The sequence below is a fragment of the Leptopilina heterotoma genome, unplaced genomic scaffold (assembly GCF_015476425.1).
Source record: "Leptopilina heterotoma isolate Lh14 unplaced genomic scaffold, ASM1547642v1 Lhet_227, whole genome shotgun sequence".
Taxonomy (NCBI): Eukaryota; Metazoa; Arthropoda; class Insecta; order Hymenoptera; family Figitidae; genus Leptopilina; species Leptopilina heterotoma.
In genome coordinates this window covers 1-288358 of record NW_025110945.1, presented here as the reverse complement: position 1 = coordinate 288358, position 288358 = coordinate 1, and the positions used below count along the sequence as shown (strand labels likewise).

The 288358-nt window shown below is 28.8% G+C and overlaps 3 protein-coding genes across 4 annotated transcripts; 2 read left to right on the top strand and 1 right to left on the bottom strand.

Annotated features, from left to right (window-relative positions):
• Positions 1-124929: 124929 nt before the first annotated feature.
• LOC122502299 (nucleolar protein 4-like) lies at positions 124930-244206 on the top strand. 2 transcript variants are annotated; one of them, XM_043612278.1, is made up of 9 exons: positions 124930-125593; positions 198221-198275; positions 205104-205322; positions 221234-221568; positions 225511-225714; positions 225801-225947; positions 236816-237030; positions 237896-238077; positions 240691-244206. In XM_043612278.1, exons 1-9 carry the CDS (start codon positions 125549-125551, stop codon positions 240855-240857), a joined length of 1569 nt encoding a protein of 522 aa, XP_043468213.1. In that variant the 5' UTR covers positions 124930-125548; the 3' UTR covers positions 240858-244206. The 2 variants fall into 2 exon arrangements, with proteins under 2 accessions (XP_043468213.1, XP_043468212.1); XM_043612277.1 differs by having other exon boundaries at positions 237896-238086.
• A 12856-nt stretch (positions 244207-257062) lies between these two features.
• LOC122502307 lies at positions 257063-261178 on the top strand. Its single transcript, XM_043612291.1, has 2 exons — positions 257063-257146; positions 260279-261178. Exons 1-2 carry the CDS (start codon positions 257063-257065, stop codon positions 261176-261178), a joined length of 984 nt encoding a protein of 327 aa, XP_043468226.1.
• Positions 261179-275510: 14332 nt separating this feature from the next.
• LOC122502303 lies at positions 275511-278743 on the bottom strand. The gene is made up of 4 exons (XM_043612282.1): positions 278726-278743; positions 278255-278452; positions 277664-278000; positions 275511-275924 (listed from the first exon to the last, which is right to left on the bottom strand). The coding sequence occupies exons 1-4, from the start codon at positions 278741-278743 to the stop codon at positions 275692-275694; spliced, it is 786 nt and encodes a 261-aa protein (XP_043468217.1). The 3' UTR covers positions 275511-275691.
• Between the last annotated feature and the right edge of the window lie 9615 nt (positions 278744-288358).

Below are 288358 nucleotides of genomic sequence, written 5' to 3'. Positions count from 1 at the left end.
GAAATTTGCTACTAAACTGAAAACATCAAAATATTACAATTGTTTGCAAAAACATTTCAATTTTACACTTTTTTTTAGTAACAATGTCGCCTTCTCTCTGTTTACGACCCCTTTTTATTTATACGTTTATTTACTCTCCCTATACATTAGCAGGGTTCGAAAATCATAAGAGCCCTTATTGGGCCTCTTTTGACCTGTAGGTCAAAAAATAGGTCACATTTGACATAAATTTGGACCTAAGATATAGACCATTTAGAGAGCCCATAGGGGCCTCTTTTTTACCTATAGGTTAAAAAACAGATTAAATTTGACCTAAATTTTGACCTAACTCACGGTTTTTCAAGTACCTACCATAATTATAGTAAGTCTTCTGCCGATGTTAGATTGTCAAAAATATTTTGACGCTTATTTTTGTTTTATAGCAAAAACTTTCGTAAATCATAATCTAAAAATGTTTTCATTATATCCGCCATTTTTAATTGTAGGAAACATCAAATTCACCCCAGTAGCATGTAATATTGCAGCAATATTGATAACATGACCAATATTGCCTCAATGTTCCCACTATTACGTGCTACTGGGGCGTAATCAGCAACAACTTCAAAAACCCTTGAGTGACTATAGTTTTGATCAAATTCAAAAATCGTCAAAATAGTCGTCCGCCATATTCAATCCGACATTTTGAATTTTTAAAAAGCAACATCCGATTTATAATCAACGACCATGAAGAATCCCAAAACATGAATTTATGGCAAATTATAATGAATTATTAAATTTTTTCTTATTTATTTACAAAATTTGTTAATAGCAATTAAATTAAGTTTTGTTTCCAGAAAATTTACTGAATCTTAAATTTTGACTAAATTCATCAAATTTCTTCATTTTCCAACTAAATTGTTTACAAAAAATTAGTTTTGAACGATTTTGAAAATTTTTCAATATTTAAAAATATTTCATTTTTTTCTGAAGCAAATTTCAAAATCGTGAAATTTGTCGATTTTATCAGAAGAATTTCGACTAAAATCTTTTTTTCATTTTCAAACTAAAATTATATACAAAATTTAGTTTTTCAACGATTTTGAAAATTTCCAAAAATTAAAATCCGTCGATTATTTTGTTCTTTTTTCCTACAAAAACTTTCAAAATCATGAATTTCGACTAAATTCATCAATTTTCTTCATTTTTCTATACTAAATTATAACCAAAAAATTAGTTTCTGAACGATTTTGAAAATTTTTCAAAATTTAAAAATATCGCCGTTTTTTCTACCGCTATATACCTAGAAAATTTCAAAATCGTTCAATTCGTCGATTTTTTCAATTTTTTCTTCAGAAAATTTTCTAAATCTTAATTTTGGCTAAATTCGTCATTTTTTTATTTTGCAACTAAATTATACCTATGCAAAAATTCAGTTTTTCAACGATTTTGAAAATTTCCAAAAATTAAAATCCGTCGATTATTTTGTTCTTTTTTCCTACAAAAACTTTCAAAATCATGAATTTCGACTAAATTCATTAAATTTCTTCATTTTTCTATACTAAATTATAACCAAAAAATTAGTTTCTGAACGATTTTGAAAATTTTTCAAAATTTAAAAATATCGCCGTTTTTTACCGCTATATACCTAGAAAATTTCAAAATCGTTCAATTCGTCGATTTTTTCAATTTTTTCTTCAGAAAATTTTCTAAATCTTAATTTTGGCTAAATTCGTCATTTTTTTATTTTGCAACTAAATTATACCTATGCAAAAATTCAGTTTTTCAACGATTTTGAAAATTTCCAAAAATTAAAATCCGTCGATTATTTTGTTCTTTTTTCCTACAAAAACTTTCAAAATCATGAATTTCGACTAAATTCATTAAATTTCTTCATTTTTCTATACTAAATTATAACCAAAAAATTAGTTTCTGAACGATTTTGAAAATTTTTCAAAATTTAAAAATATCGCCGTTTTTTACCGCTATATACCTAGAAAATTTCAAAATCGTTCAATTCGTCGATTTTTTCAATTTTTTCTTCAGAAAATTTTCTAAATCTTAATTTTGGCTAAATTCGGCATTTTTTTATTTTGCAACTAAATTATACCTATGCAAAAATTCAGTTTTTCAACGATTTTGAAAATTTCCAAAAATTAAAATCCGTCGATTATTTTGTTCTTTTTTCCTACAAAAACTTTCAAAATCATGAATTTCGACTAAATTCATTAAATTTCTTCATTTTTCTATACTAAATTATAACCAAAAAATTAGTTTCTGAACGATTTTGAAAATTTTTCAAAATTTAAAAATATCGCCGTTTTTTACCGCTATATACCTAGAAAATTTCAAAATCGTTCAATTCGTCGATTTTTTCAATTTTTTCTTCAGAAAATTTTCTAAATCTTAATTTTGGCTAAATTCGTCATTTTTTTATTTTGCAACTAAATTATACCTATGCAAAAATTCAGTTTTTGAGCGATTTTGAAAATTTTTCAAAAATTAAAAATCGTCGATTTTCTTGTTTTTTTTCTACAGAAAATTTCAAAATCTTGAATTTCTACTAAAATCAAATTTTTTTATTTTCCAACTAAATTATAGGTACAAGAAAAATTTGTTTTTGAAAGATTTTGAAAATTTTTCTAAATTTAAAAATCGTCGTTTTTTTCTACACCTATAAAATTTTAAAATCGTTAATTTCGTCGAATTTTTCAACTTTTTCTTCAGAAAAATTTCTAAATCTTAATTTTCTCTAAATTCTTTATTTTTTCATTTTCCAACTAAATTATATGCATAACTTCAGTTTTTTAACGATTTTGTAAATTTTTCCAAAACTAAAATTCGTCGATTTTTTCAATCTTTTCTCAGAAAATTTTACTAAATCTTAAATTTTGACTAAATATGTCACTTTTTTCATTTTTCAACTAAATCATATGCAATACTTCAGTTTTTGAACAATTTTGTAAATTTTTCAAAAACTAAAATTCGTCGATTTTTTCAATTTTTTTTCAGAAAATTTTACTAAATCTTAAAGTTTGACTAAATTTGGCATTTTATTCATTTTCCAACTAAATTACATGCATAACTTCAGTTTTTGAACGATTTTGAAAATTTTTCAAAATTTAAAATTCGTTAGTTTTTTTCCATACCTATGAAATTTTAAAATCTTTAAATTCGTCATTTTTTCATTTTTCAACTAAATTATACCTATGCAAAATTCATTTTTTGAACGATTTTGAAAATTTAAAAAAAATAAAATTCGTCAATTTTTAAAATTTTTTTTAGAAAATTTTCTAAATCTTAAATTTTGAATAAATTTGTAATTTTTTTTATTCTCAAACTAAATTATGTATATCCGAAAATTCAGTTTTGAATGATGTTGAGAATTTTTCAAAAAATAAAATTCATTGATTTTTTTAATTTTTTGTCAGAAAATTTTACTAAATCTTAAATTTTGACAAAATTTGTCATTTTTTCATTTTCCAACTAAATTATATGCAATAAGAGTTTTTTTTCCTGACTGTAGACTGTAGAATTTTTTGAACCTCTTGTTTTCATTTTTTCCACTGTAGCATTGTTAAAAATTTTCTCAAATTGTGAATTTTAAGGAACAATTAAAAAATTGAGGAATGGAAATATAAAAGAATTTCAATTAACAATTTTGCCATTTCATATTATTTTTAATATTTTCAAATTTTCATATTTAGTTATGTATTTTAAAAGTTACTTTATTGAATATAAGCTCTTAGTTTTTATAGAATTAATTGATATAATCAAATTCAGCAATAAAAAAAGTATATAATGAAAAAATTGTAATAAATTAGGAATTAGCCTTTTAACTTTTCGACCACGGTTGAAAGCCATCCCTAAGCTGAGGGGTGGCACCGGGTGATGCGGTGCTCCGAAACTCCGCGGTCCTTTTCGTCTTCCAAACACCCTACCATCTTATGCCTGCATCAACACAGTCTTAGCTTTCACCCTAGTGCTCTCACACAAACACACAAACACACTCACAGAAGCAAGCATCGAGCAAAGATAGAGTGAAGCTTCTACCTTGAGCGCTAAGCGCACCAACGAGGAATGGTCTTTCCAACCCAGTGTTCATCTGGGAAGACGTACCAAAATAGATTTTCTTCCGCTGAAGAAGAGACTTTTTTTCACAAGGAAAAAAAATTGAGGCAAAGAAACGAAAAGAAGACGTAATAACGTATTTGTTCCGCCTGACAGGAGGAGGCCACATTTCGCATTGTCGAATTCTCCGACCACGAAAAAGGGGAATTTCAGTGATTGCGTATAAATTTCATAGTAGTATGTAGTTGAAAATTTTCTTCATTGACAAATTTTTTCTGAATATTATTCTAGAGAAAAATTCTTTCTTTCAAAATATCACTATATTTGTGCGTGGTTTACAAAAATTACCTCTACTAGAGAAATTATCCCTTATTTATTCAAATTAGGGGTTGTTCGTATGCCACGTGGACATTTTATTTTTGTAAGAAATTAGTATTTTTGGTAGAATATGAAAATTTTGGACTGTAAAGAAGTTTTTTTATTTTATGATATTAAATAAATTGATATTTAATAAAAAAAATATTTACGATATTTCAAAATATCTTAGTTTTATACTACAAGCCTTGGATCGACTTTAAGGCGCAAAAGAAGTATCTGAAGTCGATTAAAAATAAAGAAGAGTCGAAAAAGACATCTTTTTAATTCAGTGTTGTCACGAAAATTTTATTTTATATTTTCCTGACTTTTCACAGATTTCTAAATTTAATTTATTCAAATCCTTAATACTTTTGTTAAAAATAAATATTTAAATACTTTTTTTTTCTATTAAAAGAATATAAATTTATAAAACCTTCTAAAATTTAATAATTTCTTAAAATTAAAACATAACCCTTCTAAAATTCAATTATTTTCAACAATTTTTAACTAAACTTCATCTCTAAATCAATTTTTTGAAAGTTCTGCGAAAATTCAATTATTTAAATAGAAAAATTCAATTTTTTATAATAATTGTAACTGTCCAACGTTTTTTTAAAAGTTAAAGGTATAATGTTTAAAAAAAATTATAATAAAGACATTCTTAAAATTAATCTTTTAAAAATATTTTTAAATTTATAATTTGGTAAAATTTTATAAAAATTATTTAATTATTGAAAAATTTAAAAAAAATAATCAATTTTTTCAAGAATTTTAATTAAAAATTTTGAATATTGTTTGTTTTTTCCAAAAGGTTAAAAATCATTCAAAAAAATTTTTATTTTATTACTTATTATATGTAATTTAAAATTTCGGAAATATGTAATTGAAAATATAATGCAATTGAATTTTAAAAAATTAGAATGAATTTTATTATTTTCAAAATTTAAAATTCTTCAAAAGTTGATTTTGAAAAATTGGGATAAAATACCTGCAAAAAAATGAATTATTTTCAGTTACATTTTACAAAATGTCAATTATTTTAGAATTTTTTAATTTTCCGTATATATTTTAAAAATTTGCTTGAAAGATTTGTCTGGAGCTATTTTTAACACTGTAAAAATCGAAATAAGTTGCATTTTATACTAAGAATGTGGTACTTTGTAGTAGGTAATATTTTTAATGAAAGACGGAAAAAGTAGAATTTTTTTATAATAGTCGAAAGAATAATATCCATAAGGCTCGCACAGAGGGGCAAAATGCATATAAAAAGCTGTCAAAAAATAAAAAAATGAAATATTTAATTCCAACTTTAAATTATTTTATATTTTAATAGACAATAAGTCAAAGAAGGTTGAAATATAATTTTTAGCCTTTTTGAATTTTAAAAAACTGATGTCGGATTCGTAATGTAAGCATTGACCACGAAACCCCCCGAGAAACGAGTTTAAAGGAAATCAGTTGAATTTTTGAAAAATTAGCCGCCATATTGAATCCGCCATTTTGAATTTTGAAAATCTGACGTCTATTTTGTAATCGTCGACTCCGAAAACATAAACTATTTTTAATTTTTTTTTTACTGTTCTTCAAAGTTCTACATAAAGAATTGTTTATTTTTTTATACAAAAATTTGCTATGTTAAATAGCAATATAATATGATAATATGATATAATGAATCATAATATTTTAAAGTTTTATTACAAATTGTAGGTAATAAATTTTACACGTAAAATTAAAAAAATTCAGAATTACAAAACTGGGGTGCGTTCACGTAATTTCCAGTTTTAATTAAAAAATTTTCAATTTTACCCAAAATATTTTTATTTTAACCAAAAACATTTACTTTTGCTGTCAATTAAAAAATTTTCCCTTCCAATTTCATCCAAAATAATTTCACTATCTATGAAAAAATGTCAACTTAAACTTTTACCCAAAGAATTTACACTTCTAAAAAATTCTAAATTTCAATTTTGCCACCAACATTTTCAATTTCAACTAAAATATTTTGACTTTCAATTTTACCAAAAATATTTCCACTTATGCTTAAAAAATGTTCACTTTGAATTTCATTCAAAGTATTTTCACTTTCTCTCAAAGTATTTTAACTTTTACTCTCTATGAAAAAAATTTCCACTTAAAATTATTTCATACAAAATATTTTCATTGAAAGTTTAATCCTTTTTGGAGAAATTGAACGTGATCATTTTTTGAGTGGAGGTGAAAATTTTGTGAGTTAAAGTAAAAATTTTTTTCTTTAAAAGTGAAAAAATTTTAGGTGTAATTTAAAGTGAAAATTTTGTTAGTGAAATTGAAAGTAAACATTTTTTTGTGAAATTGAGAGTGAACATTTTTTAGGTGAAAGTGAAAATTTTTGGAGGAAATTGAAATAAAAAATTTTTTGCGTGAAAGTGAAAATTTATTAAGTGAAAGTGAAAGTTTTGTTAACGCAACCCTGTTATATGAAAATGACTTAATATTTTTCATATTAATATTTTCATACTTTTACATCTTATAATAAAGAAATACAGGTTACGAGTAACAAAATTAATTAACCCCTTCGTAGTCTAGATAAAAATCGCTTGTGGGCCTAAAATGGTCCGCAAAAAAGTTTAAAAAATGTGATTTTATCATATACAAGGTTTTCGGTGTCGCTAAATTCGAATTTAAGGTCAGTTTTTCAAAATTCATAATGGCGGATCCAATATGGCGGACAATTTTAAAATTGATGCATTTCGACTAAAATTCATTTCTCGGGGGTTTTCGGGGTCGCTGATTAAGAAAATGATGTCAGATTTTCAAAACTCAAAATGGCGACTAAATTTTTTAAAAGTTGATGGATTTGTCTAAAAATATTTACTCGGAAGCTTTTAATCTTATGAAATTCGAATTTAATGTGAAATTGTAAATGGTAAAATTTGTTTTTTTATTTGTTCAATTACTAAACTGTACAATAAACTTCTGATTAGTTATATATTTTACAAACCATTTTGCATTTTTAAAGTCTGACATCAGATTTTAATTAATTTTTAAAATTTGTTAAATTAAATTTTAAATTAAACTTTAAATTTTATTCGTCATATTGACATCAATGTTTTATTGTTTTATTTTGACATCAAATTTGAATTTAGTGATCCCACAAAGCCCAGAGTAAACATTTTAGACAAATCCGACAACATGAAAAAAATTTTGTCGAAAACCCCCGAGTAACAAGTTTCAAGCAAATCTGATAATTTTAAAAATTTTCATTGTCGACATTTTGGGTCCGCTATTTTGAATCTTTTAAATCTGATTTCAACTTCGGATTCAGCGACCCCAAAAACTTGTTTATATCAATCGAATTATTTTTAGTATTTTTATTTTGAGATGGCCATATATATTTTTTTGGCTTTTTCTGGCCATATATGGGCCATAGACTGTCAAGAGGTTAATTTAAGAAGCAAATAAATATTACCCTGCGTACTACACTTAAAATTTTTGGATAACATTTTTTGAAAAAAATATAATTCACGGTATAATATTTAACTGCAACTACAATTATATTTTACAGAGAGTTACAACACAAACTATGGATTGACTTTATTGTGTTTAAAACAGCGAATTTAACAGTGGACTTTTGACCAATTCTGCTCGCCTCCTGGCAATCGTGGATTTTTGGCAAACCCCCCTACCCACAAAAACTGTCGTCGTAGTATATGAACAACCCCTTAAAAGAATGAATATTACCTATTAAACAAGAAGACGCGACGCGGGAGTTGTACAATTTATTAAATGCAATTACAATAAATCGAGGGTTGGAAAATCATCAAGAAATGGATGACGCCTACTCTTCCGTTCTCGAGGGTTGAAATAAAATTCGATTCGGTGTGACAGCACCTTCATGCTAGGTGAGTGAGCTCCCTTTTCTCTAGCAGCGAGAAGGGTTCCGTTAATCTAGGGTCCGAACACGAGAAACGAGAGAGAGAGAGAGAGAGTAGAAAAGTTGCGGCAAAAGGGGTGATAGGAAGAAGGAGAGGGGGAGTGGGAGAGAAAGAAAAAGGGGTCGTTGTCGACGTGAAGGGGATGAGGAACGAAAGGAGGGTGCTTGCTCTGAGAGGATAAGAGAAAGAGAGGGATGATGAGAGGCGAAGGGAGTTCGGGACTGGGGTCTCTTGATAAAGGTGGGGTTGCTGGACCCGTTGATGAAGGTTCAAGCTAGAGGGTTACTATACGCTCTCTCTTCTACTCTGATGGCTCGGAGGGTTTCGGATGAAGGGTGGTAGTAGTTGCTGAGAGTGGAGGAGGGTGGTCCAGTGTGCGGTCCAAGGAGCACTGATTCATCCCCCAAGTTATGCCCCTGACGGTCCACGAAGATATACAATGACGAAGTACTTTCGCCACACCTACCTATATAACCAACCACAAAGAAAACTCAAGAGAATGAAGAAAGAAAAAGAAAGAAAGAAAGAAAAAAATCTCCCAAAGTTACAGCGACTTTCCGTCGGAATCAGGAACGATACACAATGCATCAAAAAATAGACCTTAGATAATAATTAGAGGGACGATTCCGAAAATCAATATTCCTCAATATTTTCCAATATTATACAAAAACATAAAAGCTACAAGAAATTCAATTCTCACGCAGTGGGAAACCACACATAAATGGATAAATGTTTACGAGTGTACAAATATATATGGATCCATGGAATACAGGAAAAAATTGTAAGAAACATTTAAAAAACTCCATATCCTTAAATACTTACTTGGAAGTCAGTAGTTTTAGAAAAAAATCATTGGGGTAGATGTACCACTTTTGGCCACTAGTCCAGTTTTGGTCATTTTTATAAAATTTTTATTTAATTATTTATTATAATTATTATTTCTCATTATAATAATATAGTACTACAGGATTTTAAGTATTTCCTTAAGTAAAATACTTAAATAAACTTAAATATAAATAATTACAATAAATATTAACTAGTATATTTGTAAAAATGTTTAAATGTTTTATAATCTTCATCTTTATTTTAATCTTCATCTTTATGAGATCCGCCATTTTGAATTTTGAAAATCTGACATCAGATTCGTAATCAGCGACCCCAAAAACCCCTGAGTAACGAGTTTCAGGTAAATTGAATATATTTTTAAAAATGTTGTCCGACATATTGGATCCGCCATTTTGAATTTTTAAAATCTGACATCAGATTCGTAATCAGCGACCCCAAAAACCCCTGAGTAACGAGTTTCAGGTAAATTGAATATATTTTTAAAAATGTTGTCCGACATATTGGATCCGCCATTTTGAATTTTTAAAATCTGACATCAGATTCGTAATCAGCGACCCCAAAAACCCCTGAGTAACGAGTTTCAGGTAAATTGAATATATTTTTAAAAATGTTGTCCGACATATTGGATCCGCCATTTTGAATTTTAAAAATCTGACATCAGATTCGTAATCAGCGACCCAAAAAAAAACTACTGAGTAACGAGTTTCAGGCAAATTGAATCTATTTTTAAAAAAGTTGTCCGCCATTTTGAATTTTTAGAAACTGACATCGGATTTGTAATATCAGTGACCCCGAAAACCCCTAGATATCAAGTTTCATTAAAAATTAATATTTTTTAAAAGATATCTTGTCACTTTTCATTTAATGGTTGTTTTCACCCCCAAACGACTTGATCTAGCAAAACGGCAAAAAGTCAGTCACTAATTCAAATTAGTAAACATTTTTACTAATTCAAATTTAGAGAGTGGGTTTATGATTTCGATGATAACAAATTTGCAGTTAGATTAAAAAAATTATTAAAAAAAATGAAGCAGCTAACTAAATTCTTTCAAGTGCTTCTAATCTTAATTGTTTTTTTGAAAGTTAACATTTTTTTCAATACAATTTTAAGTTTAAAAAAAATGAAAAAACTATTTACACTACTGTATTATTTTTCAATTTATAATTTTTTAAATCGGACTAAAAAATTGTAAACCGTGAACAAAAAAACCGCTGAGTAACATATTGAAGAGGAAGGGGGAAATGTTAATTCAGTGAAAAAATTGCACATTTTTAAGAATTTTTTTTTGCGATGCAGAGAGAGTTAATTTTATTTTATCAATTTTCATATAATACTGCAACATTTGAACAATATTTTTCCATATTTTCGTGCCAAAATATTGAGAGTTGAGCAAGTGAATATAAACCTATAAAAATATGCCAAAAAATCAAATTTCAAAAATTTTGATTAAAGAAAAGTTTTTAAACAAACAATTTGAGAATATGATATTTTCCATAATATTTGTTTTTAAAAATACCAAAAATGTTGTAATTTTCAATAGAAATAAGGTTCAAAAATAGGTCAATGAATTCAATTTTTAAAACTCTATAAATTAGCTATATGTAAGACTTTAAAAGTCACTTCCGCAATGTTTTATCAAAATTTTCAAAAATGAGACTTTTTTCCCAATTTTTGATTTTTAAAATACTAATTAGTTCATAACTTTTTGTCGAATCAGGTTAAAAAATAGGTCAGTCGAATCATTTTTTAAGGCTCTTCAAATCGATTAAGCGACTTTTAAAGTTCCTCATACGTTTTTTAAGAAAATTTTCAAAAAAGTCTTATTTTTCAAAATGTTTGATTTTTAAAAAATATAATATTTTAGGCTATCATGGACAAAAAATTTTCAAAAAGGTGTCAAAGGAAGTGTCTAAAAAAACTCTAAAATCGAAGACAAACATTTATAGTAGGTGACCTAACATTTTTTTAAAGTTACGGATGAAAAACGTTTTTTTCTGATTTTAAAAATTTTTTTTAAAATACTTAATCTTTCTTAATCTTGCTCAAAGTACTCTCATTTTACCAATGTCTAATCGAGACTGAAAATTTCACAACTCAATTCAACAATTATTTAAAAACATTTAATCAATAGATTATGTAAAATGAATTATTACATTTAATGAATTTTATAAACACGAATTATTCACATTTTTGAAAATTAAAAACAGCTTTTTCATAACGAAAACAAGTTTTTTAAATGCAGATCCAAAATGGCACAAAAGTCAGTGCAAAATAATTAATAAGGAGCAAATATGTATTATCTGTTCTCATAATTGATTAAAATCATCTGAAAATGACTGCTCAGGGGTTTTCAGGGTTGCTGATTACGAATATGAAGTCCAATTTGCAAAATTCAAAATGGTGGGTCCAATATGGTGGATAAAAATATTTGAAAATCAATAAAATTGCCTGAAATTACACACTCGGGGATTTTTGGTGTCGATGATTACAAATATATATGACGTCTAATTTTCAAAATTCAAAATGACAGATTCAATGTAACGTACAAAATATTAAAAATTGATAAAATTGCATAAAACTACTTTTTTAAATAAAATGAGTTACTAAAATCTAAATTTCTACTACCTGATGAAGTTGGAGCAAATTTTTATTAAGAACTTCTTTTCTAAATGAATTTATTTATATATATTATTATTTATCTGCTATTTGTCCATTTGAATATAATTAACTCGAGGATGTAAAAGCTTATTTTAATAATAAACCTAGATTTCATTTCAAAGTGATTTTCGAATTCGTTGTAGAAATAAATAACAGAGTCAAAAATAAAATTACACAAACACATCGTTACGCGATAATAAATTTTGAAAAAAAGAACAAATTCAAAATGAGTTGAGTTGCTTATTTTTGATGCAAAAACACATATCATACGCTTTATGTCGAAAATCGTTCTGATAAAAACAAAATCCAATGATATTGGAAAGATCTTGTAATTAATTAAAAATAAGTGAAGTCCGAACAATTTTTGGAAATTATTTGGACGTAGTGAAAAACTTGGCGTTTAATCGAAAAAGCGAACATTCGATTAAAAATGTATTTTTCGAACGACCACCAGGCGAAAACAGATTTCAAATGAAAATTCGAAAATTCCGCGGCAACGCTCCAATCGGAAACGTAATCCCCCTCTGTTCAATGCCATTCCAATCAGTCTAGTGGTTCTACTGAAATTCTCTCTACGCACATCCATTGTACCAATGCAAATATACATTTCAATATATCTATATTTACTCACACATACATTGACAATTGAGGTTCGACATGACGCGTATGATACGTGTTTTTGCTTCAAAAACAAGCAACTCAACTCATGTCGAATTCGTTTTTTTTTCATTTAATTTTATTAAAAGCAATTATAAATCAATTTTTTTAAAAACTTCACTCTTTACTCGTTATTTACGTTATTTTTGTACAAAAATCAACAAAAATTTTTTTAAACTTTTTGGTGCATATTGGTAACAATAGTAGTACTAAACAGTACTTTTATTTTGCTTTTATATTATATTATTATATTATTATTATTATTATTATTTTATATATCATTTGCCAAAACACTTCTTATGAAATCACTCTATAAAGATTGTAAGATCTTATCGACCGCAGTGGTAAGAAATATTTTTCTTATACTTTCGGCTTTTGCACTGCTATAATCTCTTTCGGTTTTTCTTAAATTTTTTGCCTTTCTAGCCATTATGATAGATGTTCTGAATTCTTCTACTACTTTACGAAGAGGCCAGCATTTAAGAGCAATTGTGAGAATACTTAGAGTGATGTGGATCATTAATTGGTAAGCTTATGAACTTTTCTTTAAATTCATTTAACTGTTCCTCTAATTATTCCTCCTCTCTGGAGAGATAAACTTTTTCAATGGTCATGAATCTGTTTCACCATCTGATTCTGTATTAGCTTCCCAAACAGAGACGCTGAATCTGCAATATTTGTGATCGTAATAACTGACAAAAATTTTATTTGATTCAAATAATACTGACTACTTGTCTATTAACAAATAAATATTTAGGTACTTAATTCAAATTATTTTTATTTAATATTCTAGTAAATCATATTTGAACTAATAATTTCAATATTTGAAGCAAATACAAATTAATTGAATAAAAAATTTTTTAAAGTAAAGCGAATTTAAAATCATTTAAACAATTATTTTGAATAGTGTCAAAATAATTTTCTTCTAAACAATTACGAAAAAATTTGAAAATTTTTACCTCTAATTTGTGATTTTGAGCAGTTTTTTTTAGAGAATCTGCATAATTTGATCCATTTTCACATTTTTTTACTTCAGAATTTCGATTCATCGGGAAAAAATACATTGCTGGCTTTGCACTTAATAATTAATTTTAAAAACGTAGTTTTAAGACTAAAAAAAGTAGCTATTGAAAAATTAAATTTGACGGATAAAATTCGGTTTTGACGATTCATAAAAATAACAAAAATTCCTCAACGTTTTCTGATATCCACAAAAAATATTCACTTTTTTCATATATCCTGGCAATAACTTTAATTCTAAATTTTTATGAAATTTAATTATTTCCAAAAAATTAGTTAGAATTCTTCAAAAATTCGGTTATATTTAAAAATAATTGTTAAAAGTAAAAAAATAATTATATTTTTAAATAACAAAATTTATTTACAATTTAAAACTTATGTTATAACACATTTAATATTCAATTATAATCTAACATTTTAACTAAAATTAATTTTTTAGGTAATCAATTCTTATTAGAAGTTTCTACAAGAGTTCAATTATTTAAATACAAAAATAAATAATTGATAGACACCTTTATTTTTTCATGAGGCTGTGGGCTTTGAATATAATTTATAATCAAAGAACACAAAATCCTCGAATGGTCAGTTCCAAGTGAATCTGAATTATTTCTACATTTCTTTTCAACCATGTTTTATCCGCCATTTGTAATTTTGATAATTTGATTCCATGGGGTCCAATAAGTAATTTCATTTTCAATTTCACATTCATTCTCACTTTCATTTTCACTTTTACTTTGACACATTTCTATTTTCACTTTCAATTTGACAGATTTCTATTTTCACTTTCACTTTGACATATATTTATTTAAATTTTATTTTCTCTTTCACTCTCAGTATGTCAGTTTTTCATTTTCAGCTTTACAGACTTTTATCATTTTTCTTATTTTCACTTTCACTTTGCCAGATTTATATTTTCACTTTCATTTTCACTTTGACAGTTTTTTATTCTCACTTTAATTTTTATTTGTTAATTTAATACTTTAATTGTTACTTTTACTCTCACTTTGACAGATTTCCATTTTCATTCTTATTTTCATTATCACTTTCACAGATTTTTATTATCTTTTATTATAACATTCAGTTTCACTTTAACAGATTTTTATTTTCACTTTCATTATTGCTTTCAGTTTGAGTTTATTATTTTCACTTCTACTTTCACTTTGACAGACCTTTATTTTTATTTTCATTTTCACCTTTACTTTGACAGAATTTCATTTTTACTTGAATGAATTTTTATTTCACTTTCGCTTTCATTTTTACTTTGACATATATATTTTTTATTACATTTACTTTCACTGTGATAAATCTTCACTTTCAATTCAATTTTATATTTATCTTCAAAAAGAGAATGAGTCCAAAGAAAATCATAAAGGTAAAAATGAAAATTCCTCAAAGTGTAATCAAAATTAATAAAAGAAATTTACTAGTCATAGTAAAAATGAAAGTAAGAATGAAAGTGAAAGATAAAATAAAATTACGTTATCTACGCTACCTCCTGTGCCAATTACATAATTTCATTTTTACTTCACTTTCATTTTCACTTTAACAGTTTCATACTTTTACTTTCTATCAAAGTGAAAGTGAAAATAAAAATATGTCTACAGTACCGTCCGAAATTGTCAGTCCACCCATTTTCAAAGGAATGACAAAAATTTTTTAACATAAAATTCATAAAAAGTAAAAATTTTTTTGGTTTTTATTTTGAAAGACGATAAAATTTTAAAAAGAATAAGACCTTACAGAAGTCATTTGGCCAAAATTTGTAGAAGATATTCTTAAAAATCGTCATTTTCAATGTTTTACAAAAATTTGAATAACTTCTAAAATAATGAACGCTTTTTAATAATCTTAGGCTTATTTTAAAGACCATTTTCTACAGAATAAGAATTACTTATAGGCATTAACCTGTAATTTTTAACTTGGAGTAAGCATGACGTCAAAGTTGGACAAAAAAATTCAAAAAATTTGAAATAATATTATTAAAAGAAAAATAATTTTTGAAACTCAAACATATATTTTTATTAAATTTTCTTGAAAAATCTACACCATATCATGTTTTATATATGTTCTAGAATAGTTTTTAGTACAAAAAATTGATTTCAAATTTTTCCAATTTTTTTGTCTAATTTTGACGTCATGCTTATTCCAAGTTAAAAATGACAGGTTAATGCCTATAAGTAATTCTTATTCCGTAGAAAAAGACCTTTAAAATAAGCCTAAGATTATTAAAAAGCGTTCATTATTTTAGAAGTTATTTAAATTTTTGTAAAACATTGAAAATGACGATTTTTAGGAATATCTTCTACAAATTTTGGCCAAATGACTTCTGTAAGGTCTTATTCTTTTCAAAATTTTATCGTCTTTCAAAATATAAACCAAAAAAAATTTTAGTTTTCATGAATTTTATGTTAAAAAATTTTTGTCATTCCTTTAAAAATGGGTGGACTGACAATTGCGGACGGTACTGTAAGTCATAGTGAAAATAAAAGGAAGAAAATCTATCAAACTGAAAGTAAAAATAAAATAAAAATCTGTCAATGTGAAAGCGAAAATGAAATAGAAAATAAAAGCGAAAATAAAAATTTGTCAAAGTGAAAATGAAAGTGAAAGTAGAAGTCTGTCAAAGTGAGAGTAAAAATCTGTTTATTAAATGTGAAAGTGAAAATAAGAGAGATAATAAAGTCTGTAAAAGTGAACTATGTACAAAATTTGAAAAAAATTTTTGTAAAAATCCCAGTTATCTTTATTATAAATAAAAAAATTCTTCTCCAAAGTTCAATTATTTTCCTAAATGTCAAAATAATTCTTGTCCTAATATTAATTATTTTCAAAAATAAAATGCATTTTTCTAATTTCAATGATTTTCAATATCTACTATTTTAATAAAATTTCTCAAAATGAATTAAATTATTTAAACAAATTTTTAATAAAATTGTATGCAAACATTTAATTATTTTCATAAATAATATAAATTTCTCAGGAATTCAATTATTATTTTTATAAATAATAAATTTTTTTAAAGGAATTCAATTATTTTCATAAAAAATAATTTAAAATTCTAGAAAATAATAATTGAATTAAAATGATGAAAATAATTTTGATGAAGTTAAGAATTTTATTAAATTTTTTAAAAATCCTAATTAAATTCTTTTGAAGAATTTCTTTGAATTTTTTTTTAAACTAATAGAGTTTCTTTAATAATTTTAATTGAAAATTTTGAAAGCATTTGAATTTTATGAAGAAGAAGTTTATTAAAAGTAAATTGAAAATAATTGAATTCTTGCTGAGAATTTAACTATTTATAAAAATTGTTTCGAAGAATTTATTAAAATTTTTGGACATAATTGAAATTTATGGAAATATTTAAAAATATTTGAATTCATCCGAGGAATTCAATTAAAATTGTTTTGAAAATCATTGGATTTTTGTAAGGATTTTACTATTGAAAAAAATAATTGAATTGTTTAGAAGGATTTTACTGTTTATAAAAATAATTAAAATGTTTCGCGAGAATTTAAAAAAAATTTTAAGAAATAATTAAATTTTTATGAAGAATTTTATAGAAATATTTGAAAATAATGAAATTTTTTCGAAAAATTCAATTTTAAAGTTGTTTTGAAATTAATGGAATTTCTTTAAAGAATTTTATTAAAATTATGTAATATTCAAAATAATTGAATTCATCACAAGAATTTTATTATTTTTTTGAAAATAATTGAATTCTTTCAATTTTTTTGATGAATATATTTAAAAATTGCATTGAAAGTAATTTAATTTTTATATATAGAATTTTTTTAAAATATTTTGAGAATAATTGAATTATTTTTAGAGAATTTTAAATTCTTGTTGAAATTGCATTTTATGGAAATTTTTGAAAATAATTAAATTCTTTCATGTAATTTTATTTAAATTTGATTAAAAATAATTTAATTCTTTTGAAGAATTTTACTATTTATAAAAATAATTGAATTTTTTCGAAAGATTTATTAAAATTTTAGAAAATATGAACAGTAATAATTAATTTTGTACTTTAAATTTTGATTATGAAATTATTTAAAAAATTTATATTTGAAAATTAAAAATATTTGTAATTTGCATAACAATAATAATAACAATAATAAATTGAATATCACGTTCAGCGCGTAAAATTTTCTAGTAATAATATAATATACAATCTATCTAAAGATAACAAAAACAAAAGTATAAATAAAAGACAACTTCAGAGCGTGAGGGACAGAGAAAGTGAATGAAAGAATGAAAGAACATTCAAATTAATATAGTTAATGATAATTTTGTTAATACAGTAAAATTTGTAGCTCCAAACGAAAATTTTTTTCCATACGGCTGAACCAAGCTCGAATATATACGAAATTCCCAATTAACTCATCAAGTAGAGTAGAATTGTACTCTACTTGATGAGTTAATTGATAACCTAGAATAGTATCATGAGTATTGATTTTAATCTTCAAGTACTTTGAGTACTGCCTTTATTGCTCCAATAGTATCACGGAAAATTAAACAATTCATCCGGCACATTAAATATCGATCATTTAGAATTTTTTTTTAAAAACTTGTTGCAATTTCATAATCAGCAGTACACGAATAAGTTTATCCCCTTATTCGACTGTCCGTTCGAGCGTTTTCTTCATCCATTACGTAATCCCCACCTCTCACGCCACCACAGTGACTGTGAGGGGAAGAAAACACTGATCCCATGGCTTCTGCTTAAATCATAATGTTTCAATGGCACTGCAGAGGCAGGATGTAGGAATATGCGTTCAATATTGTGCACTTGAGTGGATACGCTATCAAAATGGATCCATTGTAGCTATAGGATTTGTGTGTGTGTGTGTGTATGTAGTGGGAGGATAAACCACCAACATGAGGTCTATCGTCTATGAGGCATATAAATGCCTCATAGACATGAGATGGTTGGAGAAGAGGGTTTTCCAAGCCGTGTGTGTCCTACAGGCTGATTGTAAACGCAGGATTGGGCTTCGGGTTGAACACGGTACGCGCTGATAATCACAGGTAGCGACGATGCATCGCATCGCCATGAAATTGGGACGCTCTCTGTTAGGGCACTATAAAGGGACTTCGGGGGATGATGGTTCGCCGGTTTGTATCGGGTACCATGCGAGAAATAGTTTCATCGCCGATAGTGCTATGTGACGAGAATAGGTGCGCGCATTCATGTGTACGTGTCTCCTCGAGTCCGCTTTTACTTCCGTGTGCGTGGCGATGAACGTAAAACTCTTTATTGCTTTTTATTGCTCGCGAACCACCTGTACTTTTATTATTTTTTATTTTACGTTTCTTGTCAATCATTTTTTAACGCTCTTATCATCCAATAACGCCAAAGTTGGTTTCACTATCACAATAGGGACGCGATGAAAGTCAATTCATTTTCTTAGATGCTGACAAATTTTATTTTTATTTTCCAACTATTTCCAAACATGTGAATAATAATTAGATGGGAGATAAAACGTAATGTACTCACAGTAAATCGTAAGATGTTAAAATAACACCAGAATGGATCCCTCTACCCGTAGTGTAGAAATTTAACCATAACCCAAATAGGGGCCAGATCTTTTGATCATTATGTTGGCCATAACATGGCATCGAACACCAAGTCAATGATTTATCAAAATTCGACGAATTTAGTTTCACCAGGAACAATAGTTAGTTAGTAACTAACTTACTAACTAATGAGCTAACTAACTAAATTTCGAGCTAACTTTCTAACTTACTAAGTTGCTTGCAAACTTTCTAACTAACATATTAACTTGCTACACAAAAAAATGTAAGGTGCACATGCTGTACCTTTCGCAAAATTTGTCCAATAATTAACTTCACCTCATATAAAAACAAGAAGAAATAAAAAATTTTCGTTAAAAAATATTAAAAACTATAAGAGAAGATCGATTTTTAATATTCAAATCTTTAAATTTTGCCGAAATTTCGAAAGCCTTAAATCTTTAATTTTTTTCAAAATTGTGCGTATATTTACGTAATTTGATGCTATTATTCAAAAAACATTGTTAAAATTGACATTTACCTCATTTTCGTGGTAAAAATCTTAAAAATCATAGTCCGAAGCTTTTATGGTATACTTTATATATACCGAAATAAATGCAAAAAGCCATGATTTTTATAGTTTTTAGCATGAAAATGAGCTAATCGTCAATTTCAACGATGTTTTTTCGACTTAGAGCATCAAATTATAAAAAATAAAGGTTCAGGACTTTCGAAATTTCGGCAAAATTTAAAGATTTGAATATTAAAAATCGATCTTCTCTTACAGTTTTTAATATTTTTTAACGACAATTTTTTTCCATGCATATTTTACCATTCTAAACAACTTCTCACATGGATTTGCAATAATATGCAATAGGTCAAAAGAAAAAAATTCTAACCTCTTCAAAAATTAAAATTAAATATTTTTGACCATCTTATTTTATGTTTTCAGGTGAAAAATGCTCCTCTTAAAGTTGTGTAAACAGAATTAGAAAAATTATAATTACTATTAAGATGCTAAAAAAGAATTAGTAAAATGCGTTACTTAAAAAAATGTTTAAACTTAAAATAAAGTTTTGAATTTAGCTATATGTATTGATTTTTAAAAATTATTTTTCAGTTGTAAAAGTACCTTTAAAATTATCATCATTTTCTTCTTTTAACTTTCGTGACTTACATTTTTGAAAGAAAGAATCTGATTAATTTAAAATTTTAAACATATTATAGTTTGTTGGTAATTTTTAGGGGTACTAATCAGTTTAATTATAATATAAAATATTAAGCATGAATTTAAAGCAGTTGTTATATGGTGCTGGGATAGCAAAGAAAAAGTGAAAAAATTGTTAAATCACTATTTTAAATATGTTATATAGTAAATGCCCTGAATTAAATGCGTTTTTCTCAAAACTACATTTTTCAAAATTGCGTACACTCTAACTCGTTCAATTTTTGACGGATTCATTTGAAATTTTAACTGTAACTTCTCAGATAAATTATCTAGCGAAGTACACACGCTTTTTAGGATTCATAAATAATTAAGATTGTTATTAACAATTTAAAGTCGATTTTTAGTTAAAAAATGAAAGAAAATTTTTTAAACTGATCCCAATTTGTGAATTTTTTATAAAAATAAATAATCGTGGGTACTTTCCTAGCAAAAGTAATGTAGATTAACGACAAATTTTGTTATAAATAAAATTTTTTTTCTGTATCTCAAAACGTGTATAATAAAGCCTCAAAATTTTATTTTGATCCATAGAATGGTTTCTAAGAAATAAATTCCTAAAAAAACGTTCATTTTTCAGTGCGCCTGGGTAGTATAACTCCTTAACTAACATACTTACTAAGTGACTAACTGACTGACTAACTTATTAAATTACTAACTTAGTAAGTTGATAAGTTAGTTAGCAACTTAGTTAAGTAAGTAAGTTAGTTAGTAAGTTAATTAGTAATTAAGTTAGTAAGTTAATTAGTTAGAAAGTTAGTAAACAACTTAGTTAGTTAGTTAAAAAGTTAGTAAGTTAGTTAGTAAAATAGTTAGTAAATTAGTTAGTAAGTTAGTCAGTAAGTTAGTTAGTAAATTAGTTAGTAAGTTAATTAGTAATTAAGTTTGTATTTGTAAGTTAATTAGTTAGTAACTGTAATATAAAAACTGTACTAAACCTCTTTTTCAGTGAAATAAAAACCTTTTACAAATATTTTCAAATAATGCAGAAATTCCCAATGGGAAATGCCAGTGTAGTGCCGATGTTCACCACTGGCTTAGTACTCAGACGATTGTTCGGCGTAGTCTAGCCGAGCCTCGACAATTAGTGCTGGCGCAGTACAGAATTTTTGTTTCGCCAAAGCTTGGACAAGCCACGGCGGCAAGTGCTGGCTGAGTATAGAAAAATTGTTCACAACGCTCTTTGCCAACACTGCTTTTTTGACATAAACTTGAAAAAAATTATAAAAAAAGTTTATAAATGTTTATAAATATAAATTTATTGAAAAAAATTAATATTTTACTTTTCAGTTGTTCATTTTTTATTCTTATTGAATTTAATAATAACAATTTAACACAATTGTCTAATTTTGTAAATAATAAATTATTTAAACAAATTAAAATTATAAACAAAATTTAAACTTTAATCTCAATAATAATTTGGTTCCTATTAAAATACTATTATACTTCTTACTATGAATAAAAAATTATTAAAAAATTACCACGTAATTTAAGAATTACGTAAAATGTTAAACGCAATAAGTAAAGTAATTTAATTTAATTATTAACAATTTAGTTTAATTTATTTTATTTCAATTTATTATTTCTAACGTATCCCAATTTTTTTCTCATCTTTGACTCAATAATTGTATGTCTGAATGATACTGAGATGTTAATACTTTACTGTACACATGTGTCGTTAGCATAGTGGTTAGAGCGTTAGTCTGTTAGTCCGTAGGTCGTAGGTTCGATTCCCCTCGTCAGCAATTTTGTTTATTTTCATAGGTTTGCGTTATTTCTAGATTCCAATCGTTAGGTACTAAAATATGAAAATCTAATGCACACTTACTGTAATTGTTTATTATTTAATTTTTAAATGTTATAAACAATTTTTGTCTACTTCATTTACTATATCCATTGTTAGTCTCCATCTTTAATACAATTTCTTTAAGAAGAGAAATATTTTATGAATAATAACTATTTATTAATATTATTTACCATTTTGTTGTTAAATTATTTATAATTATTAATTTACGACTAATTAATAACAATACGGCATTTATTGCGGCAATATTCTCAGCCAGCACTGGTCCAGTGCTGCGCCAGCACTGTCTGGCAGCACTGACAGACAGTACTTCGGCAGCGCCAGACGGCGTTATCATCCCAGTGCCATGCCAGTGCTGGCTCTCAGCCTTGCCGCCAGTGCTGCCAGTGCTGGCGCAGTACTACGCCAGTTGTAAATTTCCCATTGGGTTATTAATAATAAATGTTCATTGATTCCAATTATGATAAATCATCGATTATTAATTCTTTTTTAGGGTTTCATGTTCAGAGATAGAATCAACTTTTAGAAAATTATGTCTGGAAATGTATGTTTTCATTCAGAAAAAATAAATATTGTTATGGGCAATAGCTAAAATTAATTTATAGGGACTTATTCAGTTTTTAAAAGAAATTTTTTTTTTCAAAGCCAGATTCCAAAAAATTGATTCTAGTTTTTGCCCATACTTTTTTAAACTGCTCCCGTACTTTGAAAAATTTTAAAAATTTTAAAACAGATGCACAATTTTTCAAAAAATGATTCTAGCCTTTGACAATACTTTGCCAGACTCTTCCAACACTTTGATAATTTCTAAAAATTTGAAAAAGAACTGAATAATTTTCCAAAAATTGACTCCAGTCTTTGCCCATACTTTGTCTGACTTCTGCCATACTTTGGAAAATAGAGAAAATTATAAAAAGAGACCAAAAATGGATTTTAGCTGTGTGCACCAGTATGGGATTCGTTTGTAGTCCATACTTTGCCAACTTTTGCCCATATTTCGATTTTATTTATGTTTCCACAATATTGTGCAATTCTAGGTCTTTAAACTTGAAAATCAAAAGTTTTTTCGTGAATTTTGTAAAATCACAAAGAACTATTTCAAACTATTTCACTTTGTAGCCCAAAAATCAAACAACCCTCTTATTCTAATTCTTTTCGAAGATGATAGTTAGTATAATCTCTAACGTCCCAGTTGATTATATTCAAATTGCAGTTACAGAATATAATAAAACGAATACATTCGGACAAGTGGTTGTTAATAAAAATTTGCTTTTTTCAAAGATGAAATTTATGTATAAATTAATAATCATTTGCCAGTATTACTATATAACCAGTTACATCTTAAAATGTGTTGCCCTCCCCGAAGCTATTACCAAAATGAATAGGGTCATCAGAAGCATAACAGTAGTAATTGATGAAAAAAAAAAATTAAATTTGACTGCTTATTGCTGCTACTGTAACTGAAGCCTATATTCAGAGACCATATATATTTATATATATATATATATACGGGTGCTACATATGTGCAAATACAAGTCCAGCCGGTGTACAAGGGGTGATAGGGTGGTGAGTGGTTAGAGAATGAGGGGTGCAGGCAATGGGGAAGATAGAGAGAGAGAGAGTGAGAGAGAGGGTTGTGTCGGTTCCAGAAGGGTTGATAGAGGTGTGGTTGCTTTAGAGGTGCGTTGAACCCAACGCAGGTAGGCTGACATGTTCCCATTGAAACCTGCTAAAATCCATGCAAAATCAGCACAGACGAACAGAAACGTGAAAGTCGATTTATTTTACAAAATCGATCAATTCTAACATCTACTGTCGTTTGAAAACTTATTCTTATCAAAATTTCTCCAAAAGGAAACACAATTTTTGTCAATATTAATAATTAGCAATTAATTTAGGTATAAAGGTTAGAATCAGTTTTTGACAACTTTTTCAGTCTCTTTTTCTAATTATCTTCCATTTTCCAAAATATGGACAGCGTAGGTCAAAGTATGGGCAAAGGCTAGAATCAATCTTTAGAAAGTTTTTTAAGTTTATTTTTCAGATTTTAAAATATGCAGGGCTCGAACCAGTGAAAGTATTTAAAAATATGGACTTTACGAACAAAAAATAAAAAATTAGGGACCATTTCCGGACCAAAAAAAATAACCAGTTATTATTTACAAAAATAATTGAATCCCTGTAAAAATTTTATTATTTATGAAAATAATTGAATTCCTGTGAAATTTTTATTATTTTAGGAAATTAATTAAAGGTTTGCGTAGAATTTTAATTAATTTTTTTTTAAATAATTGAATTCTTTTGGACAATTTCATTATAATAGTAAATATTGAACATCATTGATTGAGGAACATCTTTGCAAATAATTAAAATTTTGCCAAGAATTTTATTAAATTTTTTGAAAATAATTGAATTTTAGAGAAGAATTTAATTATTTCTAAAGATAATTGAAATTTCGACGAGAATTTAAAAAAAATTTTGAACATAATTGAATTTATTTTCAAAGTTAATAAAATTCTTCGAAGAAATTCAATTATTTTCAAAAAATCTTAAAAAAAATTGTTATCAACATTCCAATTATTTTCAGGAATTTTAATAAAATTCTTTGACAAAATTCAATTATTTTCATGAATTTTAATAAAATTCATTGTAATTTAATTATATTACTTCCTCATAGAGGAAGTATTGTAATAACAAAATTTTTCGAGTTCGATTTTTTGACATATCTTTATGTTATTTGATCTCAGGAGTTCAATTCTTCATACTTTAAATTAAAATTATGGAATTATAATTTTTTCCAAAAAACTTAATCGAAATTTTTAAAAATTATTTCAAGTTTTTATTTTAATGTATATTTAATTGAAGAATTTCTGAATAATCGAAATTTCGTAATATTAAATAATTGTAAATAAATTAATTTGAAAATTCTCAAAAGAATTTTATCAAAAATTATTAAAAATAATGAATTTAAAGAAGAATGTTTATTTAAAAATTGTATAAAATAATAATTGAATTGAAATAATGAAAATAATTTTGAAGAAGTTACAGTAACAATCTTCTCATAATATAAAATGATTTTATCACTCGACGCAATCTTTGAATATTATAAATTATTGAATTTTAAAAGGTTTGAATTAGAAATTTTGAAAATCTTACCTACCATGGATAAATAATAATGATTAAATATTTATTTAAAAATGAAGTTATTGGTGTTTTTGAATAATTTTACAATTATGGAAATTCGTAAATAAATGTAATAGAACATTCTTTTGAGCATCTAATAAATTTTAGAGTGAATCAGAATATTATTTAGGGTCAGGGAAAGAGTCAAAATTTTGTCTGGAAATCAGGGAAAAGTCAGGGAAAAACAAGATTAAATTTTTGTGTCAACCAAAAGGCTATAGGTAGATTCAGTTTTTTTCAGTATGGGAAGAGTCTGAAAAAATTGATTCTAGCCTTTGCCCATATACTTTGAAAAATAAAAAAAAGAAATTAAAAAATGTTATTGAAGTAAAAAGAGATCTAAACGATTTTTTATTTTATCATTTTTAGTTATTAATAAATATTATCCCTTAATGATATAATTAATATTATAGACATTTATGCTTCCTAGTATAATGTTATGCATTAATACATCTAATTAATTTTCTGCATTAATGCTACCAATTGATGAAATCAATTACTAACCTAATTATAATTAAATGTGAAGAATTACAATATTAATATAATTAGCATAAATTTAGACGAAGTAAATTGAAAAATTCGTCGAGTATATATAAATTATGATATGAACTTTAAATCCTCTGGAGACGTGGTGACGCATATTATTGAAAACACTCAAATGCCCTGCCACCCTTATATGTGCAGCACAACCCTCGAAATTATAAAACATGGCAAAAGAGGGTGATTGCGTGTGATTAATGTACTTTTAAACTGTTATCTTCGAAAGTTTCCAGTTTCAGTTTGAAGAGGATTTCACTTGTTGAGATTAAACGTCACACTCGACGAAGAGTTGTGAAATCTTTTATTTTTCATTTGTATTCTTTAAAAAGGTTTTTTTTTTATTTCAATAAATGTAGCGACAAATATTTCAAAAATAACTTTTTTTCTTCATTCTCCTTCTTTATTCTAATGTAAATGTTACTAGAAATTTGTAGAATTGGAAAAAGATGTAACTTACAGTTGATTTTAAGTCATTTAATAAAACAGATATGACAAAAGAAAAAACAAAGTGAAATAAATAAATGGCATACTTCATGAATTTTATTTTCAATTCTACAAAACAGTTTTTTTGTGCTGCATTTTGCATGAAAAGAATTTTAAAATAGGACTATTTTTTATTCAATATAGAACAATCGTAGGAGGTGAGAGCATAACATTTCCAACTTTTTGTATTTGGACCAACCTATAGTGCCCATACGCAATAGTGCAATAGGCGCTCAGATTGTCTGTCCCAACGGCAGTATCTACTTTGATTTTCTCAAAGGGACTATATTTCACTCGCCTCTACGTAACTCGAAGTAGATATTGCTTTTGGGTCAGACAAAGAGTGGGACGAAACGCTTATTTTTTTGTTCAAAACAGTCTAGAACACATAAATTTTGATCAATTGAAAAAAAAATTATTTTAATGAAAAGCTATAAAATTCCCTAGAGGACCTTGGTCATAGTTTTTATTTTTAATTGTTATTATCTATTGTTTATTTATTTTGCAACGAAGTGAAAAATAATAAAATTAAAAACATACAATTATTGTCTATTTCGAATAAATTATTAATAAGTTATGCAAAATTCTTGCAAAATTCAGTCACATGCTGTTAATATGAATTATACAAATAAATAACATGCAAAATATTCTTATTTTTAAATAAAAAAAAATTGTGCCTTACAAAAAATAAAATTTTTTAGGATTTAATTGAATTATTAAATTATTAATTATTATTAATTATTATAATCGAATTATTAATAAATTAAAGAACTAAGTTTTTTATTATTAAAATAGTTTATTATGAAAGGTTTCCAATTCTGTAGAACAAATTCCAATTTTGTATGGAAGTAATGATTTTTCTAAAGTTTCAAAAATATGTCCAATAGCACGCCAGGAAAAACAATAATTTTCCGATAATTTTAGAAAGTTTTCCCTTCGCTATTATGTAGAAAATGTAACAAAATTTTTTACAGTGTTCAGTGGTATAGTATAGCAGCAAAACTGGTAATTGAAAAAGTAGTTGATGATGTAATAGTAAATGTAGCAGAAGTCGTAGTAAATGCAATAGAGGTAGTAGTAAACCATCAAAAACAGTCAATAAATTTTCCATAACAGAAATTTCACAATGCTACAGAACGGGTACATCTGTTATATTTATATAGGTTTGTTTCACAGCATTTTTGCATGAAAACAATAATGTCAAATTCTAGCTAACTATGCGGCCAAAGACTCTAGCCAAAGTATAAAGAAGATCTGAGCCCTTCTTTGAAACCTTGACCAACAACTAAAACTACTTTTAAACATTCAAAATTTATAATTTTAAACCATGGGCAAAATCTATAAATCTTAAAATTTTTATATTTTAACTATGGTCAAAATCTGACGAACCATGACAAATACCAAAAGTATTTGAAACCCACAAAATTTTTATATTATGTCTACATTTAAAAACTAGCTAATCATGCATGGCCAATGAAATAATAAAAATATTTAAAACACTCAAAATTTATATACTTTTGACCATGTCCATAATCTATCAAACCATGGCCAACGACAAAAATATTTACAAACCTGAAAGTTTATATATTTTAAACATGGTTAAAATATATAGCAAATTATGGCTAGCGACAAAATATTTAAAAACAAGAACATTTAAGTATTTTAACTGTGTTAAGATTTTAACTAAAGATACATTTTTAGTACCTAATTAAGAGAAACACAAAATTAAGACTAGAATCCAACCAAGGATCCGATTCTTTACGTAAGAAATTTCTTAAGACTTTATATGTTGTTTGTATTTTACGCCCATAGGAAACCATGCTGGATGACGCGCAACTTTTTCTAAAGATCCTTTACAAAAGAATCCTTCAAAGGAAAACTTACAAGCTGGAACTCACCAAATATCTTACAAGAGAACTTGAATCCTATGTAAAATCACACAAAGTAATTTTTAATGGAGCAGTGAAAGAACAAGTTATCAAAAAAAGTGACAGTTCTATTTTGAGATCTGTAACAGTGTTTATTGCTGAATTTGTTACAGGTCCGTGTGAACAGCAATAATAATTTTATTTTAACAAATATTTTTCTGTATTTATTATAATGTACTATATTCTATTCCTTTTTGTATAAGTATATATTTTTATGGTTTTCATATTATTTTCTAATTTCGCAGTAAAGGTCAATATATTCCATGAGTGCGCAATGTGAGCTTTTGGAAATCTTAAGGAATATCTCTTGTTGCTGTTTTGGTAGGTTGACAGTAAAGTGTCGGATGTATACGTCAATCAGTTAGATTCCACAGCATCTCAGTCGCAGAGACAGGGGATCGTGAGAGTTTACATCTCCACGAATACCTATGCCTTCCCACACTCTGAACCTGAAACTTCACTCCTTCGGCAAACACCACATATTCTTCATTCTGTGATTCCAACTGATCCGAATTAAACAATATTATTAGTAAGAATATATTACTATTAATATTATTGTTATTATTATTATATAAATTAATATAATAATAATTATTATTATTATTATGTAAATTAATATATTCACTTCACCAAATTTAAAAGCTTTAAACCTTTTAGCTCTAGAATTTCCTGATCTTGTGAAGATCACAATTTTTGTCTTTTTCACGTTAACCGTGAGCCTATTAAATCCACAGTACTCTTTTAGCGCTTTTAGTTTTCTCGAGAGTTCCACAGGGGTGTCAGACAAAAAGACAAGGTCATCCGCATATTCCAAGACCAAAACTTCATTACTACACCAAAAAAAATCTCAATGGTATTATTAACTATGACCCTATAGTTAATCTTAACCTAGTAAAAGTAATAAGGATTCCTAATCATTATGGTTAGGATCGCTAGGTTGATTCAACAAATTCAAGCCTGGCAAAAACAACCCTGCAAATCCTAGTCAAATTGACTAGGATTTTAGTAATTTTGCCTATTTCCATAATGCGCACGCGTCTGCTTCTGTTCTGACAGTGTTTACCTCTATATCTTTCGCGTCATTTATCGTGATTTCCTAAAACGATTTTTTATCATTACTCGCGTCTATTTTTTGTACATAAAATGGAGTTCTTACATACATCAAAATTGCTGGTTTCTCGGAACCTCTGGAAATATAGGTAGTCCATGTTTTAGAAATTAAACTATTTAATTATATTAGTCAATTCTTTCAGACTTTTTTGGTTAGGTTTCAATATAAATCGTCGAAATTTTTACGCACGTGGTGAAAACATTTTTACTATTTTAATCGCGCAGTGTGTTTGAAAATTTATCTTTGCAATAATTTGTGTATTTAAATTTATTTTCATTTAAATGGCATAAATAATTAAAAATAAATAGTTCTTGACAAGTGTATAAAATTGTGTACTTGAAATGTATAAAACATTATCTGATTAAGTATTTTTATTTTCGAAATGTCAATTTTGATAAATATTATTTTATAGATTTGTTAATAATTATAATAATTATATTCCCGAATTATTATTCAATATAATTCAAATATTACCGAATTACCAATTCTTAAAAAATTTATTGTTCCTAATAATATTTTTTTATAATGTGTAAATGTTCTATATTTTAAAGTTTCTAAATTTTATTTTTTCGAAATATCATTTGTTATAAAACTTTTTTCTTATAAATGTTTTTCAAAATAATTTTAACTTTTTCGAATTAACATTACTCATAATTTTCTTTACTCCTAATCATTCTTCTTTATAATTACTACATTTTATAACTTGTATTTCTTCTAACTATAACTTTACCGAATTGTCACTTCTCATGATTATTATTATTTCGAAATATTATTTTTCAAAATTTTTGTAATATCTAATAATTTTTTATGCAAATTTTTTTATTGTATAATAACCAGTTTTTATAATTTTTTTTTTTCGAATAATTATTTCGTATAATTTCTTTCATTAAATGTATTTCATTTTTGGAATGTGGGCAAAACCCCAATATAACAATGGAGAATATAAATATTCCAAAATATGGAAAATTAGTAGAATTTTTTAACGTCAGGTATTTAAAAAGTTGGTGTGATTTCACACGTTGTTAATCATATAGTTACGAGTGAAAAGTAGAACGATCGGTCAAAACAAAAGTTAGTTCAAATTTACATTTTCATATCATTATGTAAACAGAAACAAACTTTAATTAAAAGTTTACAAAATTCATAAGTTTTATTTTTTAGTTGAAAATAAAATATTTTTGCTCTCAAAATGTTTTTCAAAAGATTATGTTTCTTATTTTTAGAGATTTGCGAATAGTTCGAATTCGAATCGAATCAGCAAGCGTCGATTCGAATTCAAATTATAAAGGTTAGAAATCAAACTATTCGAAGGTTTCGAATCAATTGTAATTCGAATTCAAATCAAAAATTCTTTATAAAATTTTAACTTTCAATAAAATTTTATGTTTTAATTTAATAATTTACTTAGGGGCCGGCCATAAATTACGTAACAGGATTTTATTGAAATTTTGAACCCCCTTCCCCCTATATAACCAGTTTTAAAAAATCGTTTTACCCCTCCCCCCACCTCCCTATCATTGTTACATAATTTTTAAAAATATTTTTACTAACGTTTTTCGAAACAAATTTGTTTATTATTACTATTAATTTTATTATAGTATTCATATCGTACAATAGTAATAAAAAATTTAATTAAATATAAAAAGCATGTAGGATGAATTTTATTAATCATACTGAACAACTGAAATTGTAAATTATAAAGAGATTAATTTCCTTATAAATATTATGTATAACAATTATGATTAATTAATTAATTAAAGCGCCTTTTAATTCAAGACCTAAATCCCTGATTCGCACATCTCTACTTATTTCAAGCAATTGTCCACCATTTTGTATCCGTCATGTTTGGTTTTGATTTTTTTTTTTATTTAACGATAAATCTATATTGATTTTCAGTGTAGGAAGAATATAGGCAGTAAATCTCAATGTGGTGCGATAATAATAAGTAAACAGAAAAAGAATTAGAAAATAAAAAAACGGAAAGTTATAAAATTACGTGTAAATTATTCATTAACGGGCAAAATAATTTTTTTTCAAGTCCGATATAAAAGTTTTGCATTTTTTTGCCTCTGTTTTTTTTAATGCATATATACATTATTTTTATATACGCAGAATGACACACAGATGGAAAAACAAGCATTAAAGGACACACACACACATACACACATATAGATCAAAGTAGAGCACATTTTACGTGTGATGAGATGTATATTAGCCTCGTATCCGTTATATATGTGTAGAGTGTGGAGGTGATGTTTGTAAGGTGGAATTTCATGGATGTGTTTGAGTTCACATACACATATATACATAGAATACACGTATAGAGAGGGAGAGAGAGAGAGAGAGAACTCGATCTCTAGCGTTGGTATGAGTTGAGAGGAAACTGCCGAGGGATGATGGGGGTTAAGGGAGTGAGTGGGAGGAAGAGGGTCCCAGAGCGACTGACACACAAACAACCAAGCCTTCTCTACCTACATCTACCTTCCGACTATCCCTAAAGCCACCCTCTGCCGCCCCAAAGTCCCCCTTACACCCTCGCCTCGCCCTATCCCTTTAACCAGCATTAGGCACCGCTGAATTACGCACTCGAATGTGAATGCACGAACGGAGAGTAGAGCTGGTTTACACACGCACGAGGAAATTACTATATAGATCAATGTAAAACTTATGTAATAACTCGACAAAAATAAACACTAGGTATCACACTAAATGGTGAGAATTTTTATGTAATTTCAAAAATAATTTCTATTTATTTGAATAATTCACCAAAATTAATTGAATGCGTAATTCACACTTTTACTTACGTATACCTATATACATCGGTCAAAAATTTTTTTTTTTGTTTTCGTTATTTGCATCAACTTTCGGCTAAGGGATCGTTCATACATTACGTAACGTTTAACCGCTTTACTGGGGCAGATTATGTAACTATTCCATATTCCGCACTCCACTATTCCACTTTCTACATTCCACTATTCCGATTCTGCATTCAACTTTTTAGATTTCGTATTCCACTTTTCACATTCCACTATTTCTTTAGATTTCGCATTCCACTTTTAACATTCCGCATTCAACTTTTAGCATTCCATATTCCACTTTCAAGATTCCGCATTTCACTTTTAGCATTCCGTATTCCACTTTTCATATTCTGCATTCCACTATTCCGATTACGCTTTCTACTTTTCAGAATAGTGGAATACAGAATGTTAAATGTGAAATGCGGAATCTGAAAAGTGGAATACGGAATGTGAAAAGTGGAATGTGGAAAAAGGAATTTAAAAAGTAGAATGCGGAATGTGAAAAGTGAATTATGAAAAGTGGAATGTGGAATCTAAATAGTGTACTGCGGAATCGGAATAGCGGAATGCTGAATCTTAAAAGTAGAATTAACTATATTAATTAATTAATTATTAATTAACTATATTAATTTGAATGTTCTTTCATTCTTTTATTCACTTTTTCTGTCCCTCACACTCTGAAGTTGTCTTTTGTTTATACTTTTGTTTTTTGTTAACTTTAGATAGAAAATGGAAATCATCAGAATTTTTTTTACTTCTTTTTATTAAAAGACTAAAATTTTGTTAAATATTATGTTTTGACAAATTAAAATTATTTTTGTTTTTTACTTCTAAAAAAATTAGAAAATTATTAAACAACTGGAAAATTTATTTATTTTCCATTATTTTCATTTTGAATCACATTTTTTTAAAGAAAATTATTACTTTGTTTTAGAAAAAGAAGAAAAATATTTGCACAATTTATATTTTAATCTTATCTTTGGAACAGGATCTTCCACAGGAATTAAGACATTCAAAAATTCAAAATTCAAACCTTTTTTTTTAAATTAAACAACTTATAAAAGTACTGTTTATAAAACATGAAGATATCAATTATTTCTTCGAAGAATTTTATTGTTTATGAAAATAATTGAATTTAGGAAGAATTTTATTAAAAATTTTACATAATCTTAATTAAATTCGTTTAAAGAATTTCTTTGAGTTTCTTTAAAATAACGGACTTTCTTTAATCATTTTAATTACAAGTTTTCAAAGTAATTGAATTCTATATGAATAATTTCTTTCAAGTTTTTATAATAATCCTCTTTCTTAATAATTGAAATTAAGCATTTAATTCTTGAATTTTATTAAAAATTTTTGGAAAATAATTGAATTTTTTTTGAAAAATTTCTTTAATTTATTGAATACAATCAAATTTTTTAATAATTGTATATAAAAGAATTGAATACCTGAGAAGAATTTTATTATTTATGAAAAATACTTTAATTCTTGCGATGAATTTTAATAATATATTTCTTTTTAAATAATTGAATTCTTTTGAGAATTTTAAGAATAATTACATTTTTCGAGAAATTCCATTAACATTGTACCAAAAATAATTGAAATTCTGCGATGATTTTTATTATTTATGAAAATAATTGAATTCCTGCGGTTAAAAAAATGTTATATAGAAATTTATAAAAAATTTGTAAATAATAGAATTCTTCTGAAATTTTTTTAGTATTTTCAACAAAAATTTAAATTAGAAAATATGATATCAGTTTAAAAAAATTCAATATTGATGATCCAATATAGTGGACGATTTTTTGAAAGCTTCACAGTTTTAATTGCAACTTCTTATTGGCTAAGTAGGAAAAAAAATAACGATAAAATTGATTTAGTTTCTACATTTTTCTAAAACTTGTTTGATATTATACTGCAGTTTATGTAAAAATTCAATTTACTTTAAATTCATAATCAGCGAAACCTAAAAACCCTTTGGTGACAAGTATCGATCAAGACTTTTATTGGTTTATGTAACTTTCAAAAAGTATTCCGCCATTTTGTATTATTTCTAAAATTTTGTCCGCCATATTGGATCTGCCATTTTGAATTTTTAAGAACTGACATCATATTCATAATCAGCGACCCTAAAACCTTCCAATGAAACTAATTTCAAGCAAAATTATTGAACTTTTAAAATTTCGTCCGCCATATTGTATCAACCATTTTGAATTTTCAAAAACTGACATCATATTCGTAATCAGCGACCCTAAAAACCTCCAAATAATAAATTTCAAGCAGATTTAATATCTTTTTTGTGTCAATTAATGAACGAAACTGTCATTTTTTTATGACGAAGATTTCGAAAAAATCGTAAAAGTTAAAATTTTCAAAAAGCTAAAACTTTTTTCTCGAATAATTTTTTTAAAAAAGGACAACGACATCTTATTTTGTATACCATTGACATTTTAGAAATAATTTTCTTCTTAGTTTACATGAATTATTTGCTTAGTTAAACTAATTTATTATCATGATAAAGATTGGCGTTTTTGTCGCAATGAGGGAAAAGTTCGAAATGACAAAGATATTCGTCATCCGCAGTCAAAAAGTTAAGGGTGGTTGGGGGAATTTAAGCTATTTGTTACGATAAACAAAAAATGGTGCTAATCTATGTAACATTGCATGATGTGGGGGGGGGGGGTTCAAAATTTTCGAAAATTAGGGTTATCTTATAAGGTAAACGTCCCTATTATGGAACACTTCAAAATTTTGTTCCTATTATGGAACAGTATTACAAAAATTAAAATAAATGCAATTAAAAGTGGTGATAAGAAATTTCTACTTATTTCAGAAAATTGTATACGTTATAAGAATGATTATTTCTGTATAGTATTTAGTTTAATAAGAAATGTTTAATTGCATTTTAACTTTGAATTTAAGGTAAGCCAGAATTTTCGTCAGACGACTGTTCCATATTAGGCACACTTGTTATTTATATGTCCCTATTTATGGAACACACAAGAAATATACAGCAAACATAACCTCAAATCTTTTCAGTATTTTCGCGTTAATTTTCTACCTGAAGAATTGGTTTTATAATTATCTATTAAATTAGAATTTGTTAATTGTATTTTATTCTGTATAATTAATATTCAAATTATTGAGATAAGTCAATAGAATTCTAAATACTTATTAAATTAAATAAGTGTTCCATAAATAGGGGCATTCAATATGGAACACCCGTACATACAGGGAATCATCGTTCCATAATGGGTGCAGTGTAGAGTTTCAAAATTTAATTAAGGCTATGTCCAAGTTGTGAAATGTAAACAAACCATAAGGTCACTACACCAGCACTAAAAACGCAATTTTGTGACATCCAATTCTCCCACAAAAAATAACATTTTTACACTTTCTTTACGAAAATGGTAAATTAGAGTATCAAAGTTTCCAAAAAAATCATTTTTGACTATGAGCAATAAAAAGCAATTAGTAAAATAACTAATTAAAATTACCTGTAAAAGAGCATTTTTGACGCGTCGCGAAAAATAAACTGTTTGAGTATATCAACCGCACGGATGATGAAGAAGTTCCATGTCAGCGATTGGACCTTCAACATGTGAAAGGGTAAATTTTTCCCTTTCCTCCTTGAAATTACAAGAGAAAGGGAAAAAACTTCTTCATCGTCCGTGCGGTTGATATAGTCAAACAGTTTAATTTTTCGCGACGTGAACTCTGTTGCTCGCTGCGCGTGCGCAGACCGTACCAAGGTCGCAATGACATCACCATGCAAAAAGGCACATTTTTTTTTTTGACTGAATTTCAGTGGTTTTCTTATTTTTTCAGTTATTCAAAGTTTAGTTACCAAATTCGATACTTTAGTTCACCATTTCTATAAAGAAAATGTGAATTTATCTTTATTTACGCAAATGGGAACCGCGAAAAAATGCTTCACTATTCGGTCTATAATGGGGCATTTTTTCGCTGTTCGCATTTGCGTAAATCAATATAAATTCACATTTTCTTTATGGAAATGGCGAACTAAAGTATCGAATTTGGTAACTACACCTTGCATAGCTGAAAAAATGAGAAAACCACTGAGTATCATTCAAAACCAAAACTAAGAATGCATTGACAGCACCATGCGAAAATGCACATTTTGTTTTCTACTGAAACTTAGTTATTTTCTCATTTTTTTCAGCTATGCAAGGTGTAGTTACCAAATTCGATACTTTATTTCGCCATTTCCATAAAGAAAATATGAATTTATATTGATTTACACATATGCGAACAGCGAAAAAATGCCCCATTATAGACCGAATAGTGAAGCATTTTTTCGCTGTTCCCATTTGCGTAAATAAAGATAAATTCACATTTTCTTTATAGAAATGGTGAACTAACGTATCGAATTTGGTTACTAAACTTTGAATAACCGAAAAAATTAGAATACCACTGAGTTTCAGTCAAAAAGAGAATGTGCCTTTTTGCATGGTGATGTCATTGCGACCTTGGTACGGTCTGCGCACGCGCAGCGAGCAACAGAGTTCACGTCGCGAAAAATTAAACTGTTTGACTATATCAACCGCACGGACGATGAAGAAGTTTTTACCCTTTCTCTTGTAATTTCAAGGAGGAAAGGGAAAAATTTACCCTTCCACATGTTGAAGGTCCAATCGCTGACATGGAACTTCTTCATCATCCGTGCGGTTGATATACTCAAACAGTTTATTTTTCGCGACGCGTCAAAAATGCTCTTTTACAGGTAATTTTAATTAGTTATTTTACTAATTGCTTTTTATTGCTCATAGTCAAAAATGATTTTTTTGGAAACTTTGATACTCTAATTTACCATTTTCGTAAAGAAAGTGTAAAAATGTTATTTTTTGTGGGAGAATTGGATGTCACAAAATTGCGTTTTTAGTGCTGGTGTAGTGACCTTTTGGTTTGTTTACATTTCACAACTTGGACATAGCCTTAATATTATTTTTATTTCATGGAAAATAACCATTTTAGAGAATAAATATTGTTTATAAAATATCAATCTTTCAATCTGTACCCTAATTCATCAAATTAACACTCCTGATTTCAGTAATTTTATCATAGAAGTTTAGTTAGCTGAAAAAGTGTTCCATAATAGGGACGTTTACCTTATATGGACGGCCTCTATTCCAGTTGAATATTCCTAATCTTCCTTTAGAAACTTAAACGTCCCCTTAAAACCCTTAGGGACTCTATCGACCGAATATACTGAAAAGCGAATATTTCAGGTGGAAACTTTATGTTATGATATTCCATAATTTTTTTTCTCAAATATACCTACTATTTTACTGACTAAAATCCGTATAGAAAAGTGGTACTTTATATTTTTGGGGTCGCTGAAGCCGAATCTGAAGTCCATTTAACCCCATCACGTGAAGGTTTATTTGACTTAACTTCGAAAAAACACGAAAGTTTTAAAATTAGGAAAAAATTTTATCTCCTAAGTCTTACCATGCCTGCTTTATGTTTTTGAGGTCGCTTTCAAAATTTCAGGGTTTTTTATGAGACAAAATATAGCGTCATAAATAAATAAATAAATGGTAAAAAAAATGAATAGTTTCTTTTTAGAAATTAAAAATGTCTATATAAATGAATATTTTCTTTAATGAAACAAATGGATACTTTTATTAAAAACGCGTTTTAAACGAAAGTACCTATTTTTTGACAGGAGGCTGTGTACGACGTGTTATCTAAAGGAAGAAAGGCATAAAGTTGGGCAACATAAACAGTTGCTTACCTAATTCATTAGTTGGGAAATTTGTTGATATCAGTAAAAGTTGCTTACCTAAATTCACGTCTGCGCAGATTAATTGTAAATGGGTTAGACCTTTCGTATTTCGCACTGAAACTAATTACAATTGTTCTGAGCAGACGCGAATTTAGGTAAGCAACTGTTTAAGTGACCCTAATTTATGCCTTCCTTACTTTAGGTAACACGCTGCAAAAAGCCTCTTTGCCAATTAAGTTATAGTCACCTGCTTTAATGCTTTAAATAACCATTGCATTTGGTAACATTTTACTACTTAAAATTGTCTTTAATTTAAGAAATAAATCATTAAAATTATTTACAGTTTACACCCATTCAGTCAAAAAGATTATATTTTCTTTACCAAATTTAAACTTCCCTTTTTATGAGAGCGTATTTTTAAAAAAATTGAAACTTAATGTTAATATTAGATATTACAGATTTTTATGTCCTTCAGAATCCGCAAGAAAATTTAAATTCTAACAAGAATAAAAGTTATGATTATTTAAACAAAAGCATTTTAACCTACCATCTTGCTACATGATTAAAACATTTACTTGAAATCTAAAATATACTAATTTTATACATTTTCTAATTTTTGTGAACATTCTTGATATGCCATTTTGTATTTTATAAGAATCGATGTCTCTCATCATATGTATCTGAAAAATTTTGGACGTAATATTTTATTGTTACGGATTTTCTTCTAAAGCATTTCCTATTTGAAAGTCTAATTTTAAACAAAAAAGAAAAAGACTTTTTTCGTGTACACTGAGAGAAAAGAATAGAATAGTTAGTAAACTATACTGCTGCTGACTTATTGGTTAGTGTTATTATTTTAATTAGAAGGAGTTTACACCGTAAGCCTTAAATATAAGCCTCCGCGCGCATAAACGGATATACCTCCAGGAGCATATATTTGCGCCTGCGCGAACACGTGGTCAAGGCAAACTCTTTCACAACACAGCTGTAGGCAAACACTTTGCGCAGACGCAAGTATATCCTCATGGAGGCATATCCGTTTATGCTCGCGGAGGCTTATATTTAAGGCTTACGATGTAAACTCCTTCTTAGTAAACTTAGCTATTTTATAAGTTGCTTCAACTATTTTTTTTGTTGGTCTACCTATTTAATTAGTTACGTTACTAACTTAATGGTTGGAGTTCCTAACTAAATAGTAACTGTAACTAATAAAAATTGACTGCAACGTTATTACTAACCAAATAGTAGTCACAACTATTCATTTCTCACAGTGTATCGTCAAGGGGTACATATGTACCATAAAGAAATATAAATCTTATCTTCAAGCAGGGTTAATATATTTAATTGCAAAATGATACCTACGAGTTTTCGGGGTCGCTGATTACGAATCTGATGTCAAATTTTCAAAATTCAAAATGGCGGATCCATAATATGGCGGACCGAGATTTAAAAATTTGATAGATGATTTTCATGTAACTTGGTATCTAGGGATTTTCGTTCGTACATAAAGTACTAAAAGATTGGGTATAATTGAAAATAAGTTTATAAATTTGTCAAAAAATCACAATCGAAAATTTTGCTAATATAATCCTTCCTCTATGAGAAAGCAATTTGATGTATTTTTGTTAGACTTGGTATCAAAGGGTTTTCGGTGTCGCTGATTACGAATTTTATATCCAGATTTTCAATATTCAAAGTCTTTCAGTGTAGTGAACCGACAATCGTCCTCATCAGAAACTACAATTTATTTCGACAAAAATTTTTTGTTAATACATTTGTATATAATTAAAAGAATAATGTATAATTAAAAATAATATAAATAATTAATTGGAATAAGTATAGTATAAATTAATCGTACCGATAACACGTGTTTGAGGGCACGTGTGGACGGACGAATGTCACGTCGTCAACTAAAGTCAATCAATCGACGAAAACAGAGGTATCGCAATACAATCAAAAGACACAATACAAATTAAGATGCGAATGAATACATTTAAAAGTAGATTCAGGACTTTGAGATAGGAGATAAGTGAATGACCGAAAAAGTATAAACTATTAGATGTGATATGATGAGAATGTTATAAAGATTTTAGAAATTGAGAATTTTTATCATTTAATTTATTTATATCTTCTTTAGCGTTTATTGGGTTATTGTGGAGTTTTTTCACCCTGAATTAAGTTTGAAATCAATACACTTTTTAATAACTACTGAATCAGTAATTAATCCGTTTTAGTCCAAAGTTAGTCAGATCATATGCAACTAGTAAATGCAGAAGTAATCCCTTTGGTTTTACAAGTGAATTCGTAGCTAATCCAAAACAGTCTGCTTATGGTCAGGTTTTTGCCACTCGGAATTAATCCGAATAAATCCAAACTCAAAACTCAATGGTTTGTGTATAACCAGTAAATTCGGAATGAGTTATGGTCAGGTTTTTGTCATAAGAAATTATAATTATAGTTTGAATTTATCCAAATTTATTTTAGATAAGTTTTCCAACTGACATAATTTCGGATTGTTGCGGAATAATTACGGACTTAATTCATACACATTCAAAATTACTTCAAACTTATTTAGGATCCATAATTTTGCTCGGATTGATGTTAGACTAACGCGGATCATTTTCGGATAATTTCGTACTTATTTTAGAAGATTTCTTCACCTGTCTTAAATTCGGATTGTTGCGGACTAATTACGGACTGAATTCGTAAATATTCAGGATGACTTCGGAGTGTTTATGGATTCAGGTTTTCGTTCAGATTGATATCAGACTAACGCTGATCATTTTCGGACTAATCTGTCCATATTTAATCCGTAATTAGTCTGAAATTTTTACGAGGGATAGTAAAACAGTGAGTTAAAAGATAATTTATCGAGGCATGTTGTTTCAAGGTGAGGCATAACCAAATCAGTAAACAGTACTGAAACTGATGAACCCATCGGTGAACCATATGTTTGCTTAAATTCTACTTTATATAAAATGAATTTATTATTTACGTACACGAAACCCATGAATTTAGTATGATAGTGCAACACGCACTAGTCTGATTTTTACAGATTTACTTCTACGACTAGCAAAAAACTGCAAAGCTATAGCTGAAAATATCATAATAACTTCTTCCACAACCGACAAAAATAAAAAGCTGCAAAACTTCTTTTTTTCAGCTAAACTTTGAAAATCTTCTTAATTACTCCAAAAAACAGACACGGAGACACCTATCTATTGTCTAGTATAAGGTATTCACTAAAAGAGAGAAGAACCTCCTCTGTAATATATTAAAATTACTCGCTCCTCACCCAAAAGGTATCTTTTGCGCGAGTATTACACGGATGGTAGGTTGGGGTAAGACAGCGAAGTTCTCTGTGAAAGGTGGAAGGCATTTCAGCCTTAGTGAGGTAGCAAAAGAGAGAGAGAGAGAGAGAGCGAGAGGCAGAGAGAGAGAGACAAAGAGCTTGAAGGGTTGGGGAGAGTAGAGCGTTGGCTCAGCTGTGTTTTCCGCTGGGTTGAAGGGGTGGTTGGGTGGTTGGAAAAGAGGGTGAGCGTTGGGGGATGGAGGCGGTTGTGGATTGTGGAAAACGGGTATCAGGGGTTGCTGGGGCGCGGAAGGGACGACGAGAACGAGCGGCATGGGGGGAGGAGGAGGGTTAGTTGGATGGCTGGCTGGCAGGCACGCAAGGGTACGTTGAGCTGGGCCTGGATAGAGAGAGGAACGAGGGTTGGGTTGCTTTGAACTAAGCCAGAGCCAACGGAGGGTAAAGCGGGACGCTCACCAGGGGGTCGTCGAGGGGCAAAGGGGGAAGGGGGACGAGAGAGAGAGAGAGTAAAAGGGGCTTCAAGCCTGGAAGGTGGATAATGGGGAAGTCCTGGACACCACAGTCTGCCTAACTACATCGTGCAGGGCTACGATCCTCTGTTCTAAATAATTCCACGATACGATTGCTGCGGCTTTCTCAACTCCACACTGACACGCTTCCCTTTCCTCTTCCTCCACATACAGCATTGGTCTAATCTCCGAAAATCCAAGACCTAGAGGAAACCCGCAACCGATTTTCGGAATTTGCCCCATGGCACAAGAGAGAAGCAAAAAAAAAGCATCAGAAAACAAAAAATAAAAGAAATGGACTTAGAAAATGTATGAGAACAAACGGAGGGTTGGGAATAAATCATCACCGGTGAACTTTCCTCGACAAAGAGAGGATTTCGCATTTGTAACTATTCAACCCCTCATCGCGAGATAAAAGTAGGTTAGTGTAATGCGATGTAATTCCCCCGTCCTCCCCCCCACCCCCACCTACCAAGTCAGTTGGCTCTTTTGAGAAATGAACATCCTCTTTTTTTCGCGTGCTGAAATTATACTAAATGGATGGATTGATTGGATTCAATGGGAGGTTGATGACGTCACACCCCAGGTTTCTTCCGCCTACAATTTCTACCCCGAGAACACCCTCCCTTTCACCATTGCCGCACTGTTATCGGAGGAAGGAACTAAATTCAACCCTCGGAGTTCTCGAATATATAGTCCAACGTTTCCAACAACCATACTTTGGAGTAACCTGGTTGGGAGTTGGTAACAGGCAGAGCAGATATAGAACTATAGATACAGGTATGCATGTTTCAGCGTCTGTACTCACTTCAGTGGTTACAAGCATCGGTACTATTCAGCATCCTCGACGCCTGCCTACTCTAATGCTTCTTTATATTCATAAAACGAAAGGGAACTTTTTTTCCAAAAGGTGGATGGCTCCGTTGAGTTTGTCATGTTATTTCTCTCTTCGAATTATGTTCTAATATCCATTGTACAATGATGAGAAGATATTTCAAGAATAATTTTCTTCTAATTTACAAATCAGTTTTTTTAAAAATAGTTATGACTGATGTTCTTTATGTATTTTAAATAAAGAAAGAAAATTATTGAAAATCCTTATGAATTTTGAATGGTTGTTATTTACAGGTGATCGTGACAAATTAAAAGTAGAAGTGATTTTCAATGTATTTTTGTCGGTTGAATATACCGGATCCCAATATTTCCTAGCACGTCAGAATTTTTGAGAAAAGTGAGGGTCAAGACCCAAAAGATAAAATACTAAACAACTAGTTATTTAAAGAAATATATGTTTTTGAAATAGAGGAACATAGTCAAGGTTGGCCTATTGTCAAGGTAGGCCCATCGCAATTTTTTAGACAAAATCACTAGCACGCATGCTTGACGAAGGTTGTCTTAGTGACACCTAACTTTTTTTCCATTATATTTCTGAAGAATCGAAAATAGTGTTTTTTGTGACCTTGGTACATTAAAAATTAAAGAAAAGTTTTGTAGATTATGTGAAAAAGCATTAAAAAGATTTAAAAAAAACATGGAATCGTCAAGATAAGCATGCAGAAGTATTGCGTGGGATTCATAATTGAAAAAAACAAAGTAAAAAATCGAATCCCGAATAACATATCTCTTTTTGGTTAGAACCATTCGGCAATGATACTTTTTGTGAAGGTTGGCCCCTTGACTGCAACCGAAATACATCTTTAGTTATAAAAAAATTAAAAGCAACTACTGCCAAAATAAAGCAAACCATTGCCAACGACAAAAATATTTCTAAGCATTCAAAATTTATAAATTTTCAACTATGCTCAAAAATCTAGAAAATTATGGGAAAAACAAGAATATACTTAAACACAAAATTTTTTAAATCTTTAGCTAAGTTCAACATCTAGCGAAACATTGCCGACTGCGCAAAAAGCTTAAAATTTAAAAAATTTTATATTTCGCCCATTTCCAAATTTTAACCAACCATGATCAAAGGCAAAAATATTTTGGGGCCAAAAGTATATAAATTTTGAGGGTTTAAAATATTTTTTTCATTGTCCATGATTCGCTAGTTTTTGACCATAGTTAAAACATAGAAATTTTCAGATTTAAACTATAGTTTTCCGTTGCAAGGGCATTATTTAAACAAACAATTTTAATTTGATTAAAAAACACAATTATACATATATTTAATTTGGCAAATATTTTAATTTTTATAACTGCGATTGTTTACCTTTTAAATATTCAAAATTACGCGACATGCATACTCACACACCACACATACAAATATACATATAAAAAATCAAATTGGTCGTCTAATTACAAATAATGCGTTGCGATGATCCCTCTGTGTTGGCAGCCAGTTGTCACCAAATCCCCTGAAGTCGACAGTCAACCATGAATGGTATATCCAAATTTATTTGTGATGAAAGAGGAGAGCACAATGAATATTTATTATAACAATATTCATAGACACAAAGGTTCACAGGAACAGTGTAACATATAAACAATAAAATAGAGTATTGGGAGTGATCAATTCCCTTTCCGGATTTATCGTGAGTCCGACTTATAGCTTGTCGGGAACTCAACTACTAATTAACAGAAATTCTAATTTCTTTAATTTGACACTCCCCTCTTAATCATCAAACTCTCTCCCTCTCTCTCATTATTGGGGAATTGGCTCATTACAAAACCAGTTTCCCCGTTGGACATGGTTCAGTAGATTTTGATCATACTCAAAATATTAAATTTTTCAGGTTCACAAAAAAACTTGGACTCATTTTTGTTGCATTTCTAAATGAGTCTGTGTTAAGGGGTCGTCCATAAACTACGTAGCCCCATTTTTTGGGAATTTTGACCCCCCCCCTCCCCCCATGTAGTACACTATTACATGTATTAGCGCCATTTTTTCCTTTTGTCGTAGTCAATTTCTTGACCCCCCCCCACTCCCCCTCAAGTGGCTACGTGGTTTATGGATGGCCCCTTAAAATGACATAGAACGTGACGCCATCTCCCTTACTCATTTTTTATGGGTATATCTAATTGAGTCAGATTCTTACTCTATTTGAGATCGAGTTTTATAGTGTTTATAGATTTTGGCCATAATATAGTTGAAAATTGTAAATTTTGAATGCTTCAATGTATTTTTGTTTTAGATGTTTTTCAAAGTTTATAAATATGGAGTATGGCTCAGACATGGTTTACTTTGGCTAAATTATTTGTTCGTAGTTAGCTAGAATCTGCCATTTTTATTGTTTCAACGCGATGATTTTTATTTTTGTCTCAAAGTTATCAGAAGACATCACCAAAATAATTCCAAAAGACATCAGCGATTAGAGAGAATTTTTTTCATTAACAATTAACCCTTAAAAGCCTGAATTATTTACACCGATTCGATTTCTACCAAATTTGGTATATGAGGGTTTTCTGGGTCGCTGATTACTAATCTGAAGTTAAAATTGCAAAATTCAAAATGGCGGATCCAATATGGCAGATAGAAAAAAATTAAAAATCAATAGAATTTACTTTAAACTTGTTTTAGACGTGTTTTTAGCTTCAAAAAAGTTTTCAGCTTTAAATGAGTTTTGAGCCTTAAGCAAGCCTTGATGGAGCCTTAAGCCTTAAGAATTAAGACACTGTTTTCCTCAAATCGTATCAATTAGAAATTCGACGTTCACAAATTGGCAAAATAACACCCCGCTTCACAAAAACGCAATAATTTATTATATTGCACAGATAAATCAAATTTCAAAGACCAAAGTAAAATTGTCAGTTGTTTACTAATTGGCAAATTTACCCTACAACAATCAAATTCTTAGTTTATCTTCTGGAACTACTTTTTTTTAAATTTATTCACTCAAATGTTTCTTTTTTAAACGCACAGTGTCTAATTAGTTAACCGGAAATGACACTGATCCTTTGATTAGTAGGTGCCTTTGCTTCAGGGGTGTTCCGCTGGTCTCTCGAGAATGGTATTTAAATGCGACTCATTAAAGGATCAGGATATAGTGAGGAGAGACTTGTCGCACCCATATATCGCATGTGTGTATATGTATATATATATATTATACATGCGTGTATAGCCTTGCCCAACACATCCGCCTGGACTGTTGAGACTTTGTCACAATGCGCGAATTATAAATTACGACACTACCTCGTAATTAGGTCACGCTTCGTGTTCCTTGATTCCCCAGCGATATGTTACGTCCTGAAAACTTTTATTCAACTATATAAAAAAGAAACTCTTGAGAACTTTTGAAAAAAATAAAAATTCTTTATAACCCTTCCTCTTTAATGTTTTCTCTCTCTCTCTCTCTCTCTCTTGAATTAAAGAATAAAAAACATAGTCATAATATTTCTCCACCCACATTACATACGTACATATTGACCCAAAAGTACAATATTGGGAATTGTCTCTTTAAATAAAATTATTGTCATTATAATTTTTGGGGTACTAGATATTAGATGAGGTGACATTACTAAAACCAATAATAATAATAATGTCGACGATCGTAAAATGTTCATTAAAGCGAGCAACTCTAATAAAATCGTTCACGCACTAATTTCAAGCCCTCATCTCGATTTGCCCCATTTTCGCTTAAGGGGGTAACTACCGTCGCTTGGGTATGTATAGGCTTTGGCCAATGTTCGATGGAAAGACGGAGATATAGTTAAAAGAGTGTGAGAGAGGCGAAATAACGTGAGGGGTTGAATTGCCGAGTAAAACAATCATGTCATCGTGCTATTTGGCCACACCACATCGTAAAAGCAGACTCTCGCAATTTTTCACTGTTTTCGTGCTTCATTTTATTTTTTTTGTTCTCTCTAACATATATATATATATATATATATATATATACATATACTCTCGTTGCCATTTAAAACGAGAGACACTTTCAATGCCATCATAATTATCACCCTTGCAAAATCCATAGGGTCAACTTGTGCGCTTTATATCCCTTTTCACCCACTTTTCCATTTAACGTGATGTAAATAACTGTCCAAACAATTTTAAAACTTTAATTCCCTTAGGATCAATAAACCTTGGTTAATATATGCCGCGCAGTCACATCGAAAGCGGAACATTAAAAGAATGACTTTAATTGATAAAAGAAAAATATCGAAAATCTTATCATCAAAAATGTGTTTGATTGTTATTGTTCATTGTAAATATATTAAAATGACAAAAAGTCCGTGAGCTTGTTATAAGATTACAACAAGGTACTAAGGTAAAACAGATTTAAATGAACCAAAAAAATTTTAATTCTATAGTAAATATTAGGATTGCATAGGGACGAGTCATTAATTATGGTATTGGATCAAAAATTTGAGGCGCATGAAAACTCTCTAATTTTTATTTTCCGAATCTTTATTTTATCGAAATTCTTTTTATTTAGTATTAAACATTCTGTTAATTAGTCATTCAAAAAAATAATGTTTTTGACAATTATTCTTTCAATGAAAAGAAATTATAATTAATTCTTATTAGATAAAAAGAATTTCGATAAAATAAAGATTCGGAAAATAAAAATTGGAGAGTTTTCATGCGCCTCAAAAATGTCAATCCAATCTTCGATCAATGTCGTTTGATTGTAACTCTCGCCACAACCTGCAAATAGATTTTCATCTTTGGTGTCAATTAGATCAATTAGTTTTTGAGCACAGATTTTTTAATTTTTTTTTTCTTAAATATTTCTTGAGCATCTAAAATTAAGATAAAAAAATTAAAATAAAGGTCATTAAGAATGGTCATCTCAACCCAATTGATATGACAGAATTAAGCATCAAAATATTATATAAATAAAATAATTTCACCCTTAATTTTTTGGCTTCATCAAAGCGTGGGTTATACACAACTCAATAAAACATGAAATTAAAAATTATCATAATAAATAACAATATAACTACAGTCGGGTCCCCATACTGTTAGATTCCAAACTGTTATGTCCTCAGTAGTGTTATGTTTTTGCATAACCTCCAAATTCAGAAGTGTTAGGTGACGTCACGTTACGTCACTAATTTTCAGGGCCGTATTCTTAAGACAAAGGAAAAGGGTGCATATACTTCTAGGCCAAACTTGAGGTGTATATATTTACGTTCCTGAAAGGTGCGCAGTAAGCATAATTTGAGCACATAACAGAGCTGAGTCTGGAGAAGTGGGAAATTTCTGAAAATGTAACAGTATGGGGACCCGACTGTATAAGAAATCTGAATTTCTCAAATTTTTTTAGAACCTAGGAAAAAATTAAGGATTACACTTACATTTTCATTATTTTGGGAGCGTTCACAAATGATGTCACGCAATTTTTCGGGATTTTAGACACCCCCTTTCCTCTGTCAGGCAATTTAATGCAATTTTACATGTAAAAATACATTGTGTCACGTTTAGTAGAAACCCTCCCTCACCCCAAAAACGTGACATCATTTGTGAACGCTCCCTTTTCAGCAATTTATTGTTTATATTTATTTTTAGTTACAAAAGGTTGAAGAGTATCACACAAAAAGCAAACCATTGGCGAAAACAAAAATACTTTTAAACATTCAAAATTTCCAATTTTCTACTATGTCAAAAATCTAGAAAATCATGGGAAAATACAAGAATATTTTTAAACACAGAATTTCTTTAATTTTTAGCTAAAGTAGAAATTGTAGCAAAACATGGGCAAATGCAAAAATAGTTTAAAACCTAAAAATTTTTATATTTTGACTGTGGTCAAAAACTAGTAAAGCCTGTCCAATAACAAAAATTTTTCAAACCCTCAAAATTTCTAGATTTTTGAACCATTATCAAAAACCAGAAAACCATTTTTAATGGGAATACTAGTCTATATTTTGTCTATGATCACAATTTAGGAAACCATGTCGAACACAAAAATATTTTAAAATCTGAAAAATTTATATATTTTAACTATGTGGTCAAAAATTAGCGAATCATGGCCAATAATAAAAATATTTTAACTCTCAAAATATCTATATTTTGGCCATGTGGAAAAATCTAGCAAACCATGGTAAACGGGAAGACTATCTTAATTTTAAAAATTTCTATATTTCGAAAATGATCACAATTTATAAAACTTATAAAATTTATTTTAATGGATTTTTATGAAACTTGGTACTCTAAGGTTTCTTGGGTCGCTGATTACGAATCTGACATCAGTTTTTAGAAATTCAAAATGGCGGATCCAAGATGGCGGAAATTTTTTCCAAATTCGTCGAATTTGCTTGAAACTTGTTACTCGGGGGTTCCAAGGGTCGCTGATTACGAATCTAACATTAGTTTTCCAAAATTCAAAATGGCGGATCCAATATGGGGGACAACGAAATAAAAAATTGATCAGATTGGCTTGAAACTGAATACTTGGGGATTCTCAGGGTCGCTGATTACGAATCTGAAATCAGTTTTTCAAAATTCAAAATATCTGGTTCAATATGGCGGAAAATTTTTAAAAATTTATTGAATTTGTTTGAAACTGGTTAATATGACATCAGTATGATAATTTTTGGTGAAATCGAATTTCCTACAAAAATAATCACGGATTTGTAATCAGCGACCCTAATAACCCCCGAGTATTCAGTTTCAAGCCAATCTGATCAATTTTTTATTTCGTTGTCTGCCATATTGGATCCGCCATTTTGAATTTCGAAAAACTAATGTTAGATTCGTAATCAGCGACCCTTAAAACCCCCGAGTAACAAGTTTTAAACAAATTCGACGAATTTTGAAAACATTTCCGCCATCTTAGATCCGCCATTTTGAATTTCGAAAAACTGATGTCAGATTCGTAATCAGCGACCCCAAAAACCCCCGAGTATTACGTTTCAAGTCAATCTGATCAATTTTTTATTTCGTTGTCCGCCATATTGGATTCGCCATTTTGAATTTTGGAAAACGAACGTCATATTCGTAATCAGCGACCTCGAGAACCCCGAGTAACCGGTTTCAGGAACATTTAAGAAGTTTTTAATCACTTTTTTTAAGTTGCGCATATATCCGTCATGAAACACTTTTGGCCAGTTTAGTTTTGCGCATATATGCGTCAGCGACAGTCAACGGGTTAAAACTCAAAATTTCAATATTTTGACCATTTTCAAAATCTAGTAAAACATGACCAAAAGAAAAATTTTTGTCTATGGTCACATTGAAAAATATTGAAAAAAATAATGATTTTAAAAATTGAAAAATTCAACTATATTGTGCAAAAATACTTTTGAATAGAAAACAAAAATATTTTTCTTTTCACGATAGTTTTATCAGAAAAAAATTGTAATAGGAGTTTTAACAAAAAAAAAAGAAAAATCTTGAACATTTTTGGAAAAAACAATTTCTAACTTTTTTTTCTCTTTTTTGAGAGATATTTTGTCAACCTCGATTTAAGGGGTTGTTTTCACCTAGAATAAAAAGTAAACGAGTTTGATAGAAAAATAGCCAAACATAAGGTACCTTTTTTGCCCTACTTTCCGAAAATGTTTGATTTTTTCATGGGTTTTTTTTTCATGGATGCGAGAAGTTGGAGTATGTGCTTTAGATATCGTCCGAAAACAAGTTTTCGAGAAAATTCTAGTAAACAAGTCGATAGTGATGGGCTTGAATATCACTGTGGCTTAAAAATTGTCACTTGCAGGATTTTTGGAGTCGATGATTAACAATTTGCTTTCTCCAAAACGAAAATTAATTTTTTTTCTTACAATCTTACTGTGATATTCACTTTTACTAAAACTAAAATTAATTTCTTTTTTTAGTCAGGTACACTTTTACTTTTACCAAAATTAAACTTCTCAACATTGATTAAATCAATCAACGTTATTCGCATATAATTATTTTAACATTTTCTATACTTCTGTAAATGTTTTTTTTAGAAAAGTTTAAAATTATGTATGAATAAAAATCAAATCTCCAGCACAATAAATTCTATGCAAAGGCAAATATTGTACGTGTTTTATCAGGTTAATACACGCAAGTTCTTAATGTTGAATTGATCGGGCAACTTCAAGTTGAAAACAATTACATGTATTAACCTGAAAAAATACGTATAATTTTTTAGGAACAATTTCTTTCCGTTTATGGTTCTAAATACGCTGTAAAAAATTTTGGGAATTTTCACCAACTACACAGACACACAAAAAAATAAAAGTAGTCTTTTTGTTAAAATTTGAAAAAACTACCCTTAAAATGGTGAAATTCAGATTTTTCAAAAGGAAATTTAAAACATTTTTTTTAACTTTACTTTGTTTTAAAAGACGGAAACAAATACAGATAAAATAAAAAGAAAACGAAATACACTATACTGCTCGTTTGAAAATAAGGTACATTAATATATGGTTTCTAATGATTTTAATGATTCTTTTAAAAAACTCATTTAAAACTTTTTTCCTGTAAAGTGTGAGTTTATCGATATAAGGATAGTTTTTCGATTTAAGAAAAATTAGAAGGTTTTGATTTAATTCTGTCTCTGCCTTCTAGTTCTGTTTAAAAATTTTTTTTTATTTTTTTCAAGTAAAGTCTGAGTTCTTTCTTTTAAGGGTAGTTTTTTATATCAAAAAGTTGGAGAGTGAGAAAGCAATTCTGATGATTTTTTAAGTTGTTAAAGTTTAAGTTGTTTTTGTATAAAAATGCAAAAACGTATGCTTCTGTTTAAAAGGTTCATTTTTTTCTTTTTCTGTCAAGTCTGAGTTTATCCATACTTAAGGGTAGTTTTCTTGAATTTAAAAAAAATTGGGGTGTTTTTGAGTTGCTGAAAGAAAAGTTTGTTTAAATATATTGTTTTACTTTGAAAAACAATTTTTTATTTTCTTTTTTTACTTTACAGCTTCGATTTGCTAATTTAAGGATTTTTCGATTTAAAAAAAACAAAGGGTGATGGATCAATTCTAACATTGTTTCTGAGTTGTTGAAAGAAAAGTACATAAATATATACAATCTGTTATTCAATTTTTTTTTTTTACTTAAAACTTTGAATTTGAACATTTATAAGGGTAGTTTTTTTGATTAAAAAAAAAAACAGAGGGTGATGAAGCAATTCTGACCTCATATTTGTCATCCGCGGACAAAAATATTATAAGACATGTAGGTTTGGTTCAATAAACAGACCACTTTTATTTTTTTGTGTGCCTGTGTTATATTTATAGTGAATCTTTCTCATTTTCTGGGGAAAATGCTTTTCCTTAAAAGGCTGATGAAAATCACTGAGAAATTTAATAAAAATTACCTAAAATTCTAATGAATTTGTTTTCACCAAAAAATTAGTGGATTTCATTTAAAAAGTTAGGGAAAATTTCCGTAAATTCTAATGAATATGTGTTTCCAAAAAAATTAGTTAATATTATTTGAAAAGTTAGGAAATATTACCAAGTTTACCAGTTTATCTTACGTCTTCCACTTTAAATTTATATTTTGAAAAAAATATGTATCTCAAAAAAATTCTTTCATTTTTATTTAGAAAAAATGTACCCAATGGGAAATTTACAACTGGCGTAGTACTGCGCCAGCACTGGCAGCACTGGCGGCAAGGCTGAGAGCCAGCACTGGCATAACTCTGGGATGATAACGCCGTCCGGCGCTGCCGAAGTACTGTCTGTCAGTGCTGCCAGACAGCGCTGGCGCAGCACTGGACCAGTGCTGGCTGAGAATATTGCCGCAATAAATGCCGTATTGTTATTAATTAGTCGGAAATTAATAATTATAAATAATTTAACAACAAAATGGTAAATAATATTAATAAATAGTTACTATTCATAAAATATTTCTCTTCTTAAAGAAATTGTATTAAAGGTGGAGACTAACAATGGATATAGTAAAGGAAGTAGAAAAAAATTGTTTATAACATTTAAAAATTAAATAATAAACAATTACAGTAAGTGTGCATTAGATTTTCATATTTTAGTACCTAACGATTGGAGTCTAGAAATGTCGCAAACCTATGAAAATAAACAAAATTGCTGACGAGGGGAATCGAACCTACGACCTACGGACTAACAGACTAACGCTCTAACCACTATGCTAACGACACATGTGTACAGTAAAGTATTAATATCTCAGTATCATTCAGACATACAATTATTGAGTCAAAGATGAGAAAAAAATAGGGATACGATAGAAATAATAAATTGAAATAAAATAAATTAAACTAAATGTTTAATAATTAAATTAAATTACTTTATTTATTGCATTTAACATTTTACGTAATTCTTAAATTACGTGGTAATTTTTAAATAATTTTTTATTCATAGTAAGAAGTATAATAGTATTTTAATAGGAACAAAATTATTATTGAGATTAAAGTTTAAATTTTGTTTATAATTTTAATTTGTTTAAATAATTTATTATTTACAAAATTAGACAATTATGTTAAATTGTTATTATTAAATTTAATAAGAATAAAAAATGAACAACTGAAAAGTAAAATATTAATTTTCTTCAATAAATTTATATTTATAAACATTTATAAACTTTTTTTATAATTTTTTTCAAGTTTATGTCAAAAAAGCAATGTTGGCAAAGAGCGTTGTGAACAATTTTTCTATACTCAGCCAGCACTTGCCGCCGTGGCTTGTCCAAGCTTTGGCGAAACAAAAATTCTGTACTGCGCCAGCACTAATTGTCGAGGCTCGGCTAGAATACGCCGAACAATCGTCTGAGTACTAAGCCAGTGGTGAACATCGGCACTACACTGGCATTTCCCATTGGGTAATATCGAAAGCAGGGTACTGTCAATTCTTCGTATGTATAGGGAAGTATAGAAAACTGAAGGTATATGTAAAATACAAAACGTGAATAGTGTGTGAAATGTAGAAAGTAAAATATGAATAGTGAAAAATTGGACATAAAAAATATTACATTATTGATCTCAGAGGAAAATATTTTTATTTTCATCGCATTATTAAATTATCTTAAATTCATCATCAAAATAACAAGAGAGAGAGAGAGAGAGTACTTCCTCATTATTTAAAATATTTATCGATTCTTTTTGCTTCTCCTGTGATGGAAAAAAGGGGATAAAAAAAGAAGGAGAGAGGGATTTATTTCTACAAACGACCTTTGAACCTGTTCTAGATTTACAGGACCAGGTTGGGACCATTTCGCCTGCTCGGCTCGTTAGCTGAACTTCCTGCTAGTTAAATAATTAACATTTTGGTTAGAATTTACCTCTGGTTCTGCTTGTCTCTGATGCCTCTCCCTCTCTCTCTCTCTCTCTCGTCATTGTCTATATATATAGAGAGAGAGAGTTCCCCAGTGCACCCCTGTAACGTGAACCCCAGTTAGTCCAGGCACTGTCCAGTTCCAGTATACTCGTCGACTCTCCTGGCAAATCCTCCCCCTCCTCTTGAAAGCTCACTCTCTCCCTCCCCCCTTGCCCAGCTCTTGTAACCTACAGTCGAGCTTGCATGGCGTGCATATTGCACGTTATACTGTAACTATACGGCCACAGACCTAAAATATACAGTCCACTAGAACTGCGCTGCACATATACTCGCTGTAGTGGATGACAGGGGTTGTTGAAAGTTGGAGGGGGTGGTGTGCGATGGTTGAAAAGCACCCAGGTCGTCCCTCTCCGACCTTTGCGCGTTATACTACGCCGAAAGGTATATGAAGGGTAACCTATAGGTAGAGGCAACAGAAATAGAGAAATACGTCACCTACCTATTTCGTGTTAATGTCCCAGGGGTAATGAATTATTAAATAAAAAAAAAAAGAGTTCTCACGGCCGCTTATGCCATCACGAGAAAAATGAATATTCACATGAAAAAAGAGGGTAGATTTTACCGAGTGGAAAAAATGTTTTTCATTTTCAAATAAGTACTCTCTTTTTTCATTACGACTGCTCATCTCAATTACTATAATAATTGAGTACCTATTTTAGGAAAACAGGAAAAATAGTTTTGATAAATTACTCAAAAATTGATTAATTTTGAGTAAATTAGTTAATTAATTTTCATTTTCAGTGCAAAACTTGATGTTTTGTGGAAATATCTCTCTTTTTTTTAAAAATGTTTGGGATTTTTTATAAAAAGACAAAATTCAGAACGTATGCCAAACCATGAGAATAAAGAAGAATGTTTTTCCAATTTTTTTAAGCTATGGGTAATATAAAGCCAACAATGGGAAGAAGAAAACATTTTTTTTCTTGCTTTTCCATTTTTTGACCACTGTTTAAAAATATACAGAAAATAATTTTTCTTCTCATAGTTTGCCATATACTTTTCCCATAGTTTGAAAATAGGGTAAGTCCGGTGAAGATTGGCCAGTTCAAAGATTTTACAGAATTTGTAAAGAAATATATCACTTATTATGGGTTATTCTTCAACCTTTTATTTAAAATTTTTTATGTTAATGTTGAATAGGTACTTACGAAATATTAAAGAAAAACAAATTAAAAATGTCTGAGAACAAAGTAATTGATCTATTTGACAAAAATCGCTTTTTTATAATTTTTACAATGTGCTTTAAAAAAAACTATGGTCATCTCCCCCGAACTTACCCTACAAAAAAACATTTTTTTTTCACATGATTCGCCATAGTTTGCCTATAGTTTGAAAATATGAAAAAAAAATTTTTTCTTTTCATGGTTCTCCATATAATTTGCTGATAGTTTAAAAACATGAAAAGAACATTTTTCTTCTTATGGTTCGACACACTTTGCCAACAGTTAAGAAATATAAAAAAAATATTTTTTTCTTCTCATGACTTGCCATACTTTGCCCATTTGAAAATATGAATAAAACTTTTTTTTTCTTCCCATGGTTCGCCATACTTTGTCCATAGTTTTAAAGTATAAAAATATTGTTATTTTCTTTTCATGGTTCTTTTTCATGGTTGGAACTTTGTTCCAACATTGCATGTGACAGGATAAAAAATTCAATATCACTAAAATCTCGGTTATTTTAAAAATCTCGATCAATTTTTTTCATCAATTCTGAAAGAGATAAGGATATGACATATTGTTATTAGAAAGAAATTGCATAGGGGTGTTATAGAGAGAAAGCGAAAGAGAAGCAAACATTTCTTTTTACTTTTTTTCGGTGAAATTTAAAAAAAAATTTCTTTGTCAAATATTGCATTAATGCTTTTTTTTAAATTTACACATTGTCCGTTTTGACCCACTTTTATTTGATAAATAGCATTATTCAAATTCAACCAATAAATTTGGAATAGATAAATAATTACTGTAACAGCTGGTTTTTTTTTATCAAAACTTCTTTTTATGATGAACAGTTTCTACTTTTCAATACTTTCTCTGTTCTAATTTATTACAGGAAGGATTGATTTACCGAAATAGTTCAAGTGAAAGTAAAAAATTTTGACTAAAAGTGAAAATGAAAATTTTTTTAAATGTAAGTCAAAGCGAAAATTTGTTGACAATAAGTGAAGCTGAAAATGTTTTTATAAAAACAGACAGTAAAACTGAATTTTTTAATTAAAATAAAAATACCTGTTTCTTTTTAGTAAAACTGGAATTGTTTTATTTCAAGAGGGTCGATTATATAATTTCATTTTCACTTTGACTTATTTCTATTTTCACTTTCATTTTCACTTTCCCTTTAACACATTTTAATGTTCACTTTTACTTTCACTTTGACATTATATTTTCTCTTTTATTTTTATTTTCATTAACAATCTGACAGATTTTCATTATCTCTTTTATTTGTACATTCAGTTTCACTTTGACAGATTTTTATTTTCACTTTTGTTTTCATTTTCACATTCATTTTGACAAATTTTCATTTTCACTGTTATGTTATACTTCATTTTAGCTCTCACATTGACATATTTTCACTTCCACAATCACACTCACATTAATAGATTTTTATTTTTACGTTTATTTCCACTTTCGCTTTGAGTTTGACAGATATTTATTTTTAATTTCATTTCACTTTCTTAAATTTTTTTTATCACTTTCACTCTGATAGATTTTTTAATGTCTGACAGATTTTTATTTAATTTTCAGGGGTTCGATTACGTAATTTCATTTCTACTTTCACTTTCATTTTTACTTTCCCTTTGATAGAATTTTATTTTAACTTTCACTTCTCCTTCCACTTTAATAATTTTTTTTATTTCATTTTCACTTTGATGGAATATTATTTTTACTTAAATTTTTAATTTAACTTTGTCAAAGTGAAACTGAAAGTAAAAAAAAAATAGATAATAAAAATCTGTCAAAATAAAAATGAAAATATGTCATAATGAGAGTGAAAGAGAAAATGAAATTAATATAAAAATCTGTCAAACTGAAAATAGAAGTGAGTCAAGGTGAAAATAAAAGTGAGAATGAATGTGAAAATGAAATTACATAATCGACCAGGGGTGCTATTCTGTAACTTCACTTCACATTTACTTCACATTCACTTCACATTCACTTCACATTCACTTCACTTTCACTTCACATTCACTTCACATTCACTTCACATTCACTTCACTTTCACTTCACATTCACTTCACATTCACTTCACTTTCACTTCACTTTCACTTCACTTTCACTTCACTTTCACTTCACTTTCACTTCACATTCACTTCAGTTTTACTTCACATTCACTTCACTTTCAATGTGAAGTGAATGTGGAGTGGAAGTGGAGTGAAAGTGAAATGAATGTGAAGTGAAAGTGAAGTGAAAGTAAAGTGAATGTGAAGTGAAGTGAAGTGAATGTGAAGTGAAAGTGAATGTGAATGTGAAGTGAATGTGAAGTGAATGTGAAGTGAATGTGAAGTGAATGTGAAGTGAAAGTGAATGTGAAGTGAAAGTGAAGTGAAAGTGAAGTGAAAGTGAAGTGAAAGTAAAGTGAAAGTGAAGTGAAAGTGAAGTGAATGTGAAGTGAATGTGAAGTGAAGTTACAGAATAGCACCCCGTACACTTAAGTTATAAAAACGGAAATGTTTCGAGTAAAAGTAAAAAATATGTACAGTAAAAAAAAATTTATTTTAATAAAAGTGAAATTGGAAATTTATTGAGGTAAAGTCAAATTTTTGTTTAATAAAAGTGAAAGTGATAATTTTTTTTGGGTGAAGTTGAACATGAAAATTTTTTGAGTGAAAGTGAAATTTACGTGAAACCACTACAGATTTGTAAACAGCGTCAATAAAAACCTCTGAAAAATGATAAATGGATAAAGTATCATTTTTTCAGTCACGGTTGTGAATTCAAACATTGATTCGAGGTCTTCATAATTTTTAACTTTGATTCTTTATAATTTTCGTCTATTCTGCATTCACTAAATTTTATTTTCGTCTAAGAACCGTTTATTTTCGATAATTTCTTCAAGAGATATTTGTATTTGAACTCACTCAGGGTGTCGATTCTGTTCCTTCACTTTCACTTTCACTTTACTCTCTATTTATTTTCACTTCATTATCACTTCATTTTCAATTCACTTTTACCTTATTCTCACTTCAATTTTACACAATTGTCACTTGACTTTGACTTTCATTCCAGTCTCACTTTACTTTCACTTCACTGTCACTTTCACTTTCAATTTCACATTTTCTCTCACTTTACTCTCTCTTTATTTCCAATTCACTTTTACGTTATTCTCAATTCAATTTTACACCATTCTCAGTTGACTTCGACTTACACTTTAGTCTCACTTTACTAACACTTCACTTTCACTTTCACTTTAATATCTCTTTATTTTCACTTCATTCTCACTTTATTTTCAATTCACTTTTACTTTCACTTTCACTTTATTCTCTCTTTATTTTCACTTTATTTTTAATTCTTTTTACCTTATTCTCACTTGACTTTGACTTTCCTTTTAGTCTCACTTTACTTTCACTTCACTGTCATTTTCAATTTCACTTTACTTTCACTTCACTTCACTTTTACTTTTACTTTCACTTTACTCTTTCTTTATTTTCACTTCATTCTCACTTCATTTTCAATTCACTTCAATCTTATTCTCACTTCAATTTTACACCATTCTCACTTCACTTTCACTTGACTTTCACTTGAATTTCACACTCACTTCGCTATCTTTTCCTTTTTATTGAATTTAACTTATCTTTAAAATTTTAAGAAAATTTGGAATGTAAAGAAAGTTAAATTTAACAAAAATAGAGTAACAGAGTGACAGTGAAAGTGAAGTGAAAATTAAGTGAGAGCGAAATGAAAGTAAAGTGAGAGTGAAGTGAGAATGAGTTGAAAGTGTAGTGAGATTGAAATGAAAATGAAGTAAGAGTGAAGTGGAAGTGAAGTTGAGCGAAATGAAAGTGAAGTGAGATTAAAATGGGAGTGAAGTGAGAGTGAAGTGAAGTTACATTAATCGACACACGGACAGCACGTAATCTTGCAGTAAGCTTGCTGCAGGCTCACCTGCAACTAACTTTTATTTAAATTAGTAAAATTTACATTTGAGGCAAGAAAATATCCCTCAAAAATATGTTAAAAGTTAACCATAAAAAATGCACAGAAATTCGAGACAGATAATTTTTTTTTTTACTTTATAAAGACAATAAAAGTTACTTTTCCCATATAGAACACGTCTACTCGTTCTAAAAGCGAAAATTAATATTTGGTTTAGAATTTATGTATTATTCCGCTAATCAATATAATTACCAATCATGGTTGATCCCGTTTGCAACTGAAAGTGACCCTCTATTAGACAGAAATCCGGATATAGAACGTGTACACAGAAATGAAGATTAGCTCAAACTGTCAGTACACTTCGGGGTGGCAATTTGTTTGCGTAGGTCCTTCTCCTAAATGTTTACCCACTAGTTTCTACCTCTGCCCATTCTGGAAAATGGTCTATATAGGGTACACTTGCGACAGTCGAAATCGAATCCAACAACTCTCCTCGTCGCCACTGCGTCTGGACCCTAACAAGAAACTAACCTCCCTTCTCTACCCCTTTCCACCCTTTCCACCGTACACTCATTCTCGTTTCGTGGAAATCCTTCGAGTCGATGTAGAACTGCGTTCCTTCCATCCTTTACAAGCTCGAGGATCTTCTAGTTTCACGAAAATGGAACGAGCGAGTAAGCGAGTAAAGTCGGTGTGCGGAGGACAACTGGAACTTAGCTCGAAATTGCAAGGGAGAACAAAAGTCCATGGGAGAGCTTCGAGATTGCATTATCTAAGAGCGTAATGTTCGCAGAGAAAGTGCCTTTTTGCTGAAAAAAGGAGACAAAAAATTACTGGGTAACCTGCTTAGCTATATTTTTATTCCGAGTTCTTGGATATTTTCTACATAAAACGTGTTTATCATTTTATTTTTTAAAATTAATTATTATTCCAAGTTATTAAAATACCTAATAATTAAAATTATTAAAATAAAAAATTCATGTAAATTCTTTTTTTTATTTATGTAATTCTCTTTCGAGTCAAGAACATTTGAAAATTAAGAAGAACTTTGGAATCATTTAAATAATTATTGGATAGTTTAACTACCATGATGTATCCATGAAGATATTGGATTTTATGTTTGCTCTACTACCATTTCTGATGTCTATTTCATTTATTTATATTGCAATTCACATCCAATTCTTGGAAGGTTTTATCAAACATTTGATGCAATGCTCTAATCTTCTGATAGATCCTTTAACCCCTTGGCTGTCAACGAGATTTCCACTGTTTGGGCCAAAAGTGTGTTAAAAAAATTTTTAATTGATTTTTATGAAACTTGGTACCCTAAGGTTTCTGGGGTCGCTGATTACGAATCTGAGATCAGTTTTTCGAAATTCAAAATGGCGGATCCAAGATGGCGGAAATTTTTTCAAAATTCGTCGAATTTGCTTGAAACTGGTTACTCGGGGTTTTAAGGGTCGCTGATTACGAATCTAACATTAGTTTTCCAAAATTCAAAATAGCGGATCTAATACGGCGGCCGAAATAAAAAAATTTAATTATAATGGCTTGAAACTGAATACTCCAGGGGTTTTAAGGTTGCTGATTACGAATCTGACATTAGTTTTTCAAAATTCAAAATGGCGGATCCAATATGTCGGAAATTTTTTTTAATTGGTCAAATTCGCTTGAAAATGGTTACTTGGGGGTCTTCAGGATCGCTAATAACGAATCTGACATTAGTTTTCCAAACTTCAAAATAACGGATCCACTATGTCGGACAATGAAATAAAAAATTGATCAGATTGACTTGAAACTGAATACTTGGGGATTTTCAGGGTCGCTGATTATGAATCTGAAATTAGTTTTTCAAAATTCAAAATATCTGATTCAATATGGCGGAAAATTTTTTTAAATTTATTGAATTTATTTGAAACTGATTAATCTGACATCAGTATGAAAATTTTTGGTAAAATCAAATTTCGTTAAATACCCTGACATTAGCTGATGAATTTAACTTTTATAGATTATTAAATTTTTTAAATTCACGACCCCAGAATGTACCACGAGAAGACTGTCATAGGATTTTCCATTCCATTTTTTTATTTTTTAAAAATTTTTATACATTTAAAAAATTTTTTTTTTTATATAGTAGATTATATGCTAGACGCATCGTTGCATGCAGCTACATAATACTAAAACCCCCAAGTATTTAGTTTCAAGTCAATCCAATCAATTTTTTTATTTTGTTGTCCGCCATGTTGGATTTTGAATTTTGAAAAACTAATGTCAGATTCGTAATCAGCGACCCCAAAAACCCCCAAATATTACGTTTCAAGTCAATCCAATCAATTTTTTTATTTTGTCGTCCGCCATATTAGATCCGCCATTTTGAATGTTGGAAAACGAATGTCACATTCGTAATCAGCGACCTCGAAAACCGCATATATAAATATGCGTAACGGGTTAAGGACCAAATGTCCAAAAATTTTACCTGAACTTTAGCAGAAATTTTTAGTATGAAAACGGAGTAATGAAAATTTTGCAATAAATATTTCTTAAAGCTTAGGAACCAATTTTATAAAGATTTTTCTTTAGAAATCAAAATTTTTTTATTATTTACGGCAAATAAATACGTCTCAAAGGTATAAATTATCGCGTCAAATAAAAAATGTCCAACAAAAATATAGTAACATCAAACTGAAAAAAAACAAAATGGCGGATTAAAAATGTCGTTCAAAGTTGACTTTTTAATAAATAATAGACAGCAGTGCACATTTTTTTAAACTTAAAAGATTCACTTGAAACTGGTTACTCAGGTGTTTTTAAAGTCGCTGATTATAAACCAAATATTAGTTTTAAAAATATTAATTTTGGAACTTAAATTATTTTGGTTATAAATTATAACAATATATAACGTGTTTTTGTTTTCGAATAATTCGTTTGAAATATAACAGTCATCAGTGACCGCAAAAATTACCGAGTAACCATATTGGATCCGCCATTTTAAATTTTTGAAAACTGACATCATATTCGTAATCATCGACCCCAAAAACCTCCGAGTAACCAGTTTCAAGTGAATCTAATGAAGTTTTAAAGAAAGTGTCCGCCATATTCGATTCGCCATTTTAAATTTTTGAAAACTGCCATCATATTCGTAATTCGTATTCCTTTGCCATAAATAATTTAAAAAAATTTATTTCTAAAGAAAAATCTTTATAAAATCGTGTTTTTTATTTAATAACTGTATGTAATTCGTTTATATTTATGAATTTGCAACATTTTTTTATAGCCTTCGAAAGAGCAGTTCTTAAGCTTTAAAGTAATGTATATTACAAAATTTTTATCATTTTGTTTTCATACTAAAAATGTCTGCCAAAATTCAGGTAAAATCGGTGTACATTTGGTCAGGATTAAAGACAAAGCCCGTATAATTGTTTCACTCTAACTGTGTTATGCAAATTTGGGATTTAAAATATGACTGACCATCTTTAATTTTTGGAATTTCAACTTTAATATATTGTATTCACTGAAGAACTATATTGGAGGAGTATTGGTGATCTACTATCTCTCATCATCACATTTTTTCAATATTTTTGGAGTTAATAATAATTCAACCTTTAATTTATTGATATTTCTACATTTGAATTTTCTTTCCAATAGAACTACCATTTATGCTCAAGAAGGAAACAAGATCTATTTTTTAATTACTATATTAAATTACGTTATTATTATATTGTCAGAAATTAAAAAAACTAATTGTCATAATTTTTGGTTGCTAACGAATCTCCCTAGGGATAAATAAATAAGCTCAATTTTTTATTCGTAAATATGAAATCATTGAGATTATACTAGAGCTGTGCAAAATTCGAACCGAACCGAGTTTTGTTCGGTTTTGGGGCGCCGAAATGTCGAATGTCGAATATTCGACATCCAAACTGGGCTAGTTCGAATGTCGAATATTCGACATTCGAACTAGGTGAAAAAATTCGAACAGTTCGGTTCGAATTATTTTGCACAGCTCTAGATTATACGTAAATTGAATTTTGATTTTTCCATTATTTCCTATAATTAGAGTAATTTCATAAATAAATTTAATTTTATTATAAAAGTCATTTTTTGATTAAAATAATTTTGTGATTAAAAATAATTTAATTAATTAAAGTAATTTTGTGTAGTGTAATTTTGAAGTTTCATGATTGCTTTCATATTAAATTAATGGATTTTGGAATTTCGTTGCAACCAAATCTACTTATCCAAATTGTTCCAGTAAGTATTTTGAAAATATTGTTGCTCACTCAAAGTAATATAATAAACAGTATTTCAAAAATTTGTTACAGATTTTTTCATCCTTACTAACCAATCTTCCTAATTGTGAAAAATTTATCAAGCTTTCAAAAAGAAAATTAACATATGTCTCAAACGAAAAATTACCCAAGATATTGCAGGGAAGATTCTCTAAGATTTTACAGTAAAAATATCTCAATATTTTAAGGGAAAAATTCCTCAACATTTTTGAGGAAAAATTCCACAAGATTTGAAAGGGGAAATTCCCCAAGGTTGCAAAGGAAAAATTTCACAAGATTTTTAAGGGAAATTTCCTCGAGTTTTGAGGGAAAAGTCCTAAAGATTTTAAAGCGGAAATTCCACAAGATTTTAAAGAAAAATTTCTTCCAGTTTTTTGGATAAAGTTCCTCAGGTTTTCTTAGTGGAAATTTACCTTTTTTGGTTAAAATTGCGTCACCAAGATTTTGGGGAATTTTGCCCAAAATTTTTTTTTGCAGTGTATTAAAATTTAACGAAATTGCTGCAAGTTGAGGTATTCTTAGATTAAGATAACCCACGTTTTTGATGAAAAACTTTGAACTTTTTCATCATTGAATCATCTTTTTAGTAATTTATTGATGATCTATTTAAAGGGTATATTTAAATGATTCAGTGTGATGGTTTTCAACCCTTTCTCCACCCCCTCAACAAATCGTTTTCATTGATTTTCGATTATTTTGAATTATCCGGATATTCAGTTATTTAAAGACGAATAAAACGTTAATTGAAGTCTGATCCTTCCTCCGCGAAGCGAAACTTATATATAGAAAATAGAGCGCAAAGAACTCTATCCACAGTACTGTTTTATGCAAATTTCACCAGTTCCAAAATGGGTTTATGGTTAGGTATGCACATTTGTTAAGTGAACAATGAAGCGAAATGCGGTAACGAGAATAATTCAGATTATTTTAGCACCAGGTCAGTCAACGATGAACGATTTTTGTTTCCTTTTTTATACAAGCAGATGTGCCACGTCCGCTTTTTAATATTAGACAAAATATATACTGTTTTTCTTTTTGTCTCTCATCCCACGAACACATTTCACTTCTGAATCAACTTTTATCAGGTTTAAATTAAATAATGGCATTTATTAAACAAGATTTGATATAATTAGCCAGCATTGTGGCTTAAAATAAGATTTAGTATAGAAATTAAGTGAAAAGAATGCCTTACAATTATTGTTGTTTATTCTAAAAATTAAAAATATTTAATACACTGCGAAGATAATGATGGGTAATATTGCTGCAATATAAAAACCTATATGGGTGACTACACTGGAAAAAAAATTAATTGATTCAAGAAAATTGTACTTGGTTGAATTAACTATCGGGATTGCAATCTTCCCTTTGCGTCAAAATTTCAATTCAAAAGTGGCCTATTTTTATAGCTACAGGTTAAAATAGGCCAAGTAAAATAGGACCGATAAGAGCCCTCCAAAAAGACGTTACCCTAGGTCCAAATTTAGATCAAATTTTATCTTTTTTTAACCTACAGGTCAAAAGTCACTTATTTTTATAGCCACAAGTAAAAAATTAGTGCTGTAAGGTCCCCAAGAGGACTACATGTCAAAAGTCGTTACATTACGTTTTGATTAAAATGAATTATAAAGTTGCAAAAAAATTCAAAATGTAATTAAATTAAGATAAAATCAAGTAAAAAGTCATTTTTTAGAAATTAAAAATGGCGGATCCAATATGGCAAACAAATTTTCAAATTTGATCAGATGCGATTAACCCCTTGGCTGTCAACGAGATTTCCACTGTTTGGGCCAAAAGTGTATTGAACAAATTTTTAACGGATTTTTATGATACTTAGTACCCTAAGGTTTCTGGGGTCGCTGATTACGAATGTTTATTCAAAATTCAAAATGGCGGATCTAATATGTCGGATATTTTTTTAATTGGTCAAATTCGCTTGAAAATGGTTACTTGGGGGTTTTCAGGATCGCTAATAACGAATCTGACATTAGTTTTCTAAAATTCAAAATGGCGGATACAATATGGCGGAGTAACAAGTTTTAAGAGAATCTGATCAAATTTGCGTTTTGTTCAACATTTTGGATCCGCCATGTTGAATTTTTTAAAAAATGACTCCGGATTCGTAATCATTGTAGCTCATAGCATAATCGTTTAAAATCAAAAAATCAAATTTTATTTAAAAATGGACGACTTAATACAGGACCTAAACCTCTGATTTACTACTAATGTTCAAAATTACACTTTTTGTGTATCATTTATTTTTAAAAAAATTGTGTTTTTCAGATTTTTAGATTCAAAAGCTTGCCATTTTCTTAATTTTTGATGTTTTTAAGTATTTCGAGGTTTAGGTTCTGTATTAAGTCATCTATTTTGAAATTATGTTTGATTTTTTTATTTTAGATGATTCTGCTATGAGCTACAGTAACAACCGTAATTGAAAGTAATTTTTACCAGTAGATAAAGCGCCCTCTGTAGAAGGACGGTATATATATTTTTTTTAATCTGAAATTCTTTTTTTAAAACTTCTTAACATACACAATGACATGTAAAAACATTTAATCAATTATATTTTAAAACTTATGAGCAAAAAATTTTTTAAAATCATCCGATTTTAGGGCTAAAAAAGTTACAAGACCCCTTAAAACCACCCTCAAGATACATTTCTACCCCAAAAAATTGATATTTAGCCTAATTGATAAATTAAATATTTATCAACTCCTATCTACTTTATAATTATTGGCAAACATTTCCTGGTTGTATAAAAATTGAAGACGATGGTCAATAACCCCTTGAAAACCACCCTTAATGTCAAATAACCACCCCTTTACGGTGGAAGTTTTTGTAAATGATTAAAAAATTCTACAGATTCTAATTGCTTCTAAATTATAAACAATTTTTTAAAAAATTACAAAGACATGGATAATAATAATAAACTCACCCCTTACCCTTGAAGCCCACCCTTACTTCTTAGTTTTTCTTAGTTTGGAGCAAATCAAAAAAATAATTTTCACTAATATTAAAACAAAAAAAAGACAACCCTAAAGTCAAATAACCAGCTTTTAATGATAAAAGTTTTTGTAAATGAATTAAAAAAAAATGGATTCTAAGTACTTTTGAATTGTAAAATAGTATTTCAAAGTTTCACAGATATGGATAATAATAATACTAACACCACCTACTCTTGAAACACACCCACAAAAAGCTAAAAAAATAATAGGTAATATTGACCTTAACATTTCGAAATTTTGAAAACTGGCATCATATTCGTAATCAGCAACCTCGAAAACCTCCGATTGATAAGTTTTACGCGAATCTAGTTATTTTTTATAATTTTCGGTTGCCATATTGGATCCGCCATTTTGTATTTTTAAAAATTGATATCATATTCGTAATCAGCGACCCCAAAAACCTCCAAGTAATAAATTGCAGATGAATCTTGTCAATTTTTAAGTTGTTTGGTTTTTGGGGGTAGTTTTCGTTAAATTTTTTTCCCCTGAGGGATAAAATTTTCGTCTTGTTTGGTAAGTGTCCCATTGTCCATTAAAGGGTTAAATAAAAAGTGACAAGATATCTTTTGAAAAATGTTAATTTTTTCATCAAACTTGATATCTAGGGGTTTTCGGGGTCGCTGATTACGAATTTGATGGCAGTTTTACAAAATTAAAAATGGCGGATCCAATATGGCGGACACATTTTTTAAAAATAGATTAAATTTGCCTGAAACTCGTTACTCGCAGATTTTTGAGGTCACTGATTACGAATCAGATATGAGAATATTAAAATTCAAAATGGCGGATGTCATAAAGATGAAGATTACAAAACATTTAAACATTTTTACAAAACGGTTTTTACATATTGGACATTTTTTAACGCCTGTTTCAGGCAAATTGAATGAATTTAAAAAAAAAGTTGTCCGACATATTACATCCACCATTTTGAATTTTAATATCCTGACATCAGATTCGTAATCAGCGACCCCAAAAACTCCTAAATATCAAGTTTCATGAAAGATTAATATTTTCTAAAAGATATCTTGTCAGCTTTCATTTAAGGGTTGCTTTCACCCCTAGAAGCTACAAACGACTTTTGAATTTTCAAAGACTAATGTTAAATTCGTAATCAATGACCCCGAAAAACCGCTAGTAACTATTCTAATCCGATTTTAGCCATTTTTAAAAATCAGTCAGGTTTTTGTTGCTGCGGTTCCATGGATGAAATAATTTGAACTTTTGAGAGAATTCTCCTACTTTTTCCTAGTGAAAATATAATGAAAATGAAATTCTTTTCTCGTAAAATCGTGCTTTTTTGAAAAAAAAATGCTTTAAATATCTTTTTTCATGTTTGCTATAAACAAATTCTAACTGCAGTATCTGAAATAGGGATAAATTTTTCATCCGAAATGTTTTAAATTAATTTTTTTCAGACGAATTTTTATACAAAACAGAATGCTCAAAGTCAATAGTAATTTTTCGTCCACTTTGGTCGTTAATGGGTCAAAGTAGTACTCCTCCATAAACTAAAATTGCGTTCAGTTTAAAAACCACAATTATTGGCAATTTTCGATTAAGTGATGTTTCCTTTTTTCTATCACTAATGATTATCTTCCTTGAAAACGTATCTCGCTGTGACCCCTTTTTTCCAATATAAAACTCCATCTCGATGTGATCACTCTAATGCTCACATGCTCTCCACCATAAAAGATCAGAAAGAAGTCCTGCAAAGTAAAGTCTTCACGCAACCCTCTGGTGCCAGTCCAATCTTTCTCTTCTATCCTGGGGAAAAAAATCGAGTAGAATCCTTAGCTTTGCACTCGTTTCTCGAGGTTGTCCCTGCGCCGGATGGAAGCTTGAGGGGGAAAAAAAGCGGTTCGGACTATGGCAGCTGAGGAAAATCGTATCTCCTAGCAAAGGGGTCGTCGTCGTCGTCGTGGTGGTCGTCGTCCTCTTCATGATTGTATTGGACGCCATGAGCGAAAATACGTGTACGTGTGCACCTTTCGTCTGTGTGAATGCTTGTACTTTCCTGAGTTCTCTTATGGTCGGTTGTAGGAGAGGAAAAGGGGGTGGAAAATGGTGCGAGGGCGACAGAGACCCGTTCCAACATACGAGTCGGTATTACGGTCTCTCACCCCCTCTAGTCTCACTATCTGTGTCTCTCTACCTTGCTCTCACTCCCTCTTCGTTTCTCTCTGAAATGGCCCCCTTCTATCATTCTCCCTTTCTCTCACTCTCTTTCTTTCTCTCTCTCTCTCTCTCTCGACCCCTCGAGATGAAACCCAACTTCCCTTTTGCCTCCATCCTACTATCCCCCCGGCCCCAACCCTCGTTCTCCCGCTGTCACCGAGTCCTTTGGGGTTGAATCGTGGCGCCGGGGGTGTGGGAAGGTGGACCACCGTAGGTAGAACGACATGGGAAAGAGGAACGTGTCCGAGAAGCGCTTTCTCTCTGAACATTCACATTCACAATCGGATGAATGTATGACTGGAGTCTGCGATGCCAGAGAAAGATATTAATTTATCCGCGAGATTCTATTTTACCTGGCGTCATAGTTTTTGGATTTTTATCTTTTTCCGCAATTGTTCCTTTTTTGACATATATATTTTATATTATTACATATAACTATAACTAGGTTCAAAATTTTTCTTTTTCATTATTTCTTGATAGTTAGATTATTTAAAATGTGGCAACAGTATTACCCCGCGTGAGAAAATAGAAGAAAGTCAAATTCTAGAAAACTATTGCCAATCCCGAGACAAAATTTTCAGCCTACTTTCAACATGATTCGAATCTACAATTCTTTACCCCTTGAAAATCTTATAATATTCATTTGAAAAAACTGACTTCTGATTTATTATATAGTGTTGTAAGGTTTATTTAATAATAATAATTTATTATTAACTTTAAACGTTACAACAAACATTATTATTTAAAATTCTATAAGTCATATTGAAACTGATGTTGTAGTAAAGTATATTTCTTTAAAAAATAATCGTTTCTTACTTAATTTAAATTTTTTATATATGTTGCTCTTGTTTCTTTTTGTATTTTATATATATATATGTTACGTACCAAGGCCGAAATTGTACAAAGCCCGATCTGTACAACGATTTTTGTACTGATCTCGGTTGGTACAAGCTGCTTTGTACAGAGCTGTAATTTCCGGGCTCTGTACAGAGATATGTGTACTGAGCAAGCTCGGTACAGAGATGTTTGTACAAAGCCAGCTCAGTACGATTTCTCATGTACAATGTTGTCCATAGCAGTCGATTAAGGATTGTCACGGCGGTGGTGAGGGGCAAGGGGATTGTTCCCATTGCTCCCATGTAAAATCTTGCATGTTTGCAACCTCAAAAAAAAAAAAATTCAGTTTCATAATTTTAATCAAAAAACCTATATATTTATTTTATTAAAAGAAAAAAAAAACATTAAAAAAAGATGTAAAAATTAATGATAAAATTTTTTCAAGATTTAAATATTATAAAAAGTATTTAATTAATTTTTTTAAGAAAAAACTACGTGGTAAAAAATTCTGAAAAAATTCATATGTTTCTAAAATAATATACAGAACAAACTGTCAAATTTTTATAAGTTTCTCTCATTTCCTTATATTGCCGGTGACAATCCTTAAAGAAATGAATGTTTTAGTATGAGCAGATTTTAGTATATTGAAAATTTTATTATTATGAACGAAATATTTCACACTTTCGCTGGCATTATTATGTAAAGGAACTATCAATTTTTTTTCATCTTCAATTATTAATACGTCATATCTTCTCAAACGCCTATAATCACTTGAACTTTTTTAATTTCATTTTTTGAATCGATCACTTTTTGTATTATATCATTATACAATTTATTTAAAAAATAATTTTTCATGTCAAAAGTATTCATGATTATATTTACGTGTACCTTCGAATAAATTTGCTATAATACTGAAATCGTTTCCAATTTATAATTGAAATTATTAATCATTAATCTTTTGATTAGATTGTTGGTAAAGTGTCAACAATAAACAAATCAACTGTTATGGACAACATTGTACAGGAGAAATCGTACTGAGCTAGTTTTGTACAAACATCTCTGTACCGAGCTAGCTCATTACAAATATCTCTGTACAGAGTCCGGAAATAACAGCTTTGTACAAAACAGCTTGTACCAACCGCGCTCAGTACAAAAATCGTTGTACAGATCGGGCTTTGTACGTAACATATATTTTGTTGGAATCTTTTTTATTCATGATGTTGATATAATCGGCCCTTGTCAGCTTTACATCATCCAGTTAACAATCTTCTTGTCCATTTTAAACAATAAATAAAATAGATTAATATTACATAGAAATATTTCCAATATTTTTGCAAATGTTATATTCGACTTGAAGCAATAAAGCATGGCAACATTGTAGTATCGATGCTCGGAAATATTGAGGTCATATTGTCATTCAATACAGCGGTAATTTTTATTGTGATGATCTGGAGACAACGTTGTAATAATTAATAATATTTGTTCTAAGTACAAAATATTTAATACTATGCGAAAATGCTAGGTATAATATCGTTTCATTATTGTCTCAGTAATATAACATTTGATTCAAATAATGATTATTGATTCCTTGCCAATTAATCTTTTGATTTCTGTTCATTAGAGTCCACTTACTCCTTGATAGTTTTCATCTTACTTGTCACCCACCACACAAGCACAAAATTGTTTTTTTATATTTTTATTACATAAGTTTTGTTTATATCAAATTTTATTCGACACTTTCAAAAAATGAGTGCTAACTTTGTCGTAGTTGACGAAAAATTAACTGTAATATGAGTTTTAGGCTATGTGATAGTTGTGTTGTATGTTTATTTTGTATTTACAGTAAGATTTATGAGACAAAAACCAAATACACGAACGGCGGATATAAGGAACACAATTATTTCTTTCGAATTGTTAAAGTGTGTTGTCAAAACGTAAGTTTTTCTAATTTCTTCTGTTTTTTTATCAACTGATGATACCAGCAACGTTTAAAACACACATTCGCTCTTTTAGTTTCGTTTTTACATTTGTTTTCAATTGTGTGTGTACTTTCGATCAATAAACAATCATTTCTTTAACTTTAAAAACGTTTTCCAATGGTTTTAACCGCTTTGTTTCTAATATAGCCCAATTTTATAATTTCAAAAAAATGCATCTTTGATCAAAACAATTCTTTAACCCTTCAATGTAGTGCTTATCAAGATACAGAAAGAAAAAAATTAAAGCAATATTTCAATAACAAAAAAGTTACAAGTCTTTAAAGTTGAAATCTGTTCTAAACAGCCCCAGTTTACGGTATGAAAACGGAGGAGGTCCCCAAGGCCTATATTTGGGCCATTTGAGATTGTGATTTAAATGATTGAAATGTACATTTCTACAAATAATATTTATATCTTTATCGGTTTCAGGCGAAACGGGCGTGTTTTGGTCATATTAACCCTTTGATACTAATGGCCTTAGGGGCCCTTCTTTTTTTCCATTTAGAACTATGTCAAAAATCTATAAAACCATGGGGAAAAAAGCAAGACATATTTTTAAACACGAAATTTTGATTATTTTTTAGCCCAGTTCAAAATCTAGCGAACCATGTTCAAAGGCAAAAATAGTTTACAACCTTAAAATTTTTATATCTCGACCATTTCCAAAATCTAGCAAACCGTGGCAAAAAAAGATAGTGTAGAGTCGAAGAATGTGTCTATGGTCAAAATAAATAAATTTTCAGGTTTTAAACTATTTTTGTCGTTGGCTATGTTCTGCGAGATTTTAATCATTCTAGAAATATATTAATTTTCATGTATTTAAATATTTTTGTTGTCCACCATGGTTCCCAAAATTGAGACCATAGTCAAAATATAGAAATTTTTAGAATAAAAGCAGTTTTCCCGTTGATCATGGTTTGCTAACTTTTAGCCCATGCTTAAAATATTGATATTTTGTGGGTTTAAAATATTTTTGTCATTGGCCATGGCTTGCTAGTTTTTTACCACAGTCAAAATATAAAAAATTTGTGGGTTTAAAAAAAATTTTTTATTGAACATTTTTAAAATATTTGAATTTTTGGGTTTTTAAATATTTTTGTCGTTTCACAAGGTTTCCTAAATTGTGACCATAGTTCAAAATATATAAATTTTTAGATTTAAACTAGTTTTTCCGTTGGACATGGTTTTCTATAGTTTTTGACCATATTCAAAATTTTGTTTGTCATTGACCATGGTTCGTCAGATTTTGACCACTGTTAACATATATTAATTTTCAGACTTTCAAATATTTCTTTCACTAGCCACGGTTCGCTAGATTTTAAACATTTATAAAATATATCAATTTTTGGGTTTTTTAATATTTTGTCGTTTCACATGGTTTCTTGAATTGTGACCATAGTCAAAATATCGAAATTGTCAGATTTAATGTGGTTTTCCCGTTGTCTATGGTTTGCTAGTATTTCGGACATGGTCAAAATACTGATATTTTGAGGGTTTAAAATATTTTTGTCGTTGGCCATAGTTTACCAGATTTTGCCTATTTTCAAAATATGAAAATTTGAAGGTTTTAAACAATATTTGCCTTTACCCATGGTTCGCTATATTTTGCACTTATAGCTAAAAATTAAAAAAATTCTGTGTTAAAAAATATTCTTTTTTTTCCATGATGATTTTCTAGATTTTGGCCATATATAAAAGTCGTTTTTTTCTCCTATACCTACTTTACCCATGTTTTTGACAAAGGTAATTTTTATGAGCATTATTTTATGTCACAGACGTAAAAAAGTTTATTAAATATATAAAAATATGAGTATTTCCATATAGTAGAGAATGAGATGTATGAGGGGTTGAAGTATTGATCGGCCAACAGTCTTCTTTTGATTTAGATCCTTATTGTTTAACTTTTCCTTCGAAAGATGCTACTCGTGTTTTTTTGATTTACAACTTTTTCCAAGAGAACTATAAATTCGAAAGGTTTATTGGTCGATTTCGGAATTCAGATCGGAAGACCATTTACACTGTAGAAAACTTAATTAACTTAACCATCATATATAATATTCATTTCATCTTCTATTATCTAGAATATGCGTAGAATATTTTCTTTCCCTTGATTCATTCTTTCACTCATTCTTTTACTTTTCTTATACTTTTATTTTGTAAAATAATCAAATTATTCATTAACATAAATACACAATATTCATAAGAAAAAATAAAATAAAAAAAAAACAATATCCTTAAGAAAATTTTAGTCTCCTTTTTGCCTAGTAGAGCACTACTAATATGTGGGAGATAATTTTTTGCTGATTGTTTTTCTCTTTCTAAAAGATTGACTTGAAGAATATTTTGCATCGACCGTCAACCTCGGACCCCACCAGTGTTCCTCTATACAATATACATAACATTCGATCGACTCTGTCTGTTCGACGAACACGGAATTATTCACGCTACATATAGCCCTATATACTGTTGACCATTTGTTGAGAGACGTATTCCTTCTTAAATGAAAGAGAAAGAAAAATATTCATGAAAATCTAGCTATTTTTCAAGAGTATATTACATCAGAAAAATGCGTTTAAATAATTTTTGTGTGAGGTCGTTAAGAATGTAAATAATAAATAATCATTTTATGTTTTTAATAAAAATGTGTAATTTCGGGTAAGTCCGGAAGAAATGGCCATACTTTTTTAAAGGATTGTAAAAATTATAAAAATCAGAGAAATGTTAGTTGCACTCGCACAAAATTAATAGGTACAAAAAAGTTATATAAAAAAATCCAAAAAATTATGCCGGAAAAGCCAATTTCGTTGCATGTTTTGAAAGCAGGATAAAAGAAGTTGTGTTTTAAAAATATACTATTAGGTATACTAAATTTTTACAGTAAATATTTTTAAAATAAAATATTTTCAAACAAATAAACTTCAGTTACAACTCAGAAACAATGTCAGAATTAAAAAGTTACCTTCTTTTTTTTAAATCGAAAAAACCACCCTTAAAATGTACGAATACAAAGCATAAAGTAAAAAAAATAAATAACAGATTGTTTTTTAAATTAAAACAATAAATTTATGTACTTCTGTTACAACAATTCAAAAGCAATGTCAGAATTAAAACATCATCCTCTGTTTTCTTAAATCGAAAAAACTACCCTTAAATGTGGAGATATTAAAAGTTTAATTTCAAAAAGTGAAATAACAGATTGTTTTTCAAAGCAGAACAATAAATTTATATACTTTTCTTACAACAACTTAAAAAACCCCAATTTTTTGTTGAAATTAAAGAAAACTACCCTTAAAAGAGAATAAATTCAGAGTTTAGTAGAAAAAAATTTTTTAAATTAACTTTTTAAACAGAAGTATACGTTTCTGTATATTTTTGGTCTCACAACTAAACAGCATCAAAATAAAATAAAGAAGGGTAGTTATGTGCAAAAGTTTTATTAATTCAAAAATAAATTATAATAAAATACTTTGAAATTGGTAAAGACTAGAAATTGATTAGAAATTTGATTAGAAATTGATTTTAAAGTAATTTGTAATAATTAATTTTAAAAATATTAAAACTTTTGCACATCACTGCACTTCTTTATTGTATTTTAGACTTTCGTACAAAATTTCAGCTCAATTTATTAAATATTTAAAGAGAAAAGTGGTCGAAAAAATTATCATTGAGAACCTAACAATCACATGCCGTAAAGGGTATAGTTTTTTTTAAATTTTAACAAAAAAATGTGTTTCTGTTTTGAAAAACCTGAATTTGTGCATTTAAGGGTAGTTTTTTCGATTTAAAAAAAGAGGGTGCATAGATGAACACAAGAAGGACAACTAGTTAAAATGTGAAATAGATTTTTATCCATAAGCCTGCATGAGGGACAGATATGATCTGATTTAAGATTGTATTTAAAATTACCCAGAAAAACTCTGCAAACGTACAAATTCAGCAGTCTGATTTGGGCAAAAGCTCTTTTATAATATAAATTTAATTTTCTTTGAAATAATCTTGCGTTTTCTCTTGGATTGAAATATGGGGATAAATAAGTAAACTCTTGGATAATAAAAGTCTTTCTCTATCCTTTGATCGAAGAAATTGTTCATATTTTTTTAGAATCGACCCTCTATTTGCACCTACGAAGTCCAGAGATAAAGAGCCCCATAAATCATTCAGTTCTTCCCCCTTTAAAAAATATTTTTAATTGTGAAAACCAGTTTAAATCCGAGACCGGGCCCCTTAAAGCCAATTCTCTAAGTCTCCGAAAACACTGTCTAGGATACCTAGAATTGTCCATTAAAGAGATTTTATAAATCCAATTCAGTGTGATCGATAAGACTCTGTATGACAGATGAAGTGCCCCGGTCTCTAATCTAACCGCATAATTAGGGGTATTAATAGGTAACAGTAAAAGCTTCTTATAAAAAGAAAGTTGTACTTTTTCGAGAGAGTCTAAATGATCCAAACCCCATGTCTGGACTCCGTATAAAAGAATGCTCACAGAGAGACTTTGAAACAATGTATCGTAGGAGTCCCAGGTATCCATTCCAAGAGTATGTATAGTTTTAATAATCTTTCCGACTGCCGAATTTGCCGCACTTACCGCCCTAGATGCTGCAGGGAGAAAAGAATTCGAGTCATTAAAAATTACCCCCAAATAAGTTTATTCCTTGACTACTTCAATGCTTTCCGAGCCATATTTAAATGCTTTAAATTTCTTCGCCGATGCGTTACAAGATCTAGTAAAAATGACAATCTTAGTTTTTTCAGTATTGACAATTAACTTGTTATTTTTACAGTATGAATTAAGTGTCTTTAGTTGTTTAGATAATTGTAAAGGAGAATCAGGAAGAATGACATAGTCATCCGCATAGTCTAACATTAAGATTTCTTCGGTGCTGTTAATAGAAAGCTCTCTACATCCATTTATTCTAAAAAATTCCTCGAAGTCACTAATAAACAATAAAAACAAAAATGGGCTCAAAACTTCCCCTTGTAAAACACCACGAGTAATTTTTACATAGCCTGTGTTCCCATATTGTGTTTTTATACATGTAAACGCATTTTTGTAAAATTGCCTCAAAATGTTTATAATTTTTGTGCTCAACCCTAAATTACGCAGTTTGGTCCAAAGAAGATGATGTGAAATGGATGGAAATGGCATCCTTAAAATCTATGAATGCCGCGTATACAACTGTATCTTTTTTACTCAGATGAATTTGTATTATAGACATAAGCGAAAAAAGGTTATCCTGACAACTTCTACCCTTTCTGAATCCGGACTGAGATTCCGGAATCAAATCATGTTCCGTAGCCCAAGTCACAAGCCGATCGCAGATAAGTTGCGTAAAAATTTTTGCTAAACAATTGATCAATGTGATCGGCCTGTAATTCTCCGGGTTGTCTGTTGCTCCCTTTTTATATAACATAAAAGTGGATAATTTACCCCAATCATTGGGAACAGTTTCTGTATTTAAGATTTTATTTAAAAAATGTTGTAAGAAGAAAAACCAATTTTGTGGTAAATTTTTATAAAAACCAAAACTTATACCATCCGTTCCAGGTGCCCCTCCAACCTTACAATGTCGTAAACACTTATCAATTTTCTCAGTGGAAAATGGACTGTCCAGAAATTCATTCCTCACATATAGATTAGAGTCAGATATTGTTTCGATTACGGTCGAAGGATAACTATTCTTAAGAAAATCAAACCATTTAGATAGTTCGATATCTGTAAATTGAGAGAATCTTGCTTTAACCGAATTGACAATTTTCCAAAACTGCGATGAGCTTCTACAATGCGATAAATCCTCAATAACCTTCCTACGATAATTTGCCTTTTTGGCTGTAATGACTCTAATCATATTTCGCTTTTCATTCTGATAGTCACGTTTACTTTCCTGAGAAAAATTATTACAGTTAGCTAAACATAAAGCCGTAGAAACACGTTTCTTAAGACGTTTGCATTCCCTATCTACCCAGGGTTTCTCTCTAAAAGAGAAGTTCGTACACACGCGTGCCATATCGAGGTCCTCTGCTACGCTCCTAATAGTTGAAGTGAAAATATGATTCAGTGAATTTACATCATTTTCCAATAGAGAAACCTCCCCCCTCCAAGCCATTGACGAAAGAAAGGGTATTGCTTTATTCAAATCAAATTTTAAGCGACTAGACATTTGTGGTACCTCTGACGTCATGTTCTGGAGGGGATGGGTCTTACACAAGACTACTGGCAAATGATCGGAGAAGGTAGACAACGGGAGAACCAGCAAATCATTAAGAAGGGGTAATGCACCGGATGAACACCAAATTAAATCGACTATGCTGAAACCTTGTGTACCCGTGAAAGTGTAACTGGCAGGGGAATCACTTATTGAACGACCATATTTAAAAGAATAAAATCATTGGTTTCCATAACATTTACTAAAGCTCTACCCCTTGAATTAATTGTCAAATCAAAAGATAATCTATCCGAGTAACATTAAAAACTTTACTGTTATAAATAATTAACAGACCTCCTTTAGCTCTACCGAATTTGTTAATTTTGATAGCCGGAGACACAATTGAGTTGAACGCGAGTGGAGAACTAACATTTAAACTTACATTTCATGTTTCTGAAATACATACAATATCCTCCTCCTTGAGCGTGCTGCTAATATATGAGAAATTCCTTATACCGTGGATATTCCAGAAGATCACCCTTATTTGTTGATCTGAAGACGAATTAGACAGTGTAGATGTTCGTGGCTACGGTTTTGGTGGCTGAGTGGAAACATCGGAATTCTGCACATTACCATCTTGCACTTTTCTTTCAGCGGAAGAAAGCGGGGAGGGGTTCAAAAAATGGTCCAGAAGCTTTATACCAGCTAAGTTTTCATCCCCTAAGCGAGAGAAGTTCGATCTCCTGCCTCTCTTACTAGAAGGTGGATTTTCCGAAGTAATATGTCGTTTAGGGGTCACATTGTTCAAACCTCTTGAAAAGACTTCTGAAGAAGTTGACATTCCCATTTGACTCAAGGTCAATAGGGAACCAATCTCATCATTCGAAACAACTGCACCATCCACAAATATCCTATCACCCTTTAACATGGCTCCATGTCCTTTTGACTTCAATTTATGAACCTGGTCCAATAGAGCACGACGTTGCTCTCTCTCCTCTTTGCTTCTGTCATTAGCAATAGCAAATCCAGCGCTGGAGATTTCTTTTACCTTGCCAAAAATCATTTTGACACATCTAGCGGAAATGAACTTTATTATTATAGGACGAGTTCCCTTGTTTCTGCCTATCCGAAAAATATCGTCGACAGCTATTTCCGGAATCTGAAGACCTACTTTTTTAAAGACGCTTAAAATAACATTTAATAAATCGTTATTTATTTCGTCAGAGTCTTCCATTTTAAAAAATATTAGGTTTTTGGATTTTGTTTGTTTATTTAAAATTTTAAGTGAGTCCTCGACATCAGAAATTCTATTGCTGTGTACTGTTATCTTCTTGTTCAATGAGTCCATTGTTTTTGTAGACGCTTGAATTTCAGAGCGAAGAATATCGTGTGAGCGAGTAAGATTATTTATTGATAATAGAAACTCATTCCATCTTCCTTCCTCTACTGTTATACTCATGATTGCCTAATCACTGAGAAACGAAGACAACGCATAAATACCACAAGAACAATAGGCAGGTGACAATAGTCAAACACACGGGAAAAGAAAATACAAAGATAGAATACAAATCTTCATATCCATTCAAAATTATAAGAGAAAAAAAAATTAATGTACTTTGGGTAAAAAAAGTCGAACTAGGAGCTCACTATAAAAATCACTTTATGCACTAAAATTGGTACAGACCAATTTTAAACAAATCCGAGATCAAAGAGCACAAAGCAGTCATACGCAAGGGCTCAAATTGTAACCGTTTTTCAACAGAAACAATAAAATAATTATAGTCACTGCACTTTTCATTAAACCAAGAACCAAATTAAAAAATAGTTAGTCCATATAAAAAGTAGCTTGCATTAGTAGCAGATTGCACACAACAACACACCACAAAACGAGCAAATTGAAAATTTATCAAAATTAAAATTTCAGAACATGAAAGGACAAAACAAATATACGTCCGATCGCTGTGACAGCTCATCGCAAACTCCTACGACCATATATTCAATTACCTTAACACCCTTAAAATAGTCTTCAACCCCCAAAAAACTACCCCCAAATTGAGAAATTCAACAAATTACACATTTAAAAGATTATAACTTTGCAAAATCTTTACAAACATTATCAATAAAATCAACTACCTACCCAGACTTCATTTCCATGCTAAAGTAAATGAATCAACCCCCAAAATCTACCCCTACTTGAAAAATTAAGCAAATTACACATTTAAAAAATTATTACTCCGCAAAATCTTTACGAAAATTATAAATAAAATTAACTAACTAGCCAGGCTTCATTTTCATGCTATAATAGATGAATCAATACCCCAGAAACTACCCCTAATTGAAAAATTTTCCATATTACACATTAAAAAAATTATTTTTTTGCAGTGTCGCTGATTAGAACCATATAATCATTCAAAGTGTAAATGAGGAAATAATCAATTTTTACTTTCATATATATTTTGTGGAGTAATATCTTTTGTAGTGTATAATTTGGTTAATTTTGCAATTAGGGGTAGTTTTTGTGTGGCGTATAGATTAAATCTAGCATGGAAATGAAGTCTGGCTCGTTAGTTGATTTTTTTATAATGTTCGTAAAGATTTTGCAGAGTTATGATTTTTTAATTTGTAATAGGGGAGAGTGGGGCAAGACGGGGTACCAGCCCTATTTAACAAACGAATTAACCAATCGCGATTATATTTTACATAATACTGCACCGAGACGATAGTTTCTTGTTTATAAAACCTAAAAGCCATGAGAACAAATCTTTTATATGTTTTACTAAAAAAACTGTTTTCGACGATTATCTTGTCATTTTTTCACTTTTTTTAGGAGGCGTTTATTATTTAATTAATAATAACAGTTAATGAACTGTTTAAATTTTTTTCTAACTAGCAAGGGTTACGAAGAAGGGAAGCATATGTTTTTTTTTGTTGAATCGTAAATTTTAGTAATTAACCTTTTTCTTCAATTTCGTAGGTGGGGGCAAGATGGGGTAGGAGAGAGTGGGGCAAGACGGGGTACACAAATTAAGCAAAAGAAATGAGAAATAAGAGAAGTAAAGAAAACTACTTAAATCAAGACTGAATAAAATAAAAGTGTCCAAAAAGAAAAAAGTTTGTCAGGTAAAATCATCAATTAGCGATGGTAAAGTGGAAAATACACCTTGTCTCTATTGCAATGGTTATTATTTGGACTCAAATGAAGGCTGGGCAGCTTGTTCTGTCTGCGACCAATGGGACGCATAAGAATGCAACCTTTACTTTGTAAAATTTGTCGACAGAAATAGATTGTTTTTTAGTACCCCATCTTACCTGCCGGTGGGTTAGATGGGGAGATTTGCAATTTTTTCAATATTATTAATTATAAGCTTTTTTAAGAAACAGATGGCCTTTGTACCCCGTCTTGCCCCACTCTCCCCTATAGTTAATTTTTCAATTAGGGGTAGTTTTTGGGGGTTGATTCATCTACTTCAGCATGGAAACGAATTCTGGGTAGTTAGTTGATTTTATTTATAATGTTTGTGAAGATTTTGCAGTGTAATAAATTTTAAAATGTGTAATTTGGTTAATTTTTCAAAAATTGGGTAATTTTTCGGGGGTGGATAGATTAAATTTAGCATGGAAATGAAGTTTTGCTAGTTAGTTGATTTTATTTAAAATTTTCGTAAAGATTTTGCAGAGTAATAATTTTTGTAGTGTTTAATTTGGTCAATTTTTCAATTAGGGGTAGTTTTTTGGTGTTTGTAGACTATTTTGAGGGTGTTAAGGTTAATGAGATTGTTTTTTCTATAAAAGTGATTTTTCAGATTCGTTATTTATCAATATTGCCGATGATAATTATTCATTTTAGTTTTTAATTGGTCAATTTTAAGAGGGTTGAATTTTGAATTTGGCTACCCTTAACCCCTTCACAATCTAGTTAAAAATCGCTTGTGGTAAAAAAAAAGTTTACAAAAAAATATGCTTTCATTATATAATATATAAGCACAGGAAAAAAAAAGTCTGACTCCGTTTACACCTTAAATTCAGCCCATGTATTTCACATAAGTCTGTCCTTGTTTAACGGGGCTGACTCCGTTTACATCTTAAATTCAGCCTCAAAAATAGGCTGAAAGTAAAACTTTTTTTTTAGTGTGAGGTTTTTGGGGTCGCTGAATTCGAATTTGAGGTCAGTTTTTTTAAATTCAAAATGGCGGATCCAATATGGCGACCTAATATGGCGGATAATTTTTAAATTGGTGCGTTTTAACGGAAATCCATTTCTCGGGGGTTTTCCGGATCGCTGATTATGAATTTGATGCCAGATTTTCAAAATTCAAAATGGCGGATCCAAATTAGCGGATAATTTCAAGATTGATGCGATTCGAAATTCGTTTCTCGGAAGTTTTTGGGGTCGCTGAATTCGAATTTAATGTTCGTTTTTAAAAAATCAAAACTGCGTATCCAATATAGCAAACTATTTTTTTTAAATTAATAAATTTGTCTAAAATATTTATTTTTGTGAATTTTGGAAGTTTTTGAATAAAAGATTGAGTAACCATTTTTGAAAAATTCGTCAACATGCAGAAAATTTGGTCGCAATATTGAATCCGCAATTTAGCATTTAGAAAAACGATCATCAAATTCGAATTCAGCGACCCCAAAAACCTTCGAGAAACAAATTTCTATCGAATCGCATGAATCTTGAAATCATCCGCCATATTGGGTCGCCATATTGGATCCGACATTTTCAATTTCAAAAATCAGATATCATATTCGTAATCATCGACCCCGAAAACCCCCGAGTAACGAGTTTGAAGCGAATCTGAAAATTATTCTAATTTTTGTAGTCGCCATTTTAGATCCGCCATTTTGAATTTTTTAGATTTGACTTCAAATTCGGATTCAGCAACCCTGAAAACCTTAGTATATACTTCGCCACTCAAATCGAATTATGTTTAGTATTTTTTTTGAGATGCTCATATAATATATGGCCACAGACGCATCAGACGACTTTTCGTGGTCATATATGGGCCATTGACTATCAAGAAGAGGCGCATGAAAACTCTCCAATTTTTATTTTCCGAATCTTTATTTTATCGAAATTCTTTTTACCTAATAAGGATTAATTATAATTTCTTTTAATCGAAAGAATAATTGTCAAAAACATTATTTTTTGAATGAATAATTAACAGAATGTTTAATACTGCGAAAGAAAATTTTTTATAATATTCAAATAACCGAATTATCATTTCTAAAAATTATTATTTCTTATATATTTCTTATTTACACTAATATTCTTATTTTCGAAATGTCAATTTTGATAAATATTATTCTTCAGAGATGGGAAACGTCGAAACCGGATATTCTGTAGGTGAAATAAATATTCGGTGAAATTCTTATTATGACATTTATAGGTTAGGAAAATAATAAATTAGAGAATTTAAATGTTAGAAAAAATGGATGTTATGTAAAATACGAATTAGGAAATATAAAAATTATGAAAAAGAATTATTTTGAAAAATGAATATTAGGAAAAATAAAAAATCGATTAAAAAAATTATTTAAAATATAATTTCGGTAAGCAAAAAATTATACGAAATAATTATTCGAATCAAATAAAATTATAAAAACTGGTTATTATACAATAAAAAAATTTGTATAAAAAATTATTAGATATTACAAAAATTTTGAAAAATTCTATTTCGATATAATAATAATTATGAGAAGTGACAATTCGGTATAGTTATAGTTAGAAGAAATACATAATGTTAGAAAATATAGTAATTATAAAGAAGAATGATTAGAAGTAAAGAAAATTATGAGTAATGTTAATTCGAAAAAGTTAAAATTATTTTGAAAAACATTTATAAGAAAAAAGTTTTGTAACAAATGATATTTCGATAAAATAAAATTTAGAGACTTTAAAATATATAACATTTACATATTATAAAAAAATATTATTAGAAACAATAAATTTTTTAAAAATTGGTAATTTGATAATATTTGAATTATATTGAATAATAATTCGGCAATATAATTATTATAATTATTAACAAATCTATAAAATAATATTTATCAAAATTGAAATTTCGAAAATGAAAATATTAGTGTAAATAAGAAATATAAAAAATAATAATTTTTAGAAATGATAATTCGGTTATTTGAATATTATAAAAAATTTTCTTTCGCAGTTTGAAACATTCTGTTAATTATTCATTCAAAAAAATAATGTTTTTGACAATTATTCATTTCGATTAAAAGAAATTATAATTAATTTTTATTAGATAAAAAGAATTTCGATAAAATAAAGATTCGGAAAATAAAAATTGGAGATGCGCCTCGATAATTATTCATTTTAGTTTTTAATTTGTCAATTTTTAGAGGGTTGAATTTTGAAATTGGCTACCCTTAAATAAAATTCAAAAAATATGATCAACTACAATTTTCAAGCAGATTTAGAAGATTCTTTGCTGAATTTTTTTACTTTTGTTTTGTGATAATTGTCGATGTACAAAAAACAGGCACTTTTTGCGGTTTCTCTTTATAGTTCTTTTTTGGAAATCAATCTGTTATTTAACTTTTTTACTAAACTTTGAATTTATACACTTAAGGGTAGTTTTTTCGTTATCTACTGAATAAAACTTGAAATTAAGAATAGTCTTGAAAAATAACAATATAATAATAGGAAATTTGGATTTTTTTAGAACCATGCAAAAGTAATTTAGGATTACACTTACGTTTTGATTATTTTTTAAAAGTTTATTATTTACATTTATTTTTAATTACAAAAGGTTGAAGAATAACTCATAACAAGTGGTATTTTTTACAAATTCTGTAAAATATTTAAATTTTGCCATCTCTTCTGGACTTCCTATATCTTTTGATAACGAAACTAGCATTTCGATTTTCAAACGGCAAATATTTATCACTGATCGTATTTGGATGTCTAAGCAAAAAGTGATTTACGATTCGGTCTTCCAAGGATCTATCTTTTTTCTTTATAGTTCTAAAACATCAGCAATAGATACATTGATTTTCCAATAAGTTGTCATCAGAAACAAGTGTGTTTCGAAAAAAAAACTAAACGACGTAGAACCATTTCAGTGTGACGTCACGAAGAATCGAGAATCATACGACGTGAAGCCCTGAAAAATAGCGCTCCACCTATTCCCTATATATATATATATATATCGTCAAAGCCACCCCCGGTACTCATCCCTCAAGGCGCTTTTACCCCACGTTCAGGCTGGCAGGTTTTTTGCCTCAGGCGATCCGGAGTTAAAAGAGGATGAGAGTCAAAGGGGGTGGCGTTGACGGCAGCAGCGTTGCTAGTAAAGAAAAGGGGGCCAAGAGAAGAAAGAGAAGAGAGAGCGACGGACAGAAAGGGAAAAAAGAGAAGACGAGAGAGAAAGAGAATGTGTGAGCGAGGAACTGGAAAGGAGCTTGTGGATGGGATGACGGTGAAGAAGGTGGGGGAGGGTAAAAACCTAACCTAAGAGACTCGAGCAAAGACGCAGCAAAGGCTAGAAGGAGAATAAGGGCGGTTTCAGAGAGGGTTGGGGCACAGATACGAAAGGAAGACTCGAGATCCACGGGGACTATCTAAGGTATTGTGTAAAGGAGGGTGCACCCTCCCTTTCAACCTTCACATCTATGATCCACCTTAGCCGGCACATTCCCCATCCGAGAAATGTACCTTTCTTGATGGTACCATGGCTATAACACACATATATTGTTGCTCGTATATTACGTTGTATTAAATCCGTTAACGTGTACCCCATCCGAATTAGGTGGATTACAAAATCCAACCCGTGGGCAGATATTTTACGCTCTTTTACCTCCTGTCAGAATTTTTCAACCAGACAAAAAGTATAGATTATTCCTGATTTTTACCAAATTTCAAATATTCTGCAAATTGCGCAATGTTACTCATTGGTTCAAAGTCGCAGCTGATATATTAATTTACCCACGTGAAAAAGTTGCGAGGAATGATACCGAAAAAGAAAATCTTAATACTTTCAATTTATTGGAGAAATAGTACACAACAGTTATTACACTGCAGAAAAATTATTTGAATCAAATATAAAAATTATTTGATTCAATCAAATGGTTTACTTGTCTATTATCCATTAAATATTTATTTGAACTAAGCAAATATTTACTGGACATAAGTATTTTAATCAAATAAATATTTATTTTGTACCGAATACGAAAGACTTAAGTCAAATAAATGGAATAATTGGATCGAATATTAATTTTGCTTTAAATAAATTATCAGGGTGTCTACTGGTCCTTGAAGTCCTGGAATTCCTGGAAATGTCCTGGAATTTGAAAAAATGTCCAGAAATGGCCTGGATTTTTTACTTTTGTCCTTGAATTTTCCATATTTTGCTTTTCAATAGGTATTAAATAATTTAAAAATTCAAATTTTCAAAGATTTTAAGTGAAATTTATTTTTTATTCAATTTTTATTAGAAAATTTCCTGAGAATTCAATTATTTAAATACAAAAATAAATAATTTATTTAGTAATTGCATGTTTTTTAAAATTGAATTTATTTGAAGAATTGTATCAAAATTTTTAATAACAATTGAATTCTTTCAGCGAATTTAAAAAAAAATTGTAAGAATAAATGCAATTTTCTATCATTTTATTTAAAATTTTATAAAAATAAAATAATATTGAAATTCTACGATAAGTTTTGTTATTTATGAAAATAATTGAATTCTTGGGAAGAATTTTATTAAAATTTCTTAAATAATTGAATTGCTTAGAAGAATTTTTTTTGTACGAAAATAATTAAATTGTTTTGAAGAGTTTTACAAACATTTTTGACAATAATTGTATCTGTGAAAAAATGTTGTATTTTACGAAAATAATTGTATTCTATGACCAATGTTATTATAATTTTTCAAATTTATAAAGTATTTTATCAAAATTTTTAAAAATAATTGAATTCTCAAGAAAGAAAATAATTGATTTCTAGCGAAGAATTTAATACAAATATTTAATAAATTAATAAATTTAATAAATTATTTTATTAGATGCAAATAAAAATTATTTGAATAAAAAAAATATTTTTCAATTAATTTGAATTAATTTCAATTTCAAAGTGTTTTTTAACAATTAATTTGAAAAAAATTTAACTTTTGCACATCACTGCCCTTTTTAATTATATTTTAGACTTTCTCATAAAATATCATCTCAATTTATTCAATACATTACACTGAAAAAAAAATTTATTTGATTCAAATAACCGATTAATTAACTATTATCAATTAAATATTTACTTGAATCAAATAATATTTGTTGGAGTCAATTAAATGGTACTTGAACCAATAATTTCAGTACTTGAAGCAAATTCCATTTAATTGACTCCAATAAATATTATTTGATTCAATTAAATATTTAATTGATAATAGTCAATTAATCGGATATTTAAATCAAATAAATTTTTTTTTCAGTGTAAGAGAAAAGTAGTCGAAAATTTTTAAGAAAGTTATAGGGTAAATCAGACAGTAGTGGTCCACTTATCAATTTTGAGTGGTTATTGCTTAAATTTTGGAACAAAATTGTAGATTTCTTGATAGAATCTGGTAGGTAGGAACAATAATTTCGTATATTTATGATCGAATTCGGTTAAAAATAGGTAAATGCAGCGTTTTTAATGTTCAACAAGTTATTTATAAGACTTTAAAAGTTACTTTCACCTTTTTAAAAAAAAAATTTCAAAAATAAGACTTTCTTTACAATTTTTGATTTTTAAAATACCAATAGTTTCGTAATATCTAATCGAATTAGGTTCAAAAATAGGTCAATCGAAGCGTTTTTTATTTTTTTATTTTCTTCAAAAAGAGCTTAAAAGATGTATCTAAAAAAATACAAAATTAGGGAAACACATTCATAGGTGTCCTAATATTTTTTTTAAGTTATGGACAAAAAACGTTTTCTTTAAATTAAAAATAAAAAAAAAGTATAGTTTAACTTTGTTAATCTATGTCAAAGTACAGAAAAGTTGATTAGAAACTATCTGAATCGCTAGTAAGAACCTAGATATATCTTTGTGATCGATTTATTTTTATATTTAAAGTTGATGACGATCTTACAAAAAATTTGGCGAGGAATCATTTGAATCATAACCCTCGGAGAACACATGGGGTCATTCTGACCCCACATGTTTTAACGAAAAGCTTTTTATCTGTTTACTATTTTTTTATAAGGATTTAAAAGTATACAGACTTATTTTAAAGAGTTTAAACTATATTTAAAAAATTCTTCAATTTGATCAGATGCGAACAGTTCAAAATTATAGTTGAGCTTTGCTTAATGATCTTAAAAAGAGGTGTGTTCTCCAAAAGTTAAGGTGATACCTGGATAACTCCTAGTGATCGTTTTGTATAATGTTTAATTTTTTTTAAAAAAGCTATAGCTTTTTCTCAATTTTACAAAAAGTTGATATTAAATTTATAAATTTGTCATAAGAACTGTAGAATTAAAAGTATTTAAATCTTTGTCCTGTGATTTTCCGCAGAAATTTCTCGGTACCCATTTTCTCCCCTTTCTAATGTTGTAGTTTTTGATTTCCTTCTAATAAAACCAAATGCAATTAATCGGAATGTTTGAATTGTCAATATAGGGATGAGAAATATATATTTATTATCCCTGTAGCTTTTGATCGAAACAGACAGAGGGTTTGATCTTTGATATCGCAGTAGATTTGTGGTATGATGGGCGTCAGGGGTGGAAAATAGCATTCTCCTCTCTCCCATCTCGTCAAACGACAATACAAAAGCAGCGAGCCTTTGCTGTGTAGATTTTGGACAAGGTTTGAGGAATCGTAAAGTGAAGCGTTTCGAAACGTTTCACGTCCTGTTTTGTATGGACTGTCGTAGTAGCGATCCTTTGTAATCTCGTTGAGAACGATCGCGCGGGCATCATCTCGTTTTCTTGGTACGGGGATCTCCCTTTAAACCCCTATCGCACAACACACTATACACCGGACTACTACACAGCGGGCGCATAGCCGCCCTCATCGCGCACATAAATCACAATAGAGGTGGAAAGTGGCGTAGAGAACTTCTCAAGCAGGGATATGCTCTTGCTGCAGATTTAACAGAAGCTATATACAAACATATAGGTATATATATATATATATATCGGGAGAGAGAGAATAATGGAGTGTGAGAGAGAGAGAGCTAAGGTTCAGTCGAGAATCTCCAATGCCTCTTTGGGAGCCAAAACCAAACCACAATAAACTAGAGAGGTGGTCCAATTTAAGATTGCAACAATCCACCCCAGTTAAATTTCCAATCAAAGCCGCCTCAGGGAATTCATTTTCAGGTTTCCAATTAGGGAAAAAGATGTTTTCAAAATATCACTTGGAACAATTTTAACTAAATCAACAAAAAAGTGTGGTGTTACTTCGATGCAATTCTAAAGATAAAATGATTAGTGTACAACATTTTGGATCTCAAATTTTTTTTTTTGATTTTTGACAATGAATTTCGAATTCGTAATCAGGGATCAGGGATCCCAGTGTTATTTTAACACTAAAGGTAGTGTTAAAACAACACGCAACATTTTTAACCGATACTGTGTGATTTTAACACTTCATTGGTGTTAAAATAACCCTAGAGCGTGTTAAATTAATATACATTTTAAATGGGGTTTTAACACCAAAATTGTGTCAAAACAACACCATCTGAAAACTATACGCAACAAATTTAACACATATTTTTTTCTGTTTGTTTAAAAATTTTAAATCGTGGATCTATAGATCCACGATTTAAAATTTTTAAAACTGTATTTTAGATTTGTAAAGATGAGTAAAAAAGGACTTGTAAAGAAATAATTTTAATTAAACCTAATTATACGGAAAAAAGTGTGCTTGGGTTATAGGTGTTTTTGGGGTAGCTGATTACGAATTCGATGTCAGATTTTGAAAATTTAAAATGGTGGATGCTAATTAGGCAGATTAATTTTTTTTAAATTATTGGATTTTCATGCAAATCTAGGGGTTTTTGGTGTTTGCCATAGGAAAAGTTCGATTTATCTGTGGTCCTGTGTAATTGTTAAAAATCAAATAAGGCAAACAAAAAGGCACTCCACCCATCACAATCTTAATTAATTCACTGTTGAAAATCTCATTACGTCACAGTGAAACGTGAGGTGTTAAAATAACACCAGAATGGATTAAAATAATCTGCAACGCAGTTATAATCCCTCTAGGATTAAATTAACACCAGAAAGGATTAAAATAATCTATTTGGGTGTTATTTTGAACCATGAATGAAATTTTACTTTAAATAAAACATCAAAGTCAACGATTTGTGAAAATTCAACGAATTTAGCTTCTCCAGGTAGAATAGTAAGTTAGTAAGTTAGTTACTATATAATTTAGTTATTAACTTACTAACTAACTTAGTAACATATTTACTAAATTCAATTGTGTTCAAAATTTTTTAAAAATTCTCGTCAAAATTTCAATTTTTTTTATAAACAATAAAATTCTTCTCTGATATTCAATTATTTTACAAAATTTTAATCAAATTCTTGTCAAAATTTCAATTATTTTCAAAAGTTTTCTAAAATTCAATAATTTTCAATATCTACTATTTCAATAAAATTTTCCAAAAGAAATCCATTATTAAAAAAAATTTGAATAAAATTGTAAGCAAACATTCAATTATTTTCATAAATAATAAAAAATTTTACAGGAATTCAATTATTTACCAATTTTTTTATTTCTTCGCAATAATTCAATTTTTTTCATAAATAATAACATTTTTACAGGGATTCAATTATTTTTATAAATAATAAAATTCTTTTACACTCAAAAACCCAGTCTCATTTTTGTTGCATCTCAAAATGAGACTATGTTAAACGCCATAGAACGTGGCGCCACCTAAGAGTCTCATTTTTGTTGCAACTCAAAATGAGTAGCGTACGCTACTCATTTTGAGACTAGGTTTTTTCAGTGTAGGAATTCAATTATTTTCATAAATAATAAAACTCATTGCATAATTTCAATTATTTTTATTGCAATTTTAATCGAATTCCTCGAAAAATGTAATTATTGTTAAAAATTTAATTAAAATTCGTCCAAAGAATTTAATGATTTAAAAAATTCGTTGATAACATTTTTTATGAGAATTTAATTTCAAGAAACATGAAATTAATAAATTATTTATTTTTGTATTTAAATAATTGAATTCTCGTAGAATTTACTAATAAAAATGGTTTTAAAAATGAATTTCAGTTAAAATTTTAGATTATAATTAAATATTAAAAGCATTATAACGTGGATTTTTAAAAATAATTAAATTTTGAAAAAGTTGCAAACTAAAATCATTGAAATTCTTAATTTTTCATATTTTTGACAAACAATTCTGTAGAATTAATTCTTTTTAAAAGTTTAATAGAATTTTTATTGAAATTATTTCAAATTTTTATTTTTCAATATACCTATATATTTTAATGGCAGAATTTCCGAATAATTGAAATTTTGTAAAATTGAATTGTAAACGAATGAATTTTAAAATTATCATAAAACTCATGGCAGCGTTTCAATTATTTTTCATACAATTATAATTGAATTCCTTGAAAAAAGTAATTATGTTCATGCAAGTTTTAATAAAATTCGACAAAAGAATTCAATTATTTAAAAATTTGTTACTAAAATTCTTTATGAGAATTGAATTTTGAGAAACATTCAATTTTATTCAATAAATTATTTACTTTTGCATTTAAATAATTAAATTCTTGTAGAATTTTTTTATAAAAATTGATTTAAAAATGAGTTTCAGTTAAAATTTTAGATTATAATTGAATATTAAAAGTAATATAGCGTGAATTTTTAGAAATAATTGAATTTTAAAAATAATTTTTTTGAAAAAGTTTAATTGAATTTTCTTTTATATTATTTGAAGTTTATATTTTCTAATATGCATTTAATTAAAGAATTTAGGAATAATTGAAATTTCGTGAAATTCAATATTGTAAACAAATGGATTTGAAAATTGCCAAAGAACTCTGTCGAAAATTATTAAAAATAATAGATATAAAGTAAAATTGTAGTTAAAAATTTTGGAAAATAATAATTGAATTCAAATAATGAAAATAATTTTGAACAAGTAGAATATTCTTATAATATAAAATAATGATTTTATTACTTGGTCATCTTTAATTATTATTATAAAATATGAAGAAATCGATCACTCCGAGTAAAAAAAAATAAATATTTGTAAAAAATAACACCAAAATTGATTATTTTAATCTTTTCTAGTGTTAATTTAATCTGCAACACTTTTTAAAACCTCACTGTGGTATCTTTCAACGACATTTTTTAAGAAACTGTGAGAAACTTAAAACTTGATTAATACTTTTCTTTTGTTGAAGAAAATAGTGCTGGTAGCAACACGATCTCATTCAATCATAATCGATATATCATAATTGCCAGATATCAACAGTTCCATTTATCGCCACCATAGTTAGAATTTTTTTGATTGGTGAAAGTTGGACTACAATCTATTATAAGAATGCATTCTTCCCATGTTGGTACACCAGTAAAGAAGTGAAAAAGCTTTGACCAATAACACTGGGTAACAAAAAACAATGATGTTGTGTTTATTTAAAAATTTATGTGATTATTGAATGTTTGGGTGTCAATGAGGAAGAAATTACAACAAAAAAATTTCAATTAATTTAGACCTCTAAAAAGGTGGGCTGAATTATCAAAAAATGGCGTTTTTGCACTTTTTGAAGTCCTGTAAAAAGAAAATGTGAAATCATAAAAAGCTCTAATATGGATTGAAAGAATACTTTAACCTTTATATCTTTTAAAACCAAAACTGAAAAGTAATTACGGTATTGAAGCGTCCATTTTGAATTTTTTACATCTGACTTCGTATTCGTAATCAGCGACCCCAAAAAACCCCGAGTAACAAATTTTAAGCCAATCCGATTATAGAGAATTTATTTGCACCAATGCTTTTAGATTCACTGTTATTTTGACTGGAATGTCTAAGATATATTAGGGGGTACTCAGTAAGTACAGGTTCCCCGTAATTAATTTTCAGTTTTGGTTATAAAAGATTTAAAGAAAGTTTAAGCTTTCTTTTAATCCATATTAGAGCTTTTTATGCCTAAAAATTTTCTTTTTACAGTACTTCAAAAAGTACAAAAAACACCTTTTTTGATCATTCAACCCCCCTTTTTATGGGGTCTGAATAATTTAAAAAAAAATTATGTATATTTTCTGCGGTTCATCGATACCCAAAAATTTAACAAACATAAGAATTTTGAAATAAACACATTATTTTTTTGTTACCCAGTGTAATATAACTGGATTTTCTAAACACTTTTTCTAATTTGTCAATTGTTTTATAATATTTCACTATTTTTCCCATATGGGACTGTACTTTTATGTGGCTACACTTACGTGAGATATTTTTCATTTTGCGCTTGCTTGATTGGAGAATGCGCTAACAAAGAATGGGAATGGGAAGTGAAAAGTGGGTTATGGTTAGTGGGAAAGTTACAGAAGCGACCCTCAGTGGGCAGTAGGATGACTTGAAGATATCCTAAGAATGTTCTAATATGTCCAGGATAACTTATCTTGGGGTATAAAAAAGAAGACCATAAGAGGTCCATAGAATGTTCTAGGTCTTACCTAGACACGTCTTTAAAATAACTCTAGAATGTCATTAATACATCCATAGACAAATTTTAGAAATTTTCAGGGTACAATAAGAAATTTTTTGGACATTTTTGGGACGAGCTTATAGGACACTTTGAAGATGTATTTTGAACATATTTTGGCAACGTTTATTCACGGAAAATTCACGGAAATAAACTCCCAAAAATGCCTAGTTAGTGATTAATAATAAATGAGGAAGGTCTTCATTAACTACAAAAAGAATACAAATTTAAAAAAGTATTTCCTCTGACTTTCTGCCCTGCTTTGATTTGATAGAAAAAACAACATTAAGAATGTTGATTTCTAAACTGCAGAAAAAGTCTCCGTGGAGGGTAGATAACGTGATGTATCATATCTTGAAATCAAACAACCATAGTAAGTTCTTGTTGTGGATTATGCGCTCTCCCTCTTATACTATATACTCTCAGAATGACAGTGCTGAACACAGATTGGGATGAACAGGAAGCTTGGACCGATAAAGTGAGGTGATAGGCATCCATGAAACAAAGTTGGAGCACTGATTGAAGAATTTTATATCCAACCATGAAGCAATATTGGGAAAAGAGTAGTCGCTTGGGAAATGCGCGCTCGTTGCCTGCGCTTTTGAGGGCTGTGAAATAATTGCCATTTCAAAACGAGGAAATGTCAAAGGAAAACGAAAATGAAATTCGTTAATTGAATAAAATATTGCAACTCATGCAAGAATCAGAAAACCTAATTTTTCGAAAATATTTGAAATTTTAGATTTATAGTTGGTTTTTTTTATTATCTAGTCCTAGAATCAAATGGAAGAATCTATCATTAAATATTTTAATTTTTAAACTTAAAGAAAACTTTTCAATTCAATCTTACTTCATATTCAATTCACTATCACTTCATTTTCACTTTACTCACACTTAATATTCACATTCACTTCACTCTCATTTCACATTCACTTTTACTTCACTTTCGCTGTCACTTTATTTTTGTTGAAATTAACTTTACTTACATTGAACATTTTCTTAAAATTTTGAAGACAAGTTAAATTCAATAAAAATGAAGTAAAGTGAAAGTGAGTTCAGAGTGAAGTGAAAGAACAGAGACGACTGGGGTCGATTCTGTAATTTTTCCGTTTCCACTTCCCACTTTTATACACACTCCCACTTTCCATTTTCCACTCTCACTCCAATTTTCTACTACCACTTCCCACTTTTATTCTATAATCCCATTTTCCACTTTCACTGCCCACTCTCACTTTTCATTTCCACTTCCCAGTTCCCACTCTCACTCCAATTTTCTACTCCCACTTTTATTCCACACTCCTATTTTCCACTTTCACTTCCACTTTTCACACTCACTCCAATTTCCCACTTTTATTCTAAACTCCCAATTTCCACTTTCACTACCCATTCTTACTTTTCATTTCCACTTTCCATTTCCCACTTTCACTCTAATTCTCTACTCCCGCTTCCCACTTTTATTCCACGCTCCCATTTTCCACTTTCCATTCTCACTCCAATTTTCTACTCCCACTTTGCACTTTTATTCCACACTCACATTTTTCACTTTTACTTCCCACTTTCTACTCTCACTTTCCATTTCCAGTCTCACACACCACTCCCACATTCTACACACGCTTCCCACTTTCTACTCCAAATTTCACTATCCACTCCCACTATCCATTTTCACTCCCTACTTTCCACTTTCATTTCCCACTTTCACTTCGTACTTTCATTTTCACTTTTCATTTTTTTTTCTTTAACGCCCAAATGTGCTGATTTTTAACTTCGGTTTCAAGCTCATAATATTAAAAGAAAAAAATTATTAAAAATTCTACAAGGACATATCCATACGTTTTTGGGGTCGCTTTTTCGAATGGCATGGTCAAAATTTCCAAAAAGTGAAGTTTAATCCTTATTTTTTCAAAAATACTCAAAAAATACAAGATTTTGGAAAGTAATTTTTTTTTCATATATCCAATTTTAGTTGTCATATCGATTTTTCCAAATCATCTAAAGTATAAAAAACGTATTCCCGATAGTTTGAGTTTGAAAATATGCTTTGCGTTTTAAGATTTTTGGTATTTTTTTTATTCAAAATGGCGCCTGAAAATAAACTATTTAAGGCTATGTCCAAGTTGTGAAATGTAAACAAACCAAAAGGTTACTACACCAGCACTAAAAACGCAATTTTGCGACAGCCAATTCTCCCACAAAAAATAACATTTTTACACTTTCTTTACGAAAATGGAAAATTAGAGTATCAAAGTTTCCAAAAAAATCATTTTTGACTATGAGCAATAAAAAGCAATTAGTAAAATAACTAATTAAAATGACCTGTAAAATGGCATTTTTGACGCGTCGCGAAAAATAAACTGTTTGAGTATATCAACCGCACGGATGATGAAGAAGTTCCATGTCAGCGATTGGACCTTCAACATGTGGAAAGGGAAATTTTTCCCTTTCCTCCTTGAAATTACAAGAGAAAGGGTAAAAACTTCTTCATCGTCCGTGCGGTTGATATAGTCAAACAGTTTAATTTTCCGCGACGTGAACTCTGCTGCTCTCTGCGCAAGCGCAGACCGTACCAAGGTCGCAATGACATCACCATGCAAAAAGGCACATTTTGTTTTTGACTGAAACTCAGTGGTTTTCTCATTTTTTCAGTTATTCAAAGTTTAGTAACCAAATTCGATACTTTAGTTCACCATTTCCATTAAGAAAATGTGAATTTATATTGATTTACGCAAATGGGAACCGCGAAAAAATGCTTCACTATTCGGTCTATAATGGGGCATTTTTTCGCTGTTCGCATTTGCGTAAATCAATATAAATTCACATTTTCTTTATGGAAATGGCGAACTAAAGTATCGAATTTGGTAACTACACCTTGCATAGCTGAAAAAAATGAGAAAATAACTAAGTTTCAGTAGAAAACAAAATGTGCATTTTCGCATGGTGCTGTCAATGCATTCTTAGTTTTGGTTTTGAATGATACTCAGTGGTTTTCTCATTTTTTCAGCTATGCAAGGTGTAGTTACCAAATTCGATACTTTAGTTCGCCATTTCCATAAAGAAAATGTGAATTTATATTGATTTACACATATGCGAACAGCGAAAAAATGCCCCATTATAGACCGAATAGTGAAGCATTTTTTCGCTGTTCCCATTTGCGTAAATAAAGATAAATTCACATTTTCTTTATAAAAATGGTGAACTAACGTATCGAATTTGGTTACTAAACTTTGAATAACCGAAAAAATTAGAATACCACTGAGTTTCAGTCAAAAAGAGAATGTGCCTTTTTGCATGGTGATGTCATTGCGACCTTGGTACGGTCTGCGCACGCGCAGCGAGCAACAGAGTTCACGTCGCGAAAAATTAAACTGTTTGACTATATCAACCGCACGGACGATGAAGAAGTTTTTACCCTTTCTCTTGTAATTTCAAGGAGGAAAGGGAAAAATTTCCCTTTCCACATGTTGAAGATCCAATCGCTGACATGGAACTTCTTCATCATCCGTGCGGTTGATATACTCAAACAGTTTATTTTTCGCGACGCGTCAAAAATGCTGTTTTACAGGTCATTTTAATTAGTTATTTTACTAATTGCTTTTTATTGCTCATAGTCAAAAATGATTTTTTTGGAAACTTTGATACTCTAATTTTCCATTTTCGTAAAGAAAGTGTAAAAATGTTATTTTTTGTGGGAGAATTGGCTGTCGCAAAATTGCGTTTTTAGTGCTGGTGTAGTAACCTTTTAGTTTGTTTACATTTCACAACTTGGACATAGCCTTAACAAAAGGATAAAAAATTTAACACAGGATGGATATAATTTTCAAAAGTTCATGAAATCGATTGAAATTTGTTACTCGGAGGTTTCCGGGGTCGCTGATTACGAATCTAAAGTCAAATTTAAAAAATTCAAAATGGCGGATCCAATATGGCGGACGACAATATTAAAAATTCATTGTATTGGGTTCAAATTTGTTACTTGGGGGTTTCTGGGGTCGCTGATTACGAATCTAAAGTCATATTTTTAAAATTCAAAATGGCGGATCTAATATGGCGGACTAAAATATTAAAAACTTATCGTATTAGCTTCAAATTTGTTACTCATGAGTTTTTGGGGTCGCTGATTACGAATCTGAAAACAGATTTAAAAAATTCAAAATGTCGGCTCCAATATGGCGGACGAAAATATTAAATCTTTATATATTAGCTTCAAATTTGTTATTTGGGGGTTTTCGGTATTGCTGATTACGAATCTGAAGTCAGATTTTAAAAATTCAAAATGTCAGATCACTTAGGTACCAATTTCTCAAAAACCACTTAACAGATATGATTTTTTTTAAATACTTGTACATTAATGGACTGTAATTGGGTCTTTCGGTTTTACAAATAAATTAGTTTATTTAAAGTTGTTTGCTTATTTAACAAATAATCAAGAAAACGGGTAATTATTTTTTTCAAAATGGCACAGAAAATTCAAAAATAAATATTTGTCTTTATCGAACGATCATGTTTTAGTCCTTAGTATATAAAATCATCAGAACAAAGTGTGATAAAAAATTATTTGGAGTTGAGAAAATGGAACTTAAAAATAGGCTTTTTTCAATGAAATTTTACAACTGCTCATGCGCCCTTAACAAGGAATTAAAATCATGATCTGCCTCAGTAAAAATATCATCGGACTTACACTCAGATTCAGCATCGCCATCATGCAAGTAAGATTCGCCAGAATTATTATCGGATGAAATTATGTTAGCATTAATATATTTTGTCGTCCGCCATTTAAAATTTTTAAAAATCTAACTTTAGATTCGTAATTAGCGACTCCTAAAACCCCCCGAGTAACAAATTTTAAGTCAATACGATAAGTTTTTAATATTTTAGTCCGCCATATTAGATCCGCCATTTTGAATTTTAAAAATATGACTTTAGATTCGTAATCAGCGACCCCAAAAACCCCCGAGTAACAAATTTGAAGCCAATACAATGAATTTTTAATATTGTCGTCCGCCATATTGGATCCGCCATTTTGAATTTTAAAAATATGACTTTAGATTCGTAATCAGCGACCCCAGAAACCCCCGAGTAACAAATTTCAATCGATTTCATGAACTTTTGAAAATTGTATCCATCCTGTGTTAAATTTGGAAAATGGTTTATTTTCAGGCGCTATTATGAATTAAAAAATACCGAAAATCTTAAAACGCAAAGCACATTTTTAAACTAAAACTATCGGGAATACGTTTTTTATACCTTAGATGATTTGGAAAAATCGATATGACAAAAAAATTACTTTCCAAAATCTTGTATTTTTGAGTATTTTTGAAAAAATAAGGATTAAACGTCACTTTTTGGAAATTTTGACCATGCCATTCGAAAGAGCGACCCCAAAAAAGTCATGAATTCATAATATAAAGCACCTGTCAGTTATCTTATTTTTTAAATTTTTTATTAAATGTCATTTAATAATGATTAATTCTAATAATATATTAAATTTGTTTTATTGAATAGAAAATAAAATCTCGGAACTGGAATGTAAAGATTAGGAGTCGAGAGTGGAATGGAAACTGAGAAAGGGAAACGTGGGAAATAAAAGTGATAAGTGGGAGTGAGAAGCGAAAGTGTGAGTGGAAAGTGAGAAATGATAGTGGGAAGTGATAGTGGAAATGAAAAGTGGGAGTGGAAAGTGAGAGTGGAAAGTTGGAGTGGGGTGTAAAAGTGGGAAGTAAAAAGTGGGAGTGGAAGGTTGATGTGGAAAGTGGGTGTGGGAAGTGAAAGTGGGAGTGAAAAGTGAAAAAGTTACAGAATCGATATTATTTTTCTAAATATAACAATAATTTGGGTAAAACAACGAAATTAATTTATTGTGTCTGCTTATTGATAATTAATATGTCTCCTTCCCCTTTTGTCAGCCTTCATACTTAACTTCGGGTGTTATCTCTTTGAAGCGGATTGTCAAGAAGTTTATATATTCTTGAACGTGTAATTTATGCCTTCAAACAAGTGAAATCTGGGATTTGTGTTTTTTTGTTTGTGTACAGTATCACGAGAGATTCGATATGGGACACAGATGTACTCCAGACGCACCCTTTTACTGTACGCAGTGACGGGTGAAAGAATGAAAAGCAAAGGTGTAACAACAGGATGTATAAATTGTTGCGACTATTTTAAGATTTTAGGACCAGTTTATGTGGTCATTACGCAGCGAACCCGTGGCAACACGTTTTGCGCAACATTTTTTACCCTCGATTCTCTTTCTCCCGCACCACACACACATCCTATATATATATATATATATATATATATATATATATATACATAAATTGTCTCTTTAATAACGAGCAAATTTTTAATCCGCACCTATGCCGAAAATTAAAAACGTAAAATAAAATTGTTTCACCGTTATTTATGAGGGAAAATTGTCCCAAAAACCTTGAAAAAAAAATTGCCAATACGAATTCGCAATTTGCTGGTACGGGGAAACATAATTTTGAATACCAACAAAAATGTAAACGTACAATATTGTAAATTGTAAATTGTATGCAATAAAAGAAGTGCATGGAAAAAAGTTGCAAGTAATCAAATAAATTATTTAAAAATAACCCAAATATTATTTTTCACGAGTGTAAAAAATAAAGGCATGTATATAACCTCGGACAAAAATAAAACAACTATTTTCTTTTAAGTTTTACCCTTAGGATTTTCATATACCCATTCTCCGGATGTGACAATTGTCCTTGATTAGTGAATCAATAAACTGAACGAAAAATACTCTATATGATGAACTGAAACAGTAATTCCATTGAAAAAAAAATGCCATTTAAATCCCAATCCCTGATAAACGGAGACTGTCGATTGATAAAAACATATTTGTGATTGAATTGTGTACGTGTTATCCGTACGGAAAGCGGACACGTGTATTCTGTATCGGTGAGACCGACAAATGTGGGGTGTCGACATATTCAAGTCCTGATATTCGTCCCACTATATATTTGTATTTGCACATGTATATATATATATGTATATATATTTGGTGTCTGTGTGTTTTGAGACCACGTGTCTATGACGGGAAGCCGGCTGAGATGGTCTGCGGTTATTTCGGTGATTGGTTTTATCGCGTTGGCAACAGTGTGTGACCCGGTCCCTCCTCGATGTTGACGAATCCTCGTTACGGTTATATACCCTCTACAAACATAACCTCATTTAACATTGAATTCACAAATCTATAATAAACAGCGTTAAATTATTTTAAATTGCATTTTTTTGGCTTACGGGAATTAAGAGAGTAATCCCAATGGGAAATTTACAACTGGCGTAGTACTGCGCCAGCACTGGCAGCACTGGCGGCAAGGCTGAGAGCCAGCACTGGCATGGCACTGGGATGATAACGCCGTCCGGCGCTGCCGAAGTACTGTCTGTCAGTGCTGCCAGACAGCGCTGGCGCAGCACTGGACCAGTGCTGGCTGAGAATATTGCCGCAATAAATGCCGTATTGTTATTAATTAGTCGTAAATTCATAATTATAAATAATTTAACAACAAAATGGTAAATAATATTAATAAATAGTTATTATTCATAAAATATTTCTCTTCTTAAAGAAATTGTATTAAAGATGGAGACTAACAATGGATATAGTAAATGAAGTAGAAAAAAATTGTTTATAACATTTAAAAATTAAATAATAAACAATTACAGTAAGTGTGCATTAGATTTTCATATTTTAGTACATATTTTAGATATTTTTAGATTGGAATCTAGAAATATCGCAAACCTATGAAAATAAACAAAATTGCTGACGAGGGGAATCGAACCTACGGACTAACAGACTAACGCTCTAACCACTATGCTAACGACACATGTGTACAGTAAAGTATTAATATCTCAGTATCATTCAGACATACAATTATTGAGTCAAAGATGAGAAAAAAATAGGGATACGTTAGAAATAATAAATTTAAATAAAATAAATTAAACTAAATTTTTAAAAATTAAATTACTTTACTTATTGCATTTAACATTTTACGTAATTCTTAAATCACGTGGTAATTTTTTAATAATTTTTTATTCATAGTAAGAAGTATAATAGTATTTTAATAGGAACCAAATTATTATTGAGATTAAAGTTTAAATTTTGTTTATAATTTTAATTTGTTTAAATAATTTATTATTTACAAAATTAGACAATTGTGTTAAATTGTTATTATTAAATTTATTAAGAATAAAAAATGAACAACTGAAAAGTAAAATATTATTTTTTTTTAATAAATTTATATTTATAAACATTCATAAACTTTTATTTTTTATAATTTTTTTCAAGTTTATGTCAAAAAATCAGTGTTGGCAAAGAGCGTTGTGAACAATTTTTCTATACTCAGCCAGCACTTGCCGCCGTGGCTTGTCCAAGCTTTGGCGAAACAAAAATTCTGTACTGCGCCAGCACTAATTGTCGAGGCTCGGCTAGACTACGCCGAACAATCGTCTGAGTACTAAGCCAGTGGTGAACATCGGCACTACACTGGCATTTCCCATTGGGATTGTATAATACTTTAAAAAAGAATTGTATTATAGAAACTGTCAATGAAACAGTTATGAAAATAATATTTTTTATTGATTCAAAACTCAAATGACTACAAAAAAAAATTGTCTTAAAATTTGTCTAGTATATATGATATCAAACGAAATTAGTAAAAGCTAAACAAAATTCTGTGGAATTTCCTTACGTTATCCCCACTCCCCAGGAAAGGCTAGAGTAACTCTATAACAAAAAAAGAAATTGCAAAAAGTTTTTTATTTTAATTTTTAATAAAGATAAAAATTTTGTTTTCAAAGCTAATATTCCTTATATTATATATTCCCCTATATTTTTTTTAGAAAAACCCCGTTATTCGGGGAGATTACGAATCTAAAATCAGTTTTTTAAAATTGAAAATGGCGGATCCATTATGGCGGACGAATTTTTTAAAATTGATCGGATTTATTTGACATTTGTTATTCGAGGATTTTTGGTGTCGCTGATTAAGGGAACCCTCAGAGACATACTTTTATAAAAATTCAACAAGTTTTTAAAATTCATCCACCATATTGGATCCGACATTTTGAATTTTGAAAAACTGAATTCATATTCGTAATCAGCGACCCCAAAACCCCCCGAGAAACAAGTTTCAAACGAATCTGGTCACTTTTTAAAAATTCTTCGTCCATATTGGTTCCGCCATTTTGAATTTTGATAAACTGACATCGAATTTGTAATCGGCATCCCCAAGAACTCCAGAGTAACTAGTTTCAAACAAATCTAATACGATGTCTGTTTTGGGTAAGACTCCGTCAGAAAAAAAGCGATTTGCAAGTGGTCTTCCGATTTCTTCGAAACCTTGGGAAATAGAAGTCTTATATGAATTAAATTTAACCCTAAAAGTATTTTGAAACATTTTCAAAATGGCGGCCGCTACGCCATATTGAAAATGAGTGTTGCGTTTTTTTCAAAAATTAATAACTCTGAAACTTTTTGATCGATTTTAATAAAATTTACAGGCGATATAGTTAAAAATACGTAGTTTAATTTGATATTATGAACAAAAAAAAATTTCCAAAATTTGTCAAAAAAAAAGTCAAAAAAATTTTTTGAATTAATTTTTAGTTCAGTTGGCCTAATTTTTGAATTTTCTAATAAGTAAATATCGATTCCTTGTAATTTCACCTTTCATTTCATAAAAAAAAATTTATGGAGACTCTAATAGTTCTCGAGATATTGCGACTTTAGTGGAAGCGCGTACCGCGGAATTAAACTCCGTAGCGAGGCGGAATATGAAGCGAGCGTACAAACGTGCACAATAGGGTGTCCGTAACAATGCGACTTTCGAATTTTGTTTACGCCACCCCCCAGTTTAGTTCCAATAAAATAAAAAAAAATTTCCCAAAATTTGAAGCCGATTGATTAATATTAACACGTGCCAGAGATCCATCGAAATTTCCCATTAAAAATACATAGGAAAAATGCACTTTTTAAAAAAAAATTCATAACTTTTTTAATTTTCATGCAAAAAATCTCCAGGTCACATTTGCCTTTATTTTTAGCTGCACTATAAGATAGCACTTTGCCAAAAATTTAATTTTGAAAAATTTTTTAAATGGCGGATGATTAAAGTGGGTCATAAAAATGAACCACAATATATCCAAGGTTTTAACACATAAGTGTTGTCAAAAATTCAAAAAAATTTCTTACTCGGGGCTATTTTCGATCGTTTATCATGAATCTGATATTAGAAATTAATTTTCAAAATTTTGGATCCAATATGGCAGGTTCAAAATTTTGATTATCTACATTTTCGAAGTAAACATTCTAAAACAACGTCAAGGGCGATATTTGGAAGCGCTATTTACGAATCTAATCTTAAAAATTTATTTTTTAAATTACCGAATCTAATATGGCATGGCGGATTCAAAATTTTTTTAAAAATATTCCTTTAATAATCGATTTTTAAGAGCAGAGGTATAAAAAGTTAAATTTCTATAAAAGAGTTTCTAAAACATCCCAATAATTATTTTTTGTAAATATTAATCTATAAATTAATATTTAGACTATTTACTTAAAAATGTAGAAAATCATAATTTTAAATCCGTCATAGTGGATCGAATAATTTGAAAAATAAAATTTTAACATTAGATTCGTACACTCAGAAAAAAATTTGTTCGAATCAACCAAATTTTGGTTAAATCAACCAAATAAATGCATTGCTATACAGTCAACCAAACGTTTGTTTGATTCAACCAAAAAATTTCTTCCAATACGTTTATTTGTATTAACCAAATGCTTATTACACTTAACCAAAAAATTTTATTTAATATAACTAAAAAATTTGTTTATTTCAAGAGAAAAGATTTGTTTGATTCAAATAAATAGTTTTAGTAAACGTATTTGGTTCATTTAAATAAATATTTTTGTTTACTTAATTTTGTTATTTATTTTCCTCTAATAATATTTGAATTTCCTAATTTAATATTTTCTAGTACGTATTATTGGTTAATTTATAATTTATTATATAATTATTGATATTTTAAAATTATACATATAATAAATTATAAATTAACCAATAATATGTATACTAGAAAATATTAAATTAGGAAACTCAAACATTATTAGAGGAAAATAAATAACAATTAAGTAAAATATTATATATGTATTTCTTCATATAAACAAAATTACTTAATTATAAAAAACATTTGAAATATTACATTAAACATATTATAATTATGATTTTTATACGTGCACTCAGGAAAAAGTTTTTTCGAAACAACAAACTGAAAACTTCACAAAACCTTTTTGTAAATATTCTTCTCACTGGTACAAATTAAATATGCAGTAAGTCAATGAACACAATGTATTTAATATTTATTTAACCGACACTTATAATTTTTTTTCTTTGATTTACCGATTTAACAAATAAATTTGACGCGAACGCGGACTGTAGACAAGTGAGATCGCCATTTTTAAATTCACACATGTACTTTTTAAGACAAGCAAATATGTTTGTTTGACTCAAATAAAATGATTTGGTTGAATCAAACAAATTTTAGAATTTTTACTTTAAAAATGTAGAAAATCAAAATTTTGAACCCGCCATATTGGATCGAAAATTTGGAAAAATTAATTTCAGATATCAGATTCATGATGAACGATCGAAAATAGCCCCGAGTAAGAAATTTTTTTGAATTTTTGACAACACTTATGTGTTAAAACCTTGGATATATTGTGGTGCATTTTTATGACCCACTTTAATCATCCGCCATTTTAAAAATTTTTCAAAATTAAATTTTTGGCAAAGTGCTATCTTATAGTGCAGCTAAAAATGAAGGCAAATGTGACCTGGAGAATTTTTTGCATGAATATTAAAAAAGTTATGAATTTTTTTTTAAAAAGTGCATTTTTCCTATGTATTTTTAATGGGAAATTTCGATGGATCTCTGGCACGTGTTAATATTAATCAATCGGCTTCAAATTTTAGAAAATTTTTTTTTATTTTATTGGAACTAAACTGGGGGGTGGCGTAAACAAAATTCGAAAGTCGCATTGTTACGGACACCCTATTGTGCACGTTTGTACGCTCGCTTCATATTCCGCCTCGCTACGAAGTTTAATTCCGCGGTACGCGCTCCCACTAAAGTCGCAATATCTCGAGAACTATTGGAGTCTCCATAAATTTTTTTTTATGAAATGAAAGGTGAAATTACAAGGAATCGATATTTACTTATTAGAAAATACAAAAATTAGGCCAACTGAACTAAAAATTAATTCAAAAAATTTTTTTGACTTTTTTTTTGACAAATTTTGGAAATTTTTTTTTGTTCATAATATCAAATTAAACTACGTATTTTTAACTATATCGCCTGTAAATTTTATTAAAATCGATCAAAAAGTTTCAGAGTTATTAATTTTTGAAAAAAACGCAACACTCATTTTCAATATGGCGTAGCGGCCGCCATTTTGAAAATTTTTTAAAATCCTTTTAGGGTTAAATTTAATTCATATAAGACTTCTATTTCCCAAGGTTTCGAAGAAATCGGAAGACCACTTGCAAATCGCTTTTTTTCTGACGGAGTCTTACCCTTTTGCAAAATTTTTATAATTAAAAAAGGCGAATCCAATCTGGCGGATAATAATTTTTTTTAAAATTGTTCGGATTTAAATGAATCTCGTTACTCGGGGATTTTTGGGGTCGCTGATTACGAATTTGATGTCATTTTTTTAAAATTTAAAATGGCAGATCCAACGTGGCGGACGATTTTTTTATTTTGATAGAAATTGCTTGAAACTCGTAAAACTCGTAAATCCAAAATGGTGGATTCAATATGACTTTTAGAATTTTAAAAACCCCCTAGTAACGAATTTCCAGCAAATTCAATAAATTTTTTGAAAAATCGTTTGCCATATTTGATCCGCGATTTTGAGTTTTAAAAAATTTGAAAAAACTGTCATCGGATTCCTAATAATCAGCGACCCAATAAACCACCAAGTAGTAATTTTCAAAAATTTAGCTTAACTTTTTTAATTTTTTCGTCCAACATTTTGGATCCGCCATTTTGAATTTTTAAAAACTAACATTTGATTCGTAATCAGCAACCTCAGAAACATCCGAGTAACGAGTTTTATGCAAGTCGGATTATTTCTAAAAAAAATCGTTCGCCATATTGCATCCGCCATTTTTAATTTTTAAAATCTGACTTCAAATTCGTAATCGCAGTGACCCCAAAACGCTTTTTTCTTATTGGAATTTTTAATTGTTTCGAAATTCAAAATGGCAATTGGCATTGAAAGTTTAGTTATTAAGCTTGAATATTCTTGACGGAATTACTTTTTATCCCATGAAAGGACTAAGTTATAAGAGTTTTACGAAAGCTCTGCAAGTGGCTTTTTTGTACCATCTGGTGGGGGGAGAAAGCCACATCGCAATTTTAGCAAAATATGTTATTATTTTGGTATTTTTATAGTTTTCCTTTATTTACATGACAAATAATCTTATTTTAAAAATATTTTAATAAATTTTAAAGAGCTTTTAGCAAGGAAAATTGAATATTATATTAAGTTTACCTGTTTTCGATTTACACTACCAATAGAAAACAAATGAATTTCACATAATATTCAATGGATTTTTGTTCCTGGCTTTTTCACTCCCAAGACTATTTTTTCTAAAAGCTATCATAAATTTTTAATTTAGTTCAATTTTCAAAAGTTGCGTATTACCTAATAGTATTTATAATCTTAATGGCTGATAAATCGGTTTAACATGTTAACATGTTAAAACTGCAGTTTTTAAATAAAAGTCAAATGGCTTTTTTGAACCTTGGCTTTTTCACCCCGATCTACTCTACATATTAACAATAACTGAATTTAAAAAAAATGTTTTTTACTTCCAATATCGTTTTTTCTGCTTAATATATTTTGAAACTTACATTTAATTCTTAACATTTTTCAACAAAGTTATAAACAATTCTTGTAAACAAATTATTTATTTACAATAACTAAAGGTAAAGTGCTGGTAAAAAAATCGGTGGAAGAAATAACACTGTTTTACAGCTTCAATTTTTGGCAATTCTTAATTTGTTTATAAAATTGTTTATAACATTGTTAAATAATAATTAATGTTAAATAATTTTTATCCTCAACATTCATTGCAATTATAAAAATAAGAGTCATATATGGAAACAAAAATTTTTTTTTAATGTTTGTATCTTTTAAAAAACAATTTGTTTATTAAAATTGTTTAATTATACTGTTAAATTAGTCATAGTGTTCTCTAAATCTGAATTAGCAAAAATGTTTACTGATTTGAATTAATGACTGACATTTTGCTTTTGAATTAGTAAATTTTACTAATAAATTAGTAGGAATCACTATTTATTAGTGAAACTTACTAATTGAAAAGCAAAAAGTCAGTCATTAATTCAAATTAGCAAACATTTTTACTAATTCAAATTTAGAGTGATAAAAATTTAATCATAGATGTCAGTTTTATACAATTTTCTGGTTAACCTATATTTCATAAAAAATAAAAAAATATATTTTGTAGAATTAAAAATCACCATTTTTTTAATTTAATATTAACAATTTATTTATAGAATTAAATGAAAAAACAAAAAAAAATCGTATATAATGAGAAAAAAATATGCTCTCTTTCTTTCATTTTCCCCCGTTGTGATTAACGGTTCTGGTTTCCCCTTAATTACTGATAATACTGGAAAAAAATGAAAAAGGCTCGTGTCTTTCGCATCTCTCTGTCCATAATGTGTGTGCATGCTACCCGGTTTACGCGGAGCTCGCTCGCACGAGAAGGTTCAGTTGATGTGGGTGGATGCACATTGCACATTGCACACGCAGAGATAGCTCTGGCGTACATAGACAGGCGGCTTTCATCTGCTCGACGGTAAAGGGGAGCCGAAGCAAAACCCGGTGCGAGTGGGTCGTGGTGGGTGGTACCCGTGACACGCGTACTTTGAGCTCTCGTCTGTGTTGGAGGAGCGATATCGTGTGGGCACCACGATTTCAACGTGTTCTCTATACGTCGCCCCTTTGGTACCGATCGAGCGAACGTGTATGGTATATATATACATATATATACATATACACTTTTGTGCGATAAGCTCCATCCATAGCTCGCTGACAAGACGCACTATATTGACAATACGAGTATAATCGTAATATTTTATTTTCTCTGGTTACCCGCTTGAAAAAGTGTGTACGGACGAAATACCCTCTATATTTTGTTACCTATCTTTTATTACACTTTTTCGGCAGTCTGCTTTTTTTCTCATTCTGATTGAATTTTGAAATTTTCGTAGAATGTTAAAGAAAAATGTTAGTTTTCAGAGTGGCCTGATATAATGCCCCTATGTTACGCCCCTGATATCGATCACCTCGAAAGTTCATTTTTGAATAAAATTCCACACAGTGCTGGAAATCGTCCCATTTCCAGTTTAACTGGTCTCTACCAATGGCAAGCATAACGTGAATAGGCTGCGTTTCAATTTCGACCTGATTTTGGCTCTGAGGATGCAAATTTACGAAATTCAACATGGCGCTCGAGTGGAATTTCATTTTGAAAAGCATTTCATTTTTGAAAATTGCATTATAACTGATATATTGCCAAAATTTTGCAATTAAATTTTCTAATTTAATTTTTTTGATAAAGAAATGCTTTGGAAGATTTCGAAAATCACTTTAATTATATTTACTTTAATACTTAATTTTATTATTTTGCACTGTTCTTTTAATTCGCCCCTGATATAAAATTTCGTTTTCAAATTAAAATTTTCCTCTTATTTGCAAACTTTTTTCACTCCATCTACATATTTAAATTACTAAAAGATTTTCATTTTTTTATTGACTTTTCACTTAAACTTGAGTGCAAAACTTATTGCTATGTATTTTAAAAATTCTTATTTTTTACAAGTGTTTGTTTATAGTTATATCAAGTTATATGTTGTTTTGAGGCGCATGAAAAGTCTCCAATTTTTATTTTCCGAATCTTTATTTTATCGAAATTCTTTTTATCTAATAAGAATTAATTATAATTTCTTTTAATCGAAAGAATAATTTTCAAAAACATTATTATTTTAAATGACTAATTAACAGAATGTTTAATACTGCGAAAGAAAATTTTTTATAATCTTCAAATAACTGAATTATCATTTCTAAAAATTATTATTTTTTATATTTCTTATTTACACTAATATTCTTATTTTCGAAATGTCAATTTTGATAAATATTATTCTTCAGAGATGGAAAACGTCGAAACCGGATATTCTGTAGGTGAAATAAATATTCGGTGCAATTCTTATTATGACATTTATAGGTTATGAAAATAATAAATTAGTGAATTTAAATCTTATAAAAAATGTATGTTATGTAAAATATGAATTGGGAAATATAAAAATTATGAAAAAGAATTATTTGGAAAAATGAATAGTTAGGAAAAATAAAAAATCGATTAAAAAAAAATTATTTAAAATATAATTTCGGTAAGAAAAAAATTATACGAAATAATTATTCGAATCAAATAAAATTATAAAAACTGGTTATTATACAATAAAAAAATTTGTATAAAAAATTATTAGATATTACAAAAATTTGGAAAATAATATTTCGATATAATAATAATTATGAGAAGTGACAATTCAGTAAAGTTATAGTTAGAAGAAATATATGTTAGAAAATATAGTAATTAGAAAGAAGAATTATTAGAAGTAAAGAAAATTATGAGTAATGTTAATTCGAAAAAGTTAAAATTATTTTGAAAAACATTTATAAGAAAAAAGTTTTATAACAAATGATATTTCGATAAAATAAAATTTAGAGACTTTAGAATTTAGAACATTTACACATTATAAAAAATATTATAAGGAACAATAAATTTTTTAAGAATTGGTAATTCGGTAATATTTGAATTATATTGAATAATAATTTGGGAACAAAATTATTATAATTATTAACAAATCTATAAAATAATATTTATCAAAATTGAAATTTCGAAAATGAAAATATTAGTGTAAATAAGAAATATAAAAAATAATAATTTTTAGAAATGATAATTCAGTTATTTGAAGATTATAAAAAATTTTCTTTCGCAGTATTAAACATTCTGTTAATTAGTCATTCAAAAAAATAATGTTTTTGACATTTATTCTTTCGATTAAAAGAAATTATAATTAATTCTTATTAGATAAAAAGAATTTCGATAAAATAAAGATTCGGAAAATAAAAATTGGAGACTTTTCATGCGCCTCGTTGTTTTATGAGACAGTACACCTTAAAAATAAAAAAAAACTTTGCAACATTTATTTTTACAAAAAAAATTATTTTATGAATTTTCTGGGGTGTTTTTTGGCCCCTGCAAACTTTTTGAAAAAAATATCAAAAATTCATGACAGGTGTGATTTTGGCTAAAAAAATAGTGTGTTTTAATCAACTTCGAATTGTCAATAAATAACAAAATAGCGGCTTTTTTTAAATTTAGCAGATTTTTGGTGTCTCCCCACAATGGGGGTTGGGGGGATGAAAGCAAATATCCACGTGGATCAAATAAAAAATCACTTATATATGTTGTTTATTCTACTTTCAAATTTTGCACCACTGTTTTATTTAATTTTTAAAAGATTTGTTTTCAAAAAAATCATTTTTATAGTAGTACCAAACCTTGCGGATATTATAAGTTTTGTCGACAATTTTTCTAAAAAATGCGACTTTTTTCAACTTATTTTTAAAAATTGTGACATTTTCCATTTTTTTACCAAATTTGTAACAAAACACGGCATTTTTAGTATAAAATGCAACTTATTTCCTGGTCCAGGATTTCAAAAAAAATCTATTTTTCATTTTTTGCTTTAAAATGTTCCTTATAGCATCATGAAATTACTCTCCTAAAACAATTTTGAAAAAATATGCAAAAGAAAAAGTTATAGCAATTTTTATTAGGTACCTACCGTTTCTTCACTCATTGTAATATATATATATACGTTACATAAACTTTGAACGCGTTTTTCTTTTTTAACGCAATTTTGAAAACGGGGATATATTTTTCTCGAAATCTACTGACCCGATTTTCAAAAACCAAAAAAAAGTATTTGAAAAAGTATGTTTTTTACCAATTCTTCACCATAAAGTCCCCTTAAAAATAACGATAGACAAATCTTTCAAAATTATATTTTTTAATAAATTTTTAAGATAATTAAATTTTAAATATCTATACGTACATAGTTAAAAAATTTAAGAATAATTGAAATTTTGTAAAATTTAATTGAAAATAATTGATTTTTTCAAGTATTTTCTTACAATTTTCGAAAATCAAATTTTGAAGAATTTTAATTGCAAATTTTTAAAATAATTGAATACAGTCTAAATTTTTGAAATTCAATTATTTTCAATTATATATCTATTTCCAAAAATTCAAATACATGCAATAAATAATAACATTAAAAATTTTTTGTATTGTTTTTAACATTTTGAAGAAAACAATCATGTTCAAAATTTTTAATTGAAATTCCTAAAAAAATTGATTACTTTTTTATATTTTTCAAGAATTTAATCATTTTTATATGATTTTACCAAATTTTAATTGTTTGAAATTTTTTTAATATTGTACAACTATGTAAATGAAAAACTATTGTATATTTAAAAAATTATTTAAAAATAGTTTTAAAAGATTAATTTGAAGAATTTCTTTATTATAATTTTTTGAAAATATATTGCACCTTAATAACTTTAGAAAAAACATGGACAGTTACAATTATATTATAAAATATTAAATTCTTTTATATTTAAGTAATTAAATTCTCGAAAAACTCTCTGAAAATTATAAAAAAATAATTGATTTAGAGATGAAATTTAGTTAAAAATTGAATTCCAGAAGGGTTGTAACTTTTAGAAATTATTAAATTTCAAACATTTTTAAATTGAATTTCTTTTAATCGATAAAAAGAAGTATTTAAATGTTTATTTAACAAAATTATTAAAGTTTTGAATAATTGAATTTAGAAATCGGTGATAAGTCAGGGAAATACAAAACAAAATTTTTGTGACAACACTAAATTAAATAAACTTTTTCGACTTTTTTTTATTTTTAACCGACTAAAGACACATTTTTTACGCTTTAAAGTTTAAAGTCGATCTTGTTGCCGATGTAGTACAAAACTTTAAGATATTTTGAAATATCGTAAATATAAACATGTCCACGTGGACAGTTTTGGTGGGAGAAGATTGTCAAAAGTCCACGATTGTCTACGACAAGATGAGGGGGGTTAAAAAATGATAAAAAAATTGTCCACGTGGTATATAAACGACAACAAATGTAGTGGTATTGATTCTTAACAAAAATTAAATTTAAAAAATTTATTTTTCTTAGGGTGTACTGTCCCCATTAGATTTACAAATTATTTTTGTTTTATTTTAATTACTATAGAGTTTTCTAAATTTTTACATCATAATTCTAAAATAAATGAAAAGCTAATTGCACTCGGATGCTGTGTCCCTAATGTCGATCACCTCGAAAGTGAAATTTGGAATCTTTCGTAATAACTATAGATAATTGTTTCATTTTCGCTGTAAAAGGTCCTTCTCAATGGCAAGAATAGTTAAGATATGTTTTCCTTCAATTCTCGAGTGGATTTTACCACTTGAGGAAGAAATTACTTGTTTCAAAATGGCGACCAGTGTTTCCAAAAATTTCCCTACTTCTGTAAAGAGTCATTAATGATCCTCGAAATGTTATCCTTTCTATTTAGTGAAAACGTTTTTTATTTTAGATTTCTGTCGATTCCGGTCTTTCGAGTCGATTCTAAGAAGCTTTTATTGAACCCTAAACAATAAGACACTTTGTTTTTTCACAAATTTCAACAGGAAATTTGGTTATAAATGATTAAAAATAAATTTTTGATGATCATTTCACTAGGGAACTGATTTCTTTGAGTAATTTACCATAACGTTGATGATAAATATAGAGAGGAAGATTTTATTTTTGGATTCGAAATGACTGGGTTTTCACCTTGAAGAGGCCAATCGTCAGTACGAAGCGAGAATTTCTACCGCTATTATAGGAACTTCTCCACCCTTCATGGGTTGCAAAGCCTGCTGGTTACATCTTTGCACGTGCGATGAAGACAGAGTGAGACAGAGAGAATATTCTTCCCCTCTTTTTCATCTTCTTCTCACTCAGTCAGTATTCGACGTGTTTCGTTCTCTTTCTATAGACTGAGGGTTCTCCCCCTGTAACCACCTACAGAATGAGGATTGTACCCATTCCCCTCTCATCGTTCCTTCGAGTATTAGAGCTGAGAATGCATTAGAGGTGCTGAGGAGGAGGTGGCAACGTGGCCACCATGTGTGGGGCACCAGCAAACTTCTTTCTTAGGCCTCTCTTGCCAAAGCGGCGTATCTCTGTGCCTGTGGTCGATGTGCGAGTCGTACACAAGATATATAATAAGAGCCTCTTCTGTACTCAACCAATTCTAGTGTATCATATTCCTTCCAATTCAGATATCAATATAGCATTCAAAATTTATAACACAAAAAGCCGTACAACCTATTTGAAAAAATGTCCTTAAGATTTTCCAAGTGCCAATTGAAAACTTACATCATGAAGAAAGAATTTCTTTATAATTTTGAAAAAAGGCAGTTACCCAACTTTTTGCATATAAATTATCGTTTTTTATTTACAAAGTCTTTCTATTTTGAATTGTGAGCGAAAATTCGAAAACAGTGCCTTCTAAATTTGAATTAATGAAATTTCACTGGTGTAAAATATTTTAGGGTTGCCACAGGTCAAGAAAGTCAAAAATATCTTAAAAAAAAACATTTTTCATGAATTTTGTAATTTTTAAAACAATGGATTTTTGTATTTTTTGAAATAACTTTTTTCTTTATTGAAATTGTAATTGATTCTTGTGGACTTTATAATCCTGACACGAAAACGAATTAATTGATGTATATAATTTATACATTTTATTTATCAATTTAACCGCTTTTTTATTTTTAACAAAAAATTCAAAATATCGTCAAATTCGATTAAAACTTCTCACTCATGGTTTTTTAGGATCGCTGATTACGAATCTAAAGTCAGATTTTCAAAATTTTGAAAATTCAAAATGGTGGATCCAATATGGCGGACGTTTTTTAAAATTGATAAAATTTGCACAAAACTTGCTATTCGGGGATTTTCGGGCTCACCATTTTGAATTTTTTTTAAATCTGTCGTCAGATTCGTAATCAGTGACCCCGAAAACCCCTGAGTAACAAGTTTCATGCAAATTTGATCAATTTTAAAAAACGTCCGCCATATTGGATCCACCATTTTGAATTTTCAAAATTTTGAGAATCTGACTTCAGATTCGTAAACAGCGCCCCTAAAAACCCCAGAGTAACAAGTTAAAAACAAAATTCAATCGCTGAGTTTTCAGGGAGCACGAAAGGGGTAATGAATAATTTTACTTAAATATACATTTAATTAATTAATAAAAATAATGGATTTATGGACCCATTTTAGTTAAAAACACTAAAAAATTGAATTTTGGAGAAGTAACATAAATGATTGCTGAAATTCAATTATTTTTAAAAGTAATAAAATTCTTCTCCAAAATTCAATTATCTTCAAAAAGTTTTAAAAATTCTTTTGAAAATTTCAATTATCTATAGGTATAAATAATAAAATTCTGCTCCGAAATTCAATTATTTTCTAAAATTTTCCTCAATTCAATGATTTTTAATATCTACTATTTTACTAATAAAATTAATTAATTTTTCTAAAAGAATTCAATTATTTAAATAAAAGTATTAATACAATTCTATGAAAACATTTAAATATTTTCATAAACAATAAAAATTTCACAGGAATTCAATTATTTATAAATTTTTTATGAATTTCTTCGCAATAATTCAATTATTTTCATGTAATATAACATTTTTTTAGGAATTCAATTATTTTCATAAATAATAAAACTCATCGCAGATTTCCAATTACTTTTAATACAAATTTAATCGAATTTCACGAAAATTTTTATTAAAAATTGTCAAAAGCATTAAATTAATTTAAAAAATTTTGATAAAGTTCTTTATGAGAATTCAATTTTAAAAAACATTCAAATTTTTTATTTTTAAATTTAAATAATCGAATTCTCATAGAACTTTCAAAATTCTTATTATAATAAGAATTGAATTAAAATTGAATTTCAGTTAAAATGTTAGGTAATAATTAAATATTAAAAGCCATTATAGCATACATTTCTTAATTGAAGTGACGAAATAATTTTAAAGAAATTAAAGTAACAATATTCAATGGAGAAATAAAATTTCTTCGCTTTTTTTAAATTTATCGTCTTTAAATAAAAATTTTTCCATTTGTTGAACCGCGGGCAAATAGTTGAAAATTCAGTTTTTATATAATAAATTTTTTTCACTTTTTGCTCTTTAAATCTGAATTACGTTTCCTTATCTCGGATACTCAAAAATCATATTTTTAAAAAATGTCATTCATTTTTTAAATAGAAAAATATTTATAAAAAATAATAAATTTTATGAAAATAACAATTTTGATTTAACCCTTGATTTCAATTGTTTGCCTACAAGTCATAAAATGAAAATATGTTATCTGAAAAACAAATAAATTCCATGAAAGTGAATAATTTTTATTTTTACAATGTTTAAGTACTTCTGCCCCACGGAAAAAAAGTTTTTTAAAACTCACTAAAAGTCAAGAAATTTAAACTTTCTACCCATTATTTTACAGTTCTTTCCCGCAGTTCATAAAATGAAACAATTTTTATTTAAAAAACAATAAATTTTAAGAGAGCCTTCCGAAATATTTGAACGGAATTTTTGAATAGTGAAAAGTTTTTTTATTATTCCTGCCACTGTGAATCAGTTTTCAGTCATAATTCTTACGACTTATAGTTATTCTTTTCCCGGAGTGAAGCTAATCAAAAAATGATAAAGTAGTAAACAAAGAAGCTTTATCAATATACATTTATCATCAGTGTAAATAAAAAAAAGTAATTTTAAATACTTCACTATATGAAATTTCTCAGAGAATTTAAAATACGACCTCAACCAAAGACCGATAATGAATTCGCGGTAAAATATCGAATTCTTGAGAACTAAAGTCACACATGGAACATAAATAGGTTGAGAGTCACTAGACACCCAGGAGCGAATGGTTGGAAAAGGTATAGCACGATGAGGTGCTTGAGTGAGTCGACTATAGAGAGAGAGGGGGTGGGGAGTTCTGGGGGAGCAAGAGCAATGACAAGAGGGTGAAAGGAGACGAAGGGAGAAACCTCCCGTTGCGCCCACACTGGACTTGGGTTCTTTTTTTCCGAGAGCGCGGGGTAAAGGGACTCTCCTCCTCGGTCTTTCCCGTCTATGGAACGAGAGAAATATATAGACGGAGGGACTGACACGAGGTGCGGTGAGGGGGTGGACTTGGTCGAAGAGCTGGTCTCTTGGAAAAGGGGAATGGGGTGAACGTAGAACCGTAGATCTATAGGGGTGCCAAAGCAAAAAAGGGTAGGGGACCACAGCCCAAGGCTTCGGAAACCAGGGATGCCTAGTTTGTTCGATCGAAAAGATGACTCTTTCTCTCTAAATCGAATAATGTTCACTATTTTTTAATCCTTTTTTTAATATTTTCATTTTTTATGAATTTTTATTACGATTTAGTTTTCAAACAAAACACCGTTTTTTGTCGATTCCTGTCCTCGCCGTTGCTGCTGCTTCTCGGTTCCCATCACTGTGCTGAATGGATCTGAAACAAGAAAGAAAAAATTAAAGTAATACTTTTTAGCATTATATGTTTGTTTTCTGATAGAATTTAGGTATCTTAGAAGCTGAGTATATTAGTTGTTAAGTGAATTAAGGCTTTAGGGAAGTCTAACTTGGAAGCTGATTGTAATCCTTTTTTTCTATAATACTAGAAACAAAACGGCGCGCGTCGCGCGCCCACTCCTAATCATTTGAAACAAAAGAAAACCTTAATTTAAGAACACAACAATTATGCAAGATTATTTCACTAATTGTGTTCATAATATGTAAATCACAAAGTAAAAACACTACAGATTTTTTTCATCAGTTTATTATAACTTTTATTATCTTTTTACTTATATTATATTATTGTCATCAAAGATGTTTTTGTTGGGATTAAATTATTCTGCGATAAATGATTTATAACTATTATATTTATTAGTAAAATTAATATAATTTCGAAAATACTTTACATGTTTTAATGTTCTTTGGATAAAGCTGAAATAAGCATCATCCAGTTTATTTTAAAAATATTAATGTTTTTTTTAAAAAAAAGAATATTTACCATTCAAATTTAATTCTAAAAGTTACAGATGCTAAACCTGTAAACCAATTATTATAGCACCTGTTTATTAACATTCAGAGTTTAATTTCATGCCTAAATATTCTTTTTTTTTAAAATAACATAAATATTTTTTAAATAAAATTTGGATGCTTGTTTAAGATTCATTAAAAAAATATGAAAACATGTAAAGTATTTCAGAAATATTTTCGCCTAATAATAATTATAATTAGGCGAAGATTTCATTGAAATGTTCAGGAAAGTTTCGCGCTAAACATTTATTTTATCGAGACATTTAAATCTTTACACAACTTTCAGTAAACATTGCAATTAAATATTCCGAATATTGCAAGTAAATATTTAATAAATTTTTAAGGAAGTTTCGTTGCTGTGGGGGTAGCTCCGTCAAATCCATACAGTCTTCACACGTTATCACCTTTCCATTCTTCCCTATTCCTCTTTTAAATATTCGCGCCTTCTTCTCACTCTCTCGCACACTACTTGAATCAAATTCAGCCATTCCAGAAATCTACCTTATCATTCAATATTTCCCTCTCTCTCTCTGTCTTTTCTCTCACTTCAAGCAACCTAACCTCACAATATCCACTTCTCTGTTTTTACCTTTTTTATCACTCACACTTACCCACTCGTACACATACACTCTTTTTACTTTCATCACCACTTTTTTCTTTGTTATCTCAAACACTACACTACCCACCCTTCAATAAAATACTCAAAATTTTGCCCTTTACCAACGCGTGCACAACTCAACGGTACCGAAAACGGAAGCCAAATTTATTTAAAATTGTATTAAAAATAATTAAAACCCTGTGAAGAATTTTATTATTTATGAAAATAATTGAATTCTTGCAACGAATTTTATTATAATTTTTGTAAATAAGTTAATTTTTTTTGAAAAATTTTATGTAATTCTAAATTTTTATAAAACATAAAGACATGAATTACTCCGAGTCGAAGACTCGAAGTGATTTATATCTTCATGTTTCATAAAAATATTCTTATAAGTTGTTGAATTTTAAAAATGTTTGAATTTAAATTTTTTGAAGAATTTTAATTCCTATCGAAAAATTATAATTAAATACTTATTTAAAAATGAAGTTATTGATGTTTGCGAATAATTTTACAATTAAATAAACTCGTAAGAAAATGTAATAGAATGTTTTTATGAGTATCTAATAATTTTTAGAGTGAATCAGAATATTATTTAGGGTCAGGGAAAAAGTCAAAATTTTGTCTGGAAATCAGGGAAAAACAAAATCAATTTTTTGTGACAACCCTGGTAATCCTTTTTTTCTAATATTTTCATTTTGCATTTATATTACGATTTGGTTTTCAAACAAAACACCGTTTATGTCGTTTCCTGTCCTCACCGCTGCTGCTGCTGCTGCTCGGTTCCCAACACTGTGCTGAATGGATCTGAAACAAAAAAGAAGAAATTAAAGTAATACTTTTTAGCATTATATATTTGTTTTCTGATAGAATTTAGGTATCTTAGAAGTTGAGTATATTAGTTGTTGAGCGACTTAAGGCTTTAGGGAAGTCTGACTTGGAAGCTGATTGTAAGTATTAAGTGGGTCTCAAGTTTACACTTTATGTCGATGTCTAAATCTAAAAGGCATCTGAAACTCCCTGCGGGAAAGTTGAATGTTTTTTATGCTCTTGCGAAGCTTCTTCGGTACTTCCCCTTGGGGCAAACTGTTGCTTAGATCGTTATCGACTAGCGACTGACACGATAGGGGTGATTCTACCTCGCGGGAAGGAAATAAAAAATAATTCGCCTTTCTCTCATGTATAAGGTTCTATATATTCCAAGCTGATGACTCAGAAATAAAAGGGCGAGGAGGTTTTAGTAGATTATTGGCATGTACGGCTTCTTTTGCAAATGTTACGTATTATTCCTTAGGTGCGTGTAAAAATTTTCCAACACTAGTCAATTTCACCTCATATTTCGAATAGTAATAATCATTCGAAAGTTATCTATTCTCATCCAAATGATTTGCATTAAGATGTTAAGAATCGTAATAACGATTTTTCATCCCACGATTCTTGAAGAACAGAAAAAAAGTAGTGAAAAGTAGTGAATTTGGTATTAAAGTAACATCTGCTCGCCAATAAGTAACACGTCAAGTGCAGATATATAGATATAATGTGCGCAAAAAGTACATACACGTTCAAAGTAGCATCGTAAAAATCTGTGAGAAAAAAAAGATTTTATGAGCAACTTCAATAAGTTGGCCATTTCTCATAAATTTCCTGGCCCTATTCCTTATGATCCAACCTTTTGCTGCCTGAGTTGAATCGTTTATTCCTCGCACAGAGAGGAAGAAGCACTTCTTCTGGGACCTTTAACGGTATACTTTGAAGGTACATATCTTTCATCAAGAATCCTTGTTCACGTCAAGTGACGCCAGGAAGTGCGTAAATTCAAGAAACGAACACTTCGCCGATAAATTGACTTCTATATATATATAAGAAAATCCCACTTTGAAGTGTCGACTCCTAGTGACCTCGCATTTCTATATAGATTTCCACCTTGATAGAAACTACAGTGCGCGAGTCGGGAAATAAACTCTCTTTAAAGAAGAAATTTCAAAAAATAGACTTGAAAAACAAATTGTAAATATATAATTTTGTCTCAAAAAATTGCAAGTACAATATTTTAGGTTTAATTTAAAAAGAAAAATCGTAGAAACAACTGTAGGGTACACAAGATTAAAAAATTTTATACTTTTGATTCGATATTGACAGTGAAGTTCACGCTGACATTGATTTTATCATTGACTTTGGCTTTGATTCATGAAACTAGGCGTTAGAAAAACTTATAAAATTCTATGTTTTACACTTGAAATAATTTATTTTTCTAATAATAGGAAGTATATACAAAAAAATTGTTCCGTACCATGGTACAACTATTCTTTAAAAGAATATATTCTTTTAAAGTAAACATTCTATCTTGTAATTCTTACTATTTTCTATATAGATAAAAATCGTTGGAGACTCAAGTATACTACCCAAAAAATTGGTTTGAAAATGTCTTATACACTGGCTAAAGTATGTATCACTTAAAAGTGATATGCTTGACTTATTTGTGATTCCTGTTCTCGAGCCAGCCATATAAGCCACTATAGACTCTTGGAACCAATTCAAAGAATAAGTACTTTAAAATATTTGTATGATCATAAAAACCTGTTATAAAAGATTTACGTATAGTTTATCATAAAGAAAAACTTTTGAACGACCAAAAAATACAAAAATTTATCGAAATTCAAAAATATTAAATACTTTCGAAAATATGAAAAACAGTGAATATTCAAAAATTTGTTCGTTAAATAATTCGTCTATACTTGATCTTTATAATATATAAATATTAGTCGGTTTATTTTACTTGGTAGATTTAGAATCAAATCCATATCATTGGATATAATCTTCTCAAATTTATGATATGTGGTGAGATCATCCATAATTATCGACCCAATTCATGATCATCATTTTACAAGAGTTATTTTCCTTTCTTTATACTGTTATTAAGAATTTCTTATGGAAATAAAATCGGCTACACTTTATAAGAAGAAATAATCACAAAAAATTGAAAAATTACCAATAATTAAGAAACAGTTCATAAAAATATTAAAAATTAAAAATATAAGTATAGCCGTTATCGAATCGACGAAATCAACGAATTGCGAAAATCTATTAATGATGATTCGTATTGATTTACCCGATCCGGGAATTCAACCTGACAACGCCCCACTCTTACCTAATCCTTATAGACACAAATTAAAGTTAATAAATTAAAAAATAATTTGCGGTAGAAACTACGTGGAAATGGAAATATATATATATTTATATACTTTTCCCATGGTCCAAAACTAGAAAAAATGAAAGGCTTTGTGTTTATATAAGTTTTTAAAATAAAAAATTAATTTTTGTTGTCGCCATTCTTCATCTATATGGGATTCGCTCAGTAGCAATACTTTGCCATATTCCATTTCTACGCGGATATATTAAGAAGACAAGTGACATTCTCTAAAAAAAATATCACCTTCAAGGTAGTCATATCATCGCCTGCAGTTAATAAAAATTCAAAATCAAATTTAAGAAATCAATAAAGATTTGATAAAAACCGTATAACCTCTAATTGCATTTGCTTCACTTCTTTTGTCACATTTTCAGATTATGATATATAATACTTATGCTATTTAGAAATATAAAACAATGAAGTGAGTAAAAAGTATACATACATACAAAAGTAACATCGATTACAAACTCAAATGTCATATGTAATTTTAAAAACAAGCAGAAAAAATGCGTTAAAGACTTTCCAAGATTCATTGACGCATTAAAAAACCGCTGCTAAGTTAAAAGATGAATTAATTGTGTTCATTTCATGAACACTTTGCTGTCTCATGGACATTTTTTTCGATTGATTTACTTTATTTTTTTATTTCATAAATTTTTATTACAATAAACACTTCTGCTTTTTATAAGATTATTTTTACTATATAAATTTTAAATATATTTTCAAAAAATTTTTGGTTTTTAAAACAATAATCATTTCGTATTTCTAGTCGAATTAGGTAAAAAATAGGTAAATCAAAGCGATTTTTAAAGGTCTACAAGTTATTTATAAGACTTTAAAAGTTACTTCTACACTTTAAAAAAAATTTCAAGAATTAGTTTTTTTTTACAGTTTTTGGTTTTTGAAATATCAATACTTTCGTAATTTCTAATCAAATTAGATTCAAAAATAGGTCAACCGAAGCGTTTTTAATGCTCTACAAGTAGGTTATGCGACTTTTGCAGTTACTCCTACATTTCTTAATAGAATTTTTAAGAAAGTCTTATTTTCAAAAATTTCTTATTTTTAAAAGTTTAATATCTCCGGCTAATATGGACGAAAAATGTTCCATGAGGGGTAAAAAGATGCATCTAACAAATCTCTATAAAATTAGGGAACAACATTTATAGGTGTCGTGACATTTTTTTAAAATTATCCCTAAAACTCTTCATAATCTCGAAATATTTATAAAAATCTAATGTTTACACACATGCGGAATGATATTTTTTAAATATGTGTTTTTTGAATTCCTGAGGTCAAATTATATCAATACATGTCAAAAAATCGAATTTGAAAAATTTTGGTATTACAATACTTCCTTATACACTGAGAAAAATTGCGTTTAATCGAGTGGTAGAAATAGCTCGGTTAAAAAAAAGTATTTAAAAATAAATAAGATATGGTTAAAAGAAACTAAGTTATACTGATTATCACAACCGAGCTGAGATGGTTAAAACACATCTGTTAAAAATAATCCTCCAAAGGATTGTCTTAACCAATCTGAAATGTGCATAATGGAAACAAACTTTCGTGGTTGTTGTTACCTATCTGTTTTTTGAATATAAACAATTACTATGCGATTAATATTAACCGAGTTTCATGTAATTACGTTGAGTTGTGAGATTTTAACCGAGTAAACATATCTAGGCGACATATCGTCAGTCACAGTCAGTCAGTCACTTCGTTTCGTCTTTTCCGGAGAGTCGTGTTGTTACAATTCTGGTTTCTACCGACGCGATACAAATTTTTATTGATTATGTTACAGCAGCCATCAAATATAGAATTCATCTACAATAGATACATAAAAATAAAAATGAAATGGAGAATATTAAACGCATTAAACCTTACATCCCCGATGACATATTACACGATGCACGTTAAAGAGGTTAAAATAAGTAGGTATTTTATTCTATTTGAAAGAGATTTGTTTGATTATAAAAAAGAATTTTAATTTACAGAAAATTTTGGTTATCTTTAAATTAGAACATAATTTTTTAATCAAATAGATTTCTTTTCAATAAAAGAAAATAATTTTTATCAAGGGAATATTTTATTGATCAAAAAATATTTTAATCGAGTTGGGTGGTTTAAAATTAATTAATCGGTTTCTTTATTATAACAGAGCTAATTGACTACAATATTCAAGTTTATATTATTACTGTAGCCTTTTTAGGTGGCTACAGTAACCAAGTAAGTTAACTAACGTTTACCGAGCATTAATCATAAACTGTTAGTTACAGTAACAGAGAAAGAAGCTACCGTAACCGAGTAGTCTTAACTAGTTTCTACCGAAATTTTTAATCGTATTCGATCGGTTACTGCAAACAATTCACATTGCAAGTGCTATATTAGCAGCATCGCTCGGTTGTTTTTAACTAAAACTTGGTTATATTTAACCTTTTATTTTTCTCAGTGTAAAGGAAGCAATGATGATTAATAGATCTACATCGTGATTAGATAAGGTGGATTTCTTCTCAACTAAATATTTCACTTTGCATAAGTGGATATCACTCATTAATAAGTGAAAACAAGTTCACTTATTCATAAGTAAATTCCACTTATTAATTAAGTGTGAAAAAAGTTGACAATTATTAAATAAGTGAAAATTTAATTTCTTCAAAATATCGAATTGAAAGTCAAATTACAAATTCATTCCCCTGATTAAGGTCACGTTATTCAGTGTGACGTATTTCCATAGTAAAGCACATGGGGCACAAGACCACTGAATAACATGACCTTAAAAAAAATTCGAAAATTCGAAAATATTCTATTTTTTTACTCACTTTGTTGATTTCTGCCGTCGATGTGATGGTAAAGCAGTTTTTGCGCTTACAAGATGAATTACATTTCGTCAATAAAAAAAAGATCCCTTTTCAAGTTCCTTTCCTTTCAAACCTCTCAGCTCGATCTGAAATAAAAAAAAGATTAAAAAAAAAACAAAGAAATTCAACAAAAAGGAAAAAATATTCCAATACAAAGTCTCGCTAAGATAACAGAGCCCAAAAAAAGCAATTTTAGGGGAAATATTTTTTCTATACAACCATAAGAATGAATTTTCCTTTTGCGTAGGATGATAAAACTTGCGGGGAAATATTCCACGCGCTGAAAATTCAGCTGGAAACCCCTTCGTTGCAATAAAACCCCTTGAATTTCGTATTTCCCAGGCTCTCGAATTTCCTTCTCTAGTATATATGTGTATATATACATAGAGAGAGAGAGAGAGAGACAGAGAGAGAAAGAGAGAGCGAGAGAGTAAAACCAGAAAATGGGAAATTCGTAGGGGACGTGACTCGAGGCGAAATAAAGCCTCATGCACGTTTCGTTGGTGTACGCATTACCCTCCATCCATATACACACAAGTTCCCCCCCCCCCTCAACTCCCCGACACATCCGTGGAAGCCCCTTTGGCCGATGAGTGCTGGCGCCCCTTGGCCCCTCTCGAGTTCCCCTCCCCCGCTCCCCTCACGGCTTTCGGTTCCCTTTCCCGTTCTGCCACTCTTGCCCGCAACCCCCTTTCCGCCCGTCCGCCACTCTACCCATCCTTTGGGTTACCCACCCATCGGCCCCTCGGTGTTCCGACGGTGACAGACCCTACCTTACCGTTCTATGGCAGGGGGGAAAGCGCGGGAGGATGAGAAGGGGTAACAGGGACACGAGGTGGGGCAAATGCCTGTGTGTATGTGTGTGGGGGGGGGTCGCCGTCGCGTCGCCAGTCGCCAGTTTGCCATGAGCGCTCGTTACGTGAGGTTCTTTGTATAACTCCTCTCTCTCTCTCAATATACTCCAAAAAGCGCTCAGCGCTCTTTAAAAGGATCTTTAAAAAACATTCTCATCAATTCTCCAAAAATAACACCCCCCCCCCCACAACTGGATTATACTAGTTTTGGATTTTCCGAGAAGTCAAAAAAAAAGACTGTGACAACAAATAAAAATAGTGAACTTTTCTGGAATTTTTACTTCACACGTTTTAGAATTCAAAGAAAAATAAAAAGTTCGACAACCTGTGCAAAAGGGGGAAAAAACTTGTGATATCATCGAAAAAAAAACAGTGAACGAATTTTTAGTGTTTATTCGTTTTTTGAAAAAAAAAAGAAAAATAGTGGGGAATTTTTTTTGTTGCTTTCTTTTTTTCGGCATCATCGAACTAAAGATATATTAGTTGCGGTGTTGAGGCCATGTGTTAAAGACAAACGGTGGCGGCACTTGTTTTGCTCAGCTTTTGTTTTGCTCGCGAACCGGGAGCGCGTGATTGGTTGCGGTGCGTCAGAGCGCGGACGAGAAGCGGAGCGAGGATTTTCCGCTCAACGCGAGGACAGGCCTGAATATGTCCGCGAAGCGAAAGGCCACTGCCATCATGCAACACCACAAGGTGAGCTCTCCCTCTAACTTAAACACATTATGAGGTTTTTGTTTTCTTTTTTACTCTCCTCTTGGTACACACATTTCGCGTTGCATTTCTATTCAACAAAATCCCCCTCCCCCTATATCCCCCCCGCCTCCCCTCTGTTACCCGTCTCTCTCCCCCTTTGTCACATCTCATTCCCTTTTATACTAATATGCATGATATACAAGTTTCCCGAGTTTTTCTCTCGCACATATGTTGTTTTTTTTGGAGTATTATCCAAGGGGGAAATACTTCTTCTCGAAATAAAGTGGTCAACTTTGTATTTTAGGTTCGAAAGATATTTTATTTTACAAAGATTAAAAATTAATTTTAAAGATTTAATAAATAAATTTGCATAATAATTGAAAATTTACATCACTTGGATTATTTGGCCAAAAATATCTTCTAAATTATTAAATAATAAAACAAAAAACTTATTCTTTTATAAAAATAAAAAAAGACTTTTTCTGAAATTTTTAATTAAAAAGATTTTTTTTTGATAAAAGAGGAAAATTAAGAATTGTCACGTCACCGTTAACCAATAATAGTAATAATAATAGTGGTCATAATGATAACAATAATATTAAAATTAATAATAACAATAATAATTATTATTTATATATTATGTTGATTAAATAGTTTGAACTAATAATTGAATTGTGTAATAACAAATTGTAACTTTTTATTGTCAACGAAATTGTAATAATAAATAGTAATAAATTGTAATTAACAAATAACAGAATTGTAATAATGATAGTAACAAGTTGTAATTAACAAAAAACAAAATTGTAATAAATAATAACAAATTATGATTTACATATTATTCACTTGCGTTTTATTATTTCAATTTAAACAATTTTATTTTTTCTGACAAAAAAGTTTGTAAAATGACCTTGAAGTACAAAAAATTTAAATAATTGTTATATTATTGTATTATATATAATATATACTTTTATATTTTATAAGTTTTATAATAATTACATATTAATTATAGTTAATAATGATATAATAAATAAAATAAATTCTAAAAAAATTTAAAGTTTTTGTGAATTAAAAATTTTTAATCTAACAGGACTTAAATGATTTTTATTACTGTTTGGTACTGTCATTAGATATCCATTTTTTGTTAAATAAGTCAGTATTCATATTTTTGTCCCAAAAAAACAGAAATAAGGTTAATAAATAGCGTAAATTAGGAAATTTTTTTCTCAATCTTCGCCGGACACCCTGATAATTAAATAATTTAATTATACAATTATATTTATAAATCATTAAAAATTATATATTATAATATTATTATTATTATTATATAAATATATATTATAATATTATAAAATAATAAAAAGTAAATTTTCTAATCTACCACAAAAAAGGTCTATTTTTTGATATTAAATATTTCCTTGTTTATACTACTGTTATTAATTATTGAAATTATAAGTGTCACGGTCCGAAAAAAGGTACCGAAAAAGCAAAAAATTTGAGGTTATGTTTTAAATTTTTTGAGTAAAAATACAGAAAGAGAAACAATTATTAATTAAAAATTATTGATCTTAAAGTCTTTATTATATCCAAAATATTCAATGAAAATTTGTTTTAAATTCAAATAATTAAAAATAAACTTTTAATCAAGATAAATTTAATACGAACCTAACCTATAATTCGTTTGCTTCTTAGGTACATTTCTTGGGAGCGCGTCACATAAGATAATTATAATTGTTTCATTTACTGTCGTTGTATAAAAGTTCAAAATTATTTATCTCGAATTTAATTAAATCGTTAATTTTAAAGAAACCCACCTCTGAAAATCCTTAAGAGTCATTGTCACATAAAAAAGCAGGCGAAAATAACCCTTACTATTTTTAGAGTTTAGTTCTTTTTCTAAATTAGTTTTTTTCATAATTTCGAAACATTTTTAAAATAATTTGGAGTATTAGTCTTAAATTAATTTATTCTACAGAGTTGACAGTAAAATTTAGTATTTTTTTTTAAATCCAAACCACTCCAAAGTATTCGAGTGATTACTGAATGATAAATTTTTAAAATCCGTCCACCATATTTATATAAAATTTTAAAAATAAATTAAAAATAAAATAAAAATATAATTTAAGTGTTAGTTAGGGTCGGTAAAGTAGAATGCTCCCTAACCCTTATAGTTAAACCTCAAAAATTTAAATTTATCATAATCTAAAATTTGTTAAAAACTCGTTTTTTCCGCACAATTTTGTACCTATAGTTTTAAATAAATTTTTACACACCTTCAGTAGTTATACCTTACTAAATACTGAAAATAATCCTTTTTATCAAAAAGTAAATCTATAAGGGGCCTTTCCAAAAATATGTAAAGCTTATAGGGGGAGGGTAAAATTTTCAAAAATAAGCGTTACGTTTTTTATTTGTTTGAACAGCCTCTAATGTGGAAATTCATCCGTGAAAAATTCAACGTTTCGGAAATAAAAAATTAAAATTTTATTAATATTTACAAAAAAGAAATTAAGCAACAAAAAAATTCTATATTGAAAAATCGATTTTTTCCAGTTCATTATCAGAGAAGAGAAAAAGAAGTTTTTTTTTTTGAATGGAGAAACATTTTTGATTTATAGGGTCGTGTCAACATTGGTATATCGATAAATTCATGAAGCGTGCACTTCAGAGGTTAATATTTTGTTTTGTGCTTGTTCTTCCGTTTTTTTCATGTTTTATTTTATTCTCTCTCTCTATTTTTTCTTTTTTTTATTTTTTCACTCTCTTTTTTTAAACCCCCCTCCCTTCTTCGACCAAATCACGTTGGCAGCTACCAGAAGCGTGTTTCATCGATGAAATACGAGCCGCACGAACAATTTGCACCGAGAGCGCAAATGTGCCGCGGGTAAATGTATATATCGACAAACTTTAAAATTCCCGCCGCGAACTCGAAAGCACGCTGCTGGAAAAACCTGTGCCCCCCACCCCTTTTCATATACGTTTTATATATATTTCCGAGTACCTCTAGCAATTGCTGAAAATAATGTTCGAATTGAATGCAAAGAGTGGAAGTTCACACAAAAATAATAAAAAAAAAATAGAGAATTTTTATTCAATTTTCAACGACATATTATCATTAAATTTCATGGAAATTGATAAATTGATTTTTATTAAATATTTTTAGTTTATTTATAAATTTTTTTGTTTTTTATAATGATTTAAAGTTTTCGAGGTGAAAAGGTTGACATAATTTTTTCAAAAAGTAACTTTTTTTATTAAATTACTATATTAAATATTTAATTATACTATTCAGAAGTTAAAAATTTTTTAATTTTAGACACTCTTTTTTGAATCTACTTTTTGTTATTCTCCATTTAGTAACGAGTTGAAAATAATAAAATCATTGAAAGTTATCGATCGCGACGCGAATGAACCGTGTGCGGAGGAAGTTGAAGATCTAAAGATAATTTCCAGTTCTTTTTTATTTCGAATCTTTCAATTGAAAATAAGAGCTATGAGTTAAAAAAATTTTTTTTTTGTTCAAAAATATTTCTAAATTTAGAATATTTAAAAACAAATTTGCTCTATAAAAATCGATTGGAAACAATAACAAACTTCTCTTATTATAAATTATGCTCCGTATCAGATAACGAGAAATGTTTGAATATTTAATGTGTCTACTAATCTATAACTCTGAATAAAACTATGAGTTTAATTGTCAGACCAATATTTAGGCTAAAAACAACTTACATTATAATAAAAAAAAAAATTTGAAATTAAAATTAATTTAAATTTTTCCGAGTAATAGTTTCAATCATTACTAATTTACATTATACAGTCCGAATAGTTCCTTAATTTCAGAATATGAACCTAATTCGAAAATATAAAGTTGACTTACTTTTATTTCAAGAAAAAAATATGGGTAAAGTTGAAGAGAACATATATTTGGATTATTAATATTTTAATTATTAATAATTCGTCATTATTAGTGCTTAAAGACTATTTTTGTCTTCATTTTTTCATATTTTTCTTTATCTAGATAAAAGGGTTCCTACGGAACCTGAAAATCATGTGAGTCATCGAAGAATTAGGGAATTTTTAAAAGTGCTTTAGAAATCATAAAAAAGGCCTGAAATTTTTAAATAGGATTTTCTTAGGCTTGTACACTCTTAACTTGAAAGTATCAAATTACATCGAATTGATTCCAAAAATGTAGATCAAATCATAAATTGATTCAACTTTTTGGTATCAATTTAATACTCCCAAAAAAAATTGTACATGAAGAAAGATTGATTGTTAAGGTTCCTGAAGTTGACATCAATGTTCAGCATCGAAAAATATTTTTATATATTTTTAGTGATAAAATTTTAACAAATTTTATATCTTTTATTCACCTAGAAAATAAACAACTTTTTAAGAGAACTTTTTTAACCTTAAATTTTGGAGAAAAAAACTTCAAGGACCTCTGATTCTTAAAAAGATTTACTCTTATATAACTTATATAAGGTAAAATATTGAGAAAATTATAATAGAACTGTTTTGAAATCATATTCACGACAAAAATAGTCAGAAGATACTTAACCGTCAAGAACTGTAAAAGAAAACTGTTGATGACCCAACAGAACTTCGGATGGTAATTCCCTGGAAGAAATTAAAAAAAAGACACTTGCAGTGGTCGACGCAAAATAAATAAGGAAAATTATGAATTTTGCTCGATTATAATAATCGCTACGAAAGCTTTCTTGAAGACTTCCTTGTAGGTATATATTTATGCATGTAATACAAAAATGATGCATGCTGTCGATAACTAATAATAATGATTAATGAAAACTGTTACATCTCAATTTTTGCTCAATTTGATATCCTTAGAAAAACTATGCTCCGATAATAAGTCACTTTTTTCGAAACATCTGGCGAATTGTCAATAACCAAAAAAATTTCTCAAAAGCAGAGCAAAAACAATTTTCCGGATTCTTTTCTTTAGGAAAATGTGTTTCTGCAGAAAAAGTTTTACATATGTACCTGAAAAATGTATTTTAAACGCTACAACCTTGAAAACATCACGCAAGTTGGGTGTCCATCTTAAAGGTCCAATGATGACAAGAGGATCATAAACGATGCTAATTGGTTGTGTATAACTCATGCCTCTAAATACGAGTTTATTATGCTGCAATCTACCATCATCTATATTTAAATTTGATTTATTACCCTTTTTTTATATCTTCTTAGCTTCTTTAAAACAAAAATGCCACAGGTCAGGGAATTTAGGGAAAAGACAGGGAAAGTAAAATTGGTCAGGGAAATCAGGGAAATGTCAGGGATTTTTATTAAAGTAGTGTAAAAAATTGAATTTTGGAGAAGTTACAAATGATTGCAGAAATTCAACTATTTTCAAAAGTAATAAAATTCTTTATAGAAATTTAATTATTTTCAAAAATTTTAATAAAATTCTTTGCAAAATTTCAATTATTTTCAAAAAATTTTCCTAAATTCAATTATTTTCAATATCTACTATTTTAATAAAATTTTTCAAAAGAATTCAATTATTTAAAAAAAAGTTTTAATAAAATTCTACGCAAACATTAAAATATTTTCATAAATAATAAAAATTTTACAAGAATTCAACTATTTACAAATTTTTTTATAAATTTCTTCAAAATAATTCAGTTATTTTCATAAATATTAACATTTTTTTTACAAAAACTCAATTATTTTCACGAATAATAAAACTCATATAGGGTAAATGCGGGTATAGTCGGACAGTACTAGTAGTCGGACACTTTCTTGTTTTTTGGCAAATAAATAATAATGCATTGTGATAATTACTTTAACAAATATACTGGACGAATGTGTAAAGTTTATATTTTATGAAAATAGTGTTATTTTACAAAATAATTAAACAAGAAATATTTTATTTAATATTTTAAAAATCATGGTGTCCGACTATAGATACAACCATTTTCGAGTAGCGCAATGAGTAGTACAAAGTTTTGTTGATAATTAATCATAAATATTAAAACTTATAGGATTTAAATATTATATTAATAACTTCTAATATGCTTTAATTCCATTTTCCAGCAGATAGCAATTAAAAAATTATCTGTTTTACTTTATAAATCCAAAATATCTGACAGATGTCCGACTATAGAAACAAGGAAAAAAAGTGTCCGACTACTAAAGCATTCGTAATTTTTCATTAAAATGTTTATATTTTATTAAATACTCAAGTATTTGTAACAAATTTACATGATTTTTAATCCTGAAGAACTCATTTAATTGATAATGTGCTTATAAACACAGTAGATATTTGCTATTTCAAGAAAAAAAGCATAATTTAAGATTGTATCCTTAAGTGTCCGACTACTAGTGCATTTACCCTATAATTTCAATTATTTTTAATACAATATTTTAATCGAATTCCTCAAAAAATTTAATCATTCTTTAAAATTTTATTAAAAATTCCTCGAAAAAATACAATTATGTTGATAAAATTCTTTATGATAATTCATAAACATTTATTTATTCAGTAAATTATTTATTTTTGTATTTAAATAATTGAATTCTCCTAGAATTTTCCAAAAAAAAAAAATTGATATTAAAATGAATATTAATGAATATATATTATAAAGCATTACAGCACGAATTTTTAAAAATAAATTAATAACTGAATTCTTTCGAAGAATTTTAATAAAATTTTTGAAAATAATTACATTTTTCGAAAAATTTACTTAAAATTATATTAAAAATAATTAAAATCTTCTGAAAAATTTTATTAATTGATGACAGTAATTGAATTCTTGCAACAAATTTTATCAAATTTTTTTTTAAATAATTGAAATAATGTAAATAATCTTATTATTTATGAAAATAATTGAATTCCTGCAACGAATTGTATTACATTTTTTAAAATTTTTAAATAATTGAATTCTTTTGAGAACTTTTATTAAAATATAGTAAATTTTGAAAATTTTTTAATTTCAGCGAAGAATTTCATTATTTGTGAAATGTAATTGAATTCTTGCAAAAAAATTTTTGAAGATAATTTCATTTTTCGAGAAATTTATTTAAAATTGTATTAAGAATAATTGAAACCTTGTGAAGAATTTTATTATTTATGAAAATAATTGAATTCTTGCAACGCATTTTATTATCAGGGAAAAAGTCAAAATTTTGTCTGGAAATCAGGGAAGAACAAAATAAATTTTTTGTGGCTACCCTGGTTATCCTTTTTTCCTAATATTTTCAATTTGTATTTATATTACGATTTGGTTTTCAAACAAAACACCGTTTATGTCGTTTCCTGTCCTCACCGCTGCTGCTGCTGCTGCTGCTCGGTTCCCATCACTGTGCTGGTGAATGGATCTGAAACAAGAAAGAAGAAATTAATGTAAAATTTTTTAGCATTATATGTTTGCTTTCTGATAGAATTTAGGTATCTTTGAAGCTGAGTATAAATGAGTATAAATTAGTAAGCATTTGTACTAATTCAAATTTAGAGATTGTTTTTTTTAAAAATGCTTGCACTACACGAAAAATGGTCTTATTTTTGAAGAAATGACATTTTTGTTTGAGAAACTAAAAATGAGATAGTTTTTTTTTAGTGTAGCATTGAAGGGGTCAAATAAATTAACATCCTTGAATTAGAGACGCCGTGAATTGAAGACCGGACACTTCGAAGAAGAGGGACTACCGAATTCCCATCTCTAAAATTAGAGGGAGATTAAATTACATCGATTTTGGTTTGTGAAATTGGCTTGAGGAATATTAACCCAAGGGTTCGTCCCCTAATTGTCTTAATGTGCAGATTAGAAGCGGGAATCTAAATCAAATAAGAATCGAGTATGTATAGCGAGAGTTAGGTTAGAATTTTGAGGTAGGTTCGGGATGCTGTTCTCTCTGATGCTATCTCTCTTTAGTTTTTCCCTCTCTCTCCATTTTCTATCGGTTCGTCTCTGTCTCTATTTTTATTTCCTCTCTTTCTCTATCCGTCCGCAGCTTTTCTCTTCCAACAACGTCCCCCCTTCCCCCCCCACCAAACCCCTCGGTATTCTTTCTCTTTTTTCCCTTCTCTCTTTTCCTCTAGTGCAATGCTTTCGCGGTCCAACAGGTTATATTTTTCCGGCGGATCTCTTCCTCTCCTGCCCACTCCATCCCTCTTGTCGTATCTCTCTCCATCCCGTCCGTTTATCATGTGTCTCTCCTTTTCCCGCCTCATCTATCTGGTTTGGTCTCGGTTGTTGTTGTTTTTTTTCTGTTTCGCTTTTCTGTGCATTTCATCCCGCCAGTGGATTTAAAACTTTTTACTGCACGTTTGCCCCAAGTGGATAATAGGATGGTCTTTCGTCATTTGTCCCTGAGACTTGAAATGGTTCATCATTTTCGAGAATTAATTTTGTATTTAAAAATATAAATATTTATAGGGTTGCCACGCAACCTGGAAACCTGGAAAACCTGCGGAAATGTGAGGAAATTTTATAAACCTTAAAAAAACTTGAAAAAGTCAGGGAATTTAGATCGAAATCCTGAAAAATTGTTATTTTCTAAAACTAATGTGTTTATTCTTGAAATCTAATTTTACATAAATATTTGCAAAATAAATTCAATTTTAAAAGAGTTGCGTTTACAATTTTAATAAGTAGATGAACTTCAAAAGATTTTGATTTGAAATTTTGTAAAATTTCAATTTTTAATGAATTTAATTAGAAATCTTAAAAAACGTATGTAGATTTTCGAAAAATTTTAATAAAATTCTTTGCAACAATTAATTCAATTTTTTTTTAAAATAATTTTAATTAAATTCTTCGTAGAAATTTAATTAATTTCAAAAATTTGTCAAAATTAAATTTAAATTATTTATAATGTCTATTATTTCAATAAAATTCCACACAATAATTTCAATTATTTAAAAAGAAATTTTAATAAAATTCGTCTCAAGAATTAAATTATTTTGAAGAGTAATGTAATTCTTCGCAAAATTTCAATCATATTAAAAAATTTACAAAAATTCTCTTCAATATTTCAATAATAATCTGCATGAATTTTTCTCCGAAATTCAATTATTTTTAAAAATTTTAATAAAATTCTTGTCAAAATTTTAATTATTTTTAAAAACTTACCTCAATGCAATGATTTGTAATATTCACTACTTTAATAAAAATTCCCGAAAAAATTAAATTAGTTGAAAAGAAATTTTATTAAAATTCTACGCAAGCATTTCATTATTTTCATTAAATAATAAAAATTTCACAGGAATTCAATTGATTAAATTATTATTTTTTTTTTCATAAATACATAATAAAACTCATCGCAGACTTTGAATTATTTTTAATACAATTATTTAAATGGAATTCCTCGAAAAATGTAATTTATTCTTAAAAATTTTATTAAAATTCAGCAAAGAAATTCAATTATTTTAAAAAAACTTTTGTTATAATTTCTTTATTACAATTTAAGTATTATTTTGAATACATTTTTAATTAAATTTCTTTAAAGAATTAAATAATTTTCAAAAATTTTAATTAAATTCTTTGTAACAATTTAATTTTTTTTTTCAAAATAATTTTAATAAAATTCTTTTTTAGAAATTTAATTAATTTCAAAAATTTGTCAAAATACAATTTTTTCTAATGACTATACTATTTTAATAAAATTTCAAGAAAAGAATTCAATTATTTGAAATGAAATTTACAAAAATTTTTAAATAATTAAATTCTTTTGTAGAATTTTAATATTTTTAAGAATAATTAGATTTTTCGAGAAATTCGATTGAAATTGTATTAAAAAATAATTGAAATTCTGCGATGAGTTTCATTATTTGTGAAAATAATTGAATCTTTGTAAAAATGTTATTATTATTCATGAAAATAATTGAATTGTTGTGAAGAAATTTATAAAAATTTTGTATATTGAATTTCTGTGAAATTTTTATTATTTATGAAAATAATTAAATTTATTTTAATTTTTAAATAATTCAATGCTTTCAGAAAATTTTATTAAATTAGTAAATATTAAAAATCATTTAATTGTAGAAAATTTTTGAAAATAGTTAAAATTTTAAATACCTGGAAAAATTTCGTTTTTTCACCTGGAAAATCTGAAAAAGTCCAGGGAATTTGAAAAAGTGGAAAAGCGTGGCAATCCTAATTTTAGAATGAAAAGAAAATAGGTGTAGAAATATTAAGAATGTTGGTTCATTGAACTTATGGTAAAGGAGGAGTGTTCCCCTCTTCGCTCTTTGCAACCCACTGCACTTTAGGTGCAGTAAATTACAGTCGGTGAAACTTTTTCGTTTGAGTGTACTGCGAGTACTTCTGTTTCTCTCCTCCTATGCTGGTTCTTTCGCCGGCAATTTATGTATCTCTCTTTATAACCAACGAGAACCCACGTCCGGCCATATGAAGGGTCTTCTTCTAGGGTTTTACTTACCGCCTTTAGGCACTTGAAATACGCCTTCCACTAATGAGCCGTGCGATTCTCTCGTTAACGGATTAAATTACCGAGGGTTCAATGTGGCTGAAATTAAAGTAACTTGGGGCAAATTGACCGCGACATGTATGCCGAATCTCCCCCCCCCCCCCCACCCACCCAATTATCCATAATTCTCTCTATAAAACGTTCAGAAATATTTTCCTCAATATTAATTAAGAAACTAATTAGAAACTGAATAAAAAAATGGATACGAAAAAAATAGTGTTTTTTTACTCAAGAAGCAAATATTTTGAAGGTTGAGTGTCTCTTCTAGGAGGGAGAATCGATCGGGACAAGAAGAGAGCTTAGAAAATAAGGGGAACGAGCATGATGGTGGGTATTGAAAAGGGGTTGCCTAAACCACCCTTATATCATTGCCGCATTCAAGTAGAAGAGGGATTTCCCATAAGATCAGGTAGATGCCTGAAACCGACAATGAGTTCCCGCATCATTCACAAGGCAAAGGTCATTTTTTTATTTTCCAGCGAACAATAGAACGGGGAATGAAAGAAGGTAATTTTTGTTTGGATCCCCAAGTCTATTGTGTAATATCTTTCTTGTACACCCACTCATTCTACGTGTAATTCAAACATCTGTATTTGGTCCCAAACCTTTGGAACATCAATTATCGGCAATAATAAGGCAATTATTGTTTCGTTCTTTTGTATCAAAATTTACTTTGGTGCAAATTTTAGGTTACAACTAACCAAAAAGTGTTTAAATATTAGTAACCGCGATGATTCGGATTTTGACTGGAATTATTAATTCAAACTAGAATTAAAACTGATTTAGATAAATAAAACAATTGTTTTCGAAGAATTTTACAATTAAAAAAACTCGGGAATAAATGTATTAGAACATTTTTTTCAGTATCTTATCATTTTTAGAGTTTTAGTCTGGAAATCAGGGAAACGTCAGGGAAAGACAAAGTTAAATTTTTGTGGCAACCCAGAATAATAATCCAAATTCTTGGGTGATGTTTCATGATTTAATTCCAAATTTTGACCCAAACCAGTGAGATGAACAAGTAAGAAATGGTTCATCTACTAAAGCGACAAAATTTTTGGTCATGTTTCATTTGTTAAATACAAAATTTGATACAAACTATTTAGTAATACATGTCTCATCTATTAATGCTTCAAAATTCTGGGGTACGTTTGATTTTCAATAAGTTCAGAATAAGTGACAACTTATTGAATTTGAAACAAAATTTTTACAAACCGCTCAGTAATGCAAGGTTCATCTATTGATGATTCAAAATTTTGGGGTATGTTCGGTCTGTTGCTTACTAAATTTGAAACAAATTTTTTACAAACCGTTCAGTAATACAAGGTTCATCTATTGATGATTCAAAATTTTTGAGTATGTTCGATCTGTTGTTACTGAATTTGAAACCAAATTTTCTACAAACCGTCTAGTAATATAATATGGTTCATCTATTAATGATCCATAAATTTGGGGTATGTGCCATCTGTTACATATTCAATTGGATGTAAACTATTTAGTAGTATACGGTTCATCCATTAATGATCCGAATTCTCAGGTCATGTTTCATGTTTAGATTACAAATTTTGATTTGAACTGTCCAGTGAGACATGGTCCATTTATTAATTCTCTAGAAATTTGGAACATGTTTCATCTGCTAATTACAAAATTCGATACAAATCACTTAGTAAGCCATGCTTCTTCCATTAATAATCTGAAATTTCGGGAAATGATTGATCTGTTATTTGTTCATCTGGATATGAAGAATTTATTTTGTTATTGTCCATCTATTAAAACTTCTAATTTTTCGGTCATGATGCATATCTGTAAAATGGAAAATTTTATACAAACCGTTTAGTAATACATGGTTCATATAATAAATGATTCAAAATTTTGGGGTATGTTCGACTTTCTGTTACTTATTGAATATGAAACAAACTATTTAGTAAGATCATTCATTAATTAAAAATTAGGGATATGTTTCATTTGTTACATATTCAATTGGATAGGAAAAATTTAGTAAGAGTTCAACCATTAATGCTTCAAATTCTTGGGAGTTGTTTCATCTTTTAATTACTGGATTTGAACTAGTCAGAGGAACAAGTAAAAAATGCTTCATCCATTAATGATCTAAATTCTAGGATGATGTTTCATCTTTAAATTACTAATTTTGATTTGAACAATCCAGAAACACATGGTGCATCCATTAATGCTTTATAGTTTTGGCAAATTGCAACGAATTGATACCAAAAAGGTGGGTCAAATCAAAACTTGATCAAAATCTTTGGAATCAATTTGATTCACTTTATTATCAATTTCATACTTTTGAGAAAACTGTGTTTAACTTGTTCCAAAAAGTCATCAAAAGCATCTTAAAAAATGCATTGGTTTCTAAGATGGTAGATGTAAAAAAAGATGTTTTAAAAGTTTTGAAAGTGACTACAAAATGAATTTGTAGAAATTTTTGCCTAAATATGATGCCATGTGGGTAAAAAGTGTTACACGCTCGATGTTCTAAAAAAAAATTTTCTCATAAAACGTCGAGAAGACACGTTCTGTTTTTTGATAAAAACGTGCGACAAAGGAGCGCTTCGTTGCAATCACGTGGCTGCATGACACGAATTGGTAGGAAATGGAATTTCCTACCAACTTGGTTCGAGAGACGAAGTCGGCTTGAGTCAGAACGACAAGAGAGATGGTCTTATCGGTTGGCAGTGGACACGGTCGTCGACTGTGCGCTGCAATAGAAGTATGGACTTAGCAGTCCTTGCCTTCAATACAAATGTAATTTCGCTCTCACCAACACTGGATGTAGGCTCTCTCTCTCTCTCTCTCTCTCTCTCTCTTTGCATCTGTTGGCGATTACTGCTCTACACACATCTATATGGAAACTTTTACCATTTTTATTCTATACCGTGTATAAGTATACCTACAATACTTTATTGTTCAGGGTTGCCACAAAAATTTTATTTTCTTTCTCGTTGATTTCCAAATAAACTTTTAATTTTTTCCGTGACCCTAAATAATATTCTGATTCACTCTAAAAATTATTAGATACTCAAAAAAGTATATCCTCAAAAAAACTGTGTTTTAAGAAAAGACACGTAGTCTTCAAAGTTTTTAAAGTAAATTTGTAAAACACTATAGCAAGATTATTAAGAAAGTGTTTGCAGTATCCTCACTGATAATTGTTGATGATTGTAGATAAAAAGATGATAATTGGGACTGTTGTGTTTTCTATGTACATATATTATAGTGAAATTCAAGCAAAGGGAGATTATCTCTTGTTAGGAGCTTAGGTTTCAAGAAGCTTTAACTAACCAATTGACATTGTATAGTGAGAGAGATAAAGATTTCGAAGGGCCCAGTCATTCGGAATATAAACTCTCTTCTTAGAAAGGGAACAATCACTCTCGACCTGTTGATTCAGCTTGTCATAAACAAAAGAGTCATCGACGACGATACATCCTTAGCGAATGGTCCCTGAGTCCCAGGTATACATATATGTGTCACATAAGCCAAACATCATGACTCACCAGAGCGATTAACAAATCTGAGTATCGAGATTATGAACCTAAGGGTGGTCTTGCAATCTAAATATATACATAATGGTTTTTATATTCGAATGGTTTGAAGACTACAACTAGTGCTTTTAAAATAATCCAAATTTCCTCAATTGGAGCTAAAACACTCCAATATTGGTGACAATAGTAATTCAACACTTTTACACCATGGGTAAAATACGCTAAAACGTTAGAATTAGGAGTAATTTTTAAATGTTTCAAAAGAAGTACTTATTGTAATAAAAATAGCTTCTCATTTTACTTGTAAGAATTTAAAAATACTTTAACAATACCGGAATATTTCCTAAACAGTTAGCACTACTTGTGTATTATTAGAACAAGTAGAAACTAATTCTTAAATACTCATAAAGGAAATAAAAAAAATCATTACTTTTAAACTTGAACAAACAAAAAAACTCTTAAATGGTTCTCAACTTGACTTTCCGTTTCGAAAATACGATTATCACCTCAAGAGAAATACCACAAGAATAATGTTAGAGGGAGGGGAGACGATGTAAAGAGGATAAAAAAAAGCAGCGAAGTCGAGATAATTAACTGAATCTGGGTTTCGTGCGAAAGAAAAAGTGACAAAAGAAGATAACGGTCGTCTGAGCCAGCAATAGGAGAAATATCTCTCTCTCTCTCTCTCGCTCTCTCTATACTCTGAGAGACTTTGCACGCGCGCGTACGTACAAGAGTAGGTATGTACCTACACACAGCATTGACCTCCGCCTTTTAGCCTCCCCCTGCACCCCACTCCTCCAACCATCGGATACCCAACTCTCCTCTGAGTCGCTTATCTGCGCCTCCGTCTTTTTCCTTTCCTCTCTCGCAACCTTTGCATCCAGTGCGTTCGTTCGCTCGCTCGTTCTTTCGTCCGTCCATGAGCGCGTGACTGTTGCAAAAGAAGAAAAAAAAAAAATGAATAAAAAGAATACGGGACGTTGCATGTGGACGCCGCGCCGATGCGGTGTACCTTGACACGGATGGCTCCCTGAATCACCCAACGGCTAGCAACAAACATCACCTCGCACTATCGACATACACACATACACGCACTTCTCTGATATACACCCAGAAACGGAAAAAATATGCATGCCTAGCGAAAAGTATGTGTAATGTAAAAATACACTGGGAAAAGTCCCATTGGTTCCAGTGGGGGTACTTTAGATATCATCTAAAATCGCTAATAATGCCAGTAGACCCAATGCTGATGCTATTATATACCCAACCTTTGAAAGGTCCCACCCTAACACTGAAAACAACAAGGTTGCACTCAAAATCTGAATCAGTCAAAATTTCAGTGATTTCCATTCAGTATCCCAGTTTTTTTTTATGAATCAGTGGTTTTCACCGACAATTAGTGGTTTTCATTGATTCTCAGTGAACTTCCACTGATGAATTAGAGAAAACAGACTGTGCCACAGCACTGCTAAAAGAAGTATCTTAATTTAAGATGTTTTGGTATACACTTTTTAGTTATTTGAAATATCTTAATTTAAGAATTTATTTTGTTGATAGGAATACAATTTCAGCGATATTTGAGGCTCCGGATCTTAAAAGGGCCCTTTTACCATTGATTTTAAATGGTAAAAGTGCCCTTTTAAGATCCGGAACCTCATTTATCATTTAATAAGTCAGTTTATTATGTTAATGATAAATATGACTGAAATTGTCTTCCTATATGAACAAAATAAATTATTAAGTAAGGGAGTGTGTCTAGGTATGAGACGGGTTTTGTTTTTGACCCATAAATTATAAATTGGTAAACGAAATTGTAAATAAAATATACCGTTCGAAAAGTAACTTAAATACGCAACTTTTATTCAAAGAAAGTATAATGTTCAGGTGGACTCAAAAAAAGTTATGATCAATTTAACAATTTTCCGAGCACATCGCTTTTCTCAACAAAAAAAAGGGTCCAGTTGTAAGACACTTATTAAAAATTGCTAAAATTTAAAAAGTTTGCCATAAAACGTTAAGTTTAGTAGAAATAATTAAATATATTAATAATATGTATTATTATATACTAAATAATAATATTTACTCGCCAAAATGTGACTATCAAATAAACACAATTTAATAGCTTCAACAAGAGCATTGAAATTGATTTCTTCTGAATCGGTTGACTTTCTTCCACTTGACATGCCCAAAAATAGTAGAAAAAAAATCATAAAAACATTTAAATAGTATGCCTGCAAAGTCGTATTTTTAATGCTGCCCAGATGGGTGTCGACACCGTCTCACAACTATGGTGATATGCTGTGTCTCACACCCAGAAATTGGCGCTATTTTGAAAAAGGAAAATTAAATTATTTTCAACCGTAGATTGGAACAATGCAATATTACATCACAAAATATAAGAAAAATACTAAAAGAAAATGCATTGCATTTACCTTTTTCAATTAATTAACTATTTCTGACAATAATAATAATAAATAACTTAATTCTATCAAAGACCTGCCATAAAGTTATTACTTATAAATCATTTAATAGAGCATTTTTTTTAAATTTTAGTTTAAATTCTGTTCAAATTAGTATCAATTTTAAAAATTTTAACGCAATTCTTTGAAAGAATTCAACTATCTTAAAAAATATTTAAATTTTTTTCAGAAATTCAATTATTTTCAGGAAATATAATAAAATGCATTGCAAAATTCAATTATTTTCAAAAGTATCAAATGTTTTAAAATTTGGCATTAAATTCTTTGCAGTAATTCAATTATTTTCATAAATTTCAAAATTTTTTAAAAGGATTTAACTATATATTTTCATAAATAACAATTAGTTGAATTTCTTAATATACAATTAATTATTTATTAAAAATAATGGATTTATAGAAAAATTTTAGTTAAAAACACTAAATAAAAATTAAATTTTTGAGAATTTAAAAATGATTTTAGAAATTGAATTATTTTCAAAAGTTATAAAATTCTTCGGAAAAATTCAATTATGTTTAACAATTTAATAAATTCTCGTAAATATTTCAATTATCTTTGTAAATAATAAAATTCGTCTCCGAGATTTAATTATTTTTAAAAATTTAAATAAAATTTCTTATTACGGAAATTTCAATTATTTTTAAAAATTCCTCTCAATGTAATAATTTTTTAATTAAATTTTTCAAAAGAATTCAATTTTTTAAACACAATTTTGTCAAAGTTTTACACGAATATTCAATTATTTTCTAAAATAATGAAAATTTCTCAGGAATCGAATTATTAAAAATAGAATTTCCATAAATTTTTCCGGAAAAAATATTTTGTCTCGAAAAAATTTCGTTAATATTTGCAATTTTTGATGACTTGGGGAGATGAAAAGAATTTGCGACGAAATTTTCTTTGTAATCTTAAAAGACCGTGGCATCTCCCGCGGCAATAAATGTTCCGACATTCACATAAACACACACACACACACAGACACAATCAGACAACTGTTTCTTGCCACACGGTGTAATGCAACGGCGATAAAGGCCGTAATACGATAACCTCGCGCGGTCGTGATCCGCGAACTTAATTACGTTTACAATCATATACACACGTATAATATGAAGCGTGGTAATCCGCAAAATATTAATTGACGTGGCACATATTTGAAAATTTTTAAGAAACAAAATTTTTCTTTCATCATCAACCATTAATTAACGAATTATTAAAAGGGAATTTTTTATTCTCTTGTATTTTTAAACACGCAGGGCTTGAAGTAGGTCCGTAACTTTGCTTCAAGTCCGTAAAAGTCCGTTTTTTTGAAAAAAGGTCCGTAAAGTCCGTAATTTCATTCAAAAAGGATGAAAAGTTCGTAAATATTGTACGATATAATTTTGAGAATTTTAGAGAAATTACAAATGGTTGCAGAAATTCAATTATTTTTAAAAGTAATAAAATTCTTCGCAAAAATTCAATTACGTTCAAAAATTTTTTTAAATTCTCGTCAAACTTTCAATTATCTTTAGAAATATTAAAATTCTTCTCAGAAATTCAATTATTTTCAAAAAATCTAAAAAACATTGTCAACATTTCAATTATCTTTATAAATAAACTAGCTGCGATACCCGTCTTCGACGTGTTTCTGAGTATTTTTATAGTTTTCCATATTGAGTATTGATTGGTATTTAACCAACTACATTTAAACTAATTTTCTTGATGATTATTATTAATATTAATTTATTAATAAAGAAGAAAACAAAATTTTAAGGAAAGTAAAAAGATAATGTTTAGAATTTTTAAAATCGCCCTAAATGTAAAAACCATCATGGCTTAATAACGGCCCAGTACTGGCAAAGTTGTCACCTAGTCTTGGCCGATATTATTGGGACGACTCTTGTGGTGTTAATTACGGTTGGACGTCGGCAGACGTTATTGGCCCAATATTGACTGCCATTACTTACCCAGTATTGGCAACATACAAAAACTAATATAAATTATTACATTTTTTATTAATTAACTACGTCCCAATATTGGCAATTATATTTTGCCATCATAGCAGATACAAAATTTTTGCTATTAATGTGCCATTACTGAGCCGAGCAACGTCCCAATATTCTGAAACAGAAAATACCGATAAACTTTTCAAAAATGTGTCCGCCATATTGGTTTTTTGAGGTTATGTCAAAATCCTGATCTGATGGGGTTAAATGGACCTCGGATTCGGATTCAGCGACCCAAAAAACATAAAGTTTACATAGTAAGACAGATCAGAACTTTTTTTTTGTGTGGCTGTGTAATTGAACTTTTAAATTTTAGATTTAAAATTCCTATTTTTTCCTATTTTTATGATAAAATTGAAATTAGAATTACCAAGAAAACAAATTAATTAATTAATTAGAAAATATCAATACCAACTTAATGCAAGAATTAATCAATATTTAACCCTTTGAGTAGCAGTGATACATTTAATTCATATGAACATTTTTTTGTTAACTCCTGCATAACTTTCTTGATTTTAAAAACTGAATATTGAAACAATATTTTTGTATAATGTAGCAAATTTCTTACTTTACATACTGGTCTTTAAATAAAAAACTTTAATAACTTTCCCTGAAAAACTTGCTTAAAAATCAAGAATCTTCATTTTTGTAAAAAAAAATTTGATCAGAAAAAACGAAAAAAATTCTCAAAGTACGTCTTTTTTTTAAATTTTATTATATATATGGGTTGTATTTATCTAAAAAAGTTAGCTAAGGATAGTTTTACATCCATTTTATAAAAAAATTTTTTTTTGATTTTTCGAATTTTTTGAAAAAATGTCATAACTTTCGTTCAAGTTAATATTTTTTAATCGGATAAGGCTATGATTTTAAGTCACGTTAATACCTAATAGACTGCCAAGTTTCACTTTAATCGGTAAAACCGTTTTGAAGTGATGCGCGAACAAAGTTTTGCATACAGACAGACAGACATAGAAATTTTTTTTTTTACATTTTTCGAATTCTCATGTCTCAAAACGAAAAAATATATAAGAATTTTCAAGCTTGGAGCATTGTACAGACAGAAGTCTGATTTTATTAATATATATATAGATAGCAAAATTATTCGACAAAATTAAATTATTTTTAAAAATTTTTATTAAAATTCATTACAAAAATTTCAAGTATTTTCATAATTTACAATATTTATCACACGAATTCAATTATTTTCTAAATGAATAAAATTCAATTATTTTCAAAAATTTTAATAAAATCCATTGCAAAATTTCAATTATTTTCAAAAGTAATAATATTCTTCGCAAAAATTAAATATTGTTCAATATCTACTATTTTCATAAAATTTACCAAAAAGAATTTAATTATTTAAAAAAAAAATTTAATCAAATTCAACAAAAACTTTTAATTATTTTCAAAGAATAATAAAAATTTCACAAGAATTTCATTAATATCAAATTTTTTTTATAAATTTCTTCGCAATCATTCAACTATTTTCATGAATAATAAAATTTATACGGGGATTCAATTATTTTCGTAAATAATAAAATTCTTTTTAGGAATTCAATTATTTTCAATAGAATTTTAATCGAATTCCTGGAAAAAATTCTTAAAAATTTTATTAAAATTGAATTCTGGTAGAATTTTCTCATAAACATTGATTTAAAAATAGATTTTAGTTAAAATCTTAGATTATAATAATTGAATTCTTTCGAAGAATTTCATTAAAATTTTAAAAATAATTGAATTTTATCGAGACATTTTTTTTAAATTATCTTAAAAATAATTGAATTTCTACCAAAAAAGTTTTATCAAAACTTTTTAAAATGTTTGAATTTCTGCTAAAATTCTGATATTTTTTAAAAAATAATTGAATTCTTGCGAAGAATTTTATTAAGACTTTTCAAAATAATTGAATCTCTGCAAAGATTTTTATTATTTTACGAAAATATTTAAACTCTTCCGAAAAATTTTATTAAAATTTCTGAAAGTAATTGAATATCTGCTAAGAATTTTGTTATTTTTAATTTATGCCAAGAATTTTATTAAAATTTTTAAAAATAATTGAATTCCTGTTAATTTACGAATAATTGAAATTTCATAAAATTGAATATTGTAAAGAAATGAATTTGAAAATTTTTAAAGAATTATTTCGAAAATTCTTAAAAATAATAATTGAATTGATAATGATTTTAATTATTATAAATTATTTTTATTAATAATTATTATTAATTATTATAAAACATGAAGAAATCGATGACTGCGAGTCGAAGACTCGGAGTTATCGATATCTTCATATGTTTTATAGTTATGAAAAATTTAATTTCTAGTTTTAAGAAAAATGTTCTCTTATTTGACTCTCACTGGTTATATTTTTGTCAGTTGGTCCGTAAATGGTCCGTAATTTTTAATTTTTGGTTCGTAAAGTCTGTATTTTTAAATACTTTCACTGCTTCGAGCCCTGAACACGAAATTTTAAAAAAATTTTTGCTAAGTTCAACATCTAGTGAAATATAAATTTTCTTCGACTTCAAGTTCGAGCCCTGCTATATAGTTAAAAATCAAAGATTAATTACGGAAAAATATTGGACATTAGAAAAGTAAAAATTGTAATTTTTTCTTTTGGAATATTGAGCTTTTTATCTAAAACGGGGCATTTTATGAATTTTTGATAGAAAAATTTCGATAAAATTGGAAAGAGTTTTTGTGACATTGTAATTGGATATGTAGAATCATTTATTATATACATATAGGAAAATGGAGGGATGGGTTCGAACACGCTGTAAATTTTTATTTGCTAGACATTGTGATAGCAGAGAGAAACAGGGGTTGTTCGGGTGGTTTATTTTGAGTGGTCTGCGTTTATTTTGTATTCGTGTGTGTGTGTGTGTATATATGTTTTGGACCAATGTACGTACTATTCATTAATAATCCGTTGAATAAACTATCGTCCTCCCACGTGCAAAATCACCAGTTCACTTCTGCGCAATTTATATATGTATTTTGAATAAATCTGTATAGTATTTAGCGTCTATGATATATACATAATTTGATATATTTCATACAAAAAAGACTGTACTATTGTACAGGCGCGAAAGTTTATTTTTTGACCCCCTACGTTTGAAATTAAGTATTACTAAATTTTATGGCCCTAAAGTTAGCGTCAAACGCTAATTTTAAACTAAAGATTAACTCTTGAACTGAAAATTGTTTGTTTTTTGTGGTTCAGACATTTTTCGACGCTTATAACGTCGAAAAATGTCTGAACCACAAAAAAAAAATCAATTTTTTAGCAAAATTTGAAGCTGATTTAATTTCATTGTCTAAACGACGATGTGAAATCTTACACGGCGTTGAGACGCCAAAATCCCTACACACTTTGCTATCTTTAGATCGACTTTTCGTCCCCTCGCGAGACCCGACCCCAGCAACCGTCGATTAGCCCGAATTAACTTTGCGAAACGCGACGCATGTTAAGAGGGATGCTCGAATTTTCCATTCCCCCTTTGGCGGCGCTTCCCTTGTTGTCGCACACGTCAGAATTGTCCTAGGTCCGGGTTCTCCATTTAAATGCACGCGAAATTCAAATACTATATATATATACATACATATCCGCGTGGAAACAATAAAAATGTCAAAAACTATAGACAAAAACTTTAGCAAAATTTTGACCTTGTCCGAAAATTGAGCAAACCATGGCCATAACGGGAAAACTAGTTTAAAACTAAAAATTTTTATATTTTGACTATGGTCATAATTTCAAGCTTCGCGCTCATCTACTAAAACCTAATATTTACTACTTTTTTGTTGTGCTACTATTTGGGTACTTTTTTTAGCTTTCAGTCACTAAAGGCTACTATTTCTGTTTTTTTAGAATTTCCACTAACTTTAAGTTTAAATTCGCTAATATTAGAAATCAGAAAACTATTCTAAAAAATTATAAACAAATTCTTTAGAACGATTTAATTATTTTCAAACAATATTCGAAATTCAATTATTTTATTATTATTATTATTATTATTATTATTATTTATTCTTATTGTTATTATTATTATTATAATTATTATTATTATCTAGTATTTTCATAAAATTTCGCAAAATAATTCAATTATTTAAAAAAAAAAATTGATAAAATTTATCCAAAATTCAATTATTTTCATAAATAATAAAATTTACAAAGGAATTCAATTATAATTTAGAATAGCATTTTCCAAAAAATTTCGAAAAAATCAATTATTTAACAAAATTTTTATACAATTCTTCACAATAATTCAATTACTTTTGCTAATAAAAATATTTTTCATGAAAATTCAATTTTTTAAACAAATTTTTGATAAAATTCTCAGCAAGAATTCAATTGTTTTCATAAATAATAAAACTCAATCGAAGAATTTCAATTATTTTTAATACTATTTTAATATAATTAATCGAATAATTCAATTATTTTCAAAAATATAGTTTTCCACGTAAGAATTCAATTATTTAAAATAAAATTTTCATAATATTTATTATATTTTGAAAAAACTAATAATTTAAAACATAATTTTTATAAACTTCTTCTGAAGAATTCAATTATTTTCTAAAATAACAACATTCAATTTTTTTTAAAAATTTTAATAAAATTTTTCGCAATAATTCAATTATTTTCATAAATAAATAAAATTTCCACAGTAATTCAAATAATTTAGAATAGCATTTTTTAAAAAAAATTTCGAATAAATCAATTATTTAACAAAATTTTAATACAATTCTTCACAATAATTCAACTATCTTTCACTAATAATAACATTTTTCATGGAAATTCAATTTTTTAAAGAAATTTTTGATATAATTTTAATCAAGAATTCAATTATTTTCATAAATAATAAAACTCATCGAAGAATTTTAATATTTTTAAAAATATTTTAATAATAAATTTTTCGCAATAGTTCAATTATTTTCAAAAATAATAAATTTCTTCTCAGGAAGTCGATTATTTTTGAAAATTTTAATACAATTCTTTGCAACTATTCAATTACTTTTAAAAATAATAAAATTCGTCGCAGAATTTCAATTATTTTTAATACAATTTTACAGGAATTGATTAAAAAATGTAATTATTCTTAAAAATTTAAGTTCAACTCCTCGAAAAAATTAATTATTCAAAAAAATTTTTTGTCAAGATCTTCGTAAGAATTCAATTCTTTTCATGAATAATTAAAATTTCTCAGGAATTCAATTATTTAAATTAGAATTTGCCTAAAATTAGTCGAAAAAAATCAATTATTTAAAATTTTTTATAAATTTCATCTCAAGAATTAAATTATTTTTGTAAATATTTAAATTCTTTCATGAATAATAAAATTCGTTGCAGGAATTTAATTTATTAGCAGGATAAGAATGAAAGTAGATATTTTTGATGAAAATTAGGAAAAAGTCAGAAAAATAAAATATAGAATGGAATTCTTGTCAGTTTTGTGAAGTGTCTAAAACGAGTTTTTTTGGTCGTCAAGTTGAATTTTTTTGATAGCTACTTTTTGATACTTTCTTAAAATTAATTATAATTAATTATATAGAGTTGAATTTGAAAAAATTTAAAAAATAAAGAATTATATTGGTTCACTGGTTCGATCCCTGTTAAATCTTTAATTTTTAACTAGTAACTTCTGCTAATGGACTCTCTAATTCTGAATTAGTGCGGATTCGTTTACCAATTTGAATTAGTAACAGTTTTGACTAATTTTTAGTTTTTTACTAAAAATTAGTCAAAACTGTTACTAATTTAAAAAAACTAAAAACGAATTCCGCAATATTTATCTGTTGATATGGTTAAAAAATCATTTAGCAAAAATACACTGTAAAAAATTTAGGGAGTTAACGGACTCGGGAGTTGGGAGTGAAATTTTTCGAGTTAAAAATCAACTCCAAAAGAGAGTTAATTTCTAACTCCCTTCATTTAACACCCGCGCGAGTTATTTTTTCCATGGGGAGTTGGCATTTGGGTGTGAAGTTTTAACTCTCTTTTTTTAACTCCCCTGGCATTAACTCCCCGATGGGTGCGACTTTTATAGAATCCCCTGGGGAGTTAAAATTTAACTCCCTTTTTTTACAGTGTACAACTGAATTTCGAATGCTTAAAATACTCGGAAGATAATCGCAATGAAAATTCAGAAAAACCAATTAGTCGCATTATCTCTGAAGAAATAAAAAAAACCGTAATATAAGAAAATTGATATACCTTGATAGTCATCTAATCGCTCGTTCTGGTGTTTAAGACACGTGTGTGTGTTCACTGATCGTTTCTTTTTTCCCCTCTCAAGGTAGATAAAATCATTAATCATGCATGGCATTCATTAGAAATTTCGATGCGCACTTTAAATATTGCTATAGTTGCGGACAAAAGGAATTTTTTTCCTCTATCTCTCGTATTACTTTTTTTTAAACAAAATACAAAAAAGGAATGCAAATATTTTGATTTAACGTATTTTTGCGCAGTGTAAAACTGTACGAAAAAAATGAATATATAGACAGTGCAAAAGAGATAGGCTCTTTAAAAAGTCACACGAATAAAAGGCACTTGTGCACACTCTTAAATGCGGTATCTCCGTTTTTATCAAGGCAAGTCCCGACCCTCGTCCCTAAGGAAAAAAAGTTTGAATATTTTTTTTTTTACCACCCTACGTCATATATATTCGCTTTGTGGGCGTGTCAGATAGAAGCGACCACACACACACACTATACAAAGCGCACACAATGTCAAATATATTTATATATGTGAGTTGATAGGGATGGCTGTGCGGCTTCGTGTAATTACTGGCAACCGGGCGCGGCGCTACCGACCACTTCCTGTTAACGTATCCGCTCCAACAAACACCTTCCTTCCACTCAAAACGAGCAAAAGTAGCACCATGCAAGATGAGGGGCTTAATTAGAAATCAAATCAGTTAACCGAAAAAATGTTGGTCCGATGGATAACATTTTACAATTTCAAAATAAATGTTTCGAAACATTTTTAGTTAGGGACATGGCGGAAACTGAGAATTATTAGGTTTGGTACTGAGTAATAAACAATTTCAATAATTTCCACTATATTGCTGTAGGGAGGAATATTGGATTTAAGGCTTTTCTTTTTTTAAACATTTAAATATTTTATGTATTCAAAATTTACGATTTACAACTATGCCCAAACTTTCTAAATCGTAAAATTCTTATGTATCTTATGCAACATTTTTAACCGACACTGTGTGATTTTAACACTTCATTGGTGTTATAATAACACTAGAGTGTGTTAAATTAACACTCAAGGGTGTTAAATTAACATACATTTTTAATGGGGTTAAAATAACACAAAAATTGTGTTAAAACAACACCATCTGAAAAGTACACGCAACAAATTTAATACATATTTTTTTCTGTGTGGGCAACGACAAAAATATTAAAAAATATTTTTCTGCTATTCGCAAGATTTAACTTTTGACCCCCCCCCCTTAAAACCTTACGTAGTTTGTGCATGACCCCTAACTTTATAAAATAATAAATAAATAAAATAAAAAAACTGTGGTCAAAATCAGAGAAATAAGGTAAATGTGAGACAATTGAATAAAAAGTACTCAGGAAATGTATTAAATTTCTATTACAAAAATTCGGGTTAATTTAAAAACACTTTCAATTATTAGCAAATATAATCGAATTTGAAAATCAGGGTTTTAAACTCAAATTTTTGAAAATTTCAATTACTCTTAAGAAGTTAATAAAAAATTTAAGATTTATTTGAAAAATTGTTTGAGTTTCAAATTAGTTTATTTAAAATTTCAGGATGGCCGCACATGTCAGTAAAGTCAGGGAAATGTCAGTAAAATAAAATTTTTGTCAGAAAAGTCATAGAGAAATAATAGGAAAAAAAATTTTTTGTCAAGAAGTTTAAGAAAATTGAGAGTTTTTTCGACTTATTTTAAAAAATTGCGACTTTTTCGACTTTTTTTTCAAATATTGCAACAAAATACCATATTTCTTTGTATAAAATGCAACTTATTTGGATTTTTATATTGCGCGAAAAACAACAATAAACAAATCTTTCAAAAATTATTTTTAAATTATTTTTTAAGATAATTAAATTTTTCAAATATATCTGTAATTAAAATTTCTTTGAATAATTGAAATTTTTTAAAATTTAATTAAAAAAAATTTTTTTTCTCAACTATTTTGTTACAGTTTTTAAAAATCAACTTTTGAAGAATTTTCATTGCAAATGAAAACAATTGAATTCTCTAAAATTTTAATTGAAAATCTTTAAATGTACCTTTTAAAAATTGAAATTAATGGAAATTAGGTAGCTTCTAATTTATGAAAATTCAATATTACATTAAAATATTTTTAAAAACTAATTCTTAGAATTCTTCTATCATTTTTTTTTAAGATTCAATTATCTTTGAAGAATGTAAATAAAAATGTACTTTTTTAGACATATTTAAAATTAAAACTCTTCAAAAATTTGACTATTTTTATTTATCTACATATATTTTTCAAAAATTCAAAATTACTTTTAAAAGACTTTACCAAAATTAAAGTTGTTTGGAAATTTTTCAATTGTATGTAATTAAAAAACTATTATCTTTTAAAAATTATTTAGAAATATTTGTATAAAATTAATTGTAAGAATTTCTTTATTATAATTTTTCGAAAATTTTGTATCTTAAACTTAAGAAAAAACATGAACAGTTATACAATTATTATAAAAAATTGAATTTTTGTATTTAAATAATTAAATTCTATATAGAACACCTTTCGGAAAATTATTTAAAACAATTGTTTTAGAGATGAAGTTTAGTTGAAAATTGTAGAAAATCATTGAATTCAGAAAGGGTTATAATTGTAATTTTTAGAAATTATTTAATTTAATAAATTTTACTCATTTTCCGTAAATTTTCATATTTTCCTGTAAAAAGAATTTTGTCAGGGAAAATATTTATAATGACAGTAAATTGCCCGGAAATGGTAAGGAAATTGATAAGCTTAAACTTGTGACCACCCGGAATTCTAAAAAAATTATGCTATTTATAAGAAATTTGAAATTAATTTTTTAAAGATACTTAAATTTTAAAAAAACTGGTTAATGAATTTTAAAATTCATTATATCTAAAAATAATTTAATTTTGAAAAATGCAAAACTTATTGCAAATTTTAAAAATGATGAAAATTTTTGCTTCGTAAAATCATCTTTTTTAAAAAAATTTAGATCCTCTAGAGTTTTTTTAAACGGATCAGGAAAGACAAAATCAAATTTTTGTATCAATCCTGATGTAGTTCGAAATAAAAATACTTCAAAAAAAGTAAATACTAGAAAAACGTAAGAATTTGGAAGAATGTGCGAACAAAGAACAAAAACAGCTCTGATGAATCAGTATTCGGTTTTGTAAATATATAAAATTCTTTCTTTTATTCTAAAGAGAAATTCTGCATGCTTTAGTAACGAATATAATTCTGAAATTTAAGATTGTCTATATAGCGATAAAGTTTCAATTGTCAATCCACGAATAGCGTCGTGACGACGACAACGACGACGACAGCGACGATGAAATATCGAGAAGAATAAATGGCAGGGATCGATTGCATAATGCAATGTTTATCGTTTATCAGATAAAGTGGATTAAATTTAAAACGCTAATTGTAGTCCAGACACAGTAGAATATCTACTTTGTCATTGCAGTGTAAGCTGCACAAAAACATCCATTGTCTGTCGAAAATATTTAGTTTTTTATTTTTCCATTTCTATTTCAAGAGATGTACACATACTACATTAAAAAAAAATATATATACCTTTACACAAGAGAGAAAAATTTTAAAGAGATATTTTAGCTTCACTTTTCGCTGAGCACTCAAATCTCTGACGAGTGTTGATGAGTTGTTGGGAATTGTGTATGTGTGGATGCATCTTGTACAAACTTTCAAAGTAGTGGGATGTATATGCGCATTCTCTAGGTGGTTTATATTTGTGTCTGTGTGAGTGTGAGAGTATGAATGCGAGAACGTGCGGAGAAGAGCGAGGTTTCGCGCAAATCGATGGCTAATAGCCTCCCCTTTGTAATTAATGCAACAAGTTGATACCTAACACTTATCCACTGGTACGTTACCGGCTTTATCTATACAATCAACGAGAAAAGTTGTTGATACCATTTCCTATCAATGGACTCTCGATTTTAAAAATCTTCAAAATTGCTTTTTAATTTGAATTCTGGAATTTTTTTCTCTTTTTTTTAATAAAAATGGTGGTTTTTTTATTGTTGTATTGAAAAATATTTGAAGTGGATAGATTTTTATTTCTTTGCAGCTTTGTTTTTCGAAACGTTAACATGAATGTGTTGTATAAAATTTTCCACTCAGTTGAAAGAAAAAATATTTTCTCATTTTTTTAATTTTTTCGAAGGTTTTTTTCAAAAATATTTTTTTTTGTCCTAATCGGAAACTTCACGACTTAGTTTGAAAAAATATCTGAAACTAGAAGGAACTATTTTCTAACCATAGTCGGAATGTTCCGATTTAATTAAAAATAATTTTCTACTTTATTAGACGTTTTTCTAATCAGTGAAGAAAAATATCTGAAACTGGGATAAATTTCTTCCTTTTGTGAAAAATGTCCAACAATAGAAAAGAATTCGAAATACGAAGCTGAAAATTTTAACTATAATTTCGAAAGCTTAAAGAAAATTAATAGAAAAGTGACAGGAACCTTTCAGTTAGGGGTTCAACCCTAATTATCATCAGCATTTATGTCAGGGTGTTCATACACAAATACTAAAAATAGTGCATTTAACTAATTTTTTTCACTTTCGACAGTTGAGTCTAACTTATTTTAGTGAAAAGCATGAATAACGTTGTCAAAATGTATTTAGATTTAGTTTAAATACTCAAAAATGCTAGTACAGGTTTTATCGAGTAATTGTAGTGTTTTAGTTTTACTCTAAAATTATAAATACTTTTAGGGATTAAGAAGTGAGTTTTAGAAGTAATATTAATACATTTTCTAACCAAAAAAGATAGGTTATTAAAAACAATGCTACATTGTTCCTAATAGAAAAGAAAGTGGGTCAAACCTAATCATCATCATCACTATTTTTGACAGGGTGTTCCTACACAAATACTAAAAATAGTGCATTTGATCCATTTTTTTCAATTTTAATAATTAAATCTAACATATTTAAGTGAAAATCAGGAATAATATTGTAAAAATGTATTTGGATTTGATAAAAATACTCCAAAACATGTTTCTACCGGTTTTATTGGGATATCGTATTTGGGTTACTGTATAATTATCCACACTTTCAGCAGTAAACAATAATTTTTAATATTAATTTTTATGTAATGTTATTATCCATAAGAAAATAAACCATTGAAGATTATGATAAATATTTTTGAATAGAAAGAACAAAGGATCAACCATCTTCATCCCTGCCCTAATTGCAAATACAAAGAATTAACCATCTGCATACCCTCACTTTTTGTCAGGGTGTTCCTACACAACTACCAAAAATAGTACATTTTATACATTTTTTTCATTTTCAACAGTTGAATCTAATTTATTTAAGTGAAAATCATGAATAATATTGTCAAAATGTATTTAGATTTAGTTTAAATACTCAAAAATGCTAGTACAGGTTTTATTGAGTAATTGTAGTGATTCACTTTTGTTCTAAGATTATAATACTTTTAGGAGTAAACTATGAGATTATTAAGTAATTTTAATACATTTTATGTCCGAAACAAGAAATAAGTCATTAAAAACAATGCTTCATTGTTCCTAACAGAAACGATAGGGGGTCAAACTCTAATCAGCCCCACCATTTTTGGCAGGGTGTTCCTACACAAATACTAAAAATTGTGCATTTAATACATTTTTTTCAATTTAGACAAATGAGTCTAACTAATTTGAATGAAAATCATGTATAATATTGTCAAAATGTATGTAGATTTAGTTTAAATACTCAAAAAGTGATAGTACAGGTTTTATGGAGTAATTGTAGAGTTTCAGTTTTTCTCTAAAATTGTCAATACTTTTAGGAGTAAAAAGTGAGTTTTAAAAGTAATTTTGATACAGTTTCTATTCAAAAACAGATAGGTTATTAAAAAAAAGCTACATTGTTCCTAATAAAAGGATAAGGGGTCAAACCTAATCATCATCATCGTTTTTGGCAGGGTGTTCCTACACAAATACTAAAAATAGTGCATTTAATCCATTTTTTTCAATTCTAACAGTTAAATGTAACTTATTGAAGTAAAAATTAAGAAAAATATTGTCAAACTGTCTTTTTGTTTGATAAAAATACTCAAAAAAACATATTTCTACCGGATTTTTTGATTAATTCTTTTAAGCTAGAGTCAAAAATGATTCAAAATAATTGAAATTAATAATGTATTACATGAATTGTAATTAAGAAAAAAATATCAAACTTTATTTTTTTTTTCTATTGGAAATTTTCCCTATATATGTATATATTGAATGTTGATAGAAAGCCCAACTGGTATAAATTTTATATATATAGTAATTCAGAACTGGGACGTCGATACCTCGAGGCATGCCCCTCTTTTAATTAATATTGCATCGGTCACGAGAACGATACTCTTCATTTTCTCTTATCGGATATAATATCCGATAAGATAGGGAGCTCCTGGAAACTTAATGCCGAACTTTTTCCCAAGCTGATTTCTCGCTATTGCGCATTCAATACATCCTGATATAATAAGATTGTCAAAAAAGGAAAAAAATTGTTGCAAAATTTCAACAATATTTAATCGTTCTTTTTTTGTCTTATCTGAACTATGAGAGAAAATCCTAGGTAAGAGTAAGGATGGGGGGAGGCTGTTGGATGGTCGCCACTAAGATTTCAATTAACTGTAATTATACCTAACCTTCGGGACTTCTCTCGTTCTTCGCTCTCCCCATATACTCTCTTTCTCTCGACGGCAAAGTAAGTCTCACGAGTTTTGCTGCAGCTGCGAAGGACATAAGAGATTCTCAGTAGCCCCAGCAGCAAAGAGGAAAAGACGACTATACTGTGATGCCAGAAAGTTTCTTCCAAGTCCCATTTGGAAGCTAAAACTAGGCGGTTCTCTCTTTCGAAATAGTCGAGAGATCGCGCGAGTGCCTTAACGAGCCTTTTGGATTGTCAGATAGTTGCGAGGGCGACAGAAAAGAGAGGGAGAAAGGAAAGGTGAAATGAGTTTGCATTTAATGCCCACCGGAAGGTTCTTAAGAATTGGCACCGTGTTCTTCTTTTGCGAAAGGCGAGGCCTGCCAAATGTCCCCCAAAGTGGGCACACGTCGTGATCTTTTGTCGTGGATTCAAGTTTTGAGATTAACTCCGTCTGCTTGGCGCAAAACTTTCCTATGAATTAATCCCCACCGTCTTATGCTATATAAATGTGTGTGTGTGTGTTTGCGATCCCAACCGAGTTTCCATCTACTCGAGTTGCAATACAACAACTTTTACGAGTAGAGCATCACTATTTTCAGCCAATAGTCGCTTAATAAGTGTTGCTAATCCTCCAAATTGGAAAGTATAGCGAGACGGATGGTATTTAATTTCCTTTTTCCGCTACTGATCCAACTCGAGTGTGTTTCCTATAGGAAAAACACGTTTTGATATACTATGAACCTCACTGCACTTTTTCTGTTGCATTACAACAAAAAAGTTACAAAACAATTCCGTAATATTTTTACCCTACAATTCTGTAACAAGATTTCAAATTTAGTTCGAAATACTTCCAAATTTTTTTGAAAAAATCCTTTGTTTTGAACAAAATTAGAATTAGGGTAAAAAACTCATTTCTAAAAGGAAAAAAGTTTAGGAGTAACATTAAAGGACTACAAGTAATAAATTAAACATGTATTGATTCTCTCCGGGGGAATTGACATCAGATCTAATGGGGTGTCAAAAAAATGGAAACCCTCTGCATTTTTCCAAAAGGGGACATTTATCTGAATTCGTGTCCAAATATATATAAGTTTATTTTTGGAAAAATTATACATCAAATGTATCATTTTGTTTGTATTAAATATATTAATTTATTAGAGTCAATTAATTATTTAATTGACCTAATTAAGATTTATTTGATTGAAATAAATGTGATTCAAATAATTCAAGTTATTCAGGCCTCGGATATTATGAGTTTATCGACTTTTTTCGACTATTTTCAAATAATGCATCTTTTTCGACTTTTTTTTACAAATTTTTCGACAGAATACCACATTAATTAAATAACTGTATTTTGTAGTTTTTTAATATATTAATTTGAAGAATTTTTTAGGTCAATTTCCAAATTGGCCTAAAAATTCTTCAAATTGAAATACCAAATTTTTATAGTAAAACTGCAACTTATTTCTATTTTTATTAGTATGAAAAGTATAATAGACAAATCGAAATTATACAAATAAGACGCTTTTTAATAACTAAAATTTTGTAAAATTTAATTGAAAATAATTGATTTTTTTCAAGTATTTTATTATAAATTTTTAAAATCAACTTCTCAAGAATTTCAATGCGCAAAATTTTGAAAATAATTTAATTTTCAAAAATTTTAATAAAAAATCTTCAAGTATAAATTTAGAAATGAAAATTAGTTTCTAAAAATGATATTAAAATATTTTTTAGAAATGTAATTCTCCAAATTTTTTCATTCTAATTTTTAAAATTTAATTATTTTCAATATTTTCGATTACGTATTTTCAAAAATTCAAATACATACAAAAAAATAAGATTCAAATTTTTTAGAATTATTTTTAACATTTTGGAGAAAGTAATCATATTCAAAATTCCTCAAAAATGTTATTTTTTTATATATTTTTTAAAAACTTAATTATTTTTAAAAGATTTTATCAAATTTCAATTATTTTTCAAAGATTTTACCAAATTTCAATAATTTTTCAAAGATTTTACCAAATTTAAATTATTTTTTAATGATTTGACCAAATTTCAATTATTCTTCAAAGATTTTATCAAATTTTAATTATTTTTCAAACATTTTACCAAATTTCAATTATTCTTAAAAGATTTGATCAAATTTCAATTATTTTTCAAAGATTTTACCAAATTTCAATTATTTTAAAAAGATTTTATCTAATTACTTTTCAAAAATTTTACCAAATTTCAAATATTTTTTAAAGATTTTACCAAATTTCAATTATTTCTCAAAGATTTTACCAAATTTCAATTATTTTTCAAAGATTTTACCAAATTTCAAATATTTTTTAAAGATTTTACCAAATTTCAATTATTTTTCAAAGATTTTACCAAATTTCAATTATTTTTAAAAGATTCTACCAAATTTCAATTATTTTTCAAAGATTTTACCAAATTTCAATTTTTTGGACGTTTTTTAATTGTATGTAATTGTAACGCTATACCTATTGTCTTTCAAAAATTATTTTATAATATTTTTAATAAATGAATATTAAGAATTTCTTTATTAAATTTTTTTAAAACATTCTACCTTAATATCTTTAAAAAGAGAAATGAACAATTTCAATTATTATAAAAAATTCAGTTTTGTATTTAAATAATTGAATTCTCGAAGAACTTTCGGAAAATTGTTAAAAATTAATATAGATAATAATTATTGATTGAGAGATGAAGTTTAGTTAAAAATTGTAGAAAATTATTAAAGTTTGGAATATTTTACTTTTAGAATATTAAACTATTCAAAAGTTGAAATTTTTTAAATTTTATTTCCCGTGATTAAATTTAATTATTTACTTATTTATTTTAATTATTTATAATAATAATATTTATAATATTTAGCAAAATTATTCAAGTTTTGATTGATTGAATTTAGAAATCAGGGAAATACAAAATAAACTTTTTGTGACAACACTGAATTAAATAAATGCCTTTTTTTCTATTTTTAATCGACTAAAGCGACTTTTTTTGCTCGTTAAAGTCGACCCGAGGCCTGGTTACTTGAACGAAATAAATATTTATTAGATCCAAATAAAAATTATTTGAATCAAATAAATATTTTTCAAATAATTTGAATTAATTGAATCAAATAATTTTTTTTTCTTCAATGTAGAACATTATTTGAACATTCATGTTATTAAAATGTTTTCGAACATTATTTTTGTCGGACATGAAACGTGCTAAAAAGGTTTAGTTTTCAGAACGTTTTTGGAACGAATATAGTTTTTTGCCCAGAGGGAAGTCGCTAAAAAATCAAAACAATTTTGTTTTTGGGCCTGAAATTTAAAAAAAATTATCTGCAAAACCTGAAAAGTCAACGGAATTTTAAAATTCCTGTTTGGCGGCCAACCTGTTATTTGAATGTTTCGGTACTGGAAATTTAAGATTAAAAATTTCAAAATTCAAAATGGCGGATGTGACATCTCAAAAAATGTATAAAATTAAAGCCATGTTCGGTTGTTATAACATTGTTCTAACAACAATGTTACAACATTGTTCTAACATTGTCAATTACATTTTTAAAAATTAAAAAAAAGTTTTAAACTAAAATAAAGAGAAAAAAAGAAATGAACAGATTTCTTTGAGATATAGGAAATAAGAAGGGAAGGCGAGAATTGTGTGAGAGCTTTTCGAATGAGATTTTTTTTTCTTCTTCTCATGACGCAAGACAATCATTTGTCTTGTGCGCACAAAGATTGATGATCGGTGAATTCATTTGACCAATGTGCGCGCATGAGTTTATCTGCATATTTTCAACTAAATTCGCAGCGATAATAATGTATACGGCTGACCTATGATGCAACAATATAAATACACCTATATATAGAATATATAAAATAATATACATGCATATATAATGAGTTTTGCACGTTCCTCTCGGCGTGTGTCCATTTTCCATTTTGATTACATGGTATAGAGTGGGTACATCGACAACGTATGGATAGCTGGGTCACTGTTTAGAGTCAGGCCGAGGGGGGGGGGTTGGGTTTGAGTTTCATCTGGAGGATAAAGGGGCATTTGTGTGTGGGGGAGAAGAGAGGGAGGGAGGGGGAGAGGGAAATAACTGCTAGATGGAAGAGGATCGGTTGATACATGATGCAGATGCAGCTGCTGTGGTGTGTGCATCGAAAGAGAGAGAGAGAGAGGAGAGAGAGCTCATTCGCTACAGTTGCATCAGTTGCGTGTGGCTCTATACGCGCTGGACAAGCTAATTGAAATCTACGACTTTGAACTTCGTGTGCGCGAGAGAGGCACCCGTTATTAACGAGCGGACCGCTCGTATACAACGTGTCAATAACCTGCAATTTGTCCTGCTTGCCGTCCATTCGATTCCAGATCGCTAATTGCTGATTACAGATCGTGGGGGCGGTTTACATATACATATATAGGTGGTGCCATAGTGAGTCACGATTTTAAGAATCGTGATTGCTCGTAGCACATATATATAAATATAAATCCGCGTTCAATGTTTAGACGCACATTAATATCAATTTTCAGAAATTATTACACTGCATAGGATTTGATTTTCTAAAGATGATGTGTACACCGTTTTTTAGCCAGTGATTCAACTTGGCCGCAATCATCATGATGATGATGATTTGTGGCCGCATCAGTATAAAGAAGCCAAGCTGAATCTTTGGCTAAAAATTGGTCATAAGTAGGAAAATCATCATAATGATGATGATTTTTGTCCGCATCAGTATAAAGGAGTCATAAGTAGAAAAATCATCATCGAAGATGATGATGATTTTTCTACTTATGACTCCTTTATACTGCTGCGTCCATAAGACGAACCATTGGCTAAAAAATCAAGTACATATCTTTATACCGACCATCATGATGATGATGATTTTTCCCCCAAATATCGAAAACTTCTCTAAAATTTTTTTTTCATCCATTTTGTTGATAATCCCATTTTGATGATTGTTGAAATGGCAAAATACTTTTTCGATAAAACTTGCAGAACCGCAAAAAGCAATATGGCTTTGGATAGGGGCGCCTATTTGAAATTTCAAAATTCATTTGATGCGATCAATAACTTGATTCTGCAAAAATTCACACATGTGAGCGCAAGGCCATGTGAACACGAGGCTCCGCATCTGTGTGTAGGTAGTCAGTGGGTGCAACAAACATGGCGGATTGTCATCGTTCGGTTGCACGGTATCCATGCGATTAAACGTGGGCGAGACCAGAGTGGTCATTCACTGCATGAACTTTGGAAAATGTTTTTTGTTTTCCTGGCAAAATTAAACTCTGAACTAAAATTTTCATTTTGTCGACTACTAAATTTTTTTTAAAAATGTTTACAAATGTTTAAACTTTAAATTAGTCTGAGTCAAGCATTAGGCTGTAAAAGTAATTGATCTGATGTAAAATCCATAGGAGAATGTTGCCAATAGGTCCTTGGATTTAGTATTAGAAGGTAGAAACATTTAACTGCATAAAAATGATGGATGATTCTTAATTGTTCGTCCAAAGATTCTTAGCATTGTAGTTAGAAGGGTATTGCTATACAAACAATAAAAAAGTGCTTTTTATTATCTTCTTCATCTTGTACTATTATATCCGAGATTACATCCAACTAATCTGAGCAATTATCATGAATAAGACATTAAAAATATCTTTCTAATTAATAAAGAACTCTAAAAAATTCTCGTACATGTTTTAACCACTAAATCTGTTCTTTTCGTCATCCCCACTATTTTTGGCAGGGTGTTCCTACACAAATATTAAAATAGTGCATTTAATTCCATTTTTTCAATTTCCACAGTTAAATCCAACATATTTAAGTGAAATTAAGAAAGAATATTGTCAAAATGTCTTTCGATTTGATAAAAGTATTCGAAAACACGTTTCCACCGTTTTATTGGAACATCGTAGTCTTATGTGTTGCTCTAGAATTATCAATACTTTCAGGAGTAAACAATAAGTTTTCAAAGTAATTTATATGTATTGTTATTATTTATAAATGAATAGTCGGTTGAAGATGTTAATAAATATTTTCTTTAATAGAAAAAAGAAAGGGTCAGCCATTTTAATCCACTTCGTTTTTATCAGGGTGAACCTACACAAATACCAAAAGTAGTACCTCTTTTACAGTTTTTTCAATTTCGATAGTTGAGTCTAACTAATTTAAGTGAAAATCATGAATAACATTGTCAAAATATGTTTAGATTTAGTTTCAATACTCAAAAAATTATAATACAAGTTTTATGGAGTAATTGTAGTATTTCAGATTTCCTCTAATATTATAAATACTTTCAGCAGTAAAAAGTGATCTTTAGAAGTAATTTTAATACATTTTCTATCCAAAAAAGATAGATTATTAAAAACAATGCTACATTGTTCCTAATAGAAAGAATAAGGTGTCAACTCTAATCACACCTTCCATTTTTGTCAGGGTGTTCCTATACAAAAACCAAAAATAGTAAATTTTATAAATTTTTTTCAATTTCTACAGTTATATGCAACATATATAAGAGAGAATCTAGAATAATATTGTTAAAATGTCTTTAAATTTGATACAAAAAAAACCCCAAAAACATGTTTCCATCTGTTTTTTGATTTAATTTTTGAGTTAGAGGAACGTTTTTTAGCGTTGCTCTATTATAAACACTTTTAGATGTTGCAAAATAGGTTTAAAAACTTTTGTAATGTGGTATTATTATCCATGAAAAAATAGATAATGATTATGATAAATACTTCTGAATAGAAACTACAAAGGATGAACCGTCTTCATCCCTCCCTTTTTGTCAGGGTGTTCCTACACAAGTACAAAAATTAGTACATTTTCTACATTTTTTTTTAATTTCGACAGTTGAGTCTAACTTATTTAAGTGAAAATCATGAATAATATTGTCAAAATGTATTTAGATTTGATAAAACTAGCACAAAACCTGTTTTTACCGGTTTTATTGGGATATCCTGGTCATTTGTGTTGCTCTAGAATTATCAATACTTTCATTAGTAAAAAATAAGTTTTAAAAGTATTTTTTATGTACTGTTATTATCCAAAAAGAAATAGACAATTGAAGATAATCATAAATATTTCATACAAAAAAATAGAAAGGGTCAACCATCTTAATCCCCTTCGTTTTTGTCAGGGTGTTCCTATACAAAATCTAATAGTCGTGCATTTAATTCATTTTTCCAATTTCCACTGTTAAATCCAACATATTTAAGTGAAAATTCGGAATAATATTGTCAAAATGTCTTTGAATTTCATTAAAAAAAAAAAAAAAACAGTTTCCTATGTTTATTGAGTAATCATTGACTTTTAAAGTCGCTCTAGAATTATAAATATTTTTTGACGCAAGAAATAATTTTTGATAGTTATTTTTATGCACTGTTATCTTCATCCCATTTCTATTTGTTAGGAATGTTCCTTTACAAAATTTTTTTCTATACAAAAATTAAATATAATGCATTCAATACATTTAGTTCAATATTCAACTATTTAAAGTGACATTATTCATGAATAATATTATGATAATTTTTCCGTATTTGATTTAAAAAACCAACAAAGCATTTTTCCAAATTTTTATGGGTGGATACAGTTTCTTAGTTGTCTGAAAGTTATTAATAGTTTCCTAAATAAAAAAAAATAAAAATACGGAATTGCGTCCCTATTGGAAAATTCTTTTATTATCGAATTTTTTTTTTTTTGGTAACAAAAAGTAAAACTAATGTTTCTCGGTATATATTGTGTGTATCATTTTTCCGAAAATTTACTTCTACATATGCTTGGACACTAATTTAGATGGGGCAGGGTCCCCTTTTTGGAAAAATGCAGAGGGTTCCCATTTTTTTTTTGGCTGCACCGGGTGGTGGCATTTCATGCGGGGAGATCGATACGTAGTGTGAAGCCCGAAGCCAAACTGTACATTGCACAGCACGAAACATGACCGAAGGTACCTTCACACACGTACACGAGGCTTATTCAAAAGTACAAATGTGTTTGTACTTCGAGTGTGCAAGTTAACGTTGTTACGAGTGCTATAACCACCACAAATGCACCAAACATTCTATATGTATATATATTTGTATAATCATAAAGGTGTCGCTAGAGCATCGATCGTATTTTCCTCTTCATTAACGCTAATTACTGTTGATGAAGTTGTCACGGATGATAATAATAATAATTAAATACTCGAAACAGTGTCTACGATCTTAAAAATAATGTAATCGAATTGTGATAATGCTAGGGAGAAGGGGGAAAAAAGCAACGTTGTATTTTTATCATCGAAACTATTGATTATCATCTGCTCTATGTAGGGATTAACGGTTCATGTGGGCGCTCGCACACGCGGTGACCAAAATTGCAAGCTACCGTCAGACATATCATCGTCAGTTTACGCCCACTCGCCCAAAGATGCCAAGAGAGACTGCTATACACTGACAATGAGAATTCGTTCCAGTGGTTCTCATTCCCTGATGATCAAGGTCTTTACAATTGCAAATTATGGAGTTATTTTTCTCTTTGCTCTGATTTTACTATCTAACTGTTCTTTTCAATTGGCGGTCAATTTTTTATACTTCCGGTTTGATTGATTGCTAGGCAGGGTTGCCACAGGTCAGGGAATTCAGGGAAAAGTCAGGGAAAGTAAAGTTGGTCAGGAAAATCAGGGAAAAGTCAGTGATTTTGATTAAAGTACTAAAAAAAAAAAATTGAATTTTGGAGAAGTTAGGCTTCGTCCATATATTACATAACGCTAATTTTTGAAAATTTTGACCCCCCCCCACCCTCCCCCTATGTAACACACTGTTACATACATTAGCGCTATTTTTTTGGCTTATCGTAACAAATAGCTTGACCCCCCCCCCTCCCCCCAAAAGTGTTACGTAATATATGGACGAAGCCTTACAAATAATTACAAAAATTCAATTATTTTCAAAAAGTTTTAAAAAATTCGGAGAAATTCAATTATTTAAAAAAAATTCCGATAAGCAAATTAATATTGTAATATAATAATAATAATAATAATTTATAATTATTTTTGTGTTTAAAATGATAATCAACAAAAATTTCCAACAGCAATTGAAGTAATCTGCAAAAATTCATTTATTAATAAATATTTTTTATTCTGTTTCAGGTACGTACTTTATTGACCAATATTGACGTTTTATCAGAATCCTGTAAGGTAAAATGCAAACCTGGAAAATTAAAATAAGCAGCAGATGTAAAAAAAATTCTATTACAAATAATTTTCAAAATAACGTTAACCTCTTAAATGACAATATGAAAAAATATGTTACTATAATAATATTCCCGAATTATAATTTCATCCGATTTTTGATTGTGAATACCAGAATAAATATAAATCCATTGATTTATTGACAGGAATTCTACTATTTACAAATTTTCTCGCAATAATACAATTATTTTTATAAATAATAACATTTTTTTTTACAAAAATTCAATTATTTTCATGAATAATAAAACTCATCATAGAATTTCAATTACTTTTAATACAATTTTAATCGAATTCCTCGAAAAATTTCGAAAATTCTCGAAAATTCTTGAAAATTTTATTAAATATCCTCGAAAAAGTTCAATTATGTTGGTAAAATTCTTTATAATAATTCAATTTAGAGAAACATTCATTTATTCAGTAAATTATTTATTTTTGTATTTAAATAATTGAATTCTCGTAGAATTTTCCAATAAAAATTAATTTAAAAATTAATATTAATAAATATATTAAAAGCATTATAGCATGAATTTTTAAAAATAATTGATAATTGAATTCTTTTGAAGAATTTTAATAAATTTTTTTTAAATAATTACATTTTTCGAAGAATTTACTTAAAATTGTATTAAAAATAATGTGTTCTAAATTTTAAAGATGTTAAATTTTGATGGCAAATTCTAATTAAAATAATTGAATTCCTGAGAAATTTTTATTATTCATGAAAAAAAAATTGAATTCGTACGAAGATTTGTACAAAAATTTTTTTAAATAATTGAATTTTGTTTGTAAGTTTTATGAAAATAGTAGATATTGAAAATCATTGAATTGCGAATAGTTTATAAAAAATAATTGAATTTTATAAAGAATTCTATTACATTTTTTGACAATAATTTGAATATCTGTGTGGTATTTTATTAAATTTTTTTTGAAAATAATTGAAATCCTAAAAAGCATTTTATTATTTATGAAAATAATTGAATTCTTGTCAACGATTTTATTACAATTTTTTAAAATAATTGAATTTCCTAGATGAAATTTATTATTTTTAAAAATAATTGAATTCTTATGATGAAATTAATTGAATTTTACAAAGAATTTTATATTCTAATGTCTGAAAATAATTGAATTTTCGGCAATAATTTTGTTATTTATTGACATAATTGAATTATTTCGAAAAAATTTAATTAAAATTGTATTTTAAATAATTCATTTCTTTCGAACAATTTTATTAAAATATTTGAAAATAAATGAATTCCTATGGAAAATTCTAATACTTTTGTAAATAATTGAATTCTTCTAAAGAATTTAAAGAAACAATTTTTTTAAATAATTGATTTTTCCGAAGAATTGAAATTAAATTTTTAATAATAATTATTACATTTTTTGAGCAATTCCTGTAAAATTGTATTAAAAATAATTGAAAACCTTCGATGAATTTTATTATTTATATGAAAATAATTGAATAGTTGCGAAGAACTTTATTAAAATTTTCCAAAATAATTAAAATCCTGTGAAGAATTTTATTAATTTATGAAAGTAATGGAATTCTTGCAACGAATTTTATCAAATTTTTTTTTAATAATTGAAATAATGTAAAGAATCTTATTATTTATGAAAATAATTAAATTCCTGCAACGAATTTTATTACATTTTTTTTAAATAATTAAATTCTTTTGAGAACTTTTATTAAAATAGTAGATTTTGAAAATATTTTACTTTCAACGAAGAATTTCATTATATTCGTAAAATGTAATTGAATTCTTGCAAAAAATTTAAGAAAATAATTGCATTTTTCTAGGATTTTTTTAAATTTTATATTAAAAATAATTGAAATCCTCAGAAAAATTTTATAATTTATCAAAATAATGGAATTTTTATAACGAATTTTATCAATTTTTTTTTAAATAATTGAATTCATTTGAAAAATTGTATTACTTGTAAACGTTGTGGACTTCAACCTGGTGAAGGATTTCATTATTTGTGAAATGAACCTAATTTAATTCTTGCAAAAAATTTTTGAAGATAATTTCATTTTTCGAGAAATTTATTTAAAATTGTATTAAAAATAATTGAAACCCTATGAAGAATTTTATTATTTATGAAAATAATTGAATTCTTGCAACGAATTTTATTTTAATTTTTGTAAATAATTTAATTTTTTTTATTTCGAAAAATTTTATAGAAATTTAAATTTGTATAAAACATGAAGATATGAATCACTCCGAGTCAAAGACTCGGAGTGAATTATATCTTCATGTTTTATAATAATATTCTTTTAAGTTGTTGAATTTTAAAAATGTTTGAATTTGAATGTTTTGAAGAATTTTAATTCCTATGAAAAAATAATAATTAAATACTTATTTATAAAAATGAAGTTATTAATATTTATGATGTTTTGGTTGTTTGGATTAAGAAATTTTAGTTATGATGTTTGCGAATAATTTTACAATTAAAGAAATTCGTAAATAAATGTAATAGAATGTTTTTTTTGATTATCTAATAATTTTTAGAGTGAATCAGAATATTCTTTAGGGTCAGGGAAAAAGGTTAAAATTAGTTAGGAAAAATTCTGGAAATCAGGCAAAAGTCAGGGAAAAAGAAAATTAATTTTTTGTGGCAACCCTGCTAGGAGAACAAACACACTGATGTGTGTTTACACATTTAAAATTTACACTATATTTACACTGATAAATCACTAAAATTAGATGATCTAAGAAGTTAGAATTTTTCGAGTAAAACAGAAGGGATTTGATAATTTCTTTTTTTGAATATCGAAAGGTGTGTTGTAAAGTGTAAAAAGTCCTGGGAAACACGCGCGCCCGACGAAGGCAGCCAGTCGCCCGTCTAATTATATCTTTACTTTGTTTGAGTACAACGCACCTTTCGACACACGCGGTCTGTTTCCTCGCCCTCTACGTATATCCTAACCTCTAATTCGCACCAGGTTTCCCTATTCGCGTCTTAGCGCCAGCGATATTGGATTCACGCCAAATCGAGCAATTGCTCGTTAAATCAACCGGGCACGAAATTTTAACACGAATTCCATTTAGTCTCTCTCTCGCCCGATATCAATCAGCAAACTCACCTTTATTTACTGTCGCGAAGAATTCCAGTAGATTGATATCACACATATCGAATAATTTTTCCATTGCTTACGATTTTTGATTCTTTCTGCGAAATAACTTTCGAATGGAAAAAGGAAAATTATAAAAGAATGTTTAAAAAAAATACGAGTTACTTGAAGGTGAATGAATGGAAAAAAATAAAAGAACCACATATCAGACTTCACACTGGATAATTAATTTTAAAAAAGTAGCTTTCAGAATAAAAAAAAGTATTAAAAATTTTTCGATAACTACTTAGTTATCGAAAAATTAAACTTGACGACAAAAATTCCATTCCATATTTTTTTATTTTTCTGACTTTTTCCTAATTTTCATAAAAAATATTTACTTCTTTCTTAACGTGCTAATAAATTGAATTCCTGCAACGAATTTTATTATTCATGAAAGAATTTAAATATTTATTATTCATAAAAAGAATTGAATTCTTACGAAGATTTTTACAAAATTTTTTTTAAATAATTGAATTCTTATGTGTTGAATATTATTTATTTATGAAAATAATTGAATTTTGCAAAGAATTTTATTAAAATGCCTCAAAATAATGGAATTTTCGGGAATAATTTTGTTATTTATCGACATAATTAAATTCTTTCGAAGAATTTTATTAAAATCTAAAAAAGAATAATAATTGAATTATTTTAATTAATAGAATTCCTACAAAGAATTTTATTATTTTTGAAATTAATTAAATTCCTGGAAAGAAATTTATTAAAAATAATTGAATTCCTCCCGAAGAATATTGTGAAACTCTTGAAAATAATTCAATTCTTGCGACGAATTTTATTATAATTATATTGAAAATAATCCAATTCTTATAAAGAATTTTTTCAAATTTTCTAAAAATAATTCAATTTTATCCGAGATAATTATATTAAAATTTTTAGAAATAATTGAAGTATTTGGAGAAAATTTATTAAAAGTAATTGAATTCCTCCGAACAATTTTGTAACTCATAAAAATAATTCATTCTTGCGACGAATTTTATTATAATTTTTTTTTTCAAAATAATTGAATTCCTACAAGAATTTTATAATTTAAAAAGAAAATTGAATACTTGTGAAAAATTTGATTAAAATTTTTGAAAATAATTGATTTATTGAGGAGAATTCTATTCAATTTTTTTTTGAAAATAATTGAATTTCTAAATCTATGAAAATAATTCAATTCTTGGGAACTATTTTATAACAATTTTTAAAAATAATTGAATTTCCTAGAAGAAATTTATTACTTTTAAAAATAATTGAATTTCTTGTGATGAATATTGTTATTTATGAAAATAATTTAATTTTGCAAAGAATTTTATTAAAATGCCTCAAAATAATTGAATTTGCGGCATTAATTTTGTTATTTATCTTTAATAATTGAATTCTTTCAAAGATTTATTTATGTAAATAATTGAATTTTTGGGAAGAATTATATTAAAATCTAAAAAAATAATTAAATTATTTTTAAAAAATGTAATTAAAATTGTATTTTAAACGATATTGATTTCTTTCGTACAATTTTATTAAAATATTTGAAAATAAATGAATTCCTGCGAAAAATTCTAATACTTTTGTAAATAATTGAATTCTTCCAAAGAATTAAAAAAAACATTTTTTTAAATAATTGATTTTTTCGAGGAAATGAAACGAAATTTTTATTAACAATAATTACATTTTTTGAGCAATTCCTGTAAAATTGCATTAAAAATAATTGAAAATCTGTAATGAATTTTATTACCTATTTATGAAAATAATAAATTGAATAATTGCTAAGAACTTTATTAAAATTTTCGAAAATAATTGAATTCCTGAGAAGAATTTTATTGTTTTTACAAATAATTGAATTATTGATAAAAATTTTATTAAAATGTTTAAAAAGAATTGAATTCCTGTGAAACATTTTGTTATTTTTGAAAATAATTGAATTATCCATAAAAATTTTATAAACATTGTTTTAAATAATTAATTTTTTCGAAATATAGTAAATATTATGAAAATTTTATTTTAAATAATTGAATTCTTCTGGAAAATTTTATTTGTGAAAATAATTGAATTTTTCAATCAATTAATTTAATTTAAAAATTTAAGAAATTTTATCAATTTTTTTAAAAATAGGTAATAAAATTCTTTTGCGAAATTTTATGAAAATGTTAGATTGAAAATAATTAAATTTCGAATATTTTTTGAAAATAATTGAATCGTTTTAAAGAATTTGATAATAATGTTTTAGAATAGTTTTTTGATTTCTTGTATTTAGCTAATTTAAAGAACTGAAAATTCTCAAAAAAAATCAAAAATAATAAATTTTAGTGGCTGAAATTTAAAAAAAGTACTCAAATAGTAGCACAACGTAAAAAAGCAGAAAATAGTTGGTTTTCGTAGATGAGTGCGAAGCCTGACATATGTGTAGATAGAAAAAAAAATGGCAGGGTGTTCCTACACAAATACTAAAAATAGTTAATTTAATACATTTTTTTCAATTTCCATAGTTACGTCTAACAAATTGAAGTGAAAATCATGAATAATATTCTCAAAATGTATTTAAATTTAATTCAAATTCTCAAAAATGCCACTACAGGTTTTATCGACAAATAGTTGTATTTGCAAATCGTTTTCCTAGACTTCTTTATTCGGAATGCAAATCCCAATTGAGGATAATTATGCGACGGAATTGATTATTTTGAAAAACAAATACTCAGTCGTTATGTCCTTTTTTTTTGCAGAAAAAGAAAAAAAAATGATGAAATATTATTAGAAATGAATTTTCAGCGCTATGAGGTATTTAAATATTTATCGTATTTGTGCACTCCATATACACAGCGGAAGTGACAAAACACATATTATAATCGATCAACACCGCCAGGTGACATATTCAAGAACTCGGTCAACTAGTGTGTTCGACAAGAAATTTTTTTTTTATTCCACATCACACACAGAGGATGTGAGAGATTAGCATAGAACAGATTTTTGCAAAAACATATCCATACGTATATGCATGTGTGTAGTCACACGCAACTGGGTCACGCGATTCGCAGGACGATCTTTCATTTCCGTATATATGTATATGCCCCCTGGGGATACATATACCATATGATAGACGGAATTTTTACTACAAAAAAATTTACTATAGTGGAGTGAATCAACAATTTTTCTTATATTACTTTCTTTATCTAAACTTATTGAATCAGCTTTCATATTTTTTTCATCGAATTTTTATAGTAATTTTCGTCTCAGAAAACGGATTTTAAGAAACAAATTCTGAAAATACCGTTTTGTGAATATTTGAATTTGGTAAATTTTTGAAAATTGTGAATATGAAGAAAAATTGAAAGAAATAGAAAAAGGTTTGGAAAAAGATTATTGAAATTTATTGAAATTGTAATTTTATTGGAAAATGATTATGTGCAGTCGTAACGGCGGTTAATTCTCATGTTAAATTTAAACGAAGAGTCGCGACGCGACTGACGCGCATGTAAGATGCGCACATTGCCGTGGAACAAGAAGATAACCCACGTGACCTTCTCCCTCCCACACCACCCTCTATATAGTATTAGGCGTCAGCAAACGTGGGGTAGAAATAAATGAGACAGTTTTCGAGGGGATAGATCCGGCGTTCAAGAGCGCGCCAGAAAGACACAGAGAAAGAGAAAGAGAGAAAACTGTTATAAAGTAAACTGACTGAACGAAGGGTGGGAGGACAAGCAACGTACGTGTTGAGGCCAAAATTCAATGATCTTCTATCGATTAGCATCCAATTCCTGAAATTATTACCCATTTCTTCACAAATGAAGAATTTCCATTTCACTTTTATTTTTTTTTAAAATGATCTCTTTTTTATACTTAAACAAAAAATATTTGAATTAAATTAAAATTCTTTGATTCATTTAAATGGTTTACTTGTCTATTATCCATTAAATATTCCTTTTTTTTAATAATTATTTTAGAGAAACACTAAAAGACAATAATTATACTCATCAAAAGCTGTACCATAACTATTTGTAGTTTTTCATTAATTCCGAAAACATTTTGAACCTATTATTGATGATTTTTACTTCAATTAATTAGATTTAATAGTAGAAGATGAAGAAAGTATGTAAAATGCACTTTTTTTTAAATATTTGTGTAGGAATACCCTGCCAAATATGATGGGGATCACTAATAGACGTCTATTACTCGGTAAAACTTTTACTAAATTTTTTTTGAGAATCCAAATACATTTTGACAATATTATTCATGATTTTCACTTAAATTAGTTGGACATAACTGTGGAAATTGAAAAACATGTATTAAATAAACTATTTTCAGTATTTATGTAGGAACACACTGCCAAAAATGGTGATGATGATTAGGGTTGACCCCCTACTATTTCTTTTCGGAACAATTTAACATTACATGTATTTGTTAATTTCATGATTCAAAAGCATGCAAAATTACTTTATATAAACTTACTTTCTACTCTTAAAGTATTATTACTTTTGAAAATAATTGAAATTTTGACGAGAATTTTAAAAAATTTGGAGCATTATTGAATTTTTGCGGAGATTTTTGATTCGAAAATGTTTTTCCAAAAATAAGGAAGAAACTAAAAAATCAAAAAAGAAGAAGAAGACCAATAAGAAAATTGATGAAAACTCTAAAGAGATGCGTACAAAAGATTTATATATCGATCATGAAAGCAGTCCGCGGAAAATGGAGACCGCCCCTAAGGGCATATTGTAGTGTTGCCTCACCTTCCTTTACATTCCAATTTCTTGTTACAGCAGTGAGGTAACAATCACATAAAGGCGAGTGAGAGAGAGAGAAGGCGAGAGCCATAGCAGTTTGTGCGGAGGATGCGATCGTATATAACACACAACGAGCCGCAGGTTACGACAGAGACTTAAACTTTTATTGGCACCGGGTTCAGAATCTTGGCATCACACACAGGGAGGAAATGGAGAGAAAGAGTGCGAGAGAGAGAGAGAGGGATTTTTGAAGCATTCTGGCTCTCTGGACTTCTATCTCTCCTAACTCTATCAGAAAAGATCTTCCTTTTTAAAGCAATATCCCTCTCCGACCTGCATTCTGCTTCTTCAACTTATCCGCCGCCCTTCTTCTTCTTTTTCTTTTCTTTTCATCCCGCGCGCACCTACAATGCCGAGCAATATCATAGCTCTCTATACAACGCAGTTATATTCCACACTGGAGGAAAAAAGGGGTTTTTCTACACATCTGAAATTGTACAAAAGACGTTGTTCGCCTTGTATATGAGAGAGAGAGATGCAGGATGAGGGATTCAAACTAAGAAAAAAAGGGGGAAAACCGGTAGTGAGATTTTAGACAAGAATATCTTCCGGCAATAAAGACATGTTCGTGAATTTTGTTGTCGTACTTCAGGTATACACACGTGTTTAAAAGATTCCTGAAAATTGTATACCGAATGCTATTTGGTGTGATTATTAAATGTTTGCTGTAGAAACACAAAAAAATACTATTTACAATATTTATTTTTTGTGACAAGTCTTCCCATCTATTTTTTGTAGATGAAGATGAATGAAAATTTGTCTCTAAATAAAATTGAATTTACTCTACACGAAGTTATTTTCTTTTGTTTCTACTTTAGTTATAACTGGACATAAAAATCATTAAAACGGTTTATGTGTAAAAACCAAATCGTAATCGGTCTGAAAATTAGGTTATTTACAATTGGAAACTGTTAATAATTTCTTTTTTGTTTACATTTCCTAATTGTTCGTTGATCCCTAATTGTTCGTTTTGGAGTCGACCCTAGATATCTCCACTATTTTTGGCAGGGTGTTCCTACACAAATATCAAAAATAGTTCATTTAATATATTTTCTTTAACTTTACCAATTAAATCTAACTCATTTAAATGAAAATCATGAATAACATTGTCAAAATGTTTTTCTATAATGTAAACAAAATTTAGAAAAGGTTTTACCTCGTAATAGATGTTTTTAGTCATCCCCACCATTTTTGGCAGGGTATTCCTACACAAATATTAAAAAAAGTGGATTTTAAATACTTTCTTCACCTGCTACTATTAAATCCAATTAATTAAAGTAAAAATCAGCAATAATAGGTTCAAAATATTTTCGGAATTAAAGAAAGACTGCAAAAAGTTATGGTACAGGTACATTTCTAAAAGTATCAATTCTTTTAAAAATAAGATCGCAACGACTTTATTCTTTCTTTGACCCTTTGGTAAAAAATAAATGTAGTTTTAAAAACCTGGAAAAATTCCGTTTTCTAACCTAGAAAAGTCCGGGAATATTTCAAATGAAAAAAGCGTGGCAACCCTGCATAGTCAGGTTACGAATAAGCTCTTAATTCCTTTTAGGGTTTACGTCGAAAAGGCGGATTTTTTCTTCAGTGACAGTTTTTATCTGCCAAACATCGGAATTTCATGATCCAGTTTTGAAAAAAACGAAGGTTCGTTCAGTGTAGGGCTAAAGTATGTTAAATATAGACTATAGAGCGAAGGTAGGTTCAAGGTGAGGTCATGAAAGGATTAAAGTAGAATCGAGGTGAATTCGATATATTTTTATACAGCGGCCAAGAAATCTTTTTGGCGCGGTTGTTTTACTTTCAGAGAATAATAATCTGAAGAACAAGCAAAAATAAAGTTACATCGATTTTACGTTACAATTCTGATCCTTTTTTCCAAATACTTTGTAATGCTTTTGACTTTTGAAAATGATCGGCACTAGTAGATAAGTTGTCCCTTGAAGAAGGAGGGAGAGAGAGAAAAAAAGAGAAAAAGAGAGAGAGAGAAGCGTATATCGACCTCGAGTTCTGTAAGTATGGGTTGGTTGAAGTAGAGTAGAAGTAGAAGTAGTCGAACCGAAAGAACGAGCTCGACCGATGGTTGGAGTAGTGCCGGTGAGTCGGCGACCTGCTTGCAAAGCTGGCGACTGTGAGCCGCCTCTGTGCCTCGGCGAGCTCTCGAAAAAATTCCCAATGCCAGGGGAAATGGGGGCAGAAGTATAGAGTTGGTTGAGGAAGCAGGAGAGGGACGTGAAGAGAGAGAGAGAGAGAGAGAAAGGCATCACGAACCCTCTGCTTCTGCCTCACCTCTCTTCTTCACTTCCCCCCCCCCTCACTCCCTCTCCCTTATCGTCAAACTATATATCCCGCATCATTCGCCGCACCCTTCCCCAACCCCTCGACGGCCGTATTTCCAGTTAACAGGGGCGCCGTTAGAACCCGACGAACCATCATAGAATACCTCACCCAGTACCACACACCGCACTTCTACTCGCTGGCGAATATGGTGTGTGTGCTTACGGCTCAAATAAAAAGGATCCTCAGCATGCCAAAATGAAACGGTCCTTTCCAGCTTTAAATCCCTCCTTAATGAGAGGGAGACGACGACGACGACGCTTGAGAGAATGGGCAAGGAATTAGAAGGGGAGGATGAAACTTCCAATAGCTATATATATATGCTTCTCTAGCTACTACCCTGCTTCAATCTCGTTCCCACGATCGACTATTAGGAGCCTAGCCGAAAATATTCCCGACGTTGGTCACCGAAAATTTCATGCAATAAAACTAATTTCCTTCGCCACTAGCATGCATAATGATCCTTGCGTAATATAATCGATAACTTACCGGGGTTTCTCCTCTTGGCTGCTGATGAAGACTTTATATGGTTCTCGACTTCAAACCATGACCAAAGGCAAAAGTAGTTTAGGACCAAAGAATATTGTCAAAATATATAAATTTTCAGGTTTTAAACTATTTTTGTCGTTGGCCATGTTTTGCTGCATTTAAACCATTCTCAAAATATATAAATGTTCAGGTTTTAAAGTATTTTTGTCGTTTGGCATGGTTTCCTAAATTGCCACCATAGTCAAAATACCCGTCAGGATAACATTAGACTATCTAACTTTTCCTTAGTAAAATAAAAAAAGTTAACTTTTCCATCTGGTCCGTATTTGGCCGAAACCAAATTACAGATTTTCATTCATAATGTGGCACGCGAAGTAAGTCCTTCTTATAAGGACAGCAATCTGCAAAAATTCATTTAATAATAAATATTTTTTATTCTGTTTCAGGTACGTACTTTATTGACCAATATTGACGTTTTATCAGAATCATGTAAGGTAAAATGCAAACCTGGAAAATTAAAATAGCATAGATGTTAAAAAAATTCTATTACAAATAATTTTCAAAATAACGTTAACCTCTTAAATGACACAATATGAGAAAAACATGTTACTATAATAATTCCGAATTATAATTTCATACGATTTTTGATTGTGAATACCAGAATATTTAGTAAAATGAACTATGACAGAATAGTTAGTCTAACTGTAAAATGTATCAATAAATACCATTTTTTACAGTAAATTTAACTAGTAAAAAAGTTATTGTAACTATTTTCTGTTAGTCACATTAACTGCTTCATTTAGTTGTAGTAACTAAATTTTTATATAGTTCCTATAGGCGCCCGTAACAAATTGTAGTTAAAACAACTGTAAAAAATGGTTAAATTAACTATTTAATTCGTTTTCTTGGGTCACTCTTATAAATTTCGATACATTAAAAATAATTTAGCAATCGATTCGTTTTTTTTTGTCAATTACTGTACATATAATTCTGAGGTGTAGAGTCAAAGTTCGATGTACTTCCGGAGCACGTGGCTAGGATCGGTTGTCGTCAAGCGTAGGTTCTATATCGCCAGCTTTGTAGAACTACTTCTTACAAAATTAATATCCGCAACTACTCCTAAATTATGCCAAGATATCCTCTACTCAAGATATTTTAATAATTCCAATTTGTTAATTCCTCAATAACATAGTAATAGTGAATTTCGCATCAGGTAAAATCACGATTTTAATGTAGAACATACTAAAAAAATTAAAGATGCAGTATAATGCTTCTGACCGTCATAAACTTGTGTGTTTTTTCTATAAGACTTCGTTGATCCATATGGACCTAAAAATTTTAAACTCCACTATTCAGGTCTTATCTTTAAAAATCGTATCTTTCGTTGCTTTATCTTAGGAAAAGTGACAGACAACTTAAAAGGTCACAGAAATTAATTAACATTTATTATAATTGACATTGTTTATAATTAATTGACATTTTAAAGCAGAATCTATTTCTAGTGCTTGAAATAGTAAGTTTTGCCATCAACTACAGGAATGACAAAAAAGTAACAATTAGCCTAAGCAATGAGTTACCATAGCTATAAAATTAATTAACACTAATGTTATTGGATTTTCAATCCAAACAGAATTTAAATCCTAAAGTTGTGATTTAAAGAAATTCATGAGTTGAAAATTTTCATACTGGCGTTTAAGTTACCTAATAAATAGCAGTGTCTTTGTTCGGTTATACTTTTTCATCCTCCTCCTCCTCCTCCTCAGTTTCTTTCTGTCCATGTATGGACTAAGCCAGAAAGAGAGAGAGAGAGAGAAAGAGAAGGAGAGGGAAACATCTCTTGCAACATGAATAGAACAAGCTGCCATCGAGTGTTATCGACTGATAACTTTTGTATATATGTATATGGTGGCTGCTCTGAATGCCGCTCTTTCGTTTCGCTTAGAACGAACAGCGCACGATTTATTAGACTCGATTAGATTCCACGTTGGGAGGTATATAGTAGTAGTGCTGTAGATATTTGTTCGAATAGAAGAAACACCGAGGACAAATCCGCTGATCAGGAATGCCGAGAATGGTTAAAGTACACGACCTCTACATGTTTGCTATAAACATTTTATACTTGCGCGTATATGTTCGAAACTCTTTTTTTTCAATCGAGTTAATCATCATATTGCACCTGTGAATCATCATCATCTTCATCATCATCATCACGTATATAAAAAATTTCAAGGCGATTGAAAAATTTCAATTTGTTAACGTACTATAATTTGTCATAGACAAATTGTAATTTCTTGAATTAGATATTTTTTCTTTTCCTGGTGCGGAAAAATAGTTGGTGCTTGACTCTTATATAGCTGGATGTAGCATTCTGAAACGATTTTCAGAGGAAATTCTTCATTTCTTTTTTGTTCTGCTTGCATGTTGTATCTTGTTCCCTCTTTTGAGATTTAGTCTCTTCATCGTGGCGGGTGAGCGTCATCGCCAAGTATAATGTTCCCTGGCAGCTTGACTGGATACTCAGATATCTTGCATGTGGGTTCGTACATATATACGTGAGAGGGGTCCCAATGTTAAGAGGGAGGAGGTACAGCAGGCGGAATTAATACTCATCAGTTGTAATTGATACCTTCGCTGAAAAGCTTATTTTCGGCTGTAGTATTTGATAATTTGTTAAGTGAGTCATGCAATAAAAATATTTTTCTTTTACACTCGCTGTGGGAATTAAAAAAATTTGTTAATATTCAAATTTCTTGACAAAGGCGTTAATTGGAATGGTTTTCTAACAATAATCTTTTATCCTTTTTCTGGAGTCGATTATGTAACGCACTCCAAATTCCGGATAGATTTTTAATTTTTTGCTATTTATTTATTAATTTTTAATCAAAATAAAAAAACAGGGTTGACACGCAGGTCAGGGAATTGGAAAAAAATTGAATTTTAGGAACGTTCGCAAATGATGTCACGCAATCTTTTGAGATTCTCACCCCCCCCCCCTCCTGTCACGCAATTTCATGCAATTTTATATGTGAAAAAAACCTTGTGTCACGTTTAGTAGAGACCCCCCCCTATACCCAAAAACGTGACATCATTTTGTGAACGCTCCCTTTGGAAAAGTTACAAATGATTGCAAAAATTCAATTATGATCAAAAATTTTTTAAAAATTGTCAAAATTTCAGTTTGTTTTAATAAATATGTAATAAAATTCTTCTCTAAAATTCAATTATTTTCCAAAAAATTTCCACAGTTCAATAATTCTTAAAATTTAGTATTTTTTTAATAAAATTTTTCAAAAGAATTCAATTATTTAAAAAAAAAGTGTTGATAAAATTCTAAGCAAAAATTTGAATTTTTTTATAAAATTTGTAAATAATAAAATAATAATTCACCATAATTCAACTATTTGCAAAAATAATAAATTTATTTACAGAAATTCAATTATTTTCTAGAATTATAAATTTCATCATAGAATTTCAATTATTTTTAATACTATAATTTGATTGAATTCCTTGAAAAATGGAATTATTCTTGAAAATTTTATTAAAATTTGTCGCAAAAATTCAATTTTTAAAAAATTTTTTTATATAATTCTGTATGAGAATTCAACTTTGAAAATCATTCATTATTCAATAACTTATTTATTTTTGTATCTAAATAATTGAATTCTCGTAGAATTTTCTAATAAAAATTGATTTAAAAATGCAATAACTCAATTATTTTCATAAAAAATAAAATTCTTTTTAGGAATTCAATTATCTTAATAGATAATAAAACTTATCGCAAAATTTAAATTATTTTAAATTCAATTTTATTAAAAAAATATTTGTTATCCTGCGAAGAATTTTACTATTTATGAGAATAATTGAATTCTTGCAACTAGTTTTTATTATTTTTTTTTAAATAATTGAAATCCTGTATAGAATTGTATTATTTTTGAAAATAATTGAATTCCTGCAACGAATTTTATTCTTTTTTTTTAAATAATTGAATTCTTTTGAGAAATTTGAATAAAATACTAGAATTTGCAAATATTTGAATTTCAACGAAGAATTTTATTATTTGTAAAATGTAATTGAATTCTTGCAATAGAATTTTTGGAAATAATTACATTTTTGGAGGAATTTATTTAAAATTTTATTAAAAATAATTGAAATCTTAAGAAATATTTTATTATTTATGGAAATAATTGAATTATTAAAACGAATTTTATTATATATTTTTAAATAATTGAATTCTTGTGAAGGATTTTATTAAAATTTTTGTAAATAATTTAATTTTTTTTTTGGAAAATTTTATAGGGATTTTGTGGAGTGATTGATATCTTCATATATTTAATATTAATATTCTTATAAGTTGTTGAATTTCATAAAGGTTTGAATTTACAATGTTTTGAAAATCTTAATTCCTGTGTAATAATAATAAACCGCTGCCAAGTTGTATATTTTTTTTATAATTTTGGTGCTCATTTCATGAACACTTTGCTTCCTCATAGAGATAATAATAATAACAGAAATTAAATGAATAACTTTTTATAAATATGGTAAAAGTGATGAAATTTTGGGTCAATCAATGTATTTTTAAATACCCTACAAGATAGTTAGGGGAGACCGGGGCGTAATGGCTAACTTTTCACTCTTTGTTGTTTTACTCGGACATTTTTGTTCTAATTGAATGTTTATCTTCCAGAAAAGTTACTCTGGTATCTCAGCTTTCTTTTAAGACTACAAACGTCCCGATATGACTCTTACTTTTTATTCTACAACAGTTTTTCTGGAGCAATGCAGAGCTCCAAAATACGGCCCGAGCCGGGGCGTAATGGATAACTCCCGGGGCGTAATGAATAATGATTGCTAATTATTATCTGCAGTTTCTAATCTTATTGTATATTGTAAATTAAGGTTCCTGGGTATTCCGTGAATGCTATTTTTATTCAGAAATACTTCAACTATCGCTTTTTTAATAATATTCTGTGATATTGGCACTCACTCAATTTTTTTTGTAATTTCTCATTAAAATCGTAGCTTGAAATCTACTATTTGTAAATTTTAGACCAAAACTTTTAAATTTTGTTAAAAACACCTAAACATATTTAAACTAAGTGACAAGTAACCGCGAAAACAAACCTACACTTCGCCAATATGGTAGGTTGCTTTTTATACATAGCGTATTGCATTAGCCAACACGCCCCGGGAAAAACTAGCCATTACGCCCCGGGGGTACTCGGCAAATATTTGGCTTTTCTTTAACAATACCGGAAGTGTGAATCAAAAATCTCGAATTGTCCCTTAAAAACAAACGTGTCAAGATCGAAACCTCATTTCAGTTTTTTTTTTAAAGCTATTTTTAAAAAAAATAGAACGAAAAAACGAAAATTTTGAAAAGTTACTTTCGTATGTCAAAAAAAGTTTTTCTACTATATTTCTTACAATAATGAATAAATATTAATGAAACTTCCGACAAACTTGCAGTATACCAAGTACAATAACTTGTCTATTGTGCGAAATTATTACAATTTACGGTTTTTAAACAAATTACAATTATTCATTACGCCCCTTAGCCATTACGCCCCGGTCTCCCCTATAATAATTTAATAAAAAGAAAAGTTTTCAAACAAAAAAATTGAGAAAATGTCATTTTCTACAATAAATTTTTGGTTTTCAAAATATCAATAATTTCGAAATTTATGATCGAATTAGGTTCAAAAATAGGCCAATCATAGCGTTTTTTAATGCTCTACAAGTTGATTACAATACTTTTAAAATTACTTCTACATTTTTCAATAAAATTTTCAAAAAAGTCTTATTTTCCAAAATTTTAGATTTTTAAAAATTTCATATCTCTGGTTAATATGGACGAAAAATGTTCAACTAAAGCTCAAGAGATAAGTCTAAAAAAACTCTACAAAATTATGGAATTTATCACAAAGTACTCTCATTTTATGTCCGCACATGAGACCTAAAATTTAAAAAAAAATTCATCCCTAAAGCTCTTCAAAATCTTGAGATATTTATGATACTAGCGCCTCAGACGGCCTTCGGCCGTCTTCGTTGCTTCTATTCCTTCTTCATTTTTGTTCAATTTTTAAAAGTTCTAATGTATTTGATATCCTTCTTTTTTTATTTATGATTTCATTTTATTTATAAATAAAATCATTTTATTTATAAATAAAATCATTTTATTTATAAATAAAATCATTTTATTTATAAATTTTTCTTGAGATAAACAAGACAAACCCAAGACAGCTCCATGCTCCATCTATTTCGTTTACATTTAGAGTGTGAGGTGCGCTTTCTATGTTCTTTTTTATTCTCTATGCTTATTTCTTGCTTCGATACTTTTCGAGTTCGACTTTTTTCAATTCGAGCTTTTTCTGCTTTGCATTTTTTTAGAAAGGATTGTAATGTTTACACACATACAGAATGACATTTTTTTTAAAATGTGACTTTTGAACTCCTGACGTCAAATAACATAAAGATATGTCAAAAAATCGAACTTGAAAAATTTTGGTATTACAATACTCCATGGCTTCCTAAATAGTGACCAAAGTTAAAATATAGAAATTTTGTGATTTTAAAATATTTTTGTCATTGTTCAATGGAGTTTTAGTTGTTGTTCAATGTTTCAAAGCAATCTCAGAGCTGAGCCCATGTCTTTTGCCACAGTTTTCTGTAATTTGGCATTTTTCCATTTCCACTGGGGATATAAACAAAATAATTACGTTTACTATTTAGTTTAACAAAGCACTCGTCGATGATGGTTCCCCATTGCTATCGGGGCGATGGTAAAAGAAAGCGTTAATTAATACACATGAACTCTAATTGATGATCTCGGCTCTAAACGTTTTCGAAAGTAGTCTCTCTCACCTGATCTGCGAAATTACCAGCCAAGTGACTAAGAATAAAAGAAGCAAAAACCTTGCCATCCTTTTTTAGAATTAATAGTTTCCTCCTTTAACTAATGGTCAGGTGTGTAGTTGGTTTTTTTTGAAAACCTCGTTTCCCTTATCCATCAGATAAAGAGTTTAATTTACTGGAGGTGTATTTTTTGGAGTCCATAGAGGAGAGCGGGAGATTTCTAACGAGTTTGACGGGACCATTTAAGGAAGAAGATGGTCAGCAGCTGGTTTACCCGCAACTCTGTTGAATCATCCGGTTCCTCGTAAAGGACATTCGTGGGTCCTCGGGGTCACTTGTAACTGAGTGGCAAAAGGGGTGCCCGTATCTTTGCGTGATGATTTCACACGAAGGTTAAAAAAAAGTGTCCAGCGTGTTACATGGGAAACCAGATTGTGATGATGATGATAATGATGATGATGATGATAACGTGAAAAGTATTCGCGGACCTGTTTCAGAGAGAGAGAGAGAGACTCTCGTGTATATATATAGATTGTGTGAACAAAGACGGAGGAGCAGAGAAGAATTGCGCTTGAAACATGGAACATTTGTTTAGTTGGCTGCAATTAAGCCACTTGGCGGCAATTGTTTGTCGCTCGGCATAGAATTCCGCTCCCACCGCGTCGCCTCGAACTGCGTGTTGTACCAACTTTAACCGACACAGTAATCCAGGCGATAAAAGCGAACGAGTTGACGGGGGTTAGGGGTCAACCGGGTCCAGTAGCCGGTGGTACAGTCTCCGCCAATCAGCGTTCATCGCTTCTCTCTTTCTCTCTCCTCTCTCACTACACGAGACGAGATCGACAAGACGATTGTCTTTTGTCTCAATAAAGCTGGCTACCGGGACTTGGTGTTCCCTCAGAAAAATGAAAATACACAAATACTCGAGCCTCAAACTAGGTCCTAAAATTCCGTAAAGGTCCGTAAATTTGCTTCAAATCCCTTAGAAGTCCGTTTTTTTTAAAACAAGGTTCGTAAAGTCCGTAATTTGATTGAGAAAAAACGAAAATTTCGTAAATTATACGATATAATTTTGGAAATTTTAAGAAAGTCAGAAATGATTCCAGAAATTAAATTATTTTCAAAAATTTTTTTAAATTATTCTCCTCAAAATTTCAATTATCTTTCGAAATAATTAAATTCTTCGCCGAAATTCAATTATTTTCAAAAGTTTTAATAAAATTCTTGGCAAAATTTCAATTATTTTCAAAAATTTAAATAAAATTCTTGTCAAAATTTCAATTATTTTCAAGAATTTTCCAAAAGTTTTCAATTTAAAATTTTATAAAATTTCAATTCACAATTAGAAATTCGAAAGAACTTAGATTTTTGAAAAAATTTAATAATTCAAATTCTTCTGGATTTATAGTTACATTTGTTAATATACATTTCATTAATTATTCGAAATAATGAATTTATAGAAGAATTTTAATTAAAAACACTAAAAAAATTGAATTTTGGATAAATTACAAAGAATTGGAGGAATTCAATTATTTTCAAAAGTAATAAAATTCTTCGCATAAATTCAATTATGTTGAAAAAATTTCAAAAATTCTCGTTAAAATTTCAATTATCTTTGGAAATAATTAAATTCTTCGAAATTCAATTACTTTCAAAAATTTTAATAAAATTCTTGGCAAAATTTCAATTATTTTCAAGAATTTTCCAAAAGTTTTCAATTTAAAATTCTAAAGAACTTAGATTTTTGAAAAATTTTAATAATTCAAATTCTTTTGAATTTATAGTTAAATTTGTTAATATACATTTAATTAATTATTGAAAAATAATGAATTTATAGAAGAATTTTAATTAAAAAATCTAAAAAATTGAATTTTGGAGAAATTAGAAAGAATTGGAGAAATTCAATTATTATCAAAAGTACCTAATAAAATTCTTCGCAGAAATTCAATTATGTTCAAAAATTTTTTAAACTTCAACATTTCAATTATTTTTATAAATAATAAAAATTTCACAGGATTTCAATTATTTACAGATAGATTTCTTTATAAATTTCTTCGCAATAATTCAATTATTTTCATACATAATAAATTTTTTTACAGTAATTCAATTTTTTTCATAAATAATAAAACTCATCGCATAATTTCAATTATTTTAATACAAAAATGAATTTTCTTATTTAAAAATTTATCAATAAAATTCTTTCTGAGAATTCAATTTTTAAGAAATATTCAATTATTCAATAAATTATTTATTTTTGTATCTATTGAAATAATTGAATTCACGTAGAATTTTCAAGTAAAAATTGATTTAAAAATTAATATTCGTTAAAAGTTTAGATAATAAATAATTAAATATTAAAAGCATTGAAGCCTCAATTTTTAGAAATAATTGAACTTTGAAAAGGTTTCAAATTAAAATCTTTGAAAATTTGAATTTTTCATACATTTAACTATCAATTCTGTAGAATTATTTTTTTTTAAAAGTTTAATTGAATTTATTTAAAATTATTTGAAGTTTTTCTTTTCTAAAGTATATTTAATTAAAGAATTTCCGAATAATCAAAATTTCGTAAAATTGAATTGTAAAGAAACGAATTTGAAAATACTCAAAGAACTTTTCAAAAAATATTTAAAATAATGCATTTATAGAAAAATTTTAGTTAAAAACACGAAGAAAAAATTTAATTTTGGAAAAGTTACAAAGTATTGAAGAAATTCAATTTTTTCAAGAGTAATAATATTCTTCGCAAAAATTAAATATTGTTAAAAAATATTAATAAAATTCTTCTTAGAGTTTCAATTATTTTCACAAATAATAAAATTCATCGCAGAATTTCAATTATTTTTAATACAATTTTAATCGAATTTCTCGAAAAATGTAATTATTCTTAAAAATTTTATTAAAATTCGTCGAAAGAATTCAATTATTTAAAAATTTCGACAATAAAATTCTTTATAAGAATTGAATTTTAAGAAACATTGAATTATTCAATAAATTATTTATTTTTGTATTAAAATAATTGAATTCTAGTAGAATTTTCTAATAAAAATTGATTTTAAAATGAATTTCAGTTAAAATTTTACATAATAATTGAATATTAAATGCATTATGTCACGAATAATTGAAATTTTGTAAAATTAAATATTGTAAACAAATGGATTTGAAAATTGTCAAAGAAATTTTTCGAAAATTATTAAAAAAAAATTAATAAATAATTAATTAAATATTTGCGTAGATTTTTAAAATTAAAAATATTAAAATAAAAAAAAAATTTAAATTTAAATTAATTTTTTTTTTTTTTTTTTTTTTTTTTAATTTTTTTAATTTAAATTTTTTTTTAAATAATTGAATTCTTTAGGAAAACTTTTTATTAAAATTCTTTGTAATTTCTCCAAAATTCAATTTTTTTAATTGTTTTTAATTAAAATTCTTCTATAAATTCATTATTTTTAATAATTAATGAAATGTATATTAACAAATTTCTCTATAAATTCAGAAGAATTTGAATTATTAAAATTTTTCAAAAATCTAAGTTCTTTAGAATTTCAAATTGTGAATTGAGATTTTATAAAATTATTTCAAATTGAAAACTTTTTAAGTTCATCTATTTATGAAAATTATAAACTTTTGGAAAATTCTTGAAAATAATTGAAAATAATAATTGAATTGATAATGATTTTATCACTTGGTCATCTTTAATTATTATAAAACATGAAGAAATCGATCACTCGGACTGGTTATCAGTAGATTGGTCCGTAAAGGGTCCGTGATTTTTCATTTTTGGTCCGTAAAGTTCGCATTTTTAAAATCAAGCCCAGAAATACTCAAAATATACCAAAAATACAAGAATTTGCACCGAACCTAAAAATTTATCATAAAAATCCCTTATATTCTAAAAAAATCCATAATTAAAAGGAATTCTAATTTTTGAAAATCAAAAAAGAGTGTTGAGTCTTCTCCAAAAGGAAAATTATGATGGGAATTATTTGACACCCATTATGTTTGTGTTACAATTCTCCCTTTCTTATATAGTAAGAAATAGATGTATGATGTCAGTATGAATGTATGAGAGTCTTGTGAGAAGGCACGTTCAGGTTGCGTCAGGGGGATTTGAAAGATTGCTGGAACGCCGATTCGAGAACTAAACATTGCCGATGGGTGGGAGTAAGAGGGTAGAGGATGAGGGGTCACATTGTCGGGATAACCTCACACGTGTGAGGCCAAAAAAAGAGTAGGCGTCTCCAATTGCCATGATACCAAATGGAGCAAACGAAAATATCCAATATTTTTTCCTTCATATTCCGTAACATTTTTTTTTTCTTAATTTCGATTAAAACTTAATAAATTGATTTCAGTACCAAAATTAAGACTTTATTCTTAAACTATATTATTTTTTTTACAAATATAAGAAAATAACAAGTTATTGTTTGGAAATTCATTGTGATGTAAAATTTTTTAAGGTAAAAAAAAAGTTAAGGACTATTCAAGGTTTTCAATTATTTTCAAAAATATTTTTGAACACCAAGAATCAGAATTTTTTATAGTAATTTTAGAAATTTGATATTTTACCAGTATTTTTGATAAAATTTCCAGATCAATTGACTTTGGCGCCAAATTCATTTAGATTTTGAATTGATTTGGACACCTTTGTCAAAGTCGATTTGAATTTGAAATCAAAATGAATTTAATTACAAAGTCATTTCGAATTCGAAATCAGAGTGAAATCAAATTACACAAAGACCCCTTGTTGATGCCCTGTAAATATAAAATTTAAAAATGCTAGAATATTTTGAATTTTAATTTAAAAAAAATGTAAATGTTTATAATATGGAAAGCAATTAGTATTAAATTGTACATTTGAAAAAAATTATAATATTAAATAATTAAATTTTTAAATATTAATTTCTTTATGAATTAATAGAAATTGAGAAATATGCGCTTAAACAGGGTTGCCACGCTTTTGCTCATTTCAAATTCCCTGACTTTTCCAGGTTTTCCAGGTTTTTAAAACTACATTTATATTTTACAAAATTTTTAATTCTAACCTTCTTGAAATTAAACAACTTATAAAAAATTGTTATAAAACATGAAAATATCAATCACTCCGAGTCTTCGACTCGAAGCAATCGATATCTTCATGTTTTATAATGATTAAAAATTACCGACTGATAAGATCATCATTTTATACCTATTATAAGAATATTGTTACTCTGTAACTTATTCAAAATTACTTTCATTATTTTAATTCATTTATTGTTTTCCACAATTTTTAACTAAAATTCTTCTTTAAATTAATTATTATTAATAATTTCTAAAAAATTTCTTTCAACATTTTCAAATCCTTTTGTTTACAATTCAATTTTACGAAATTTCATCGATTATTTGGAAATTCTTCAATCAAATAATATATATTATAAAATAAAAACTTGAAATAACTTCAAAAAAATTCAATTCAACTTTTACAAAAAAATTAAATCTACACAATTTTAAGTTAAAAGTATATGAAAAATTCAAACATTCAAAGATTATAATTTGAGACCTGCTTTTCAAAACTCAATTATTATCTAAAGTTTTAACTGAAATTCATATTTGAATCAATTATTATTAGAAAATTCTACGACAATTCAATTATTTAAATACAAAAAAAATAATTTATTGAAGAATTCAATGTTTTTTAAAATTCAACTCTCATTTTAAGAATTTTATCAACAAATTTTTAAATAGGTAATTAAAATTGTTTTGACGAATTTCAATAAAATTTTTAAGAGCAATTTCATTTTTCGAGAAATTAGATTAAAAATGTATTAAAAATAATTGAATCTCTGTAAAAAAAATTTCATTGAATTGAGAAAAGTTTATGAAATTAATTGAAATTTTGTCAAGAATTTTATTAAATTTTTTTTAAATAAGTAATTGAAATATTGCCAAGAATTTTATTAAAATTTTTGAAAATAATTGAATTTTAGAGAAAAATTTTAATATTTCTAAAGTAATTGAAATTTTGACTATAAATTTTATTAAACTTTTGACCATAATTGAATTTCTGCTAAGAATTTTATTACTTTTGAAAATAATTGAATTCTTGAGAAGAATTTTTTAATAATATTTCTTTTTAAATACCTAATTATTTTTAATACAAAAATAAATAATTTATTGAATAATTGAATGTTTCTCAAAATTGAATTCTCATAAGGAATTTTATTAACAAATTTTTAAATAATATTGAATTCTTTTGACGAATTTTAATAAAATTGTAAGTATTTAGTTACATTTTTCGAGGAATTAGATTGAAATTGTATCAAAAATAATTGAAATTCTGCAATGAGTTTAATCTAGATGTAAATAATAATTGAATCCCTGTAAAAATTGTATTACATATATTTTTAAAAATAATTGAATCTCTGTAAACATAAAATTGAATATTTTTGAAAATAATAGAATTATTGCGAAAAAATTTATAAAAAAATTTGTTAAATAATTCATTTCTTTTGGAAAATTTGATTAAAATAGTAGATATTGAAAATCATTGACTGGAGGAGAATTGAAAATTGAATTTGTTAAAAAGAATTTCATTAAAATTTTTGAAAATAATTGAATTTTGGAGAAAAATGTTAATATTTATAAAGATAATTGAAATTTCGACGATAAATTTTTTAAACTTTTGACCATAATTGAATTTTTGCGAAGAATTTTATTACTTTTGAAAATAATTGAATTTCTTTGATGAATTTTAATAAAATTTTTAAGAATAATTATTATACATTTTTCGAGAAATTCCATTAAAATTGTATTAAAAATAATTGAAATTTTGCGATGAGTTTTATTATTTATGAAAATAATTGAATTATTGCAAAGAAAAATTGTAAAGGCAACTCTTTTAAAATTGAATTAAAGAAAAATTATATTTGAAGAATAAGCACAATAACTTTAGAAAACAATAATTGTCCAGGATTCCAATCAAAATTCCCTGACTTTTTCAGGTTTTTTCAAGGTTTATAAAAATTCCCTGACATTTCCAGGTTTTCCAGGTTGCGCGGCAACCCTGTTAAAGAGATGTTTTGAATTGATCATAATTGAGAATCATTACTAAACTTTCTGGAATAGAAATCTACACGCATAGAAAGGGTTTGCTGTGGCAGCGAACATTTTGCTGCCACAGCAAACCTTGTTCGTTGAAATAGGGACAGCGAAAAAGTTCGCTGTGAGATCAAACAAGTTCGCTATGACAGCAAACTCGCATAAATTTTTACTAATGTTTGCTGTCACAGCTAACATGTTCGCTGCCACTGCAAACTTCTTAGCTGTGGTAGCTAATTTTCAGAGATGTTACAGCAAACATATGTTTACTGCTGCAGCTAATTTCTTTTTTTCCGTGTATAATTTAATATTTCTTCCTAAAAAAAATAATTCTTACGTTTTAGTCGGACCAAAATCCGAATTTTTATTTTTTTTCTAATGCGTTTTTTTTTGGCAAATTCTTGAGTGAATTTGAGATTATAATCGGAATTCGGATAGAATTACGACTCTAGTTATATTGTTGTTGTTGTTTTTTTAGGATTAGGTAAGTGAATGTACTTGATTAGACTTTCAAGGTAAATAGTGAAATTCCAATGGAATGCTGTGTACCTGCACTTGCTAATGGAGATTAATTACAAGGGGGAATACAATTGAAAAATACTTTCAAGAGCAATTTATTTTTAATATTTTTAATCCTCAGTTTCATAATAATTTGAGGAGTCAAATTCTTTCTCACCATAAATCCTCACAATATTCTTGTTTTTTGTTATTCAATCCACATGTGTGTATATATATAGGATGGTTGTGTTACCTTACTTGACCTCAGCACAACGAGGGACAATTGGGTGTAACAGTCTTCCATTCGTCTGAAGCGCTTGTAACGAACGAAGAACGAACAGTCGGGAGTTTCTCTGAATTCTCCTTCGCTTCGGTCGTGTAACACATCCATTATTCTTATAAAGAAGGAGGAAGGAGGGGGGGGGGACAAGAAGAGGACCGAGAGTGCGTAGCCGCATGTTATAGTATATATATACGTAAGATGTCTCGGATACTTTGCAAATGGGGACATACGTACGCGAGACGACACATGTGCCTGGGCCAGTTCCTCGTATTGCAGTAGTCTCGAAAAGGAAAAAAAAAACAGAGAGAGAGAGAGAGAGAGGGTACCAATTGGTCACGTACAAAACCAACGTCTTTACTGCCAGTCCGTGTCACCTGTGCAAATATATTTATTCATTTCAAGGGAACTTTTCATTTTCCTCCTCTCGCCTCTTTTTTCTCTCTTTTGTTTTTTCTCACTCCTCAAGTTTTGCTTACTTGTTCAATTTCATGTCTCTCATGATATCTTGGCTGTGAGTGTTCTTTATTTTTACTTTTTTGAATACACTGCGGTAAATATGAACAGGGATGTCACAAAAATTTCATTTTCTTTTTTTTCTAACTTTTTTCTGATTTCAAGACAAAATTTTGCCATTTTCCCTGACCCTAAAAAATATTCTGTTTCACTCTAAAAATTATAGGATACTCAAAAAAAAACCTTATATTACATTTATTTACGAATTTCCTTAATTTTAAAATTATTCATAAACACCAACACAGAAAAAAATATGTGTTTAATTTGTTGCGTGTACTTTTCAGATGGTGTTATTTTAACACCCTTTAGTGTTAATTTAACACACACTAGTGTTATTTTAACACCAATGAAGTGTTAAAATCACACAGTGTCGGTTAAAAATGTTGCGTGTTGTTTTAACACTACTTTTAATGTTAAAATAACATTTCTTTTTTCCTGTGAATAACTTCATTTTTTAATAAAAGTCCCAGAAGACAAAACCAACCAAGAAAGCCAACCAAATAAATATATTTAATCATATTATTATTTTTTCATGGGAACTAAGGTTTTTAAAAATTTCTAATTCAAACCTTTTGAAATTCAATAACTTATAAGAATATTATTATAAAACAGGAAGATATCGATCACTCCGAAAAGAAGAGTCGGAGTGAAAATAAAAACTTGAATTCATTTTTAAAATCTTCGATTTTTAAGCTTTTTTAAAAAAATTAGTTCCATTGAATTTTTAATTAAAAGTATGAAAAATTAAGATTGATTTTCAAAGATATTTTAGTTTGATACCTTTACAAAATTTAATTATTTATAAAAATTGCAATCATGTTTCTTAAAATATTAAACTTTTATACGTAATTTTATCAACAAATATTTAAATAATTGAATTCTTCCGACGAATTTTAATAACATTTTTCGAGGAATTCGATTAAAGTTGTACAAAAATAATTGAAATTCTGCAATGAGTTTTATTTATTTATGAAAATAATTCAATTATTGCGAAGAATTTTATAAAAAAAGTTTCAAACAATTTACTTTTTTAGTGAAATTTACTTTTTTTCCAAAAAAGGTATGCAAATTTTATTTTTAATTTAAATAAATTCCAGTGAAATTTTCATTATTTTATAGAAAATAATTGAATATTCTTTTTGAAAATTTTATTAAAATAATAGATATACAATGAATTAAGAAACATTTTTGAAAATAATTGAAATTTGGCAATGAATTTTATTAAAATTTTTGAAAATAATTGAATTTTATTACTTTTGAAAATAATTAAATTCTTGTGTTATTTATGAAAATAATTGACTTTCTCGGAATGATTTTATTATTTATGAAAGTAATTAAATTCCTGAAAAGAATTTTTAAATTTATGAAAATAATTGAATTACTGCGAAGAAATTGATGCCAAATTTTAAAACATTTGATTTTTTCGAAAAACTTTATGTAAATTCTATTTTAAATAATAGAATAATTTATGTGAAATTTTCATTTTCTATGAAGAGAATTGAATGTTTGTGTAGAATTTTATCAAAATTTTTGTTTAATAATTGGATTCTTTTGGGAATTTTTATTAGAATAGTATAATATTAAAATAAAAACCATTGAATTAAGAAAAAATTTTGAAAATAATTAAACTTTTGACATGAATTTGATTAAAATTTTTAAAAGTAATTGAATTTTATTACGTTTGAAAATAATTGAATTCTTGTGATTAATACTTTACTATTATTCATGAAAATAATTGAATTTTGCAATGAATTGTATTAAAATTCTTGAAAATTATTGAATTTTGTCGAAGAATTTTGCTGTTCATTACAAAGATAATTGAAATGTTGATGAGAATTTTTTTTTAATTTTTGAAAATAATTGAATTTCTGGAATTTTAATAGATAGTTGAATTCCTTCAAAGAATTGCGTTAAAATTTTTATAATTAAAATTAATTTTAACAGAATTGAAATTAAAATTTTTCGAAAAAATACTTCATTAAAAGATTAATAAGTAATAACTGTATGGCCCAGTTCTTCAATAGAATTATTTATTTAAAATAAATTATTGTCAGAAATAGAAAAAATTTAAGTTTTTTTTAGAATTCGTAGTAATTTTAAATACTGGAATTATTGATTTTTAATTTTTATTACATTTTCAAAAAATTTGTTTTATAGAAATTTTCATAAAATTTTAAGAATTAGAAATTATTCATAAACTTGCAGCGTAAAAACTTGTATAAATTTATAGCGACCTTATCGAGCATGCTTAAATGGCAAGGTTAGGATAAAGAACATTGTGTTAAGTGAATGAACAACTTTTCTTGAAAGACTCTGGGTTCCTTATCCTTTAGCGACAGGTCGCTATTTATCCAATATAAAGTCTGAGTTGCAAAACTTAAAATGGTGGATCCAATATGGCGGAGATTCTTTTTAAATTCAGCGGATTCGCTTGAAGCTGAAATTTAAAAAAAAACTTCAGGTTGTAAAAATAAAAAAAAGTATTAAATATTTTTTGATTTTGGACAAAATAGTCAAAGGTAGAAGTCGACGTCTTTTCTTTCGATTAGTTAAACGATGAAGGAAAAAAGTGTGAAAGGACGAAGAAAAACTAATAAAAAGTATGATAAAATTATTTATTGAAGGAAAAATCAATTAACTCAGTTTCGTATTTTGTTAATTGTCTGTTGGGAGTGTACCTTTTTGCCCGTATGCACACTGTAGGTGTGTGGCTAACTATCCAAGCAAGCCAGTCAGATTCCCATTTATCAGGGAACATCCGCCGGAAGTAGGGCGGCTTGTGCGTAGGTGAATGAGAAAGAGAGAACATCAATCGGAAGAGAAATTCTTGCTATTTCCAATGGTTAACAAAAATAAAAATTTTTTTTCAAAAAAGAAAACTATTTTTACTTTAATATCAGCAATTCCCGTGATACAATTTTTATGCATTAATTTTCATTCCTTATCATTGAAATAACTATATCCATGCAAAAGCTCAAATTCTCCCTTTCTCTCGGACAGGAAAATCAGGTTATATTAAATACTTAATGAAAGATTCTTAAAATAACGTTTTGCGATGGCTCGCAGATAAATCTGTTTCAGAAAGGTTCACTGAACAATTCAGTCGATAAATTCCACCGATTATTAAACAACAAAAAAAAGACCTTGTTTCCTGTCTCGCTTGCTTATACACCGGAAATTTATCCCTTAGGAAATATTTTTTCCTTTTTTTCCAAGTAGATCTTGATTTCATTCCATTTGTTATTTTCTTTCAAAAAAAAAAAAAAAAAAAAAAATTGGTGAGTTTGTAATTTTTACCCTTTTGAAATGACTTTTTCCATGTGACTTTTCTGCAAAATGGTTATGTATACATAGGTACAGAAGATTGAAAAAGGCAGGCGAATGTCAAAGCGAAGTGGGTCTGTATCAATCGACGTTGCTCCGTACACGGTGGATACCGGTCGACCTTCTGCTGTTGCAACACATCAGACCTGACACAGATATAGAGGAGAGGCTGCGCCCATACAACCAAGCGCGCGGTTTTACTCCTTGCGAAATTGCCATTCGTTATTTTCAAACGGGAAACCCGTTAATTTTTTTTTTCCTCTACAAGTCCGAGAAAATTTTTTTAAAAAACACCCTCTCCAAGTATAATTCAATCAAACGTGGGAAATTCTTTGCATGAAAGGAAATAATTTTTTCATAATCAATTATTATGATCATCATTCATACTTTTCTCACAGGAAAAAAATTATGTTTTTACAATTAGTCAAATAAGCTATACTACTGTGAGAATTTAAAAAAGTTTTTGGGGTCGCTGATTACGAATCTGAAGTCATTTTTAAAAAAAAATCAAAATGGCGGACCTAATATGGCTGAAAAAATTCTAATTTTGATCCAATTGACTTAAAGCTTCTAATAATAATAAAAAATTATTTACATTATATAACAGTATGAAGCTAGAATTTTTTAAATGTGACTTCAGATTCGTAATCAGCGATCATAAAAACCCCCGAGTAACAAGTTTTAAGCGAATTTGATCAAATTTTAAAACTCTTCCGCCATATTTGATCCGCCATTTTGAATTTTGAAAATCTGACTTTAGATTCGTAATCAGCGACCCTAATCTGATCAAATTTGAATTTTGTCCGCCATATTGGATCCGCCATTTTGATTTTTTTTTTAAAATGACTTCAAATTCGTAATCAGTGACCCCGAAAACCCCCGAGTAACAAGTTTTAAGCAAAAAGGGGTATCCGTTTTTTTCCACAGGAATTGAGATTTTTAAAAATTTCAGATTTCAAATCCTTCGAAATTCAATAATTTATAAAGAATTGTTACTGTAAATTATCCAAAAAAATTATCCTGTTAACTAAAATTCTTCTCTATTTAAATTATTTTTAATAATATTTTTTTTAAAGTTCCTTAAAAATTCAATTATTTCAAAAAAAGTTCACCTAAAACAAAAATATTTCCAAAATACCCTTATTTATTAATTTTTCATTTAAATATATACATACATTTAAAAATAGAACTAATTTTAAAAGAATTTGATTAAAATGTTTAAAAAACTAACTTATTCAGAATTTTTAATTAAAATTTTTTATAAAATTGAACTTTTAATGAATTACAAGAATTTGATCTATAGAAGGTAAAAATAAGAACATAAAATTTATGTCAAATTTTTTGTTTATTTAAAAAACATCAACCTTTCGATGACGTGGGTTTGTCATCCTCTTCAGGCTAATTAAAACAATACACCAATTAAAAATAATAAATATAAGTTAACACACACTATAAAATAACTTTCGGAAGGAAATTTACACTATTAAAAAAAATTGAACTTTTTTAAAACTTTATTTTGATACTTTTTGAAATTTAATCAATAATAATATTATTAGTAATTAACATTCTAAAATATAAACATTTACTTATAAATTATTGTAGAAAAACGAATTGATATTAATGCAAAATGCGGTTTTTTTTAAATTTATATTTTCTAAGAAAAATAGAATTTTATTTATTTTAATATCTCGTTCTACTGATAGACTTTAAAAACTAATTTTTATAAATTTCGTATCACTTTTTTTCTAATTAGTTATAATTTTTAATAATTCAATTTTAGAGAATAAGTTTTGTGATAAGATAATATTATTGCCAAGAAAATTTATTAATTTATTTATTTTTCACTATTTTATAGGTAGAATTTTAACTATTTTAAAATATAACATTTTTAATAAAATTTTATATTAATTTTTATATATTACTTTTTGTATTTTTGTAACTTTTTACAATTTTAAATCTGAAATAATTTAATTTTAGTTTAAAATTTTATTAAAATTTTTGAAAATAATTTAATTGTTTTGAAGAATTTTCTGGAAAATTTCTAAAAAAATAATTAAATACTTTTGACGAATTTAATTAAAGTTGTCGTTGAAAATAATTGAATCTCCTGCGAAGAATTTTATTAAAGTTGAATTTTTAAAAATTTTTTATCTGAAATTATTCAAAAATTGAATTTGATATTTGAAAATAAAAAATTTGGTAATTTACATAATCAGGGTTGCCATTGATTTAGTAAATTTTACTAAAAATTAGTATAGAAATTACTATTTATTAGTAAAAATTTCTACTATAATTCAAATTTAGAGAGAAGAATCGAATTTTTTTTAATAAATTTATTTAATAAACTTAATAACTTCTTTTATAATTTTGTTTTTACTCAATAATAATACCTGGTAAATAATTGATATGTATAATTTTTCATTCCGCCTTTGAAGTATATTAAGAAAATATATTTTGTTTCACTTACCGCCTAGTTAAAAATAATAAACCTAACCATTTATTCCCTTATCGTCGATCACTAGACTATTGATGTAAACATTTTACAAACTTACCATTTATTTGACGCCTGATTTTTTTAAATCCTCATTTTCCAGCTATTTTTCTATAAAATTACACATTTCAATTATTATATTGAAAAAAGTAGTAAATAAATGAATTTTGTCTTTTGTAAAATATGTATTTTGCGATTATTCTATTTATAAATTAGGTGAGTCTACTTTGTTATGAAAAAAATACAAATATTATATGTTGAGGTGGTAAGGGAATTCTTGCTGTCAAGATAAGAAAATAATTTCCATAATTAACATTTGACTTTTTTATTGTGTTTCAGGAAAATATTTCAACCCCAGAACCTTCAGACATATCGGAGGATGATCACTATTCGAGTGAGTATTATTTCATTCGAAATTAATTAATAAATTGAAAACAGTTTTGATATTTTATTATTAAAGCGTTTTGCGTCATTTAATGATGATGATGATGATGATGATGATGGTTATAATTGGACGGCTAATTATATTATTAAAATGAATAAATTGACCTGCCCGTTGAAGCAGGTGATAGAAAATAATTGAAAATAATGAATAGGAACTTATAATAATTAAAAAGAAGAAAAACGGGGTTTAATTAATTAATGATCATTTTATAATTAGATTGTCATTAGTTTTTAATCTCTCTGCTTTGATTTATTGATTTCTTTCGCCTTTCTCTCTCTCTCTCTCTCTCTCTTTCTTTTTTCTTCTCTCTTTTTACCGAAAGCCCTCTACTACTCTCATCGCATGGATTGGCGGGTTACTTGTTCTTCGCTTTGAATTATCGATGAAATTAGCGATAGTCCAAGTCGCGAATCGTTACTTATATACGAGGCCGTAGACGCGTTACGACATCGACGCGCCACTTTTCTGACCTCAGTCCACTCGACAACTAACGGACGTATAGAGCCACTCCGCTTCACGTTCGAGATACTCTCGTCTCTCCTTCGATTGCACGACACTGACATAAAGCAGTCACACTTGACACATGCACGTAGACTCGTTGTAAACTGAGAGAAACATGACTGTTGAATATATATATATATATTTATCCACAACTTCTTTCCCAATATAATTCTATATAATTTAGCGCGATTATTTCGAAATTCCTTTTTATTCTATCAAAAAAAGAAATAAAAAAAATATGAATGGTTGATTTTTTTTAACTAAAGAACCGTTACCTAATAGTTGAAATAGACAAAATTCAACAAATTTTTCACATACCGCCTAATTTTGTCTATAGAGTAAAAATTCCTGAAGTGGCCCCCCCCCCCATTTTCGCAAAGTTGCAAAATTTAAAATAGAAGTATTTGTATTTCAAAGTACTAGTATCTGGTAATATTTTCACGGAGTATTTTATAATAATAATCTCCATGAAGTTGGCTTCGACGCTCAGCGTCGAAAATTTAGTTCTCATCAAATAACATTGCACGTCATTAAAATAAGGCGGAAAAAGCCACAAAATTATAGAAAACTAAGAATATTCAAAATAATTACAAAAAATTACTTCTCAACCCCTCGTGCTATAAGTTGTAGACTTTTCAACCCCAAAAAAATAGTAAAAAAAAAAGAAAAAATATTCCAAAGACTAGAAATTTTCTCGATACGCAAAATTTTTTTACAGTTTTTCAAAGATTATAATATATAAATGCTAGAAAAAAATATAAGCTCTATCGAGATAGGGGAATATAAATTTTTGAACCCTTAAAATGCCAAAAATCAAAAAAATATTGAAAAAAAATTCCAAAGTTACAAAATTTTCTCGATACCCAAAATTTTATTACTGTTTTACAAAGATTATGATCCAGAAAGATAAGAAAAAAAATACCAGCCCCATAGCGATAGGGGAACAAGAGTTTTTCATTCCTCAAAATACTAAACAAAAGAAGAAAAAATCGAAAAAAATTCTAAATTCTCTCCTTTTTCTCGATGCCCAAAATTTTATTGCATATTTTGGATGATTATGATTCACTTAGATTAGAAAAAAAATACTGGCCCCATCGCCATTGGGGAACGCGAGTTTTTCAACCCTTAAAATACAAAAAAAGAAGAAAAACTCGAAAAGAATTTAAAATTCTTAACTTTTTCTTGATACCCAAAATTTTATTGTATTATACTTTAGATGATTATGATCCACTGAGACTAGAACAAAAAATTTAGCCGTATCGAGAGAAGGGAACACAAATTTTTCAACTCTTAAAACGCCAAAAAACAAGAAAAAAAATTCTACAGATTTTATTGCATTAGCTTATAATTAAAATATATTTTTTAAATATTAATTCTCTTAATATTTTGATAATAATTTTTTAAATGAAAATGTATTAATTTTTTATTAAATGAAATCTATTCACTTGAACTTCAATCTATTCATACTTGCTGCATAATTTTTAGGATTATGAATCATTTGTTGAATCGATAAGGTTTGATGCTACTTTTGCATAATTGAGCTGTAAATGAGTGCAGAATATTTTTTCAACATTCATTGATTTATGAATTATAATGATTATAACGAATTTACAGTCAAATTTCTTGGAAAAAAAATCATAGTTCCTTTCAATTTTTTCGAAACCTGGTGCGAATGTAATGTTACGTATAAGGGAAAATTTTGGGAAAAAAGTAGAAAAATTTTTAAATTGTGGGTTTTACCGGGCATCAAAGTTTAAAACACTTAAAAAAATAGTTTCGAGCCTTCTTAATGGATTTTCTTTTGTATTTTTTGGGGAACAATAATAATTGATATACAAAAACTTAAAATATTTTTTTTTGATAGTAATGTAAAAATTCTAGTGTTCTGGTTCTCATTTAAAAAAATAACAGTTCGAAAAATTAAAAGTGAATAAATTATTTTATAAGTGGATCAAATTGCTCTGAAAAAAATCAAAGGGGTAGTGATCTTTAAATTTTTTAAATTTTATAAATGGTGCAAATATAATTTTATACTAGAAAATGTTTTAGAAAAAAAAATTTGTATACTTTCAAAATTGTAGGTTTTACCGGTCATCAAAGTTTAAGGCTCATTTTACGATAACCAAATACATTTGAGTAAATGGCGCGACTTCTTATCCCATATAGATGATTTACTAGAATATTTGCGAGATATTATTTTATTTCTCAAAACATCACTTTAGTATAATTTTAGCTCTAAAAAATAATTGTAAGACAGAATGCTTATAGGTAAATAATGTCTTATTAAGTAATGAATCATTAATAAAATTTTAAGTAAAAATACTTTTTAAACAACATAAGTCTTAATTGAAAGAATTTTTTAGAATAAGAATAATAATTAAACAAAAATATCTTTAAAACTAAAATAGATTTGAACGATATTTTATAGAAAAAGATTACAATTTGTAAAAAAATTTGTTAAGCAAATATTTAAAGTCTCAAATTCTTTGTTTAATAGAATATTTATGTGCCAATCTTTTAATTTTCAAAAAATCTTATTTATTGGAATATATGTTTAAATAAACTTTTATTAATACAATGTATTATTTAGAAAAAATGATATATGAAAAAATGTATAATTTAATTAACTCTTGTATGACAAAAATTTTTCTTAGGCAAATGGTAATTTTATAGAATGTTAATTAAAAAGAATATTAATTTACAAGAAATGAAAGTGAAACGAATTCTAATTTAATAGAATACTTAAATGTCTGAATTATAATTTGGCAGCATGTCAATTCGATCGATTTTATATTTGTAAGAAATTCAATTTGACATAACATCAATTTATAAAAAACACTTTTTCGTAGAATTTTAATTTATCAGAATTGTAATTTTGTAGAATATTAATATTGACAAATCTAATTTTAGTAGAAATCTGCTTTATCAGAATGATCAAATGTTCGAATCTTCAAAATTTCTAATTTCATTTTTACCTACAATCAATGTGACATAAATATTTGGCGCAAATTTAAAAATTGACCAATCAGAAATTAAATTTTTAAAATTTGCGCCAAATATTTATGTCACATTGATTTTGGGTAGAAATGAAATTAGAAATTTTGGGGATTCGAACATTTGATCATTCTGATAAAGCAGATTTCTACTAAAATTAGATTTGGCAATATTAATATTCTACAAAATTACAATTCTGATAAATTAAAATTCTACGAAAAAGTGTTTCTTATAAATTGATGTTATGTCAAATTGAATTTCTTACAAATATAAAATCGATCGAATTGACATGCTGCCAAATTATAATTCAGACATTTAAGTATTCTATTAAATTAGAATTCGTTTCACTTTCATTTCTTGTAAATTAATATTCTTTTTAATTAACATTCTATAAAATTACCATTTGCCTAAGAAAAATTTTTGTCATACAAGAGTTAATTAAATTATACATTTTTTCATATATCATTTTTTCTAAATACATTGTATTAATAATAGTTTATTTAAACATATATTCCAATAAATAAGATTTTTTGAAAATTGAAAGATTGGCACATAAATATTCTATTAAACAAAGAATTTGAGACTTTAAATATTTGCTTAACAAATTTTTTTACAAATTGTAATCTTTTTCTATAAAATATCGTTCAAATCTATTTTAGTTTTAAAGATATTTTTGTTTAATTATTATTCTTATTCTAAAAAATTCTTTCAATTAAGACTTATGTTGTTTAAAAAGTATTTTTACTTAAAATTTTATTAATGATTCATTACTTAATAAGACATTATTTACCTATAAGCATTCTGTCTTACAATTATTTTTTAGAGCTAAAATTATACTAAAGTGATGTTTTGAGAAATAAAATAATATCTCGCAAATATTCTAGTAAATCATCTATATGGGATAAGAAGTCGCGCCGAGTAAATAATACTATTAAATCGCTAAAAATATATTTTTTTTAAATTTGCCTACAATATTTCTTTATCAAAACAGTTCTAAAAATAAAACTTAGATTCAAGACTTTGTAGGAAACATAAAAAATTTGTGTTTTATATTTTATTTATTTTTACTATTATTTATTATTTATTTACTTTTATTTGAAATATTAAATCCATATAAATATTAAAATTGTAAAAAACATTTTTAGACCTAATTTGCATTATTTTTATAATTTTGGGAATTTTTTCGGCCTTGTAAAAAATTACTACCTTAATAAAATTTTCTAAAAACAAAATATCATAAAGTTCCATATTTGCTACTGATGACTTGAAAAGAAATATCGTGGGTGCATTAAAAAAAATGAATTTTGAACGATTTTATCGCATGACACTGACCTCAGGCGCGTTCACCTAAGTTAAAAAAGTGTGCGCCACGGGACAAAGAATTCAATATCTCGTCGACTATTTTTAAAGTCTCCGCAATTATACTTTTTCTTTTTAATTCAGGCAAAAATAGAGAATTCAGAAAAAAAAATTCAAATTATATCCGGAACGAAATTTTCGAATTTAAAAAGTTCAATATTCATAATTTTGAAAATGGAAATTTTTTATTTTTTTTTTGTAAAGTAGATTATAGCTTATAAAAAATTGAAAAACTTTTCACTGGGGGAATGAAGAATAAAAATAAAAAAATTTCTTTCCACCGTATTAAACGCTCATTTCACGCTCATTAATTGTTTCTCGTTTTGTAAAAATAGCCATATTCAAATGTATGTGGCGATAAATACACGAGACTTTTAATCAAGTTCGTTGTCCCGTGGCCAAATGAGTCGCGGATTAATTTATGGCAATTATAACATGAGCATATAGCGGCTTGAAATTCACGTTGACGTTCGAATGATTTCACTAATTTGGTTTTGAGATCCGTTTGCATTTGTGATATCGTGTGTGCTGTTGTAATAATATCCAAATTTCTCCAAACCCCCACCACCATCTCCACTATATCATAACTAACGTGAGTTACACTTCGAATATTAAATCGAATTTCACATCAGGAAATTTTTAAGAAATCCAGTAGAAAACTTAATAAGCTTGCCTGCAATCAAAATTTTTTTGATAAATTTTATGTTTTTTCCCTTTTTTCAAAAAAATTTTCCGTTAATCCGTTATAATAAAAATAAGATTTTTTGCACTAGGAAATAAATTTCGTTTAGTTTTTTTTAATTTTACATATAAATTAATTTTTAAATAATTTTTAAACGAATTTTTTAATTTTATAAATAATTTCGATTTTTAAGATTGATTTTTTTATTTTTAAATACGATTTTATTTTAATTTAATTTGTTATTGACTTCCGGTGAATAAAAATGAATCTGTTCTAAACATAACCTATAATTTTTTGTCGCTTTGACCTTTGGCCTCTTTCACCGGAAAACGAAAAAAAAAATTAGAAATTTTAGAAACAAAAAAAAACTTTTTTTTGTTAACACTTTCGTGACCCTGAGAAACCCAGCGATTGGATTTTGTTGATAATAATTGTTAGGTACTCAGGGGTTTTTGGGGTCGCTGATAACGAATCTAAAGTCAGATTTTCAAAATTTTGAAAATTCAAAATGGCGGATCCAATATGGCGGACATTTTTTCAAAATTGCTCAAATTTACATAAAACTTGTTACTCGGGGGTCAGATTTAAAAAATTCAAAATTGTGACCCTACAAACCCACGAATAACAAGTTTCAAGTGAATTTGATCAGATTTGAAAAAAATGTCCACCATTTTGAATTTTAAAAATCTGACTTTAGATTCGTAATCAGTGACCGGACCCCGAAAACCCCTGAATACGAATAAAGTTTTAAGCGAATTTGAGGATATTTTGAAAAATTAGATTTCGCTATTTTCTTATAAATATTTCACCTAATTGTTCATAATAATTATAATCGTACTACGTAATTTATTATTTTTTTAATTATAGCAGCGGACATTCGGAATAGAAAGAAATTTACCGCAAATTAATTGGTTGACTTTTATAAGAATACCATAAATTTTTCTAAGTGGGACATAAAATTAGATTTCGCTATTTTCTTATAAATATTTTACCTACTGTTTATAATAATTATAATCGTACTACGTAATTTATCAATTTTTTTTAATTGTAGCAGCGGACACTCGGAATAGAAAGAAATTTACCGCAAATTAATTGGTTGACTTTTATAAGAATAACATAAATTTTTCTAAGTGGGACATAAAATGTCCCGGAGGCACGAAAGGGTTAATTGCTATAATATTTAGGAAATTTGAAAAAAAAATATATATTAAAAATCGAATTGGCATTTTTAATTCCGGCAGGCGCGCTCATGAAAGACGCGGATAAGCTGAAGTTGATGCTGCTCGCGTGGAATTATAATCTTCATCAGCAGCAGGCTCAGGCACAGGCTCAGGCTGCCACCGCGGCCCTCTCGCCAAATAACTCCTCGACAACCACAGCCACCACCGTTGGTACACCTGTCACCAGCCAATCGGCCATTTCCACGGCAAACAACACCATTAACAACTCCACACTCACAGGTAACACCTTTTTCTGCGGTCTCATAAAAAAATTAATAATAATAATAATAAGAAAATTCTCCACTATACTCATTGCACTGCTAATGGCATTTTTTTAACCTCTTATGTGTAACTCAAGTATCTTACATTTTAAATAAATCATTCAGTCGAATTTTATTTTAGGGTATTCATGTTTTTTTGTCATGTTACACAATTTTTTTTCATTCCCAACCATTAAATATTTTTGCTTTCTTATCTCTTGTGCTACTATTTTTTTTCTCTATTTTCTACATGTCCCTTTGTATTTTTAACTGCTTATTTTCACAGGTGTTTTTGTCCCACTTCATGGAACTTACAATTCAGTATTAATTGATCATTTTAAGAAACACTTTTAATGACTTATTTTCTGCACTTTGCAACATACTTTTAACTTTTTTTAAGCTTTACTCCTGCACTATTTTTTCTCCTATTTTTCATATTCATCTTTAATCCCTTTGCACGTTTGTGAAAAAATCGTTTTTTTCAAAAACGGTCTTTAGAAAAATTTTCTTTAAAAAAATTTAATTTCGTTATCAATGAAGATTCTTGAGGTTGCTGAATTTGAATAATAAGTGCTTCAATTTTCAGACATGGTCCAACCTTGACTACGACTTTTTTTTTGAAATGTTTATAACTTTTATAATTTTAGACCAATCAATTGACGATGTTCAACAAAAGTGTTCCTCTTTTGCAGATTTTTTAAACATAACTTAGTTTGTCTGAATTTATTTTTTAAAAAATGTTGCAAACAAAGATCAAAAGGTGCGGTTCAACCCTGACTATGTTCCCCTAGTTTTTAGTTTTCAGAGTATTTATAACTATTTTCACATTAAAAAAACCCAACTATTTGTTTTTATTTTAATTAATAAATAATCTAAATTTAGGAAATGCACTATTCAGACTATTTAGTCAATAAAAATTATAATAAAAAATTATTCGCCTTCAATTTCTAAAAGTGGTTGATGATTGTATCAAATGTCAACTGACACTAACTTTAGGCATTTGACACAAATTACACACGTTGTCATTCAAATGCTTCTATTTTATTTAATAACATGTTTGGAGTAAAAATAAATTCAAAAAATAAAATAAAGAAAAGTAAATAATCTTGCAGTAATTGAATCATGAGGACAAATAAATTAAGCTTAAACTCTAATCATTATAGTCAGTAATTTTCTCAAAATTGTGTCAACTGCACCTAATCTCCCCTATTTTTTACGACATTTTAGGGTCATTTTTCCATAATCTACCCCACTTTTTACTTCTTTTTCTTCTCACCACCTTTCATCTTTTATAACTTTTCTTTATGTCCCTTTTTCTTGATCTCACATTTCACTTTTTAGTGTTTTTTTCAAGCGGACATTTTTTATGTCGTTTGTGCTATTTTCTATATCCCACTTTCAAATATATATATATACTATTTTTCTCTACGAGGATTTTTTATGTCTAAATACTCATAATTCGTATACCACTCTTAACGTTCATTGACAATAACTTTCTTTGCGTCCCATTTTTTATTTTTCACTTCACGTTTCTTTCTCCTTTCCTCAGTTGTTTGTTTCCATTATATTTTTTATGTCTATTTAATAAAATCTGTATCCTACTCATTACTTTTTTTCCTACAACACTTTTTTCTTGAAACTCAGGTTTCATACTATGTATTCCAAACTTTTTTTACTTTTTCCTTCTTTCCTACCTTTTTTATGTCTTTGTCTGAATTTAATATTTGATTTTTTACTGCTTATTTTCCAAAGAACTCGCTTTATGGCCTTTTTTCCATATTCTACACATCGTTTTGTTTTTTTTGCCAAAGAGCTTTGCTACATCTATTTTGATATTCATTTCCCACAGCATTCTTTTTCTGTCCCACTTTTGTTGCCTCTTTCCTCCATTTTCTCATTTTTCATAATACTTTTTGTCCATTTTCATAAATTTCACATTTAATTCTTTTCATTCTTTTTTCTTTTAGTTTCCTTCACTTCACTTAAACATCATTTTCTATACTTTGCTCTTTATAAAATAAAAAAAAAAGTTTTTTTTTTAAATAAAAGTTTTAATAATTTATTTACTTTACTCTTTACTTTACTTTTACTTTTATCACTGCTAAAAGCTATCAAACCATGTCCATAGGCAAAAATAGTTTAGCACCAAAGAATGTGGGTCTATGGATAAAATATATAATTTTTTAGGTTTTTAAACTAGTAGGCTTCACAGTCTGTCCCCTATTTCCCGAAAAGTACCTTTTTTTAATTTTGGCCCCTAAACTTACCCTATTTTGAAAATTTCCCCTTTTTCTTTTATCTTTTAATGATGAATTCACACTAAATTTAGCAATGTGTCGTTGAAACTTCCGTTTTGAAAGTTTTAAATCTTGAAATTTATGATCGATGAAAAAAAACACCAAAATCAACAACTTTTCTCGATTTTAAACAAAAAAAAACTAAAGCAACAAATTTTTTAAAAAATTAAAAAATTAATTTTTGGTTCTCTAATGTTTCTCTTAAATTTCAAGTGCAGAAATTTTGTCTCACTTTGTGTCCTATACAATTTCCTCCAAATTTGGAGCGGATAAAAACGAGTGTCTCCCTTCATAATGTATTCAAGTGTTTGGGATCAGTAATGTAAACAAAGGGGGAGAGTCGGTATCAAAAGGAAAAAAAAAACAAAGTTAAAAACGCGTTAGTTAGTCTGGATGAGAGCATCGAACGAATGAAAAGAATCAGAAAGAGTGAGAGAGAGAGGGAGTTGGAGAGAAATTATGGTAGGGGAAAGGGGGAGAGGTAAACAAATTTGTTCCGCAAAGTTAAACGATGAAACATTACTCGATTCGTCTATCAGCTCTATCACGAAGCTCGTAAATTATCCAGCACCATGTCGAAACAAAGAAAAAGAAAACTAATTTCGTAGCGGGAAATAAAAATACGAAAAAAAAAAATGAAATGAAAATGATTTTTCTGCGAATTATAAGAAGCTATATATATATGTATGCTTATAAATCGTTTACGAATCTCGACTATTTTTATTCACCATTTTTCAATTCTACATTTTCCTGCGATCACTCCCTATTTTTTACTCATAGTCTTTTGAAATTCCATTTTTATATATTTACAATTAAGGATTTCTTAAATATTTTAAGGGAAATAGAGGACTGAAAATTAAAAAATAGGGGACTTTTAGGGAACTATAAAAATTGTTGAAATAAAGATAAAAATGGACGAAAAGCTTAACATTTTAATTTGAAAATAAATGTGGATTCTCAATAAAGATAAAAATATAATTTATTTATAAGAACACAAACTTTAGTACAGTTTTTAAATAAAAAATTTCAAAACCTTTTGCGATTAATTAAAATTTGCGAAAAATTAATTTTAGTTAAAATTTTAGATTATGTTCAAAATTTAAGAAAAATTCTCCTGAAAATTTCAATTATCTCTATAAATAATAAAACTCTTCTCCGAATATCAATTATTTATGCAAAATTTTAATAATATTCTTGGAAGATTTTCAATTATTTTCAAGAATTTTCCAAAATAATTCAATTATTTAAAAAAATTTTTTGATAAAATTCTAGACAATCATTTAATTACTTTCATAAAGTATAAAAATTTGTATAAATAAATAAAATTTATTCCAGAATTTAATTATTTTTTATTCAATTCTACAATTCGTCAAAAGAATTCAATTATTTAAAAATTTGTTGATAAAATTCTTTATGAGAATTTAATTTTAAGAAATAATCAATTATTTAATAAATTATTTATTTTTCTATTTATTTAAATAATTGAATTCTTGTAGAATTTCCTAATAAAGATTGATTTAAAAATAAATCTCATTTAAAATTTTAGATAATAATTGAATACTATAAAAGTATAGGTATAATAGCGTGAATTTTATAAAAATAATTGAATTTTGAAAAGGTTTCAAATTAAAATCTTTGAAAATTTGAATCTTTCAAACTTTTTACAAACAATTCTGTAGAATTAATGTTTTTAAAAAAGTTTAATTAAATTTTTTTTTTGAAATTATTAAAAAAAATTTTTTCTAATATGTATATTTAATTGAAGAATTTCCAAATAATCATCATTTCACGTAAAATTGAATTGTAAACAAATGAATTTCAAAATTCTTAAAGAACTTTTTCAGAAATTATTAAAAATCGAAATTATTTTAAATACAATTTTAATGAAATTTTTCTTGAAATAATTCAATTATTCTTTTAGATTTTAATAAAGTTCTTCCCAAGAATTCAATTATTTACATAAATAATTCTTCGAAAAAATTCAATTATGTCGATAAATAACAAAATTATTTCCGAAAATTCAATTATTTTGAGGAATTTTGATAAAATTCTTTGCAAAATTCAATTATTTTCACAAATAACAATATTTATTTATCACAAGAATTTAACTAATTTTTAAAGTAATAAATTAATATCTTGGAAATTCAATTATTTAAAAAAATTCTTATAAAATCGTTCGCAAGAATTCAATTAAATAATAAAATGCTTTTTAGAAATTCTGAGGAATTTAATTATTTAAATTGGAATTTCCATAACATTAGTTTAAAGAAATCAATTATTTAAAAATTTTTACAAAATTCTTTACAAGAATTAACTTTTTTTTATAAATATTTAAATTCTTTCATGAATTATAAAATTCGTTGCAGGACTTCAATATTTATTAGCAGAATAAGAAAGAAGTAAATATTTTTGATGAAAATTAGGAAAAAGTCCGGAAAATAAAAAATTTATAATGGAATTTTTGTCAGTTTTGTAAAGCGTCTATATAACGATTTTTTTTTTTTGGTCGTAAAGTTTAATTTTTCGATTGTTATTTTTTTACTACTTTTTTTTTAGTTTAAAAGCTACTTTTTGCTACTTTTTTAAATTTAATTATCGAGTGGGAAGTCTGAAGAAGTTACAGCAACAATATTTTTCTTCATGTTTTATAATATTTTTCTAAGTTATTGAATTTCAAAAGGCTTTGAATTTGAATGTTTTGAAAATTTTGATTACTTTAGAAAAATAATAATGATTAAATGTTTATTTAAAAATGAAGTTATTGATGTTATCGAATAATTTTACTTTTGAAGAAATTTGTAAATAAATGTAATAGAAAATTTTATTTTTTCGTATCTAATTATTTTAAGTGTGTTTCAGAATATGTTTTAGGGTCATAAGGAAAAAGTAAAAATTTTGTCTGAAAATCAGGGAAAAGCAAAATTAAATTTTTGTGGTAACCCTGATTGAGTAATAAATAAATGTAATAGTGCGGAATACAGTATCATATGACAGTCCATGTCTTTATAAAAAATTTATTATAAAGAGTTATTTAATTTGGTAAAGAATAAATGTAGTTTTAAAAACCTGGAAAAATTCCGTTTATTAACCTGAAAAACCTGAAAACGTCAGGGAATTTCAATTGAAAAAAAGCGTGGCAACAATTAGGAAGATTTTGTTTTTGATGTTTAGTAGTTATATGTTTGGTTTACAATGTAGCCAAGAAGGTTCAGCAAAGGATGTCTTAGGGTCATCCCAAAGGTATTCTAGCAGTGAAGCTAATACTCCAATGTTTCTTAATTGAAGTTGCAAATATCTTCCAAAACTAAACAGCGACAGGACAGTTTACAATACTCATAACTATTACTGAACATTATTCAAACTCAATTCCAGAAATATTTTTGAAGACTGTCGTATATCATCGTAACCCTGTAGTTTCAGAACAGTTCCGTAACATTATTCCAAATCTGTGACATAAGAAATATAATGGAATTATAATGTTATAATTTGTTTGTAACAATGCTCTATTGTCACCATAATTATGGTTACAACTTCATCAATGAAAAATGGTATAACAGATCTTCCCCAGTGGGCAAAAAACCATCATTGTTTTAAGAACATTCCAAAAACATTTTTAGAACGTTTTATGTCTGCCAAATAATGTTCCAAAAACGTTCCATTGTTTTTAAAACGTTTTAAAAACAATGGAACGTTTTTGGAACGTTATTTGTCAGACATGAAAAGATCTGAAAACGTCTTTGAAACGTTCTTAAAACAATGATGGTTTTTTGACCACTGGGGATCCATAATACAGTGACGTTTCCGTTATATTATTTCTCCGTAAATGTTTCGTAACATGTTGATATTTTAAAGCAATATTTAAATGTTAGATTCAAAGAAAAAAAAACAAAAAATTAGATTTGTTTCAAAGAGAAAAAAAAGTGATTTAAATCTCTATTCAATTTGGTACGCGGAAGATGTTCGGGGGTCGATAAATCTGATTTGCTATTCTAATATACGATACTTGTCCCGTGGTTCAGTTAGATAGGCGAGATTGCGGAAGGATCATTCACTTTTTTTTTGTCTTTGCTTCACCGCACAGCAGCTTCCCCTCTACCCATCATCAGCAAGCACTATATAGAAAACAGGTTTTGCGCACTTATATATCTTGGACCTGATCATTGCGTAATGAACCAGCCGTCGTCAGTGTAGGGAGGAGACACATTCAGTGGATCTCTTCTCTCTTCAACATAAGCTCCTTATTTCAATTTCAATACCCAACCCAACCCCTCTTTTACCTTTTGAATTCTTCCTCCTAGAGTACCTGTAAGTTAACACCTCATACATTATTAAGGTATCTCTATTTCTTATCTGATCTCCCGCATAGAGAAAAGGGTGCTGACAATTTATAATACAATTGCCACTCGACTTTTTTTCTTTTTGCTTTTCATATTCACACCACCTGATTCTTAATCGTTTTTGAGAATCGATCTGTTGTAAGCAATTATCATGTGTTGAAATGGAAGTATGGGCATAAAAGATAGCAAACAATGGGTAAAGGATGGCGAAATATGGTAGTAGGTTTGACAAAGTATGGCAAAGTATTGCCCATAGTTTGAAAATATAAAAATTCAATTATTTTCAGGAATTTTTATAAAATTCATTGTAAAATTCAAATATTTCCATTTTTAAAAAATTCGTCCGCCGTATTGGATCCGCCATTTTGAATTTTTAAAAACTGACATCGGATTCGTAATCAGCGACCCCAAAAACCCCCGAGTATCAAGTTTCAAACGAATCCGACCAATTTTTAAAATTCGTCCGCCATATTGGATCCGCCATTTTGAATTTTGAAAATCTGATTTCATATTCGTAATCAGCGACTCCAAAAACCCCTAAATACAAAATACGAAATATACGAAATTTTAACTATATTCGAAAATGTTTCAATTAAATACAATTACATTTATTCAAAAATTTAACTAATTTTGAGAAAACTATTTGAAAATTTAATTTTCTAATTATTTAAGAAATACGTTTAAAATTCATTTGTTTTCAATTCAATTTTAAAAAAGTTTTTCAATTAAATGCCCACTTTTATAATGTAACTTATTTCAAAAAAATAATTTGAACTGAAATTGTAAACTTTAACTGCTGTAAAGAGATGAATAGTAGGTAGACAAATATTTATTTTAAAAAATATTTTTGTTTTAAATAATTTTATTTAAAATTCTGATAAATAAAATTAAATAAAATATAAAAAATAAAAGTATAAAAATTAAATAAAATATATATAAAATTTTGAGAAAAAATTCAATTTTTTTAAGATTTTTCAATTTTTAAAACAATTTTATTGAACAATTATATGAAATTAATGGAAATTTTGTAAAATTGAATTGAAAATTAAATTTGTTACAGAATTCAATTCTAAACTGAAATCCATATATGAATATAAAGGTTTTAGTGGTTAAATAAAAGTTAACCTAAAAAACTTCTTCACTTATTAACTGCTATATATTTCATCTAAATTTCTAAGAAATTTTGAGGCTTCTACTACAAAAAATTGACTTACATTTTAAGCTTAACTATACCTCTTTAGCTGATATTTTTGACCTAAAATTCTTCGGTCATTTGTGATTTTTTTACTAAAAACATTTTGACCTTCGAACTGTTATAATATCGTCGTTTTTTATATCTCAATTTTTATTGTAATATTTATTATTTAGTCTTCATTTGTTTGTTCCTTATAGTGAAAATTGATTTAAAATTGAAAAATTACCATTTATTTTTTTCCGCAAAATAAAAAAAATTTTTTATATATGCGTCCGTAATTTGATTCAAAAAGGATGAAAAGCTCGTAAATTGTACGATATAGTTTGGAGAATTTTATAGAAATTTCAAATGATTGCAGAAAGTCAATTATTCTCAAAAGTAATAAAACTCTTATCATACAAAATTCAATTATATATGTTCAAAAATTTTTTTAAATTTTTGTCAAAATTTCAATTGTCTTTAGAAATAATTAAATTCTTCTCCGAAATTCAACTATTTTCAGAGATTTTCCTCAATTCAATGATTTTCAATATCTACTATTTTCATAAAATTTTCCAAAAAAAATTCAATTATTTAAAAAAAAATTTAATAAAATTCTGCACAAACTTTTAATTATTTTTAAAAAATAATAAAAATTTCACAGGAATTTCATTATTTACACAAAATTTTTATAAATTTCTTCGCAATCATTCAATTATTTTCATAAATAATAAAATTTTTACGGGCATTCAATTATTTTCGTAAATAATAAAATTATTTTTAGGAATTCAATTATTTTCATTAATAATAAAATTCAATGCAGAATTTCAATTATTTTTGTAATACCTACAATTTTAATAGAATTCCTCGAAAAAATTCTTAAAAATGTTATTGAAATTCGTCAAAAGAATTCAAATATTTAAAAATTTATAGATTAAATTCTTTATGAGAATTCAATTTTCAGAAACATGCAATATTATTCAATAAATTGTTATTTTTGTATTTAAATAATTGAATTCTAGTAGAATTTTCTCATAAACATTGATTAAAAAATGGATTTCAGTTAAAATATTTTAGATTATAATTGAATTTTAAAAGTATTAAAGAGTAAATTTTCAGAAATAATTGAATTTTGAAAAGGTTTCAGATTAAAATCTTTGAAAATTTGAATTTTTCATATTTTTAACTAACAATACTGTGGAATTAATTTCTTTTGAGAAACTTTAATTGCGGATTTTTTTTGAAATTATTTGAAGTTTTTATTTTCTATTGTATATTTAATTGAAGAATTTTCGAATAATTGAGATTTTGTAAAATTGAATATTGTAAACAATTATGGATTTGAAAATTCTTAAAGAACATTTTAAAAAATTATTAAAAAGAATGGACTTCTAGAAGATGTTTAGTTAAAAACACGAAAAAAAAATTTAATTTTGTAAAAGTTTCAAATTATTGCAAAAATTCAATGATTTTCAAGAGTAATAATATATTCTTCGCAAAAATTAAATATTGTTCAAAGGTAATAAAATTCTTTTTAGGGATTCAATTATTTTCAGATATATTAAAACTCATTGTAGAATTTCAATTATTTTTAATACAATTTTAATCGAATTTTTCGAAAATTTTTCGAAAAATCTAATTATTCTTAAAAATTTTATTAAAATTCGTTGATAGAATTCAATTGTTTGAAAATTTGTTGATTACGATTCTTTATGGGAATTAAATTTTAAGAAAATAACATTAAATTATTCAATAAATTATTTATATTTATTTTATTTCTATTTAAATAATAGAATTCTAGTAGAATTTTCTAATAAAAATTGATTGAAAAATGAATTTCAGTTAAAATTTGAGATAATAATTGAATATCAAAAGAAATATAGCGTGATATTTTAAAAATAATTGAATTTTGAAATTAATTTTTTTGTAAAAGTTTAATTGAATTTTTTTAATATTGTTTTAAGTTTTTATTTTTTAATAGTATTTATTTAATTGAAGAATTTTCGAATAATTGAAATTTTGTAAAATTGAATATTTTAAACAAATGTATTTGAAAATTGTCAAAGAACTTTTTCGAAAATTATTAAAAATAATCGATTTAAAGAAGAATTTTAGTTAAAAATTGTTGAAAATAATAATTGAATTGATAATGATTTTATCACTCGGGCATCTTTAATTATTATATATAAAACATGAAGAAATCGATCACTTTAAGTCGAAGACTCGGAGTTTTATAGAATTATGAAAAATTTAATTTATAGTTTTAAGTAAAATGTTCTCTTATTTTACTCGAACTGGTTATACTTTTGTCATTAATTGGTCCGTAAATGGTCTTACTTTTCATTTTTGGTCCGTAAAGTTCGTATTTTTAAATATTTTCACTGGTTCGAGCCCTGCTATCCCTTTGTCAACCTATATAAAGTTATTACAAAGCGGAACTGAAATCTGGTCTCTATAATAGACGTTTTACGTGATCCTGAGGAAAGACTAAAATTCTCATAAAATCCCAGGGAATTTAATCATCGGTAATATTAACCTTGGTATCGTAAATGATTTAGAACAGTAGGAAGGCCTTCAGGAATGACGTTTTCATTAGATTTTATTTTAATCATCTCTCTTTCTCTTTCGTTCTCTTTTTTTTCTCAACTTGAAATGGAAGAAGAGCCCCTTTGAGATATATATTCGTTTCAAGATTCCTTATGCAGCAGGAGGTCGAGAGAACGGGGTGGGGCAGTTAATTTCAGGTTCATGCGACTTGCTATGGCGAGTTCAGAAAACGAGTGTGTATATAGAGATTGGCAACCGGCTTTCTAAGTGAGGCTAGAGTTGTTCGTATGTATCCCACATCTCTCCACTCTTGGTACTTCTTCGTCTTTTTCTTATTTTTCTTCTTCTTCTTCTTCTTCTTCTTCTTTCATAAGCTTTAGCGCAATAGCGTTCTCTCGCCTCAGGCCACACGGTATCCTAGATGTACGTTGAGAGGGGTACCGTATAGCCAAGTACAGCAACCTTCAGGGCCGCAAAACGGTCCTCACGATATTGTGCAAGACGTTCCAAGGAGAAAAAGCCGTTTCCTCTCCTCTATAACATTTCTTTATTACACTTATCGCGAAACGTAATTTTTCGTGTCTTTAAATTCGCTTCGTGTTTATAGTTTGTTTAAAGGAACGCACCTTGTTCGTACAATTTTTGTTCTTCGACTCTCATATATGGTAGTGGCATATTTCTCTCTTTGGATGATAACCTTTTACTCTCCGCATCGCATTCATCAAGATAAAAGTTTCTATTCGACTTTGCTGGGAATTTCGTTTCGGCTTCCGATCACACAAGACCCATGTCTTCGCGGATCAGACAAGTGGAAAGTCTCTTCAACACTGTGGAAGAAACAGTTTTATGTTCCAATGCGGTTTCATGGTGATTAATATTTTCAAAATTTCAAATTCACACCTTTTTTTTTCTTCTGATAATTATTTATTTTAACCCTTTGCGACATAGTGTCACTCCTGAGTGTCACCTTTTTTTCTCCACTTTTTTGCATTTTTCAAGCACTATTTCATTTGTTTCATTGACAAAAAGCATACTACATGTATCCGGGAAACAATCCTTACTATAAAAAAACAGAAAAAAAATATTTTTTGTTGATACAATAATTGTTATAAATAAATAAACTTAAAAAAGCAGTATTTTTTACAATAAATGTAATTGTGTCTAAACAACAATACGAAATACTTTGAGGATCATGTCTAGACAATTTTTGGGGTCGCTGATTACGAATATGGGGTCAATTTTTAAAAATTCAAAATGGCGGATCCAATATGGCGGACTTATTTTTTAAAATTCCTCAAGTTTACATGAAACTTGTTACTCAGGGGTTTTTGGGGTTGCTGATTAAGAATATGAAGTCAGATTTTCAAAATTCGAAATTTATATATTATATTATATTATTATATACTATATATATAAATATAATATATAAATATATCGAATTTTGAAAATCTGACTTCATATTCGTAATCAGGGACCCCAAAAACCCACGAGTAACAAATTTCAAGCGAATTTAATTAATTTTAAAAAAATAAGTCTGCCATATTGGATCCGCCATTTTGAATTTTGAAAATATTAGAAATCTGACTTCAGATTCTTAATCAGCGACTCTGAAAACCCCCTAAAAAGTGTACTTGGTTATTAAATTCATTGACTAGAAAAATGTATTCTTCAAAGGGTTAATGTTATGAGACATTTAAAAAAAATTGCAAGTGGTTCCAAGTTGGGGAAAGCAGTAATTTTGGTTCTTTTTAAAATGAAATTCCAGGATTTTAGGAAGATCTACGACAGAAAAATTCAAAATCACTGCTTTCCCCGCCTGCAACCCTTTTGGAATCTTTTTTAAATATCGTCTAATATTAAAATGAACAATTATCAAGAGACAAAAATTACTATTAAGGCGAGAAATTATTAATTTAGTTGATATTTCGTGATTTTTGGAAAATCCTTGAGAAAAAAATAACAACTTCTGTTTCCCCACCTTTTTTTTATTTTAGAGTATGGAGGGTTTATTTGGGTTAAAAGTAAACAAGAAAAATTGTATCCTGAACTTTTTAGAGATTCCTTAGAAAATTAGATGAAACATAGCAGTTATAAGTGATGAAGATTTTTAGGTTAACTTTTATTTAACCAAATTCATATGGGTTTCAGTTTAGAATCGAATTCTGTAACAAATTTAATAATTTCCAATTCAATTTCACAAAATTTCCATTAATTTCATATAATTGTTCAATAAAATTGTTTTAAAAATTAAAGATTCTTAAAAAAATTGAATTTTTTCTCAGATACCTATAATTTTATCAGAATTTTAAATAAAATTATTTAAAACAAAAATATTTTTTAAAATAAATATTTGTTTACTATTTATTTCTTTACAGCAATTAAAGTTTTCAATTTCAGTTTAAATTATTTTTTCGAATTACATTATAAAAGTGGGTATTCAATTGAAAAACTTTTTCAAAATTGAATGGAAAACAAATGAATTTTACACATATTTTTTTAAGTAAAGTTTCTTAAACAATTAGAAAATTAAATTTTCAAAAAGTTTTCTCAAAATTATTTAAAATAATAATCGATTTAGAGAAGAATTTTAGTTAAAAATTAGAGAAAATAATGTTGAGTGTTAGAAGAATTATTAGTAGCAGTTCTTAGAATTATAATTCAAAAAGTTTTAATAAAATTGTTTTAAAAATTGAAGTATCTTTGAGAAATGGAATTTAATTTTCTCGGAACACTAACTTTTTCAGAATTTTAAAGAAAATTATTTAAAACTTAAATAATTTTTTAAATAAATATTGTGTTATTCGATTTTTTCCCACCAAGTGAAATTTCGAAAACATTTAGTTGAAAATTCTATTCTGAAATTCAATTATTCCTGAAAAATGGAACATTTTTTAATTAAAATCTTTTCTATGTAAGATAATTATAATTCATAACTTTAAAAAAGTTATTACAGAAACAAAACAAATCCAGATATTATTTTTAAATTCATTTTGATTTATAAGTTTTTCATAATTGAAGAATTCTTTTTTCAGTCATTCTAGAAATTTGATACTTTTTCAGTGCTTTTTTTATAAAATTCCCTGGTTCCCCTGTCGAATTTAAAAATGAGCATAACCTTAAAATTTCAAAAATAATTGAATTTTGTAAGCGTTATGTTTATAATTTTTATAGATAATTAAGTTTCCAAATTTTTCAAATTGAAATTATTTTTATATGCGAAAATTTGAATTTTTAATTATTATAATTGAAAATTCTGAAACAGTTAATTTTTGAAAAATCTTTATTAACATTTTCTTGAAATTTGTTGAGTTTTTAAATAAATGTAATTTTGTATTTAAGAAGCCGTCTATAAATTACGTAAGAGATTTTTTTTTTTGAAAAATTTGACCTCCTTTCCTCCTCCCTCGTAAGATATTTTACATACATTAGCGACATTTTTTCTATTGTTTGTAAGATCTAGCCGACCCCCCCTCCCCTTAAATCTCTTACGTAATTTATGGACGATCCCTAATTGAAATATTTTCGAATATTTAAAATTTCGTTTGGCTTCAAGATTTAAATCTTTGAAAATGTTTAACTCTTTAACTTCCTACTTTATTTTTAGAAAAATTCAATTTTCGTCATCTTTTGTATTTAGGGGTTTTTGGGGTCTCTGATTACAAATCCGATGTCAGTTTTTCAAAATTCAAAATGGCGGATCTAATCTGGCGGACAAATTTTTAAAATTTGTCGGATTCGTTTGAAACTTGATACTCGGGGGTTTTTGGGGTCGCTGATTACGAATCCGACGTCAGATTTTTAAAATTCAAAATGGCGGATCCAATATGGTGGACGGATTTCTAAAAATTGATGAGATTCACTTGAAACTAGTGACCTGGGGGTTTTCGGGATCGCTGATTATAAATGCAATGTCAGTTTTTCAAAATTCAAAATGGCGGATCCAATATGGCGGACGAATTTTGAAAATTGGTCGGATTCGTTTGAAACTTGATACTCGGGGGTTTTTGGGGTCGCTGATTACAAATCCGATGTAAATTTTTCAAAATTCAATAATACGGACGAATTTTTTAAAATTGATCTGATTCGTTTGAAACTCTTGGAAACATTTTTTCATTAAAATCCATCTGCAGGTCTAGATGCGAAACGAAAATTTATTTCAATGGTCTAATAATTAGATGGTAGGATAATGTGTAAGGTTTTTTTTTGTTTTTTTTTTGTTTTTTTAGGTGCGCTTTTGTTTCGGATAAAGGTGTCAATAGTGGAAATGAGTATATGAGGCGTTTTTTCTAAAATTGACTTCAATGATCCTTTTGACCATGAAAGAAGAGCAGGGAAGATGGGGAGGCTTAGAGTTTAGTGGCACTTTGAGATTGGATGGTTTTAACGAAAGTGGTTGTCTTATGCCGTGGGGCAAGGAGCAAAAACCCATAAGGACGTGCGCCCCATCGAATTAGCAGGATTACCGGTTTTGGTAACCCGTAATAAGGCCAGGGTAAAGTCCTTCTGTGAAATGCATCCCGGATCCAAGGAGAGCTATAAAAGTTCTCTCACGTATCAAACAACATGAAAAGGATGACCCCCTTTTCTTTTCTTTCCTTCTTCTTTTAATTATAAACGCAAGAGAAAAAAATGAAATAAAATAAAATTACCCTAGAGTTAATAATCGAAACTGGAATTTTTAATTGAAGCATTGTATTCTTTGATGCAGATTAGGGATTAATGTATATTTTTAGGGAAGGAAATAATTTATTACTCTCTTTTCGGGAAAGGATGATGATGATGATTCATCGCCATTATCATCCTTTCCCGAAAAGAGAGAAGAGAATCACTTATTTTTACATGGAAATTTCTCTTCTTTTGTTGTTTTCTGTCTTTTTTTCAGCTCAGGGCTGCGAGAGTTTTGCAAAAGAGTTGAAACGATTATGGTTTGCGGGCGCGTTCAGGAATTCTAAACAGAGGTTACCAGGTATGGCGTAATCGTTCTGCGAAAACGGAACGTTTGGCCTTAATGAAGTCCTCGAAGCTAAACTATTAGAGTCCCTGTCACTGTGAAAAGGAATTCTTCTCACAAGGAATATGTCTTTACTTCTAATAATCGACATATTTGGAGAATTATTTTCATTTAGAGCTTTGTTTTCGTCGTTCTGACTTTCAATTCCAAACGGAGGATGTTTCCACAAAAATACTTTTTGAAGCTTTTCTATTTTTCGAAAAGACGCGGTATTTTTACCAATTGATTCCAAATTGCAAAATCTTTAGCTGAATTGGCACAATTTTTTTGAATTTAGGCTACAAAAGCGGAAATTTGGGTTAAAATCATGAGTATATAAGCACAAAGTTTAAAAATATCGATCAACAGGTAGAACATCAGCAAAAAATTACATCCCACCTAATCAGTCGTGTCACGCAAAGTTTGATCTTTATTCATAAGCATGACTACCAAAAAAATCCACTTTTGTCCCATTTCGAGCGTGGGAATCACATGGTTCTGTCTATTAACAAAAAAAATAAATACCAAAATTTTTTTTTGTTACAGATTCACGAAACGGTTCGTCGGAAATTAATGATTTGTCGGTTGGTGCGGTTCCAAATTTGGGCAACGTTGCAGGAGTGGGTGGTGAGGATATGGCCTCATTGTGGGCATCATACACGATGGGCCTGAAGAAAACACCACCGCCAGCGTCATCGAGCACACCATCACGATCGGAGAGAGACAGAGAATCTAGTCCCGCTGGCGGCGAAGGAACGGGAAGTGCTCACGATGAGACGAGCAGCAGCGGCAATAAAGAAGACGAGGACGACGACGACGAGGACGCTGATGAGAGGCTCGATCCACGACATCACGATCCAGAACGTCTCAAAGCCTTCAATGTGAGTTTAATGAAACAAAAAAATAAATAAAGTTCCTTTCTACCCCCCGGTGGTTATCATTAAGTATATTTTGCACTTTTTGCAATAATCTATTGTTCGAAAATATTTTCACTGTCTTAATTAATTTAGATACATTCAAATATAGGTTATATAGATAAACCTACAAGTACCATTTCCCAAAGAATTATTTTTTATGACAGAATTTAGAACTAATTTAGTGCTACTTTAGGGTACTACAATTCGAAGCTATTTAAAATCAAGATTCGCGGTAAAGAATCGCTGCCAAGGTAAAAAGTAAAAACCGCAAATATATATTCTCGAAATATCGAGTAATTATAGATAAAATCCAATAACTCAAGTAAATCTTAACCGTATTTGCTCAATTTTTTTTTTGTTGGATAAAGAATGATGAATGAAAGAATTCTGTTAAGTTTAAATTCAATATTTTTGATACGTTTATAGAATTTAAGCAAAGAAAACTGAAAAATAGCGAATTTTTGACATTTAGACAAAAACGCAGAGACTAAGCTAATTAACGGATTTGTAAAATACTCTGGAATTTAATAAATTGGGTTCAAATCTCGATATATATTTCAGGAAATTTCAATACATTTCGTATTTTTTGAAATATTTGGATTTTTACCTAAAAAATTGGATTCATCGACATTTAGACAAACCTAGAGCCTAAACTATACTTAAAGGATTTGTAATACCCTCTGGAATATTATAAAATAGGTTAAAATCTTGATATATATTGTAGAAATGATTCGCACGAAATTCGTACGCAATTCATACTCTCTAAATCTGAATTAGCGAAATTTCACTAATTTCCCAGCGATAAGTATATCACTGATTCAATTAGCGTATATACGCTGTTAATTAGTGAAATTTCACTGATTAATTAGCGTATATACGCTAATTGAATCAGTGATATACTTATCGCTGGGAAATTAGTGGAATTTAGCTAATTCAGATTTAGAGAGTACGAATTTCGTTCAGAAATCCTGCCAAATTCGTACAGAATTCCTACGGAATTCGTATGAAATTATACTAGCAAAATTCGTGTGGCGTTTTAAAACGTTTTTTCGCACGAATATTCGTGCGAATACTACCCGGATTTTTAAAAATGGATTTTCAAAAAAAAATTTGGTTCGGAAATCCGTATGGAAATTTGCACGAAAATTCTTTTGACAATTTTTTAAAAAATTTTCGAACAAATTTCCTCACGTGTTCCGTAGGAAATTCGATCGAATTACGAACGAATTCATTTTCGAGAATTTTATAAAATTCTGCTCGGAAATTCGTATGGAATTCCGCACGAAATGTCAACTAAAAATTTCCTCAAAAATTTTCGTGCGAAATTCCATACGAAATTCGTATGAAATTCGAGTGAATTACGAACGGATTTATTTTGGAGAAGTTCTATAAAATTTTGCTCGGAAATTCGTAGGGAAATTCTGCACGAAATGTCAACTAAAAATTTCCTCAACAATTTTCGGCGAAACTTTCTTACGAATTTCGTATGAAATTCGTATGAAATTCGAACGAATTACCACCAGATTTCTTTTGTAAAATATTTAGAAAATTCTGCTCGGAAATTCGTATGGAATTTCGCACGAAAATTTTTGAGGAAATTTTCAGCTGACATTTCGTGAGGAATTCCATATGAATTTCCAAGCAGAATTTTATAAAAATTTTCGAAAATAAATCCGTTCGTAATTCGCCTGAATTTTGAACGAAATTCGTAAGGGAATTTGGCCGAAAATTTTTGAAGAAATTTTCAACAGAATTTCCGTGCCAATTTCCATACGGATTTTCGAAAGAAATTTTTTTTTGAAAATCCATTTTAAAAAATTTAGGTACTATTCGCACGAATATTCGTGCGAAAAAACGTTTCAAAACGCCACACGAATTTCACTAGTAATTTCATTTGAATTCGATAGGAATTCTGTAACGAATCTGGACAGATTTCTGAACGAAATTCGTACGAATTTTGTACGTATCATTTTTACCTGGGAAGATACTCTGGAATATCATAAAATGGGTTAAAATCTCTATTTATGTTTTAGGAAATTTTAATACATTTCGTATTTTTTAAAATTTTTGAGTCTTTCTCTAAAAAATTGTGATTTTTTGACATTTAGACAAACCTAGAGCCTAAACTGCTAAGCGGATTTTTAAAATACTCTGGAATTTAATAAATTGGGTTCAAATATTGGTATATATGTTTCAGGAAATTTCAATACATTTCGTACTTTTTGAAATATTTGGATTTTTCTTCAAAAAACAGGATTTTATGAGATTTAGACAAACGTAGAGACTAAACTACTTAACGAATTCGTAAAATTCTCTGGAATTTAATAAATTGGGTTAAAATCTCGATATATGTGGTAGAAAATTTTAATACATTAAGTATTTTTTTGAATATTTCAGTTTTTTTTAAATAGGATTTTTTGAAATTTAGACAAACGTAGAGACTAAAGTACTTAACGGATTTGTAAATTTCTCTGGTATTTAATAAATTGGGTTAAAATCTTTATTTATGTTTCAGGAAATTTTAATACATTTCGTAATGTTTTTAAATATTTTAGTCTTTCTCTAAAAAATTGTGTTTTTTTAACAAAGCGTGGAAAAATTATGAGAGGTAATATTTACGAATGCAGTTAATTTTTGGAAAATTCTTTTCAGGGTTATGTTAGAGCACAGAAATAGCTTTAAATTCTTGTGGAAGAGATGGAAATATAATTTTCAGTTTGTATTTTTTGGGGCCACAGGTAGTTTTAAGAAAAATCCTCATACTGTAAAGTAAAGCACTAAACTAATTCTTAATTACTGTAGAAATGTAGAATAAGTTTTTAGAAATGCTACTGTTTAATTTTTAGATGTAGATTGTTTTTGTAGTTAATGGTGATTTTTTGAATATTCTTTTTAGCGTTAGGTGTAAGCTCTAAATTCCTGAAGATTTAAAAAAAATTTAATGTTTAAGAAGTATACCTCTCAAAAATTAAATTTGTTTTAGTTTTGAACGTTACGGTAATGTAACATTATTTATGCCGAAAAATTTTGGTAAATCTAAGGAAAAAACCAAAAAAATACTTTTCTGAAGATTTTTAACGTCCTAATTCTAAATATTACCTCAAAATTGCCCTAGCACTTCAGATTTTTGAGATATTATGACCTAAAGTGCAAGAAACAAGTTTCTGAAGTCAGAATAGCAAAATTCAAAATGGCGGATCTAATATGGCGACCGCATTTTTGAAAACTCACAGGATTCGCTTGAAACTTATTATTCGGGTGTTTTTAGAGTCGCTGATTACGAATCTGACAGTAGATTTTTAAAATTCCAAACGATAGGTCTAATACGTCGAAGAAAATGTTTCTTGATCAGGATGTTAAAAATTTTGTGATTCTTTGTTACTGAGGGTGGAAAATACGAATTGGAAACTGAAAAGTAAGTTGTGGAAAGTGAAAATTGGGATGTGGGGAAAATTGCATAATCAACCTCTTGTTATAAATATATAGCAACTTTGAAGGGTGAAAGAGAGAGAGAGAGAGAAAGAGAGAGAAAGAGCGAAACTAAAAAGAATTAACTTTTATGGTTACAAAAGAAGCGAAGGGGAGATAAAATTAGAGGAAAGAAGGAAGGTATAAATTTCTCCTTTCCCTCGACTTCTACCTCTTAGTTTCTTTCTTGTTCCTTTTTATTCTTTGTTTTTTTCTCCTTTCTTTCTTTTTTTTGCGGAACGCCCCCACAAGCTATGGCTGTGCAGTTGGCCGTGAGCCGTTACAGCCGCCACTGCTTCTTAATTAATTACAATTAGTTTAATAGAGCCAGGGCCCCTCTCTCCTGCCGCTAAATTCTTAATTCCTTAAAGCACCACGCGCGGCTCAAGCACGAACTCGTTTATCATTCCGCCTTTGGTTTTGCTTACCCATCCGTAGATGTTCGTGAGGCTCTTCGTCGACGAGAATCTCGATCGTATTGTTCCTATTTCGAAGCAACCCAAGGAGAAGATCCAGGCGATCATCGACAGTTGCACGAGACAATTCCCGGAATTTGCTGAACGCGCTCGAAAACGAATCAGGACCTATCTCAAGAGTTGTCGAAGAAATAAACGCGGACGAGAAGGAGCTGCTTGGGATGCTGTAAGTTTGTTTTTCTTGTGGAAATTTTTGCGCGCAAGAAAATTGAAAGGAGGAATTAAAATTATTTTGCCTTTTTTTGTTTATAGGCGAGACCAACACCAGCACACTTGACCTCAGTGCAAGCTGAGCAAATTTTAGCGACAGCCTGCGAAAATGAGAGTGACAATGCGAAACGCATGAGGGTCGGTCTGGAACCTGTTTCACAGCCGATGCCAACGCTTCCCGCTGCTACGGTAAGAAAACTTTTTTTTACAAATAAAGAATATTTTTAATTTCTAATATACTTGATTGTTGAGTAATATTTTTAATAATTAGCTGATAAGATTTAGGCGCCTACTCAATTTTGCGCCCAGTTCTCTAAACTCTTATCACTGAAACATTGAAACTCGAAATAAAAATCTGTAATTATTCTATTTCCTGGTATACGTTCAGGAAGGTGAATTTTCACACATCGTCTAGTGGAATACTTGCCCTCCACTAATATAGCCCAGCTGGTCAATAAAGTGTCCATTATTGCCCTAGGGTAATAATGAGTACTTTACAGACCTGTGAACAAGATCAATAAAGTATATTTTATTTCCCTAGGGCAATAATGGTCACTTTAAGTTCTAGGGTAATAAAGTATACTTTATTGCTCTAGGGCAATAATGGGCACTTTATTGACTGCTGGGCTACAAGGGGGAACTTAGTATCCACATGTACAGGTAGGTAAAGTGACCATAGTACGCCTGAGTTGCATAAATTACTAGATATTTATTAAAAAAATTTTACCACTCATGTGGGCAAAAATGCTCTTTTTGTGTAAAAATCATAATTTTTCATGGAATTAGCCACTTTTAATAAATCATAAAAGAAATAAAAATTTAATTATTAGAGAATAGAGGAACAATAAAGAGAACTTAAAAACCATTTTTTGTCTCTATTATTAAAAATCATTGCAAACTTGAAAATTTCAGTTGTCGAAAAACATTCTTAAAAAACGTCAGAAACTTGAATCTTGTTTGAATTTTTTTTCCAATTTCAGAATTTTTTAAATAACAATGAATTTTGATAGAAAAACTTGTTTTTTCTTATTTCGGTAAATAATTATATACATAGTAGAATAACTTTCTGCAAAGTTATCTGCAATAATTAACATATAAAAGATTTTAGTTAAAAATAGTTGAAATTTTCTTAATTAATTGAACTTTAGAATATTTTAAACTAAAATTATTATTGAATTTTTCAAATTCCTACTTTGAAAAAATTACAAAAACAATTGATTATTATTTAAAAAATTGTTTAAATTTTAAATAATTTTCTTTAAAATTCTAAAATTATTGGTTGCGGAAAAATTTATAATATTTAGTTTTTTTTTAAATTATTTAAGTTTCAAATAATTTTATTTAAACTTCAAAAATTATTGACTTCGGAGAAATTTTTATTCCATTTTTGAAAGTGTAGTTGAAATTTTCAGAATTAATTTAATTTTAGAAGCTTTTATACTAAAATTATTGTTGAATATTTCAATTCCTACTTTGAAAAAAAATTAATTATTATTTAAAAAATTGTTTATGTTTTTAATAATTTTACTTAAAATATTTCAAAATTTTTAGTTTAAGAAACATTTTCATTCAGTTTTTTTTTAAATTATTTAAATTTTAAATAATTTTATTAAAAAATTATGCGTTTCGAAGACATTTTTATTATATTTTTTAAAGATATATGTAATTGAATTTTTAAGAAATGATTAAAGAATTATCAAATTAATGGAAATTTTGTGAAAAATGAAAAATAAAACTCAATTTTGCCAATTAATTTTATTAGAGATTTAAAAATATTTCCAGTTGTTGAAGAATTTTGATTCAATAATTGATGAAAAATCGAATTTTTCAAAAAGATATAATCTAGTGTGTTCATGTGTTTTCTAATGTAATAATAAACAGAATTTTGTCTGTAAATCAGGGGAAAAAATTAAATGTTTTGTGACAAATCTGAATTTGTAAAATTTTTAATAAAAATCGTAGAACTTTATTGATCTTGCTCACAGGTCAATAAAGAACCCATTATTACCCTAGGGCCTAAAGTGTCCATTATTGGCCTAGGGCAATAAAGTGTACTTAAATTGAATAGGAACGACATAAATTAAAAAATTTTCTTTACGAGCATAAATTTGAGTCCACAGAATAGAGAAAAAATTTCGGGTATAATTTTAAAATAAATGTTATTAAATTAAAAACGTACTTACACAAGAAAAAAAAAGTCTGACTCCGTTTACACCTTAAATTCAGCCCATGTATTTCACATAAGTCTGTCCTTGTTTAATGGGGCTGACTCCGTTTACACCTTAAATTCAGCCTCGAAAACAGGCTAAAAGTAAAACTTTTTTTTTAGTGTGTAGAAGTAATCAATTTTAGAAAAAAGTTTCTATTATTATTCATGATTATATATGAAACTTGAAAAGTTGTGTTCATAAAAAATTGTGGAGTATTATTTTAACATCAAAATGAATTAAAATAATCCATCAAGGATTAAAATAATCCATGGAAGAATTATTTTATCAAAATATTTTTAAAATGATTATTTTAGTTTTGATTTATAGACACATTTTTGTTCCTGGAAAAAATTAGTCCAAAAATGGATTAATTTAATCTTTTTTGTTGTTAATTTAAGTTGCAACGTTTTTTTTTTAATATTCAATTATAGTTTATTCTGTTTCTTTAACTTAACCTTTTACTAAGCGGATTTTGACTCAATTTATTCAAATTCATAGTGGAAATTAATTTAAAATTTTCTTTTTTTTAAATAAATTAGGCCGTTGATTATTATGAATCCGAAGTCAGATTTTTAAAATTTAAAATGTCGAATTACGAAAATAAAATTTGATCCAATTTGCTTGAAGGTTTTTTGACTTCGCTGCGATTAAAAATTCGATGTCAGTTTTTTAAAATACAAAATGGCGGATTCAATATGGCGGAAAACAAAAATTGTTCAAATACATAAGCTTGAAACTTATTACTAGAATTTTCTGAGTTTATTATACGAATCTACAGTCAGATATTTAAATTTGAAAATGTCGGATCCAAGATGGCGGAGAAGGAAAATAAAATTCGGATTCGCTGATTATAAACTATAAAGTAGTCTCAGATTTAAAAAATTGTCATCATCAATGAAAAAATAATACATTAGAAATAAATTAGTCGTAAATGGTTGAAATTTTAATTTTTGTTTTGAAAGTTATAATAAAGATATGTAGTTGCGATTCCTTTGTTTTCTCCATATTCTTCTCGACACCTTTCCTTTTGTTCTTGGTCGGTGAGTTCGCAGAGTGCATATATGCTAACAGCAGGCACGACGAATGTTTTTCTTATGTCCCGCACACCCTGCGCGATTCATTGACTTGCGACGATCGTGACTATATTTCTCTCTCACTCTCTCTCTACTCTCTGAAAATCCCTGCTAGAAACGATAACCCCCGCTGACCTGAACCTAACCCATTAAGGAGATCTCTATACGCAGTCCATTGGCGGTTATCTGCCGTGGCACCTACATAATTGACGTCAACGCATATACTGCTCGCCTTTCATAAAAACACCTCCCAACATCCGCTACAAAGATTTCATCTCCCGCTCCTTCCCCCTAACCCTCTCAGTTTCTCCTTCTCATTCTCTCTTTTTTTCTGTCCTTTTTTCCTGCTCCTGTTATTGAACCCCCGCTTCTTACTTCTGTTCCCCTTATTTTTTTTCTTTTTTTTCTTTTTTTTTTTTTTTTTTGCTTTGTCCCTCTTTCATTCTCGTCTCTCCACTCCCCCATTTCTGAATTCTTAGCAAACTTACTCACACGCGTCGACGCTAAACGTTACAACATCTGGTCTTTTTAGTCTCTCACCGTTTCTCCGTCTCTTCTCTCATTCGCACTGTTTTTCTTTTTTTTTGTGTGAAGGGTTTTTTTTTACCTCTTCAACGTTTGACGCTATTGCAATGAAAATTTTTTTTTATCAAAGTTAACAAAATCTGTAAAAATAAAAAAAAAATTCATGTGAATCTATAGAATAACAAGTTCCATTTTTATACAGAATTATAGAATTAAATAAGTAATTAAATAAATTCTGTAAATAATTAAATAAATTAAATAAATTAAATAAAATAATTAAAATTTTGTAAAATTTTGTAAATGAAAATTTTGTAAAAAAGAAGAAAAATTGTTCTTTTCGAAAGAAAGTACTATCAATTTTTAAAGTATTTGAGAAAAAACTTGTTAACTTTTGTTCTTTTAAAGAAGTTCATAAGATTTGTAGAAGTCAATAGAAATTAGAAATCTATGGATTTTTAAAAATAGTTCAATAGAAAAAAGAACTTTTTTTTAGAATGAAAAAATAGTTTCCTTCCTAAAGTATTTAAAAGAATTGTTTGCCAGCTTTTATTTGAAATTATATCTAAAAAAATCTAGAATTTGATAGGTTTCAATAAAAAAAAGGAAAATAATGTTAAAAGAAAGTTAAAATCTTAGAGTTAAAATCTTTAGGGTATTTAAAATTTTTAAAAATATAATTTTATTTAAAAAAAGAATATCGACTTTAAGGTACTAAAATTTTTTTTTATTTAAGTTTTCCTGCCTTTAGAAATAATTATAAATCTATAGGATGAAATTAACTTAAATAGATATTATAAATAAATATTGTTTTAAATAATAAGTATTGATTTGAAATTATATTTAAACAGAGAAAAGCTAATGTGTTTTAGTATCGATTTTATGGTATATTTAAATAAATAATTGCTCCTTCTTCGAAATATTTTTCTTTATTTTTATCCAGTTTATAAATAAATAAATGATAAAAATAAAAGAAATAAATAGAAATAAATTTTAGATAATAATAATTGAATATTATAAAAGTATAATAGCGTGAATTTATAGAAATAATTGAATTTTGAAAAGGTTTCAAATTAAAATCTTTAAAAATTTAAATCATTTAAACTTTTTACTAATAACTCTGTAGAATTAATATTTTTGAAAAAGTTTAATTTTAATTGAATTCTTTTTTAAATTATTTAAAATTTCTTTTTCTAATATGTATATATATTTAATTGAAGAATTTTCGAAGAATGGAAATTTCACGTAAAATCAAATAGTAAACAAATGGATTTAAAAATTCGCAAAGAAGAACTTTTTCAAAAATTATTAAAAATAATTCATTTAAAGAAGAATTTTATTTAAAAATTGTAGAAAATAATAATTGAATTGAAATGATGAAAATAATTTAGAAGTATAGTTACAAATGATTTTATCACTCGGTCACTTTTAATTATTATAAAACATGAAGAAATCGATCATGATCGATATCTTCATGTTTAAAAATAATATTCTTATAAGATATTGAATTTTACGAATTTAAAAAGGTTTAAATTAAATATTTATTTGAAAATGAAGTTGTTGGTGTTTTTGAATAATTTTACAATTTAGGAAATTCGTAAATAAATGTAATAGAACATTTTTTTTGAGTATCTAATCATTTGTAACTGCGTCTGAGAAAAGGGACCGCATGACCAAAAAAGTTTTTTAACCCAGGATTACCTAATTGCATTTTATTTCAAGGACCTTAAAATGTAAAAAATCGTCTAAATCTAAAAATCGATTTTTTTTATCATAAAGTCCCTTTTTTCAGACGCGATCACATTTTTAAAGTGAATAAAAATATTCTTCAGGGTCAGGAAAAAAGTCAAAAGTCTGTAAATCAAGCAAAAGTCAGAGAAAAACAGAAGTTTGTTATTTCCCGGTCAAAAAAAAATCCCTGTTACCCTGAATTATATATCGAATTTGGTAGAATTATAGAACGCAACAAGATTTTATTAAAAATGGCATAGTAATTAAAAAGAAGAAATCTTCGTTCAAATAAAATTTTAAATTTCAAAAAATGATATGATTTACCTAGGGGTCATACTTAAATTACGTAACGCTTCAGGGGGTAGGGGGGGGGTCAATATATTTGTTACACTCAGCCTAAAAATGGCGCAAATGTATGTAAAAGTTTGTTATATGGGGTGGGGGGGGGGGGTGTAAAATGGCAAAAAAAAGCGTTAAGTATTATATAAAATATAATAATATTCTAATTCTGTAAATTTTAATATATATATATATATCAATTTTGATTTAATTTACTCATGTAAATTTATTCGTTTCTATCGATGTTTACATTTACATGTATTCTGAAACAAAAATTCATCCTGTTTTTCTCGTAAAATAACTTGTTTCGTTTCCGTCTCTTTTCGCGTTTGCTCCTCCCATTGATTAATCTCTCTCTCTCTGTCTTTCGCTTTCTCTCTTTTCTCATTTACCCACACCAATATAACGAAGAAGACGCGAGAAGAGAGAAGCACGTGCTAGAAAAAAAGTTGAACGGTTTCTCGGGTTGTTTATATCGATTCATGTCGCGCGCCGGTCTACGCCGATGATCTCCCTAAAAAATAATTCACCTGCCGCGAGCGATACGATCGATTGCCAGTGATCGATAGCCAATCGGTGATAAGTGACTGTGATTAGCCACCTGAAGCGTTGAAATGAGAAAGAAGAACCTTCGGGTCCTCCATAAACAGGTGTACAAACCTGCCCACAAGCATCAGGTCATTTATTTTAATTAACATGTCGCAATTTTTATATTGTAAAATCACCATTATCATCATAATCGTTTAAAAAACTCTTTTTTTGCAAAACTTAACCCTTTTTTCAATTTTTTATTGAAATTAAAAAATTGTCATTATAGATATTGAAACATATTTTAAAAATTAACGAAATATATTTTTTTTAAATTAATTTAGAGAAATAAATAATATTAGTAAAAAAATTTTTGCGTTTTAATTAAATCATTTTTTATTTAATTTTTTTATATAATTTTTTTTATATCATCATTTTTTTATATCATTTTACACGCGGTTCAATAAATACAAGTACAATTGGATTCGAATAATTTAAATTTAATTAGTTTCGATAAATCTAAATTAAATGGGGTTGATAAATTTAATTATATAATGAAGATAGATTCAAGTTTTACTCTTAAATTTAATTTTTACATTTAATTGTGAATTTATATTTTAGTTTAATAATAAATTTGGAAATTAATTAAAAAATTGTTTCGTATAATAAATTTTTTTTGATGAGGGTTGAGGGTATAGTAGAAAAGTGAGTGTTAATTATTATTATCAAAAAGAGTCTTGAAACCACAGAAATTTTACTTCAATAATCTACTAACCACCATCTGAGGCTTAACTCGTTCGTTCACCTTTGCAGCTTATCGTTGCTGATAAGGATCGATAGGTTTGCATAACAAGTTGGTTTTGCTCGTTCGCTTTGATTCTTTTGTTGATGTTTTCTTCAAATCAGTATTGCGAAACATTTTTTTTTTCGTTTCTTCTCGATAATAATTATTCCTTAGAAAGAATATTATTTCTATTGTATAGTAAAATTTATAGTAATTGATAAAATTTTATTCTGGGGGGAAAAATGAAGAAAAAGAAATGTTGAATCATTTTTTCAAGAGAAAGGAATATGAAAAAAAATACTGCCGAGGAGAGTTGGGGGATTTAAATATTGGACGTAATATAACGTGCGACCCACAAACAAGTGATTCCATTCATTACTTTCGGAGCGCTTCGGAAGTCGAAAGGACAAGCAAACTAGAGCGACGCGTGTAAAAATGAAAAGCGATAAACCTATCAATTCGTGAAGCAAAAAAGAGGCCTGCACACGAGGCGAATCGTCGAGCGTTTTAGTTTTATGTTTTGGTCGTTATTAGTCACTATCGCCCCAGAGAGTGTGTCAGCTTGAAATTTCCGTTGCCACACTAATTCTCGGTTTTTTTTTCTCGCACTCTCCTCATCCTCCTCCTCCTCGCACACATCCACACACGATTCAGAGAACCCACGTCTAGATAAGCAAATCCAACTTGTTACATGTTCAACTCAACTGTACAAAATATATATTTTATATTTCATCGAGAATTAAAATCTTTGGGAAAAATATTTTTGATAAATTGACAAAAAAATCTATTGGATGTCTAGTGAATTGTGAAATGCGAAAAATTATATTTATTATTGTTTTTTTATATTTTTTTTAACAAATGAATTTTGTGATATAAATATCAATTACACTTATCGTTTAGTCTTTAAAGTACTTAAGAGTACTGTAATTTATTAAAATTTTTAGAAAATACGTTAAAGTTTCGCTTTTACTGTTTTAAATTTATCGCTTGACTTAATAACTTACTTACCGTCATTCACTTACCTTCTTGTTGAAGGTAAGTTCTTAATTTTAATGAAATTACCTTTAAAAAATAATTTATAATTGTTATTATAATTTATTAACGGTCGTTTTTCATTTTATAACAATTGAAATTTACCGTCATCCACTTACCGTCCGATATTGTAAATAATATCAAAAATTCCCACATTATAATTAATATTGTAATTCATTGACGGTTTTGTTTCTTATATTATATAATTCTATTACAACTTACCGTCAGTTACTTACCGTCTTATTTTGAAACTGTCATTTAAAGTAATTTTATAATAATTATTATTATTATGAGTAATTTTAAGGGTTGTTTTTCATTTCATAAATATTAAAACTTGCCTTCAATCACTTACCGTCCGATTTTAAAATTTGTTATTATTCATTTTATTATTATAAGTAATTTTATCCGTTGCTTTTTACTTCATAAATATTAAAACTAACTGTCATTCACTTACCGTCCGATTATAAATTGCTATAAAAAATTATTTTATAATTTTTATTATTAATGATTAATTGTTAACGGTTGTTGTTATTTCATAAATATAAAATTTGACCGACATTAATTTACCGTCGATTTGGAAATAAATATTTAAAAATAAGAATTTAAAATTATTGTTATAATTCATTAACAGTTGTTTTTCATTTTATAAATATTAAAACTTACCGTCATTCACTTACCGTCTGATCTGGAAATAATTATTAAATAATATCATATTATAATTATTATTGTAATTCATTGACGGTAGTTTTTTATAACTATTAAAACTTACCGTCAGACACTTACCGTCCAATTGTTAAATTGTCATTAAAAATTATTTTTTTAAATATAATTAATTTTTAATGGTTGCCTTTAATTTAATAAATATTAAAAATTAAATATTAAAATTTACCGCCGTTCACTTACCGTCAGATTTTAAAATTGTTATTGCATTTCATTTTATAATTATTATAATTAAATATAAACGGTTGTTTTCCATTTCACAAATATATTAAAACTTACCGTCATTCACTTACCGTCCGATTTTGAAATTGTTTTTAAAATTAATTTTATTATTATAAGTAATTTTAACGCTTGCTTTTTATTTCATAAATATTAAAACTTACCGTTATTCACTTACCGTCCAATTTTTAAATTGTTATTAAAAATTAATGTATAATTATATTGTTATAATTCATTAGCAGTTGTTTTTCATTTTATAACTATTAAAACTTACCGTCATTCACTTACCGTCCGATTTGAAAATATTTATTAAATAATCTCATATTATAATTATTATTGTAATTCATTGACGGTAGTTTTTTTATAACTGTTAAAACTTACCGTCAGACGCTTACCGTCCAATTTTTAAATTGGCATTAAAAAAATTCTTTTTTAATATAATTAATTATTAACGGTTGCCTTTAATTTCATAAATATTAAAACTTACCGCCGTTCATTTACCGTCATATTTTAAAATTATTATACAAATTCATTTTATAATTATTGTAATTAATTATTAACGGATGATTTTTATTTTATAATTCTTAAAACTTACCGTCATTCATTTATCGTCCGATTTGGAAATATTTATTAAAAATTGTATTATTATAATTATCATTGTAATTCAGTGACCGTTGTTCTTAATTATTTCATAACTATTAAATCTTACCGTCATATAAATACTGTCCTATTTTGAAACTATCAATAAAAATTATTTTATAATTATTATCATTATTATAATTATAAATTAACGGTTGTTTTATATTTCATAAATATAAAAACTTACCGTTATATTTTAAAATTCTTATTATTAATAATTAACGGTTGTTCTTTATTTCAAAAATATTTAAACTTACCGTCATCCACTTACCGTCCGATTTGGAAATAATTATTAAAGATAATTCAATAATTATTATTATAATTCATTAACTATTGTTTTTTTATTTCATAAATATTAAAACATGCCGTCTGATTTTGTAATAATTATTAAAAATTCTCTTTTTACATAATTATTATTGTAATTCACTGACAGTTGTTTTTTATATTGTAACTTTTCAAATAATTACCGTCAGTTACTTACCGTCCGATTTTAAAATTATCATTAAAAATATTTTATAATTATTATTATAATTAATTATTGACGGCTGTTTTCATGTCATAAATATTAAAACTTACCGTCATTTACTGAACGTTAGATTTTGAAATTGTTATTAAAATTCATTGTATAATTATTATAACTAATTATTAACGGTTGATTTTTAATTTATAATTCTTAAAATTTACCGTCATTCATTTATCGTCCGATTTGGAAATTGTTATTGAAATGCATTTTATAATTATTACTTCAATTAATTATAAATGGTTGTTTCTTGATTGATAACCTTTAAAACTTACCGTCCGATTCGGAAATAATAAATTATTAAATATCAATTTCCTGTCTTGTGATAATTAATTTTTTAATTACCGCCTTAGTTATTAACTATTTTATATTAGAACTATTTATAAAATTATTAATTAAGTTGTTTACCACATTAAGATATAAAACAATAATGTTAAAATTAAGAACCTACAGTCATTTACTTACCCGTCTTAGATAAAAATTCTTTTTTAAATTTACATCACTAATTACTATCGTCTTTTATAGATTTAATTTAATTCTAATTATAAAACAAATTTTTTTTTGCAATTCTATGTATTTTAAAATTAAAAAATACAAAAAAATTATATAATTGGGTTATATTAGAAAATTTTTCCAGTTCTTTTATATAGAGTAAAAATTCATTAGTAGAAGTAGAAGAATTGAATGTTATTTTTCCTGTTGAATTGAGGTTGAAAAAAAAGTTTATTTCTCTGTTGTAGCAAACGGATGTTCGAGCTAGCTTGGAGCATTTTTCAAGCACGCCGGTAAAGTCACTTCCGGGAAAGCGCGAGGACACCCCCCCTGCCTCGCTGACATCGCTGGCGCCATTAACCAGTTTGGCTAACCTGCAAAATAGTAATCTCACCTCAACACCCTTATCACTTGCACCTGCATCCAAACTACTTACACCCACTGATAATAAGAGTCTTATGAGGTTGGTAATAATGTTTTCTCCTCTTTTTCCCCCGCTTTCTCGCATTATTCAAAATTCAATAACTTTCTATATTTTTTTCAGTAACTTTCAAATTTTTCAATTTATTCTTAAATATAATGAGTAATTTTATTTATTTAATTTAATATCACAAATTTTATTTTTATAAAAATAAATTAATTCATAAAATAGCTAAAATAAATAAAATGAAATAAAATAAATAAATAAATATAATAAAATAAATAAAATGAAATATTTTACAAATTTTTGTACTTGCCCTTTAATATTTTTAATAAGAATTTAATTTTTTTAATACTATAAATACTTTTGCACATTCAAAATCCATAATTTTTTTTTGATATAGTCAAAGAACGGAGGAAAAAAACATTTTTAAGCCCTTCAGATTTGACTGCACTTTGAAAGAGATAAATTTAAATTTGTTATGATGATAATTAAGTTTGAAAAATAGACAAAAACATGTTTTTTTTGAATTTTTTTTTCAATTACTATCTCGTTTCGATATAATCGGGTGAACATATTTATCAAGACAAGATTAATAATTGTGATTTTTGTCTTCTAAATATAAAGTTAAATTCTATTGATCAAAATAATTATAAATATACAGAAGTCAATCAATAATTTCCAGTAAAAGTCAGGTAATTTTTTTTTAATTTGTGAAATGTTTACTAAAACTTAGTAAAAAAACATTATCGATTCGAACCGTAAAACCTATTTTGTCAAATATCTATAAATAATCTGTTTTATCGATAGTTTATGTCTGAGTGAATTTATCGACTCTAAAAATAATATTAGTTATTATTTATTATATTAATTATAATTTACTAATTTTTATCTTTTGCTTTTGTAGTCAAACAACGATAGTCAGTTCGTCTGCAGTAAATGGAGTTGCAAGCGCAGCAGCGCCAACTGCAATGTACAGACCAAACTTTAGTCAAGCTTTCCAGCGTGCTGGACCAACAACAGTGCCACCAACATTGTCGGCTGGACTTTATCCGACACAGAGCTTTACATCGGGCCTGCTGAGCAACGGTACACAAAGTAATAATCATTATCGGTGTTTACATTAGTTCCCATCCAATTTCTTCTCCATTTCCTGTAGAAAAAAATAATAATAGAAAAATATTTTCTTTTTTTTTTTTAAGTTACAAAAATTTGCTTTGAAAGGTATTTAAATTTACCGCCACTGCTATTTTCAAACTGACGGGCGAGAAATTTAAATAAATTATTTCTCTATTTAATAATTATTATGAATTCACTATAGAATTGCATTTTAATTTGAAATTGATGTTATTTAGTACTTAGAGCATTACTGCGCATGCCTAGAGTGCAATCAGTACTACTGCGCATGTCTAGAATGAAAGAAGCAATAATGCGCATGTCTAGAGTGCAATCAGCATTACTGCGCACGTCTAGAGTGCAATCAGCATTACTGCGCATGCCTAGAGTGCAATAAGCGCTACTGCGCATGTCTAGAGTCTATTAAAAAATTTTGCGCATGTCCTACAATTGGTTTTCACTCTTCAGGGTTGCCACAGGTTAGGGAAATCAGGAAAAAGTCAGGGATTTTTATTGAAAGTACTAAAAAAATTAAATGTTTAGAATTTATAAGAAAATTCTGAATTTTTGTATATTTTCGTTTGCCTCATAAACTATGAAATTACCAAAAAGATTTCTAAAAGAACATTAATTTTTTCCTATTTCTGACAATAATTTATTTTAAATAACTTAATTTTATTGAAGAACTGACATAAAGTTATTACTTATAAATCATTTAATGAAGTATTTTTAAAATAAATTTAAAATTCACTTCTGTTGAAATTAGTTTTAATTTTAAAAACTTCAACGCAATTCTTTGAAAGAATTCAACTACCATAATAAATAGGTATTAAAATTCTTTTCAGAAATTCAATTATTTTCAAAAAATTTTTTAAAAATTCTCGTTAACATTTCAATTATCTTTATCCTAAATAGAAACAAATTTTCGCCGAAATTCAATTATAATCAGGAATTTTAATAAATTTCATTGCAAAATTCAATTATTTTCATTAATTTTAATAAATTTCATTGCAAAATTCAATTATTTTCAGGAATTTTAATAAATTTCATTGCAAAATTCAATTATTTTCAGTAATTTTAATAAATTTCATTGTAAAATTCAATTATTTTAATTTAGGAATTTTAATAAATTTCATTGCAAAATTCAATTATTTTCATAAATAATAGTCTTCACCATAAGAATTCAATTATTTTAAAAAGTAATAAAATTCAATTATTTTTAAAAATTTTAATAAAATTCATGACAAAATTTCAATTATTTAAAAAAATTTTTTTACTTCAATGATTTTTAATATTTTACTATTGTAATAATATTTTTCAAAAGAATTGAATTATTAAACAAAAATTTTGATAACATTCTACAAAAAGATTCAATTATTTTCAAAAAAAATTTCATAGGAATTCAATTATTTCAAATAGAATTTGCACAGATTTTTTCGAAAAAATCAAGTATTTTAAAATTTGGCATTAAATTCTTTAATTTTTTATTAAATTTAATTAAATTCGCATTAATTCAATTATTTACATAAATTTTAAAATGTTTTTCAGTGATTTAATTATTTTCATAAATAATAAAATCATTCGGAGGAAGTCATAGTATTTTTATAAATAACAATATCCATCACAATTCAATTTTTCAAAAATTTGTTTACAAAATTATGTATAAGAATTCAATTTTGAGAAACATTCAATTATTCATTTAATTATCCGTGTTTGTATTTAAATAATTGAATTCTCGTAGAATTTTCTAATAAAAATTTATTTAAAAATTAATTTCAGTTAAAGTTTTAGATAATAATTGAATTTTGGAGAAACTACTAATAATTGCAATTTTTACAAATAATTGAATTACGTAAAGATTTCAAATTAAAATCTTTGAAAATCTGAATTTTTCATACTTTTAATCAAAAATTCTATGGAACTAATTTTTTTCAAAAAATTTAATCGAAATTTTTTAAAAATTGTTTCAAGTTAGGGAAATAGTCAAAATTTTGTCTGGAAATCAGGGAAAAGTCAGGAAAAAACAAAATTAAATTTTTTTGGCAACCCTCCTTTTTTGATCTTTATTTATTTCAAATATTGGAAAATCTTTTGCGTACATAAGAATTAAAAAATAGAGAAATTATTTCAAACTTTTAAACTGTTGCTTTTCAGTCCTTGAATTGTTTGTAATTTTAATATTTCCTTTGTTGTGTGTGTTTTAATCTTAAGTAATACCGATTTAGCGCAATTTAATATTGTTTATTAAAATAATGTTTTACTTATATTTATAATTTTTTTTTTCAAAAAACTGCCCAAAAACAGTTTTTTGAAAAAATGCATTATTTAAAAAATAAAATAATAGATAGGTTTTAATGTTAATATATAAAAACCAAATTCTTAAAAAACTTTTCTTTCTATTTTGAATTTCTGAATTTTACTCTAAAATTTGGAAATTTGCTAAATTTAGAATGTAAACTTTAGTTTGAAAATAAAAAAAATTCAGTAAATAATTTGGCGGGAAATTCACATAAAACTGACATTGTTCAATAAAAATATATTCTTTCTAATTCAATTGGAAATTAATGTAAAATTTTTTTATTTTAGGACCAACAGATTTGAGTATGAAGAACACGAAACCATTGTTAAGCCACAAATTAAATGCAACGGAAATGACAGCAGTGCGACAATTGATAACCGGCTATCGAGAGTCAGCAGCCTTCCTTCTACGATCAGCTGATGAACTTGAACAACTATTGTTGCAACAACCTTAAAAGAATTTTTACTTTCTTTTTAAATTTTATTTTTTTCTTCACCTCTTTGATTTCGAATATCGAGGAGTTTTGTTATTATTATTATTTTTTTTTTTTGGAGTCGAGTGCTCGCAGCGCCATTAAAAATGAACCATGTTCTATGGTATGTTACCGAGTATAAAAATAATGAATCCAAGATTCATTCTCGGCCGACTGTCGGCAATGCAGATTTCTGTCAAAAAACTTATATATTATCGACGCTTGATAACATTGTCACGCTAAATAATTATCAGTGTTTCCGTTTATTTTCTATTTCTTCTTGGAAATAATATCCTAAAGGCGCTCTCTCACCTCTACTGCCTGCCTGCCTGCACAGGCAGGCGCAATGAGAGTAAGGGAGAAAAAACATTTAATTTGAATTTTCTGACTCTCTTACTCTTATGTGTTACCATGACGACCTGCAGGCAGGCAGGCAGGCAGTAGAGCTGTGCGAGCGCCTTAAACGAGCTTCATGTTCCGCCCCCTTCTCCCCCTCCATCGTGAGCGACTCTTGACACTAAAATTTGAACTTGAAAAATCTTTATTAATTGTCAAGTTTCAAATAAAAAAAAAATATGACAGGGTGTAAATATAGTAAATGGAAAGACGATATTTACTTAATTAATTAAGCTCGAAACTATTGAATATAAATACAAATATATATAGATATATATAGATATATATTTTTTTTGCTGTTTAAATTGACAAAAAGTACAAAATATCCTAAAATATTGCAATATGCAAATTGTTTAGGATATTTTTTTTAAATATCGGATATTTTGTGCTAATTGCAAAACGCCTATTCAGTTTTTATAAAACGAATAACGATGAAAATTAATTTCTTTCGTTTCTTCGATACTACGGGCACGTGCCACACAATATTATATTCGTTATACTGTAAATAGTAAGAAAACAAAAAAGCTCTAGAATAATTAAAAAAGGATTTTTATTTGATGAATTGAGAAAAAAAATTCGTAAAGCTTTTTTTAAGTTTTTAAGCGCACGTAAAAAATACTTTCTTTTTCATTTAGATAATTTTTTACACGATTGGCTCGTTTTTTTAAAAAGAGAAAAACTCTTCCATTTTTGGGACCATCTTTTAATTTCAAAGTAGAATTTTTTTTTACTTTTTTAAAAAAACTTTTATTTTTTTTTCTATTTGTATAAGAATTATTGTGCGGGTCTTTCGTTTGTGTGTGTGTTGAGTGTGTGCTTCACCGCGCTACCAAAGAACAGAATAATTAACAATTTTATGAACTTTACAAGAAACGACACAAATAAGTAAAAAAAAAAAAATAAATAAATAATTAAATCCTAAAAAATAAGATAGTCATAGACTCAAAGTAATATTCTCGATTTTAATGCTTCGAGTTTACTTTTACTGATCCTCTACCGTTAAAGAAAAAAAACTCTACGGCATAAACTATACGATGAAAAAAAAAGATTTCATTAAATTCTTTGGAAGCAACAAAAAAAAAAGATATTTAAAAAAAGTAAAAAACAATTAATATAGGCTAATTTGCATATAATAGGATTACGAACAATTTTTGTTAAATATGTCATTATTGTTGATTTTCAGAGTTACAATTTAAATTGCGTTTTTCATTTTGTAGATTAATTTGTTTGCGTTCTTGTCTCTTTTCGGACATTCAGGCAAGGAAATTCGAGTAAAAAAAGAAATATTTTGATATTGAATTCATTTTTTCAGGGCCTTTAAAAATAAATGGAAAATAAATTGTTGTTATATTTATAACCGTTTTCACAGAGTGTTTGTGTGGGGTTAATTATACACAAAAAGAATGGGGTAAAATGTTACCAAAATGAGGGTTAAATGTATACAAATTTTTTCTGGACTTGGGAAAATAAATTCAATGTCAAAAATAGAACATTAAACGGATGTAAAAAAAAATTAAAAAAATATATTATTAACGAATATTTCTCGCAAGAAATTCGTTGGTACTCGGTCTGTTGTTTTTGTAAATAGTTTATACGTCGATTTAATATAAATAGGAATATATTGAATATAAATATAATGTATTAAGGCTATTGAATTGCGACAAGAATAAATAAATAAATAAATATATTATATATGAAGTCCAGAATCAGAGTTGGGCAGTCGAGATAAAAGAAAATTTTAAGAATATTTCAAGAAATTTTTCTATTTAAATTTTTCCTTAAATTTATTTTTAATGGCAATTTTTTACTAATTTTAAAAACAAATTAATCAAGAGATCGTCTAAATTTTTTAATGAAAGAAATATTTGACAACGTTTATGTAAACTGAAAATTTATATGTAAATTTTCAATTTTAATTTTTATTATTTTGGGTTATTCCTAAATTTTAATTCGGTTTTTGTTAGGTATTTGAAATATTTTATTGCTCCCCACTATTTTTTCACACTGTTTAAAAATAAAATTTGCAGCTATTTACTGTTTTTAAAATTTCAATTAATTTAAAAAAAAAAATATTTTCATTCAATTTAATTTTAAATTAAATTTTTTAAAAATTTGTTAATGCTAATTTGTAGCAATACCACTTTTGACTCTTTTTTCAATACTAATTTTGTTTTATTTAACTAATTTATTTATTTACAATAGTAAATAGTTTTTCAATATTTGCAACAAATATAATTTTATCTTTCTTTTAAAATTTGAAATAAATAAAGAAAATGAAATAAAAAAATTTCTTGATAAAAAAATTTTTTAAAAGAGAAAAGGAGATTTAATTGCCCGGTTCTGATTAAGTTTTGCTGCTGTGCGCTCAGAAAAATACACTAAAAACATTTTGGACGAAAAGAATTCATTTTTCTGAACGTGAACACACATTCCGGAAAGTCAGTCAAATTACAGAAAAATGAACCATTTGCCTTTCGTTTTGCATCATTTTTAGTAAATAAATATATATAGATGAAAACAAATAGAAATTTAAATTAATAACGAAGAAAAAAAGGAAGTGAAATCTCAACGAATTTCAGCAAAAGTTCATTATTCTGAATTTGATGCAAAAAATAAAAATTGTACCTCACAAAAAAAGTTGTCTTTAAACTTCTCGATCGCAAGCACTTTATTTTCTCGTAAATTTCGTGTCTTTTCTTCTTCAAATAACACAAATTTTGTTAGTATTTTCTTGTTTATATCATTGTCGATTTTTCAGTCTCAATGGAAAATAAATCGAAATTAGAAGTGAAAAAAAAATAAATACTTCTCGGGCAATAAAATAAGAAAAAAAAACGAAAACAAAATGGTACCGATAATGTTACCTCTGTGATAAAATTTAAATTATTCATCCGAATAGCAAAAACAAAATCGAAGACAAAAAAAAAGTCGAAGCGAAAGGAAAGAAATGTGTTTTTGTAGAAGAAATTTTTGAAGATTGTCCTTTTTTTTGTACAGAATAAGTTTATTCAAAAAATTTGTTTTCCTCTTTTTCATTATAATACTTGAAATTAAAAATTAGATTTTGATAAAAATTATTCTGTACAAAATTTTTATGAAATCTTATAATCGCGAATTGATGTATATTAATTAAAAAAAAGAGATATGTATTTGTTCCTGAGAAAATATAGTAAATATTAAACAGTAGGGATAACGATAATATTAATAATAATATTATATAAATACATATAAAAAAAATAATTTGATGGTACATACTTTCGTATAATTAAGTAATGATTATATTATCGCAATTATTGTAGAATTGGTATGGTTTTGAAAGATGCCTTGCCTGTAAATGTAATACACCTACATACGTTCACTCGATGAACAAATCTTATTACCTTGTAAATGTTTTACTGAATATAATCGATTATTCGACAATTGAAATCGTTTTTTGTATTTTATTCCTGAAAATCATCTAAGAAATTGTGATTACTTTATTTAAATATAAGAAATCAAAAGTTAAATACATTTTCTATTTTCTTTCTTTAAAAAGTATAATAACTCATTAAGTAATTATATTTTTTGTTTTATAAATAAAAATATCCATTTATTGCATTTGCTAAAGATGTTCGCTGTTTGTGTTACGTCCGAAGATATAACATAGTTTTAATAGTTAATAACAAACTGTTAACTTGATATTTGAACCTAGACTAAAAGTCTAATAGTTCGGGAAACTTTTCATCTTAATTTACTGTTATTAAAATTACTTTCCCTAACAAAATTCTTTTTACAGTACGAAAATATTAACGTTTACGGAAAATGAGTAAAATTTATAAATTTTAATAATTTCTGAAAATTACTATTATAACTCGTCCTGAATTCAATTATTTTCTACAATTTTCAACTAAAATTCATCTCTGAATCAATTAATTTAAATAATTTTCCAAAAGTTCATCTAGAATTCAATTATTCAAATACATAAAATCAATTTTTTTAAATAATTGTGACTCTCCATAGTTTTCTCTTAAGTTATGAAGGTAATATTTTCAAAAAATTATAATAAAGAAATTCTTACAATTTTAATTTTTTAAAAATATTTATAAATAATTTTTGAACGATAATAGTTTTTCAATTTTAAAAAATTTCCAAACAATTAAAATTTGGTAAAATATTTTTAAAATAATTGAATTTTTGAAAAGTAAAAATAAAAATAATCAAATTTTTGAAGAATTTTAATTATAAACAGGATCGTGATTCTTTAAAAATTTTAATAAGTCCAAAAAGTAAATTTTGAATCTTAAAAAATTATTACAAATCAATTGTAATAATTAGTTTTTAAAAATATTTTATTTATGTAATTTTTCGAAAATAATTGTATTTCTTAAAACAATTTTTTGTATAATTTAAAAAAACTAATGAATTTTTTGATGAGTTTTAATTAAAAACTTTAAAAATATTGTTTTCTCCAAAATGTTAGAAATAATTCTAAAATGTTATTTTTTTTGGAAATATGTAATTGAAAATATTAAAAATATTAAAAAATTAGTAGCTTATTTTCATTTTTAAATTTACCTTTAAAAATATTTTATTAAAATTTTTGATAACTTAATTCTTTTCAAAATTTGCAATTAAAATTCTTTAAAAGTTTATTTTCAAAAATTGTATCAAAATAGGGTCAATTGGGGTAAATGTAAACGGAATATCTATGTTTCACCAAAAACATTAGTTTTTTTTGTTAAAAGGTAAAACGGACGGATTTCTTTTGCATGAACTTGTTGCTAGTGTTCCCTAGAAAAATTTTATGAGGTACAAAGAAATATTGATGCACCTGAATTGCCTAAAACTGACTGTTTACATTTACCCCGAGATTTTGAATTTTTCCTAAAATTCGGGGTAAATGTAAACACCACTGTAGTTAAGCGAGGTTTAAGAAACAAGTTATTTCAAGTATACTACTGTTTTAAGGGATGGAAAAACTGAGAAAAAATTCTTCGTGGATGTATAGTAAATCAACCAGTTGACTGATAATGTATCATATAAATAAACAATCAACCATTACAAAATTAGTAATGTAAAAACTTGAATAACTTGAACAAATTTTAATAGATTTTCATTCAACTTGGTAAAAAAAAGTTTTTAAGGTTGCTGAATAAAAATCTAAAATCGAATTTTTAAATTTCAAAATGGTGGATCCAATATGGCGGATGAACCTAAAAATAATATTTTTAAAAATTGATCAAATTTGTTTGAATCTGGTTACTAGGGGGTTTTTGAGGTCGCTGAATACGAATTTAAAGTCCAATTTTAAATTTTCAAAATGGCGGATGAACCTAAAAATATTTTTAAAAATTGATCAAATTTTCAAAAAAAAAATTTTTTTTTATCAAATTTTTTTTTTTCAAAGAGGACCTAATTTCTTTTTCTATGTAATTTTACATTGCCAAATTAATGAAATTGTGAAATAGAAGCAAATTTATTCAATTATTTTCTTTTAAAATGTACTACAAGTTCTGTTTACATTTACCCCGAGTTTTCGAATTCTCGGGGTAAATGTAAACACTTAATTATTTATTAAGTAAATTGACAAAAATAAAAAATCAAAGTCAATTTTTGTTAGGGCATTAATAAGGAAGAATTACATATTTTTGTTTGATTTTTAAATTTATTTTTATGCAAATGCGAGACAAAATACTGAAACAGTAAAATTTTGATTTTTAATCTTTTTTGCATTAAAAAATAACTTACACTATGGCATTGCCAATTGTCAAAATAAAATATTGGCAATACTCAGAACATCTTGTAGATGAGCTGAGGTAAAAATATTGACGTCGTACTTATTTTTAAATTTGTAAATTTAGCTGAAACATCTACTGTTTACATTTACCCCTTGTTTACATTTACCCCAAATGACCCTACTTGAAATAAATTAATTATTTGCAATTAAATTTTACAGAATTCTAACTATTCAAAAACAATTTTTGAAAGATTTGTTTATAGTTATTTTTTACATTATAAAAATCAAAATAAGTTGCACTTTTTAACTAAAAATTGTGGTATGTTGTTGCAATGATTGGAGGAAAAGTAGAAAAAGTCAAATTCATGACATTTGCCTGCTGACAAAAATTTTAATTTAATGTGTCATGGAAATTTGATTATTTATCACCTGGAAATCATAAAAAATTATGGAATCTTATAAGGAGAAATTTGTAGGAACTCTGATATGTTAAATTGTCTCGAATTGTGTTTGAAATAAATTTTAAAAAACAAGGAAAGAAACAAAAAGGGAATTGAAATGTATAGCCTACGTGCTTAATAAAATGAGGTTAGCAAATATAAATTGTCAAAACCGCATTTTTTTCCTAATAACAATTAAAATAACGTCATCATAAAACTCGGATTTACAAGTTTCTAATTTTGAAGAAAATAGAGACTACAAGAAGGTAAAAATTGAGTCAATGTATCAACCCAAGTAAAAATTTGACGCGGCCTATATGTAACCTATATAGTATTTGAGTAGGTTAAAAGTCGTCCTCCTATATGGGTCATGTAATATACATTGCAGGTAAATTCTACGTAAGTCTTTCTATGAAGGCCACTTAGTTGTAGCATTTATGTAGAATGTATGTAGACATTCGTACATCAAATTAATCAAGGCTAGTTGAGATAGTGGCGACATATTTTTTAAGTACGCCTGTCTATGTCAGCATTCTCATTTAAAATCTACGTAAAATCTACAATATAATCCTATATCAAATTGACATAGACCACCCAATGTAGAAGCAATATAGATTTTTAATAGGCCTTTCTACGTAGGCCTGAAGTTATGAAATCTATATAGAATGTACTTCAAAATTCTTACTTCGAAATGACATAAGCCACCCAATGTAGATGCAATATAGATTTTTAATAGGCCAACAATAATTATAAATTTGAAAAACATGAAGTGTATTAAAGTTTTGTAAAATAAATTTCAAAATGTCAACCCAATCAATATAATTCCAGAGTAAACTACAAATCCATTTATTAGTTTGTGCTCTACGTTTGTCTAAATTTAAAAAAATCCAATTTTTTTAAAGAAAAATTCAAATATTTTCTGAAATATATATCGAGTTTTTGACCCAATTAATAAAATTGTGGAATATTTTACAAAACCGTTTAGAAGTTTAGATCCTACGTTTGTCTGAATTTCAAAAAATCAAGTTTTTTTGAGAAAAATCCAAATATTTCCAAAAATACGAAATGAATTAAAATTTCCTGAAATGTATACCGAGTTTTCTGCCCCTAGGGATCTTAGGACCTTGCAGCTGGTGGGGTGGCTTAAAGGCCTAATCGGGGAGTACCTCTGGACCCCGTTCTTTCCCTCGTTGGTGGTTTGCGGCGGCCTGCTCCTCATAAGGGAGGGACCGCCCAATAGACCAGCTCCATGGAGTAGAGGGTAAGAATGGTGAGGAAGCAACCTTTGGGCGATCAGAAATGATCACCACTGCACGGAGAGAAAAATCAAGCGTTTGTAGTAAGACATGGTCTATATTTAAAAAGCACGGCGCTGTTTATACTCGATTTGTAGAAATCTATGCTAAAAGAGTAGGGACCTATACTCTTTTAGTAGAGACCTATACTCTTTTTAAGTATAGACCATGTCTTACTACAAACGCTTGATTTTTCTCTCCGTGTGGAAGCGGAGGGGTGTACTGCCTGCGGGGCCCCAACTAAGAAACGGTCCCCCAATCCGAGATGTTTCTGCCGTGTCGATGGATGAATAGCACTAGGGTTACCAAATCTGTCGCTCACGACGGGCCGGCCGCCTGTCTGTCTCTCGGGATTGTACTGGTCGGTGAGTGATCCCGTAAAGCTCGGAGGAGCGATCCGGCTGGGGTTCCGGCAGGCGGGCGGGCGGCTGGTCTTGGCGTGATGTGAACGGAGGTGTCTTAAACGGCGGCTCCGGAACACCGGGCGACCTTCCGGTAGTATTAGCCTTACTCCTGCAAGCGGGGCTCTGCAGGAGTGGACTTTCTTTTCCCTTGCTACTCGTGGGTCTTTAAATGGAGAATCAATTCAACAATTTATATTTGGGTGACAAAAGGGTCTCGTTTGCTGCGTCTACAACCTCCTCGGAAGTTGTGGATGTGACGGTCTCGAACCCTGAAGTCGTGGGTCAGTCTCCCCCCTCCTCTTTGGCTGCTCCTTCGGGTTCTTTGGGATCTGATGGTAATGTGGTCTTAGGTGGGGGAGGAGATTCGGAGGCTGTAGAAATGGCCCCAATCAGAAGAAAGCGCCATACCGGTTCTGAAAAGAAACGGTTAAGGAAAGAACGGCTAGCAGCCGGTGTAAACAACTCGGTTTCCTCGGGTGTTGCTACTGGGTTGACGAGAAAGAGTGGCCAGGATGCATCACCTCTGGAAAAAAAGAGGGTGTAAAAAGGCCAAAGTCGGTCCAACAGAGTACCAGGAGAGAGGGGTACAATGTTGGGCTAACAATGGCCCAAAGGACAAATCCTCTAACGATGGTGGTCTGTGGCGAAGGCTACCCAGATGTGGCGCTTACAGATGAGCAGTTTGGACTTCTTAGGAAGACCGTTGTGACGCTCACCTGTGAGGAGCCAGTCGAAAGGTGGCCGCGTTTTGAGACTTCCTTCTGCAGAGGAGGAGTCTTTATCTTCATCGCTTCCAATCTGGAGGCTGTGGAATGGCTGACAAAATGTGTGGCCGACCATGAGCCCTGGGAGGGAGCGAGGTTGAAAATTGGTGGGGTTGAGATGCTCCAAAGAATGGTAAAGGCTACTGCGTGGTTCCCGGGAGAAACGGCGGACGCGCGGACGGTCTTGCGACATTTGGAGGCTTTCAACCCCACGTTGAAGACATCGACTTGGCGTTTGCTGAATGTTGATGGGTCTCATGTGGCGAACAGGGGTGACAAGAGTTTTCTTCTTGTCGCTCAAGTCCCTGAAAGTCAGGCGAGGGCTATAGAGGCCCTCGAATTTAAGCCTCACTATCACTTCGGGCGGATAACCTTTAAGGTAACTGTCCCTGATCGTGACGGCACAAGCAATGCAGAGGAGGGAGAAGAGCAAACATAATTCACTGTTTGCAAGCTCTCCGCTATTCAGATTAACTTGCATCATAGCAAAGGCGCCTCATCAGTACTGACGAGGAGCATGGCTAAGTTGCACACAGGCATCTCACTAATCCAAGAACCATGGTTAGTAAGAGGTGTCATTAGGGGGCTTGGTGGGGCTGGTCTAGTTTGTTACAGGGACTGCAGAGCTGCCAAACCCAGAGCGTGCATTCTTACTAAGGGTGTCAACGCAACTCCACTATTGGATCTGTGTTCAGGGGACCTAATGGTGGTGGTAACTAACCTGGAGGGTATAGGTATGACGGTCGTAGGATCGGCATATTTTCCATATGATAATAAAAATAATCCGCCAATTGAAGTTCGTAGGTTGGTGGACTACTGTATGGAAAAGGGACTTCCTCTGCTGCTGGGCTGCGATGTAAACTCACAACATACGGTGTGGGGGAGCTCAAAGGACAACTAGAGAGGACAGGAGCTACTGGAATATCTAATCGGAACGAATCTAGATATTCTCAACACGGGTTTGACCCCGACTTTTAGCAATGCGATTAGGCAGGAAGTGATTGCTCTGCTCCAAAAGCATTGGAAATAAGGTAAGAAGATGGAAAGTTTCTAATGAACCTTCTCTTCCTGATCATTCACAGATAGTCTTCGAGGTGAGTCTGCGGTCCGATCCGAAACTAAGTGGATTCGTAATCCCAGAAGGACGGATTGGGCTAGTTATATCTCAGAACTTCGAAGGACACTTTCTAGTTTACCGGGTAAGATAAGAGATTATCAGACCCTGGATGAGGCGGTCAATGATTTTACAAAGGCTATTAAGGCAGCTTATGAAAGTAGCTGCAAACCGACAAAAGTATTCTCGGGAAAAGAGGTGTGCTGGTGGAACGAGAGATTAGAACATCTCAGGAGAGAAACCAGGAGACTCTTTAAGCGTGCCAAGAAAAGGCGCACAACTAATGGTTAATCTGATTTTACGAAAATGAGAGACGGCTATAGAAATGAAGTAAGGAAAGCAAAACAAGACAGTTGGAATGCTTTCTGCTCTAGCATCGAAAAAAAGAAAGAGGCGGACAGATTGGACAAGCTGCTCGCTAAGAACCCTGATGCAATTCTAGGCACTTTAATGTTGCCGGACGGGACTTTCTCTGAGTCGGACGATGGAACCTTGGCTTGTCTGGTCCAGGAACACTTCCCTGGCTTTTCAAGGTCTGGGGAGGGCGGATCCGATCCTGAGCCGCCAACAAACCTTCCGCAGGCTGATTACCGGTCGCGGAGGCAGTTGGCTAACAGGATTGTGACTGCCGAGAGGATCAGATGGGCCACGGAATCATTCAGCCTTTACAAGTCTCCGGGTCCTGATGGCGTCTACCCTGTCCTCTTGCAAAGAGCGATAGATGAGGCTGTTGGACCATTGGTAAGGCTTGCTAGGGCGAGTCTGACTCTGGGATATGTCCCGATAGCGTGGAGGGGTACAAAAGTTGTATTCATACCTAAAGCTGGCAAGAACGGTTATACCTCACCGAAGGATTTCCGTCCTATTAGCCTTACATCCTTTATCCTAAAATTAGTTGAAAGGTTGGTGGATAGATATATTTGCAGTGAGATTTTGGAGCGGTTCCCGCTACAAAAGGAACAATATGCGTATAGAGCGGGATGCTCTACGGAAACAGCTCTGGCTAGAGCAGTAGACCTAATTGATGGGCAACTGCAGAATCAGGGCTTTGCTGTGGGTGTTTTTATGGACATAGAAGGAGCTTTTAGTCAGGCCTCTCCGGAATCCATAAAAAGAGCTATGACAGCTTTTAATATTCCTACAGGAGTGGTTGATTGGACCTGTCATTTGTTAAAAAACAGGAACCTCTTATCAACTAAAGGAGACTCAGTCCTGAAAGGGACAGTCAACCCTGGATGCCCCCAAGGAGGTGTTCTTTCACCCTTGCTCTGGTCCTTGGTGGTGGATGAACTACTGAGAATTCTGACCGAAGCAGGATACCATGTAATTGGTTATGCGGATGACATTTTGTTAATCGTTCGCGGTCCCCACCTTGAAGTTATACTCGAAGTGGCCCAAAAGGCGTTAAACCAGGTAGATAAATGGTGTGAGAAGGTGGGTTTATCTGTAAATCCGGGGAAAACGGAAGCGGTTATCTTTACCAGACGGTACAAGTGGAAAGCCTCGTGCTCACTTACGCTGTCCGGAAAAGAGATCAAATACACAGAGCAGGCAAAATATCTAGGAGTAATCCTGGATAGCAAACTGCTTTGGAAATACACTATTGTGGATCTATGAAGCAATTCTGCTCCCTAGGCTGACCTATGCTTGTGTGGTCTGGTAGAGTAGAGTTGAGCTAAAAACAGCACAAACAGAATTGGAAAGGATAAGGGGGATGGTACTTAGAGGCATGACGGGGGCGGTGCGTACAACTCCTACTGCTGCCCTTGGTGCCCTCTTGGGGCTAGAACCCTTACACCTTACAATTAAAGCAGTGGCGGTTAAAGCTGCCCTGCGGTTGAGTGGTCCTGTGGGCCGCAGGGAGGTGGGCAGATGGCGTCTCCCAAAGAAATTGGTGAGAATCCCCCTTCTAAGTATGATTAGGGACAGAACTGTCCCTTTGTACCTCTTCGACAAAAAGTATAGGATTAATATACTGTGACGATGTGAATTGTCGTTCTTTATTTTGTTGAAATTCTGAATCGTCACGTCATCTGTCGGAATTATCCCTGAACAGTGATCGTTAATTGGTATGGTAATTTAGAAAGTCGGAACTGCCGTGTGACCCACTATCAGTGGTGAATGTGTGTCGCGCGGCTAGTTAGTAGGAGAGAAAGTGGTAGAGGGCAGAGCCGATTATTATTAGAAAGAGATAGAGAGAGAAGAGCCAGTGGAACGAGAGAGAAGAAGAGACGAAGAAGCCGAGCACGTGTTGGGAAAAGCCAGGAACAGGTGTCAGTAGTTTTTGGCCGACATCTTGTTAAATTAGTGACCTACGAGATTTGTAGGAGAGTTGATCTACGAGATGCATAGAGTTGTGTAGAGTTGAGAATAGTTGTGTTAAATTTTGAGTGTGTGAGAGAACTGGAGTTGTGTAAAGGGTTGTAATAAAGTAGAAATTGTGAAAAGTGACTTATTGTGTGTTGGATTATTTCTCTTCCCTCAATTAAGGAATCCTTTGGAAGGAGCGTGCCGGAATTAGGAAAGAGAGAAATCGAGAAGCGTCGTTGGGGCGAGTCAGTATCGTGTCAGTGTAGTACCAGTCGTGTCTCGTCGTTGGCATTTCTGCTTGCCAATTTGTTCAGGCAGAATTTCCTCTGACGATTGAGAGCGTCTCAGAGGTGTTGTTGTTTGTCGGGTTGTTGTTGAAGAGTCGAGTAGTTTATTAATTGAGCTTAAAAATTAATTGGCGCCTGACGGCGAAATTTATTAACTTAAATTTCATATTATTATTATTGTTGAAAGCGTCAGATTTTGCTTGACGTTAACCAGAAATTTATACTAAAATAAAATTAGTTAAAATCATACGTCACAAAATTTGGCGCCCAACGTGGGGCCAGGCCAGAACCGAGACACGACTAAAATTATTTATTGTGCCAGATTGAAAGTGATTATGTGGAGCCGGCTTGTATAGTGAACCGAAATAAAAATTCAGAAGCGTCTGAATAAAAATTCTTTGCCAGAGTGTTATTGATTTGTTTATCAATTTATTTTGCCAATGTCCGAATTTATTTTATTCATAAATTATGAATGAATTACTGCCAAAATTTGCGTAAAACAAAATTGTAAAGTGCCTTTGCCATTGAATTTGAAAATTTCTTTTTTTTGAGACTGTAAAAACTCCTGCCGTGATAAAAAATTTAAATCAACAAATTAAAATTTTTTTTTGTTCTGCCGAAAGCCAGTTTCGTGAGAAAATTCCGAGAAAAATTCCAAACAAACTTGTGTTAAATCAAAAATTTTCTCAAAATTCTATGCCAAGCACATGTTAGACCGGAAATAAAATTCGACTTAGTCACGTGACTGTAAATAGTGCGCCGGACGGTCGAGAGAAACGACGCGCCGGGATATTTGAATTTCAGCAATCCAGAGAAAGTTTGCGCGCGCCAGGAAAAGTGGCTCAGTAGTAGTAGCAATTGCGGCTACACAGAGAGAGAGAGAGAGAGAGAGAGAGAGAGAGAGAGAGAACGAGAAGAAGAGATAGTGGGAGAGTCGAGTCACCAGTCTGCCAGAAAAGAAAAATTTTAAAAGGGGGCCCTCCTTCAGTAGGTAGTTCCTTGCTTTCAAGACAGCACAGGGCCGTGTATACTAATCGTGCACCCCCCTTGAAATTAAAAATTATTCGAACTTAGAATTTTTTTTATTACTTCGAAATGGCAAAGGCAAGTAGCGAGATGCAGGACTACAAGAGACGCATGAGCGAACTAATTGAAGTACCATGCGTTAGCCGAGCATGGGAAACAATTAAAGTCATGCAAATTGGTCAAGTAGTGACGAAATTACTGAGACACCAATTGTGTATCAGCAGGTCGTCACAAGTTTTGAGAGAGAAGTTAAGAGCCGAGATGAGATTAACCCAAATAGACTGTAGCGACATGCCATTTAGTGACAGGTACGACCTCGGAAATTCTGATAAAATCTTTGTAGTGGAAGCCTTCCCAGAGCCAGAAATTGATAAATTTCCATTTGTCAATTATCGTAGAGGTGGTCAGATGTCATCGGCAGATGACGAGGAATCGGACAGTGGGGCGAGCCAGATTTTTGAGCGTATTTGTGACAGGAAAACTCTCGGGAGTGGGGAAAGTAAAACGGAAATTGGAACACCGTACAGTAGACCTAGTCCGACCAACGTTATGTCCACACCAAATTACACACCCCTACCACCAGTCATGTCAATTGCCAGTATGACGACAGTTTCTCCCACCACTACCAGTGCTCAATTTAGTATGACAACGAGCACTGTCATGACATCGCCTCACACTATCACGTCAGCCACAATGGCAACGAGCCAATGTAGGGCCGAGATTGGTGACGGGTATCAATTGACGCACCATCAACAATCGCGCATCGTGTCCCCACATGAAAAAACTCCTGTAGCCGAGACCTCACAATCATATCACACAAATGATAGAGTGAGGCCCACACCCGCCCCTAGAAGCCAGTCAAGCCGAAGTAGTGGGAATGAAGACAGTGTAACTCAACAAAGAGTGCCACGAAATGGAGAGCCGGTAGGAGAGCCAGTGAGAAAAGAGACTGAACGAAGTGTGTGTAGTAGAGGGGGAAGAAAAAGAAGTCATGTTAGGAAATTGGGTAAAATTAGAGAAGAAGGGCAGAGAAAAGGGAAGAGAGAAACCAGACTAAATAGAGGAAAAGAGGACGAGAGCAATGAAGGAAGTATTGACAGCGAGAGACTTAGCGTTAGTGATAGAGTGAGTAGAAAGTGCCGAAGAGGGAACAAGAGGGTCGACAGACCGAAAAGAGGTCAGTGGGAGAACCGGAGATCAATCTTAGATGACTCTACGAGTGAGTCAGAATCTGAGAGTGATCTGAGTCAATGCCAGAGTAGTGGGGGGAAAAACAAAGAAATTAAGTCCAGTCGGAGGTCCAAAGTGATCAGAACACTGAAGGACTGGGACTTAAAATTCTTTGGTGATGACGACAGTGCCGAAGAGTTCTTGGAGCGCTTAGAAGACTGTAAGGCTTGGTCAGATTTTTCTGATCAAGAAATATTGCAAGCGCTGCCAATCATTTTTCAGAAAACTGACAGCAGTTGGTTTAGGTCGTTGCGCCGTGAAATTAATTCTTGGAAATCATTCCGGAGGGCCTTTAAAAACGAGTATTTGGTGACGGTCGACGATGATGACGTCATAGATGAACTAAGAGCCAGAACCCAGGGTAAAGGAGAGAAAATCTCACCATATCTGACCAGCTTTAGATTAATCTTAGGTCATATGAAGCGACCTCTCAGCCAGAAGAAACAAGTCAAGATCGCCTACAAAGGTTTGACGCCAGCATACAGACGTCAATTAGACCGGTTGTATTTCGAATCGTTGAGCCAAATGGAAAAGATCCTGAGAAATTATGAGAAGGCCAGGGACTTAGACGAAAGATACACCCCCCCTCCACCAAAGGAGAAGATGCGTTTTCCTGCAGCAGCCGTGAAGGAAAGCCGATTCAAGAAAATAGTGAGATCAGAAGCAGCGACGTCAGAGGAGGAGTCAGAGTCGAGTGGTAGTGACCACTCTACCAAGGAGATTAAAGAGACGAACGAGGCCAGGATAAAAGAGAAGCCAGAAAGTGTATGTGTAGATGCCATGACACTTATGACAACAGCCCAGAATTCAGCAGTGCAGAGTCAAGTAGCCAGTTCACCCCCACCACAAATCTTGCCAGGACCTATGCAAATTGCATTCCCAGCCATGTATGCAGGAAATGTGTCAGGAAGAGCCAAACCAATTGGTTTGCCAAATGTAGAACAAAATGGTTCACAAACGGCAACAAAGCAATTTATGGGAGTTTGTTTTCAGTGTCAATCTATGGGACATCGGGCCAGAGATTGTCCCAGGAGGATCTGTTTTCAATGTCAGCAACAGGGACATTACGCCAAACAATGCCCCCTGAGGCAAACTCAAGTAGAGTCATGCCTAGTGTGCAAAACACCCGGAATAAACTTCTTGAGCTGCCAGAATTGTGTGGCAATACGGACAGTCTTGGAGAGCGGTGCCTGGAGGGCATAGAGATGCCTTGTACACTTGGGCCACGACAGCGGGAGAAGAAGAGCCGAGAAGGAGAACTGTGTTTGAGCTGTGCCAGAACCGACCGAGTAAAGAGAGCTTACTCTGTCAAAGTGTAGTTGAAGGCAATGCTAGCGAGTGTGGGACTAAAGGTACGGATGTGATCCTAGTACCTATAGTCCAGGGGAGGCACAGTGGGTGATTTTGCTCATTTTTGTGTCAAAATCGTAAAACTCTGAGCAGAAACAACATAAAAGGATAAATCTTTTTCGAGAGTATAGATTAGTGCCTACGGATTACGGGAAAAATAAACAGAAGCGTTAAAAAAAATTTTATAACCTTAAAATTTTACGTGGAAGTCAGAAGTTTCAGTAAACAATCAATATTATCCAATACTGCGCAAGTTTGCAAGTCGTTTTTCATCCAAAAAGTATTTTTCCTAGTAGATTTTGAGTCAACTTATTCGTACCTATGGTTCAAAATAATTAAAAATTATTTGGTCTTGAATAAATAAGGTTATAAATGTCATACTTTTTCTCACCTCGGCCTCGTTTAAAACAAATTAAACATAATTTTTTTGATAACTGAAGGTATTTTAGGGGTTTTTAGGGTAATCAGCGGATTACGAATCTGAAGTCAGATTTTTAAAACTCAAAATGGCGGATTCAATATGGAGGATGACATATATAAAATTTGATCGAATTGGCCTGAAATTTATTACCTGGGGGTTTTTTCGGTCGCTGATTACGAATCTGATGTTAGTTTTTTATAATTCAAAATGGCGGATCCAATATGGCGGAAAATATATATATATATATAAAAATTGATCAAATTGGCTTAGAAGTCATTATTCGGGGGTTTTTATGGTCGCTAATTACGAATCTGAGGTCAGATTTTCAAAATTCAAAATGACGGATTTAATATGGCAGATGTCATATATATAAATTGATCGAATTGTTTTGAAATTTGTTACCTGGGGGTTTTTTCGGTCGCTGATTACGAATTTGATGTCAGTTCTATGCTGTTATTTAAGAAAAAGAGAATTTATCAACGAAAAGTATATTCAAAAAAACAAATAGTAGACACTTTCTGATATGCTTTGACATTTGTAATACGGATGAGAAAATATGTCTATTTAAAAAATTATAGTTTAAACATTTGTATTTGAAAGTGTATGTGTTTATTCTTAAGAAAATATATAGCAGCTGTTAAGTAAGTAATTAATACTATCTTTTATTTATTTGTATACATTTTTGAAATATATCAATTTTGAATCCGCAAATTGGAATTTCAAAAAACTGACATCAGATTCGTAATTAGCGACCGAAAAAACCCCCAGGTAACAAATTTCAAGACAATTCGATCAATTTTTATATATATATATTATCCGCCATATTGGATCCGCCATTTTGAATTATAAAAAACTAACATCAGATTCGTAATCAGCGACCGAAAAAACCCCCAGGTAATAAATTTCAGGCCAATTCGATCAAATTTTATATATGTCATCCTCCATATTGAATCCGCCATTTTGAGTTTTAAAAATCTGACTTCAGATTCGTAATCAGCGACCCCAAAAACCCCTAAAATACCTTCAGTATTAAAAAAAATTATTTTTAATTTGTTTTAAACGAGGTGAGAAAAAGTATGACATTTATAACCTCATTTATTCAAAACCAAATAATTTTTAATTATTTTGAACCATAGGTACGAATAAGTTGACTCAAAATCTACTAAGAAAAATACTTTTTGGATGAAAAACGACTTGCAAACTTGCGCAGTATTGGATAATATTGATTGTTTACTGAAACTTCTGACTCCCACGTAAAATTTTAAGATTATAAAAAATTTTTTAACGCTTCTGTTTATTTTTTCCGTAATCTGTAGGTACTAATCTATACTCTCGAAAAAGATTTATCCTTTTATGTTGTTTCTGCTCAGACTTTTACGATTTTGACACAAAAATGAGCAAAATCACCCACTGTGGGAGGGGAGAGGCTGTGAGAGTCACAGCTGACCCAACCCTAAGAAAAAAAATTTTTTTTTTTTGAGATCAGAGATGTTAGAAAGCATTGTAGACAGAAAATTTAAGAGAAGAGCCGTGAGCCGAGGGCCGTAGAGAGGAGAGCCGAAAGCCGTGAGCCGTGTGAGGTAGAGAGGAGAGCCGAGTTTCGTGAGCCGTGTACCGTAAATAGAGAGAGGAGAGCCGTGAGTATAGTGAGGTAAAATTGGATAAAAAAAGTCCCATAAGAGAGGAGAGAGACTTATACCAGAAAAGGGAGCCAGCCATTGACATCGGACAGTAGTTAGTCATTGGTAATTACGGTCCTACTGGGAGTAGTACCGGTCATGGGGAGGGGATTGTGACGATGTGAATTGTCGTTCTTTATTTTGTTGAAATTCTGAATCTTCACGTCATCTGTCGGAATTATCCCTGAACAGTGATCGTTAATTGGTATGGTAATTTAGAAAGTCGGAACTGCCGTGTGACCCACTATCAGTGGTGAATGTGTGTCGCGCGGCTAGTTAGTAGGAGAGAAAGTGGTAGAGGGCAGAGCCGATTATTATTAGAAAGAGATAGAGAGAGAAGAGCCAGTGGAACGAGAGAGAAGAAGAGACGAAGAAGCCGAGCACGTGTTGGGAAAAGCCAGGAACAGGTGTCAGTAGTTTTTGGCCGACATCTTGTTAAATTAGTGACCTACGAGATTTGTAGGAGAGTTGATCTACGAGATGCATAGAGTTGTGTAGAGTTGAGAATAGTTGTGTTAAATTTTGAGTGTGTGAGAGAACTGGAGTTGTGTAAAGGGTTGTAATAAAGTAGAAATTGTGAAAAGTGACTTATTGTGTGTTGGATTATTTCTCTTCCCTCAATTAAGGAATCCTTTGGAAGGAGCGTGCCGGAATTAGGAAAGAGAGAAATCGAGAAGCGTCGTTGGGGCGAGTCAGTATCGTGCCAGTGTAGTACCAGTCGTGTCTCGTCGTTGGCATTTCTGCTTGCCAATTTGTTCAGGCAGAATTTCCTCTGACGATTGAGAGCGTCTCAGAGGTGTTGTTGTTTGTCGGGTTGTTGTTGAAGAGTCGAGTAGTTTATTAATTGAGCTTAAAAATTAATTGGCGCCTGACGGCGAAATTTATTAACTTAAATTTCATATTATTATTATTGTTGAAAGCGTCAGATTTTGCTTGACGTTAATCAGAAATTTATACTAAAATAAAATTAGTTAAAATCATACGTCACAATACCTAGTAGAGAAGATTGGATAAATGGACTGACAAGTATTCTAGCTGACTGTGAAGTCTGGTACACAGATGGATCAAAAGGCGGGAATGGAGTTGGTGCAGGAATCTATCATGTAACCTCCCAAGTGGGACACTCCTTTAAGTTGGGGACCACTGTTACTGTGTTACAAGCCGAAATTGTGGCAATATTTTATGGTGCTGTTGAAGCCTTGAAAAATTGTCACAACAAAGATATTTTTATCCTTTCGGATAGCAAGGCGGTAATTTTCTCCTTGAAACGATACGTATTAACATCACGGCTGGTCGGTGATTGTCATGAAGCACTTAACAAACTAGCTGAAACGAACCGCGTTACCCTCCTGTGCATCCTTGGTCACAGTGGATTCGCGGGAAACGATAGGGCGGATGAGCTAGCCACAGAAGGGTCTAGAAAACAACTTATTGGACCTGAACCTCCCATTGGTGTTTCCAACAAATGCCTGACACGGGAAATTAAACAGTGGATAGCTGCGGAACACCAAAGGGAATGGCAGGTAACTAAGGGCTGTAGACAAGCCAAGGTACTCATGGGAAGTAGTATTAACCCTATGAGGAAAGCGGAATTCCGCAAATTAAATAGAAAAGAGGCAAAGATCATAACAGGGCTATTAACTGGCCATGGTGATCTGCGCTATCATAGGCACAAAATGGGGATCCTAGACGACCCGAAGTGCCGTAGGTGTGGAGAGGAATATGAAACCCCGATACACATCTTGTGTCACTGCCCTGCACTTGTGAAGGAGCGGGAACACATTACGGGCTACTTCTTTCTGGGGGAGACCGTTATTGCTACCAGAAACCTGGCCGAAGTCCTCCTGTTATGGAAAGGACTTCGGATATAGGGGTGGTTATGGGGAACGTAAAGGGATTACCCAAGCGTTAGTGGCGTTGACCTGCAAGGTCCTAAGTCCACAAACCTCTTCTTAATAATAATAGTACCGAGTTTTTAACCCCAATTAAAAAAATTGTGTAATTTTTTACAAATCCGTTTAGGAGTTTAGGCTCTACGTTTAGTTTGTCTAAATTAAAAAAATCCAACTATTTTGAGAAAAATCCAAAATATCCTATGGATATTTTTTTGTTATTTTTTTATGGGCAGGCCCTCAATCATAAATTGCATTTATTAATATTAAAACAATAAATTAATTTGTAATATAAAAATATTTTTTAAATATTTAGAACCTACAAAATTTATATTTCTTTTTTAAATAAATAAATATAAATAATGCTACATACATTGATGAAAAATGTATTATTTATTTAACTTTAATTTTTCTAATTTCTTTTATAATGATCCATTTATTAATTATAAATTGTTTAAATAGAATTTTAAAAAATTTTAATTGTTTAAATGAAATATTAATTAAAATCATTTCATTCAACAGAAAAATGATTTAAAAAATTTTCACTTTATTTTAAGTGAATTCCTTAAAAAATCTAAATAATAACAAGTTTAATTAATTAATTAAGTTTAATTAATTATAGAGAAATATTTATGTAAACAAAAATGTTCGATTTAAATAAAAAACAAATTCATGATTTATATAAGAGCATTGAATGTACCGTGTATTATTTTAGCAAAAATTATAAAAGTGCGTTTCCCAAAATTTAGTTTTGCCTCATTTTGCAATTTATAATGTAAAATATTATTCTGATAGAAAAAAATGTTTTACAGACGCTTTAATAAATCTAGTGCTTTATTTTTAAATTATTTATTATGATATATTCTTAACGGTAAATACACCTAAATATTAATAATATTTGATTATTCTAAATATCCGTTATTATTTTTGCTCTAAAAAAGTGTTTTACGATATATTTGAAAAACTGGAGTATTCGGAAGTAGAAATACTTTTAACGTCTCGAGTACTGTGTGGTCCCTTTGGTCCATTTTCTTTATCAATTAGTCAGTCTTGAATTTTCTTTCACCCGAATAACCGCTCAAGTGACTGCGCTTCACCATCAATTCGTGTTAAATTTTTTATTATATTTAGTTATTATTATTATTATTATTATTATTATTATTATTATTTTTTTGCTTAGGGACTTTTGGGAAATCTGCCAACAGATACCTTGGATTCCGCACTCCAAGGTTATGCGGGGGTTGTTTTTATGCGGGGTTGGTATGATAAAAACAAGAGAAAAAATAAAAAAAAAGAAAAATAAATATATAAAATAGTAAATTTAATAAACTGGCGACCTACTGCCAGCCCGACCCACTAAAACCCGTAACCCTTCTTCTGGAGCCCTTTACCCTCCCTCGGAACTGTCGTAAGACTTTAGCCTTCGTGGGTGGCGCTCCAACTCTGTCGCTAATGCGACTTTCTGCTTTTCTCTGCGGTTATCCTGCGTTAATAGTTAAATTGAAAACTATTTCAATATAAAAGCGGAATTAACAGCACAAAAATAATAAAAAAAAACAAATGTTTAATTAAGTGTAAACAGTCAAAAGATAAAATTGCAAACGGATATATAAAAAAAGAAAAAATAAACGCGTATATAATATTGAAAACATAAATCAAATTAAAAAATGTATAAGGACAAATAAATCACATAATAAATTAATAAAAAACAAACAAAACAAATTAAAAGCTGTTTAAATTACGCTTTTTGGCGGCCGTCGAGATCCTTCCTCGACATAACCGAGATTATGAAGTTCTTGACTTGCCGCCAATTCTCTTCTGACTGGGTCATCAGCGATACCATGTTCTCCGTCGAACATGGCCCGCCTCTCCAAGTCCCATTTTCTGCATGAGAAGAGGGTGTGCTACGCGTTGTCCTCAGGGAACTGGCAATATGCACACACCTCGTCCTCGCGTAATTTAAAGCGACACAGGTACGAGTTAAAACACCAGTGACCTGTGAGCGCCTGAGTCAAATAATAGGAAACCTGACCGTGTTTCCTATTTATCCAGGTGGCGAGTGCCGGGATAAGGCGATAAGTCCATCGACCTTTTTCCTCACCATCCCATCTTTCTTGCCATCTTTCTATGAGCCTGTGCCTCGCTTCTTTGCGGATCAGGCCCTTGCTTGGTCTTACTTCCTCATCTAAGGAACTTCTTTCTTTAGAAAAGAGAAACATTTCTTCCCTTTCCCTCGCCAAAAGATCTGCTGGCGGGACACTTGCAAGGACCTGCACAGCACTCGTAGATACCGTCTTATATGCAGAGATGATACGCGTTGTTATCGATCTCTGCGCAGACAGTATCTTTTCACAGATGGTCACACATCTTTTACTCCTGAGGGATGGGGCCCACGCTGGTGCTGCATAGAGCATTTTAGCGTGGGCGACACTCGCCACCAGTCTTCTTTTTTGTTCACGGGGTCCGCCAACATTTGGCATTAGCCGTGAAAGATTAGCCGCACACTCGATCGCCTTATTTGACGCCGTAGCCATGTGGTGGTGAAAGTTTAACCTTCCATCCAACTCCACACCAAGATATTTAATTTGTTTACTCCACTTGACCTCGAATCCGTCTATCACGATTCGTGGGAGCTCATAACCACGTCTGTCTGTGACTAGCAGTGCCTCGGTCTTTTCCAGGGCCATTTCAGGACCTCTGTTATCCAGCCAGCTTCTTGCTAGTCGCAGACATTCGTTCACCAATGTCCCAAGAGCCTCCTCACTTTCGGCAGTGCACACGAACAACGCGTCGTCCGCAAAGCCGATGATCACCGCACCTTCGGGCAGATCCATTCGCAGAAAATCATCGTAAGATACATTCCATACGAATGGACCCACCCTCGAGCCTTGAGGAGCCCCACGCTGCATCTCTTCCCTGAGAGTGCAGGTGTCTCCCTCATATATAACCCACCTGTCGCTAAGATAATTATCCATTATGCGCAACAAGTAGGGCGGCATGTTTTTCTTTTCTATCGACTCGATGAGATCTTTCCATCTTGCGGAATCAAACGCGTTGCGTATGTCAATTGCTACCAACGCGCAGAAGCTCTTCTTTTTTCCAGGTCCCAATTTGTTTTTTCCTGCTTTGGCTATGTCCACAACTGCCTGGATGGCATCAACTGTGGACTTGCCTTTACGGAAACCAAATTGGTGATCCGATAGACGATTCTCTTCGGTCAAGTGGCTTTGCATTCTCTGCAGAACCATATCCTCTAGAAGTTTACCCATCGTATCTAGCAGGCATATAGGCCTGTATGATGAGACTTTATCTAGAGGTTTTTCGCCTTTCCTCAGGAGGATTAACCTCTGTCGCTTCCAGTCGCGGAAGAACTCTCCTCTCTCAAGGCAAAGATTGAAGCATCGAAGCAGAATCTGGGGTGAAGTGTCGATTACCAACTTTAGGATCTCGTTACTTATCCCATCGATTCCAGGCGCCTTGCCTGTTTTCAATCTTTTGCCTGCTCTTTGCAGTTCACTAAGTGTGAAGAGTTCTTCTTCTTCGACTTTGCAAAAACTCCAGTCCCTTCTAAGGTATGGTTCTGCAGGAGGAAACAAAGAACTTATTATCTTTCTGACCCAATCGGGATTGTCCAGGCCGGGGGTCTTTTGCCTCGTCACTAATTTCTTAGTCACGATTTTAAAAGCCAGACCCCATGGGTCCTTATCGACTTCCTCGATTAGGTCCTTCCAGCTACGGCGTCGCGACCTGCGGATCTCTTTTTTGAGGCCCTTTTTCGCCTCCTTGAATTCCTCTTTCAGCAAGGGATCTCCCTTAGATCGGGTATATGTCCTTCTTGCTTTGAGGCATTCCTTTCTCAAGGAGGCTAGCTCCTCTGACCACCAGTGCAAGGATTTTCTTACGGGAATGGCGCCTTTGCGTGGCATAGACGCATTGCAAGCGGTGACTATCATGTTCCTCACCGCTCGAACCTCCCCATCCAGACTGCTCGGCCTCTTCACCCAGCCCAAGTCCTCAATTAAAAGGGCTTCTCTTAGGGACCGGCCGAACTTTTCCTTGTCGAGTCTCTTTATATTCCACAAGGAGGTCTTGCGACTAGGAACATCCTGTCTCTTTCCTCCTTGTGTGTCTCCCATCGAGACTGAGAACTCAATGTACTGGTGGTCACTTGCGGTATATTCCTCAGAGACCCGCCAGTCGCTTATGCGGCTAAATAGTTTAGTCGATGCGATCGTTAGATCTATAATTGATCCAATCGCACCTCGTCTAAACGTCCATGTATTGCCTCGGTTTACAGCCAAAGAGTCGTTTCTGGAGATCATTTCTTCAATACAAATGCCTCTCTTGTCGAGTCTCGTCTCACCCCACTCTGGCGACTTTGCGTTAAAATCGCCAGTGATGATGACATCCAGCCTGGATTCTGTGAGGCTCGCTTCTAGGTCTTCGATATTGGCTTCGAAGTTTGTCAGTGGGTCGTTGGGTGAAAAGTAGCAGCTATACATACGTATATTAGCCACCTCTATCCACACGAACCCACTGCTCGTCTCCAGAAACTTGTCAATCCGCAATTCTAGGTTGCACAGCTTTATGGCGGCTCTCTTCGCCGTATCCTGATACCAAGGGGCGAGGTCGCTTCCTTGATACTGCTCACTGCAGAACAGGATATCGACCTCATTTTCCCTTGCTGTTTGCATTAGGAGCATCCTTACTTGTATGCAGGTTGACCTGCAAAAATTTTAAGGATTTGCCCTTTTAATCTTTTGCAGTTCTTCCCTGTAAACCGGGCAGGCTCTCTTTCCGGACTCATGATCCGTTTCTGGCTTCCCAAGGTCCAAGCAAGTAAGGCACTTCGGCTTAACGTTGCAGCTCTTCGCGAGGTGTCCCTCTTCTCCGCATCTCCGACAGTTTTTACTTCTGTCGGGGCCTTTGCAGGCTAGGGTTCTGTGTCCGTAACCTAGGCACTTTTGGCACCTAGCTACTTCAACATGCTCGCGAATTGGAGCATTTGTCCAGCCGATTTTTATTTTACCAAGCTTTAGCAAAGTGTTACTCTCTGCCTGTGTCAGACGTACCAGAGCAACCTTAGTTCCTCTGTAGCGCGGCGAAAGTCGACACTCCATCGTCAGGTCGGGTTTACCTAGCTTTTCTCTCAGTGCTGAAGTCACCTCATCTTCTGTGGTGGCTTTATCCAAATCCCTAATCTCTAGAGACCTTCTATTTACTAGAGGTGTGACCTCAGCCTTGCCATGCAGGGCCGAAGACAGTGCATCTGCAAATTTTAAAGTCTCTCCACCCTTTTTCACTATCACGAGAACCTCCTGTTTAAAATCTTCTGGGTTTACCTTTGCTTTTATCAGCGGCAAAATACCCTCATACAACTTTGGGTCTCTTGCCGTGATTTTAACGGCTTCCGTGCTCCTTAGCTTCAAAGGGGGCTTCGGAAACTCTTTTTTCTCACCTGAGGGCTTTTCTTTTGGAGCCCGTTTCTTTTTGTTTTTAACAACTTTGAAGCCGTCCCCATTGTCCGCTCCGTCTTTCATGACTGTCGCAGCATACGACTTGCTAGGACTATTTGAGGGCGCTTCTTTAGTTCCAACTAGCGACTCCGAACCAAGCTGTGGAGCGTCCTTCCGCTTAATTCTCTTCCCGCCTTGAGTCACCCGTTGTGGGCTCGCATCTGGGCTTGCACCTTCCCTGGGGCGTTTATTAACGCCTTTTGCCTTATTAGCGCATGTCGTTGCGCCGTTCAGAGCTGCAGTAGTGCTCTCTGTCTGCTGTGGAGCTCCCTCAGTTGGATGTTGCGGCTCTTGGTCTTTGAAAGGCTGGGGGATAAAACGTAAATTTTTACAGATTATATCGAACGCACTTTCCAAAACCGTCACGCCATCCTGGATGTCACGACTGACGTTTTTCTGGCGCTTGAATCCTTGGCGCAAGCTTTTAAAAATTCCCGGAATAGCCAGGAACTGGTCTGAGACATTTGTCTCATATATTATCGGCTGATTATTCTTTTGGCCCCCCCCCCAAAAAAATCCGTGGGGCCTGCGGCGGTGTTCGAAGAGACACCGCCGGGAGTATTGTCCCCTTTCGGGGTTCCTCTTTGGGGTAATTCATTGATATTATGATTCATAATCATATTTTTTTGGTTTTAGAATCAGGGTACCACCCTGTTGGTTGTCCTTTAGTGAAAAGCCCCGCCACCACGGCAAGGTCTACCAAACATATCCAAGATGCCAGTCGTGTCTGGCAGCGGACCAACTTCTCCCAGCACATCAAAGAAATCAATGATGTTCGGCAGTGGATCCACTTCTCCCAGTACATCAAAGAAATCAATGACATTTGGCAGTGGATCCGCTTCTCCCAGCACGTCAAAGACATCGATGATGTTCGGTAGTGGACAACCCGGCGGGGATTATTATTATTATTATTATTATTATTATTATCATTATTATTATCTTTAAATAATAATTTTTAATTTCTTTCGGATAACATTAATTTTTTATTATTCTTATTATTATTTTATTGTCTGTAAGTGTAAAGTGTACTGTTTGCAATTGGTAAGTAACATTTTTAAATTAAATTATATACAGATACTTTATTTGCATACATAATTACTTTATTTTCTTTAAGATAAAAAATCACTTCTTTTACACTCTTTATTTTTTTCGTAATACGTATTGTTATTATATTTAAAAATTAAAAATAGTATTTTCAAATAAAATTTGGAAGATTTTCAAAAAACCTTATTGTTGCCTTTAAGCGAAAAGTTATGTCTTTACTAAATTTACATCAAGAAAAAACGAATAAGTTATTTTATTAGACTACACGTACAGATTCTATACTATATATATATATGTACTAATACAATTTTTCATAATTCTCTTAATTTGCATAATTACATAATGAAAAATAATTAAATTACTTTGATTTAATAAAGTGGCAACGAAATCTCATTTTAAAAATTCTTTGACTTTTATCTGACTTTTCCCTGACCAATTTTTCTTTTTCCCAGATTTGAAAAATTTTAAATTATTCAAAAATTTCCATTTCTATGTTTTAATTCTTTTCCTTTATTATGTAACAAATTTATTAAATTTCCTTTTTTTCGTGGAAGGAAAATGTCCAGTTTTTCTCTGACATGCATCTACATTGATTTATTAATTAAGTCATTATTATATAATAATATATAATACAAAGTTTCGATATTGCATATTTAGCTAAATGGAGGAGAAAACAAAATTGTTTAGAGTAGTTGAGTTTATCAACTACTCTACGAAGGAAAAAAGAAGTGCCGACATCGTTTGTACAACCCACATTAGGTCGGATCCAGATCTGGGTTTGGTGGCGAAATTTATGGATGGTCCATATACTCAAGAAGATTCCATGCTAATTCGTGACATAGTCAAAAATAAGATGACTGCACCAGAAAGTTGGCCTGAGTTTGAAATCAAAATTCTCGCGAAGACAGGTTTGTTTTACATACTCCAGTGAAATAATAAAAATAAATTACAAATGTTTCATTTTTTGCGTAAATTTGTAAAACTTATACCTATATTTTTTGCATAGAGAACATTTGAACATTGTGTTTGCACATTTTATTAACATTTTATAAAATTAAAAAAACTTTTCTGGTACATTTTAAATGTTTACAACAAAATAATTAATTGATTTGCAGTGAAGTAAATTAAATGTAATGTTATATTTAATTTAATAATAATTCAATTTTAAATTAACTTAAAATAAGAACCTTTATTTGAAGAGAAATTGAATTTTGGAATATAATTTTTTGATTTATCTTCTATTGCTTATATAGTGATCCTATTATATTGCATCGGTTCGCTCACTACGTGACTCACGCCGGTTCAAATTTCTAAACAAAAATGCTTGTACGCCTAAAATATATCTCAAAGGAAAAGGTTCTTTTCCTTATAAGTATGTTTTGTTGCCACGTCAATGATAATCTTAATTCAAACCATTTCGTCTTTGATTTTTATCGCAAGATTTATATCTTCCAATCAAGCAGTGTTTTTAATAGGGTCCTTTCTTTAATCTAATTCAAATTTTATTAAAATTTCTTTGTAACGCGCCTATATATTTTTAGTTGTTTGTATTTTCTCTTTTCCGAAGATGTGCTTCAAGCACAGAAACTAGATAACAGGAAACACTTCTCCCCCAGAAAATTGACCTAACTGCATTCCTTACGCAATACAAAGGACCACCAGACTGACTTTTCCCAAAAAGGGAAACAGATTCCTTTTGACTTGCATACGTGCAGCACAGTTTTCTCCGCTTTGACACAAGTGTATTTTAATTTAATATTTTAATTTTTTTTTACATTGATTTATAATTATTTATCAATTTTATTAATTTTCCCGTCACAAAATTGGCGATCCTGCCAGGATAGCTCGACACGATTACGATCAAAATCGACTATCTTAGTGCGAACCAGTGAAAAAAAAGAAAAAGTTTTGTGAAAAAATTATTATTATGGAAAATTATTTTTGTGAAAAAAAAATATATATTTTTGTGAGAAATTATTATTGTGAAAAATTATTTTTTGTGAAAAAAAAATAATTGTGACGGATTATACGGTGAAATTTTCACTGGAAATCACCGGAAAACACGAACTCGGGCCGAATTGAGTAAGTTCGACAGTGATTCCGTGGGTTTAAGTCCTAGGAAAGGCGAGACATCACCCAACCAAGTTGGCAACGTGGGAGAAAATTTCTTACGAGGATTAACTCCCAGGCTGAAAATCACTCCTGCTACTCTAATTATCTACGGATACGCCGAGCGAGTAAGATATTTATAAATAATATGTTTATTGTTAATTTCGAGTTTAATTCAACAATTTAAAAATTTAAATTTATTTTTATTTAACGATTATTTAAGAAAATTTTTGTCTATGTAAAATGTATTCTCCACGCTGGCTTTTAATTCCTATTTTAAATATTTATCCGGTTACGAATCTGCAAATAATCAGTGTTTAGAATCCACTCAATTTTATCCCATTTATCTTGAATCCACAAAGACAAAAATGACTACTCCCGAACAACTAGTGTCTCTTGTTGCTGATTTGAAAAATGTTATGCAACAAATGTCTTCCACAATGACATTAATTGAAAATAATCAAAGTAAATGCAACGATGGTCTTGTGATGCTTATTGAGGAAAATGTAAAACGTTATGAAAAAATTAAAACTCTAGCTCGACAAAATAACGCGTTATTGACAGAAGACGATGAAACAGAATACAACACGGGGGTAAAGAATTTCAACGAGAAAGGGACAGTCCGTCGGGAAGCAGAAGATAGTCAGTTAGCAAAACGGGCCTTGCGACAGATCCCTCGGTACCGCCAAACACCCTTCATAGCACTCTACTACCTGCTAAGGATATCGTACGCACTATAGAGGTTCTTAATGGTAAAGACGATGTAGGAGTGCGAGATTTTATTCTTCGCGTTAAAAGAGCGGAACAAAGGTGCAGTCAATCCGAACTTTTACTGGGCCTTATAATAACAGAAAAAATCATCGGAGATGCTAAGCGCGCAATTCGATACATTCCCATTAACTCATATGACGATTTATATACCGCTTTACAAGAGAATATGAATCTCGGTTTATCAGTGGAACTCTGCCGCGCAAAATTAGACCATTGTCGACAAGGTAGTGACAGTGTACAGAATTATAATGTACGATATCGTCAAGCTTTAAACGAGTTAAATTATGCCATACAAGCCGAACATTCGAACCCTACAACCCGAAGTATTGCTTTACAGTTAGAGGAAACATCCGCCATTAAAAAATATATAATGAACCTGCAAGACGATATCACATTCCTAATGTGGACGTTTCAACCCAATACTATCAGTAAAGCTCATCAACAAGCTTTAGAAATCGAAACTAGGTTACGAGAAAAAGCTCGATTGAGAACAAATGTTGCGCCAAGGATACCATCGAAAATATCACACCCCACTACTTTCAATCATGCCGCAAACGCTAGACCCGGTTTTTCAAATACCAGCCATTCCAATAATAACAGACCCGTTTCTTCAAATATGGGAAATTTAAGTAATCCTAATCGTCCTAACAAATGTATCTTGTGATTTTTGCAAAAAATCAGGTCACACGGAAACCCAATGTTATCTAAAAAGGAATCAAAATTTTCAATTAAATCCCCAAATGAAATGCCAACCAAATCGAATTCATTATACGGAAGAAACCAATTCAGCGGAAGAGAAAATCGCGGACACGCAGGAACCGATCGAAACAGTGGAACAACCATTGACAGAATTACTCGAATCTCCGGACGATTACAGTCAGTATTCGTACGACCGACAGGATTCGAACAATCCCTCCGATTACTTGTGGACTCCGGATCATCACTAAACATTATAAAAAATTCTTTAGTACATTCATCTGTACCAAGAGAATTATGCAAAAAAGAATTTCAGATGGGAAATTGGAGAGCAACATCCGAAGAAAAGATTTCAATAAAATATTTAGATAAAATTCACACATTTTATATTGTCGACGATAATTTCTCTTTACCTGAAGATGGTATATTAGGCTTACCTTTCATGCAACAATACAATTATAACTTAACAAACGTGAATTTGAAGCTGGACGGAAACAAACACCCACTCGTGGATGACGGATTCATCGTACCGCCTAATCAAATAAAATTAATTAAAATCCCTGTTTTTGAAAAAAGTGGTAATGTCCCAATCTTCGATAATCCTCACGTTCCAGATTCTATATATACAATAAACAACAGATCAATCACGATTCCTATTTGCAATGACTCCACACAATTTAAGCACATTAATGCTAACGAACTAGAATACCAACCTTTTAAATTTAATACCGACGCTAATGAAATACACCCTATAACACACAGCAAATTGGCAGAACGTTTAAAACTTTTAAGCGAAAACACTCGGTTGGATCATATTGAGACAGAGTTTAAAGATATTATCCAAAAAATAGTGCATTCTTATCATGACATATTCAGAGACGCATGAAAAATGCCCAAATCTTATAAGACATAAGTCTTATTTAACATAAAATCATTTAATATAATTAACATGAGTCAGAAATCTTACTGGACATAACACACATTAGTTATAATTTCCATTTGAAATACTTTGTAGTTAACATAAAATATACTTGACATAAATTCTTTTTGACATAAAATTAATTTTACATAAAGTTTACATACCATAAACTTAATTTAACATAAATCATATTTGACGTAAAAATCAGTTGTCAAAAATTTTGTTTTAACTAAATTTTATATTACAGAAATGTTACTTTATATAAAATATAATTGACATATGTTTTATTTAAAATAACAAAAATTTGACATCAATTCTAATAAAAATAATTTATATTTGACATAAGTTTCATGAAAAATAAATAGCATTTGACATAATTTGTTCTTGGCATAAAACTTACTAGAAATACTTCTAATTTACTAGATTTCATACTTAATATAATTTTAGTATAACATAAATGTTACTGAATATAAGTTTCATTTAGTATAAAATTTATTTGTCATAATTTTCAAATGAAATAAGTTTTATTTGACATAAGTTTTATAAATGATAATTTTCACTTTATATAATTCTCACTTATAATAGAATTTATTTGACATAAATCTTATTTGTCACAAAACTTACTTCTTATAATTTTAATTTCAAATAATTTTCACTCGATATAGCTTCCATTTAGTCTAAAACATATTTGACATAAATTTTAATTGAAATAATTGTTATTAGGTATAAGTTTGATTAAAGATAAATTTCATTTGACATAAATCATACTTAACATAGAACGCGCTAGACATATGTCTCATTTGTCATAATACATACTTTTTATAATTTTAATTTAAAATAATTGTTACCGAACATAAGTTTCATTTAGTATAAAACTTATTTACCATACATTTTATTTAATATTAAATTTTCTAGTCATAGTTTTTACTTAACATATAACACATTTTATATAAAGTTCATATTACATAAAAATCACCTGTAATATATTCTACTTTACAGAAATTTGGTTTCACATAAGTCTCAATAAATATAAATATAATTTGTCATAATTCCTAATTGACATAAATTTCTTTCTATATAATTCTTATTTGACATAAAATTCAATTAATATAATTGTTATTAAACATAAAACTCAATTAACATAATTCTAATTAGACATATATTTTTGTAAACATAAAAGTTAGTTGTCTTAAATTTAACTTAACCTAAATTGCATTTAATATAATATTTACTTACCATAAATATAATTTGTCATAAATCTAAAATGCCATATTTTTCACTTGACATAAAAGTTTATTGGCCTAAATTAAATTTGTTATAAAATTCTATTGTTATAATTTTTATTTAACATAAAAATTATATAATATAAGGTGTATTTGGCATAAATTTTACTAGGTATAATTCTTATTTGACATAAACACATTTTACAGAATTCTCACTTGATGTAAAACTCATCTGTCATAAGTCTCATTTGACATAAAATTTATCAAATATAATTTTCATCTGTCAAAAAATTTATTTGACATAGGTTTCATTTGATATAAAAACCATTTACTATAAATTTTATAAGACATAAACTTTATTTAATATAAATTGTCTTTTAAGAAATGTTATATTTTATAAATTTTAAATAATATAATTTTTATGTTTCATAAGTGTTTGTAAACATAACTTGCCTTTAACAGAAGTAACATAAAGCATAACTTTTAAATATAATAAGTATTAATTGAACTATATTCTTTTTGATATAAATCCCATTTGACATAAAATGGCGGAACTAAGAAATTTTGACTTTACATACCCATCCATGAGATATTGGATTATAGTTTGAATACGTCGGTAAAGTAGAGTAGGTGTCTCTGTTTTCCAATTCTTCATTGCCAAAATATAATAGCGCCAAAATTTGAATTCTAAAATAATAAATCTTTTTCTTTTATTAGCCACAGAAAACAATATTTATTAATTATGACCATCAATATTTATTTTACTTTATTTATATTATTAAAAATGTTTAGTAATGATAAAATAATTCAGTAACAATAAAAGTGATAAAATGCATCTCTATTTTAATATTAAAGCCTTTCGAAGTTTGAAGTAAATTCTTTTAGTTTTGTTTCTATGTTTCCTAGTTTTCTGGATAATTTTGTACTTAAATGTTTTTAATATCAAAATTAATTAAATTCGAATTTAATGCTTTCAAGATTAAAAGTTAACAAAATTAATTTAAAGAAAATGAATTGAAAATAAGAATTATAATTTTATTTGTAACTTTAAATTAACATTCTAAAATATAAAAATAAATAATTTGAATTTGTTGTAGAAAAATTAATTTTCATTACTGAAAGTAATTTTTGAAATAAGTATTGAAAAAAAGTTTAAAAATTACACTTTTGTCGAAAGTGGCAGATAATATAGTGTCGAGCACACAGACAAATTGGATCTAAGTGTCAGTGGTCTAGAAGGTGGTGCCAAATCTAGCTTGTGGCCGAAGCTGAACTAAAAAAATATCTCAAACTCAAATTACTCCAATTTCATTCTTTAATAATATAATTTAATTTCGTTAATGGTATTTGTTTTATAAAAAAACAATGTTTTTTATTTATATTTATGTCTTCATCTATGTAAAATAGAAAAAATAACTCAGAATTTTTATATCATTTTAGTTTCAAAAAGCTGAAATTTTAACTAATTCAGATAATAAAATAAATAATAAATTCATAAAGTTTCAAATAGAATTTGAGAGGAATTTAATTAAAATTGTATTGGATAAAATTGAATTCCTCTAAAAAATTGTATAAAAAGTTTTGAAACTAATTATATTTTTCCAAAGAATTTTATTACATATTTATAAAAATAAGTGACTTCTTGGCAAACATTTTATTTTTATGAACAACAAAATTTTTTCCAAAAAGTTATTATACAAAAACTTAAAAATACGTTTTAATCTGGGTGGCCGCTGAACCGGGAAAAGATAGTAAATTCTTATTTTGACCGTGAATTTTTAAATTATTTTTTAAAAGCAATTATTTTTTTATGACACTAATCATTTTTTGCGAAAAAATAGAAATAATTACTTTAAAACTTATTAACTATTTTTTCATTAATAAAGAGTGAATGATCTCCCAAAAAATCGTTTTAGAATAAGAATAACTAAAAATCATATTAAAATATCAAGTAAAGGAGCAAGATCCTATTACGCTGAATGCAATACTATAATAGATAGATTATAATAAGTAAATATTCCGCTGTCCTCTTATGTAAGCTGATAATAGATTCGGTCGGATTTTTATAGACAATAATGACACTCACAAATATAGTAAATATACTATTTATAAAATTGTTTAAACCGCTTATAAAAAGCCCTTAAAAAACTAGCCAAAATATAGCCGGGAAAAAATTGTGAATTTTTTTTATGAAAAAAATGGCCACCCTGGTTTTTATAATTCGAATATTGCCACATATTCATTGAATGGATCTGTATTAAAATTGATTATATTCTCGAGGAATTCTAGTGCAGTTGGTCTGTTGTCCTGTTGCAGATTTCGCCATTGATGAATTATATATTCGTTCCTCATAAGGATTATTTTCTTTTGCGGTCTAGTAACCCTATTGCCTTTCGACAAAGACGCAAAGTCTAACAATAATCCCTGTTGGAATTCTCCTAGTTTTTCTGAAACAATGATAAGAAATAATAATAATAATAATACGCTATTAAATTAAACTTATTTTTATTTAATTAAACAGCTATTGTCGAGTTTATAGACAAAAAAATCAATTTAATACTTCACTGTAAAACTGTTCTGTCTTTACGTTGAGCTATAAACCGTACTATTTAAAATTTGACTGTTTTGCACGTTCTTGGATAAAAACATACAACAATTAATAAAAAATAATTTCTATAAAATTATTACGTATCATTATAAAATTTATTTTGTACTTTAAACAATATACACAAAAATCTATTCATAATAAATCAAGCCAAACAAGTAAGCTAACATTGAGATAGCACAATTTACAGCTGGGCTCGAAGATAACAGGGACCGTCACGGAAATCAAATTTTGATTTCGTTACGATATTCCAAAACAAAACAAAATTATTAATGTATTTTGATTTTGATTCGGTAACGAAACAAAATTTACTTTCTATTTTGATTCTGATACTGTAACGAAACAAAATTTACTTTCTATTTTGATTCCGATACTGTAACGAAACAAAATTCACTTTCTATTTCGATTCCGATATTGTAACGAAACAAAATTCACTTCCTATTTTGATTCCGATAATGTAACGAAACAAAATTCACTTCCTATATTGATTCTGATACGTTAACGAAACAAAATTTACTTCCTATTTTGATTCTGATATTATAATACTGCAATTCGGTTTTCTTATAGAAACAGAAGTCGATTCGAATTCTATTTAAGATTTCGTATGTAAAAACGATATTATCTTCTGATATATTTGACATTTGCAACAAAATTTAGGTTCAATGAGACTTATACATGCGCAGTAGTATTTTCTCAAAATTAAAACAAAAAAGAATTTTGATTTTGATATTGGAATCAAAACTAAATAGAATGGAATTTTGATTTTGATATTGAAACCAAAACGAAATAGAGTTGAATTTTGATTTTGATATTGGAATCAGAACTAAATAGAGTGGAATTTTGATTCTGATACCCATATCCGAATCAAAACAAAAGTATTTTTTAATTTTGTTTTGATTCCGTGACGGTCCCTGGAAGATAGAATAATTTATTATAAAAGTTGCAATATTTAACTTACTTTGATAATTCTTTGGAAAGTATAATATTTTTTAGTTTAAGTGATTTCATTTTATATGTATATACATTTTTTTAATTACTTTATTTAATATTAAAAAATTAATATTTAATCGATAAAAGAAAAATCCTTCTCGAAATAACTTTGAAAATTATATTTAGGTTTAATAAATATATAAATTAATCAATTACATAAGAAGTTTTCTCTCGTGACAATGTTTTAAAATAAACAGTCTTCTTTATTAAAAAAGAGCTAAAAATAAATAAATAAAAAAAGCACAAATTTGATAATCGCCTCAAAAAATTGTCAAGACCAGTGATGTTTTTCAAGGTACAAATTTAAAAAAATTTCTGAGACTCTCTGTGTTTGGAAAACAGGTCTTATTTAATATTAAAAAATAGTGCAAATTCATAAAAAAAAGCCTATATTTGATAAATTGACTCTAAATATTTTAAAAATAAATCAAGACCAGCATCGTTTTTCAATACACTTATTTTTTCTAAATAAAAATGCATGGAATTTGCAAGCGGTACTTCCATGAAACTTATCAACGTGTGATTAATTATTTAGAGAAGAAAAATATTTTTTATTTAGAGTGAATTATTCGAAAAAAAAAGATTACTTACTTGTAAAATTCCAAATGCTAGGTTTTTTACCGAAAACTGTCAACAATGTTTTATGGTACGATTCAAGGACGTTATTTGTTCGATCTTGAAAACCGTACACGCTAAATCCTTCTGGTCTAACTCTTCTAAGCCATTGTCTTTCGAAGTAATTAAAGAATTCCCTTAGTCTACGTCGACATGCGGCGCTTTTCGAATTTTTTAATTCATTATATGTTGGATTAATTTCTTCATATGGCAGAAGAGCTAGAGCCATTATCTGACGCAGTGTGTGCTTTCCTTCGTCATTCTGCATGAAATATCTTCTTAAACCAAGTTTCATTCCTTTAAGGTAAATAGCCTAACAATGAAAATTATTAAATTAGTATTATGTTCATAAAATTAATTATTATAAGATAATAATTTATATAATTTTTCTGTTCTATTGTTTAAAATGTACCTCTGATTGAAAAATATTTACATTTAAAAATTTATAATTATAATTAGTGTTAACATTTTTTATATTAAAAATTAAACTGAAATAATTTTCCAATGAATTACAATATAAATATTTATTAAAGTAATCTTTAAATTTAACCAATAAAAAGATATTACCTTCACGAAATGAAAGTAGCATCTTCGAACTTGGGAATTTGGAAAATGGTACAACACTGAATTTTGCAATGCTACTTCAAAATCAGACATTGCTGACGTAATTTCCAATTCCGGAAGGATTCTTCGTATTTCTCCTAAAACCGATACATAGGCCAATTCGGATTTATTTTCCATAAGGGCATATGCAATTGGAAATCCCTGTGTATTATTGTAAAATGCGTATTATTAATGTGAAAAACGAAAAAAGATGGCAAAAGGGGACTATCTGTGATGAATATTGATAGATAACATTAAACTTTTTCGAGCAATGTCGATAATGCAGAATAATCGACAAAAACTGTATCACATATAACATAACAAACAGTGATAACTTTTACAAAATGCATTTAGTACATGGCGTACAAATTTTTGGATTCTATTAAAAACTAATTAATATAAAGATAATACATATGTATAATAAAATTAACTTACATGATTATACTTGACCATCATTAATGTAAGAAATTGGAGTGCATCCGATACTCCTGGTACAATTTTGTACGTTGCATCTAGATACAATGAATTATTCTGTGTTATAATTTTCCTTGAAAACTGTTCGTCAATAAATATTATTGATGTCGATCCGTCTTCACTAGTAATAGGGGAGACAGTAAAAACTCCACCATGAAAATTCTTCCATTCCTGATAATTTTCTGAATTTATTATGTCAGCATAGGATCGAAGACAGTCTGGATACGGGGGCAAGGTAGGCAAAGTACTTCTACGCCATTTATACATGGAACTTTCAATCGAATTGAATGTGACGTCAACAGCCGCTTCAGTATGTCTAAAGTAACAAGAAGAAATAATGTTGAAAATAAAATATTATTTTAAATGCATGATTACACTGTTAAAAATCAGACTCCAACTTCACATCGAAAGATTGAAAATTATTTACTTTTAATTTCAAAAAGTGTGAATACTTTTATTTGATTGGATTCACTAAAAACTTGAAGGCAATGAAATGCAAGAATTCACACTTTGTGAGATTGAAATAACATCATTTCAATCTTTTTGATGTAAATATGAAGTCAGATTTTTAACAATGTAAGTATGCTCAAGTAATTTAATTGCGAATATTTATAATATTATATAATTTAAATTAACTTTTAATATTAAAGTTCTTTTTAAAAAAATTTTATTTTCTTATTTTAAGTTTTGAATTTTTTTAAACTGTAAAAATAATACTCACTTCAAACGCGTTGAATCATAAATTTTTTTAAAATTTAAATCCTGTGTTTTAACAGCTTGGCATAATTCTTGTTTGAATTTGCGTTTCTTTATTTCCTTTTCATTTTTAGTATGAGTGTGTTCTCCTTTTAATTCAAAATTGCCATTTTTTTCAACACCACGTGCTTTACAAGTGCCTTTTTTATATTCAACTAGCTGTCGTACCCGTCTTCGACGGGTTGTAGTTTCTGATAATGCACTTAACAGTGTATCTATACCAACCTAGAAAACCGGAAAATAGCCGGGAATTTGATTTGACAGGGAAAAAATAATAATTAGTTACTATTGTCTATTTCATTAGGAAAATAATACCATTTGAAACAGTGACCGACTTTTTATTATCAAATTAGTTATTTTTAACTAATTCAAATGCAGAAAACAATATTTCTCAATTTGTAGTACTTCAATCAATATAATGTATTAAAATAAATCTAAAATTTCCTCCAGTTTTTTGAGTTATAGTACAGTCTAATTCGAACTAATTGTATAGCAAGTAGATCCAGTTTTTCTCGGTTACATTGAATTCCCTGATATTTTACGTCTTTTCTGGTTGGTAAACACCCTGTTAAATAACATGTAATACTCAACTATAGAAAGTTTAGAAGCAATCCATGAAAAAATATAAAATTTAGAAATGATTTGTGTTAAATAAATTTATTTATTAGAGTCAAGTATTTATTTAATTAATCCAATTAAGATTTATTTGATTCAACTAAATAAAATTATTTAAACGAAATAAATTCTTATTAGATCGAAATAAAAACTTTTTAAATAAGATATTATTTTTCAAATAATTATAATTACTTGAATCATATAACTTTTTTTAGTGTAGCTATAGTAAACTAAAAGTTATTAATGTGAACGAACATTATCTATATTAATAAAATCAGATTACTATCTGTACATTGCTCCAAACTTGAAAATTTTTATATATTTTTTCGTTTTGAGACATTAGAATTCTAAAAATGTAAAAAAAATTTCTGTCTGTCTGTCTCTGTCTGTATGCAAAACTTTGTTCGCGCATCAATTGAAAACGGTTCAACCAATTAAAGTGAAATTTGGCAGTCTATTAGGTATTAAAGTAACTTACAATCATAGCCTCATCCGATTAAAAAATATTAACTTGAACAAAAGTTATGACATTTTTCCAAAAAATTCAAAAAAACAAAAAAATGCAAATTTTTTATCTTTTGTAAAATGAATGAAAAAACTATCCTTAGCTAACTTTTTCAGATAAATACAACCCATTTCTACGATAAAATTTTTAAAAAAGATGCATTTTGAAATTTTTTTTCGTTTTTTTAGATCAACTTTTTTCTAAGAAAATAGTGATTTTTAATCTTTAAGCAAGCTTTTCAGGAAAAGTTATTAAAGTTTTTTATTTAAAGATCAGTATGTAAAGTAAAAAATTTGCTACATTAAACAAAAATAATTAGCTAAATGCCATAAAAAAGAAGGAAAAATGTTGAATTTTAAGAAATTCGGTTTTTTGAATTTTTGCTAATTTTCCATAATTTTAGATTTTTTACCGAAGGGTGGAGATAACAAATTAGGTAAAGTATTTTTTAAGAGCACAAAAATAATAAAGCTAAATGCTATAAAAAAGAAGGAAAAATGTTTAATTTTAAGAAATTCGGTTTTTTGAATTTTTGATAATTTTCCATAATTTTAGATTTTTTACCGAAGGGTGGAGACTATTGAATAAGTAAAGTATTTTTTAAGAGCACAAAAATAATAAAGCTAAATGCCATAAAAAGAAGGAAAAATGTTTAATTTTAAGAAATTCATTTTTTTGCATTTTTGCTATTTTTTCATAATTTTAAATTTTTACCAAAGGGTGGAGATAACAAATTAGGTAAAGTATTTTTGAAGAGCCCAAAAATAATGAAGCCAAAAGCCATAAAAGAGAAGAAAAAATGTTGAATTTTAATAAATTCGGTTTTATGAATTTTTGCTAATTTTCCATAATTTTAGATTTTTTACCAAAGGGTGGAGACTATTAAATATAAGTAAAGTATTTTTGAAGAGTACAAAAATAATGAAGCTTAATGATATAAAAGAGAAGAAAAAAATGTTAAATTTTAAGAAATTCGGTTTCTCGAATTTTTGATAATTTTTGATTTTTTGCTAAAGGGTGGAGACTATTCAAATAGTATAATTATACTACCGAAATAGCTAATGGTAACTAATTATTAATTAATTAATTATTAACTAATTATTAATTATTATTAATTAACTAATTATTAATTATTAATTATTAATTATTAATTAATTTATCCCGGGTATTTTTGATTTTCCGCAGATTGGTAGAAACATTGTTAAATGTATTGGTAGAAACTAAAACCCGTCGAAGACGGGTACGACATGACAGCTAGTGCTATATATTTTCAAAATTTTTAAAATTCAAAATTTATCTTTTGAAATAATTATTGTCATTAATTTTACTTAAATTTTATACAGGGTTAATTTTAGTATTTTTTATTACAATTTAGTCATCAGAATGAAATTTGAGTTTTTCATTTTTTGATCATTAATTAATAAAATATAATAGCAATTTTGAATTCTGTGCAACATACTGACAAAAGTCTTATATTAATTATATGGATATTGTTAATATTCTGACCTAATAGAATTCTTTTAAGAAAGTAAACTTATGATTTCAACAACAAATTTTTATTGTTGACCTAAGAAATACAACCGTATAAAAATTAATTACAAAAAAATTTCAATTTTTAAACTTTTTAATTTTTCAATATTTAAATCTAACACTTTTTATTTGTTATTCAAAATTTTATTATTCTGACGATTAAATCTTCATAAGAAACACTAAAATTAACCCTGTACCAAGTTTAAGTACAATTCACTAAAGTATATGAGAAAACTAAAAATTTCGAATTTTCGAATTTTTGAAAAAGTGGCATAACTTTCGTCCATATTAATATTTTTTAATCTACTATCTCTAGGATTTTAAGTTAGGCTAATGCCTAAAAGACTGCCAAGTTTCACTTCAAACGATTGAACCGTTCTTCCGTGATACGCGGTCGAAAATTTGCGGACATACATACACACATACACACATACACACATACACACATATACACATACACACATAATTTTCTTAATAGTATTTTCGCATTCCTTAGAGTGTAAAAAGAAGGAATATAATAGAAATTTTGAATTCTATGCAATGTACAGACAAAAGTCTGATTTTATTAATAAGGATACACTCATAATAACTAAAAAAAAATTCAAACCAGAGTAGTATATATACAGAAATACTGCTTAAAAATTAATAATACAATATAAATTAACTTAAGAAAAATAAAGTCTTAGTATAGGTATTTAACTATTTAGTACTTCAGGCTCTACGTGTGTTTAAATCCAAATATTTTAAAAAGTACTAAATGTATTGAAATGTCCTGCAATTTATATTACGATTTTAACACAATTAATGATGTTCTAGAATATTTTACAAATCCATTAAGTACCTACATTAGTCTCTACGTTTTTAGGTGTTCTTGTGACTTTTTTAATTTTTTTTAATTATACAAGAACAAGATATATTAATTTTAAAAGGTTATCGATTTCTGAATTTTTGCGTACTTTGCAATTTAATATTTTCGTTAAAGAAAAATAAAAAAATTTATCACTTTCATGGCAGCTTTTGAATCACATCGAATTTTTGTGAACCGAATCAAACTTTTTTCAGGTTAAAGTACTTTATTCTCTTTTAATTGAAGTTTGTTTTTAATGTAAAAACTGTGATCAAAACGTGATCAAAACAGTTTTTTCAAACAGCAATTTTTAAACTTTTATATCTTTTAAAATAGGTCCGCCATAAAAACAAAAAAATTCTGTGTTTGTAGATTTTAGTGTTATTTATAAGTTGTAAATGTGACAAATTATATTATATATATTAAGTGACAAAGTATTTAGAAATTGAATACTTTTAACTCAATATTTTCTTGAATATTTATTTTTAAAGACAAAATTAAGAAAGGGAAAAGAAAACTTAAAAATTTTCAAAAATAGTCTAGATTATGTAAGTTTTTATTTAATTTATTAATTACACTTTTCTGTAATTAACTGATAAAAGTTTCAAAATTAGTATCTATTATTTATTATTTGAATTTTTCCACTAGTTCAATTATTAAAAAAATTAATTAACTAATTTTTAATAAGAATCAATAATATTTTTTACAATTTTAATAATTTTTAATTGCTTTTTTTACATATTTTCTGATTACTAAAAGAGTGACGTGTATATCCACACCTTTCCCATTTTACAAAAATTAAACTACAAAAATTTTATTCGAAATATATTAATGGTTCAATCCATATGATAGTTTACTCTACTAGTTTTTTATGGCTATAGCTATAATTAGACTATAGTCTAAGCTTTTGTTTTCTTTTATACTATTATATAAGGTATTTGGATATATTGGTTTCTATTTTTCTTTAATGTTATTATCGCGTGCTACAGTTTTGACAAATTTGTAATTGCTTGTATAAAAAATTTAAAAACTGTCAATTTACTTACATTGTATTATCCTTCTGACTGCTAATTCTGTATAGATATCCGTTTCTAACGTGACCTCTAAATGTCTTTGCCCTCGATGCATCATCTGCCATCTTTTAATATAATGTAATGATGAAATTTATATTGTTAATTATAGGAAATTATAATTATAATATTAAAATTAAGTGCATACTTAAAAATGGAATTACAAATTTTTTTAATGAGAAAGTAATTAGATTTAAGGAAGAATCTGACAAAGAATCAAAACAAGATGTAGTTCAACACGTCATAATATAATATTTTACATATAAAAAAGGATAAAATTAAATTTTAAATTCTATTTAATGGAAGCATAAAAAATTTAATTTTCAACATTTTAAACAATGAATAGTTGTAATTGAATAAAAGTGATTACTTTCTAACAATAAGAAACGATTAACATAACATAACCTAAAATTTTACAAATTTACTAATTGAATAAAAATTTGATTTCTCAATTGAATTGTTGGGTTTATATTCACATTTTTTTATGGGTTTTATTTATTCTGCGAAGAATAAACGACGATAAATATATAGTAGATAATTAAATAGTGATGAAGAAAGTCACTATCTACACCTTGTAGATGAATAGCATGAATAGCAATAGCAAATATTTTTGATAAACAGAAATGGAAACATTTTACGAAAGAATTTTTCGTTTACTATTAATTAAAAAAAGGTAATAATACCTATAAATTAATTCAATTAAATTCAAATTCTTAAAAATTTGTAAATAAATTTATAAATAATACATTATACTACTTTAAAAAGTTAAAATAAAAATTTATATTTTTACAAATTATAATTATATAGATTCATTTAAGTTTATACATTTCTTCATTAGTTCATTATGTATATAGATCCCAAACAAATATTTAATTAATATACAAGTAATTGAATGCTCGACTTTTAATTTTTATAAAAACAGTGTGTATTCAAAATATCATTTAAACTAAATTATAAATATGCAAGTGTATTACCTTTATGATCTTGTAATTTTTATTGTCGATTCTTTTGAAAATTCCGTCGTTCACAGATACATAAGTTTCGCCATACGTTCGATCAACGCCGGTAAGGAGTAATACAACACATAATAGAAAAAAATTAAGTAAAATTATCAATAAAAGAAATTATAGAACGCATAAATAATGAATAGAAGGGTAGCAAGAAAATAAAGAGTTTAATTGGAGTAAACACTGTAATAACTTTTTCTGAATGAAATGTAATTGCTTTGAACACCATGTGCCGTATTATGGAAATAAGCAGAACTTTAATATATCCGTCCAAATTGCAGACTTATTTGCGCATGGTCACACGCTTATTGTAATAAAATGGCGCGTCACTTTAAGGCGCGAAATTTAAATTTTGTTCAGGTTTTCCTTTAAGATAGTTATTGAATTGAAAAGTTTACAATAAATTTGGAAGCAATTTTGCAGCAAAATATACATATGTACAACAAAAGTCCTCTTGTTCTGCAAGTTTAATGTAACGTTGTATATAAACGTTTCATTATTTAGAGTTTTTAAATACATGTTATTATATACTTTTAATTAAAATAGACTCCATTAATTATACATTACAAGTAAACAGCTCTATCCAAAATAAATATTTAAATACAATTTTTTAGATGCTTGTTTTATACGGCTTGTAGGTAATTATAAAGCATTAGAAATTCATAAAATGCTTATAAAAAATTTGCTTTGGACGAATAAAGAAAGTAAAAAAAAAAAAATTGGCCCATAATTCCCCAATCTTCCCTAATTTGTGGAATTATCTCTATCTTCTTTATACGTTTATTCAATTTTAATAGAATTTATTTGCGCAGCTTCCATATTTCTATTTTATATTTGACCACCGAGCGCTAAAAAATTTTCCAATATCAACTTTATATCAAAGTAAAGTTCAAATTTAAAATTTTTTAAAAATAGAATGTTAAAACAATAAAAAATCTTTTATTTTAATTCGTAAAAAATTTATGGATACATATTTCAAGATAATGATTTTTTGTAAAACATCATATCGTTATTAATTTTTAGAAGAACAGCAATTATTTTAAATTATATAATAAACTTCTGAAAAAAATTGTATTTAATTTTTAGAAAAAGTTACTTATTCTAAAGTTTAGTCTAGGTGTTCAAAAATAAAAATCAGTTTAAATAATAAAATTTGTTTATTTTTCAATTCATAATTCATAAATATTATTAAAAATTTAAAGTTTCATTAAAAACAAACTAAAAATGTCTTTGTATTTTATGAAATTCCAATCATGAGTCTTTATAGCTCGGCATAAGACTTGAATAATTTTTCTCTTTTCATTTTTAGCATGATTATGATCTTTTTTTCAAAATGAAATCACCATTTTTTTCCACGCCACAGGCATTGCAATTGCTTTTCTTGCAATAAATGCACTCATAATAACTGTAAAAAAAAAGCAAGTCAGTATAGATAAAGTATTTAAATATAAAATATTTTAAATATTTAACAAATGAAAAGAAAGTTATCGTTTTAAAATACATAAACTTAATAATGAAATTTATATACATTTTATTTCTATTAATTGCTTGTTTAAAAATTTTAGGTTACTTACATTGTATTATTCTTTTGGCTTCTGATTCTATAAATATACCCATCTTTGATGTCAATATTCCATTACTTTGTCTGTATGATGAATTAGTTGCCATCTTTTTATGACATGTAATAAAGAAATTCAAAATGTTGTTAATTACAGAACAATATAATTATAAATATTTTAATATTATTTACATAAGCCAAAAAATTATCATTAAACATTTTTATTGAGACATTAATAGAAAACAGGAACTAGATTTAAAAAAGAAGCTGAGAAAAGAATTGAAACTATATTTAGTCCAATGTCACAATTTTGTATTTTTATATAAAAAAGGATGAATTAAATTTTAAATTTAATTTAAATGAAAGCATAAAATATTTAATTTCAATTTTTAAAAACATGAACGTTGTATTTAATATGACAACGAACCAACGTTGTTATGACTGTATATAGATTTTTTATAACATTATTACTTTTTTAATTCAAACTTGAACGATATAATTTATGGATGTAAAGATTATTAAATATTACTGAATGCATTAAAAATTACATAAGCTAATAAAATATCTTTAGAAATATTTTATTATTTTTAATTATAAATTAAGAACTAATAAAAATATTCCTTTAGGTATTTTTCCGACTACTACTCTTGAAGAAATTGATTTTTGATAGATTTTCTTCAATTTTTGAGATACTGTTTCTTGGTGCCTTTTAAAAGTGGTAAAAATTTCAAAACCCTTTGCGATGCTAAATTTTAATTATTCAAATTCAAAATTTAACTTTACTTGCGATTATGTTAAAATAAAAAAATGTCAATCACAATATCTCGTTTTATGACATGACATGACAAAGGGTTTTGAAACAAAGGTTTTATCACATTAAAGGTCAGCCGAAGAAACATTTTCTTGAAATTTGAAGAAAATCTATCGAAAACCCCAAACAAATAATCAATTAATATACAAGTAATTAAATGCTCGACTTTTAATTACATATCATAAAATACAATATTCAAACTAACTTTAACTAAATTATAAATATGAAACGTGTATTACCTTTATGATCTTGTGATTTTTCCTTTGAAAATTGCGTCGTTCACAAATAAATAGGTTCGCCTTATTTTCGATGAACGCGGTGAGGAGCAATATATCCGTCCAAATTGTAGACGTCTATGTTTGCGCATGGTCACACGCTCATTGTAGTAAAATGGCGCGTGACTTTGAGGCGCGAAATTTAAATGTTGTTAAGTCTACTATTTTTGTTCAACAAAATTCTCGGTTATTTCCCAGCTTTGTTCTAATTTTTCTCGATTTTTTTTCTAATCAAATTTATATTTATTTGATATCGCACATAAATAAATCTAAAACAGTCTTCCAAATTTTTATTAGAGTTTTTATGAATAATTACATTCTTTGACGAGTTTCTTTCATTTTTTGACAATAATGTTTCTTAATCAATTTAATTAAAAATTTAGAAAATAATTGAATTTTATCGAATCCATTTTATATAACTATCAACTTTTCTAATTCTGTTCTATAAATCTTTTGTAACAATAGCTTTAAACAAATGTTTTGATGTCTCCAGACGCAAAAAAATTAAAACCCGCAACTTTTCGGATTCATAATACAGGATAATTTATGACTTGGTCTGAAGAAATATTAAATTTTTTTTTCTTTATTCTAATGACCTCTTTGAATGGACGCCCCCATTT

Bases quoted from the DNA above. Each gene is read 5' to 3' on its own strand.
- LOC122502299 (XM_043612277.1), top strand. From the start codon at position 125,549: ATGTCCGCGAAGCGAAAGGCCACTGCCATCATGCAACACCACAAG. The intron at 125,594-198,220 runs GTGAGCTCTCCC...ATTGTGTTTCAG, and splicing joins CCATCATGCAACACCACAAG to GAAAATATTTCAACCCCAGA. The intron at 237,031-237,895 runs GTTGGTAATAAT...TTGCTTTTGTAG, and splicing joins GATAATAAGAGTCTTATGAG to TCAAACAACGATAGTCAGTT.
- LOC122502307 (XM_043612291.1), top strand. From the start codon at position 257,063: ATGCCTTGTACACTTGGGCCACGACAGCGGGAGAAGAAGAGCCGAGAA. The intron at 257,147-260,278 runs GTAAAGAGAGCT...AAATAAAATTAG, and splicing joins GCTGTGCCAGAACCGACCGA to TTAAAATCATACGTCACAAT.
- LOC122502303 (XM_043612282.1), bottom strand. The intron at 278,001-278,254 runs GTAATATCTTTT...TTTCATTGTTAG, and splicing joins GCTACTTTCATTTCGTGAAG to GCTATTTACCTTAAAGGAAT. The intron at 275,925-277,663 runs GTAAGTAATCTT...TCATTGTTTCAG, and splicing joins TAGCATTTGGAATTTTACAA to AAAAACTAGGAGAATTCCAA.